The sequence below is a fragment of the Archocentrus centrarchus genome, chromosome 17 (genome assembly GCF_007364275.1).
Source record: "Archocentrus centrarchus isolate MPI-CPG fArcCen1 chromosome 17, fArcCen1, whole genome shotgun sequence".
In the NCBI taxonomy this organism is placed as follows: domain Eukaryota; kingdom Metazoa; phylum Chordata; class Actinopteri; order Cichliformes; family Cichlidae; genus Archocentrus; species Archocentrus centrarchus.
The window spans coordinates 27,601,656-27,822,609 of record NC_044362.1 but is presented as its reverse complement, the minus strand read 5'-3'; the positions used below and the strand labels follow the sequence as shown (position 1 = coordinate 27,822,609).

The following is a 220,954-nucleotide window of genomic DNA, read 5'->3' as shown; positions in this document are numbered from 1 at the left end:
TTCCTCTCTGACATTCCTTCATGCCCTGGTCCTCAGTCTATCTAACCTGCTGTCTAACTGACTCTGCTTCTACTGTTTCAGCTCTAGCTCTTTCTATCTTCTATATAGGCAACACTGTCTTTCCTGCCATAATGCATAAGACGGCAGTTTGCAGTCTACGTCAAATCGAATGTTCATTATTTGCAAAAGCAGAATGACAGTAAACAATGCCAACATTTGGAGAAATGTGCTGCCCACAAAAGCTCCAGATGGAGTATAGTAAGTTTAGAAAATTTTCTCCTCTTACCTTCATCCATGGAGAAAAGTGGATACTGAAATATTTGGCAGAATGAGTGTTTAGATTATTTTTTCCTGCTTGCATTGTTTTCACTTGTGCTCCAAGTTAAAATAGCAGTTAAGCAAAAAAACTGTGTTTAACTGACTGTGCCAGAATCTGGAAGAACACCCTTTGGGAGAGGATCATGAAATTTTGGTTTGGCAGGACGGCGTCTGCTGTTTCGCTTGGCTCAAGCTTCTTTTTTTTTTTTTAGCTGACCTTTGGCTCATGCTGTGTCTCTGTCCCTCTCTGTCACTCTTTTAAATGGTCACCCAGGGTACCAGTATCCCTGCAAAAAAAAAAAAAAAAATGTTCTGTGTCTTCTAGCTTTCACCTTGGCTTTTAGATAATGAATTCCGGGAGTTGTATTTAATATTGTCTGCGAAATATAATCTACTTGACATTATGAGCTGACCTGAGATTGAATAGTCATTCAGTGCTGTATACCACACTGACTTAAATTGTAGAAATACATACATGCAAAACTCTTGCTGCTAATTTTGACGGGATAATGCGTTCTTATTATTCTCACTGAATTAATTGCATTTCCGTGATCATCAGCAGACAGCCGTGGTGCCATTTGGGGCTTCACTGCGACTGTTGGAATACTTAATATGTGTGCCACAAGTAGTGTTGGAATGTTAAGTTAATGAAGGATTTAATCATTTTCCTTTGGGAATATTTTCTCCTATATTTGGTTTCTGTAAGCTACTGTTGTGTTTTGAAGTCCTACTAAAAATGTGGTTAGTGTTTTAAATTTTTCATGAGACTGAAATGCAAAACAGAATATGGCCTTTTTTTCATCAATAAAGAGAAAAATTAGATGCAATTAAGGGTTTATTGTATGGTTTTTGTGTAACTCCCCAATAACATTTATTATGGTATTTTGCAGTTAATTGAGACACAATTTTTAAAAACTCTAATCTCATGTGCATACAGTTTTTTTTTTTTTTTTTGCAATAAAAGGAATTTCCTTACAGCCCCATATACGGCAGATACAGCTCAGTGCTGATGCAATGGGTCCTTTGCCAGTTTTATAGAGAGGAGTTTGTATTGTTTCTGCTAAAACTGACGTCTATTTCCTCTCTTTTCCTCTCAGTGCATCAAATACCAGCCTTCTGTTAGATGCTGCTAGTTTCTTAGCCAGGAGACTGCAGTTTGTGTCCCATTTAGAATGCTGTGTTTTGCATTCTGCCCCCCCCCCCCCCCCCCCCCCCCCCCTTTTTTTTTTTTTCACTCACTGATTATCATCTCACTCCCATTCACTGGTTTAAGTACTTAAAACTGCTTGGCTGGGTTTAGGAAAATATTGAGGCATGTCTTAAAGTACCCCTTCCCAGCATCAACCCTGCACGCTGCACATTTAAGACTGGTCATTTTAATATGACACAGAGGCTCCTTCCCAAGTGTCCCTAGGTGATGAGCTGGGAGTGAAAGATCTGTGAGACAAAAACGTCAGGATTTGACAGCCTAGTAATGAGAATGAGCTGTTTAGTCACAGCAGTTCTCCAACTGACTTTAAATGCTGCAGCAAGTTATGCTGTCACACTACCTTTCAGACAGGCATTCGGATTGCTTGCTTTCTCATTTAATTTAAGAGACACAACAAAATTCAAAGGTATTTGCTCTGAGAAGCTGGAACCATGGAGTCTTTTGCCTTTGGGGTAAGTGGACTCAAGAAACGGGGTGCAAACATTAAACTCAGACGCCCATTCAAGCCAAAGAGGTTTAACTGTGCTGTGTTTAACTAACAGAAGCAAGTTACTTCCTTCTGAGACTGAAACAGTCATTATCCGCACATCCTAATTGGCCGCCTGTTAGCAAAACTGAAAAACCGTCTAGTGCACCAGTCATGACAAATACTTATAATAGAGACAGGATGTTTTGATTCTTCTGGAAGGTCAGAGCCGATGTGAAATGGCTATGAGTCATATTGGGTGCAAATCGTAGCAAGCCTGCATCATTATTTTTCTCCTGCTCTCATTCCATCAGAACTTTCCAAGTTGACCAAATAAATTCAAGCTTGCTTGTGATATTGAGGATGCTGTAGCACATTTTGCTGATGCACCACAACCTTGCAAACACATGCAGTACTTGTTAGAAGCTCAGCAACCGGCCTTAATTTTTGCTGTTCGTGGCCTCAAGATTAGCCCTGCTGCATTAAAGTCTTCTCTTTCTCTCTTTCTAACTCTGCAACTCTTTATGCCTCTCTAGGTGTGCCCGGCAAACCTCAGATCTCAGGCTTTGAGCATGCAGTGAAGGAGGGGGAAAAAGTCACCCTGACCTGCACCAGCACTGGCAGCAAACCCCCCGCCAAGTTGCGCTGGTACAAAGGAGACCAGCTGCTGGAAGGTGAGAGATACAGGCAGTGTGTGCATGCTTTGTGTTCGTCTTGATAATTGTGTGTTATGTGTGTGAAGGTATTGTGAGGTCACAAAAAAATGTGTGTTGCACATGTTGGATTTTGTACTCTGGCATGTAGTTCTGGTAAGGAGTGTATGGGTGTGGCTGTGTGTTTGTTTAGGAAAGTGTGTGTGTGTCATTATGCAGCTGGATGTATATTCTGAAAGAATGCAGGGATGTGTGTGTGGTTTTTTTTTTAACCTCTGTATGTTTATGTGTGGTTTCTGTGGCGTTAAGTGTTTATGGGCGACTGTGATGCTTGAGTGTACGGTGTGTATCGGTATTTGCAAGTGTGTCTGCACATACACATTCACGACATCGGTGCGCATATGCCTCACGCTTGAGCATTTGCAAGATCATGCTGTGTGTGTATTGTGTCCTTGCCATATTGCCTCCTGTCTCTCTGTGTGTCCTGAACCTGTGTGTGCATATGCGTGTGTGCATGTGCGAGAGCAAGCTGCTTGTGAGTCTGAGTCCAGAAACGTGCTGCGAGTGTGCCCTTCTTTCCCATCGTTCCCCCATGCTCCTTCATCCTCTAAATGTGTACCTACACATGTATCCAGGAGCTGTTTATGTGGTTGCTTTTATTATATTTTGTGAGTGTTGTTGCATAGCTTATTTACACAATTGCGTGTGTATGTTGGGCTGCAGCATATCTGCAACTGAGAGTGACACAACAGAGAGCGAGAGATAGCGTGGGTCGGATCTAGCTAGGGATAACGACAGAATCCAGCAATAAAAGGCAGGGCGGAGGAGAGGATGAAGGGATGAGGTCGAACAGAGAAATTGAGATAGGGAGAGCTTTGCATGAGGTCAGGCTGACTAGTCTTTTGTTACAGATAAACGTGAGAAATGAGTAGGGAAGAAAGAGGAAGAGGCAGTGCAAACACAGAGAGGGTGTCATGAGAGGACAAATTAACTGGCTTCTTCCAAACAGATAAACTGAAAATCAAGGAGACGATTGGCAGCTTCTGACTCACAGTGGTATTGGCAGGGCTTTCTTTTCTCCAAATTGCAACCATCTTTCCCATAAACCCCCCCTGCTTCTTGTTTCTAAATCAGTCAGAGGTTTTCTGTTTTGCTTTACCGAGCAGAACAAACATGTTTGAAGTGTTGTTTCTGTCGCCCTTTCGCTCCCTCCACCATCTGCCCTCACACACACACACACACAAAAAAAATAGAGCTTTAAGCTCTTATTGTACTGGAAGAACAGCGCTCTCTGTCTGTCGTCACAGCTCTCCAGCAGATGCCACAAATCCTACTTTATATACAGTATACTGCAGTGTTTACACTGGTGAATCGTCTTTGGGAGGCATTTTTACAGTAATTACATTAATGTAATAAGATAAAGATTTATTGATGTGAAAATGTACACTCTGGCTTTGTAATGCAAAAATGCCCATCATTTGCCCTGATGCTTTGGCACTGTGTCAGTGTTTGCTATAATTACGGATTGAAAGGACTCAAAAGAATGGACTAAAGCTACAAAGAGAAGGAGTAATGGGAGAGCTGCCCGCCTGAGGACAGATTATGTGGTCCTTTTGTTACAGCTGAACTAAAAGCAGGAGACAGAAAGGAAGGAGAAGAACGTGGAGATTGTCGCTTTTTAGAAACTGGATTTCTGTTTAAAGGCTCAGTTCACCCAGTATACAAATAGATCCATTTTTCTCTACACCTGTAATGCCACTTCAAAGCATTCTCAGCCCCAAATACTGCCGTTCACAGAGATACACACAAGATGTTCCTTGGTATTGGTGGCATTGTATTCAAAGAAATAACCCTCCTTTCTTTTGCAAAGTGGCAAAATCTCCATTTAAAGGTGGGAGTGGTGGCCACAAGTTTGTCTGCCAGGTCCTGCATTTTACTTTCATTTTTACTTGATCGTTAGCATTGAGAGCTTGAAAAAAGAAGGCAACTGGACTTCTTTAGGTTTGTGAAGATGTTTCTCTTCTCACTGAAGAGTCCAGCTGAAGAAGCCAGTTGGCTTCTTTTCTCAAGCTCTCAAGCCTATCATGACCTGGATGATTGAGAACCTAATTAGTTAGCATTAGTAAGAAAGCTTTGGTTATGTCATGGTCCTTGGCCTTTTGGCCCGGTGTTTTTGTGTTTTGTAATTAAAGTTCTGTTATTGTTTAATTGCTCTAGTTGTGTTTCTTAGGTTGCTTGTGCCTTAGTTTTATTACGGGTTATATTTTGATGTCTTACTTTAGTTATTGGCATCAGGTTCATGGTTATTGTTTAGTTATGTTTAGAGTCCCAGTCCTCCGGTGTTTCCCGTGTCCTCTTGTTCTGTCCGTGTTTCCCGTGTCTGTTTTGTTCCCTGTCTTGCATGTTGTGTTTGATTTCACTTCCCGGTGTCTCCCTGTGTGTTGTGTCAAGTCTGTGTCTCTGTTTCCTCGTTGTCACACTTCCTGTTTTATTTTGGTAATCCCTTGTTACCTGTTTATTCTGTTCCCTTGTGTCATTAGTCTTATTTGGTTCACCTGTCCTTCCCTGCTGTCTCCACTCTCCCTAATTACCTTGTGTGTATTTAAACCCTCAGTTTTCTTCTGTTCATTGTCGTGCTGTTATTAGTGTGCCTGCATGCTAGCTGTGTGGCCTGTGTTTTCCCTTGTGTTTGTCTGTTATGGACTTTGCTCCGGCCTTGACCTTTGGGTTTTTGTATATTCAAGTCACTCCAACTTTAAGCAGCACTTCTAGTTCATTTTGTTGCCTCTGCGTCCTGCGTTTGGGTCCAACTCTGCCTGCAACACAGCCCACACATAACAGGTTATGTTTAATAAAAGAATGTGGTTTGGGTTAAAATATGGCCCTTTCTCAGCATTAATCCTGCATCATCACCCAATGATGCTTTCCCATTGCTTTTGAATGTGACACCAAGGGTGTCCTCAAATTGGGAACAGGCTGGCCATGCAAATGGTTTTGGTCTTACTTGCCCAGGTTTTGAGATAGCCCAAATTTTGCAATAGCCCCAAACACTGTAAGTGAATGGTATTTTGTTTGTAGAGCTCACAATATGTATTATATAGAGTATAAGTTTAATTTAAAAATTCAACAGCAGCGTGTCTTTCCACAGTCATGGTGGAGATTTCTTATGCACTACCTCAGCAAACGAAATAGTCCTATCCCCAGGAGTTATATTTACATTGCACATAGCCACACTGCATGATTTACATACATAGTGTATTTAATGCCAGAGAGAGAGAGCAGGGAGCCCTTTACATAGCAAGATGGAAATTAAAGGTGTGGAAGTTAGGAGGCTTGATAGAAAGCCAGAGTTTGTATTCTGTGACAGACCTGCAATTAAAGTTTGCTTCCTTCACTGTCTTCACAATCGTTCCCAGTTCTTCACGGTGTCTTTTGTGTGTGTGTGTGTATCTGGGCATGTGTGTGTAAGCCTATCTTAAACGGCCACTCTAGCAGACTTGTAGTGCAAAAACACAATGTTAGGGGTCGTAAATAACAAGGTTTTTAACAAGTAGAGTCAAAAGTGATCAAAGACTTTCACAGTCTGTCCCCACTATGGGGAAATACTGCATCCTATAGTTCCCATAATGGCATGTGAAGCGGTTCTTCATTTGAAGGTGTTGTTAAGACTTTTTCTTCCCGGTAAAGACACATAGTTGAGGTCAAATAGTCAAATTTTCTTGGGAAGGTTCCCAACTGAGTGAAATGACCCAGAAGTGTCAGCTGGCTGAATTCTCTGAATGTTAAGGAAATGTGTTTCAGCGCTACCTCTATCCCCTTTAGCACTGGATACACACTGAGCCATCCTTTATTAAAGGTGAGCAGATAATGCTGTCCCAGAATTCAAAGTGACACACTATCAGGCCGTTGAGGAACAGAAACAATCAACATAACTGACAAGCTGGAGATCCTCATATAAATTACTGCTGTATTTTTTTTCTCCCTCGTGCCGTAATTTGCTTTTTTGCCAGCTTTTAGGATAGTCAATAATTAATTTTACTTCAGAGATGCCTGAAAGCCTTAAAAAGACAATATTCAATGTAGATAATGTCTGCAGTGGGAAAACAAAATAGGAGAGGACAGCGGGGTGAGCAGCATTTCCTAATTCAACCATTTAGTTTCACTGTTGTTGCTGATATTTTCACTGCATTGTCCATGTTTATAAACCAACATGGTAAAAACGCATGGGGTGAAGTATAATCATAGTTGTGTTTCAACAGGACGAATGCTTTTCAGTCACCAAGGTTCTCTGCAACCTTCATCACATTTCCCATTAAGGTCAAGGAGAAGTGATGAGGAAAAAGACAGAGGATGTAAATTGCTTCGACTATTCGACTGCAGCCTTTTTCTGTTGAACTTTGTCCTCGTGCGTGTAACTGTCCTCATTTCCCCCCACTGAAACAACCCAGGTGAACTCATTCACGTGGTTATGATTATAATATTAAACACCATGTACAAAATTGCGTGGTTTGTCCCCATGCCTTGCACAGATACTGCAAAAATGGATGAATCCGTAAAACATTAAATGTTGCCCGAGGTTTTGCTGAATCACTGGTCTGGTTTGTACAGAGACATAGTTTCTTTTTTGGAATTTGGATGAACCTAGCCTTTGAAATGGAGTGAGAACAGGGAGAAATATACACACCAAAAGAGATTTGAAGGAGATCAACTCCATATGAATGATGTTGTGTTTGAGGCCTCACTCAGCCGTCTTGACATTGCACAACGCCAATCAGTCATTGCTCGAATGACACACACTCTGTCACAAACACACACACACACACCCATTTGGTTCAACACACAAACATTAGTAATGGACAGATAATAATCATACACATACACAGTGCTCATCTCCGACTAGATAGCAGAAGAGCACCGCGGGTCAGTGTGCTATTATTACAGGTTCTCATTCATGCTGTTGCAGTCCATGTTTGTGTGTGAGTCCAAGTGTGTGGATGCTGGAAAGATGAGCCCATAGACTGCTGCTCACCAATGTCTGTGACAGCTTCACTGACAGTAAAAGGAAAGATGGAGAGAGATGAAGAGAGGAAAGGGAATGAGGGCAACATAGATGCAGAGTGTGTGTGTGTGTGTGTGTGTTTGAGAGAGAGAGAGAAAGACTCCTTGTATCAAGAAAGCGACAGCAAGGGGCTGCTGAGAAAACAGAGAACAGAGGGAGAGTGAATGAATGAACGGGAGTGCGCGCGTGTGTCTGTGCATAAAAATAGACAGAGTAACTGCGAATATACTGAGAGAGTGATGGAAGCTGCAATAAAACGATGTTGAGAGAGAGAAGGAAGAAGAGAGAGCTAAAGGGGAATTAAGAAAACTGCAGAAGAAGAAATGAGGCAGCTTTGTGTCTGAGTGGGAGCAGATTGGAGGGGCCAGGATGAAGCAAAGGGGGACCAGTTTTAAAGATGTGGGGACTGGGGAGCGCAACAGGAGAGAGGAGAGGGAAAGAAGGGAATGCTGACGAAATGGAGAGAGAAATCCAGAAAGAGGATTTAGCAGAGAGCGGAGGGGAGACAGAGAGCAAGAGAGAGTGCGGGAGAGGGAGTGGTAATTGAGAAGAATGAAAGGCTAAGAGCTTTGAAGACTGTATTAGTTGTACTGTGTGAAAGGGCTATGGATCATTTAGTGACATCGATGTATTGGATTGGGGATAATGGGGATTTATGGTGGCACTTAATGCCATACCGGTTGAATTCCAACCTAAATTGTCATAATGCAGAACGTGGGGCGGATGGTGAAGGGTACATGGGCGTGCGTCTGTGTGGAGCAACATAATGGACGAGAAAGGAAAGGAAGAGAAACAGAGTGGTGGGAAAAGTTTTCAGTTCCTCAAAGTGTAAAAATCACAGCACTTTGAGAAAAGTGGACTGTTACTTATGATTAATAATGGTCATTAATGAGCAGACTTTGCCTGGGTATGAAACTACTTTCAAGCCTCTGAAAACTATGCAGAAAAACTGCTGTAATTCACGCAGTGCTTTTGTTAAACCCCTTGAATCTTCTTTGCTTGATTTAATCCTTTATTTACCACAGGCCGGTGGGCCCGTTAACGTCAAAGGTGCCACCATTCATGGACTTCCGGCAACAATTACCGTAATAACCCTACTGTATATTGGCTGTGAAGCTCAATTTCTCAGTTTTCAGAATTTTGCCGATAGGACACACGGTCTCGTAATTACGGTAATTCAAGGCCCGTTTGGTCAGCGGTGATGCGCTCGGCGTTAACCAGCTGTTAACGTGTGCAGGGAAGGCATCAGTCATCATCAGCACCCTTTTAAGTGTAGCGATCCAGAGTAAAATAACTGTAATGTAATTTAAAATAGTAAGGAGTAGAAAATGGAAATACTGTATCTTAAAATTGAGTATAGTATTTGATTAAATTAACTTTGTCATCTGAACAACTGAAAATAGACACAAGTCCAATATATCCCATCAGCTCCACTCAGTAATTCAGTAACAAGACTAATTAACTTTCTTTCCAAATAAGATGACCTCATGTGTACGCTTAAATCAGACTTCGGTGCTTTCTCTGGACGTAATCCACTTAAAGATTAAATCCGATGACTGTTTTGATTATTTTAAAACCTTTCACTCATTCGTGGGAGGGCTGTTCCTGAGCATCTGTTTCCTCCTAGTCACAGTTAAGCATTTTCACACCTTGAAAAGTAAAGTAGAACTGGAGTCCTATGATCAGCTCCGCTGGAGTGGCCGGGGGTTAAGCACCAGTTGGTATAATAATGAATTTTAAAAAGAACTTGTTCACTCATTTCTTTTACTTCCTCACATTGATTTACCTGGTCTTTTCTTCTTCTTTTTTTTTCTTTTTTTCTTATGAATTAATCTGGTTGCTTTTTGTTCACAGGTTTCTCTAAAAAAATATGCCTCTGCTCGTGGTATATAGAATCCAAAGTGTCATAAGTAGGAAACATCATATTTTATTCCATCTTGATAATTTTCTCTAGATGGCATTATAATATTGTAAAATATTTTGTAGATTCAACAGTGAAAACTCTGGTAAATGAGGATCGTTTTTCCCTCAGTCAGTGTGTTGAAATGTTAAAATGTTAATTCTCTGTTTATTTTCAAGGGGGGGAAATAAATGACAGTTTGGTGGGAGAATATCACATTTTCCCAGTGCAGTAATTAAAGGACACCACACAGTTGAGTCTGTCTTTAGCACAAACAAAACAATTTAATCTCATTGGCGGCTTCATTTTTTCCATTACAAAAGCAGTGATTTTGACCCATTTGTTCCATAAGCTAATTGATTAATTGAATAATTCTTTCTGCTCTAATCTGGACCTTCTGGTCACAAGCACGCATCTTTAGCCATAAAGTCCCAAACACGCTGGGCACAGTAATTGCTGCATCCAGTTGTTTGATTTGCCTAACATGATTATTTTATGGTGGATTGTACGCTTGAGGGTTGATGCATCAGCAGCTCGAGCACCTCATCTGCATGGCATCACCACCTTGGGGGAAGTTAGTCTCAAGGATGTGCCAATTGCCCACCTCTTTTTAATCGAGGAATACGAGTTTTATAGAAATGTGTCGGTATCCCATGAAATTTTAAGCAGGTGCTGGAGTATCGTTGAGCTTAAATATTAATGAAGGAGAATGCTGCACATGCTTTTACTAATGCTGAATATTAAGATTTATTTTAATGATTTAGCAGTCATTAAAAGCGTAACTTTGATGATTTGAGATGTTTTTGTAATTATTTGGAGTTTTTGTGAACTGATCTAAACTTTTGAACTGTTGTTGATAATAATAAATCATGTGATAAATCTGTGATAACATTAATTCATAATATAGATTGGCCATAAATGCTGACTTAAAGACGTAAAGTGAAGCCTTATGTTGAGCTAGTGTGCGGAGACATGTGCAGTCCTCTTTTGTTAATGCTGTCACACTGTTTTACATAAAAACTGTAATTACATTCGGTAAAAACAAAAAAAACGAGCATAAACTCGAGGAATAGTCAGAGTTTCCTATATTTATAACCCAACAACCATCATATTTCACACCTTTATTTTTGCCCATTCACCACCAGCTCTCCATTGCATTTCCTGTAACATGATCTGTTGTACAATCTGCTTGTTATGTGTATAAACGACCCATTGTGCAATCTACACTGACTTACAACAATGAAATGTGGAAGGCATTACAGCTGCAAACATTTGCCTGTTTATTACATATCCAGCGCTTATGGAGCAGAATTTGCATTAATTTGCAGTTTTGTTTGTATCCTGATTATTCACCTTCCTTTTATTATTTATTTATTTTTGGTCACTATGAACTCCTGAGGGAAATAAGGATCTGGTTGTTTAGCTGCTCTGCAGAGGCTGGCTGTGTACTTCGTTGTTGGACATATATTGTATGATAGGTTCATCAGCTGTCTGCTGCTCTTGGAAATAAAATTATAGCTGGAGCAGTGAACCAAAACAATAAACCTGCAGACAGGAAAACCAAAACACTGAGCTGAAAGACACTCCATGTTGCTCGTGGGGATTACGGGGTGAGGCGATGTTTCTCAGTTGATGCATCACTAAATCACTAATTGGTAAACGAGGTCAGTGACAAGAAGGCCATCAATGCAAGAGATTTAAATGAAATGGAATTTGTATAAGTCCATATTTCTATCATTGGATTCTACTACAGAAGCTTTTCATGATTCACAGTTCAAAATATTCAATATTTATCTTACAGTACTGTGTAAAAGCACCCTTCATTTCTTTATATTTTGCTTCCAAGCAGACAGACTTTATGGCGGTCCTGAGCAATATTTATTAGGTTTTCTGAAGGTCTTTTCTTTGGACATTGGCTGATTTTTCACTCAGTCCAATCTTTGTACCTGACCGCTTTCAGAAGAATGCTTGTTTGGCACTTAATATTGACCTATGAATCATTCAAGCATCTAATTCATGGGATAAACCGGTGTTGTGCCTCCACACAACAGACAACTTAGCAGAGAAATCATTTTAAACTGTACCTTTAGGCACTTGGTTACTAGCAGCCTGTTGCAGAAACACATCATCTGTTCCCATTTCTTTAGTTGAAAAAAAAAAGCCAAAATAACACAGTTTGACAGGCATAAAATAGTATTTTTTGCACCAATAAAGTTAGCATGTCTCCACAGTGTGTCCTTAAAACATCTGAGTAAACTGGACAAGTTGAGTACAAAAAAAGAAAAGTGGCTAGAAAAAAAAAAACCTCTATCTGCAGTAGATGGACAGTATCTGAAAATCATAGGAAAAAATCCAACAAAAACCTGATAGAGGACCTGACAGATACATCTGCCTTTCAGCTGATCCATCTACTGTGGATCAGCTGGTCTCTGGGGGGCTTCTTGATGTCACCCAGAAGGGTGGCTGTCAAGGCGGCATTCTTAAGCAAAGGAAACAGGGTGAAAAGGCTGAGGTATGCAAAATTATAGAAGAACTAGAATCAGTGGCATCAGGTCTTATGGAGTGATGAATCCAAATTTGAAATTTTTTATTCAAATCATTCTCAGTATGTACGGAGGAGGTCAGGAGAGAGATACAACAGTGAGTGACTGCTGCCATCTGTAAAACACAGTGGAGGCTCTGTCATGGTTTGGGGCTGCATTTCAGGCAGTGGTGTTCAGGATCTTGCCAACATTGATGGAATTATGAATGCAGAAGAGTGCTTTCAGATTTTTAGCCACCATGCAATACTATTTGGAAAGCATCCAATTGGCTACAGCTTCATTTTTCAGCATAACAATGATGCCAAACACACTGCCAGTGCAGTAAAAGCATACCTGGATAGAAAAACACACACTGGAACACGATCAGTCATGGATTGGCCTCCCCAGCGCCTGGACCTCAGCATTATTGAAGTAGTGTGGGATCATCTTGACAGAGAACAGAACAAAAGGCGGCCAATATCCAAAGAAGAGCTTTGAATGTCCTTCAAGAAGCCTGGAGAACTATTCCTGAAGACTACTTACAGAAATTACAAGAAAGTTTACATAACAGAGTTCAGGCTGTGTTGAAGAATAAAGGTAGTCATACCAAATATTGACTTTCAAACTTGATAGAATTGTACAGATTCTGTCTTTGTCTTATATACTCTTATTTCCTTTTATGTTTGCATAAATTGTTGCACCTGTTTTCCATTTTCCTAACAAAATATGAAGAAATAAGGGGTAGAGCTGTGTGCCTGATAACCATATTAAGGACATCCCCTCTCATTGGCATCATTCAGAACCAAAGGTAGAAAAAAAACTGTCTGAAACTGAGCGTTTTGCACTCGCCATCATAACAGTAGGTACTACTAGGATAGCCCCGCTTTAAACAACCAAGGCAGTGAACCTCTGCTCCAGCTTTCATGGCCATAATGCCCAGGTACACTGTAGCAACAGATGATCCTCCCACGTTGACCCGTTTTTCCTCCAAGAAAAGCTTCAACTACCTCCCAGACTGTGGGAGAGGCTAGGATCCACCCCAGTCACAGAGTTATGTAGGACATTGTTAATATTAAAAGTACTCATTATAACTGCTTTCAGTACACATTATATTCATTATCTTGTTCAGGTTTTGAGATGTCTGAAGATTTCTGTGTCATCTTCCATTCAGTGCTGAGGAATAGAGTTTTGCGCTTCATACCCACAGAAGTCAGAAGTAAAATATTTTTTAGAAGTTAACAAAGACCTGTGTTTCCAGAAATAACATCCTAGTTATTCCACAATGAACCACTTTAATTGGAGAAAGCATAACAAGGACCTTGTTTCTGAGATTTTTTTTTTTTATTATTTTAAATTTGCTCTCTAATGCTGCGTGCACCAGATTCTATTAAACTCCACTTGATATGGATGGAGAAAGGAATCCTAAAGATGAATATAACAGAACAAGGGCACAAAGCAAAGTGATCTGGATGGATACACATGTGTGTTCCAGTTAACAAGAGTGTTCAGTTTGTCTCTGTATGCTGCTACAATCAATTTGAAATAAAGCATTCAAGACTTAAAGCTTAAATTCAAGAGGATGAGCAAAATGATTTCATCAACTATTGAAGAATTACAGCCTTTTGTATGCATTTCCCTATTTTCAGGTTCTCGGTAAGCTGACCCTTTAAAGGGGTCAGCGTGTTACAACGTGTTAGCTTATACACAATCCAGCATTAGCTTATGCTGCTTTCCAGTCTGATTTGCTTATTGCTCTGCTTGCAGCAGCTGACATGCAAATCTGCACTGATTATCTAATAATGAACTGAGGAAATGTGAATTATGGCCAAATGTGCATCACAGCTGTCTTGGGAAAAAGCATTTAAACTGACTGCATCTTGTTTTTTCCTTAATGAATGTGTTGAATCGGTACCATGACCCCTTGGGCCCCAAAAAATGCATTAAAACTCAATTGCGTGAATTCAAAAATACTGTACACAAGAGTCAGGGAGTAAACAAATAGGGCTTCTTCATTCCCAAGTCTGGTTTTGAAGATCCATGGTCTTTAATAAAGGCAATATACTGGCTGTATTTGTGTGTGCAGAGAGAGAGAGGATAGTGAGAGAGACAGACAGACTCCACAGAGTGGCATACGATTATTGAAATGCACCTGGAAAGTAAACTAATTTTCTCTGCGGGTCAGAGGACTGGTTATGGTAATAAAAAGAGAGATGTCATTAGATTCAGTGGTATTTGAAGAGTTCTCTGGGGTAGGAAGAAGAAGAAGAGAGGAAGGTGTCTATAATATCTGTGTTTTTGAGAGAAAGAGTGAGACAATGGGGAAAAAACAGGTGTGTGTTTTTCAATCCGCTTCCCTGCCACTATCTGTCTCCTCTGTGTATATGTTATTCATGAGCTTGACCTACATGTGCCCGTGCTTGTGTGTGCATGTGTGAGTGTGTGCGTCAGCCCGTGCAGGAGTAAGTGATAAGGTTCTGGTCCACTTTCCAAGATTCACCAACCACTTTCACGCTCTGACCACCCAGTTTGATATCTCTTCTTACAATAGAATGTGATTTCAGGGTGACAACAACTCAACTGTGTTTATGCTTTCATGCTATAACTGTGGTGCTGCTGATGTTGCTGCACAGGCACAGATACTGTGATCTGCCCAGTTCTTCTTCAGCACAGTTTCTGATGACAGCTTCCATAAATTTAAAGGAAAGAACATAACATTGTTTGAGGTGTTATATGTGAATCTGAGCATGTTGTTATTTAAAACTTTCTCTATTATATCTGACCTGTTTTGTCAGTTTATAAAGCAAAATATAGCTGCAGCAGATTGCAAGGAAAATGTTGCAGCTGCTCTTTATATGTCAGAACTATACTGTGTTTCAGTATAGTTGCCTGATTGTCCAGTGTTGGATCGAGTTATGTGCAATTCAAGCCGTCTCCTAAGCAACAGCGAGCAAGCGAGTCCAAAGAAAGCTGGACTTCGCAGCATTAGATCTTTAGCCTCTCTCGTCCCTTTGGTGTCCTTCAGCATGAAACATCACAGACTGGCCTGGTTAGTAAACATGAGCATGCTGTGTGCAGTTTACTGATGTTACTTTGCAGTGGCTGTGGGTGCTGAAGGGAGCTGATATTTTCAGTTGCCATTTGGAGCAGCCATCGTGCAAGGTTTACCTTTACAGAAACCAGATCTGAGGATGGGTGGAAAGCTTTGAGATTTGTGGACATTGTATTGAGGCAATTCAAACACACGTAGTTGACTGGAAAAGGCACAAATTTGGTGCTGCAGCTACCAGTTGCAAGATTATTTTTTTAAACAGTGGAAAGAAAATGTCTTAAATTACATCCTACTATTAACTGAACAACAATGAACAGCGTGTGCAGTGATTTGCCTTGATTAATGACTTGAAATATGGATCAATTATGAGTATTGTTGTGGTATTTTCTGTTGACTCACTGATGCCTACACTGGCTAAGGTAAGTTAATTACTTTGAGGACAAAGATTCTCTGTGCTGTGAAGTTTTATTGGATAGAGTGATTTATACATCGCCGAGTGAGTCAGCAGGAAAAAAATTATGATTTTTTAGGGAGAGCAAACAATGATATTTTCTCACATTGCTAAAAATATGGTTGGAAAATGGATTGTCAGATATACAGTGTATGCGGCACAAAATGATACATCGCAGAACAAAACACCCGAGGGCACAAGGTAACTGCAAAAGCATTTTTCATTTAATGGGAACAAATGGGGGTCATTGTAGTTCTGCACAGTTCTGCGACATGAAACCACCACATCCTAATTACAGTACAAAGAGTTGTGTGTATTGTTTTTAAGAATACTGTACTAGTCCCAGGTTGAGATGCAGACACTCTCCTTTGACTGTCTTCTTCTTGTCCCTCTTCACCTCAGGTGGTCCGGAGGTGGTGGAGCCTGTTGAAGACAACCCCACATACAATGTGAGCAGCGAGCTCACCCTGGAGGTGAGCGCCAGCGATGACAACACGCTCATCGCCTGCGCCGTCAACCACCCCTCTCTTGCTCCGGGGGACAAGAGGAGCGAGCATGCTCTGCGGGTGTTGTGTGAGTCAACTGGGAAATGGGGGGAGGGAGGGCAGTCACGGAGGCTACTGAGGGAAGACGAGAGGCAGAGTAGAGGACGGACAAATGTGAGAGAAAAATGCAAAGGAAAACCTCAGACTGCTCTGTTTCTTTATTTCTGTCCTGACCTTTTCTTTTATTGGGCAGTATAAGCACATTTTCCCCTTTTTTAGTTTGATCTTTGCTCCAATAATTTCATATTAGCCGCCTGTAATCATGACCACACAGGAATTTCACCTTCCTCTCCTGGTGCACTTAGCCAGAGTTGAGTCACAGTGAATAAGAAGAGAAGGTTATCATCTAAAATGAAACTATAATTGGAGCTATGGAGTCTGTGTCACTGCTGCCACCCTGTGGGAAATATGACAGTACTGCATCACCGATGGAAAGTGATGTTGTGTAAGGGGTTATGTCATTGTGGGAGGCAGAGAGATGGTGACGCCTACAGGATGCAGATGGGAGTAGATGGAGATGGGGATGAATGAGACTGTGCCGTGTGCATGTTTGTGTGGTTAGGAGTCCTGTGTTATATAATTATACTTTGTGTCTGTGTGTATCTGTGGGTGTGTCTGTCTTACAGATTCCCCGAACGTGCAGATACAGCCTGAAAGCGATCTGCCTAGAGAGGGGGAGAAGTTCTCTCTTCGGTGTTTGGGCAACGGGAACCCCGAGTAAGACAAACAGATGCCTCAGTGCATAAACACATACACTGTTCACTGATTTAAGCAGAGTCTAGACACAACCTGCACCCAGACACACATATGCAGTCACCCACTGATTTAATCTGCGCTTATAAAGGCACAATTATTAGTCAGTTTATTGACTTCAGAACAACAATATTTAAAAAGTGAATAAATTAAGAACAATATTCCTCAAAAGAAAAAAAAAATCCTTTATTCAGCATAACTGTGTCAGCACATAAGTAATGCAGTGGTCACATTTCCACATTTTCCAGCAGTTTAAGACAAAACCAAGGCTTTGCCCTCTGTTCAAACTGAATGATCCTCAATCAAAAAATCTTCAAACGTCTGCAGTGAGTGAACACTGTCGTCGACTGAATTGGCAGTAAAGCTCCTCCCACTCGTGACTGATGGCACTCTTATAAACTGAGCTGTGAGCTCCTCACTGAACGAAGATAAAATGATTGTGGAAGACACAAAAACAATCTCAACAACTCTTTCAGGACTGAAGAAGCCTCTTGGTTGAGAGGTGAAACGTCTTCCCAAACCTAAAAAGTCCAGGTGCTTTTTGTTTTTATTATTTAACTAATAATTTAGTCTTAAATAACAGTATGTTGAACTACTAACTTTCTATACAATGCTAATGAATGCTAGTTTTATGCTGAGCTGATCCTGCTAGGTTAGAGTAGACAGCAGGATCAGCACTAAATGTCGACACTGATGGATTCGCCTATTTTTGTTTGTTACTGGAAAGCTTTTGAAACTGATATGATCATTCACTGACAAACAAAAGCCCATTAGAACACATGTGGCAACCACTTAGCTTCCCACTTCCACTCTGGTATTAAAGTTACTGAAGTGTTATTTCTTTCTGGCCTCTGATTTCTATTTTGTAGGATCTATTAAGCAGGCTAAAATTTACTAAAATGAAGACCTAACAAGACTAAGATTTGATAATCATGTTTAAAAGAGATCAACTTTTACTCTTAGTTGGGGCTACACTACATTGCCAACTTGATGTCAACCCACCCTTTGCAGCTATAATAACTGCAACTCTTCTGGGAAGGCTTTCCACAAGGTTTGGGGGAATTTTTGACCATTCTTCCAGAAGCTCATTTGTGAGGTCAGACACTGATGTTGGACGAGAAGGCCTGACTCAGTTCCTCCCAAAGGTGTTCTATCGGGTTGTGGTCAGGACTCTGTGCAGGCCAGTCAAGTTTTTCTACACTAAACTGGCTCATCCATGTCTTTATGGATGTTGCTTTGTGCACCGGTGTGCAGTCATGTTGTTGGGAGCATGAAATTGTCCAAAATGTCTTGGTATGCTGAAGCATTAAGAATTCCTTTCACTGGAACTAAGGGGCTGAACCCAACTCCTGAAAAACAACCTCACACCATAATCTCCCTCCACCAAACTTTACACTCGGCACAGTGCAGTCAGGCAAGTACTGTTCTCCTGACAACCACCAAACCCAGACTTATCCATTGAATTGCCAGACGGAGAAGCGTGATTCATCACTCCAGAGAATGCATCTTCACTGCTCTAGAGTTCAGTGGTGGTGTACTTTATACCACTGTATCTGACACTTTTGGGTCATGGAAATGCATTTAATGACGCTCTCTACGCTCTGTTCTTGAGCTGATCTGAAGTCTGGAGGTCTGTAGTGGCAACACAGTATCACGGTACCACACTGGAATTCACTGAGCTCCTGAGAGCGACCCATTCTTTCACTAATGTTTGTAGAAGCAGTCTGCATGCCTAGGTGCTCGGTTTATACACCTGTGGCCATGGAAGTGATTGGAACACCTGAATTCAAGGATTGATGATTGATGTCAAAGACACTTTTCAAGTCACATTCCTTGCACCTCTTTGTGCTCGCAGGGCCCAAAGTAGCCGATGATCATTCAAGCTGAAATATTTTTGAAAATTTCAACATATACTACCATATTTTTCTTAATTCAGGGTTTATATAACTTTTTTAGAGTGCCTCTAGCCTTTTTGAAGCAGGTGCAATTGCTTGTCATGATTCCTGTCTAGTAAACCTGAGTTCATGACCACATTCAGATAAATGCTACCTTTTATACAGCACTGTAGCCTGTTTTACTGTAAGATATATTGATGGAAGCCATGCCCATAATGAACAGTTCAGGCTGGGTTTTGCCACCTTTACTGTAATCGAAACTCTCACCCCAGTTGTGTGGAGGACCTCAATTGAATTTAGAGGCACTTTAGATCAACGTACAATGAAGTAGACACACGTGTAAACACCTTCACATTTACTCACAGTAAAGGTGTCAGGTTACACAGCGCAGGTACAGAATCATAAAACAAACATAATTCTTAAAAAATGCATGTCCTTACACACACTCATACTGGCTAATTGTGCAGGTAACAGCAGTGACAGTAAGCACACACACGCACACACAGAAACACTTGTAAGCAATCACAAATTAGCATGTTCAGTTTCTGATGGCTTCTTGTGCAAATGGTCTCTTGTTCAAACAAGACTTGTGTGCAAGCACACGCAGCCTCAGTTAGCAAAAGCTAGAATCTGCTCAAACAAGCTCTGGTGTGTTCACTGATACAGCGTGCACACATTTTTCTGACACCGGCATGCACGCAGAAACAAACTGCAACCCGCGTCTTAAATCCTGCCCACACAAATACTCTTTCCCCTGGCCTTTCTGCATTATAGATGAATCTCCATCGATCCACTCTCCTTCTCTCTCTTCTGCCTCCTTCCATCCCTCCATCATCGCGTATCTCTCTGCTGTCTTGTCACTCATGGCTCGTTCGCTCCTCTCCGCCTTGTCATGCCGCCACCCCTTGCCCTCCTCCTCCTCCTCCTCCTCCTTACTTCGTCCTTTCCTATAACTCATCTATCTCTCCTCACACCTTTTCCCTCTAAACTCCCCGTCCCTCCCCTCCCCTCCTCACTTTGCCTCACGCTCTGGTCTGCTGTCATCCCTTCCCTACTCATTCTCTTTCCCTGTCAGCCCATCACAGGAGTGGCTAGGACGAAGACTAGCTGGTAAGTTTGATTGGCAGGTGGAATGCACAGGGGGCGGGGGAGGAGGAGGTGACTGTCATTGCATGTACGTGCTGTAACAGGCAGCATGGAAGTCGATAAATTATAGGCAGTAAGGAAGCAATGTGTGGAGAATGTGCCACAGTGCCACAGGGACCACCAATGCTAGAAATCCATTTGTTTGGGAAGCATTTCAACCATCCACCGAATCATGTTTGTTCTACGTAGGGAATAGTCTTGTTTTATTATAATAAATGGGTCTACAGTGTCTAGTTCAAAATGGCCTTGACAGTGCAAATGTTCTGGGTGCTCCTATTAGGATCACTCTTTGTAAAAAATTTACATGAAGTACATGAAGAGGCTTTAGATAAGAATGACTGCAGAGTGTCAGAGGATGTATGAAAAAAAAAAGACCACAGAAAAAGAAGAAAAGACAGAAAAAAGAGGCAAAGAAGGGAGAGGTAGAGAGAAGAGGGAAAAACAAACTGACAGGAGAGGAGAGGTAAGCGGAGAAAAGCGTAGGCAGAGGGGAGACAGAAAGATATGGTGACAAGCAGAGAATGACTAAGACAGAAAGGGGGAAGCGCAAAGTGTGTGTTTGTGTGTGTGTGTTATGTGCTCTACTACTTGTGGATGAGCTGGTGTCCAATCAAATCAGATACAGGTTGCCCCTGCAACTGTCAGTCAAAACCCAATCACTGCAACAACACCTTTCCTCCGACACACCTAGCCACTCGGCTCCCTGTCCTCCTTTTTAGCCGCCCGCCCCAATCAAACTCAATGAATGTCGCACTCCATTCCACGATACACACTTTTCTCTCTCTGTGGTCACATCCTGTCAGGTTCAAAAGAATAACAGCGTATCAAATTCTGTACTGTGTTTCCTTGACGCCCAGCGGCAAGAAATTTCTAATAGAATAGAAAAGAAAAGGATTTGTGCTCTACATTCTGTTATAGTTCCCATTTATTTGATCAGGAGCACGAGGTAGTGCTCACAATCACTTTACATTTCTATTCTTCAAGCCACATAACCGAGTTAAACTCTCCCAAGACTTTGCACTTAACACGTTTACAGTTCAAAAGCCTGGCATAACTTTGACCTAATGCTAGCAAGCTTCCTTGAGTCTGCAAGGCTGTGACTATATTTAGAAAAAACAGGTGACAGGTAACAAGATTACTAACCTGTAGCTTGTTAACAGACAAGGATGTCCATGCTGTATAGTTCAGTTCTCTTAAAAAGACCACATATTTGAAGCCAAAGCCTAATATATCTTACAGTGCTGTGAAAAGGTTTTGAGCCACTCCTCATTTCTTTGACCTCTGCAAACATAAATGGAAATTCAGTTATAAGGCAGAAACAGAGTTTGTACAGTTCTAAAAAGCTTGAAAAATCAATATTTGGTGTGACCACCTTCATTCTTCAACTCTCTTGAACTCTCTGAGGCAGCTTTCTTGTCATTTCTTTAAGTAGTCTTCAGGAATAGTTCTCCAGGCTCCTTGTAGGACATTCAAAGCTCTTCTTTGGATGTTGGCTGCCTTTTTGTTCCATTCTCTGTCAGGATGACCCCCACACTGCTTCAACAATGCTGAGGTTCTGGGAGGCCAATCCATGACTGATGATGTTCCGTTGTGTGTTTTTCTATCCAGGTATGTTTTTATTATGTTGGCAGTGTATTTGGGATCATTGCCATATTGAAAAACGAAGCAGTTGCCAATCAGATGTTGCCAATAATAAATAAATGAATAAACAATAAATAATGAATGATGATTCAAAGACCCATGAGTCATCAGTTTTATTTTACGATTGAGTGACATTTTGATGCCTGTGTATACAGATAAACCACACACTTTACTGCATCTTTTTTTTTTTTTTTTTTTAATCTACATTAGTTGCAAATGCTTTGGTTACAACTGAAATAGTTTATACAACATTAAACATAGCTGGAGCCTCTTCAGTAAATTTTATGTAATGAGCAAGAAATTGGTGGATGGACCAGCTGGCAGCCTGCAGCGTGCCCAGTTTGGCCCATTGGCTGTAAGTTAAATATCACTGTTGTATATCTGCAGCAAACAAGTTGACAAACAGAGGCTTATTTATACATGTGGCACACACAGAGCGACATTGTCATTCATTTATAAGTTGTGTCTGCATATCCAGTCTGCTGTTATTCTCTCTCCTCTGTTGCTTTGGTCTCGGCTGACTCCAAAGCCCGTGGTTCTTTAGCATCTAAATGCTCCAATTTCTTTGCAAGTGTCGACCGCTGACTTTGACTGTCTGGTGTGAATGGAAAAAATTAGGGGCATAATCATTTTGCCCATTGTTAATATGAAAAAAAAAAGGTAATTAGAGCAGCTTCGAGGCTGTCTATATTCTGCAGGAAACAGTGACCTTGGGACTGAGTGCCACAGAGTGGGCTCAGTCAGAAAGAGCAAAAGTAATGAGATTCCCGTGTATTCCCCGAGATTTAATCAAAATAAAAACAACATTAAAAAAAATTACAAGGCTTATCCATTAATAATCTGTAATTGTAAAAATACCATTATCTGTTGACATGATGCATTCGGTTGAAATAGCTTGAATTACAAAGATTTTATGAATTAGCTTAATTTAACAAATCTTATATTAATAATTTAGCAGAAATACCCAAAAGCTCATTCTTCTCAGTGATAATGATTACAACTGGGAGAGGGAGGCGTATGCAGCTCCAAAGTACCCATAATTGCAATAAAGAATGTCTTCAAGCGTATCATGACTTTTGTACAGTGTTTACTAATGCATGTGTGCTAATTGAAAACTTTCCACCTAAGCAGGGCTCATAGCCAGGAATAAAGCGCAGCGTTTTTAGACCTGCGTGTTGGGAATTATCAGATCGTTATCGTGATCTGACCGGTCCGCTTCCTCCACTTAAACTGCCTGCCGTATAACATATAAACGCATATTGAGCATTATATTTAATAACACTGCACGAGTTACAGCCTGTAAATGTGAAGTTAATTGTTCAGTTAATTGCACATTATCTAGCATTTGGAAGCGGTGTAAAACAACAGAAGATTACATTTTATTGCAGGTAACCAGACAATGCACTGAAAGGACATGTTGTTGTTGTTGTTGTTGTTGTTTTTTTTAATATTTTATGGTTGAATAATCATCTTTTATTTGCCTCGGGACACCTGACTGTGCACATGAGACTTTCTCTTCAGGATTTCTTTGCCCAAAATGAAACATACTCAAAAACTTTGACACTTGGTCTTTCCAAGTGTTTGCTCAGTGGGAAGTGTCGAGGGAGCAGATTGTTTTTCATTAGCTTTCAGCCAGTTGGAGAATTTTCCCCGGCAGCAACAACCAATAGAGTTATTCTTTTACAGCTCCGACTCATCCAACTAGATTTAAAATATCGGTGTGAAGTAGCTTAGTCTAAGAACTTCATTATTCCTGCCCTTAACAGTTAGTGTACAAGTGCCAACCTGGCCAAAGGCGTGAAGTTACGGATCGCACCTTTAGGTGTCGCTCTGAGTTTTTCCACATTTCCATGAGTGATTAATCAGTCCAGTACATTCAGGTCTGTCCCTGATTCAGACTCCCCGTCATTCTAATTACTGTACAGTGCTTAAGGACTGGCACATTTACATAATTGATTCTTTTATCAAAGCTCGTCCCGCTATCTCTGTCTCTCGTTCTCAATCTGTTATGCAGAATGGATTTTTTTTAGCGCAGCCTGATTTGAAATGCTGATCTTCATTCTGTTGTCTTCTTTTCCTTCCATCGCTTTTAAGTTCTTTTCTTCTTCAAGCTGTGCCATTCTTCTTTGCATCACTCGTTTTTTCCCCCCTTTCATCTACTTTACTGTCTCCTGCAACAACTTCCACATCTTTCCTTTTCCTCATCGTTCATTCCATCCTCCTTCGCTCCTGTCTCTATTTTCTTTCTGTAACTTCTTAACCATCTCTCCTCTCCTCTCCTCTCCTCTCCTCTCCTCTCCTCTCCTCTCCTCTCCTCTCCTCTCCTCTCCTCTCCTCTCCTCTCCTCTCCTCTCCTCTCCTCTCCTCCTTTTATCTTTTCTTTTTCTATCTTTATTCCTCCCAGTCTCGATGCTCCTTTGACCATTTCTTCTCTTTGCCTTTCTGTCTCAACCTTACCCTTGATTATTTCATCTTTTTTCTTTCTCCTGAAGCACTTGTCACAGCTCCCTTCTCTCATCACTACAGATGTCTTTTGATTTTTTTTTTTTTTTTTTTATAAATTTAAGTAACTTTTTTTTGAAGAATGTTCAAAACGTATATGTTTCAGCTGAGGACTCTCATTCTCTCTGTCTGCCAGGCCCACTAACTACGTATGGGACAAGAAAGATGGAGAGCTCCCCTTACTGGCCAAACCCGACGGTGCTGTCCTGAATTTCCTGACGCTCAACAAATCAGATAATGGCGTCTACGTGTGCCATGCTGACAACGGCATTGGAAACAGCCAGGGGGAGTACACACTCTTGGTGCAAGGTAAGGAGAAAAATCAAAAAGAGAGAAAAACGGATGTGTGGTGACAAAAAGAGGAAGGAGAGGGACTCATGTAGACACAGGGATGGGATGTCTTCTTCTTTCTTCATCACGTTTTTTTTTTATTTCTTCTTTCGTTTGTTGTGGCTTTGCTTGTACTTCCATCTTTTTTCTCTTCTGATTTTCTTTTGTTTCTTTCCTCCCGTCTTTGTTTATGTTTTTTTTTCTTTTTTCTCATCCAACCACGCCTCCACAACCACCACCGGCACCGCTTACCATTCAATCGCTTTTGCTCCTGTCTTGCGCTTCTCTTCCTTTGCTTTTATGTGACCCGTTCATTCAATTCGTGGTCGTTTTATTCGCGCTTTGCTTACCCGTTTGTTTTCCTACTGCGCTTCATTTTTTCTTCACATCCTCAAAGATCCCATGAATCCAGTCACCCCAGACGCCACCTTTCCCTCACTTGGTTCTTCATTTTTTCCTCCCTCTTCCTCTCTCCCATCTTCCTCTTCTCCTGACAGCTTCTTCGGCTCTGGCTCTGATTCCACTTACTCTTACTCCTTTTCGCCTTCTGACCTCATCATCTCTTCCTCCTCCTCCTCCTCCTCCTCCCCCCCCTCCCCTTCATCAGCTCATGTGTCAACCACCATGTCTGAATCCTCCACCACGACCCTCTCCAACGCCCTCTTCCCTGACCTGCCTTTCTCTCCTGACTACTCTTCCCCCCACCCCCCCTTATCAACTTCTTCAACTCCTCCCTCCACCCACTCTTCAAGCATTACTCCCGCCACTGCCGCTCCCTCCTACTCATCCCCTGCCTCCTCCCTTACGCCCCCAGTTTCAGTCCAGCAGAATGGAGTAAACACGTTCACAGGTAAAACCAGTTACACACTTACGCACACACACTTGTAAACAATGAGATGCAAGAAGCTTGATATAGCGAAAGAAAACCGAAAAATGTTTGAAGCTTTCACACGCGGTACCAAAATTGATCTTGTATTGTGTAGCAGTCAAAAACACTGGGAGTCTGTTTTACATGCACACACGCACGCAAACACACAAAAACAAAAAAAAGCCTGGCGAGACAAGAAATGAAGGATCACACAATAAAGGACAAAATGGCATTTGTCTGGCTGTGTCACAGCTGTTTCACGTTTTTTTTCTTGTCTTCCTCTTTCCTCCTGTTGATTATCCTGAACCCCAAATCTCTTCCTTAACAAACATTCCTCCACTTATCTAACCACCAACCGTCCCTCCATCCATCCATACATTCAACAATCCATCTACCCATCCACTTGAGAAGATGAAGCAGGCAACGTTGCAGGTATAACTTTTCCACCAGTCACCTGTGTTTTTTTTTTTGGTTTTTTTTGCTTTCTGTTGTTCCAAGTTTTTGTCCACCTGTCTGTCCGCCTGACTCTTTGTAGTTTTGTTTTTGTCTGTCTGTTATTCTGGGGAAAAAAACCAAAAAAAAACCCAGTTGTCTGGGGACACTTTGAACTTCTGAGTGGAGGGATGAATATTTTATACTCCTGCCCACGTAATGCTTTGTTGTTGCCCATACATGCACAGATTGGCTCCAGACACAAGCGCACCCCATTCCCACGTGCAGCACACACATTCACACCGCACACTCATATCTATCTCCCAAAGACACACAGACTAGCATGACCCCTTAAGTGGTACAAGTCATTTACACAGTGTTCCACTTCCTCTGTGTGTGTTTCTCTGTGTGTGTCTATGTGTGAGCACCAAGGAGGGAGGGGGGTGGGTCAGGCTTCGAGGTGTTCTTGGGTCTTGTCTGCTTTCCTTTGATGCTGACAGCAGGATTTATGGGCTCATTCTCAGTCTCGCCTCGTCAGCATGCCCCTCTCACCTCCACGCTGGCCAACCAGAGTGTGTGCCCGACTCTCTTTGTGTGTGTGTGTGTTATTCTGACGGGTGAACAGAATCCTCCCCTCTGCTTCCCCCTCTTCCTCTTTTCTCCCATTCTCTGTCTTCAGCTGGCCTCTGGTTCGCTGCTGTCAGGCCTTTCACTTCTCCAACTCGCTGAAATGTTATTTTTTCCCCTATAAAAAAGGCCCTTCACCACATCATTTGGTGACCCAGCTGGTTGTAAAATATTATTTCCTTCCATCTTCACTTTCAGTTTTGTTTCTGGTTGGCAGTGGCTATTGCTGTGCTTCAGTGTCTCTTTCCTTTAATCCAGTTGAGTGTAAAAAAAAAAAAAAAAAAAATAGCTTGTCCTGCTGATTGCCAGGTAAAAACCAGTCTCTCCAAAATCATTCCTGCTTATTCCTCTATTATCTTTTTAAAGTGTTGTTTTTTGTGTAAGATGTGCTTCATTTGAGTTGTTCCTGTCTGAGTGACTTTCAAGTAATGAACACCCAGTGTTTGATCAGTTCTAAGAAGTCAGGCGAAATGATTGATGTATCAGGTTATTTCCACTTAGATTGCTTTATACTCTGAGGAGTAGGTTGCTTAAGTGGCTGATGTGAGACAAAGTTAAAAATTTTAAATCTCTGTTGTTGGCTGAAAAACAAAATAACAAAAAAAACCCCAAAAACGAGCTCTTTAAAGAAGAGGAAAGGACGTCTTCTTTTGAAGTCAACTAAAACATGATGCAGAAGCTTGTGCACGTAAAAAAAAAAAAAAAACAACAAAAAACTTCATTCTGAAGAATTGTGTTAATGTGCAATCGCTACGCAAATGAAACAAGCACAAGATAACATATTTTTATGGCACTTCTTATATGTAATGTATTACGACAACTGATAAATGAAAATTAACAAAGTGAAGAACAGATGCGAGAAACACCCTTCAGCTATGAGTGTTGATTTTGCACAATTTGTCCACCACCAGGGGGTGCTCTGCGACTTCCGTGTTGGTGCCACAAACACAACCAGCTGATTCGAGCAGGAAGGTCACAAACAAGTAATCAACCAAAAAAACCAATAAAGGTTATTTTAAAACTGCCTCAAATACAAGACAGAAGTAAAAGCGTAAGTAGCAATAACTAAACAGGGAAACACAGACACAAGAATAAACTTGACACAGGAGGGGGGGAAAGGAAATAAGGAGGAGAATACTATAAACAGTACTAAACTGTAACTGAAGACTCAAAATATTAACAACAGAAAAACAATAACAGAAAAACAAATCCATAACAATAACACTGAGAGCAGAAGACTCCTAATAACATTAACCAATGATGTAACAAAAGCCCCAAATCCTACAACAAAAACTATGGACCACGACATTATGTTTTGTGTATCTGAAATAAAATCGGATTTTTAACTCACTGAATATCGGTATCAGTCTGGAAGATCCTCTATCGGTCCTGCTCTAGTATTAAGGTACATTAAAGTATACTGTCAAGTTTGTAATCGCTAATGTGACATGCTAACCGTATCAGTGCCGAATAAATTATCCGCTATATTTTCTGGTTGCACTGCAGTTTCTCCTTGTGTATTTTTTCCACACATATATTGATAATGCACCTTACAGACAGCCTTTAAAGCTAAGTGTTTTTATCCTGTACAGTGTCCTGTAAGTACAGGTAAGTGGTCGAGGAACTTTTTTTATGCTTTTTCTTATCATGCAATACATGACAGTTACATTAAACGCATAGTGAGTGATGAAAAACTCTTACTCATTACTCATTAACAGACTAAGAATGCCAGTGCTTTAAATTAACAACAAGAGTTTTAAAGTATGGTAGAGTATATGAAACATCTTTTCATCCTCCATGATTAAATGAATCTATTAGATAAATTTGTATTCATTCAAATCATCCTAAAAGCAGAATCTGGGGATTTGGGAGCCCCTGGAGCTTTGGGACTCTGGTGCAGGTCTGTGCATTCCCTGGTTGGTAACCCAGCCTTGGATTTCTGAAGACTGAACATTTTAATTCAAAGAGGAGCATAAAATCAATCAGTCATAGTGAAATGATGGAAATCACCACAGATAATGGCGGCCTGGATTTCAGCCAACATCAAGAGCCTGTGTGTGTTCTCACAAGGTTCCCATGTGATGATTGGTACTCGGTTTGTGGACTGCAAACAATTTTTAATGGAGGGTGACTCAGTGGCCTCCTTTCTTTCGCCTGGCTTTTTCGCATCCATGTCTTTGTCTTCTGAAAGTTTGCCTCTGTGGATTTTATATATTGACAAGTCTTCTCTGCTCCCCTGTTCTTGTCATTTCACTCTGTCTTCTCTCTGTCACTCTCCCCATTATTCTCTCTCTCTCTCTTTATTTCTACCACCTTTCATCATCCGTTTCCACCAATATTCATCCACCCCCTCGTCTCCCCCTCTGTTCTCAATCTCTGCCTCTCTGTCACGGTCTCCCCTTATTTCTTGCTGTTTCTGCCTCATTTTCTCTTGGTGTTTTTCACTTTCTTTATCATCCCTTCTCCTTTTTCCTTCCCCCCCTCCTCTCCTTTCTTCCACGCTGCCCGACCTTTTCTTAAGACCCCACAGCCATGTCGACGACTTCGGGGATGGACCACGCTGTGATCGGAGGGGTGGTGGCTGTCATCGTCTTTATCCTCCTGTGCCTCCTCATCGTCCTCGGCAGATACCTCATCAGACACAAAGGTCACTCCCTCCCACAAACACGGACACATGAACACATGGACGCACACTCATTCATGCATGCATGAGCATACGCAGGGGTACACTTGCATAAATATGAATACATGCGTACCCAGACGGAATTTCACACCTGCAAACATGCAAATGCATACAAATGAAGGGACACAAAGCAATGCAAACCTACAGAAAATGTGAATTATAAGCATAAAGCCTAAAATGAATGAATTTATGCTCTGATCTGAAGATGAATGACTCACAAGAGAATGTTTATTCATTTCTTTTTAAAGCATTTTGGTTCATATACCCCCCCAGTGACTGCGACGAATCAGTGCCTTTTTCAATTCGTTACATCACCAAATTTTATTTTGAATTTAAAATAATGAATTCCTTCCTTCACTTTTAGGACAGAACGAGTAAATAATAATTCAAATAAGTCAAAGTTTGCAGGTAAAAAAGACCTGTTTCAGCACCCAGGTGGGATCGTTGACTAACACTTCTCTGCCTGCACCACCACCGCTGCAGTCGACTGGATTCAATCCCTGACTGAGGTGCATCAAGCTGGCAGAATATTGAAAGAGACTGCCTGCTGTCTTTTGTTTACAGGTGCCAGATCCACTGGGAATTTTGTCCGTTTCCCTTCACTACCAATTCCCTCCGACTGGTTTAGACACATGTACACGGGTGCATGTAGTTCTCACTTGTGCTCATATCTGTTAATGATTATCTACATTAACAGTGTATTGGGCACAATGCTTGTTATCCTATTTATTAAAATTACAGTTACATTAGAAATAATTTGACAAATGGAAGTTTTAACTAAATATCAGACATCTTGCAGTTGTATTCACATCAGATGCATTATTCTGTGTATACATGCAGAAGATCGGGTCTGCTGTCTCTCTTGAGAGCTGGTCTGTGGCATCCAGTGTCAGTGTCCTCCATCTTTTCTTCCTGATTGTACGCTGACTTCTGTTCGATGACCTTTACATTCCAGTGTGGTATTCACAGACAGCTGATCTTGCCCGTGTCTTGTGGGCAAGATCCTGGACATTCAGTCCTTGCACCAGTGTAATACTGCCTACAGCTATAATAGGTTTTTAATTTCATATGTGACCACTGGTTAACAGAAAATTAAGTTTTGCACGGAGTTCATAAACTTAAGAAAAGCTTCTAAGGGAACTTTAATATTTATGAGTGTTTTGTCAAACTATTTCCAAAGTAAGAGTAGAAATGCACGAGTACAGGCAGTATTCAAATCAAGTGTGTAAGTGTACTAAGTTGTGAAGCTGCTATTGCATATTACTTGCAGGATATAATCACAGCCAACCATAGTACATACATTTGTCTAAAAAGTAAAGACCTTTTACATGACTTGGCTTCTTACTATATTATCTGTGATTTGATGATCTAATATACCTTAAAACAGGCACCAACATTATGTTATAAGAGTTTAATAAAAAATAAATTACTTAATTAATTTAAAAAACTTATAGAAAACACCTAAAATGATAACTTAGACGTCACATTAACACATCTGCAACAATTTCTTTTCTGCTCGTCTTTGTCTGGTCATTTCACAGTTACAGTATTATGCTCTCACTACCACGATAATCTTATTTCTCCTCCTCGTTTCTCTCTTTATCTCTCTCCTGCCACAGGAACGTATCTGACCCACGAGGCCAAGGGCTCAGATGACGCCCCGGATGCCGACACGGCCATCATCAACGCAGAGGGAGGTCACTCCGGAGCAGAGGACAAGAAGGAATACTTTATCTAGATAGAGAACAGAGCAGTGGAGGAAAGGAGCGGGAGGAGGCGGAGAAAAAGTTGGAGGACATGGATTAGAGGAGAGGGGAAGAGTGAAGGAAAGGAAACCTCGATTTGTTTTCACGATGCTTCAGTTCTTCACTCTGTTGGAGGGATGGTAGGATGGGAATGGAGGGAAAGAACTCTGGGCAGGATAAAGCGCTGAGTTGAGCTTCAACTGGTACTACCCTCTTTGCATTGATACAGGGAAGTGAGATTTTGCACTGACATACGGATGAACTAATGTCACACTCAAACACACACACACACACACGAACATGCGGCATACACGTGTCAGTTAAGGGGTAAATCTGTTGTCACACAGACGCGAATGCTCATAGATGCTCAGAATAACAAACAGGAGCCTCCTACTAACACGCATCTGAATTCCGACGCATTAACACATTTTCACACAAGCATCGCGTCCTATTTTGAACTGTCAGCGCCGCGAAAAATCAAAATTGTAAGTCACATTCCAACATGTCGAGCTGATATTCCACCTCTCAAACCCGTCTTCTCCATATTTAATCCAAACCAGGTCTGTCTTTTCACTTTTTTTTTTCTCCCTCGTTCTCTACATCTAACAAGGCAGAATCCCTCTATAAGCCTCCTTGCGACAGAGAAATCCATCTAAAGAAAATTATTACTGACAAACATAATCTCCCTCTCTCACAGTTTAATCTTTTTATGCCATCAAACCTCTTCCTACTTCCTCACAAACCCTGGTATGAGCCATCAGGTTTTCCACAATGCACCGCCACAAAACATGCAACACTCATGCAAAAACAGCATTCCCACCTTGTGCTACCAAGCCAAGGGGCTCCAGTATACATATATAAATATATATATATATATAGAATTATATAGCATTCTTTTTACTTGACAGAAAGCGTTTGGTGTGCTGTAAATACACTCTCTCTCTGTCCTGTTTCTACCTTCTGTCTCTCCTCCTTCTGTCCCTCTTTCTCCTTACAGCTCCCTCTCTCCTGTAACTCATACAGTCTGTTACTGCATTACAGTAACTTATATACTCAAAAAAAAAAAAAAAGCCTGCCTGTTTTTATTACATGCGTGGAAATGCAGAGTTCAAAATATCAATATCTGGGGAAAAAAATGGAAAAATAACAACAACGATGTTGCGATGAAGACTAACAGTAACTGCAAATATTTGTATATTCTGATTTTCTTTGATCTTTTATTCTTTTTCTGTTTTTTTTTGGGACTCGTGAGAGGTTTTCTCTCGTCAGTGTCTCGGTGTATTACTGTCAGTGTTAACAGTTTACAGTGTTTGTCAGTTTGTCAGCCCAGGAGTCCATAAATCTAATTTCCCATTTGTTTTTTGATTTTAATGTTCAGGTTTTCAACACTGCTGATTTATTTAATCTTTGTGTGTGTGTGTGTGTGTATACCACATTCAGTGTTGCTATTTTCTCCCTGCTTTGTTGGCCTTCTGCTCCCAAACGCTAATCAGCAGCAGAACTTTGGTCAAGAGCTTCGAGAGGTGACAAGTTAGTGATGGAGTTTAACTCGAGTACTGCTGCCTGGTGTTTGCACTTATGGACCGCTGTGGCTTTCCTTCCACTCGGCCCCGCTGAACCCACTGCTCACCTTCGCCGTTTTTCTCCCTGCAGCAGACTGCTTGTCTTGGCGAGGCCACCTGGCACTAAATTCATTGAGTAGTGACATCATGACTTCCTCTAAGAAGCTAGCGCATTTGCCGCTTTGGGAGGTGAAAATGCTCGCTTGCTTTTCACTACAGGGTCAAATAGGACTGCCTACATGCATTATGACAAACTTCCTGGCAAAAACCCTTCTGTTACAGCTTTTATTTTTTCCTTTTCCTGTATGTGTGTTATTGCAAGCAGGAATCATTAACCAGTTTAGCAAAAGGTTCCCATAAATGCACAGTGTTTTATTAAGGTTGGAAGTTCGCCTTGGCATGGGAAGCTCCACTTGGCCCGGTCATGGAAATTGATTGCAATCTAACTAAGAGGCTCTGGGCTCCAGACTGTACGCATGCCAAGTTTTGGTTTGGTGGGCAGGGGGCCAAGTCTGGGCGGCACTAACGCTGAAGAAAGTCATTTAGTAACTTAAATGTTCTCTTCTTCCCCCCCCTCTGCTCTGCCCGTCCATTCCTCGCATTCTTTAATCAATCATCCCGTCTGCGTCCTGATCCACCTTCACCCCGTGTCTCCTCTTCTCATCACTCCATCTCCAATTGATGTCCGAGTCTCCTTGCTTGCCTCTCATCCACGAGTCCATGTAGACGTACAGTAGAAGTAGCGTCTGTAGCTTTGCCGGCGTGTGCTGATGGCTCTTTGCAGCACTATTTGGGAATGTTTTGGAGAGGCAGCCACTTGCTGTTGTTTTCAGTCTACCTGTAGACAGTTATGTCTTTGATAGTTTTTGTACACCTTTAATGGGAATGTTCAGGGAATGTGGTTCACATTCCTTTCCCCACATTGTTGTTAACTGCTACCTAGCTGGCTTCTTTGTGAGAAAGTAGCCCAACTAGTATGTCTATAAGCTAGCTATTCTATAAAGGGTAAAGTGACTTGAAGCAGGGCCAGCTGTTTTTTCTTGATTTTTTTTCCCTTCTTCTTCTTCTTCTTCTTCTTAGAGCTCTCGGTTGGAATATTTAGTGACTATGTTGATGGTGTAGTAAACCAGGGTTAAACAGTGCTTGGATTGTGTTTGGGTGTGCACTGTTTATCTGATGTTTGCTCTACAACACTCTTCTGGTAACATTTCCCTGCTATCATGGCTGCAGATCAGAGGATTGGCTCTGTCTCACAGAGCTTGTTGTCCACTTTGAAGATGTTATCATTGATTTGTATTTAACCCCAGACTAGTTCTGCTCCGTGAATGGAGAAAGGAATATCTGACTCATACTCACCAAAGTGCAGTGTGTTTTAAAAACTAATGGACCTGTATTTGCCTGTAATTTATTGTCCTGTCCTTCGTCTTAGTTAGTGTGCTAGCATGTAGCTTGCATGAGAAATGGTTGGAAAGTGTAGATAGCGTTGGAGATGAGCAGCGATGGCAAGTTCGTCTCCTGAGACGAGAGCGGCGGTCGGCCCGGCTGACCTCCCTGCTTTTCTCTGATCTGCAGACATGTCCCGGTTAAATCTGTCTGCACCTCCTCAACACAGTAAAAAAAAAACAGTGAAGCAACTGACAAAGCAGGACTCATTCTGCCTCTTCCTACCACTGCTGTATCAAAACCGTGTAGGGGTATAGTGTTGAATTGAGATGTGCACTCATGTCTAATTACATTTCAATGCATCAGTGCAGTAATGATTGACTGTCACCAGATGCCAGCAAACAACGGCTTTTCTTCTCCCTCTTCAGTCGGTACGAGCTGTCCTGCCCTTCCACTCGACTCACCACCTCCTCATTAGGCAGCCGCACACTAGCTGCCGATCATCTCTTTTCTTCTTGTAGCCAATTAATTTTTAAATTATGTTTTGTAAAAGGTGTGCATATTCTCATTGTTTCGTTATAATTGATAATCATTTTTTTGTCCCTTTTATTGAAATTAGATGTTCCAAAACTTGAAGGTTAGACATTTAGTTTTTGCATATTTTATTGTTTCAACAACAATTTTTAATTAATTTCATGTATATAGTGTTGCCTTTTACTGGATACTCTTACGAGTGCACCCCTATACCCTACACACTTTGCACATACACTTTGGGTACAATACACATCCACACACATATTTGCATATACACAGCAGGCTTGATGTCTGTTACTATGGTGTATTTGTGTGTGTGTGTGTGTATGTGTGTTTGTGTATGAGTGTGAAGTGTGTATTTATTGACCCAGACAAACTCCAGATTCACTCTCATGTGTGTTACATTCACCAAAATGTTCTTATTTCAGTAACTAAAACAACGTCTTTGTTCTTATCGTTATTATTTTGAATGAAAAGTCTTCCTTTTGAATAAATATTCATATCACACGGGAGTAGTGCTGTCATGTATGTTAATTTGTACTATGGCTGATGATGTCATCAAGGTGAGGCCCGACCGCATGCTGTGGTGGGTTTTGCATCCGTTGGCTGTTACGTTCATGAAGTATTTGTTTTTTAGGGTTTTTTTTGTTTGTTTTTTTTTGTTAAAATACCAGTTTGGTTGTTGACTTCAATAAACATGCATTTGGGTTAATTTCATGTCTCTTATTGCTTCTTCTTTATGCTGGGAAACACCAGGTCTAATCCAAACACATCAGTGGTCACAGAGTAATCTACTGGCAGCAGAGATTTTGATGTGAAATTGAAGGTTAACACAGATTGTACTAATCACATTAAGTCTAAATACCATAAGAACAGACTTGTCAGTGTTATTAGTAATACCTGTGTTTACTATGTCAGACCAAAATGACTGCTGTAGAATTTTGTAGTATCATGTAGTTTACAAAAATCACTGAAAAATGCTACTTTTTCTTAAAACGATGAGTTTTCAAAATCAAAGGACTCCAACTAGCCTTTAAAATCCCTCACATTCTCACATGAGAGAAACATCTGTAGAGAATAGCGCTCCATCTGTCTCTAAACTCCATCAGTTGGACAGTTTTTGATTCTTATTCAGTTCGAATCCAGGGAGTGGCTCTGCTGAAAGACTCAGAAAAAAATGAAAAAGTTTTCTTTAAAAAAAACAAACAAACCAAGAACCTAATTTAGTATTATAGACGAGGTCTGTTGTGGCTTACTGATTATGACTTTAAATGGACTTTAGATTTGCAAACTTTCTTTTGCTGTGCCATTACTGCAACAAATTCAGATTGTTTTTTTTCTCTAGTGGATAAAAATCTGCTTTTTCATTTGTGTCTGTGTGCAAAACACTTTTCCCAGAAAATAAGGAATAGATGTGATAAAATAGCTCATAGATCCAAAAGCTATGAATGAAGTTATCAACAGGTCCAAAGAAGTCCCACTCCATTTTTTTTTTGTACCATGCAGTTAAAAGGAGTGTCCGACAGATGGCAGTGCAACAAAGTAGATCGATACCTCTTGTTTAAACAGAAATGCTTCTTGGTTATAAAACTAAGAGCCACTGACTGATTTTCTTACAAGAGTCTATTAACTTACATTCGACATTGGCAGCAAACTTCATCCTATTATGTCTGAAGTCGACTATTTTTTTCTCTCTTGAGAAAAAGTTTCTTTCTTCTGTGTGGTCTCCTTTCATTCTTCTTATCTTTTCCTTGCTTCCACTCATTTACTTTGCACTGCGGTTTGGGGAAAATTGTTAGCACATGGAGGAAATAATCAGCCTTATATTGTCCACATGTTACTAGTTAATCATACAGTAAGTAGTGACATTCAAACAGATAAATAATCTGTACTCTGTCCATTCATTTGAAGATAAATAACTAGTTTTTCACTGAAGTTGTTCTGCACATAAAAGCATGGTTGGTGAAAAAACAGAATGCTGTTATAATAAATTAATCAGTTTTCAGCCGCAGAAATGTGAGCTTGTTAAAATGAAACAAAAACACATTGATGTAGATGCCAACAAATGCGTACAGTGCGGAAGCTGACCTCGTTTGACTAATGAATTATGCAGTTTTTATTAACGTAATTTACATGTTGCTGTATTTGCAGACGGTGAGACTTGTTAGCTGTAGTTAAATAGGTGTTCTGGTGGCTTTTACGCTTTAAAAATAAATGCATACAAATGAACCAGAGTTCCCTCTATAAGAAGATATCCCCATTAACACGCACTGGATAACACGAGGTTTCTGTCATTGTAGATACTTTCGATATCCCAACAGTAATAGGAAAATATATAAGTATTAAATATTCATCATTTTTTAAAAATAGTTTAGCTCTCAAAAGCTGTTCAAAAACTCTGTGATTTGTTAAATAACCTGGTCAGTGGCATATGATGAGCAAAGAATTTGTTCAAATATTTCTAAGCTTTGTTTGGCACAGGAAGTCTGCGGTATCATCCAACGCGAGAAATACAGAAACCTGACATGAAATGATTAAAACGCTGCGAGCTTTGGCGTTAAATTCGTCAGTCTGCGCAATTATTATTATGTCTTTTATGTGAATCGAATTAATGTCCAAAATATCTGACTGACCCTTAACTGCGTAGCTACACTACTGTGCTTCTTTAAAGGTTATAAAATATTCACATCCATAATCTGCTGCTGAGATTTCAGCGTTTAAGGAGCACTCGTTCGTAAAGTTAAACACCTGACTCTTTTAAGTTTTTATGTTTTAAGCGCAGTTCTTCTTGCGGCCGCTGCAGCGCCCTCCTCCTCGGCCTAAAACCGATATTTGGAGCGGGAGGGGTGGAAGAGGTGGAGGTAGTGGTAGTGAAGGAGGGAGGGAGGGAGGGGGTGTGTGCTACTGATTGTATGAAAGGAGCACAGAGGGAGAGAGAGAGAGAAAGAGAAAAGAGGGAGAGAGGAATTCAGTCCTATTTAAATGGGAATCCAAAGCGCAGAGAGGAAAAGGGACGCAGAGTGAAAAACAACCAAAAAAGTGGAGACAGATTTAATTTACGCACGGGAAAAAAAAACTGAGAAATAGTTCGAGAAAGAAAGGGGGAATAGGAGAAAAGAGACATTGGATTTTTTTTTCTCTAAATTTGGCTTCTTGCACTCTCATGACTCAAAGAGGATTCCAGTTAAATTCACCCGGTCGGGAGGAATTGATGGTGTCTTGTTGGGGAGGCAGAGCCGAGGGGAGGAATCTGAATGCGCTCGGCTGAACCATGCCAGCTTTGTGGATCATAACTTTGGCAATCACTTTAAACCAAGGTGAGTGATGTTTAAAGACACTCTGTCTGACCTGACTAAGACACGCGCAACAGCGGAAAGTTTCTTATAAAAGCCCGATTCCTCCCTTTTATTGTTTCCACTGTTTGTGCGGGCGTCTGTGAGCTTTGTGGGTCTCTTTCTGTCTGTGCTGGCAGGGCTTGTATACTGTGGATTTATGTCTGGCAACGAGTCCGTGCGCGCGTGGTTCTGTGTACGCGTGCACGGGTAAAAATGTGTTATGTTGTTACAGATTTGTACTGCTCTGGACATCATCATCAACCCCTCAGCCCGCAGAAGCCGAAGGGAAAGAGTCGTGGGGTGTTCAGGGTCTTTGCTCCGCTGGGGGAAAATGGGATTTAGAGTACAGACATAAATGGCCCAGACTGGCTGCATTCATTTTTCTTCAATTACACTTTACGGGAGAGATGTAGAGCATCTGCACACGACATTGCTTTGACGTGACCTTTAAAACGCATGGCTAGATTTGGTTGACACATACAAAAACGCAGTGTGGGTCACACAAGCGCGCGCACTCTAGCACGTGCAAACACACATTGCGCATAACCTGCCAGCCGGGGGATGATTGATGAGGCGAGGATCCAATGCACAGTCTGGTCGCTGGGTTTTAACATAAGTCACACTGAATCAATTTCCAACACATACGCGCGCACACATGCAGCATGCATGCGCTTGGCACCATCATGCCTTCAGTCTCAGTATCGAGCGTGTGTGCAGCGAGAGTGTAAAGACCAGCGCAGACTACTGTCCCTCGAGAGAGAAAGTCGATGTGCATTTGTGTGTGTGTGTGTGTGTGTGTCTTAGAGTGAGAGAGCAGTGTACCCCCTCTTAGCATGCAGGTAGAGTCTTGCGTGCTCGTGTCCGTGCTCGTGGTTCTACTGCAAATGTTCAGGTGCCAAGAAAAATTCATATTTTACCTTAAAGACGGAGACATATTCACTGGACTGAAAGAGAGTCCCATTACTAATATTAATGTTCCTATTTATCGATCACCTTGATAGATTGCCCTTTCTCCCCACTCATACACTCATACACACACAGATGAGTGTGCGTTTGTGTTTGAGGGCAGTCACGGCTCCACAGACAGAGGTGATTAATTGATGTGGCCTGATGTGAACAGTTCAACCATGTGTGTGTGTGCGTGTGTGTGTACCTGCTTCAGCACCTGGGTCCCTGGCGCCGCTGGCCGAGGGTGTGATGAACCACAGACAATGATCTACCTAGACAGACAGTCAGAGGAGCTCCCAGGATGAAGCTGCGCTGACCACCTCATGGGATTATAATAGAGCAGGACATTCTTGCTTTATATAAGAAGGTTAAAGATGTTAGGAAAAATCTGTCAAAGTCTGAACATCTGAGATTGAAGATTAGAAAAGAGATCTGATTAATTGGTGCTATGGCGACAAGGAGTATTGGTAATAAGCTTGATGAAATAGAAGGAGAGACACGGCTGAAGTATATTAAAGTCTGATGATTCTAGCTATAAAATGAGAATAAAGAAAACCAAATAAAGCACAGCCAACAAAGGAAAGAACTAGTTAGAAAAGAGCAGAACAGAACAACAAAACAACAGAGAACAAATCAGCTCAGAGGAAAAGGTGACCAGAACCGAGCCATGTCAGACAGAACAGAACAACAAAAAACACAATGAAGTAAAAACAAGGGGGGAGGACAGAAAGTAGAGCAAATGGAGCAGAGCAAATGAGAACAGAACATAAAAAAAGAGCAGAACAAAAGAAATGGGAGAATGAGAGAAGGGAAGAACTGAACAAAGAAGAACAAAACAACAGAACCGGCAAAGCAGGCCAGAAAAAAGTGTAGATCAGGGGGGGTTCAAACGTACCGGCCTGCTGGCCAGAACTGGTCCGTGAAAGGTTCCAGTCCAGCCCAGTGGATGTCTTTGCAAGGTCCCCTTTTGGACTTTTTGTTGTATCTTGAATCAGGAAGCAGTGCGCTGCAGGTCATCTTCTTACTGACAAAGACATTACCCATGGCCTGCCATACCACACCAAAGTAAGCTGGTTAAAGCAGCGAGACATGCCTACAGGATTTGTTGGTTTACAACAGTAGCTGTTCTTTGTAATGACACCAGAATGACTGTACAAGGAAAATTTAGACATATTGTAGAAATTGCACTTATCTTTCTTAAGTCATCACCATGGACAGCTTGTTCATCATCCATCCTGTGAATTCATGATTTATTACATGTGAACTTTCAGAAAAGCCCACTTGCATTTCTTTACACTAAAAGAAAGAAAGAAAAAAAAAGATTGAAGAATTTTTAGGAGCTTTTACTGGTCTGGTCTGGCCCACTTGAGAGCAAACTGGGATGCTCGTGGCTGACGAGCCAAAGTGATTTTGGCAACGCTGGTGCAGAACCTGAACAGCAGAGAGCAGAGCAGAACAAAAACATAAAGAAAACGGAGCAGAGCGGCAGATCAGTGTCTCCAGCTGAGCTGGTGTAAGCCTGTAAATGTGATCAGAGTGAATCCTTCCCCGACATGCAGCATCTGCAGCTTAATGTGTGCTTAGCCTGTTTGGACTCTTCCAGGTGTCTGCTGCGTGGTCTCCACCGCTGACACCTCAGACTGTCTCCCTCTCTGAGCAGTCTGATTTACTGTTCAGTCCAGTGGTGTGTCTGGCTTCCTAACACAGACCAACTACATCTCTGTGTGGTTGACCGCGTGTCTGTGGGCCCTTGTAATTACCATTTGGCTCTGTATGTTTATATGTGTGTGTGTGTGTGTGTGTGTGTGTGTGTGTGTGTAGGTCTGATGTAGCGTGTTGCTGCTGTGAACTGCCGCTGTGCTGCCAGCGCCGGTCTGGCCACAGGCGAGGAAGCCTGATTCTCAGAGTCGATTCTTGAACAGACCTTTTTGCTTGAGTTGAACATTTTTGCAGCCTGATCATGCAAGCAAGGCAAGCAAAGCAATTCCTGCACTGCAAGCACCTGTCCCATCTCACGCCTCGCTCTTTCACACACACACACACACACACACACACACACACACACACACACACACACACACACACACACACACACACACACACACACACACACACACACACACACTTTCTTTTTCCCTCCTATATCTCCCCCCTCCTCTTCCTCCCACTCTTTTCTCCCGTCACAAGAATAGAGCAGAAGCGCAGATGTAAAGAGACAGGCCAAAAGACAGAGAGATGGAGGCAGAGAGAGACGACGAATGGAAGAGACAGCGGGGTTCAGTCCTAATCTGTTGACAAGAGGGGATGCTTGAGGATAAACAGAGGCAGAGCAGGAGTGCTCAGGAAGCAGAGAGAGAGAAAGAGAAAGAGCCCTACTGGCTTTAGTCTCTGCTTCCACAGCAGCCCAGCTGGACCATCAATGTTTGATGGTTTACATCAGCAAAGATTTACGCCCAAACTGGGCTCCAGGGGCACCCAAGGATCCTCAGAAAGGCTTCTCAGGATGTATTTAGAACTGTTCAGTCAAAAGCGACTGGACCTGCTTTAGATAGTTGAAAATGTTTTTCCTTCTAATCCAAAACACCGTCATTCAAATCATCTTCAAAAATCTAAACTTTAAAATGACCTGGATCGTGGCAAAGCCTTACAGTCTCTCAAACTGCTGATTTGACTCGCTGTGACTTAGTACAGTAATGGATTCTGTTATAGGCAGGTCATTAGTTTCAGGCTCTCCACTGTAACGCCCTCAAACAGTTGTGTAATTCTTTTCTGAATCATCAGACAACAAAAATACTCTCTGATGGGGGTTCATGGGTAATGTCATAATTTTTTTTTGTTGGCATTTACAGTATAAAAAGATTCTGAAAACTGCACTGCAACACAGTTACACCCTGTGTATTCTGGTTTTTAAAAGCTCAATTTCATATCACTACCACATGAATATTGATGGATTTATTCCTCCATTACTACCTAATAATAGCAATTGCAGATTTTTCAAGAAGACCCAACCTTCCCTTAACAAGTATATCATTTTTAAAATTGTTTAATACTGATGGACAACTGGGATTTTGTTGTAATGTCTTTAGTAGGCGTGTCTGAAAAGTTCTGGTGTGAGTGTAGAGGGTCGTATTGATCGCTCTCCTTTTAGGTGTGTAACCTGATAGCCAAATATCAAACTGATCCAAATGCTCAGCTGGACCTTCGATGCTTGTTCTTTCCCTGTTCTCTTTATTTTCAGTTTCCCTCAATTCTCGCTGTCACCGCAAAGGCAAAATGCCCAAATAGTAACAAAAAAGGAGCCGTCTCGCTAATCTCTGTTAACAGTGAGTCACCACTCTGTATTTTAATTGTATTATCAAAATTATTGCTAGTGACAGTGCCGTAGCCCCTGGATATTGTGGGGGATATGCCTCTACCAGATGATGTGCCACTGAAATTAAGTACTCAAGTACTTTATTGTACTCACTTTTTAAAGCAGTTAGTTGTGTATCAAGAAATGTTAAGCTGATTTTACCTGATTTTATTTTAGTGTCTTTGTTTGTTCAGTTTAACTATTCTTTACTCAAAACATGGCATGCCATATCCCAAACAAATGGAGTTGCAATTATTACATAATTTTAGTCAAGCTTTTCCTGATTATATGCCGGGGAGAGTCACTTTTATGTGACACAGTGATCTTTCAAACAAAGCCACACATTAAGGTCCCATATTGTCACTGCCAAACTAAGTAGTTCCCCTGTTTACGTCATTACAATTCATTCAGAACTATTGTTAATGCATTTGGGGTGCCGCTGCAAAAAAATAAATAACTCAAGGTCATCTGCAAAGAAGTTGAACCTGCTTAGTTTATGCTGTAACATTATCCAGCAGTCTCCAAGAGGGTCCCGGGTTTTCCAAGTCACATACATGCACGGCACGGTCGTGTTTTGGTTTGGTAGGGTTTAAAAGTCTCCTCCCCCTGATGATCATATTTAACAGCCTCAACATGTTCCTACCACTGTGGGTGTTTTGTTTGTTTGTTTTTGTAAACCCAGAACTGTGATACTTTTACACAAACAAAATTGCAGTTAATCAAATTCCAAAAACAAGGCGCACTTTGAATTTCAACCTTCAAGGGTCTGGGGTCTCAGAGCAGCTCCCCACTTTAAAGCACCCAATCCGATGGAATTACCTCCATCATAAATATCGGAACTTTTCAACAGATATTAAATACGTGCGCAAACAATATTTATTTGCACTGCCACTTCTATTTAGTGTACACAGCTACTGAATGTGTACTTCTCTTTAATGAATTTTATCATCTAAAGCATCACTGATGAGCATTTTGTGCATGAGCGGCATCGGGATGAATCAGCCTTGGCCATTAGTGCCATAGTGTACTGATCGTGCCATAAAAACAAGTATACAAGGCTGACTGACTCTGCTCTAATTGGGTGGTAAAAAAAAAAAAAAAAAAAAATCCACCTCACTGAAAAGTACCCTCTGTACTCTCAAATGAAAATAATTAAAAATAGCGTGACAAGCCTTGCTTAAAAGCAGAGGTTCGACATGACGGCAAGCAGAGCTCCGTGTGTATATGTCTCTGTGTGTGGGCTTCATCCCAAAGCCCTCCAGTACCTGACAGAGCTGATATCCTCATGGCTGGAGAAGAATAATCTGAGGTGACAAGGAGCAGCAATTAAAATAAATAAATAAAATAACCGCCACAGTTAGCTGTTGCTTAATTCACTGCGATGCCCTGATAATCCAGTAATCTAAAACGATGGTGGCAAATTCCCCCTTCCCTCCTCTGCACGGGCTGATGTGTTTGTTGGAGTGAAAGACCGCAGAGTATTCAGAGACTAAGAGAGAGCTTCGACTGGTATTAGGGCTGACACCCGTCAATCTGCCTATAGATATGTCAGCCTGGATGAGGAGGGGGGGTCGTAAACTAGGAGAGGAAGGAGGAGGAAGAGAAGAAGACATACATAGAACTAAAAGATAAAATAAGGGACAAGAGATGAGAAGAAGAAGAGAGAAGAAGAGAGGATGTCGGCAGTAGAGTAATTCAAACTGGAAGAAGAGTAGTGTGAGTTGGAGTGGTAAATCAGAGGGAAAAAAGAGGGTCGGGATGAGATGAGAGAACAAGAAAAGGGGATACGAGTTGGAGAGATCAGGGCAGACAAGGAGTGAAGGAAACAAATACGATTGGACAGAGGGCAGAGGAAAAAAAGACAGGTGTGCAGGAAGGAAAAAATGAAGAAGAGGAGAAGGAACTACAAGAAAATTTTACATGGGAGAAAGAGGGCAAAAAGGTGAAAGTGGCATAGAAAATGATATGAGACATTGGTGTGGCGCTAGAGAGGAAAATAGAGGAAGAAAGGATGATTGCAAGGCATAAATCTAGGAGAGAGAAGAGCAACAGAGTCGTGTCCATGATTAGAGGAGGCACGAAGACGTAGGAAGGAAACATTAACAGAAGGAGAGTGTAAGGAGAAGGAAGAAATGAGATTCAGAAGTGTAGCTGAGATGTTGAGCATGAGAGCTGAATTTGGCTAAGAGGAGGAAAAAGGAGTGAATGAAAACTGAGTAGGAGACTATAAAGGGGAAGTTGAGATAAAGGGTGAAAGAGGAAGGATGAAGGAGTGTTGGAGGAGGAGAAGAAAATAGGGGAATAGAACAGAAGAGAAGGGAAGGAGTGGGTAGATTAGTAGTATAGGTGGCGACAAATAGGAGATGAATAGTTAAAGGGGGCAGGGAGATGGAGGAAACGCTGGATAGAGGGGGAAAGAAGCATTAAGAGAGGAGTCTGGACATAAGAGGACAGGAGGATTAAAGATTAGGGAAGGAGATACATTTTGGTGGTAAAGACTAAGAGGAGGACGAAGGAAATTCTAAAAAGATGGCAGAAGGAGAAAAAAGCAGCGGGGCTGGAGAGGGCAATGCAATATATGGATTGGAGCAAAGGAGCAGGAAAATGGAGAAGTACATCAGGCATGAGAAGAAAAGTGGGTGAGACTGGAGAGAAATGTGCAATGAAGGAGAGAGAGAGGATGTAGAACCCAGAGAGGGACGCTAATAGAAGAAGAGGAAAAAAAAGAAAGAAGAAGGGAGATGCAGTAGTGTTGATGAAGGCAGGAATGAAATGCAGAGGAGGAGTGGGAGCTAACGGGAGTGAAGGAGGGGGGAGAGCAGGTTTGGGGAGCAGAGATTTATGTGTGGAGAGGGTTGCTGCTCGGGAGCAGAGGGAAACAGCCAGGCCTATTATAGATGGGGCTCTCCTGGGAGAGCAGGGCCTGGAGTTTTCCAGGCATTTCCAGCATATTTCACCGCTGTTCCAAGCAGCACGCTGCAATGCACAAAGCGCCGCCTTCGACCACAGTCCTCAGCCCTCCAAGGATAAATAAAGTGTGTCTCCTTTCGCTGCACGAGTATTCAATAAAAGTGATAAAAGGCTGGAAGTAACCCTTCTTAGCTTTTTTGGAAGGGAAAGTGAGAAACCAAACTGGCCACCCTCTCCAAGGAGAGGCTTTCAAAGAAATGCAGACATCAAGCATAAAAGCACCAAAAGCATAAAAGTGCTTCCTTTTATTTGAGGAAGAATGTCAACGAAAAAGGGCTGTGAGATCAAATAAGCTCAGTGTGGAGGTAGTTTATGTTTCTGCTCCTCTCTCTCTCTCTCTCTCTCTCTCTCTCTCTCCGTTTCTTTGTCTGCCTGTGTTTTCGCTCGCGCGCTCGCTGTCTGAGGGACTCGTGCGGAGGTGAGAGAGAACAATTGAATGGGCCTCCCACATAAAATCCATTCAGAGACATCTTGAGGAATAAGAATGAGAAATTGTCCGGCGCAATGAATTAAATCAATCTGATCCATTACAAGATCACTATCACAAGGTTTTCCCTTTTGTCTTTGCCCTGGATTATGCATGCTGCTGGATAAGTGAAAGTGTTTGTGTCTGTACCTTATGTAACACCATCCTGCAGTTTTCCTTGTAATCAATGGAACAATTACTCAATTAAGCAAGGTCGTAGCCAGAGGATTATTGACTTGTCACATTTACATTTTTGATAATTGACTGTGCTTGCTGGGCATTAAGCTTAATGCTTTGACTAAATGGTGGTCGAGGGTTCTCCAAAAAAAAAGGCAAATTGTGCAAAAACTGTGGAACAAAAAAAAAAAGAAAAGAAAAGAGCAGCAGAATCTTTTTTGTGCTGAATAGTATGCGAATGGCAAGGCTCCGTTTATGATCTGCGAAACATAACTATTTGGGTTTGGCTTTAAATAGTCTCAGGATTACTTTTCTATTTTATAAACGAAACGATTATAACTTTTCAAACTCATTTTAAAGAGCGAATTTGCATCCCTGTGACTAGTGAAATAAATAGGATGGCTCTTACGCCACGTGCTTGGATCAGCCTGAAATCACTGCTGCTGCCAAGCTGGCTGCTGAGTGGCAAGACTGGCTTTTAAAAGAGGACTTTGCCATATCATGCGCACCACATTGATTCCAAACCTCAACAGGAACAGGTGATGTAACATTTTCTGTCAGTCCTAAAGGAAGCCTTCATCTCAGCTCTCATCCCTGAGTTTTTAGTTTGCAGCGTTTTCATTGTCTTAGCTACTTGGTCACTGAATCATCTTCAGGAATCCAAAAAGATCTAGCTGGATGTTTCAGTATATATTTCAAAATATATTTGAGCTACAAAGAGCAGGTGGTGCAGTGGTGTACCCTGTTGAGGGTGTGCCCCACCTTTTGCCCGGTGGTGGCAGGAATGGGCTCTGTCTACCTGAATTGCATGAGTGGTTAAGAAGATGGATGGATGGATCTCAGAAGAGCCTACCCTTCGCTGCTAACATAGAAATGCTCCTCAATATAATAAAAGTTCTACACTACACGAGACTACAGTATATACTCTGCATACATGACACAAAATCTTTACATTTTAAGGGATTCCTTGACTAAGTTACTAAAGTCTATTAAGACTGCATATCTTACTCAAACTAGAGCATCTGCCAAAGGAAATGTTATTCATTTTTAACAGTTTCTCTTTCAAATATCCAGTGTGGTGAATATAATTCCAATTTTTCACACCCTAAAGACTGAGTATCCACTGGCACCATTTTTACTTAATTTAAAATTTAGCGCCTTCCAATCTTTCCCAAGGAGACTATTCCAAACTTATTTTCCTTATCAGAAACCGAACTTGTGTAACCAAATGATTTTATTGCGTGGGCACCACCACCAAGAGTCTTCTTTTCTTTTCTTTTTTTTCCTTGTTTGAAGTCTCAAAGTATCCCTTTTATTTCTTTCCTTTGGTGGATTTTAAACGGTGATAAAAGAAGCAGCCGCAATTTAAAGATGGAGATGGACAACATGATTACAGATGATGAAAGCCGGTATCCATCACCACCCACTCTGTGTGTGTTTCCATCCAGCCTATGTCTGTCTATCTGCGTGTTCCTCCTCTCTCCCCTCTTATGTTTTAATGTAAGTCGATAGCCATCAGAAACTGATAACACCCCGGCTCCACTTCACTTGGCGAGGCTAGATGAGGCAAGAGAGCGAGGAGAAGGCGAGAGCAGGGTTTGGCTGAGGTGTTGGTGTGGGTGGGGAGGGTGGACACTATCTCCCCTCGGTGAAGCCTGATACGCTCCAGAGCAGGGGAGATAAGCGAGCAGCTCTCAGCGGTGGCAGTGAAGAGGGACGGTGACGTCACAGCGCTTGTCTCTTGTTCCCCGTTGGCGGTGGAAGAAGTGATGGCGTCAGAGGTGGAGCTTATGTCAGTGTGAGATTGCTATTGTTCAGGAAAGGAAATTTGACTGAATTAATTATTTTGACTATATTTTGGGTGTGTCTTTATATTTTTGGAAGAGCACAGCTTTATAGTGTTTGTCATGACGCTTGCTTGTAACTGGGTGTTTGTACGGGAAACTTGCAGCACAATTGTGCAGGTCTTAGCAATTAATAACATAACCATTCAGCTGTTATGGTGGTAATTTTATTATTTATACCTATGCTTTCCTTCTGGTAAATGTCAAATTGTCTTCCGTGAAAAAGACCTTGTGCTGTTTCTCAAAATCGTGTACTCCATACTTGTGCTCTCTATTTTGTGAGCATAAATGCTACCAAGTACAGGTACATGCATGAAGTCTCTACAAGTACACAGATGGTGTACTCACAGGGTCATAAAGTCAGTTTGGAAACCTGTACACTTTTTGCCCTCCGTGTTTGCCACTTTGGCTACATAGTGAAAAGGGGGGGTGGGCACCGACAGCATTTTTCAGCCAGCAGAAGGCGGATACATCATCAGCCGTGTGATGGTGATTTTCAGGCATTACAGGTAAACCGTACATTACCTGCACTTGTGGAGTGTTTGTGCTTAAAATTGCCTTCACTTTGCAAGAATTTTGTAGTCAGAGGCACAACAACATGCATGTGTTCACAAAGGCAATAGCTAGTTGTGACCAAACATTACAAACGTAATTCCCAGTAGGTGCACAACATGCCATTTTTGATTTCAAACAATATTAGTCTGTCAAAATATGTAACACACACAACCTAGGCCAATTACATCAAAGTATCTGAACTGAGATGCACTATTAAACTACTTTATCATATAAGGACATAAATACGCATGTTAGGGACTTAAGTTTAGACCTAAGAGGTCTGTGCTTCTCTGCTTTGGGCTACTGCCCCTGCAACCTGGCTCTGGATAAGTGGAAGAAATTGGCTGATTGGATGGATGGATGGATGGATGGATGGATGGAAGTTCCTTTTTGGAGACAAAAATCAGGTTTTCTGAAGGTAAATCATTAACATGAAATGCTTCTGGGCAGTTATTTGATCAGTTATTTTGAAGCATTATGTTAAACTTTTTTTTTTTTTTTAATCTATGTTTAATTTCACTGGTTCACCTAAAAAAAAAAATGCTGTGCTTAGAATCACCGTCAAATCACAGAACACAAACACTCTAACAGGTTTGTTGAGCCTCCCACAAAATAAGGTTTTTTAAAAAGCTTTTTTTACTTGAACCACCATCTTTGCTTCTGCAGAATTAGAGTCTGATAGATTCAGTGCCCGGTCTCTCTCCTGTGATGTCTCTGGTCCAAAAGACAGAGACATGCTGAAAGAGAAGTTTCTGTTATGTGTGTTCAGTAAGAAAGGCACTTTCATATTAACTGTGTGCAACAGTAGGACCTTTGAAAGAAGTGACTGTGTGCATTGTGTGTGTGCATGTGTGTGCATAGGGTTGAGGTAGGAGGGTGGGGGGGGGGGGGGGGGGGGGGGGGGGGGGGGGTGAAGAAAGAAAGAGATTGCAGGTTGTCAGTTTATGTGTACGTTCTGGTGTAAAAAAGAAAATCAGCATCATAGAGAAGGAGTCCAATCAAAATAAAAGAGTCGGTCTGCTGTTTGCGATCGAGTCCAAGCGAGGAAATGAGAGAGGGAGCGAAGGGGAGGGAGGTGGGTGAAAGAGAGAGGAAGTGAGGGAGCAAAAGCGAGCGTGTTGGGGAGAGCGAGAGAAAATGATAATTTCTTAGCTCTTCTTTTAAATAAGTCTGTTTCTATAGCAACCATCCAACCCAGCCGCTTGAGAGAGAGAGGGAGAGAGAGAGAGAGGAGAGAGAGAGAGAGAGAGAGAGAGAGGTAGACAGAGAGAGGGGGGAAAGAGGGGGTGCACCAGAGAGATAGAGGGAAGGATAGAAAGAGAGAGAGTTACCATAGCAACGGAGGAGGAGGAGGAGGAGAGAAAAAGAACTTGTAGAGAAACTTAAAAAAAACATGTCGGGAGAAAAGGTAGAAGACGAATTACGCAAAGGAAGCGTGGATTACAGCAGATAGTGCTGGGCACATTAATTAAAAAGGCAATGAATTACTCATTGAAAAAGGGACTATATCACTTTACTTATGGAAATAGGAGTTGGTTTAATGTAGAGGGTTCAGGAGTTCCTGAACCTCTACATTTAAACCCTCTACGTTTAACTTGCAATTGGCCAAAACTCCTGTAGAAATTAATCTCATCCAGCCAGGGGGTTGGGTCAAAATACTGAATACTGTGTAGTGTACAAAAAAATGATTATAAAATATGAGCCATAGCTACCGTGACTTTACCCATTGAGTGTAATTCCTCTTCTGAAACTCCGACTGAGCCTTTTTTTTGCCATCTCAGGTTTTGAAACTGGGTTTGTAATGAGTGAGGGGAGGATCTACTGTGCTTTGTCATCCTTCTGGGCACTGATGGGAATCATAGATTGGAAAAATGAACATCATCGTGAATTCAGTGAGACTCTAAACTAGTGGTAAGATCATGAAGTCATCAGAAAAGTATTTACAGAAGTCACAGCAACCCAAGTGTGAAGTTTTCCTTAGACGTTTCTTTGGAAAAGGGACATCATAATAGGAATACTCCAATATGTTGTTTTATTTGGGAAACAAGTGGCTGGAGTTCTGCTTACATGACTCTCTATTACTGTATGTCGTGGAAAAATGGTGAGGCAAAGGGATTATTCTAGTTTAGAAAGAAAAGAAAGATTATTATAATTTTTTTGCAGCATTTCATCATATCAGCTTGGGTAAATATGCAGTTCTGAAGCATAATAATAACATAGCAATTTAAAGTAACTAAGCATCTCAGTTAATCTATCTTAGACAGGAGTGAAGCAACTTTCTCCATATCCCATATTTCATGTAAGAAGGTCCATTGGCCAGCTGGGATCTTTCTGTGTGGAATTTTGCATGTTCTCCCATGTACATGTATTCTTTTTTGGGTTCTCCAGCCAGTCCAAAGACATGCATGTTAGGTTTCCTGGGCATTCTAAATTGCCTGTAGTTGTGATTGCTAGCATGAATGGTTGTGAATCTCTGTGTTACCTTGTGTGTACCCCACCTCTCACCCTGTGAGCGATGAGCCTCAGACCCTCCACTGTAACCTGGAGATGGATAGGTTGTCAAGATGGATGGATGGATGGATGAAAGCCCTTTATAGTAAGCCCTTCTAGTCCACCATTCCTAAATTTACTCTCAACAGTATCAAGTCAAGGTAGCTGAGACATGTAAAAAGACTAATTTGGATGTTTGGTCTTACAGGCATGGAGACAAATTTATTACCAACCAGCTCCTCTAACTTAAACGTAAAAAAATATTTTGCTTTACTGGTCAAAACTATAAATGTGAGATAAAGAAATAGTGAGCACGGTAGTATGACTGTACTCTATAGAGTCTGCAGAGAGAGAGAGAGAGAGAGACAGCAATATGAGCTGCAGTGATAACAAGGGGTATATGGCTGCTGCCTGATTGTCCTTCTCAACTCTTGACCACACATGACCTCCATCATTGTGTGGCGAGCAGATGTGAGCAGAGAAAAACACCGAGGGGGAGACAGAGAGAGGGGGAGACAGAGGGAGGAGGAGGAGAGGATCGATGGGAGTCCCAGAGTTCAGGACAGCTCTGACCCCAAAGCGCTGAAGCTACATGGTGATCCAAAATAGGATCCGACGAAGGTTCACGTAGGGAGATGAGAGAGGGTCAGAATTCATTATCCTGCATGGAAACTTTAGTGTTGGCAATATTAGTGAGCATATTTATTATATGAAATATATAAGATTACATTAATTATTAAACAATTCACTGGATAATAAGTGAATTCAAAGAAGTCTATTTTAATGTTTTTCGTTGATGAGAACTATTTTCGTTAGCAATGCAGAAGCTTTAATGTAAAGTGAACTTATAGTTTGAGCATGGATAATGGATGTGATGAAGAATATGATGGTGGAATATTTCTTGAGCATAAAAGTCCTTAAAGGGAACCAAACTGGCATCAGGTGCATTAGGATGGTTGCTATTTGATGCTTGTGGCACCCACGAGACGTCATACAGACAGAAGACGTAACATCAGTGCTGGAAACTAGGACCTCTGTGTCTTTATATGACATCATGCGTTAATCCTTGCCGCAATATTTTAGCAGACCAAATGCAGGCAGAAGCAGAAGTAGAAAGTAACCACAACGCAAACGTTTTATTGCAGGTGAAGTCCAAAACACAAAAGTCCATAGACATGGCAACTGAATAAACTGTGGTTATCAATAAATACCAATCACCAGATAAAAAAACAAGAATTCTGTCCAAAAAAACTCAAAACTTGGTCAAAGGTCAAAGGTGACCATGACACCTCGATGATGCTGGTGTTACAGGTGCTAGGACTGATATAAGGAGCAACAGTAGGTGTGGTCTGCTGGTTCATCATTTCACGTCTGCTGGAGCCTTTACAAAGCTTCTCGCTGGATATGAAACTTTCATATACTTCAGCTTTCACTTCTACATGTTATGCATGAGTCATAGGTAGCATTCAAGATCCTCTAATGTACTTTTGTCTGAGCACTTTTTTTAATCTCCAGGTGTCAAACACTTCTGCTGTGCCAGAAGCTGCTGGTGTCACACAGAGATAGTGTATCAAGGACACATTTTGCCTAAGTGTGACAGAGAAGGCAAGAGGAGGAGAGGAGCCAAAAATGAGGTTTTGGATCACGGAGGATCGTGTTATGTTAGTGAGCTTTTCATTTTATCTTTGTTTTGTTTTCAGATGCTTTTTACTTTCATTTTCACTCTCCTCTTTCTCTTGCTTTCTTTTGCTGTCTCATCAATGTCCCTTCACACTGCATGTTAAAACAAAATGTCACTTAAAGGTGGCCAGTGTGTTTTTTAATGGATGCCAGAGGGTCCTGAAAGTGAGGAAGCATATGATGAGTAAAGTAAAGAACCACCTGCCTCCGTCGGGGCAGAATGAAGGTCTGTTATCCCAGTAATTTCCTTTTTTTTTTTTTTCACCCAATACAAAAGTTTCCAAAAGATATCAGAAATAAGAGATATTTGTACACCAGGATTTAAAGCTTTGCAGCCCAGTCAGTTCCATGAGTGTTCTGCTGAGCGTTCTTTTAATTTTGACATATGTCCTTTTTTTCTTCAAATGTGGAAAGTATGCCATGAGTTCACTGCATAATTGTCTCTGGAACAGATTTTCCTTGTCTTCACTATATTTTCAAGACCTCAACACCAGACCTGTCTTTTAAAAAGTGATACAAACTTTTTTTTTTTGCAAAGCATACTAGCAGCCTAAGAATTATCTTGTTTTAAATTATTAAAAAGGAGTCTACTTTTATCAAACTTTCTCCAACATGAAATCCTTTCTCTGTAAAGTTAGTGCGAGAGAGTGCGAGACTTTTCAGCCTCGGCTCAGTCAGAGCCTTTCACACCGAAGCTTTCTATGCTTCTGCCTTCATAAACGGATGCTTTCTTAACAGCACAGAAAATATCTTGTAGACGTGTCCTTTGAAAAAGCTCACATAAAGTCAACGCATTATACACCAGACCGAACAGGATGAAATTAATGGGGTTTGGAACAAAAGGTTTTGAGAAAGATTTCCTGACTATTCCCCACGCAATTACTTAATCCCTTGTAATTAGTCTCCTTGTTTGAAAGGGAATATACATTCTGTGTCTCCATCTTTGTCCCTGCTGAGTTGGAAGATAAAATTGCACAGAAACAGCACAAATGTTATTTTGCGGCGCTCACTGGCTGTAAACATCCACACACTTTTGGCTTTGAACAGTATCGCTTTGTCTTTATCAATTTACATTTGTTATACAAAACTGCGCGAGGATAATTATTTTTTTCAGGAAGAATGGCCATTATAATTAAACATAAACACAGTCCAGTTTTGTTGCATAAATTAACCTTTTTGGATTTAGCCTCAGTGCTCTCAGACATCGGACAGGAAAAAAAAAAAAAGGATCATTTTCTTCTTTTGCTTTTGTGGGCCATTGTTGTGTGGTGAATTTACCAGAGCAGATAATGAGGAGCACATAGTCATTTCAATTCTGGCTTTGCCCACACAGGACAGCTGTCTATTTTAAGCTATAGCTGCTGGCCAGTGAACCATTAGCCTGTTTTACACCGATAGCAAATAGCCATTAGGCGTAACTGCAAGTCAGTTAGCCAACAGCCATCTGCAGCACGCTGCAATTATGCCACCTTAAAATGCTGTTGGAAATATAGTAATTATGAGTTGAGAGTGCATTAATGACCCAACACAATAGTAAATATGCCTGCGAAAGGGGGAAATTTCAATGATACCTGCAGTAACAGTCTGTGCTGTGAAGAGCGTAGAGGCAGTGTGAATACTGATGGAGTTTGTCAGGATGTGTGCGCGCGCGTACGCGTGCGTGTGTGTTTTAAAACAGCTTTTGTGTCACTTTTAACAGTATCGTCCAAAAGCAAATATGCACACAAAGTTACTTTTAGATCGTGTGAGCTCAGCTGTCGCAGCTCCTGACAAGCTTTGAAAACAGAAGGCGCCAACAGAAGTAGCTTGTTTGCTGTTAGCTTCTGCTCTCTGCGGTGTTTCCCATGTTGGGCTCTGTTCTGTTCAGTGACAGTGGGCTCATTGAGACCCCGCTGCTGCTGCTGCTGCTACTACTAGCTCTCCGTGTAAATCCTCGGGCTGTGTTTGGTGAGTCTTTTCCTGGCAATGACAGTTGCTGTAGTCAGCAGCACATTCAGGTCAAGCAACTTGACTCATTTCGTCACATTCTGCCACAAGCCCTTTTGCCTTCACAACGCTCTGATTAAGTGCTACAATAGTTGCAAATCTGCTGGCGTGTTTGCTGAAGAGTAATTACTAGCGTCTGATAAGCGTTCTGGGGAAGTTTCCCAACTACATGATTTCCACCGAGGCTTTATCTCAATTGAATGTGATTGTCTTTGCAGAATTGGCTCAGCCATGATCCTGGAAACTGGCCTTGTCTCACAGACATGATAAGACAACAGACTGCCTTGTACGCTGTCCAACCAAGAATAATGCCGCAAGCTGTAATGATTTACACCATCCATCAGGGTTTCTTCACAACTACATGCATTCTTCATCACAGAGATAAAACCGCTTCTCACTGGCAAAGTCTGAGAATCACGAAGTGGCATCTTGGAGACACTAATTGGCCACATTCAGAGAAGCGCTCTCAGCCTTTGCACAAACATATCATACAACATAAAGACAGCGATGCAAATCAAGCTGAAGCTCTTCTCAGGGATGAGGGATGAAGGGAAGGATGCTGAAATATGGAGAACAAGGTTTCTCACTTTTTGAACAAATGCTAGGGCTTCCTCACAAACAGGCCCAAGACAGCACTACAGTGCTGAGCAAAGGAACACCCCCTCCCTTCCCCACCCCCCCTCCTCCCCAGAGGGGTGTGTGCTCACCCATCCTGTTCATGCTGTACACCCATGACTGCATTCCCAGACATGGAGAGAATTATTGTGAAGTTGTGAATGACACCATGATCATCAGCCAGATTACAAAACGATAAGAGTTCATATTGGGAAAAATTCAACAGTCTTTCATTGTGGCGCACAGTGAACAACCCACTGCTGAACATCAACAGCACTAAGGAGATAAGTGTTGATTTTAGAGACAAAGAGGCAAAAAGACACCCCTGTTTACTTCAACGGCGCTGAGGTAGAGCAGCACAGAACATACCTGTCATAGTCATCACACATCTGTATCCTAGGAAAGAAAGCTAGAAACATCTGTGCTTCTTAAGGAACCGTAAGAAGATGAAATTCCTAACATCACAAACTGGTATGGAATGTATCAGGTGATTTAAAACCCTCCCAGAACATCCCTGGCATCATCTACTGATCATCAGTGAGGTGAGAGCACAAAGGATACCCAAAGGATATGAATAGAAAATACCCACTACAGCCACAGCCTGTTTACCCTGCTGAACATCTGACAAGTGCAGTTACAAAAATCATAGTTCTCATTACACCTAAAAATTATCTATCTATACACACACAGTACCAGTCAAAACTTTGGACACACTCACCCATATGAATGGTGTCCAATGGTGAATGTGTCCAAACTTTTGACCTGTACTGTATTTGTTAGTAGCAAAAAGGGACTACAACCCAATTTTCACTATGCAGCCATAATGGGAATTAAATGAACCTTGAATCATGTGTCTTTTGTGATGTTTGTGCGTGTTTGTAAGTGGGCATGTGTCGGCTTCACCCCCCCCCCCCCCCCCCTTTCAGGATCCCTCCATTTGTGTTACCATGGGGACGGCATGCTTCCTATATCTCCCCCTCTGAACCCCCACTCGCCCTCCTCAGCACCACCACCGCTACTTTTTTCTCTCTCTCCTTTCCTGGTTTCAGTGTTACCATGGCGACACATGTCTGTCTCCTCTCTTCCCTGGTACCTGTTTCACGTGCTGCCCTGTCTCACTGGGTCAGTCTCTCTATCTGACGTTCCGTCTGTGATTCTCTGTTTGTCTGTGTGCCCTTGGCTTGCCTTTCTTGTTTGCTCCTTGTTTATTTGTTTAGTGTTTTATGTATCTGCATGACTGTCTGACTGGCTGTTTTCCTGTGTCTGTCCCTGCCTGTGTTTGCTTTCTGTCTCACTCTTTTTTCTCTCTTTCTCTCCGGCTCACTGGCTGCCTGTCTGGCCACCAGGCTTTTCCACCTCTAATCCCTCCTCTCCTCTTTCTGCTCTGCTGCTCTGCTCCAACATTCCCCCTAACATCAACCTCTCTCCCCTCTCCCTTTTCACCCCATCTCATTTGTTTGTTCCCACATCAAAACAGTATCCATTGAATGTCACTGGGAACACACAGTATAAAAAAAGAGAGAAAAAAATAAGGGAGGGATTTAGGTAATTTTCGCAGACGGCAGCTGTTGCTATGGCGACACAACTTTTGGATTTGCTGGGGAGAGATGAATAGAGGGATGGATGGAGGGACAGAAAATGTGTGATGAAAGACAAAGAGGAGGGGAAAAAAGAAAGAAAGAAAGAATCTTTGGCTATGTTAGTAAATGCTGGCTGTGGTTGGTCTTTTTAAGCAGGGTAAGTTTCAAACAGAAATAAGGACAAATTGCAAATAAAATATTACCTGAGAAGACTATTTCAAAACTCCTGAATGGGGGAAATACACACATGAATAGGCTGCAATTATATCACCGTGAAACCTCCCTAGTAAATTACTTACATTTACAAAATTATATTTTTAACTGCAAGTGTTTAGAAATAGTTTAATGTGCCAGGGTTTTTGCAGAGAACAAATCTGAAATACATGGATTTTTATTTTTGCCATTTCAACTGTGAAGCCCTGAATTTTTCCAGAGTCTAACCAATAGAGATGGATGAAAGAATGCATATGTCTGGCACAGCTGGCTAAGACATAATTAAGACAATAAAACAGTGTTTAGTCTGCCAGCTAGTTTAAAATCAGTTTCAACTGTGCAAATAATAATCCGATATGTTCACCATTAGCACACATGATGGTGAACCATTAGTTCACCATCATGTGTGCTGTGTCTTGCATCCCCTATCAAGGCAGCTCCCTCACCTGAGTAGTGTGAAAGAACTTGATGTGGACTGTTACCTGTGGTGTGCTACATGTGCGCAGTGCTGGGTGTAACGCGTTACTGTAACCATATTATAATTTTCAGACATACCGCTCTCTTTCCACACACTTGCAATACAGTTAGCTGATTTCAATTTATGTGCAGGAAGGAGGAAAATGGTGGAGCATCTCAGACTTTTGAGGAGTGGAGATATGGACACTACTCTTATTTTTAAAAGCACAGGAAAGCGATGGTAAAGTGCAACCTGCGTTCAGGATAGAAACAACCGCATCATGCTGCTAACACAGCTTAGGCTCTTTGCAAACATCTGCACAGACAGCATGCTAACACAAAGCTGGTGAAGAACCCAGAGTGATGTTAAAGCTGAGTGTATACCGACTCCAGCCCAGCAGCCAGACCCTGATCTTCAACAGGTAACGAAAGCTGTGACGAGCCTGGCTTGTAGCATTGTAGCCTCCATTTCTGCCAGCGCGTGCTTCAGCAGTAGAATCACAATGGTGATCACTTTGAAGTCTCTTCAGGGTGATTTCCAATTTCACTTCGTGTTATCAGCTCTGGGTTCAAACTTAAACACTTAAAGAAAGACCCCGACGCTCTGTGTGAGGAGGGAAAACCTACAAGGTGATTCCTCCAAAACTGCCTGAAGTTCATGTTTTGTTGACACTTTTTCTGAGGGGATTTAACCCTTTTTTTAAATTATTATGTCATCACCAACTAATATCCACAGCCAGAAAAAAAAATATCACCATGTTTTTAGGAATATTATGTTCTAATTAGTCTCTGAATTATGTATGAACACATTTCTTAGTAAAAAAAGCTTCAGAATACAGATAGGAAAAACACTGAAAGGTCTGCTGGATGTAAGTGTTGGCAAAGTGGAGATTTCTGGCTTAGAATATGATTTATTTATTTATAAATACACATTTCAATGAAGTAGCATATTTTTTATTAATTTTTTAAAAAGTCTGTTTAGTTTTAAACACAGAATCTATTTGGGCAACAAAACCAGCATCATTGCACTGTCAATCATTTTGTTCGTACCGTTTCTTCAAATCTTTGCTTGGTAATAATCTGTGTGGAAAACCACTTCATTAAGCTTTCAGTGGTATTCTCTGGCCTTTCGTTTTTCTGCCCTTTCTGCAGATTTACCAAAAAAACAAAAAAAAAGTTGAAAAACATCATCATAAACAAGTCGCTAAGATCTAGAGGCTAAATGGAACAGAGGTAACCCATCATCCCTTATAAAGTATCCTCTTCTTTGTTTCTGTGAATCATGTTGCAAATGCATTTGGCCCTTCCCTCAGAACGGTGAAAATCTCATTTTGGACGGACCCCTCCCCTCCCTTCTGCGTGCTAATGCATTTAGAAAAACCACTTTATTATAACACACATTTGAATATTCATAGTAGGAAAGCAGGGGGTGATGGAGGAGACTGGAGCCTTTGGGTATTGATGTAGAGCTGTGGAATTAGCTGCGAAACTGCTATTGATTCAAGCTGTGAGGACTGGAATATGAAACACAAGGGGGTAAGAAAAAGGGCAAAAGACCTTATCAATGAACTTGGAGAATGAAAGAGGGAGTATAAGAGAATGAGAGTGCGCAGCGGAGAGCAAAAAAAAAAAGAAAGAAAGAAGGAAAAACAGATTATCAGTCAGCAGAGAATTGAATTAAAGTGAGACAGAAGGAGAGAGTGGGTGAAGAAAGAAAAGGAGATTATGAAGCAACACAGAAGGAGAATGAAAGAGACAAAGTACAACAAAACTAAAGGAAAGAAAGAACAGGCACAAAGAAAGCTAGAGGGAAAGGAAGAGGGAAAAAAATGATGAGATTGGAGGAAAAATCAAATAAACAAACGAGCAAGGGAACAGGGTGAGGGGTCAGGGCTCGCTGCAAGTGGCGCTTTAGCCTGGGGAAGCCACGCTACAATAAACCCACCACCCCCGGACGCTGCAAATTGTTGATAGGAAGACTAAGTTGACAAATGTCAAAGTTTACATTTCATTACAGAAAGCGGGGGCTGGAGAGAATAAGGAGGGAGAGATGGGAAGAAGAGGAGGAGAGAAGGAGAAGAAGAACCAGGGGGAGGGAGAACAGGAGGAAATGCCATGCATTCCATTAAGTGGCCAAAGAAAACCACAGAAAGAGGGGAGGGGAGGAAATGGCAGAAATGAGAGAGAAATACAGGAAATGGTGGAGGAGGAGAAGGAGAAGAAGTACGGGGTGGTGTGTGTGTGGGGGGGGGGTGCAGGGATTAGACAGATAGAGATAGAAAGGGGGGTTTATAAGCAAAGGAATGAAGTGCTCGATTCATCACTGCCTCAACTGTGGTCCTGACCTTTGAAAATGGAGTTTAATGTTGGACAAGGCAGCACTTAACATTCTGGTGGCCTCCATGTTTGTTCTGAAGTTGTCAAGGCGGAGCCTCAGATTACACCGGGCATTTGCTGATCTTGAAATTGCCAGGCTTTACATCTTGCTTGCTAAGGGATGACAAGCTGACACAGCAGTGTTTCATACTCTTATCTGAAAATCATCCAAATGTTTCTAATTGTTAAGAAATCCCAAAACTAACAATAAATTGATCCTGTTGAGTGCAGCCAGAGTCTGATGTAGCTGATTCCTCTGTGCCTCTGACCTTTTGTTGTAGTCCTGAAACTATTGACAACACATTAACGTGAATGACATGTTCCTTTATTACCTTGATGGTTGCTGTAGTTTATTTTGAATCAATTCCACTAGAATTGAGTACCACTAGAGTACCAAATGTGTATTGATCCACAGTTGAAAATAGTCCCTGCAAATTTTACCATTCACTCCTGTTAGAATACATTCAAAACGGGTGAGCTGTTTAGGGGAATTATTTCCCCCCCCCCCCCCCCCCCCCCCCCCCCCATATATTTTTTGTGAATAATTTTAATAGATTTATTCGTCACAGAGTGCCATGCAGGATATGGTAGAATAGGAGAGTAGAGCAAAGTGGGGTTCTGATTTTTTTATTTCTTTTTTTATATACAGACTAATTCACACTTTGGAAGGTTTGTGATTGATATTTCTTGTGTGACTTTGCTACAAGATACAAGCTCAGGACTGTGTCTTTACTATATCTTGTAAAAGAAATCTAACTTTAAAGTGTGCAGTAAGCTTTCATTTCCTGTCTACACGTGCTCCTAACCCTGTGATGTCTGAGTTATGATCACAATAAACCCAACCTCAGCCCCAACCCTAACACTACCCCACTAACTGTTTTAGAGAAGAGCAACACTGGCCTCACAGGATTAGCCCTTCAATGTTAGTCCTTACCATTAATTTCTTTCATACTCAGTTCTGTTAAATTATAACGGTTTGGACTTATTTTACACAACAATTGATGTTTTTAGTCTATACAGGCTGAATATCGTGCTAAAAAGGATAAAAAAAAAAAAGAAAAAAAAACATCTTGAAAAATATAGGAAATCTAATGAGGAAAATCTCATTGCATGAAATCACTGAGACATCACTTCCAGAGGCAGAAATAACCAGAATTCTAAATGGAAGTGGCCAGAATTACTAAACTTTTCTATTTCATCCAATTCAGTGTAGAAGATAAACTGAGGGCAGAATATTTTCTATGGTCCCCGACCGACAAAAATTACAGTGTTTGAATAAAAAACAAACAAACAAACAAACTAAACCCCCCGACTTGATAAAATCAAGTACATAATATCAGAAATGTTTGGGTTGTTGATTCTCAAAAATCTGTTGCTCTCAGTTCACTGTTAATATGGTGCTAACATTGTTCAATTGAGGAGTCAAAGTATAGCTATATTAGCATTGACACTTACTACTTCAGATGATCAGCATGGTACTATGGAGTGATTACTCGTACCAAGTCTGCTACACCAGCTCAGTGTCAGTGCTGTCAGCAATGAAATAGATTAAAACATCCCTAATACAGACTATATAAAAAATGGATGTAGTTCAAGTTTAAGGCATCTTCACTTGGCTTCACCTTTTAGACCAGAGGCAATGGACATATAGTTCAGTTCAGTTCAAATCAGTTTTATTTATATGGTACAAAATCACAACAACAGTTGCCTCAAGGCGTTTTATATTGTAAGGCAACAACCCTACAATAATACAGAGAAAACCCAACAATCACACGACTACGAGCAAGCGCTTGGCAACAGTGGGAAGGAAAAAGTCCCTTTTTGTATGTGAGGAGGATTTTAAATTAAATTCTGAATTTAACAGGAAGCCAGTGAAGAGATGCTAATGTGGGAGAAATATAGTCTCTCTTTCTTGTCCCAGTTAGTACTCTTGCTGCAGTGTTTTAGATCAACTGAAGGTTGAGCTTCAAAGTAATAAATGCAAGAACTTGTTTTTTAGCATCACTCTGAGACAGGATGTTTCTAATTTTAGCAATGTTGTTGACAGGTATTGTGCAAATGAAGGAAGGTATTAGTTTAACATACATGCTGAAGAACATATCCTAATCAAAAATGACTCCACAGTTCCTCACAGTGTTACTGGAGGCCAAGATAATGCCATCTAAAGTAATGAATTTGAATTTAGAAGTAGGAAATTACAGGTCATCCAGGCCTTTATGTCTTAAGAAATACATGTAATTTAAGTAGTTGATTTGTATCATCTGGCTTCATGGATGAATAAAGCTGGGTATCACCTGCATAGCAATAAAAATGTATGCAGTGCAGAGTAAAAGTGCATGTGCAAAAAGTTGAAGTCACTTAAAATTCTGAGAGAAAACAATCTACATTTCTGCTTCTTTTTTTTCATTTCTGCTGTGGCTAAAGCAGAAATGTAGATTGTTTTCACTCAAAATTTTAAAATTGTGTTTTCTAATAATATTGCCTAAGGGAAGCATTGCCAAGGGAACCCTGTGGAAGTCCATGGCTACATGGCTAACTTTTATATGAGGATGACACCCCCCCCCCCCCCCCCAAAAAAAAAAAAAATTACATCTAATGTAAAGGGGGGGGGGGTCATTACTAGTCATTACAGTACTAGTTAAGGTTAAAGGAATAAACATTCAATGGACCTCTGACATTTGTCAGCCTGGCTACAGTGCTGAAAAGAAACCTGGGGTGGTTCCTGTTTTCCTTGGTCAGTGATAAATAGTAAGATGACTTGACTTTACGGAGGGTTTTTTTTAAAGATTAACAAATGATTTTCCTAGGTCAAATGAAGATCTTCTAAATAAAGTTTAGGAATAAAGTTTAGGCAGCTACTCTGCATTGTGTTGGCACATGGCACTGAAGAAAATAACAGTGGAGGAATCACTTCCTTAAACGTAGTTACAGCCCTTCCAGTGTAATAAAATTTATTGTCTAGTGCTGTGTAATCCATTAATATAAACGTTATCAAAAAATGGTCAGTTTCTATGCCATATATCAGGACAAGATCCAGAGTGTGATTGAATCAGTGAGTGGAATCTTTTACATTTTGAGAGAGGCCAACTGAGTCTAATAAAATGTTAAATGAGGCGTCAAGGCTGTTCACTATCTATGTGGATGTTAAAAATCACCCGCTATAATTATTTTATCTGAACTGAGCACTAATCAGATAAAAAGTTTGGGAAATCTGACAGAAACTCTGAGTAAGAATGGACGATAGATACTAACAAATAAAAAAGTTTTTTTAATTTTCCAGTTAAGGTGGACAGGGATAAGAGTAAGGCTTTCAAATTAATTAAAACTTTGTCTTGTTCTTTGGTTGATTAATAAGCTGGAATGGAAGATTGCTGCTACTCCTCCTCCTCAGCCTATGCTTTGAGGATTCTGACAGTATCAGTTGAGGGTGCTGATTCATTTCTGTAAGGCAGAATAAATCAATATCTTTATTAATTATTAAATCGTTTACTAACAGGAACTTAGAAGAGAGAGACCTAATGTTTAATAGAAAATGTTTAACTGTTTTATTATTTGGTCCAGTTTCAGGATGGTATAATGTTCTTTGTAAATTTTTATGCTTAAAACATTTTTTTGCGGATTTTTGGTTTGTTTATTGCTGATCTGGGAGCAGACACAGTCTATGGGAGTTGGGGTTTTGGCGGAATGACAAGAAGAGAAAATGCAGAGAGGCGTGTAAGACCGCAACTTTGCTTCCTGGTCCCAATTCTGGAAAGTCATTTCTAGAAACAAGAACTGCTCCTTCTAAAGTGGAATGGATACCATCTCTCCCAATAAGACCTGGTTTTTCCCAGAAAGTTTCCCAATTAGCTATGAAGCTCATGTTGTTGTTTGAACACCACTCAGGCAGCCAGCGGTTTAAGGAAAACATGTCACTACTGGTCGGATTTGGGAGGGGCCCAGAGAGAAGTACACAGTCCAACATTGTTTTTGCAAAATTACACACCAACTCAATATTTGTTTTAGTGACCTCCGACTGACACAATCGCTGACGTGAATTATAATCTTAGAACATATATGTTTATCCTTAGCCAGCAGTTTCAAATTTCCTTCAGTGTTGCCTGCTCTGGCCCCATCTATTCTATTCAGTATAAATCAGTCTAAACGGTCCCAAAACCAGCTGCGCCCATAAATGAAGTTTTTAGATTTAAGAGTTTGATTGTGAAATAAAATATCCTCTTGGAAACAATTGGTACATTCTTACAAAATGACTGATTGCACAAAGTGAAAACACATTTCAGACCTTTATTCAACAAAATGAATCAACACAGTGGGCCATTTACTGCATGAGACATTTAAAAAAAAAAATATTTCTCCCAAATCAGTGGTCCTCAGTTTGAGGTAGCTTTCTTGTCAGATGTGGAGGCTGTAGTTTGGTGTGGCGACTTCTTTTAGTTCTTTTCTTTTTCAGCGTTTCAGACCAAAAGTTCTCCACTTTCCCCATACACTTACCTTTGTCAGCTGGTGTTGCAACCTTGAATCAAAAGGCAGTTTTTCAGCAAACCCATTTCATTCTCTTGTAGCTGCATTGATATTATAACTGTTCCTGCTCAGGAAGACAGGAGAAAGTGGATGTTTTTTTCACTGCTCTAGCCCAGAAACAATTTCCTAGTAGGATTCAGGCCAAGATGAGTCAGTTTGAGGCTTGGGCAAGCCTTGAACAAATGCCATGGCTGCACAGTGAACTTGGTAGTAACAGATTTTTGCATTCATAGATATTTGGTCAATGCCGGAGTCTTTATTTATTATATAATGTCATGTTGTATTTTGTATATTGTCTAGTTTTAAAAGTTTCATGAGCTCTAATTGCCTTTTTTGCTGTCTTCTTATTTAATTTTGATGCACTCTTCTTACAGTTCCTGAATTCCCTTGTGGATCCATGTTTACTGATTTTATGTAGACCCATAATTAGCTCAAATTCTAGTGAAGCTCTCAAAGTTTCTAGACTACCAAATGTGCCAGCTTAAATTTTGAAGAAGCATGCATAAACTATGCACAAGACAGCAAAAATGTGTGCATCTGATGTAACAGTGCTGCCATAAAAATATCTTGAATAAACAACTTGACTTTGAATATTTCACTCAATATGAGCAACACAGAACATCAGACCAAACATATACATAATAAATCTACAGTGTGGAGAGAATACTTTCATAATTTGAAGAAAGTTATGGCTAATGTCAAGCATTAAAATGTGTAATGGTCTTAAATCCACCTCCGGGCTGAGTTAAAAAGGTTTAAAAAAAGTGCAGTTTGAAATATGCAGCTAACCCCGTTAGACATGAACAGTCTGTCAAAATTGTTACAGGCACTATATAATGAAATGATAGCAGAACTGAATGTTGTCTCTGCAGTGGATGATGACAGTTTATTTGTTGAAAACAGCAGAAAGTTGAGGTAAACTGCACTAGTGTTGGATAACATGACTTTAAGTCTTTTCTTATTATGAGGTTATTTCAAAATGCAACTCCTTTGCAAGCCATGTTGGTTGTATTGTCCAAAGTAGGTGTGTCCTAAATTTCACCTCTAAATGTAATGACTTTAACTCATTTCAAATCGAGTTTATATTGGTGGCATCTCTTTTAACTCTTTGAACAAACTCATTAATTTGCCTTGCAGTGGCAGCTTTAGCTAAATTAAAAGCTAGCTGTTGGTGCTCAGGAGCTGTTGCACTGGCATTATTATCCTTCTCAATGGGCCACCAGTGAAGAGGTGCTTCTTCAAATCTGAAGTAGACCTCTGACAGACACTTATCGCCCAGACACAATTTGCATTTCAGTCAGACAACTTACATTCGACTCATTTATTTCACCAGCAGAATATAATTAGAGTTTTGCATCTAGGCTCAGAACTCATCACTCCCTCTTAATATGTTACATAGAAAACTGGGGAGTGATATGTAAATAAACTCCTAGAGCCTGCAGGTGGATGCCGGGGTGGTGGAGGGGTTGGGGGCAGCGGCGGCACTGACGTGTCAGAGGGAGCAACTGGAAATTTTGCAGTTAAATAGACTGCCAAATTGGAAGTATGTGTTTGAAATATGGTGTCATGTTACATGTTTATGACGGTGCAGCTCAGGTTGCTTACCTGTACTAGCTTCTCTCCATTTCTCATGATGTTGTTCTTATCTTTCTCCCCAAATTTGCATTCAAAATAAATTCCTGAGTGGAAAGGAGTTTACGTCGACAGTAGTCTGTGCAGCTACCGGACGTGAGAGGGAGAGAAGTAGAAATAAATGTGTCAGGTTTTTCTGTCTTTTCTTGGGTAAAAAAAGGAAAAGGGAACTACAGTAATAAATTAAGTATGAGACACTGCTCATTCTCATGGAGGACTGTAACTCGTTACACCCAAACTGTAATAGCTTCATAATTAGGGACAATTTTATTAGTTTTCGTTTCCTCATGTGGACCCACATATTGCTGCAGAGCTCCTCTTCAAGCCCTTCTGTTTTTTCATCAGCTTGCTACAGTAAGTGCATATACTGAATATAGAATATAACTTATATGTGTGCATATATGACTGAAGTTCAATGCTGATAGTCCTGTGAATATGCTCTGCTCCTTCCAGCCTCCTTCACATCTTCCTTGACCTCCTTCATACTTTGTCTAATGAAAAACCTTCTGCTTTGTGTGTCCCTCTCTCCATTACGCACACAAACACACACACACACACGCGCATACTCATATAAACACACAGAACCCTGTACCCACACTGATGGAGATATATTTGCAGACACCAGCTCTTTGTGCACAAAAAAAAAAAGCACACACGGATAAGATGCTCAGAATTCCTACTGACAAAAAAACATATACTCTCATAAAGTGCACACACACACACACCAGTCCCACGACTCCACGTCTGGGAGCAAAGAGACGTCTTTAAAAAGCGAGTCCTCCGGTCCATCTCCACAGAGATTTCATTTCCCTTCTCCCTGCAGCAGTCGGTCACAAAAACAAGATTTTTCTCACTGATGATTTTAGAGGAAAAAAACCCCAAATGAAAAATTCATCAAATTGGAAGAGAAGTCCAGGATTTTTTCTTTTCTTTTCTTTTTTTTTTTAAAGAGGTAGTGGGATGTGTGTGTGTGTGCATGTGTGCATGCACGCATGTGTGTGTGTGTGTGTGTGTGTGTGTGCACATATTAGTGTGTGCAAGTAGAAATGGAACTGATGCACCTTTTCTGTGTCACTGCTAATGTCGCATGTTGCAAAAACCTCCAGAGGGCTGCAGTCCACACACACGTACATGCATTCAGAAACATCATACTAGACTAGACATACTCACACATTATACATGTAGTACACACTAATGCACCCACATACCCCACATTATATTGCACACAGACACACACACACACACACACACACATGCACCCTTTATGTCATTTTTCTGCTCAGCATCATGGGAGTTCCAGCTCTTCCACTCTGAACATTAAAGCAGGAAGCAGTACATTTATCTGGTGTTCGAATAAAGTGACGGAAATCAATTTGGCTTGTCATAACTCACACTCACATATATACCAACGCATATATAAAAAGTGAATGTGTGTGCGTGTCTCTGTGTGTGTGCTAATGCAGAGGAGCTGGGGTTGACCTCAGGCTACCAGCTAATTAAAACTGTTCCAGAGAAATAAGAGAGGAAGGGAGGGAGAAAAAAAGGGAGGAAGGGAGGAAAACACAGAGAAAGAGGAGTAGTTAGAAAAAGAGATTGAAAAGAGTGAGACATGGGGAAGGAGGAGGCGATGAGAGGAGAAAGACCAGAAGGCAGAGAGAGAAAGAAGGGTTTCTATTTTTATTTTTATTTATTTTTTTATATATATTTGGTGGAGTTTTTATTTGAGGAAGAAGAGAGGTTGTTGTGTGGTTTATGGAAAACCCTTTGAGACAAAACTTGTGATTTTGTGCTACATAAAGTCTGACACACTAATTTACCCTCCCAAATTAATCATTTGTGCTTATGAATTTATAGAACGTAACATTAAACAGTACCGTTAAAAGTATGACTTGCAGGTGTAAATGCCACAGGGTGTCTAATGCCGCCATTCTGTCAGAAACTGCTGGTGTCCCAGAGATGTGCACAAAGTCTGCTTTGACATCAGTACATTGACACACTGGCTGCAGTAATACTGGAGACGGAGAGATACCAGTTCTCTTTTTAAACAGTGCATTTGGAGGTTGGAAGGGTGGTGGCGGTGGAGTAAGTCACAAGTTTGTCAGCAAAAAGATGCAGTTTGTATCCCATTTGGGAGTTTTGTGTTTTGCACTTTATTTTCATACAGTGATTATTTTTGTTTCTGCTCACTTTTTACTTGTCCTTGCTGGTACATTAGCTGTTTAGTTTTAGCCAACAAAAATCATTTGGTTGGGGTTAGACACCAAACACTTCTTGGTTATTACTTTGGAAGCATGTTTTACTCCCCTGTAAAATAATTTTAAAAGTTATTGAATGTGTATGATCTACAGCAGGGATCCTCAACTCCAGGCCTCGAGAGCCGGTGTCCTGCAGGTTTTAGATGTGTCCCTGATCCAACACACCTGAATCAAATGGCTGAATTACCTCCTCAGTATGCAGTCAAGTTCTCCAGAGTCCTGCTAATGACTTCTATATTTGACTCAGGTGTGTTGAAGCACAGACACATCTAAAACCTGCAGGACACCAGACCTCGAGACCTGGATTTGAGGATCCCTGGTCTACAGTTTTGGGGTTGTTACGCAAAAAAAAAAAAAAAGTCATGAATTATGCATTACTTGTCACGTAATTACAGTTAACAATATAACCCTTAGGCTACAGTCCCACACACTGACACAGATCCCTATCCTAATGAGGACAGAATACAGTCTTTTAATGTTTAATATCAACACAACAACAACAACACAAGGCAAAGTTGAAAAGCAGCCCAAAGCGACTTAAGCGTGATCGCCACTGTACTTCTCCTGTAAAAACATGTACCAATAGAAACTGAGGCTACAAAGCTGAAAACGTGACTGCTCATCACTGCTTTTGTTACCTGTTGAAGTCCAGGCTGTGGCTGCCGGGCTGGGGTCGATAAACACTCAGCTTTAATATAATCCTGGGTTCTTCACTAGCTTTGCATTAACACGATATCTGTGCAGATGTTTGCAAAAAGCTGATGCTTTGTTAGCAGCCTAATGCAGCTGTTCCTATCCTGGACACAGTTTGCAATTTACCATTATGCTCTTGTCCTTTGTGCAATTAATAAAAAGGTAAAATCCATATTTAATACACTCCACCATTTTCCCTGCACATGAACTGAATTCAGCTGATTGTAGCACAAGTGCAGGAAGAAAAATGCGCAGTTGTTTTTCTTATTAATAACGTATCGTGCAGATAATTGAAGAACTTTTGTAACAAAAGTAACAACATAAGTGTAATTGTAATGCGATTACTGAATTTTTTTTGCAATAATCTGTTACTGAAAACTATAATGTGATTACAGTACTGCGTTACTTTGTATTGCATTGCACCCATTGCTGATGGTCTAAGGTGATTTGGTCACTTTTGGAGTTAACCTCCAGTAGCACAGTGCAGTAGGCTGTCATTTGGCCAAAACAAATGCATGAATGTGAAGAAATAATGAATAAAGGAGAGAAATAGTACAGAGCTGGAGAGAGAGAGAAGTGTGAACAGACGGAGACACCTGGGTGGGTGGAGTAGTGATGGGAAGTGAACAAGAAAAAAAGTAGTTTGCTACTTTTTAAAAGTGTAAAAAAAAGCAGTTTGTTTCATTCACTTTACATTTAGCTTGGTTCAAACAAACCTAATGCCAATAAAGCTTCATTGAACTGAATTTAATTTAGACACAAGAAATGGGGTGAGAGCGGGCGAGAGAAGAAACACGAGACATTCATGTTTAATTCACACAGCAAATATACAATCGATGTCTCTTTATATTATTCATGGTTCATTTTAATATTTCACTGTCAACAAGCCAATTAGCAGTTTAAAAAACCTGTGTGAGTGTGTGTGTGTGTGTGTGTGTGTGCGTTTGCCCTTTTTAATATGTGTTTCTATGGCTGTGCGTGCTTGTTTGTATGTTTTTCAAGTTTTGCGTACATGCGTGCGTGCATGTGGGTGTGTGAGTGTGTTTGCAGGCACATGTGTACCAGTTGTGGTGCGTTTGCCCTGCCAAACAGCCTGCTCTGTCTGGGCAAAGGGGAAAGTGTGTCTTGAGGAAGAGGAGGAGAGGAAGAAGGAGGGGGAGGAGAAAGGGGAGGAGGAGAGTGCATATGCGTGAGCGTGTGCGTGTCTGTTCAGGGGTTGGGGTTTGTAGAGGGAGGAGGAAAGAGTGAAAAGCCTAGATTGAAGTTTGATATGTTTGTTCTCTCCCCCCTTGTCCCACATACATGTCCCCGTGGAGCTCAGAGAACGGGAGGCTGGATGATGTACATGTGTGCGCGTGTGTTGATGTTTATGTGCGTGTCAAACACAGCAACACAAGCTCAAAGAGGGAAAAAAATGAGCCAAAGCAGATCAAGATAAACAGATAAACAGACGGATTGAAATAGACAGACTGACAGCGAGACGGGGAAAGATTAGAGAGAGGAGAGGGCACAGAGTTAGAGAGAAGAAGACAGTGGGAGATGAGTTTAGAAAAATCATACTCGCTCACACGTGCACGCGCATCCACATAACAGCAGCGCCGATTGATTGACAGAGACCGACAGACACGCCTACAGACTGAAAAAAGGGTGAGCGGAAAGAGAGTGACAGAGGGAAAGGGAAAGACAGAGAGAGACGCAGTGATCCACAGCCGGATACAAATCGAAACAGACAGCAGAGAGACCAACAAAAAGAAAGACAGACAGATGGACCAAGCGACAATCACTGGCTGCATTTGTCTGTTTGCGTCCTCAGTTGCTCCGTTAAACGTGTTGTGACCAACTGGTTTGGTTTAAGTAATGACCTGAAAGATTTGGATGGTAACTGTAGTGTCAGTTTTGCCTACAGTGTGCCCCAGCAGCGGTGATTCATGTGAAAACCCATTTCGCGAGAGCTGCTACATTTGCTGTTATAAAACTTTCAGTGCTGGGTAATGCCCTTTTGTCAGGGAAATCATCTGCAGCACAAGAAATGAACAATTTTCTGTTTATTTGTTTTAAATGTGTGGAAGGACTCATGCGGCAGCCATCCTGGTTTCATGAGCCACAATAGAAATGCTCTGAAAGGAAAAATGCAAAATTGCCCAATTTCTGTTGCAAAGTTCACGTCCTTCAAAGTCAGCATTTCTTGACTGATAATGTTCTGACAAGTCACAGAGGTCTGTCCAATGCACATGCGCCTCTGCCTTGCAAGACACAAAAGCATGAATTTTCAAATGGTTCATTGCATGAGGCTCAATTTGTTTTAATGTGGGGTTCGTGAGCAACAAATGCAACAATGAGTATTCATCCAGCTCCCAAACACCTATGAAATCAATCTGTACAGTCTTTGTGCTTATATATTTCCCCTATTCACAACTCACTGCAAACTATACACAAAAAAACAACTTGTATTAACAGAGCAGGCCCAATTACTTGTAGTAAAATTAAGCAGAATAACCAAAATATTCTCTGAACTAGATTTAAAAAATGGATAAGTGAAGTCAAGGAGGGAATTTCCTTCTATATATAAAAAAGTCAGTGGTTATTTTACAAGTTCACATCTCAAGAATGGGGCAGCACGGTGGCGCAGTGGTTAGCACTGCTGCCTCACAGTTAGAATAACATCTGGAAGGCCTGGGTTCGATTCCACCTTGGCCCAGGCCTCTCCCTCTCTCTGTGTGGAGTTTGCATGTTCTCCCCGTGCTTGCGTGGGTTTCCTCCGGGTACTCCGGTTTCCTCCCACATTCCAAAGACATGCACTTACTGGGGTTAGGTTAATTGGCTAATCTAAATTGCCCATAGGTGTGAATGAGAGCATGAATGTGCGTGTGAAAGGTCGTCTGTCCCTCTGTGTTGGCCCTGCAACAGGCTGGCGACCTGTTCGGGGTGTACCCCGCCTCTCGCCCTATGACAGCTGGGATAGGCTCCAGCCCCCCCCGCGACCCTGAACAGGATGAGCGGAAGCGAATGGATGGATGGATGGACATCTCAAGAATAAAGTGCATTATGCCATTTGGCAGGTGTACAAAGAATTATTCTCAGATGTATAGACTGAGTTGCTATCACTCCAGTCTGTAGGTTATAGTTGAATCTTTTGAGCCCCTAAAACTGGCATGCAATTAGCAATTGTATTTCTAAACATATTGCACACTGACTCAGCCACAACAGTTTTGCCAAAAGCAAGCAAAAAAAAAGAAAAAGAAAGAAAGAAAGGATCCACTCAAATCTCATTGATGGAAAACAGAAATTCATGGAAAGCTGTGCAGCAGTCTGAGCACTGCCATTCTGTCACTGTCCTTGCATTGAGAGGCTGCAGCTATGCTTGTCCCTCTCTAATCCTGCTGTGATAGAGCGAGCAAGAGAAAGACCAGTTAGAGCAGTGATAAAAACCTATTATCTTTATTCCGCCCTGGCAGCAAATTTCACAAAGATCACGTTTAAAAATGTATTTTCCCAAAGACAAACCTCATTTAGCCTTATTATCAAGGCCAATAGCTTCCCAGTCCCCTCAAGACAACTGCTCGACAGTCGGGAGTCCCCTGATAGAATTGGGATGCCTTGTCACTTTACCACATCACTGTTTGACTGACAGATGATCCTTGAGAAACGCAGCCCTGTGATGGTGCAGCACCAAGTTCTCAGAAGCCTAGATCTCACCAACTATGTAGAAAACATGTACATTTTGAGGTATATACTGACTAACATTAAATAAAGTCTAATGTTCTCATTGAATATATGTCTTTGCTTGACATAGTGTTGAAAAAATTTAAAAAAGAACATTTGGATGATTCTCAATATGCCTTAACATTGTTCCTAAATAAACCGTTAAGCAGGGAAAACAGAGATTCAGTCAACTATAACTCCACATTTCAGATCTAAAACATATAGTGACACTTTCCAAATTAGCACCCACAGACCTGAAAGGGCCTTTTCATATTTTACATTCTTTGCAATACCGAGATCAGATCTTCAAAGTCTGTAGCAGCTGAGGTATCTTGCACTTACATCAGAGGGAAAAAAAAGATGAATGTTGAATGCTGCTGGGCTGTGAAGTTCTGACAAAAAAGGGTCTCCAACGCAACAGCTATGGCAAGCTTTCACAATCTCGCTGTGCAGCTCTATTATATCTTTGCATTAAGAAGTGAAGGAGCTGCAAGTAAAATGTCAGACAGTCACTTTGGGAGAAGAATTTTTGAAATGCAAGGGATCAAAATAAAATTCTAATTACGTGTCTTTCTATCAGCCGCGCTAAAGAAAATAAATTGAATTTCCACACAGACTTTAAAGAAATGATTTCTTTTTGCCAGAATGGCATTGTGCTTTTGTGCCAGATAGAGTGAGCTATATTTCATGCTTTTATTTTCAACATGCAAACCAAGGAATGCATTTTGCATACTGCAAGCGCCTGTGGAGCATTATACATGGAAGAGACAGCATGCATGTTTCTGAGAGGTCACACTTTACGCAGAACATCTCACAGAGATTTTCTTAACCTGCAGAACTTTCCTTTTTACCTCCAGTGAGCATAAAAGTTGACATTTACATTCAGCTTTTCTAGTTCTTGGAAGGCAGCCCAGTTCTTGTTCCTTCTGCATTACTGCAGTAACACCACGAAAATTTACTTTCTAACAATTAGAATGAACCGCATGAACATCTTATCTGTCTGGCAGAGGTAGCGCCGACGTTTCCTTCAACCGTTTTTCATCATCATTATGATTAAAGTATTCTCTATCCTTGTTTGCGGCTGAGTTTTCTGCTGTCTTGTTCACAGGGCTTCAACGAGGTTATTTCTTTCCTCACCGTTTCACTTCACAGCAGAATCTCATCTCCTCTGCCTCAGTGGAGTTCACTTTACCAATTCTTATTGAAGGGGAAATCACACAGCCATTGCTGAGCGAGGTTGTTATTTGGATAATGACTAATCTGGCCCCGACTTAATTCCATTCCTCTGATCCGACGTCCAGGTTGGAGTCAGAGGATGTGGCTAATGATGTGGCTGCAGTGTTGTCTGGGAATACACACAGCCCATGTACAGTAAGCACTTATGTGAATGACTTCTCTTTAATGTCATGCACTGACACACTTATTTGGCATTAGGCCCATAAACATTTTTTCCCCTGAAAATTCCTCCTTTAAAGAAAGTCGGGAAAAAACCTATTATCTTGCAGTGTCACATTATTCCCCAGTGCTGCTGTGCTCACTTTAAGTAAACTGTTTTTTTATGGCAGCCCCAATCCTAAAGACAGTGTGAGCTTTAAACGTACTGACACAAATGACATATAATGTGGAAGTTGCTTTCATTAATGAAACCACAGAACCGCCCCCCCCCCCCCCCCCCCCCCAACTCTGTAAGTCTGCAGATCTTTTTACTCACTTTTAGCTTATAATTTAGATTTCTAGACACATTCTGCTTAATTCCAGGCTTTCTTGGCTTTGCTTCAAGTGGCAGAAGAGAAAAAACAAAGCCAAGAAAGAGATAAGATAAACAAACTGGATACTAATTGCTTATTACCAAAAATGCTGAAAGAAATCATTTAAGTAACTGAAACATTTTTCTGAGGAGCTAAAAGGGGAGTAAATATTGGAATTTCTTGAATTAGTTCTGTTTCTGCTGGATGCTATAAATTATTCCTGTTATTGATGATTTAATAGACAACACACACATTTTCATTTATTATTACTTTAATTAAATTTTTTGTGACCACTACAGAGGATATAAGTGCCTCTTTTCCACTAGTACCTACTCAGCTCGACTCGACTCAACTTGACTCTACCCAGTTTTGTTCATTTTCCATTACAACTGAGTACTGCTTCAGCAAGGCAGTCCAAAAGTCCCGTGATGTCATTTGTATGCAACACAAACACAAGCAGCTGCTCCGCCTACCTTCCTCTGGCTTCTGTTGTCAGCCACCAAGCACAAAAACGTCTACATTGGTTAGTGTGTAGCCATTTCCCTCATTGCTGATTCTTGTGAAGGAGTTGCTCTCATGAATCATCTAGTTATGTCACTGCCTGGCCAATCAGTGGCATTCTGTTGCAGCTGAGTAAGTACTAAAAAAGTACCTGGTACCAGGTACTACAACCTAATGGCACCTAAAAACTGAGTTGAGTCAAACGAAGCTGAGTAGTGGAAAAGCATCAACGTTCTCTGGAGGAAATGCAAATAACTGATTGCAAAGTTTACACTTGATCTTTGGCCTATAGTTCCAAAAATGCAATGAGACCAAAAACTTCAATGACGTGATTTTTTTCAATAAAAGGCATCTGAGAAGGTCCATGGACCAGCTTCAGGCCTGTCAGTCCCATTTTTGGTGGGTGTGGCTAAAGCTGTGAAAATGCACAGGAAGTGTTTTACCTTTCTGTGGCACAAATAATGAAACCAAACCTGGCCGTTTACTGATGGTACACATTTCTCCTTATGAAAGTAACACTGGATGATTGTCTCACTGCTTACTCCACTACCCTGAACCCTAAAATCAAGTCTTAACCCTCACATAACCTTTGAAAAAAAGTGAGGAATGACCAAAGTGTTCTCACTTTGTCCTAATTCACAAAGTCTCCGGCGGGTCCTCACAAAGGTAGAAGTTCAGGAGCACACACACACACACGCTCATATTCATCCATGCGCTTGGTCTAATTTGTATCGAATGCAGCATTCACAGCATTGACCTGCTCACTCAAACGCACTCACTCTCACACACGCATACACACAAATATAATCTCCTGCTCCTCTCACACACTGACTCACACACATACACACACACTGACTCACACACACACACACACACACACACACACAATTGCCCTCCTCTTCTCACATGCTTTTTTACTCCGTGCTCATTTGGTGATGTTAATGCTAGCAGACATGTACAGTGTGCTCTAACAGCAGAGGGAGGGGAGTGTGTGTGTGTGTTCGAGCGTGTGTGTATGTCAGCGTGTGTACATTTGTGTGTACTTACCTCTCTTAAAAACCAATTAACGGCGCACAGCAGCAGCCACCCCCCCCCCTCCTCCAAATGAAGAGGTGAATTAAACATCACCAAGACCAGATGGAAAGAAATCAGAGAGAGAAAGAGAGAGGGATGAATAATTGAAGACAGGGGATCATAAAAAAGTTGGAAATAAAACTGAAATAAGAGATGAAATGAAATGTAAGAAAGCAGAAGTCAATTAGAGAGACTCAGAGAGAGCTGCGGGGAGAGGCAGATAGGAAGACAGGGGAGGGATTGCTGCCAGTGTGCTTGTGTGTACCTCTGCATGTGTTTACGGGCATGTACAAGTGTTTTCTGTGTGTCTCCAGCCTGTTTTCTGGAAACGAGTCAAACTAACACAACCCAGTTGTTTGAAGTCCACAGCAGTATAATCAAGTCGGTTGCAGTACTTTGACAGAGATGAACTTCAGTAAAACTTTGCCACCATTGTGCATGCATGTGGGATTCTCCTTACGTGTGTAGGTGGTTTTATGCGCATGAGAATGAGCGAACAACCTGTGAACCAGGTGCCGATTTACCAAAAGAGATTTGTGAACACTGCTGACACACAGATCATCAATGATGCTGCAGTCACATTTCTCAAATGGTTATCTTTCAAAGAAACTACAGATGAATTTGAATTATTCTCTTTTATTAAACTGAAGAGAGCGGAAGAAGAGCTATTTGTTTCTTTTAAAATCTGTGATGAGAACAAACCAGCATCTACTTAGCAGCTTAGATTCCCCCTGTGGTATTCTCTACAGCTGTATGTTAGAAGTTAAATGAATTAAGAGTTAAGAAACTTTTGCCTGACAAACAATAACCTATGAAATAGTTTCAGTATACCTTTCATTTTGACTAGTGAGGGGAAATGTTTTATCTGAATATATTTGTACTACTATAAATACATTAATCTAGGCAAAATGTCTATATTATAAGTGTAAAAACATACATGAAATACACTCACCAGCCACAATGTTAGGTGCACCTTTCTGAGGTACAGATATTTGCATTAACTGCTTTTTAACACAAATATCTAAGCAGCCAATCACATGGTAGCAGCTCAGTGCATTTAGGCATGTAGACATGATCACGACGACCTGTGGAAGTTCAAACCAAACATCAGAATGGTGAAGAAAGGTGATTTAAGTGACTTTGAACATGACATAGATGTTTGCACCATATGGAAAAACCTGCTGATCTGCTGAGATTTTCCCCACACAGCCATCTCTGGGGTTTATAGAGAATGGTGTGAAAAGAGAAAATATCCACTGAGCTGCAGTTCTCTGCGTCAAAATATCTTGATGTCAGAGGTCAGAGGAGAATGGCCTGAGTGCTTCGTGCTGATAGGAAGCCAACAGCTACCAAGGTATGCAAAAGATCATCTCTGAACGCACAATACATTGGGCCTTGAAGTAGATGGCAGGGTGCCACTCCTGTCAGAAAGCTGCTAGCTTTCACACAGGCTCACTAAAATTGGACAATAGAAGAAAAAAACATTGCCTGCTCTGATGTCTGGTGAGACACTGGTTGCATCCTGCAGGATAATGCACCATGTCACGAAGCTTAACATCATAATGAGTTCACCGCTCAAATGGCCGCAACAGTCATCACATCTCAATCCAAAAGAGCACCTTTGGGATGCGGTGAAACGGGAGAACGGGAGGATGTGCAGCTGACAAATTTGCAACAACTGTGTGATGCTGTCACAACAACATGGACTAAAATCTTTGAGGAATGCTTCCAGCACCTTGTTGAATCTATGCCATGCCAATCTATGCCAGGTCAAGGTCACAAAACTCTCACAAGACACATTTTTTGACTATAACTCAAGAATTCATGAAGTAATTATGGCAATAAGTGTGTTACAGGAGAGCAGTAATGACAAATTGAATAATCAAAGCTGTCATAATTGTGTGTAAGGTGTGTCAGCTGATGAATTTAACTCATGACAACAATGACAATAAAGTTCAATCTAATCTAATCTAATCTAATCTAATCTAATCTAATCTAATCTAATCTAATCTAATCTAATGCACTGAAAAAATGCACAAAAATGTTCCACCATAAAAGCTGCCGGTTACTTTCAAGGGCATGGTGAAATCAGTATTTTCCTCTTGTCTGTACTATACTAGTTATAGTTAAAAAAAGGAAAATATCCATTTATTTTTGGAACAGCTAAAAGTGATACTGTTAACTAATACTAGGAGCAGTGTTTCATCAGTTCATATGAATATTGCATTTCCTCCTGTAGTCAGTGATCTTTGTTTATCTCAACTGAAGAAGATAACAGGCCTTCATTCTGTTTGAGTATAACTGGTCAGATTTGGTACTTTATGATCACTCTGTTACTCACTCTGTATTTTGCTGTTTATGCAAATTTTAAATCAGATTTAAAGGCCTCTACAGCAGGATTTCAGTAGATAGAAACACTTCATTTCTTTAAAAGGCTTTTATTGTGAAACATTTGCAGGAACTTGCTGTGGAAAACTGAAACTGAGTTTTACAGTTTTAGAAACAGGATTTGGACATTTACCAGAGAAAATGTATAATAAGGAAGAGCAAGAGAGAACAACCATTCTGCGATATGGATATATACATAAACCTGTCATGATGATTACTGTACATCAGAGTCACGGGCGCAGATGTGCATGCTTTTCATCAGTGTGCTTGGGTACTTAAACAGACTGCCAGTCTGTTGTGGGACTAACGCAGATCCAGACAACCATTCATGCTCGCATTCACACCTATGGCCAATTTAGAATCACAAATGAACCTACCAGACATGGCTTTGGGCTGTGTGAGCAAGCCAGAGTTCCTGGAGAGAACCCGTACAGGCGCAGACAAATCCACACATAAAGGCCCAGCTGCCCAGTGGATTTCTTAACAGCTTGTGCTAACCCCCATGCCACTGTGATGGGCAAAATTTCACATAACATTTAACTGTATGAGATTATGAAGCGATGATGATCCAAAGGGTCAAAGATCAGTTTCACTGTAACATTTTAATGTTCTGCAAAAACAGTTTTTGGCCATTTTTAAATACCATAAAGGAACAGAAGGGAGGCTTGTGATCATATCTGACATTTAATTGGATACCCAATTAGTGACACTCATTTTTAGCACCTGCCTATTCCTTCAAAGTGTTCACTACAAAGTGTTCACATTATATGAGTCTGTACAGACGTGGATGGAAACTGCAGCTTGACTGGTTGGCAGAGGCAAACTGCGAGCGGTATGATGCGATGTTTCTTTTTATTAATAAGTTTGGAAGCCTGAGGGGTTGTCTTGCATCTTTAGTATCGATGTTCCTGTGTTCTCATTTTTTTACCGATGTTTATGAGGGCCAGCACTTAGGCAGAAGTTGTAACCGTTCAAATTTCTTTAACAGCAAATAGAGTGAATGGAAATGTAACAAGAGCAAAAGATGCCTAGACGGTGCTTGGGGTTCAGGGGGTTAACAGTTTCATGAATTTTTATCTGCATCATTTACTGTTGTAGTTGTAAATATGCAGTTTTTATCCATCACTCATAGGGGGTTGTTTTGATTGTTGGGTTTTCTCTGTAATTATTGTAGGGTCTTTACCTTACAATATAATGCGCCTTGAGACGACTGTTTGTTCTGATTTGGCGCGATCCAATTAAATGCTAAATAAAATTGAATTGAATTATGAATCTTGCGTACATTACTTTTTTGTAGTGCTCTTGTGTGTATGAGAGTATGTGCTCCTACATCTACACATTGGTGATTGCCCCTATGAGTGTGTGTGTGTATGATTTCCAATAACTGCTGGGTTTGCTCAGCATCTCCTCTACGGTCGGTTTCACGCTGCTTCTCTGTTCTGCTGGAGGTGTTTGTGAGGAGAAATACAGCATTTGGCAGCGGTGGTGGTGGTGGTGGTGGCGGGGGGAGGGCACTGGGAAATCACAGAGCTACTATTTACAGCAAACACGGAGCAAAACCGAGACACACAGAAGCAAAGTTATGATCTCTGTGTCTGTCCCACTGTGTCTGTCTCACTTAGTCCTTTTCTGTCTCTCTCTGTCCGCTCTCGTGTACGTCTCTGTCAGTTAAATGCTGTGTGCTTCGGGGGCATAAATGTTACATAAATTATATTTCCAAAACATCAAATAAACAAGGGTGCAGTAAGCATATCAACCAACAGGAATGATGCAGTCGCCCCTCACGGCCAATCAGAAACAAACAGGTCGCTGTATTCATGACCTTTGTTTGTAAATGACTGGAGGGAGACATGGCTTTGTAATGTGACAGAAAAATCTTTTCTCCAGTTGCTTTGTGTGCCAAAGCTTCCTGTACACTGCAGGCTTAATGGACTACGAATGCGCAGTACTTCTGTAATGACCATAAATGTGATTAAACATCAACATAAAAAAATAGCCAAAAAATAAAATAACCAAATCAATTCAAATGAACCAATACATTTCAATTTTATTTGTGCACACATGGATTATGTCTGATTCCGGTTCTGTAGTTCATGTCTCCCATCTTTGCTGTCACTCAGTGATACTCTTTCATGCAAACACTTTCTTTTACCATTTTCTGTCATCTACCAGCAAACAATCAGATCAAAAACGCCCACAGTGTTACAAAGATGTAATACCCATGTAATGGTGGAAAATGATTCCTAGGCGAGTCTCCCAAAGGAGATTTGCACGGCATCCCTAACTGTGGCAGTTTAATGTGTCACTCATATATTTCAGAGAAAATTTTCAAGTAATAGTTGAGTTGTCGTCACTGAACTGTCGGTATTTGATTTGTTTTGATTACTGAAATGCTCAAAAATTAAGTATTGACTCTAGAGGTCAATAATAGAGCCATAATTTTGCCAATCACCAAAATATTCGGCAATCATGTTCATGCTGCAAAGGAATATAGCACAAATACAGCCCTTTGCTTGTTAAGGCCCAAAGGCATTTTGAGTGGCAAATAAAAATATAAGGTAAGGTAGAATTATTTTTAAAACTATGAAAGCAATAAAGATTTTATGCAAGAAAGCCTAATTAAAATTTTATTTTGAAACAAGGATCTCAATGATCATTGATCAATGATCACTGTCATGATAGCTTAACTATATTCCACACATCTTATGCAATGTTTCATTGTTGTAGAGGTTGTTTTCGTCTTCTCCTAGTGTTATCATTTTATCTATTAATCTCATAAGCTACAAATATCACAAAAATGCCTGAAGAGTTTATTACAAGTCATAATTTTCCTCCCAGCACTGAATATCCATCTACATGCTGTTTATTTTCTTTGGTTTTCTTTTTGTTTTTGTGTCTCCAAACACACAGACACACAAACACTTTCTTTTCCCTTTTCTCTCTCTCTGAGGCAAACACCTTTTTTTTTTTTGACTCTTCCATGCACACTTTGCCCTTTGCTGCCTTTTTCTGAAATGGCAAATATATGCACACGGCATACACAACACAACAATGACGGCTATATATGCAGGCATGCGTGTAAACACGAACAATACTCACACATGCACATATAGACACAGCGTGCTCTCTCCTGCCTGAGAGTGGTGTGTAGTAGTTGAAATGGGAGCGAGCCATAGCCCAGAGGCAGACCTGGGACATGAATACAAGGAAAGGGTCAGCCTGGCAGTTTTTTGGGGTGGGGGTTAGAAGGATGAATGCTTCAGGGTGTAGAGATGTGCAGTTTAGGGTTACAAACCTCACAAACTGCCTTTTTATTTCTACATTTGCTTGTAGGAAATTGTATTTGGCCTCTGATGGCCATGTTGGAGGTCTTTGCTGTTTAGAAACAGTGGCTGCAGTCCCCAGGGAGTACTGTGACCATATCTAATAAGATGACAAGCCATCCCACTTTAAAGTCAAGGCAGTTAAAATGTCAGCTGATTTCTTTGTGTTACAAGGACTTCCTTCCTATTCATATTAAGTTAAATTGCAACAAGAGCACTGCATGAGAGTTATGATTTGATACAAGTGAGCAGTGTTATTGTTTAGCTCACAGCAGAAGAGACGGCGCTGAAAACTTGATTGCTGCCTGAAATACCAGTTTTATACATTCCTGTCAGCTGCACTCAGCCAATTTTTTTCTGTTTTTTTTTTTTTCCTGATCCTTGAGCTAATCAAAAACCTGTGAACTGCGCTCAGAATATGAAGTTATGTGATAGATACACTTGTGCTTATCACAGCAAAGACAACTGAGCAAACGTTATAGAGCAACATGCACCTGCAGCACCGACACCAAGTCAGGATTCAGCAGCCTCTTATTTCGCCGTCAGCTGTCAAAACTGTAGAAAAATTGCAGTTTTATTACAGTTACTACTATTTCTTGATTGTTTCTTCTACCAAAAGTCTTTTTCCAAGACCTGCCTTCAACCTTCAGTGGCTGCGTAGATTATGGCTTTGTCTGTCCAGAGCAAACCTTTGGCCACACTCCTTCTTCGACTAAATCGATGGGTCAACAAAGTTTATGACTTTCACAAGGGAGAGTACTGTACACTTACTTTTTCAAGCTTATTTTAACCACTAAAATAATCATTCCCTATCCATCAAAAAGTGGTTATTTCAACCCACCCAGCACTCTTTTTTTTAAGCTTCTTTTCAACCTTTTGATTTCGGTAAGTAAGGTGCCAGATTTTTCGTGCACCTGCAACTATGGACAGTACTGACAGACATAGATGACAGTGTTTGAGCATCAAGCCATAAAGTATGGAGCTCCAGTAGAAAAAAAAAAGCCATGTGTAAATCTGCACTATTGGTTTATAAACTTTGTTGCCCCAACACTGCCCAAGTGTTCTGATTACCGTGGGGACCAGTGTTATCTTCAGCTTCCACAGCCTCTCTAGCTCTTCTCTCAGCCCTTGGTATTTCTGGAGCTTCTCGTCCTCCTTCTTTTTGATGTTGGCATCACTTGGTATTGCTACGTCCATCACTACGGCTTTCTTCCTCTGCTTGTCCACCACTACTATATCTGGCTGGTTAGCCATCACTAGTTTGTTCTTCTGTATCTGGAAGTCCCACAGGATCTTGGCTCTGTCATTCTCAACAACCCTGGGAGGTGTATCTCATTTTGACCTTAGGGCTCCCAGGTCATTCTCATTACAAAAAGGGCCTGTATCCAGAACGCTCCGGAACGCTCCAGAATGCTTCGTGGCAGATCTGACTTTATGGATCTGCCTCGTATCCGTAATGTTTCCAGAGAGAATACTGGAAGATCTGACCTGTCACAGATGTTTAAATGGATTTTTTCCGGATATTATCCGGATATGTAACGGATACCTCGGATAGTACCATATTTTAGGGCTTTTATTCCAGTGGATGTTCCTGTATATGATGCCAGCCACTTGGTTATGGTGTTCCATGTATGGCCTGCCTGCTAGCATCTTGCACCCTGCTGTTATGTGTTGGATTGTGTCAGGGGCATCTCTGCACAGCCTATATTTGGGGTCTTGCCTGGTTTGGTGGACCCCAGTTCTCTATCGATCTTGTGCTCAGAGCTTGTTCCTGTGTTACCACGATTAGTGTCTCTGTGCTGTCCTTCAGTCCAGCTTTGTCCACTGATAGGATTTTTCAATATCAGCCAATTGCCAGTGTTTTGTGTGAGATTCTAGTGCAGCTCTTCAATTCAAAGTTAGTTACTGAATCTTAATACTTAGTCATTAATGCAAAATGTAGAATTTTTATAATGCAGAAAGACATTTCAAGTAGAAATTGATAGGGCTAGTTAGACAGTGCTCGTATTGATGTTTAACAAAGCTCAGCCTGGAGGAAAAAAAGACCAAAGTGAATAAAAGATATTAAAGGTATTATGGATAATATGCTAGGACACTGTGGCTTTTATTGTGAAGCTGTGTCTATTGTACCAATGGGTCATTATGCAATGAGAGTAAGAAAGAGGAAGAGAAGATCTGCCCAAGATTATCCCCAAGGGTAATAATGCAGGGATGTAAAGATGAGAAGGAGAGTGAGGAGGAGGCTGAGACAGAAAGAGACAATTGCAGTAGAAAAAAAAAGACAAAACAGTAAAATGGAGAGAGGGCAAAGAAAAGTGAGAAATATATAAAAAAACCATGGAAAAAATGTTCATAGATACAAAGAGATAATGAGGGAGATACTGTAGTACTAGAGGGGTAGTGAAGTGAAGCGGGAGATGGAGGGAGGGAGGTGGAGAAACGACAAGCTGGGTCCAAAGAACAAAAGAGAGGGAGATTGTAGAAGCTATAAAAATTGTGCATTGCTACGTTGAAAAAATACACAAAGGGGGAGAGGAAATGAGGACAGAAAGAGTCAGACTGAATAAAAGAGGCGGGTTAGTCAAAGTTAAACAGGGCAAACTTGGAAAAACTGAAAAGAAAAAAAGAAAAAATGATACAAGGAAAATGAAGAGAGGGGCTAAAAAAGAGGAATACATAAAGAAACTGGAAATGTGAAGAAGCTGACCAGATGGGAGAAAAAATAGATGAGGATTTTGAAAATGGAGGAAATGATAGAGGAGGGAGAGACAGAGGTGAGTGTGTGTGTGTATGTGAATGTTTGAGGAGGCGCTGGGGTATCCCGTAGGGTTAATTACATCTCTGTTCTCTGTCTGTACAGCTCTCACTTCTCTGATCTCAATCCTTGCTTCAAGCTGACAAACTGCAGACACACTTATTCAATCACAAACATGCACACAAATATACCCCAGTCAAATGTAATGTTCTGCAATAAACAGCGAGAAACCTTGAGTACTTGAATTCAGTTGGATTCAACTTTGACACGTATTACCCTCCTTAGCACTGTTGCAGAGCAAACATGCTTCCTGTGACAGTAGCACTGGCCAGTGTTGTGGCCTCCTCCAGCACAACATTGTGCTGAAACCTCACAGCAAATGCTGCTCTGGAACACAGATATTAAATGTATCAGCCCAGCCACCAAACTCCCTCATCCCAATCTGACTGGAATCCACAGGATGCACCAAAACAAGCCAGATCCACAAATGCACGCTGCAATCCATAGGACCCAAAGGATCCACTGCCGACTTTCCACTACTAGACAGTCCCAGAGGTCCCAAGTTATTGCCCTGACTGATCAAAATTGTACTGGCAACATGAGGGGGACCACACAACATTACACAGGTGGTTTTAATGTTGTGGCTGATCAGTGTAAACCCGCACACTCATACATAAACATTCATGCACATTACAACACACAAAAAGAAATGTTTGCTGTCTCCTCCTTTCTGTCTTTCTGTCACTGTTTCTCTCTATTCCCCACACACACACACACACACACACACACACACACACACACACACACACACACACACACACACACACACAAATACAAGCAGAGTAAACACATCACAGCCTGTCCCGTGAGAACATGTGTTGTTCTGTACGGAGTTATACATGAAGAAGAAGGCTTTTGCTCATAATAGCTGTTAATTTTGCATAAATCATGCATAACATGACCCACATGTAAATCACTCAAGTTAGCAGGCACAACCCAGCAGCTCCTTCTTCCCGCACTCAGAAACAGAAGCAGCTTCCACTTCCATTGTTTTGTTTTTAGGTATTCTTTTTGACTTTCACTTTTTAAGATGAAAGGCCAAACGATGTGCATTATTATAGCCTGGGAACATTATCAGTTTTTGTTTTTCATAGAGCAGGTATGAAAAAATGTATTTCAACCAGAACCACTATAAACAAAAGAAGATTGTTGTTTAACTTTTCATTCATTTTTATTTGACGAAATGGCTCTTCATACGTGGGGAGACAGAGGAAGCAGCACCCCCACCCCCAGCATAGCATGGATTAAATTAGATTGGATTGGACACAAGTTGAAAATGAAGAGCTGGAGTTGAGGTGGGTCTCTGAATGGCTTGCAGCAGCTATTTGCACCAGAAAGCAGCTCAAACATGGCCTGCAAGAATTAACATTATGCTTGTCATTTTAGCCTCTACATCAGGGCTGTTTATCATATTAAAATAAATAAAAACAATTTCTAATGTTGTGCCATTGTGGTAGTAAAATGCAATAAAAATAAATATTTAAACAAAGTTCTCCATCTTCCTTTATGTACGCAATACTGAATGATTCATTACACACAATGAAATGGTGTGACTGCTTTCATGTTTAATCTTTTTTGCCCAACCTTTTGGCAGCCTTAGAAGATGTGTTGAACTTGTGTTGAACTGTGCGTGCTCTATGTGTGTGCAGCGAGTGATAACGAGACAGTGGTGAGAGTTGTACCATGCACTGAAAGTGCAGCATAACTTCTAAGTGTGTGTTGCATTTTGATTGATTGTGGATGAATCTGTGGGTGTCACTGAATCTTTCCCAACAGATTAATGAGAATTTTAGGGGCTGACGGGCAAACGCAGCCTGCATTTTAACTAACGACTGAACTAAAATAAAGATTTTCTTTTCATGGTATGAAGAAGAAGTTAATAAATGGTGTTAAAAATGAATTTAAACAAGTCATAAAATGCACAGGCTTATAGGAGATTTAAGTTAAAAAGTCTGAGGATGAGAAAATTAATAACCTGACCTCCCTAGCGGTTTCTATATCTCGAGGCGAAACATGAGCAGACACAAAACCGAACAGGTTGTCTAAACACTTGAACCAACTGGAAAAACTGTTCATTCTGGAAATATCTCAACAAAAACACACAACCAAGCAACAGCTACTTTGAGAATAGTGAAGTGTGTTAAGGCAGATTTTCCTTTAAACTTCAAAATAAATTACACAGCTTTCAGCTCACAGTCGCCACAGTTGTCGTCATGAATCAGTATTCAAAAGGAAAGTTGATGAAACATCAAAGCTCTTCTTGTGAAGTTTTAAAATTTCCTGCCTTCATTAAAGGAGCCTTCCACACAAATAACATGACAAGTCATGTAATCCTCCTGACAAATCAGTAAATCGCCCTGTTGTTTGCACCTTTGTGGCTGAATCCCACTGAGATGTGTCCCTCAGAGCCACAGCTCGCTTTATTAACCAGTTTTGCCTTAATTAGCTAATAGGATTGTTTTAACCATGATCCAAGAACAGAATAGCCCACGGGAAGACAAACGCAAACTCTGTGGAAGTGTGTGTCTATGTGTGGATGTGCACACATGTGAGAGTATATATCTGACTCAGTATGCAACTGCGTTTGTGTTAGTGCTAGAGAGTGTGTGTGTGTGTACAACTGCATAAATTGGTTGTTGCATGTGTGAAAAAGCTTCTATCTATGTAAGTTTCAGTGTGTTTGTGTATATGTGCTCGTGCACGTTCGTGTGCATGTGTCATCTAAGGCAGCACAGTCTCTCTCTCTGCCTTAATTAACGTGCCTTCTTGCAAGACTTTCTCCAGAATATGAAACAATTTTACCTGATGATGCAAACGGCTGAAAATAGTGCCGTGTTAGTGCCTCGCCTCCTCACCTGACACTCTCTCTTGAAGCGAGCGCATTAATGTATGCCTGCTCTACACTTGTAGTTTTATATCTGTGTATTTTAGTGGCACTGCGATAGCCAAAAGGCTTATTTTGCTGCAGGAAATGTGTGTGTGTGTAAGCAAAATCCTTTGTACTGTGTGTGATGAAAAAGAGCAGGCTGTATAACAGCTTGCAATGATGTTCTTGCTACACAAGTGTTCGCTTACACATCCATGCACGCACGCACGCACACACACACACACGCACACACACACACATTTGCTGTGTTTCGAGACTCACATAAGCCTCAGTAAAGACCAGGGAAAACCTTGAAAAGGAGGCAAGATGGAGACAAAACAGGGAGAGCAGACACAGAGGAATGACAAATATACAGAATTCAAGCTCAAGCTCTGACTCAAACCAAGTTCATCTTAAAATACACTCATAATAAAAACACATCATAAAAGAAACAATAAAAACACCCTATACTCCATTAAAGCACACACCTCCATATGGACAAACGCAAGTCGATAAGACCAGAGAGGGACTGTGTAGCTCGATACAGTGCAATAAAAATGGCAGCTCATGGCCAGGTCACAGTGAAAGGAACTTAAAATTGATCTCTCTCTCTCTCTCTCTCTCTCTCTCTCTCTATCTCTCTCTCTCTCTCTCTCTCTCTCTCTGTTGCAGTGTGGTGTGTTCGTTTCTCCCAAGAGCCTGCAGACCAGTCAGTGGTACTGGGAGAACGGGTGGTGCTGTCCTGCGTCGTCTTCAACTACAGTGGCATTGTCCAGTGGACCAAGGCCGGCCTGGCGCTTGGCATTGGAGAGGGTCTTCGAGGTAAAAGAAGGGAATGCAGCTTCACCCAGCTGAAGGGATCAAAGTGAAGTGAAGAAGGGGAATAAGTCAGCTACGGTTTTGGTTCAGTTTTGAGTGTAAGAACCCTGACAAAAGCTATTATAGTTGAAAAGTGTAGGGCTTTTTAACATTAAGGGAATGAACACTGTACCATGTGAGAGAGAGTTAAGAGCGTGTGAGTGACAATCTGGGCAAAAATGAGTCCTGTATATCATGCTGAATTAGAGAAAATCCCTCACACTGCTGACAAAAGCAGACACACATTCGCATTTAAATTTTAAGCCGACGTGTACAACCAGAATGACTTACTATGAGTGCAACAGTAGAATATGCTTCATTTTAGACATGACGAAACATTACATGCAGCCAAAAGTGAGACAGTCAAAGGGTCAAAGCCACAACAGACAGAGAAGAGGGTTTTTTTCTTTTTTCTGTATACGTGGAATAATCAGAGGAAGCTCAGTCATTAAAATGAAAGAATCTGGGACCAGGAGAAGAATAAGAAAAGCAGAAAATGTCATTCTCCCCTAACCTCACCTTCATTTTCTACAAATTATTCAAACAAGCTTTTGACCACTGTGACTTACTGAATGCTAGCATTGACATCTTATGAATGAGGTTGCTTGTAGATCTTTGTCCAAGATTCATTTCAGCAAAAAAAAAAAAAAAAAAAAATTACAGGAATGGAAATTAGCTTTAAGGCTTTATCCTTTGAAATATATAAAAGTCACTCAAATGGAATTAAGACTACACAGTAAATCAGGTATTCAGATTTAATATCAATGCAACACGTTCATCATGATTTCCTAATAGGAATGTTTCATGGGTAACTTCCACAACTTGTCAGTTTCATCAACTGCACATTACTGATTTATGTCAAATGAAAGGTTTGGGAAGAAAGAGCTTATACATAATATATAAATACATAAATAATAAATAAAATATAAATAAGATGATTAATGATTTTACAAATGTGTTATTTTGACAGTTTCTGATGAGAAATACAGAAGCAAACAAGTTGCATACAGAAGAACGAAAACTTGCATGCTGACTAACAATCCATGTAATCTCTTTTCCATCCACTCATTTTCTTTTATCCTATTATCCTATTCTTTATTGTTTAAGGCTGCAGTTACACAGGCCTAGAGACCAGTTGGCAACTGGTTAGCAATCACCGGCCACTTCCCCACTGGGGAAAAAAACCACTTGTCACTAGGAAAAAATGTGTTTTCCTCAACTTGTTGGTGAGTGGTTACAGGAGGTTTGTTGTTGACAGGTGAAATTTGTTGTAAAGATGTATGCAGTGCTGTTGTCACCCATAGTTTACATGGATGATGCCAAATTGTCTGCAAACACTCACCAACTACTCGCTAAGTGATAGCGAAACTGTGAAAACTGTAACACAAACTGGAAATGTTTGTCTTCAAATTAAAAGTTGCACCTTTTGAAATGTGTTGGCTTCAGCAGTAAAAGACAACTTTTACTCTAGAAGCAAACTTTGTCAAATTTCACGACAGCTCACTGGTTGGTTAATGAGTGTTTGCTGACAAGTCGGTGTCTTCCATGCAAACTATGGGTGAGCATGGCAATCTGATAGCGACCAAAGTAATCACAAGTAGGTTTTTGTTGCAGCACCCTCTTTGCAATCGGTTTCACACGGCGACAGACAGCAACCTCCAGCAACCACTTGCCATCCAATTGAAGAATACACACTGAGGTCACTGACTGGTCTTAAGGCATGTGTGACTGAGGCCCAAATTGTTTTTTATGTGTCAGGTGTTCAGTAAATATCTCTGACACTTGAGTATCTGGAGCTCAGGTGCAATGGTAAATGAACAGGTTTTTTTTGGGACTATTCCAATTATAGCAGCTTTAAGAGGTCAAATGTTAGGATTAGGCAGTCTGCATTCTAGCTAATCTCTACTAGTTAACCTGGGGAATGTACTACAGGGTACCAACAGGTCTAAAGGGCTGCAGTTAAGGTGACAATAGATCCAAAATTTAAATGCAGAAGGAGTGCAGGAGCCTATTGAGAAGGACTTTCAGCTGATCCATGGAAGTTCTGACAAACCATCAGACTGTTCAGCAAAGGAAAGCAAGTCTTAGCCCAGGCTATGCTTAGCAGTAATCCAGGCTGGGGATATTGTTTTGCTGTGGAAAGAGCACTTTCAGAAACTCTTGAATCCCGCTAACACTTCGTCTGTGGAAGAGGCAAAACTTCACAGGTAGTGAAAGAGCCCTTAAATTCTCCATAAGAGTCTGAAAGCTCTGGACTTTGTTAAACTGTCTAGACAAAGATGCATTTTCATGTCATGTGGAGGTTGGGGACAGTGCCTGTATAACAGAAGACCAGGATAAGAGAGACCACAAGTTGTGCTGTAATTTGCAACGTAATTGGTCAGCATCCCTAGGGAGGCTCATATATGTTGCTGAAATGGAGGTTCTGATTGGTTGTTGAGCTCTGGACTAAAGAGTAATGCTGCTTCACTCCTGTTCATGTCACATTAGATTCTTCATCCTAGAAAAGTTACTGAAGGTTGATGGAATTTTTTTTCTCCCAGTTTACATGTGTTTTAAAAATGTGTCAATTGAAGTATCAAGGGATCAGTATTCACAAACATTGTACCAGAGCTGAAGGAGGCTGAGCTGGAAGGTGAAGTTTTCTATTTACCAGTCAATCTACTCACCTAAGATCAAGTTTTGGTTAGTGACTGAAAGACTAATGCTGAGTTTCTTAGATGCAATATGAAAAGCTTAAAAATACTGAGGGGTCTCTGAGAGGACTTGCTGCTCCTTGACAAAGGGATCAAGTTGAGCTGGTTCTGGGATCTGATCTGGGTAACATTTTAGCAACTTCCACCAGATGCGTTCATAGTTGGTTTTCCATCTGGTATATGTGACCCTGTGATAGACCCAAGACAGTTGTTACAACTCACCTAGCCTGCGGCCACATCTGGAAAATGTTGCTAAAGAGAGAAATGTCAGAATTTACTTGCTAAGCCTACAGCCACCTTAATCCAACTCTGCAGAAGAAAATGGATGGATGGAAGAAAAACTAACTACAAAGCTTTCATTCATGCTCCCTTTAAAGCTATGTTAAATAATTGAGAAATGGTTAAGAAAGCTTTTATTTTTACATGAAAACATTGCATTTTTCCCCCTTTTAATGTGTAATTCCATACTCTTACAAAATGTAAGAGAAAAACTTTTGTGTTAGCACTTAAAAATATCACATTAGCACTCACAGACTTTCAGCACTAAACCACCCATTTCTCATAACATCCACAAAGAACGCTACATGCTGTATAGCACACAAAAAATAACACATACCCATCCACCCACACACACACACACACACACACACACACCGCCCACACGCACTCACACAAAAAAACCCACAATTACACACATAAGTGATAATCTGACATGTAATGCGAATCTTGTGTTCAACTCAATTTAATTCACAGGTTCAGTAAAGGTCTGCACATCTCTCTCCTCTCTCTCTTTCTTCCTCACGCTGCCTCTATTTCCTGCTCCTTCATCTTTGAAACTACAGCTTCACCATCACTCTATTGCTTTTTATTTCTTCACTCTTCCCTCTTCTTTCCTGCTCCCAACCCCAACCCCATCCCTTCCTCACCCCGCTCTCTTTTTGTTGTCGGTAATGCTCTCTTTGTCCTTGTAGCCTTTTGCAGCGTGGTCCTGCTGACAAACACATTTGATAAACATGTCGTCCTCTTTGTCTCCTTTTCTGCTTCTCAACCATCTATCATCACCTTCTGTCCATCTTTTATGCTTAGTTGTCAGCTGCCGTTCTTCCCTTCATGAAAAATCATTGCTCAGCCTTTTGCTTTTCTTATATCATGAACTTAAAGTTATGGCATGAAGTCTGTAAGTTGTAAACATCTGCACCAACAAAATTATTAATTTATTGGTGATCCATTAAGGTGCTGCAGATGTTTGATGTATGATGTATAAGTGCTTGTTATTATGTGCTCTGTGTGATTATATACAGCTGTGGGTGACAGTGTAGGCGTACAGATTGTGCAGTGCGGTTCTCACCTGCAGTTAGCTCACCCACACATATGCCATAGATCTGTGTTCATTCACAGACCAAAACAGCTTCTCCACATCACCTGAGTGTGCGTGTAAATGTCAGATAAATTAAATGTAAATGCATTTAATATCAGCGCAAAGCAGCCTACATGTGTGTATCATGTTTACAGGTATCACTGCAAATACCCAAAACACACACGCATCTTCTCACTACCAGCAGGCATAAGTGGTGGCAGTTTATTGTTCATCCTCAACCTCCTCCTCCTCCTCCTCTCCTCCTCCTTCTTCTCCTTCTCCCCAGGGTGCTTTCACCTCTGTGGTTGCTATGCTGCGAGGTGCTGGAGTGGATGATGTAATCTCCACTAATACTTTTGCCCCCCCCCCCCCCCCCCGTACCCTCCTTCTTCCTCCTTGCACCCCAACTGCCTGCCTGCCTTTGCCATCTGAATCCATGATGTCATGTTAGGATTGGGCACGGAGGATCAATGAGTGCCCCCTAGTGGGATGTCACGCTCAATTATGTCTTTGTCTGAGAGTGGAGGGTTCAAAGACAGAAAAAGAGGGTGCTGTAATTGGAACAGCGCTGCCCGTAATTCTGCAGGAATTGATGTGGCATTATTGAATATGTGGCCACGTTTGATCAGTGTTAGTGCGAAAACCGTTTAGCTGTTTATCGCTAACAGTGTTACTATGCTGCTGTTATGTGTGTGTCTTCATGCATTCATTACCCCCTCGTGTTGTTTGTGTAGAGGGCACATCATATCATCGTGATCTCCAGATGCTGCGGCTAATGAAAAAAGGTCTTCAATAAATCGTGTTATCTGTGTATTATGATAAAAAGCTTTGACACTTTCACATAAATATGTGTCGCTTTGCTCTCTGTTCTGTGTCTGTGATAGATGTAAAACAATCAGGGTTCAGCATTTATCCATTTCAAAGGAGCTTTTATATTTGCTTTATACTGTGAAGAAATCAAGTCAGAGTCCTCTGCCGCACAGTTACTTGAAGGACAGAAATAATAATAATCATAATAATCATAATAATAGTAAACATTGACACTGAATGAAAGAAGATGACACCGTAAATGTTTTGGTTTTGTCCTTATTTAAAAACATGACATGCCTCTCAGCTCACCAGAATTATTGAGTATTTATATTTTTGTAATGTCTTTTGTGGTATTTACTCACCCAGAGTTTTATTTTTTATAGTCATGACGTTTGGAAATATCCATCTCTGAGCTTTCAACTGCAACCCGCAGATAAAACAGAGGGAGATAAAAATTTGTCTACTGTGGAAAACATCATCTAAAAAATTCAAGAAAAACATCTTTTTTCAGGAAATAAGTGACACTGACGCTCCGGATAATCCACATAACAGGCCTGCATTTTTAGCTAGGAATTTTAACTCTATAATTCAATCCTCATTCAATCCCCATTCAAGCAAAATGTGAAAAAGGCCACCTTGTTTTCTTTTAAGTGAGTTGGAACTGGAAATCATCACTGAGTATTTCTAAAAAACATGCTCTCCTCTCTCTGTGAATCCGGCCCTGCTATGATGACTCATGACTGTAATAGAAGCATTGAATGTCTCTTCCTTCACTCCAACAATCATTTCAAAACAAGAAGTCCTGCTTTCAAGTTGGCTCACTATGTAAAACAAAGTATGTGACTTGGCATAACTTACACTGTAATCAAACAGCGTAAATAAATGACAGCGTGTATTATTTGCCGGCTACCCCTAACTGCAGCTTTGCTGGGTTTCTTCTGCAGCCTGGCCCAGGTACCGTATCCTGCGTTCTCTCGACATCGGCCAGTACAACCTGGAGATCTCCAATGCTGAGCTTTCTGATGACTCTCTGTATGAGTGTCAGGCCACAGAGGCCGCCTTGCGCTCCAGGAGGGCCAAGCTCAATGTACTCAGTAAGTAAACTTCAGCTACTGATACAGGGGTCATTCTTCTGATATTTTTTCAGATTTTCTTCTAACTGGCAAAGTTTAGGAGATGACAGTTTCATACAAAATAAATGTGATGTTTTAACTGTATGCTGAGTTCATTCTTGTTTCCTTTAGAAGAGCAGGTCTCCTGAGTTGAGAGAGTGAGCTTCGCACTGTGACTGCTTTTTAGTCTGGATTACCTGTGTGTGACTGGCCAGTTCAGATGCTTAGGTTCACCTGCTTCTATACTATTGACTGTAATGCATCCTTTCTCTAAATCTTTGGATTTCTGCTTTCAACTTTACCAATTAACTATTCTTCTTGACAGGTTTCTCTAAAGATCTCCTGTCAGAGCTCTATTTAAAGTCACCGTAAATCTCCCATGTCCTCAGAATCTGTCTTTAAAATTCCAGCTTGGAATACTGCATAAATTGCTCTTTCTACATTGCCTCTGTGCATGTGACTTTTATTACAGCCCCAAATGTGCTGTTTCAGTGTCTGTAGCTGTAAATGCAACTCAGCTGCCACTGCCCAAAATCTGCCCAGCTCACATTGCACTAATGCACAAAACATTACATGAAAACAACACCAGGAGACACCCAGGCCTCTTTTATTAAATGTCACTTGGCTTGGATTGGTTTTTGTAAAAAAAAAAAATTAACAATCACAAGAATTAAAAATAAGAAAGATTTTAGCACCAGTATATGAAACTAGTAGTTTAGACAATTAGTTTTTTGTCAAAGCATTGCTGGTTTTTGTTCACAGATTTGGGAGAGACAAAGGTTAGGAATATAAAAAGATAAATAACTAAGAAAAAAGGTGTTATTTGGCTCTTGAGAAATTCATTAATTTTATATTTCCAGTCGTGTGGAGCTGCCAATCTGATTTATTACCTAACTTTAACCATATACTTATATTAATGGAATAATTCACCCAATTTGAATATTTTTTCTTTGGCCGCAGACATGTTGGCTTTCCCTTGAACATAACTGAACGAGGTGGCAAACCACTCAGCAGTTTTAGGTCTACTTTTATTCTACCAAACTACATCCACCAACCATATCTCTCCACAGAAGGAAGCATGCATTTACCTGTGATGAGAGACTCATTCTAGTGACAGTGTGACAGGGTGTAAACATTAAAAACGACCTCCCTCGGCTGAGCTGTAATGTTAGCTAGCTGCACGCGCCTTTTGGTGGGCGGATGTAGTCAGAAGTAAGAAAATAGCTCCTGTATGAAAACACTCACAATAAAATTGTGAATTTTTTTTTTTGAGTAACTGGGTCATGCTTTCTGGAAAGAAACATTGCTACTGAGTTGTTGTTGTTGTTTTTTCTTTTTTTTTTTTCAGCACTTGGGTGAAGCCAGTATCTCTAAAACTGGGCAAATCAGATTAACAGACCTACCTGAGGAAAAATATGTAAATTAATATTAATTTGGGGGGTGAACTTTAAGTAATTAACTTAATCAAGATGTTAACTATATTAAACTGGAGACACTGAAACAGATACTGAACAGGAATTTGGAAAGTACCAACAGGAAAAGGGTCAAAGGTCAAGTGGAAATATATATATATATATATATATATATATATATATATATATATATATATATATACATGTATATACGGTTTTCATCTGATAACTGCAAAGTACAGCGTACAACGTTACATTTTTCTGTGTTGTTGACAAGTCTGACAGCATTTTGGGTCTTTATATGGTCAACTATAAGTATAGGTAAAGGTTTTTTTTTTTAAAAATTCATGACTGCACACTTACCTAAAAGTGTCATTTTAAAGAATTAATTTGCCTGTCTCCCCTTCAGTCCCCCCTGAGGACCCAGTGGTCGAGGGATCCCCCGAGCTCTTGCTGATGGCTGGTACTTCACACAACCTGACCTGTGTGACCCGCGGGGCTAAGCCTGCAGCGCACATCCAGTGGACCAAGGATGGCGTTCCTGTGGAGGGGGCCTACCACTCCACGGTGACTCATACACACCCCTGCACACATGCAGATAACAGCAGCACGTGCGGGGGGTGGGGGGAGCAGTAAAGCTGACATAAAGACCACAATGAGTTTCCTTCACAAAAAATGAGATCTGCAGACTTTCACATTTGCTAATGGCTATAAGAGTTTGTAACACAAACTGTAGTACAATACAGTCTCCTCTGTAATATAATCCACTCTGCCTGCTTAGTTGTTTGTTTTTATGCCTTTTTTTTTAATTTTTGCTGTAGGCATGTTATGAAGGGTAAATACAATATGCACACCTCAGGCCAGGCAGCTTCCCTGAAGTCCTGCAGTAGGGAAATAGCATGCAGTTCATTAGTATTACACACGGGAGTGTTTCTTGGTTTTTAGTCAACAAAATACTCGCCATATTTATTAAGAAATGTTTTAATGGATACAGATTCCAACCTACAAATCAATGGACAGAAAAATTCTGTGCCTTGAAATGTTGTTGCAGACTTTATTAACACAGTGTTTACTTCCAATAGCAGCAATGAAAGGGCACAAGCATAACTGGATTCTCTTTACTAAATCAAACAAAAAACAGGCTTTTTTTTTCTCATGCTGAGAAAGCCGTGACTACACTAAAGTTCTTACGTTCTGAAATGAAATGAAAGCAATGAAATGAACCAAACGAGGATGTGAAAAAAATTTCATAGTCCTAAACTTCTTTGTCAGTTGCAGGGGAGCTATCACAGTCAGAAGTTTGAAGAGGATATGATGTAACACTGGATTCAGTGTGGGAAAAAAAAAAAACCCTTAGATTTCTTTAAAAAAAAACAAAAAAAAAAAAAGATTATCTGAGAGGTCCCTCTTTGGACTGCTGTGTGTTGCTTCATTCATCCATACTGGGTCTGACAAAATGTCTGTTCTGTTACACGATTAACGGAATACGTTAATGCATGATGTATTGAGTTCAGTTTTGTACTGTCGCTTTAAGAGAGCTACGGAGCTTCCGGTCATGTGACCTAACTCAGGAAGTGAGAGCATGGCTACGGAAGAAACATGGAGTTGTCTCTGGAGCTTGAAAAAAGGCGACTGGACTTCTTTTTGTTTCTTGAAGACGTTTCACCTCTCATCCGAAAGGCTTCTTCAGTTCTCAACCAAATGGTGGAGAGACCCAGGTATTTAAACCCCTGTGGGCGTAGTCCCCTGGAGGTGGTTATGACCCTCTATTGATCATGTGCTTGAACACATGTGCCCAGGTGTGAAGGGGGCGTGGGTCATATTTAATCAGTGGTTTCAGTTGAAACCAACTTAGGACTCCGCTCCATTGTTTCCTGTGGCCTATTGAGGTCACTGGAACAAAGGTGTGAATGGGGGTTGAGACGTCTGGGAAGGGAGCTCAGGACAGCACTGTAAGCGGGGGAAAGTTGGTGACGTAATCCACCTCCTCTGTTCAATGATGGTTGTTCACAGTGGACATAGATGGCTTCTTTCACTCCTCTTTCAAACCATCTGTTTTCCCTGTCCAAAATGTGGACATTGGCATCCTCAAAAGAGTGCCCTTTTTCCTTCAGATGCAGATGTACTGCTGAATCTTGTCCTGTCGAAGTGGCTCTTCTATGTTGTGCCATTCGTTTGTGAAGAGGCTGTTTGGTTTCACCAATGTAGAGGTCCGAGCACTCTTCACTGCACTGAACAGCATACACTACATCGCTGATCTTGTGTTTGGCGGGTTTGTCCTTGGGATGAACCAGTTTTTGTCTTAGGGTGTGACTTGGTTTGAAGTATACTGAGATGTCATGCTTGGAGAAAATTCTTCTGAGTTTCTCTGACAAGCCTGACACATATGGGATGACAATGTTGTTCCTCTTGTCCTTCCCATTCTCTGTAGTTTGTGTTTGGCCTTCATTCCTGTGCATCTTAGCTGATTTGATGAAGGCCCAGTTGGGGTAACCGCATGTTTTGAGGGCTTTCTTAATGTGTGTGTGTTCCTTATGCTTCCCTTCTGCCTTAGAGGGAACACTTTCCGCACGGTGTTGTAGGGTCCTGATCACCCCAAGTTTGTGTTCCAGAGGGTGGTGGGAGTCAAAGAGGAGATACTGGTCTGTGTGTGTGGGCTTCCGGTAAACTTCAATGTTGAGGCTTCCATCTTCCTCGATAAGCACCGCACAGTCCAGGAATGGTAACTTGTTATCTCTGGTGTCCTCCCTGGTAAAACGTATGTATTTCTGTGCTCTCCAAATTCTATGGAGAGCACAGAACCACCTTTTAAGTGAAAGGATAAGACAGGTCCATTTCACCATAGATGCACTCCAGAACAAAATCCACCAGACTCAGCAGAAACTCTCATCACTCTTACCTCACACCATCGCAGAAGAAGTTTCTACATTTGTGGACAAAGCCCAGCTCGCACAACACATCAAAGGCAAGGAAAGACAACTACGTAAATTTCAAACTCTGCAAACCAAGGCATACCATTCATCTGTTAACAAACAGGACGACACGATAAGCAATGGAAACCAAGGAAAGTGGGTGAAGAACCTATCAGACAGGGTCCTCACCAAACCAGAAGAAAATGTGCTAGCCAAAGGACTCAACTTTGCCATAGCCCCACAACAGCTTCCTATAGTAGACCTCATCACAGCAACAGAAACCGCTATAAGAAATAACAAACTTTCTCATCCTGTAGCAGAACAGATCAGGATGAAAGTTTCAGCCACTCTCGCCAGTGCAAGACTTCCTCCATCCAACCTCACCATTCAGGAGAAGAAGGCCATCACAGCCCTAAGCAAGGATCAAAACATCACCATACTGCCAGCCGACAAGGGGAGGTGCACGGTTGTGCTGAATTCATCGGATTACCACAACAAAATTACTACACTCCTCAGTGACAACAATACTTATGAGGTCTTGAGACGTGATCCCACAAGCAACTACAAGAAAAAAAGTTGTTTGCTGCCTGCAACAACTTGAAAAGGAAAAGCCATTGACCGCCCCACTTACTACCGCCTGTACCCTGGAGAAGCCACTCCTTGCATTTATGGACTCCCAAAGATCCACAAAGAAGGAGTCCCACTTCGACCCATTATCAGCAGTATAAACTCGGTCACCTACAACATTTCCAAACACCTCGCCACCATCTTATCACCGCTTGTTGGCATCACACCCCACCACATTGAAAACTCTACAGATTTTACTAACAAGGTCCAGAATCTTGTACTGGATCCAGATGAAACCATGGTGTCCTTTGATGTGGTTTCACTTTTCACTTGCATACCTACAACTGAGGCAGTGGAGACCGTCAGAAGACGACTACAGGAAGACGATTCCTTACTGAACAGAACCAGCTTCACCCCAGATCAGATTTGTGCACTTTTAGATCTCTGCCTTACCACAACATATTTTAAATACAATGATGGATTCTACAGACAGAAGCATGGATGTGCCATGGGCTCCCCAGTGTCTCCCATTGTAGCCAACCTTTACATGGAGGAAGTGGAAAGTAAAGCTCTTGGTTCTTTCAAAGGGACGGCACCTAGCCACTGGTACAGATATGTAGATGACACCTGGGTCAAAATCAAAACCCGAGAAGTAGAAGCCTTCCCTCGTCACATTAACTCAGTGGATAAATACATACGTTTTACCAGGGAGGACACCAGAGATAACAAGTTACCATTCCTGGACTGTGCGGTGCTTATCGAGGAAGATGGAAGCCTCAACATTGAAGTTTACCGGAAGCCCACACACACAGACCAGTATCTCCTCTTTGACTCCCACCACCCTCTGGAACACAAACTTGGGGTGATCAGGACCCTACAACACCGTGCGGAAAGTGTTCCCTCTAAGGCAGAAGGGAAGCATAAGGAACACACACACATTAAGAAAGCCCTCAAAACATGCGGTTACCCCAACTGGGCCTTCATCAAATCAGCTAAGATGCACAGGAATGAAGGCCAAACACAAACTACAGAGAATGGGAAGGACAAGAGGAACAACATTGTCATCCCATATGTGTCAGGCTTGTCAGAGAAACTCAGAAGAATTTTCTCCAAGCATGACATCTCAGTATACTTCAAACCAAGTCACACCCTAAGACAAAACTGGTTCATCCCAAGGACAAACCCGCCAAACACAAGATCAGCGATGTAGTGTATGCTGTTCAGTGCAGTGAAGAGTGCTCGGACCTCTACATTGGTGAAACCAAACAGCCTCTTCACAAACGAATGGCACAACATAGAAGAGCCACTTCGACAGGACAAGATTCAGCAGTACATCTGCATCTGAAGGAAAAAGGGCACTCTTTTGAGGATGCCAATGTCCACATTTTGGACAGGGAAAACAGATGGTTTGAAAGAGGAGTGAAAGAAGCCATCTATGTCCACTGTGAACAACCATCATTGAACAGAGGAGGTGGATTACGTCACCAACTTTCCCCCGCTTACAGTGCTGTCCTGAGCTCCCTTCCCAGACGTCTCAACCCCCATTCACACCTTTGTTCCAGTGACCTCAATAGGCCACAGGAAACAATGGAGCGGAAGTCCTAAGTTGGTTTCAACTGAAACCACTGATTAAATATGACCCACGCCCCCTTCACACCTGGGCACATGTGTTCAAGCACATGATCAATAGAGGGTCATAACCACCTCCAGGGGACTACGCCCACAGGGGTTTAAATACCTGGGTCTCTCCACCATTTGGTTGAGAACTGAAGAAGCCTTTCGGATGAGAGGTGAAACGTCTTCAAGAAACAAAAAGAAGTCCAGTCGCCTTTTTTCAAGCTCCAGAGACTACTATGACCTGGATAACTGAGAATCTACACAGACAAACATGGAGTTGTGATACCACATGTAAGAGTATCGCGTAACATCTGCCTTTCATCTTAGGCGTGGTGATTGCATCTTGGGTATGTACGCTTTACACTAAGACAACTTTATTTTGAGATGTGTACTTTTTGGAACGAGTGTGTATTTTGTTGACGGTAACGGGAAATCGGATCGGAACGGCTTAGCGCCGGAGCACATTGTTCAGTGTGTCAACAAGCTATGATAACTGTTTTAAACTTGTTAGTTGATAAAGTTAACATATCTTCTAGACCGAAGAGGTTATAGATACAGTGATGTTAAGATATGCAGTTCATGTAATTGTGTATATTTCTGTTGTGCTTACGTACGTTAAGAGAAATTAGTATATAACTGATTTGTGTTTTCATGTGTTTTAGTTTCACACTTTTCTGAGTCTTCAATAAACCTGTGGACAAGCTGACAACGTCTTCAGAGTCTTGAAGTAGAAAAGAGTTTATCTGTCTGTCCAGAGATATATACAGCACATGTATTGAGGACAGAACAGTGAAACCAAGGCTTTCTAGCGGACAAGACAGCGCAGTGTTACTTACCTGGTCACATGTGGCATGTGAATAGTCATCACGGAAGCAGTAAAGTGGAGCTACAACGCTAACCTACGCCATGGCAGAAAAAGCGTCATCGTTAAAGACACGCTCTCAAGTGTCAGCTGCAACATCAGTATCCAGAGCATCTTCTACTGGCTCAGCGGCAGCCAAGGCCAGGGCAAGAGCAGAGGCCGCTAAGACACGCCTTACCTTTCTAGAAGAGGAAGTAAGCTTAAAACTGTAGAAAGCTAAGCTAGAAGCAAGCATAGAAATGCTGAGTCATAAAAAAGAAGCTGCTGCAGCCATTGCAGAGGCAGAAGCACTTGAAGCAGCTGTCGATGGAGCAAGTGAGAAACACAGCTGCAAACTGAATCTCGACTCCTCTCCCTTGGAAGCCACGGAACGCACAAGACAATATGTGGTCGATCAGGCTAAAGTCAAAGGTTCAGAACTTTCACAGGACGCTGAACAGCTAGGCGAGGACATTTCTCCTGTTAAGGCAGAGCCAAGCACAGGCTTCAGCGCCTCACACCTCAAGCCAAAAGCAAAACCGTTCGTGCCAGGGCGAAACGGTGCAGTTCACTCTACTTTACAGCAGCCCTACGCTTATGAAGATAAGTACAGCCCGGCATCACGTAAAGTCAAGTTTGATAGAGATTTTGTCTCCCCCATGCAGCGCCCGAGTTTGACATCGTACCCAGTATCTCCTGACGTCAACGACGGTGGCATAAACACGAACGACTTTGTGAGGTACTTAGCGCGTCGTGAGCTAGTGGCTACAGGCTTATTGCAGTTCAACGATAGGCCACAGACTTACAGAGCGTGGAAACGGTCCTTTCTCACCGTGACTGCAGGTCTGACCCTCTCGCCAAGTGAGGAAATGGATCTACTGCTCAGGTGGCTTGGTAAGGAGTCTGCAGAGCACGTGGAGCAGATCAGAGCAATTCTTTTTTTTTTTTTTTTTTTTTTTTTTTTTTTTTTTTTAGCCTGTCATGTCTGGTAGATCTTGCAAGCAGAACTGTGATCTGAATGCGTTGTTGTGCCAAACATATTTGCTATTTCAAGATGAGCTCTATAGGTTCTCAATAGGCTCTTCTTGTTGTTGTTTTAACCCTTTATTTTATTTATCTGAGTTATTTTTCCACATACTATGTAACAGCCAGAGCTGACAGGCTGAAGAAGAGGAAAATAAAGAGAAGAAAAAAGGGAGAGAGAAAGGGAGCAAAAAAAAAAAAGGGGAAAGAGCACAAGTCTATTAATCAGATAGTTCATCACTTTAACATATAAAAAAAAATACTATCAATACTTGCAAAAATAAATTTGTGTGTGAAAAACAAAACTAACAAAGCATGTTACGCACACCAACAATTTTGTTGAGTTGTGATTGAGTGGGCGTTTGTGTCTGTGTCATGTTTGTGTCTGTGTCATGGAACGTACTTACCAATGAGGGCAAAACGCTGCAGCTCCACCCATCAGAAGCCAGAGGCAGGTACGGAAAGCCCCCAGAACCCCAGGCCACCAGCAGCCCACCAAGGGCCAGGAAGACCCCCGGCCACTCAGTCCAAAGACAACCGCACACCTACCCCAGCAGACGGGAGAGGGTGGTCTCAGACGGAGCCCCCCCCAGTCGAGGAGCGAGGGCTCCAGGGAACCCAAGGCGATGAGAAGCCAGCCCCCCCCCAGCGCCAGCCCCCTGCACTGGCCGGCGGCAGGGCTCCCGGGCCCACGGCACCCAAGGACCCGCCCGACCCTCCACAGAGCCCCCCCCCCCGCCGAAGAAGCCAACGCAGCCCCGCACCGCACCCCCAAGGGGGGCAGGCCAGTACCCACGCCAGAACACCCAGCCCCACCCAGGAACCCCGAGGCACCCCCATCCCAGGGGGTAGGGGGGAGAGGCAACCAGCAAGGAGCGGCCAGGAGGCAAGGCACAAGGCCCAGACCCAGGTCCAGCCATACATACAAACACACCCAGACACCCGTGTACACATTTATACACAGATACTCATACATGCCCATACATACTTACCCACACACAGATATGCCATACATACACATTCACTCACCCACCCATACTCACGGAGACGGTGACAAATACACAAAGACACACATTCATCCATAGCTACCCACCCTCTGAAGGCGGGGCAAGTGGAAACCACCCCAGGGCCAACAGCGACCCCAGGACGCCACCAGCCCGGTCCCCAAGGAACCACCCGACCCCTACCCCGGGCGAGACGCAAGAAATCGGGGTGTAAGATGACCCATCCACCCCTCCTCCTCCCCAACTTGTAGGTCTATGTGTTAATGTTTGTGAGTGAATGAGGTGTATAGGGTTGCAGTTAAAATTGAGGGGACAGTTATGCCACAAGCGCCAACTGTTGGGCGTCAGCGCTTGCCCACACTGCCCCCCCAAAACCCTCCATGTCTAAAGTGCAAATAAAATTTGGAGACAGACAGTGACGAGGATCCGAGTGGGGCCACCTCAGCGGCCCATCTCATCAACCTCTGAGTAACATGCCTGCCCCAAAGGTCCTATGTGTATCAGGGTGTAAGTGTGTATGTGTTGTGAGTTATAATGACTAAAGTGCAATTAAAACGGAGAGGCAAGTGGTGGTGCAGCTCTCCACGTGGCCTCTCCATCCTACATCTGTGAGTGATGTGTATTCTGTGTGTGTGTGTGTGTGTGTTTGTGTATGGGGAGGGGGGGGGGGGGGGGGCATATGACCAGGAAAAATCCTGGAAGAAGAGAGCCAGCTGGCCGCTGGCTCAATAGGCACCCCGACCTCCCACACCCCAGCACAGGGCAGGGGGAGGTGAGCCCGGGGCCGCGGTGACAGCATCCCGGAGCACTGCAGCACCCGAGGTTGGCGCCCTCGCCCCCACCGCAGAGGGCGGCCCGCTCCTCCTAGATGCCCATTCACTCAACAATAGACACAAACAGGCGACAGGACATACTGGCCTGGGCATGGAAATGCAGTGCCCAGTCCCCCCCAACCACCCCACCGCGGCCCCATCCCCCACCCCACCCCAGAGCAATTCATATTAACCACCCAGCAGCAGGGCTTGCTATGACATGGGACAGACTCGATCAAATATATGGATCACCAGAAGCGATAGAGGACGCCCTGTTCAGGCGTATTGACTCCTTCCCTAAGATCACAAGCCGGGATTACTCAAAACTGACAAGGTTAAGTGATTTGCTGATGGAACTCGAGGGCAGCAAAAGCGGATGGAGACTTACCGGGTCTCGCCTTCCTCGACACAGCAAGAGGGGTCAACCCGATTGTTCAAAAACTCCCATTTCATCTGCAGGAAAAGTGGGCTTCAGTTGGTGCATGTTACAAGCAGCAAAATCGTGTTTCTTATCCACCCTTTGTGTGCTTTGTAGAGTTTATCGGTCAGGAAGCGAGGATAAGGAATGACCCAAGCTTTAAATTCACCTCTTACACAGACATTCTCCCAAAGACAGAGAAGTCAGTCTGGAGACAAAACAAATACAGTGAGGTCTCCGTCCACAAAACTGAGACGTCTTTCAAAACGGCGACAGAGACTGGTGAGCCTCCAACAAACTCAGAAAACATAGAGAAACAGTGTCCCTATCCACAGGAAGCCACACCCCTTAAGTAAATGTCGTGCATTCAGAGAAAAGACCATGGAGGAGCGTAAAACATTTCTGAGACAGAAGAATGTCTGCTTCAAATGCTGCGCTTCATCCACACACATCGCCAGAAACTGTAAAACTAAAATCCAGTGTGCAGAATGTAAGAGTGACAGGCATAACTCAGCACTTCACCCCGGACCTGCTCCATGGACTAGAGAGGAAGCCTCGCCTCAAGAGCACGGCGGGGAGGAGGACAACCTTTCGGAATCGCAAGTCACGAGCAAATGCACTAAGGTTTGTGGTGAAAATCTATCAGGTAGATCTTGCTCTAAGATCTGTCTTGTGAATGTGTACCCCGCCAGCCGGCGAGAAAAGGCAGTGAAGCTGTATGCAATATTGGATGAACAGAGCAACCGCTCGCTGGCCTCGCTCTCAGTTTTTTCGATCTGTTTAACAACCAAGGCCCAAGTGCTCCTTACGTGTTGAGGACATGTGCGGGAGAAAAAGGAGACTATGGGAAGACGGGGCCAGTGGCTTTGAAGTGGAATCACTAGATGGAACAGTGAGGATCCCACTACCAAGTCTCATTGAATGTAATGACATTCCTAACAACCGGGATGAAATACCAACCCCCAGCGCAGCTGTTCATCACCCACACCTGAAATCAGTAGCCCATCTCATCCCAGAGATTGACTCACAGGCTCAAATAATTCTCCTTTTGGGCAGAGACATTATCAGAGTCCATAAGGTCCGCAGCAGGTGAATGGCTCGCACAACCAACCCTATGCTCAGAAGTTGGATCTTGGGTGGGTTATTGTTGGTAATGTGTGTCTTGGAAGAGTTCACAGACCACCTACAGTCAGGGCGTTCTATACACACACCACAGAGTTGGAACGTCCTACCCTCTTTGATCCGTGTCCTAATGTATTCCACATTAAGGAGAAATACAGTGACATTCAGGTCCTCAAACATCCGCCAGCATCACCTGAAGAAGGCAGTCCTTGTGAAACAGGTCACCTGGGACGCACAGTGTTTGAGCGCAGCAGGGATGACAACCAAGTGGCTCCCTCAGTCCAGGACATTGCATTCATAAGGATAATGGATGAGGGATTAACAAGGGACCCAGACGGTAGTTGGATCGCTCCGTTGCCCTTTAAATCGCCACGCCAACGTCTCCCTGGCAACAGGCCCCAGGCACTGAAACGTCTTATGTCGCTTAAACGCAACCTCGACAGGAAACCCGAAATGAGGGATCACTTTCTCAGGTTCATGGAGCAGATGTTTGAAAATGGTCATGCGGAGTTAGCTCCTCCTCTCAGCAAGGATGAAGAACGTTGGTATCTGCCAATATTTGGCGTCTACCACCCAAGAAAACCAGACAAAATCCGGGTGGTGTTCGATTCAAGCGCCCCATACGATGGTGTGTCGCTCAACGACACCCTATTAACGGGACCTGACTTGAACAACACACTGCTTGGTGTCCTGATTCGTTTCAGAAGAGAAGCGATTGCGTTCACAGCAGACGTAGAACAGATGTTCTATTGTTTCCTGGTAAGGGAAGAAGACAGGAACTTCCTGCGGTTCCTTTGGTTCCAGGGCAACGATCTTAGCAAAGACGTTGTAGAATATCGCATGAGAGTACACGTGTTTGGGAACAGCCCATCACCCTCTGTGGCTATTCATTGCCTGCACCAGTCAGTCCAGCTCAGCGACTTCCATGTGGACCCAGATGTCAAGCACTTTGTGATGCGAGACTTTTATGTGGATGATGGCTTGACGTCGTTGCCCACAGTTGAGGAGGCTGTTAGCTTGTTGAGAAGGACACGAGACACTCTCTCAAAGTCAAACCTGAGACTCCACAAGATCGCAGCGAACAATAGAAAGGTCATGGAGGCTTTTCCGCAGAGCGATCATTCAAGCGACTTTAAAGATCTTAACCTGGATGCAGACGTGCTACCGACACAACACAGTCTGGGTATCAAGTGGGACCTCCAAACCGACTATTTCCTCTTCACTGTCTCAGAGGAGGTTAAGCCATACACTCGACGGGGTGTCTTGTCCACCATCAACAGCCTCTATGATCCTTTAGGATTCGCAGCGCCAGTCACAATACAAGGCAAAGCTATCCTCAGGGAGCTTACAGCGGAGAACGGGGATTGGGATGCTCCATTGCCTCAAGAGATGGAAGGAGTTTGGACATCATGGAGAGCCTCTTTGACAGAGCTATCTAAATTTTCAGTTCCGAGGCCCTACACCCCAACATCAACCTCCGGTGCTGTGAGAAGAGAGTTATGTGTGTTTTGTGATGCTTCAATTAAGGCCATCGCAGCAGTCGCGTACTTGAAGGTCACAGATTCAGCTGGGAACAACTTCGTGGGATTTGTAATGGGGAAAGCAAAACTAGCACCCCGACCAGAGCACACAATCCCTAGGTTAGAGCTGTGTGCAGCAGTACTTGCTGTGGAGCTAGTAGAACTCATCTCAACAGAACTGGACCTAAAGCTTGATGCAGTGACTTACTACTCAGACAGCAAGGTAGTCTTGGGATATATACATAACGAGACTAGACGTTTCTACGTCTACGTGAGCAACAGGGTACTTCGTATCCGGAGATCTTCCAGCCCAGACCAGTGGTGTTATGTGTCGACGGACAAAAACCCGGCAGACCATGCAACACGCTTTGTCCCAGCAAGCCGTTTGACGGACACAAACTGGTTAACCGGGCCACCATTCTTGACCTCAGGAAAAACAAACGAGTCTGGAAATGCTTTTGGTCTGGTTGATCCTACTTCAGACCCAGACATTCGACCTCTTGTGTCTACCCTGAGTACTGCAACTTCAGTCAACCAACTTGGGTCTCAAAGGTTTGCCAAGTTCTCCAGTTGGAAGGCAGTAACTCGAGCTATTACTCGTCTTGTACACATAGTCAGAGCCTTCAACACCGCAGGGAAGGCAAAGAGCTCTTGTAAGGGCTGGCATTACTGCAACTCAGAGTTTACAGCAGACGAGTCGGAACAAGCACTGACAATCATCATCCGAGCCACACAAGAGGAAGAGTATGAGCAAGAAATCAAATGCATCCAGAGGCAGGAGGAAATTAACAAAAGCAATCCTATTAGGAAACTGAGTCCTTATATCGACGACCATGGTCTTCTGAGAGTCGGAGGACGTCTCGACCATTCAAGCCTTGATCAAAATGAAAGGAATCCGTTGATCATACCTGGAAAACATCACGTTGCTACGCTGCTCATCAGACACTATCATAAACAGACTGAACACCAAGGGCGTTTGTTTACAGAAGGTGCTGTCCGCCAGCTGGCTATTGGATAGTTGGCGGGAGAAGGAAAGTGAGCAGCATCGTCTACTCTTGTGTCACCTGTAGACGACTAAGAGCTCCAACTTGCATTCAGAAAATGGCTAGTCTGCCATCAGATCGTCTTTCAACAGACCCACCTTTTACAAATGTAGGTTTGGATGTGTTTGGTCCATGGGTCGTTGCCTCGCGGCGTATTAGGGGAGGTCTCTCATGCAGCAAGCGATGGGCGGTGATCTTCACATGCATGAGTGTAAGGGCAGTTCACATAGAGGTCATCGAGACTCTGGACACCTCTAGTTTCATCAACGCCCTGAGACGCTTCCTCGCTGTGCGGGGACCTGTGAAACACATTCGGTCTGACCGCGGCACAAACTTCGTCCGTGCCTGTAAAGACTTGAAGATTCCTTCGAACATTGACGGGACGAAGGTGAAGACTTACCTGTCAAACCAAGGTTGTTCGTGGACCTTCAATCCACCACACGCATCCCATTTTGGTGGTACATGGGAAAGGATGATAGGTCTTGCTCGAAGGATTCTGGATTCCATGTTCTTTCAACTCAAAGACAAACTCACTCATGAAGTGTTGGTGACCTTCATGGCGGAGGTCACAGCTATTATAAATTCCAGACCTCTCATTCCTGTGGGAACAGATCCTGATGATCGGTTCATACTTACGCCAACTGCTCTTCTAACGCAGAAGGTTAGCGGTGTTCCAGTTCCTGCAGGGGAATTTGGAGAGTTGGACCTCTACAAACGTCAGTGGCGTCAAGTGCAACACTTGTCCAACACCTTTTGGGACAGGTGGCGGAAGCAGTTCCTACCAACTCTACAGCCTCGCAAGAAGTGGCATTCCACTCATCCGGATATCACACAAGGAAGTGTTGTTCTTCTCAAGAACGTGCAAGCACCGAGAAATGAGTGGCCCCTTGGACTGGTAACCAAGACTTTTCCGAGTAAGGACGGAAGAGTACGCCAGGTGGAAGTGAAAACCATGAAACCTGGTGGAAACGCGTTCTTTCTTAGACCTATTTCAGAGACAGTTCTTCTTTTTCCTCCTGATGTTTAGATGTTTGTATTAGTTAAGATGATAACTGTTTGGGTGACGTGTAACCACGTCAGGCGGGGAGTGTTCTGTTACACGATTAACGGAATACGTTAATGCATGATGTATTGAGTTCAGTTTTGTACTGTCGCTTTAAGAGAGCTACGGAGCTTCCGGTCATGTGACCTAACTCAGGAAGTGAGAGCATGGCTACGGAAGAAACATGGAGTTGTGATACCACATGTAAGAGTATCGCGTAACATCTGCCTTTCATCTTAGGCGTGGTGATTGCATCTTGGGTATGTACGCTTTACACTAAGACAACTTTATTTTGAGATGTGTATTTTTTGGAACGAGTGTGTATTTTGTTGACGGTAACGGGAAATCGGATCGGAACGGCTTAGCGCCGGAGCACATTGTTCAGTGTGTCAACAAGCTATGATAACTGTTTAAACTTGTTAGTTGATAAAGTTAACATATCTTCTAGACCGAAGAGGTTATAGATACAGTGATGTTAAGATATGCAGTTCATGTAATTGTGTATATTTCTGTTGTGCTTACGTACGTTAAGAGAAATTAGTATATAACTGATTTGTGTTTTCATGTGTTTTAGTTTCACACTTTTCTGAGTCTTCAATAAACCTGTGGACAAGCTGACAACGTCTTCAGAGTCTTGAAGTAGAAAAGAGTTTATCTGTCTGTCCAGAGATATATACAGCACATGTATTGAGGACAGAACAATGTCACTGACTCTATTTTTACATCTGTTTTAATACTGCAGTCGCTGCACTTAAGGAAGTTTGCATGGGCAGCCAATTAAAATTAGTGGTTAAGTAGATGTACTTGTGGTATTTCATAAATTTTGTATTAGAAAAAAAAAAAAAAATACCACTTGCACACCTACTCTACATGTGTGTTTAATTCCACTCCTACTTCAGCAGACTTTATATTGCTGGTGTCAACCATGCTTGCTACATGGAAGCAGAGCATACGCTTTCCAGGCATCCCTTGCGTTCCACGCTTTACTGTCATGACACAACTTGAAAGACACAAAGATCTAAGACATGTTTTATTAACCCGCTGCCAGAGTTGTTCTTATATACACACATATAGGCAGGAAATGTATTTGGTGACACCTTGCACAAAGTCACGGTGTTACATTTCTCATTTCTTCTATGTTCAGACCCCCCCGCGATCCTGTATATTCTCCTGTACGCGTGAAAGCAGGTCTGCAAAGCGCGCACACCCATAGACACTCGCTCGCATGTGCGCACTCATGCTTCGTATGCACAGATATGCAGCAGCAAACACTGACTCACGCACTCAAACACAGATGTTTTTACCTCTCATCACAGCCAGTTTTATGCCCCCCCACACATGCTTATGCATATTACATGCTGCTCTTATATTACCCTGTTACTGACCACGCATTTAAACTACACTGAAAGCTGTGCACAGTTTCTTGACAGATTTTGTGGCTGCATTTTGAAAAATGCCACCTCCTCATTCCAAGAAAGCTGGATTTTATGTTCACATTGGCCCCAAGAAGATTTATAGCTTCTCTTTTATGACTGCCACTAAGGACTGTTTTCATTATTGATTCATCTATCAATTCTTTTCTCCTATATCTTTCTTTTCCTTCTTAAATTCACATACTTTATGTATTTTTTTTTTATTTCTGTCCATGGATTGCTATTTATATTCAATCATTTCTTATACTCTTGGCTCTATTAGTAACATACCAGTGTCTCCCTCCATCCTCTACCTGTCTTTCTACATTTTTTCTCTCCTGATATTATTTCTCCTTTTTTTTGTCTTTCCTCTCATCTGTGCTTCTTTGCTTTGATCTTCCTCTGTGGGCTTTCTCTGTGGGCTCTCCTCCCTAAATCCTTCCTTTCCCGTGCTCTCCCCTGCTAATGCTTGTCTTGTCTTTTTCTTTGTCAAACAGGAAGTGCTGCCAGACAGGAAAAGGGTTACAACCAGGAGCTACCTGCCCATCACACCAGTCGACACTGACAGCGGCAGCAATTTCACCTGTGTGGCCAGCAATCCGGCCGTACCGATGGGCAAACGGACCACTCTAACCCTTAATGTCCACCGTATGTTACTCTTCCTGTCTGTAAGATTCTAAACACAAATAGAGCTCTGGTGACTGAAGACAAGCATATTTTATGTAGACATGCTGCAAAGAGTTTAATTAGCTACCGAAACACTCACCAAAATAACATATATGGAAGTAGACTTTCTCCTTAAAACACATAGATTATATAAGTACTTCTTAATCTTTGAATTCAGGTGTTTTCAGTTCCATATCCACAGGTGTACAAAACCCAAGCACCTAGCCACGCAGTCTACGTTTACAAACATTCATGAATTCATGAAATTTCTTCCCTCCTGGTTGTTCCACAATCAGCTGTAAGAGGTGTTATTGCAAAGTGGAAATACTTGGAAACTACAGCAAATCAGCCCCAAAGCTCTGCTGACTCAATAACTGCAGAGATCCAAACCTCCTCTGGAGTTAACATCAGCACAAAAAGCAGGTCGCCGGGAGCTTCGTAGCGTGGGTTTCCATGGCTGAGCAGTTCCAGTAGGTGTAATAAGTAGGTGATCCAGTACTTTTGTTGATATAGCGTATGAGTCAAACTCACAGACTGCATATTAAAGACAGCTGCACCACCGACGCAAAGTCCATTTTTTTAAGCCTCGACTTGAGCATTTTCTCCATCGGCATCTTAAAAGTCTCAAGCATAGGGCAGATCTGACTGTGATACAGGGTGACACTGCATGCTCACTGGGTAGCTGCTAAGCGAGGCCTAAGTCATACCGTGCTTTTATCGTTCTTCTGGACACCAATGGAGAATGTAATTTATAAACTTAGCACTGTTTTATATTTGCTAAGGACTGAAACTTTCAACTGAGAACAAAAAACTCATCAGAAAGTGTTTATTGAGGTCTCCGATGAAGGGAACCCGCAGGTTTCTTTACAACCAGAGTCGTCCCCTGCTGGATGTTCGAAAGAATGCAGGTTTAAGGCACTTCTGCTTTGGCATTAAGTTTCAGACTTAAAGGCTACATGCATCTTTTATAAATGCGGTTCATGTTCACACTGTTGTTCAGGTAACCTTTACAACACATACTGAATACCTGTCTTTCCCTGTGTAGACCCTCCCACCGTGACCTTGTCCATCGAGCCTCGCTCTGTCCTCGAAGGGGAGAGGGTTACCTTTACATGCCAGGCGACTGCCAACCCTCCTATCATGGCCTACAGGTCTGGATGTTTTTGTTAAAGATGTGTTTATGGGTTTATGTGCACTTCAGGCTATGAGAAGCTTTTTGATGCTTGTCCTGCAGTGCAACATTAGGAGCCACAAGAATGTTTAAAGCCAATACATTTTCTTTCATCTGTTTGAATCTGCTCGTACCCACTCTGCTGTTGCTCCTGAATAATAATTTCTGCTCAGAGAACAGACCTGATAGAAGCACTGAACATTTGTACAGCTAAACGCTGACTTTTATCTAAAGCGACAGCAATGAAACACTGAAATTGCAAAATGCTGGAGTTTAACACAATGGTTGTAATTTGAGGTTTGAGACTCCACCAGAGGGTCGCTGTGTGGGAACACTGCCAGGCACTCAGGCACTAGGCCTACTGAGTGAACATTAAATGTCATCTAATGGAAGATGTGGAATATGGTTATTTGATTTTGAGTCAGATATCTGGCAAGATACAGAAATGAACAGAAATTTCTTGCAATCATACCCTCAGGTTTTCATATTAAAGCACTGTAAATGTTAGCTTAATTGATAATTTAAAAAGAATCATGTCTTATGGTGGAAATCTAACATTTGGATAACCACACAAAAAAACCCATTTTGCTTTTGAAATATCCTGCTGGGAGGTCTACGTGACAGTGATTTACAATGCTTAGGAACATGTTTAACTGTGCTGTGTGTCTCGCTGTCAGGTGGGCTAAAGGTGGTGTGCTGCTGGAGGGAGCCAGAGAAAGCGTGTTTGTCACAACAGCAGATCACTCCTTCTTCACCGAGCCCGTGTCCTGTCAGGTGTTCAACGCCGTGGGAAGCACTAACGTCAGCATCCTTGTGGACGTGCACTGTGAGTAGAGAGCAAACACTCCTGAGCTGAGTGGGATTCTGAGGATATGAATGTGCTTTGTGCTCTCTGTTTGTCTAAAGAAAAATGCTGCATTTATACCGGTACTACACACCATTCATGTATTGCATAGAGTAAATTCATAACAGACTACAATAGTTATGCAACATGCATGTTGCGTGTTCTCTCAGTTTAGTTCGGTTCAACTGTGTTATGTCAAAAGCCTACAAATTTTAACAAGACACATAAATGCATTAAGTAAATAAATGTGAAAGATGACACATTATGTCCTTCACAGTAAAGGATGCACAGTACCAGTCAAAAGTTTGGACACACCTTCTCATTCAATGTCTTTATTTTTTAATTTTTTTCTGTATTGTAAGTTAATACTGAAGTCATCCAGACTGTGAAGGAACACATGAGGAATCGTGTAGTAAACTTAAAAGTTTTAAACAAACCAAAATATGTGTTAGATTCTTCACGGTAGGCACCTTTTTGCTTTGATTACAGCTTTGCACACTCTTGGCATTCTCTCTGTCAGCTTGGGGTCATTGTGTTTGGGGTCACTGTTCTGTTCAAAAACAAATGATGGTCCCACTAAGCGCTAATCAGATGGATGGCATGTCACTGTATAATACTGTGGAAGCCATGCTGGTTAAGTGAGCCTTGGATTTTGAATAAAACAGTGTCATCAGCAAAGCACCCCCACATCATCACACTTCCTCCTCCATACTTGACGGTGGGACCTACACATGTAGGAACCAGCTGCTCAACTTTTCTGCATCTTACAAAGACATGATGGTGTTTGGAACCAAAAAATCTCAAATTTGGACTCATCAGACCAAAGGACACTTTGGACTCTGTGAAGCATTTAGGTGGGCTCTTATCTGGGGTGTTGTTAACTTGCGGTTTCTGAGGCTGGTAACTGATGAACCGATCCTCTGCAGCAGAGGTAACTTTAGGTCTTCCTTTCCTGGAGCGGTCCTGATGAGAGCCAGTTTCATCATACCGTTTGATGGTCTTTGCAACTGCACTTCAGGATACTTTCAAAGTCCTAGAAATTTTTTGGATTGACTGACCTTCATTTCTTAAAGCAATGATGGACTGTTGTTTTTCTTTACTTAGTTGAGTAGTTCTTGCCATAATATGGATTAAAACATTATTCAAATGAGGCAATTCACTGTGTACCAACTCTACCTCTTCAAAACACAACTGACAGTTTCAAGGACAGTAAGAGGGCAAGAATTTCAATAAATTAACACAGCTGTTAACTGAAAGCCCTTCCAGGTGATTACCACACAAGGCTGACCGAGAAAATGCCAACATGTGCAAACGGTCGTCTAAGCAAGAGGCTTTGAAGAATCTAAAATATAAAACATATTCTGGTTTAACACTTTTTTGTTTACTAAATAATTCCATATGTATTAATCTACAATGCAGACAATTTTTAAACAATGAAAAATCACTGAATTAGAAGGTGTGTCCAAACTTTTGACTGGTACTGTATTATTAATACAATGAAAAGGGAGAAAGGAGAAAGAGAAAAATGCTGCATATATATATATATATATATTCTTCTGCTAGTTAAATAAACAGTTTTCCTTACAGAAAATGAATAAATTCTGCTTTAATAAAACATAATTTCCACTTTCCAGACAGTTCAATTAGTATCAATAGTTTTTAAACAAAAAGTGAAAATGGGTTCGTGGCAGGGTTGTGTGATAGTTAGCACTGTCACTTTGTAGCAAGAAGGTCTTGGGTTTGGATCCAGCCTGGGGCCTTTATCTGTGGGGTATGCATGTTCTCCCCGTGCCTACGTGGGTTCTCTCTGGGTACTCCAGCTTCCTCCCACAGTCCAAAAGTATGCATGGAGTTTAGTTATGTGTTTATTCTAAATTGGCCACATGTGTGAATGTGAGTGTGACAGTGTTGGCCCTGGGATAGGCTCCCTCCCCCCCCAAAAAACCCTTAAAAAGATAAGCAGAAGAAAATGGATGGATGGAAATGAAAATCAAAGTACTTTAAAAGAAAATATGATATTGAGAATAATGAACAACAAAAACTAGAGAATGCTGTTAAAGAATAAAAATATGCAGTATGGAATAGAACTGAAAAAATCATGAATAAAAGTCGCACAATAAAATGTAACCTGTGCAATAACATAATTAAAATTCTGAAATATAAAAAATATAGAATATAAAAAAAATATTTGAACAATTTCAAGACAGTAAGAGTGAATACTACTACTACTACTACAGTATTACACAACTACTACTGCCTCTACAACAACAACTACTAGTACTACTACTACTAATAATAATAATAATAGGCTCCTTCTACCCTCCCTGGAAGGCTGTGGCTGTTTGTTGTTTTGCTTTGAGGAACAGATGAAAGAGAAAAACTGGAGACTCTGCGGGGCATTCCCAGCTCATAAAACAATAGCATTTTTAGAAGGAGTCTGATGCAAGGCCTTGTAGACCTTATAGAGTAAAAAGAGAATTTTAAAATTAAAAATTTAAGACTATCAAAGCAGTGTAAATACTTTAAAACAGGCTTTAAAACATCCTTGTGGTCTTAGTCAGAACTCCTGCAGCAGATTTAGAACTGATTTACTGTATTCTTTGGTAGGCCAGAGAGGGGAGCGTGTTACAGTAGTTCAATTCAATTCAATTCAATTTTATTTATATAGTGCCAAATCACAACAAACAGTCACCTCAAGACGCTTTATATTGTAAGGTAAAGACGCTACAATTCCTGTTAGTTATAAAATTGTGCATCAATCTCTGTGCGTTGCTCAGGTGATGATCAAAAAATCTGTGCTTTAACATACATGTGATAAGTTTTTGTTACTTTTTTTCAGTTGGCCCAATACTGGTAGTGGAGCCCCGGCCGGTTACAGTGGACGTGGACTCAGACGTCACTCTGAACTGCAAGTGGTCTGGAAACCCTCCTCTCACCCTCACCTGGACTAAAAAGGGTTCCAGCATGGTAAAGGGAAACAGTTACCTTTGAATTTCAATGCAAAAATCACATGTACAGGATTAAAATGCTTATTTCTGTCAGATTTTACAGAATTATATAAAACATAAAGTGAGAGCAGCTTATATGGTGGTAATCCCATCTCTCTAATATATAACCAGACCTATATTAAGGACCTAGACTGTTTGCTCAGTTGTAAAGCCATCTTCGTATGTTAAATTTTTAATTCAAAGCTAACAAGTTAAAAAAAGGCTTGAGGGAAAAAAAAAAAAAACTAATGGTGCCCTCTGAGTAAATCAACATGGTATATGAATTAAAAATAGATCATCTTCCCTCCACCCCCTTTTTTTTAAACATCTCTCCCATCTGCTTATCTCTGTTCTTTGCCTCTTCATCAGCCTATTTTTTTTTTCCACCTGTGTATGTGTGTGTCTAGGTGCTGAGCAACAACAACCAACTGCATCTGAAGTCAGTGAGCCAGGCTGATGCAGGCCAGTATGTCTGCAAGGCCATCGTTCCCCGGATTGGAGTGGGAGAGACCGAGGTTACGCTCACTGTCAATGGTCTGTTAATATTCACTCACGCTGCTTTATCAAAAAAAAAAAAATGTTGATAGCAACAATCATAACACATGTAAACAGCTCTTCCTACACAGAGCAAAGCCCCAATTCTGTGTCAAACAACAAGGAATAATGAAACCACATGGACCTCCACAATGTGTTTATTTGATCTAGTATTACATGTAAGCATGCATCTGAATCTCTCTGACAGCTGAAGGCACTGAGTGAACCGAGTACTGTGCAGCATGGGCCTACAATTCCTGTCAACCTGACCTGATTTATTCTAGCTTGACCCAAACTAACTAATCAGCATTTTTTTTTTCAGTCATGAACAGTCCAAAAGCCAGTATTTCAAAATCTCAGAGAGCAGCCAGCAGGTACTTAATAAATCAAAACTGATTCACATAGAACGCAATGATAAAAAGGGAGTTCACAAATGGCCCTTAAATCTTCACTAAATGACCAAATTCCTGGTCAAACAAGAAAAGGGGAGAGAAAATTCATTGGCATGTCCTTGCAAATTAAAAGCTAAAAGCTTTTCATTTCAATAATGACTTAGTGATTATTCTGGCACTCATTCACTAATCAGACACTTAATGTGACCACAGCAAAAGTATTTGTATCGTCCACCTCGCTCTCGTGACTCACCGCAAAGCATGATGCATTGTTTTAATGGAGCTATTTATACTTCAGCAGTGCATGGTTACTGTATGAAATACCAGCTTTAGTTTTATAGTTCAGCGTTCAACTTCATCTGCTGATTCCATGTATCATACAGCGTAAATTTACTTTATAATAAAAAATATGATAATAAATATAATAAAATTTCCACTTCAAAATGAAATAAATTGCAAAAAAATAAAAAATATTCAAGTACAGTGAGTCCAGAATACGAACAAACTGGCAGAAAGAAGAAATAACACGAGGAATGTTACAGGAATTAAAAATGACCTCATATTAAACACTCATAAATGCCTGTTTAAAGAGAAAGTTGTATTAATCTCAGTGGGCAGCTCTCAGTGCCTCTTTTGCTAACGAGCAGAGCGCCTCTGTCCAAACTACAGACATACAGTAGCATATAAGGTGTTAATAGGTCCTTGATGTACTTCAGAGCAAGGCTATTTAATTCTCTAAAGAAATGAATAAAAATTTTAAATCAATATAGAATTTAACAGGCAGTCAGTGGGAATGTGCCAGCACTGGAGTAACGTGTTCATATTTCTTAGAACCAGTTCAAAACCTGGGCAGCAGAGTTTTGAATCAGTTATGAGAGCTCAGACTGATGATGCTGATAAAAACTATAAAACATTAAATGCGTGCATGACAGTTGAAAAGGAGATGGCTGGATGACATTTTCAACTTGTGCACCAATACAGAGGTTAGTGCCAGAAACAACTTTAAATACATCCCCTCACAGTTACTGTGTTTTCCTCTTTAATATATTTTCTCATGCAGTGTGATTGCAGGCTGTGCGAGTGTCATTACATGCATGTTACTTTTATAAGCCTTGTTTCATTACTGAAAAGTACTGCAGTGCGGCTGTGCTGTGTTAACAGTCTTTCATTCACTGTGATAGAGAGTGACAGTATTGCAGTGAGCAGATTTTCAGTGACTTTGCTCCGAGTGTGTTAGTGAAAAGCAGTAGATAACAGCAAAATCTTTCTGCAACTTGCTGAAAGTTGCCATCAAAATGATCCACCTGCAACAGACATTTTGCGAATTTCGTGCGTGACCAGGGCTCCAAATACACCCCAAAAAAAGAACCCCAAAATGCATCTTTCAGCTTTTTCTTGACAATTTTAAAGCTATGCATGAATGTAAGCGTAGTGTTACGCTTAGGTGATCAGCAAATTGGGTGCCAACCCTGTTGCCTATTATCAATACAGTATAGAGGTAGAAAAATTGTCTGTGGGACATTTATGTTCAGTGGCAATAATATTAGGAAATATAACTGTCCTTTCTGTGATAATGTAGTCATTTGTGCCAAAGAATACACTATGTATATGAACAAAGATATATTTTCCCATCTTCTTTTCTCTTAATTCTACAAATGAATATGTTAATGATTTGTTCCTCCCAATCTTTTTTGAATGAAACATTTTGTTTTGTCGTAGTAATCCTCTCCGTGCATGTATCTCTCTCTGCCTTGCGCTGTCTCACCCTTTCAGGCCCCCCTATCATCTCCAGTGATCCAGTTCAGTATGCCGTCAGAGGGGAGAGAGGAGAGATCAAGTGTTACATCGCCAGCACCCCCCCACCTGATAAGATTGTAAGTCCATCTTTGGAAGTTGTAATCTGCTGCAGGGGTGCTTGACCTTTTTCAGATTGCATCTGCCTCAGACGGAATCGCGATCGCGATGCCTTGTCCACCCCGAAAACAAAATGATTTTTACTTTCTCTCCCTTCAGCCTGTGTCACTGGCTGAAAGACCGACACAAGCGACCGTTCTCCAATGAGTGCGCGAGAACAATCTGTTCCCCCTCTATGTGGAAGGTGTGACTCATCAAAAACAGCTGCTATAGTGTTTGGCTGAAAAGAAAGAGGACACACACGCACACACAAAACATGCACATGATCCAGTGAGATATCGGCGTGCAGCAGATAAGGTTCGGCTTCGATTATCACCGCACGGTGAACACTTTAAATCTTTTTATTAAAGAGTAAAAGTAATCAAATAGTTGAAACCCCCAGATCCCTTTAATGCCCAAAATTTTATCATCTGATCCAGCTAAACTTTTTCACACAGCCAAATGTGTTTGCTATTTTTCCTACATATCAATGTACAACAGACAGGTATTAAATTGACTGTCAACTTCACACCATCACAAAATAGCTCCCATATATTTTCCTATTATTGACAAAGCTTTTCCTACAAGCCTTTAAATGTCACTGCTCAGGTTTTGTAGGACACTCAAATTACCCCTATTTCACCAATGAAGTGCACTGGTCCTGGTCAGTCAGTGGATCTACATATATGCAGTTTGGTCACAACTTTTAGCACATCTTTAGCTGTTACAAATAACTGAGACTGATGGGATCCAATGCAGTTATCCATTTTGTATTTAATGACACTGAAGACTCAAACACGTGGAAAAATTAATATTATAATAGAAAATAAACCAATAAAAGTTAAAGTTTCTTTAAATGAATCATCTCCTTCGACTCCTCCACTATCTCTCAGGGATGCAGTGATGCGCGTACCTCTATCTGGGAATCGATTGTAAACATGACACGTTTCACAGTGATGGAATAAATCACATTACAAAGATTTATTTGACTACCTTTACTTACACCTGGATCACTCAGAGTATTGCTTGTAATTACGGAAAATTAATTAACTAGTAAATAACTCGTAATTAATAAAAAAAAAAAAAGCAGAAGTAGGGCTAAGGAATTTTTTTTGGTGGGGGAGGGGGATAGTGGTTATCCAGTTCAAGACTCCCTATACTGTGTGGTATTCACTATATATGAATACAAAGCACTATATATATATATATATATAAGTCAATGATTTCAAGCTTGCATTTTGTAAAATTTAGTCCCTTTTACCGACATTTACTCACAACCTGCTCAAATAAGACTGGACTACCTACAGACTACAGAAGCTTCTGTCGTCAAGTTTCACGCGCCTTGCTTAATGATTCTGTATATTCATATGCAGATATTATATCGTGACCCCTCACATCTATCATCACTTGGAGGTGGATATTACCTGATTGAAAGGTTAGAGATGTTTGTCTGCTGAAAGATTTCAATCTTGTAACAGTGAATTAACTTTTTTTTCCCCCCTCAATCTGGTTTCATCCAGTTGCCCTTGACTAAGGCATTACACAACCCACACCTCCTCCAGTGCTGTGTGTGGGTTAAAGGTCTTTCATTTTATCAAAGACTGGCTCAATTTTCTTTTAAAATGCCATCAGTATGACTTGAAAAATGCAATAATCACATCAAATTCAAACCAACATATCAAGACAACCAAAATCCAGACCCTCCCCAATTCAGCAAGAATTAAACTGGCCCCCCACAACTCAGTTCAGTAATCCATGAGCACCATCAATTCTTTTAAAAGAAAGCTTTCACTAAGATTGCCTTTCCAGAAAACTGCCATTGAGTATCTGCCTGAACTTGCCATACCAGCAGCTGCGTGTGCTGTTTTTCTCCTAAAGTCACTGAGAGCAATGCCTGACCAAACTCTAATTTAATTTAAAGTTATATAAGTTAAAATATAAACGGTATGGTATTTCATATAAAATTTCAAAGAACACAACTGCCCGTACGCACTCATATCACAAAAAGAAGCAAAAAGAACGGAAATAAATCCACTTATGCCATTTGAGTTTGAAGGCTGGAATGAGTGAGAGAGAGCGTGTGGGGGTGAAGTAGATCCAAATGAGAAGGAGAGAGATGGAGGGAGAGTAAAATTTTGTACCTTTCAGCGTCAATTATCCAATTGTGCAGTGCCGACATGACAGAAATCAGAGCTTTTAGAAAGCTTCAGCCCCCTGCTGCATTGGCAGAGAGCTCAGAGCGTATAATGTGATATGACATTATAGTCTAGGCTTAATGCAGAGACACAGGGACTCATAAAATATGAAGTACGATGCTGTGTGTGTGAGAGTGTGAGTGTGGGCAATGTGTGTGTGTTTCCATAATGAAAGCAATGAGAGATTGAGAAAGAGGGATGGAAATACAGACAAAGGTGGTGCAACATAATTATTGTGAAGAAGAGCGATTGAGAAAAAAACGATAGATTTGGTAGCCGGGAAAAGAAGCGTTATGCAAGACAGTCCCTGACTGAGTCTTTAATGACATCTGCTTTTTTAGTTTTTCAAGCCAGGTTAAGAGGCACATTAGCCCAACATTTGGGTGTATGTATATTTGATATTGTCATGCTCCATTTTTAATACCGCCGAAATTCTACCTCAGCAGATTTTTAAGTAGAAAAACCTGCTGGAGTTTTTAATCGCTCATGTTCCCTTGCTGCGCTGTGTGTGCGCGTCTGTTCTGTTTATGCAGAATTATTTCCTCACCCAGCCGGAAAAGTTGGTGAACACATTTTAATTAGGGAATACCGCACCAGTCGCCAAGGTGTGAAAATATAATTTGTCTTTCTTAAAATGTATTTTCTGCCCAAACTCGCTTAACCCATCTTAAGACCTGCCCATCTGTTTGACGCTTGTGTGTGTGTGTGTGCGCGCGCGCGCGTGTGTGGGTTTATGTCCGCGTGTGAGGAAAAAGTGAAATCAGCATTATTGATCCCTGAGGTTAAACTCGATGATTGCAGCAGCAAATGGTGGAGTTTAGATAAAAATCAAACAAATTAAAGATACTGGAGATTAGATCTTCATCACATTAATACAGAACTTCTATCTGCTTGGAGGAGCTGTGCTGATTAGGCACAGATTTATAAATTTGCAGATATATCGAGCCTTTAATCTTAACTCAATCTAAGACTGAAGTACACTTGCTCTGCTTTTTAAGAGGCTTTTGAACAAACAGAAAAAAATGCAAAAGCCAGTGCTCACTGCGCTCACTGCAGATTGTTTTACTTGCATCTAAAAATGTATTTTAGCAGCCTTGGCCTCCTTTCTGGCAGATTGTCCAGGTTTAGAAGTCAGACCTTTGGTGTCGTTGATGCAGGTTTGGGCGTGGAAGGAGAACGTGTGGGAAAAGGAGAAAGGAACCCTAATGGAGAGGTACACTGTGGAGCAGAGTAAACCTCCGTCTCAAGGCGGGGCTGTTCTCTCCACCCTCACCATCAACAATGTCATGGAGTCTGACTTCCACTCCCCATACAACTGTACTGCCTGGAACTCCTTCGGACCTGGCACCATGATTATCACGCTGGAGGAGAAAGGTATGGAGATCAGTTGAACATCATCCTGAATACACACATACACCGGTTACAGAAGATAAACCAGCTACTTCTAAAGTAGCCTTTCTTGCTAATATCAATTCAAATATGCTTTTTTATTTTAATTTTGTTGCATGTAATGGCATAAGATGCACTGTTGTAGTTAGGCTGGGGTAAATAAAATAATGTGATAGTTTTTTTGAGCACTTGTCCTATTTTAAAGCATTGTTAGAGTACTTTTTTTTTCTTGGAGTAATTGATTAGTAATTAGAATGAACATATTTATTGTATACATCAAGTATGTATCTGGAAGTATGTACCTGGTTTTCATGAGCTGCTTGAATACATGGATACTCATTTTCATGCTATAGTGTTGCTTGGTTACAGCACTGTGGAAAGATACATATATAAGGCAAAAAGCATAAAGGAATACAAAGATTACATGTAGCAAACATGGATGCTAACATTGCACAGGCTTTTCCCATAAGAAGCCTTTTGCAAACACAAAATATGTCAGATCCTGTTTTAGAAAAGACCATCATTCACTAATTGCTGTTAAATTTATGAGTTGTACAGTTTCCATTGTGGTTTGCAGTTTTTATGTAACTTTATGCACAAAATTCCTAAATGTTTTAAAAATTGGCTTTGTAAACAGTCTATTAGGAAGGAATTAAATTAATTTATTAGGTATTAAATACCCTGAAAACAAACTTTCTGGTTGAGCTTCTCGTCACAGGATTTTGGATCTCTTCATTTCTAGGTGCTCCTCACTCATCTATATGTGGGGCCCAATTGAAAAGGAGGCGATATCACGTACCTTCATCTACCAATCAAAATGAAGAAATTTGATTCAAAGCGTGATCACAGTTGTGCTTTGTCATTTATCTTGTGATTAACTTAAACAGCTGAGTTTTTAGGTCCTGAGTTTATTTACAGGAAAAATAAAATCTGGAGGGGAACTTAATGTCCCTGAAGATGATGTTCTTCTCTTTGTTACAAGCTCAAATGCCCTTGAACAAGATTATTAAGCCGTTGCCTCAGCCGGAGAACAGATAGATAGTGTTGTTAGTCCATTCTGGATGGTTTCATATTTTATTACGGGAGCTTGGTATGCCACATTACATTGAGAAAATGGCTTCTCCATGCTCTGTCAAACTGTTATTGTTTCAACTGTCAGATTTTGCTGGCTTCAGAAAATCTCCCAAAACATCTTTGAAAGAGAGAGAAGCAGACAGAGCTTAGATTTTTTCCCTTCACATGTTCACTTAAAGCATTTCATTCCTTGTCTGACTAGTGTGCCTTATCAACAGAACCAGCCCTCAGAGATTCAACATTAAGCTAGAACACCAGAGGATTTGTGCTTAAACGACGCTGCATCCATTCAGGTTTCTCTGACAATGAGGCAGCAGCTGTCCCTCAACCCTGTACCCTTTTTCCGCATGTGTTTGTTTCAGATATTGTTCCAGTGGGAATTATCGCTGGTGGTACGGTGGGCTCCTCCATTCTGCTGCTTATGTTCCTACTGGCGCTCGCCTTCTTCCTGTACCGCCAACGCAAAGGCAGTGAGTGCACACAGTCGCTCTCTAATGTGTTTGTGTAGGGGCACACACACACACACACACACACACACACACACACACACACACACACACACACACACACACACACACACTGTATGTGTCTATCAGTCTTTATTCCATCCACTCTCCCTAACTGTCATTCTGCTTTTCTTAGAAAAAAGGGGACACATGCCAGCCATAAAGGAAGCGATATTAATGAATATTCATATAATATGGCAAACTGCCTTCAGACGCCTACTGTACATTTCCCTTTTAATTCTTCTGACTTATATTTATAAGCTGCTTCTACACTAGATAAAGTACATAAACAACGGAGCAGGAAACAAGAGCATTCAGAGGTGAATAATATTTAAATGATGAATTCCTGTATGTTACTTCTACAGCCTGCAGCAATCCAATTAGTATTTACGAACACAAACCACGCTCCTGTTAAACAGAGAGCTAAAAACATGCGGTGTCTTTTAGTTGTTTAATTTTGAGCTGCTCCATCTCAAATAAAGAATTGGGAAAGACAGTGAAGGTGACTGGCAGAGTCCCCAGAGGGATTTTCCTGTGGATAAAAGTATGTGTTTTTTCTGGTTCAGAGCTGATAACACCTCTACAGAAAAGACACCATTTGGAAATAGGAACTCAAACAAACATCTTTGTGGCTCCAGATAAACAGCCTTTCATTTGTTGTCTACGATGCAGCTCAACACTTCACAGATTTAAATCTTTACTTTTAAGCTTTCTGGATGTGGAAGTGAGTTGTTTGCGCTGACAAATATTGACTGCCTTGTGACGGAAGCATGTTCAGTTGAGCATTTTAGGTTGCACAAGACGACATAGAAATATACTGTTTTATTACCCTAACATTGGCATGTTTACAGTGATACCTAAGATGGTCTTATCCCAGATAATTAAAGCCCTTTAAACACAGTAAATATTTAATATCAGCAGATGCATATTTTTGCTCCTTAGCAGACATACTGTATGTGACAGATAACTTATGCATTTTTGTTTGCTGTTTTTCAGCAAGTTTTCTCAAGAACTACCAAGTTGAATTTCACAAAATTTGGTGGAGAGGTGGATAATGACCAAAAAAACCCCAAACAACTTAGGGAAACTTAGGGAAAATCTTTCTTTCTTTCTTTGTCATTGCTACATTGTGTATGATTTCAGCATGAAAAAGTCCAGTGATATCCTTGCTTGCACAGTTAGGTCCAAAGGTTATTTTTGTCACTTTGTCTCTGTACACCATCATTATGGATTTTAAATCAAACAATCAAGATTTATGCAGACCTTCAGCTTTTAATTCCAGGGGTTTAACAAAAATATTGCATTAACTGTTTAGGTATTGCAGCCATTTTTATACATATTTACTGAGTCCTAATTTAACAGTGCAATAGATGCTGGGAGGAATGAGAGCTTATAGCAGTTTGTTTTGCAGCTGCTTTCTCTATAACATCTCCCTGAGGGTAATAACTCATATTCTGGAAAAATGATATGGGATGGTTCATTAACAAGTTCATGAGCCTGATGAACAACTATTTTCTTGTATTTCGATCGGAGAGACTGGTGCTCTTTGTTTCCTAGTAGGCGTATCACTGTTAAAGTCTACAATCAAGAGACGCCCTAATGAGAGGTTTACAAGAAGGTGCAAACTCCTGGTTACACTGAAGAACAGGAGCCTGGATAGTTCTGAAAAAAAAATCTTTGGATAGATTAACCAGAGTGTTGGAAACAGAAATATATGGAGAAATGGAGAAACAGCACATAATCAGAAGCATCCCACATCATCTATTGGAGGTAATGCTATAGCATGGACATGTATGGCTGCCAGTGGAAGCGGGCCGCTAGTGTTTATTGATTATGTGACTGCTGATAGAAGTAGCAGGATGAATTTTGAAGTGTACAGGACTACACTCTGTGCTCAGATTCAGCCAAATGCTGCAAAACTGATCAGACCGTGCTTCAGAGTGCAAATGGAAAATGAGCCAAAGCACACTGCAAAATCAACCCCAGAGTTTCTCAAGGTAAAGAAATGGGACAGTCTTCAGTGGCCAAGTCAGCCACCTGATTTCAAACTAAAAAAACACTAAACACTAAAAAAAATGGATGCAGAATGATCCACAAACAGAGCAGCATCTGAAGACTGGAGTGGCTGTTTTAAAGGCCTAGCAGCGCATCTCAAGGGAGGAAACACAGTTTTTGGTGATATCCATGGGTTGTACATGTCAGGAAGTCATTGACTACAAAAAAAAGAAAAAAAAAAACAAGTCTCATTGTCCAAAACGTGTTATATTTCCCTGAATCCAGACCTAATACAAAACAGCCTGGTGCAAACTTATCAAACCTAACCAAAATAATAGTGTAATATTTAATGAGAATCAAAATATATAAACAAACAAACACCCCAAACAAAAACTCTATCTACTCAAGTCATTTATTTTTTTACTGTTCATTCCAAAGCAAGAGCAGCTGAGCCAAAGTGCAAAGTTCAGTCAGAGCAGCTTAACAACCCAAGCATACCAAGATACACAGACTATGTAAGAATATGCAAAGATGATGACCGCATAAACATGACAGAAAATGAACAAAAAGAAAATACATTAAAAGCATTCTAAAAGGTGTATTAATGCATAAACACTATTCAAATCTCAGTGAAAACACCTACCTTTGGAAATGTAATAGTACCGATAAATGAATGAATGAATAAGAATGAGCCAACATCAGACAGACCTAAAAGTAAAGGACAAGAGGTGGTTAAAACTAACAAGTTAGCATATAAAAGACAATAAAACAAATAATAAATCATCCATGGCTGGACAGGCAGAGAGATCTGCAGAAAAATATTAATCTTTTTCAAAAAGTTTAATCAAAACAATTCCTGATAAGGAAATTATTACCCAAGTAGTGTGGACATCTTCTTTCACTGTTATGTCCTCATGAGTTCAAGTCTTTATATTTTTCTTTGTTTGAAGGCTGTCAGTGTGCCAAGAAAAATAATGGAGCAGAGAAGCTGAACAAATAAACAAAATACAGTGTTGCAGTTTTTCTTTGTTGCTACTTTTCTAACTAGACTGAAAAAGAAGTCAATCATTTATCTCAGCATTAACCCACAATATAACCAGTGGTTGTGTTTTCTTCCAGGTCGTAGGGGTGTCACCCTTGGTAAACCAGACATCAAGGTAGAGACAGTGAACAAAGAGACGCACAGCCTGGAGGAGGAGGCGGCCAACGTCTCCACAGCAACCCGGATGGTCAAGGCCATGTACTCCGTGAGTAGACTCCCATCTGAGTCACCGGGGGCCGTGGAGAGGAGGCGCATGGGTCAATGGCCTTAAACGTACAGATACACTGACACTAAAGGCGACTTGGCAGGAGAGGCACACACAAACATTCTCAAGTACACACACTCACACTGTGGGAACAAAGACACATGCACAAGGCCTCAAATACACACTGAAGTACACAAACCCATAAAAAGACATCAGAATACATGCACACACACACTTGACGCTAAATCGATAAAGCACAGTGAAGTATGTATGCACACACATGTATGAGGAGAAACAAACAAGGCCAAGAAAACACATTCATTCACAGATACAACAAAAGACAAGCTCGAAAAAACGTGTTTTTTCCCCTCACTGCACACATATTTGCGCACATGAAAAACACAAAAATAATGGACACCAACACATATACAGATATACACACTCACTTTAACATTGTGTTCCTTTTAGAGAAGAATTCAACCCCGGAAGTCCTGGAGAATCTAATCGACGCGGCTCCTTTGACGCGGTTTTAAACCTCGGGCAAACACCTTTTTCTCCAACAACTAAACGTTTCTCGTCTTCCGCTCTCTTGGGATTCAAAACCTGAAACTCTGTTTTCCTCTCCCCTCCTCTCTTCCTCCTCCTTTCCTTTCTCACCCTCCCTCTTTCCGTGTGTGTGTTTCGTTGTTTGATGGTTTAGTTTCTGCCCTCTGTTTCCCTCTCTCCCTCCACTCAGCCATTCAAAGACGACATGGACCTGAAGCAGGACGTCAGAAGCGGAGAGCGACACCCGGGAGGAGTACGAGCTCAAGGTGAGATGAGTCAGAAGATATTTTGGCATGCTAACACTGGATGGAAAAAAAATCAACACTTATCTACAGCATCTTTGGACATTTGGCATGGCGCATGAGATTTGTGATCATGTACGTCAGTGCCTGCTGCACTTTTTCTTCAGGTCCAGCATTTACATCACAGTTAAAAGCTACTTTTTTTGTAATGACACCTTTTTTCAGCATGAGTGACTCTGTCCTCACCTGTCCTGGTATAGGGACCTCCCACTATCTGTATCTGGATTCAGTTATAGAGTCAGGATTCTGCATTTTCAGGCAACATGACGCTGCTGTGGCTGCAACACTGCATAGTTTTCACTTGTCTAGACTAAATATAAGTAAATAGAATAAACAGAACCAAAGATGTTTAGCATAAACATGCTGTGAGGATTTCTTTATTCACGATAATCAGGTGGTCAAATTTAATGTTAAAATTTTGATTAAGAGTTGATAATTTTAAACATAGCTGTTCACAGATTACTGTACACAATTGAGCAAGCAATGAGGATTTCAGCAATGAGAGAATTTGCTGTACAGCGTAAGCAGTCTTTACACTGTCCTGTATATTAGTCTTTTTTTGGCATAGTCAACTGGTTGTGGACACGGCAGATGGTGGTTGCTTAGAGGAATTTATATTGATTTCACTGGTAGACGAAAAGCGGTGCAAATTCAGAGAAGAAGAGTCAAAAAGTCAAAAACATTGCTTTGAATTTAGCCCACACTGCCAAAGGCAAAGAGCCTGTGGAGATGTGGAAAGCTCTTTGTAAACAGTCCTAGCCTTGATGCGCTTAAATTGTCCCTTCAACTTTGTCAGAAAATAAAAAATATAACAGGTCACTGGGTCTAATCCCATTTGTAATTATTAAAGTTCTGACAATACTGAAAGTAGCTGTAAATGAAGACCATCTTTCTCAGTAAAATTTTGCATTTAATAATGAAACTCCATGTAAACATGTAACTAGTCCTTTCAAAACACACACACTGTGTGCTGCATCACTTGCATATCATTACATTTTTGTACACAGCATGAATTAACGGCACATCACCATCATCACAATGATAATTAGGATAATAAATAAATTTGTATTTTTACTTTATTATACACTTTACATTATACGTTCTTTTGATTTGTTTTTTTTTTTGTTTTTTTTGGCAGCAGTATATTAACACCATAATAAGGTAAAAATATTCACCACTTGCTTAGAATACTAGCTCTTTAGTAGTCAAGCAGTTTCAGCTGCTTTGGTGTAATGAAAATTAGAGGTAACAATGAGACAACCCCCCCCAATACAGGAATGCTTTTACAGGTGGAGGCCACTGACCCTTTTCCCTCCTCATCTTTTCTGACAGTTTTTTCCACTAGTTTTGATTCTGGCTGGGGTCAGTGTCACTACTGGTAGCATGAGGCTATACCTGGACCCTACAGAGGTTACACAGGTAGTTTCAGCTCCTCCAGGATGGCACATTCAATACTAGGGTTTAATATTTTTCCGAAAATGACATGAATCAGAATCAGAATCAGAATCAGAAGGTTTTTATTGCCATATGGGTGAACAGGTTCACAGCATTAGGAAATTGCTGCGGTACTTCGTGCTTACAGAAAAAAAACAAATAAGTATAAAAAACTATAAGACAATATACAAGTATACAAATTGCAAATATACAGAGATATTAGTGCTATAACTATAACACAATATTACAAAATTACAAAATATACGTGCCAGAGACTAATTAAAAGATAAAAGAATGCAAACTATATTCCACTAATATGTACATCAGTGCAATCAGACAGGTGCATCAAATCCCGGGAAAAAGTTTATTTATTTATTTATTTATTTATTTTAATTAGGCCTTCTGTAGCCTGTGTCGGCCTTAACCTATTGTGATATTGTAGATGTAGCTTTCCAGCTATGTCCTGTTATGCCCAGTAGGGGGCAACGTCGGCTTGATTACGCAATAAAACCTACATCTCGACATTCGAGTGCTCGAGCTATGCGTGTTGTATCGTTCCTCAACACTCCCTTAACAAATATAATTAGAATATTCCTCCATTGTACATGGAAATATACCAAGATATTTTACAACTGCTGGTGCAAAACAATACGGTTCATCTCCACAGCATTGATAAAGGCTCAGCCACGCTGTCGTGGCGACATCTGTTTGGCTATATCTCCACCAGTGGAACGGCTGTAATAGTCATTGAAAAGTTAACTACCGTACTACACTATAATATGACATAACACAGGGCCTTGAGTAATGCACTACGACTTGGTCATTGCCATTCTGGCAACAGCAAATTTATAACACCGTGTCTGAGGGTTAAAGTAGGTTCGCTGTGAATCGTCTATTGAAAAACTGGCCAATCCTTATAGCCTAAAAAATATACATTTTACTCAACTCCATTTAAAAGCGAAATATGTTAAAGCAATCTATTTCATGATAATTTCTTCACACATTAGGCCCGTATCCTAATTCACGATTGTTAGTAAGCGGCTGCAAACGAGGAAAGAAACACTCGAAGTTAAAACAGATATTTCTTTATTGTTCAGGCAGGCATATTTTTATAGGCTATATAATGCAGCTATAACAATATATAATATAAAATTATATAATACAAAATACCTTAGGGTAAACACATTACCTACGATTTCAACAAATTAAAGAGGAAAAAAGTACAACTGTGTAATACCTCTATTAAAACGCTTGAGATGAAGGCTGAAGCTAAACGGAGGCTGAACGTGCCTGAAATGAAGAGTAATGCTTTTTGCATTAAATGAACCCTTCTCTCAATATTTCCTTAAATTTAACATTCTGAAGCTTTCTTTTCTTCTGAAAGTCAAATCGAAGCGCGCGACTTTTTCCCGGTTTCCCGTCTAACGGTTTCCGGAAACGGAAATGGTTCTGATCGCATTTCCCGGGAATCCCGGATCCCGGGATTAAACCTAATCAATACGTGCCATTGCCAGAAGTTTGGTGTGTCTCCCAGCACAGTCTCATGTCTTAAGGAGGCAGGCAGTTACTTTAGGAGAGCTGGACAGTCGTTAATCTATCAGCAGGACCAGTATCTGTTCTTCATTCAGGGGGGAACAGGATGAGCACTGCTGGCACAAATAAAATTATACAAATACAAAATGACCTCCAGCAGGCCACTGTGTGAATGTCTCTGACCAAACAATCAGACCCAGACTTCCTGAGAGCAGGTTCACCCTGAACACATATGAGCACATGTGTTGAAAGGGTCTGCACTTGGACCCACTGTCAAACCCTATGGTCCTGGTCCTCCCGGTGCACAATAATGTGGCGACAGTATGCAAGCCATTCCTGGAAGAGAAAGAACTGATACCATTGACTGGCCCCCACGCTCACTACTGACCTAAATCCAATAGAACCCCTCTGGGACATGTTGTTGTTTCAGTCCTATCTGACACCGGCCAGGTTGCAGACTGTCCGGCACCTCAGTGATGCCTTGGTCCAGATCTGGGTGGAGATTCCCCAGGACACACATCATCCGTCATCTCGTTAGGAGCATATCCCGATGTTGTCAGCATGGATACAAAAGCATGTGGGGGCCTCACAAACTACTGAGTGCCATTTTAAGTTGCTGCAATGAAATTTAGGCAAAATGGACTAGCCTAGGCTGCAAAGCAGCCACTGATTTTTTTACATTTGATGTTTGGGGTGTCTTTGAATTCAGCCTCTGTATGTTGATATTTTTCAATTCCATCAAACGATGTAGCATCCTTTCATTCCTAACACATTACCCAGTCCAGCATGATTTTTTTCTCCCATTGAGATCTGATGTGGTAAAGTTTCAAGTGTTCTTTATTTTTGGAGCAGTATTATATATATATATATATATATATATATATATATATATATATATATATATGGTATGTCGGAGTGAGTGGTTATTGTTACATTTGACACTACAATAGAAATATTAGGATTTACTGAAAGATGAACATTCTCTTTTCTGATCACAGGATCCAACCAACGGCTACTACAATGTCCGTGCCACCACCCACGATGAGGCGCGCCCCCAGTCCCGTGTTGTCCACTACCAGGGAGAGTTTCGCTCTCCAAACCCAACCAGCGGACCAGCAGGAGCCACTTCCAGTGGACCCCCAGCTTCTGCCAGCGGCGCCGTTCCCCCTAGCGCAGTGCCAGGTTCAAGAGCAGGCTGCTACGACCCCCGTCCACCTTCCAGGATGTCCCATGCTACCTATGCCCAATTTAACACCTTCTCCAGGGCAGCACAAAGCCAGCAAGCCCCTGCTAATCCAGCTCTTCAGTCACCTGGAGATTACCCTGGAGACTGCGGTCTGCTGGACAGCACCACCCAACTGGCTTATGACAACTACGGATACCCTTCCCAGTATCCCAGCTACCGCATGGGCTTTGCTCCACCCATAGAGGAAGGGCCAGCCTATGAGATGTACCCAACAGGACAAGGGACAGGACCAGGTCCAGGTCCAGGTCCAGGTCCAGGTCCAGGTCCAGGTCCAGGCCCAGGGCCAGGGCCAGGGCCAGGGCCAGGGCCAGGGCCAGGGCCAGGGCCAGGGCCAGGACAGCAAAGTCCCGAAACTGGACTGGGAAAGTATGGAAGCTCCACTCGCTTCTCATACTCATCTCCACCCTCTGACTATTCCCACAGACACACAACGGATGCAGACTCATGTGTGAGAAAGTGATACACATGCTTTTGGACTTGCTTTTTGCAGCAGCAGTATGTATTACACATAAACACAAAAAAAAAAAATCTTTGAAATTTCAAAGATCTTTGAGATTCCCACTTGTCTGTACATTAACATCTAAGAATCTGTTTTCCGTTTTCATCCCAGCCACTGCATGGTATTCGGCTAATTTTGTGAGTTCATTAAACACCCAGCAGTTAGCAGCATTGCATATGATACGGTTCACAGCAATACATACAACACATGCACAGTGATATTCATAAACATTTAAGAAGATCTTCTGTCTGCAATGTTTATGCTCCAATAAAAATAACAGCGAGAGCCACAATCAAGAGAAAACAGACAAAAAAAAAGACAAGAAGAGCACTTTGAAGACACGACGAAGAAGAGGAGCTTAGGATCCTTTCTCTTCCAGCAATTCTCATCTTGCTCTTGGACTGTTTCCCTCCATCACACGGTCCTGCCGCCCCATCTCTGTAAATAAGCGCACATGGAGATTAGGGTCATTTTAAAGTTGTTTCCTTGTACAAAAATATAGATTGTGATGCAGTACTGTGACCTACAGCAAACCCCTCTGCTAGTCACACTTTTCACATTTAGTGACTCTAACATATTGCAGAACACACACATGCAAACACAGACATGCACACAGATCTTTACAAACCTATTTGTTTCTATGTATTGCATCAATGGGGCAGCTTGGACTACGACTATATGTGGCACTTTTTGACTCCCCTTCCTCACTAACACTCGCCCAATGGCCATTTCTTACAAGATCTACCTTGATTTAATTGGGACAAAGCTTCTTAAGGTGAGTGACCAGAGTGCCAATGCTTATGTGCCAACACATACAAACTATTAAGATGTGTCTTCTTTTGTAAAGCGTGGACAATGACAATGCTCTGGTTGACGAGATTTTGTACATGCCACATCTAAGATGACCGGAGCAGTAGCAAGTGTCTCTATGCTCCTTCCCATCCCCCATCGTTCATTTTTATTATCATGATACATTTCACTCAAGGTCAATGCTACAAACAGGTTTTTTGTGAAAGCGCTTTTTCATTAAATGAATTTCTGCAATTTGTACAAAAAGATACCTCCCCTATCCTCAAGTGTCGATAACGTATGTGTTTCTATCACTTGCACAGTAGAATAGATTTTTTTTCCATATTTATACGGAACGGAATTGAAAAAAAAAAATGGCATTCAGAAACATTTTATAATATTTTTATAAGGAGTTGCGGACCAAAGGTTCAGCGTTTTGGGTGACACTTTTTAATGTGTATGTGGCATCGTAGTGGAGATGTTCCTTTAAAAAGAGATGGATGGTGTTTTTAAAGTGGATGTTGTAGATTTAAATTAGAAAAACATGAAGAGCTTCACTTCAGAATGATGAATATCCGGCAAAGGCTAATCTGTTTGATGGATATCTTTGTTTGGAGTGAAGCTCTTTCTTTGACTTCCAGTCTTCTGACTGGACTGCCTTTTTCAAACAGTGACGACATTCAATTGATGGATGGAGAAGAAACAGCCGCTCGGTTTGAGCTGCGCTGCAAACATTGTGAGCAACGAGAAGGTTCAAACATATCAAAGTGAAAGGACAGAGGGTTCTATCTAGCTCATATGGTACTTTGTACATTTAAAGTATGTTTAAGTATGCTGGTTTCCTTACTGCAACAGATATTTGGTGGTATGTTATGTCCAAGATTTTTCCATTATGCTGTGTTTTGGTGCGTGTGATTGGCCTTTAACCCCCCCGGGTTATGATTAGCATTTAAAACGTTGCTCCTATAAGGTGTCATTGAATAGCAGTTGGGAAATTTGCCATGAATATCCCCCTGAAACTGTTAAAGTTTGCACACTCAGCTTTGTTACTGAGATTTTGCTGGACTGATTCATAAGTTCAAAATTTCCAGACATTTGTTGATTAGATGCGACGTTGGCAGCATCATCAGTCTTCACTATATACTGACCTTTAGGTTATAAGGGTCCACAGCTAATCTGGATTTTTCTACTTTTATTGTTCACAGAACAATATGACAGTGCACATTTTAGCATCTCCTGGGAATTTTACCTTTTCCTGAGAACACATACTGCACTGTGTGTGCTTTACTGGACAGACACAGCTAAGGGAGGCTGAAAGCAATAAAGGTTCACCCACTTGTGTCTTTATTCTACAGTTAAAACTGAGAACAGATAATAGTGGTGTTTTAAAAATAAGACCCCAGGCTGCAAAGGGAAGCCAGAAATCTCAGCACCTCCAGAGGTAATCATTGAGTGTATCAGCCACCCTATCAGCCCCTCTCGGTATATTATGGTAATTGTGTGCTAAGGGGCTGTAAAAAATGTATTTATTGCCTCTGTTTTGAATAAACACGGAAATGAAACCACAGACACACCGTTTCTGATTAGAACATCAGCTTGAACCTTGTAGCTCCAAGGTCACTATATAAACCTTTTCGGAGAAAAGAATGGCAGATGGAGCAGCCTTTTAAATTTATATGGTTATCACAGCCTTGGTATTGCATACTATTACCTCTTTACAACCTTTTTTTTTTTTTACAGAGTTGTAGCTGTGCAGTATTTTGCATCTGACTTGCAATGTCATTACGACCTTGTGTAGAAGGAGTACTTTTGACACAGAGGAGGTACTGAGGCCAACAAATACATGGCCGGGCCATCCAGGTACTTAGTTTTTACCTCTTTACTGTTTACGGTTTGTTGACAGTGGGAACATATGAATATGTAAAAGACACCACAGATGCCAAAAATGCAGAACATGTGTTTAGATTTGGTTCAGCAATGAAAAAAATGTGTGATTTGGAAGGGAATGTGGAGGTGTTTACTCCACTAGGTTGTTATTTTATGTCCTTTTCCCCTTTTCTCCATATGTACCTCTCACTGCGACGTGTGCTGATACTCTTTGCTCTACTCTCTCCCCTGTGTCATATTAATAACCACCTACAAGCTTCCAAATTTAGAGGATGAACCTGTCTTTTCATGGAAAAAAAAAATCATCACATCATTGCAAACCTATCATAGCTTTCTTCCAAGATTACAGCGTATGGGGTCGGTATATCTATCTAGCTTGCATAAATGTTTGTATGTCGAGTGTCTTTTTAGAGAATATATAGCTTCATGAGCTCATGACATTCATCCATTGTTAAATTATTTCATAATCATGTTTCTTTTCAAGGAAATCTGTATTTTAAATATTTTTTTTTGTATTACTTTCTAGTGATTCATCATTACCACTATATTTGACAGTGTGCGTATTAACTTTTAAAGACAGTATTTTATTTTATGTTGTATGCATCAGATAGATGGGTTCTAATTAATCAACCCAGTGGAAAGTGAGAAGGGTTTTGTGCATCTCTGGCCAAAAACGACTGCCCAGCCAGGCCACAAATAGCCAAAATTCTGTCTCAACTAGGCCAACACAGGCTAGATTCAGGCCAGACCCACAGCTAACTGCTCTGTTCCATGCTGTGCTGTGCTGTGACATCCCCGGCCAAGAGTGACTGAAGTGGCTCGGTGTCCATTTTTACCTTTTGGAGTTTCCAGTGAGTGCCAAAAGACTGTGCAAAAAAAAAAAAAAAAATGAACTGAGCAGAAAAACAAATGCAGCAGCCATTTGTGTTTATTGTGTTTATGTAAGCTCACATGTGGCAGTGTGTGTGCGCGCGAGGGAGTGTGAGTGTGTGCGCGCGTTTTGGCTACTTGCTACCCAAGCGTGTTCCCATGTCATTAGAAATATGTGGGGACCACTGGGCTTTAAAAATTAGGGTTTGACTGATATTTTCAGCAAATATCACAGATCAAACAGTCATGCTGTCACTTGCTGGTATGATGGAGATCACTCCTGACCACAGCTAGGCTACTCAAAAATGTTAAATTTAACAGTTAATATTCTTTTTAAATATTATTGCAGCCCCATTACTAAATCATGTTAGTGTAGGGTCATTACCTTCCAATATAAAGTGCCTGGAGGCAACTGTTTGTTGTGGTTTGGTGCTATATAAATAAATTGAACTGAATTGAATAGGTGTATGCTCTGCTATCCAGTTTCTAACAAACATGATTGATATGAGATCAAAATAGTACTGTATCCCAAGGTAATGTTTTAGTTTCTTTTTATTAACCTATAATAGTGCAGAAATTTTAATCACTGATGGCAGATTTAACTTTTTCTAATTTAAATCAAATGATTCAAATGAAAAACTATGAGAAATACACTTTCTATATTAAATAAAAATGACACAAAGGGACACAGTGGAGTATATTACAAAGAAAGTAACCCTGCCTCCCAAATGCATATTGGTTATTAATAAACTCAGTGTCACAGTACAATGTTACTGTCCATTAAAACCTTCTCCAAACAGTTAATCACAGCTCAGCATTCATGACTAGTCAGGCTGAGGTTGGAGAAGTACTCCGTATCCAAGTTTTGAGGATGGTCTTTTATATACAAAAAAAAAAGTGCAAGGTTTATTTACAAGTTAACTAATTAGAGCCACAAAGAGCCTTTCTACTTCCTATTAACCACACTGTACTCAGATCAGATGCAAGTCAACTAGAAGCTGTTCAAAAACTAGCCCTCAATGAATGGCACAGACATTATTTAAGAGATGGATGTAGCTTCCAGGTCTGACAAGTGAAATGAAAGCAGAGGAAGTCCTTAAACCTGCATTCTTTCTTCACCAGCAGGGGGTAACTCTGATATTTGGGGTGGGGACCAAAGTGTGACATCACAGCTGCTAAGATGTTTTATATTCAATCTATGATGAATAGCAGCAAATGGAGTCAATCAGTAAAAATAACGGTAGACAAAAAAGCCCAGTTTATTCTAGTGTTCACAGATATAATATCAATCATATGGCAGGACTGATCTACATTTGCTCATAAAACTTTATCATTCTGCTAATGCATGCTGATTGGCCCGTGAAGGATTTACAGCAGGACATCCTGACATTACAACAGCCTTTAGAAGTGCTGTTAAAACAGAAAGATGTGTGTGTTGCTTTAGGTTACTGACATTAAATAAAAAAAAGTGTGAAGCTGGATGCTTGATGCTATATTAACACTTAGGGTAACGTTAGATGCTTTGACCCGATCCAAACTCTTGGACCTTCGTTTGAATCGAAGGACCAAGATTTCTGAGCGCTCTTGAGCGAACACTATTATCATTTTACCTTCCATAATGTGCCCTGTTAGAATAGGGAGGGTTAATGGGGCTTAGCAAATTGGTCAGTTCAGTTTAATTATCAGGCTCATTGCCCTTCTATTGGTGATAAAATCTTAAGGATTCTAACTTTAAACCGCTTTAAAATGCTGCACTCCATAACATGCATACATTTATCTTCTTGATACTTAAAATGTAACAGGTAAACAATGTACATGTGGCATTTTGGGGAAAAAATGAAGTGCCCTTTGTTGCCTTTCAAACAATATATCAGTCAAACCCTAGTAAAAAGCAGAACAGCTGGTGAAACAGACTGAAGGAGACACTGGGTAGCCTTAGGGCACAAGGAAGAAGCTGAACCGGTCCACTTGTCCCTCATCCAGCTGCTGAGCCTGTCTGCTCTCTGAAACAGCTGCATGAGTGAACAAGATTAACCGATGTTCCGCTCGATATCTTAAAGCATATGATGACAATGATCGGTACACTGACGAGGGCTTGCACGTAAAAATGTGTGAAGTGGAGGTGTACACCGTGACGAGAGAGGGAACAGCCTGTGTGCTTAAGTAAGCATGTACTCTCCATAATACAATTATTCTTTTTTTTAATATCCCTATATATTGTTCACATGTGCATTATGTTCTTGTTGGGTTTCTTGTTTATCCTTATGTCAAGAAAAAAATTGTAAACAAAACATACAAGATATTATTGAAATGTTCTTTTATTTTCATGTTTTTTGTTTATTTCAGTTTTTTTTTCAAATTCTATGTAATTATTTTTTCACAGTATTAAAAAAAATAAAAGAAGACACGGTTTCATAAGAACATTGGTGAAAGCTCCTTTTATTTATGCTGCAAAAACCCAATTTTCAGAGAGCTTATTTTACAAAATTATATTTTATTCATTTTATAAATGAGACTCTGGGATGTGGCTGAAAATACTTTAAATATAGTTTGTGCGCCTCATGTGCTGTTGTTTATTTAGGTCATACTTACACCGATATCTATCTGAGTATACAGCACTCAAACAGTTGTTATGACAGTTTCTCATGTCAAGCAGACTGGAGTCAAAGTAAGTAAGTGTGTCTATGTATAGCACCGAAGCGAGAGTGATGGTGTTTACCTAAGTGCGAGTGAGACAGCGGAGCTCAGAGCGCAAAGCCAAAACAAACATCTGCTGACTCTCAGTCACTCCTCTCATTTAAAACTCATTTCAGGGTGTCTCCTGAAATGAGTCTTCCCGTCCTGTTCCCTCGCTTCATTTTGTCACTCTGTGTTTCTCCCTTCTCCCTTATTCTCATTAACTCCTCTCTCCCTCTTGTAGTTTAGATCTCCCTCCATTCATTCCAGTGTCTGTTCGTCGCTCCTTTTACTTCAGCTCCTCACGTATAATATTCTTCTAATTTTCTCTCAACATCTTTCTTTTCACCTGGCATTAGTCCTCCTCTGCTCTCCTTTTGCTCTCTCCTCAAACCATCTTGTCCCTTTCTCATCTCTCTAGCATCATTTGAGCTCCTAGTCTTTCACCTGTCGTCTTTCATTTTTTCCCTCCTACCCCTACGCCATCACTCCCCCTCTTTTCGGATTTTGCTGTAGCTTCAGTTCTCCTTTTATATCTGCTGTTTTATCCTCTGTATCCTTATCTGCCATCTCTCTTAATTACTTCTTAATTTTCTTCTAATTTCAAGTCTCTCAAGTCTTGTCCTTTATCAGTTTTTCAACTCTTACATCCAGTCTTATACTTATCAGCCCTTCTTTCACCCCCATTCTCACCCAGTGATGTCTCATTTTTGTCTTCACTCCTCCATCTCCACTAATGACAAGAAGAATGAGTGAAGTGGTGACAGAGGGGGAAAAAAAAGCAAAGTAAAGAAAGAAATTACAGATCTGTCAGGGTAAAGGCAGACAAGGACAGAACACAGACAGAGCATTAAAGCTTGCCTTTGCTTAGTGTGTACTATGATTATTGTCTCCTCTCTTCTCCCATTCTCATTGTGGAATAATGTCTGGAATAACCTTCAGCGCTGCACTCCCGGCTCCAGTGTGGACCCCCCCTTCACTCCCCTCACCAGCACTTCCATTTTATCCCCTTGTTCCCATTTGAAGCGGCCGTTGTATGGATTATGGCCCCTCTCATGCTTGGCACCGTACTCACTGCTTGAGATATATTATCATATTAGTGGGGAATGATGTAATGCATTTCAAGACATTTGTCCTTCGCACACCCTCTGTCCCTCCGCAGATGATGTCACGGGCTTTGTGTCTGGAGGCAGAGAAGTTGTCAAGTGCACTCTGGGTTTTTGCTTGATGTTGTCGCCATCCTGTGGCAGTAGAGGCGTTTATACAGTGGTGAGTGTAGAGGAAGGTATGGGGAGTAAATTAGGATGTGGGCAATTATTTATTACTGAACTGGAGGATAATGTGACTCATAATGGATGTCCTTGGTGTGACTGTACTAATGTGGTCTGTTGGGCCAGGGACAGAAGGGAAGAGACAGACACTTTGGATGTGAGCTGATTATAAATTAGGATTTGACCGACTGGTTTGGGAGCCTCCTGCCAATGACTTGCTGATAGCACACACGTTAGACAAGTAATCAAAATTTTAGAATTGTTATATAAAAATAAAAACATTTGGTTTACAGTTTGAACTAAAAAGAAAACAAGTAACCCCACCCCCCCAAGTCACTTGAGACATCCATGCATTATCTGTATTTACTCAGAAAGGTAAAGGGTTGAATTTTAATTAAAGCTAAATTAAAGCTGAATTCTGAAAAGCTAACTGAAACCAGATATGATGATGTATAGATATGGCAGAGATACCACAGGCACTGCATGCTCACACTCTGAAAGTCTTGTTTCCACAGTGTGCTGCATTTTTAGAACTGGACTTTAAAGAACCAATAAGATGAGGGTCAGAATGACAAAAATATCAAGGCTTCAAAACTGAGTCCACAAACCAGTCAGTGACTATCTTCATCTCCAGTTAGAGTCTGTGTACACACTTAGTCAGTTAGAGTCTGTAAGTATGTATTGTTGAACTTCTTTTCTGATAGTTTGATCAAAAATTTAGCATATGCAATATGTTATGATAAAGAGTAAAAGCAGGCTTGATCTGATGGCTTTGTTATATTTTTCTGAATTTTGCTTCAGATTAAGAAATTCTCTGCAGTTACACAGACTGGCCTCCAGACAAGCTTTCAAGATCAAGGACTCACCTCATTGCTCTTAGCTTGCAAGCTGGTACAGTGGTGTATTTTTTTAATATTGCCAAATAAATGCAAATAAATGTTTAATTAATTTACCACAAAAAAAGATTCTACACAGTAAGCCCGGAGCACTGGACAGCCCTGGAGTTGTATGGGGCTTCAGGCTGCTGCCTGTTTTGCCTCTTTGTTAATTCAGCCTTGATGTAATCCCAATACTGCATCTGCACTGTGTTATGTCAGAACTGTTCTGCACTGGCTTTTACTCATTAAGCAGTAAATCCTGAGTTTTGTCACCTCGCTCTGAATTATTAACGAGTGGATGAAGGTGCACGATGCATGCAAAGAGCACTTGGTGAAGCTCGGGCAATTTTATTTCACTCCAATGACCTTGTTAAAACTTTTATGTACTCTGTTGTGCTACCATCTACACAATGCAGAGGTGGATCATATTTATGTAATTTCTTTTCTGATTTTCTCCTTAAGGGGTCATTCACAATTATCAACAGTTGTACAAAGTGTACAAAGTGTACTCTTTTTCAGACCTCCCTCCCCAAAAGTGTACAAAGAAAATGATCGTTTTTCATGACATTTAATTTCACCTGGTTCTTTGGTATTTTAATATAATAGAAGGTATTAAAACATCCTGGTGTTAAAAATGCTGGAAATCTTGGTATCAAATATACTCTTTCCTATCTATTAAAACATTGTGTTGTTGCACAAATTAACATATGTGTATATTAGAATTTATAGGGTGCAATAAACTATTTGAATTTTTATTTGAATGTGAACTGCACTGCATGTATGCAAAATGTACACGCCACCACACTGTATACAGTGGCAGTGGCAATTTGTCATCTGAATAGCCAAAAAGTGATTTCCGGTATTTGCCAAAAAAGAAATTATTGCTGGTATTTATATTGGTGTAAATGACTTGTTGACCTATAATCTGTCAAGCATATCTTGTTCCCCTTCGGTGCTAAAGGACGCTAAAGAGATGCAGTACGATCACTCCATGAACACAAAACATGGAGACAGTGGAGGATTTCAGGTTTCCAGCTTATCTCCTAACCTATCCAAATGTTGCTGACTCCACCAGAAAAAGGTCACTAAATTTGTTGCTAGTATCTTTTTGGGGGGAAAAAAAAGTTGCTGGGGTGTCTGAAAAGTCATTAAATCTAGCAACAAAGTCACTAAGTTGGCAACACTGGTGACCCAGAAATCACTTTTTGGCAGACGATCACTTTTTCGCACAAGACCAGCTATTCAGATGACAAATTGCTCCAGTGCCACCGTGTACAGTGTGGTGGCATGTACATTTTACGTACATGCAGTACACATTCAAATTAAAATTCAAATAGTTTATTGCACCCTATAAATTCTAACATACATGTATAGGTATATCTGTTTATTTGTGCAAGAATGCAATAGATAGGAAAGAGTATATTTGATACCAAGATTTCCAGCATTTTTCAACACCAGGACATCTTACCCTTTAACGTCGGGTGATCACCACTGAAGTGCCGGTTACCTGACATTGCTAGCCACAAACAGCTAGTTAAGACGTAGCATATTGCTGTCGAGTCAGCTGAGCAAAGAAACTTTTGATCAGCTGTTTTTTTTACCGTAACTCCGTGACTGTTTGTCCTATCGGAAAAATTCAAATGGCTCCCGAAAGCTCAGAAATTGCACTTCACAGCCCTGTGACAGTACCATAATACTGTGATACTTCACAGTATTATGGTATTTTTTGCCGGAACTCCATGAATGGCGGCACTTTTGAAGTACATTGTGTCACAGCCAACACCATCACTGTAATAGGGTTAATACTTCCTATTACATTAAAATACCAAAGAACCAGGTGAAATTAAATTTCATAAAAAAAGATCAACATTTTCTTTGTACACCTTTTTGGGAGGGGGGGGGGTCTGAAAAAGAGTACGCTTTGTACACAGTAGAAAATGTTGATAATTGTGAATGACCCCTTAGTTTTATAGTTAAAGGGTAAGCATACATCCAGAAAGAATCTTAAATCCCTGCATTTACCTGATGCACCAAACTCCCTGAAGGATTTTATCAGTTATATTATTCCCCAACTTATTAATAATAATACTTAAAAATCTTTTGACTAATCCTTCTGTCTGTCACTGAAAATATGTTATGCTGCTTGAGATCCTGTGTGGAAAAATAATTAAAACGTGAAATAAAGTATCAAATAATAAAAAATATTCAGCAAATCTCACATGAATATATTAAGTAAAAATGAAGATTTCTAGATACATATAAATCTGTTGTTTTAAAGAAGCTGATAGATGCTGTACCTAACATAATTACATAATTTATCAGGATTCAGATTATGATACAAGCTGCAGCGCCTCCTTATTTGAATATGGATTATTTGAGCCTTGGTCTAACTACCCCTGGCTCATTAGTGAAAACTGTTGGCAGTCTCTTCTTCCTCTGTGAAAATGATGCTAAAGCCTTTTCTTTCACAGAGCATTTAAAGATGCAGAGATGCATCTGACCAGGCTATAAATTCACCACTATTTCAGAGAACTGCCTGGTTTTGATATCTGCTTTGTCGTATTCAGTTTTGTGAAGCACTTTATGTGAGCTACTCTTTTAAAATCATAGGAATACACAACAGACAATTTTACATGCAAACCTTTAATCTTTAACACTGTTGTTTTTTTGTTTTTTTTTTAAATGAAAAGCATCCTGCTGGCGTCCCTACCTGCGATGAAGCATCAAGAGATTTGTTCTTAGGGGTTTGAGGTCTGTGGATTGAGGATTGGGAAAGATTATGACTGGCTGGTAAGTGATCAAAATGCAGATGATGCATCACAACAAAACCTGTCACTGTTTGTCTGACAGATCTGGCTTCTTTTCACTCAGTTCTCATTGCTAATCAGAGCAAAAGCATTCACAGTGGAGTTCTCAAAGGAAAGCCCTTATGTGCTGTAAACACTGTCAGATGTTAATATCCAAAAGTACATAAAATTAGAAGCCAGAGCTAACATTAACCCTTTACAAGGCAAGCAACTATTTTTGTTGTTTCCCACACACCGTGTATATGACGCCCATGCGCCTAAATGAGGTTAAAAAGCACGTGGTCATCTTGAAGAATGTGGTCATAAAGAAATTCCTGAATGTTGTTTAAAGTTATAGGTGTATGCTGTAATGTTTTAAAACCTTGATTTTCTACACTTACAGGGGCACAAAATGATACCAAACAAGGCAAGGTAAGCAGTTTTAAGGTGAACTATAAAGGTAAAATCAAAAGTAGTCAAAAATGAACAATTATACCCAGAGGGTTAGTAAGAACAAACTCAATAAGATTGTAAATGTGTCCTTTAAGATTGCAAGTCAGCAGTAACACTGCATAAGTTTGAGTTTTGATGATGTTCTTGCTGTTGTTACACAGCAGTTTTGTGTTGTTTTGTTTTTTTGTTAACATATGTAACTATGATTCTTCTTATTTATCTGACAATTGCCACAAGTTACAAAAAAAAAACCTCTAATTTCAGGAAAAGAATAAATGCTACTGATATAAATAATATTTGATCTAAGAGCCAGGACATGATACATATGTAGTTTTTTAATCTTTTAAAACAGGCAGCACCGTGGAATGGTGGTTAGCGCTGCGTCTACAGCTAGAAGGGCAGCTAGAAGGTCTGGGTTTGAACCACCTTGGCTAAGCCTTTCTGTGTGGAGTTTGCATGTTCTTCCTGTGTCTTCATGGGTTTCCTCCCACGTCTAAAGACTTGCCATTGCTGGGGTTAGGTTAATGTGTTCTAAATTCCCATAGGTGGAATGTCTGTCTCAGTGTTAGCACCGTGACGGCTGGCGACCCTCTAGACAGCTGGGATGGGCTCCAATTATCCAATTACCAAAACTTAGAGAAAGAAATTTAAACTTCAATTTTTAAGACAAGAACATATGGAAATCCAAAGATTTGGATGGTCACATGCTGAAGTGCAGACTGTAGTGAGGCCGAAGCAAACTTGCTTGGTGTCTGGTGCAGTTTATTTTTGTTCTTAGCTCCCAATCAGTGCAAAGATGCAGCTTCCTTTTCTGTATCACACGTGGTTTTCAATTTGTGTTACACACTGACTCACAGGGGAAGTTGACATCAATGCAAATGCAGCTATTCAAATAGAACTATTTAGGTGAAGCAATCTTAACCCTATAAAGACAAGTTAATCTTCAAAAATATATGTAGTATGCAGTTTTTCAAACTTCTATGAAATAACTGGAATAACTCCAGAATTTCAAATTTCTTTGAGTTGTTTTTGTTTATTTGTGGTCATTTCATTCATTTAACAAACAATGTCTCAAAATACCTTGCTGTAGTTTAATTAATTATTGTTCATGCATTAATTTAATTCATGATATTTTTTACATAGATTAATGCTATTTAATGCACAGAACCAAGCAGTAAAACAGGGGTTGGAAAACTGGGTGTGAGTGTCTTGTGCTGTTCCCAATAAGACTGCTGTGGTCTATGCAGATGGGGACAAATAAAGAAGGAAAAAGTGACCGTTCCTGTTATTATTTCATTTCTGCATTTTGGAGTCATAGAAGCAAGAGATCCAAAAATGTTTTTTTTGTGATACTGGCACTGCTGTTCTGCTTTGACGTACAAGGTAGGAAATAAAACTAATGAAATAATATAAATATTGTGTATAGCACGGACACATGCTTCTTAAGTTGATCATTTAATAGAGGATCAGGGGTAAAACTGACACTGTACATGCTTAACCCACATGAATGTGCACATTTTTCAGAGTGGTATGGAAGCAGAGGTGTGTTTATATTTTTTTTTAAGTCTAAAAGTAGATTTGTCAAGTTACTTGATGTTAACTCAAATCTGATTTCTTAACTTAGCTTCCAGAGCTAACATAAAAGTTCTCTCATGTATGTGATCTGTAAATATTTACTGTGTTAAAGGGACCAATCCTGTGTTTGGAGAGTTGAATGAATTTGAGGGAAGTGGATTGGATCTGGATTTCAAGAACAATGAACAGTTGAAATCACGGATATATAATGGTAGGTATGTTAACAACTGAAACACTGTTGGACTTCTGCTGTGTTACTAAAATTTTGCATGCCTCATGTCCACCCCCAGGTTCATTGTCTCCAGTTAACCTGACAGTGGACTCTGTGTCCAACAGCTCAGACTCCTGCAAACTCAGTGTGACCTGCAGCACAAAGTACTTTGACATCAACAGCACTTTTACATGTGACACCAAAACCTGCTATAAGGAGGAAGGAGAGCAACGAGAGACCGCGGAGTGGTCTAGTGTTTCTCTTCATGTCTACCTGTCAGATGGATTTATCATATGCAACCATAGCAACCAGGTCAACTGGACCAATGATATGACAGAGATCAGACATTTCTGCCCTCAGGATGCTGGTAGGTCTGACAGATGAACAGTTTCCTGATAAAATTAACCAGCTTGGAAATGCACTATTAGCCTAAAACAGTTCAGAATAAGAATATATCGTATGTTGAGCTGCATGTGTGAGAAAAAACAAACCGTAAGCAGTATTACTTGTTTAGTACATCCATTCCCAATGTGCTGTAAAGTCAAAGTCTGTTCTTTGCTTTGTGTTGCAGGTTCCAACAGTCCCTCTGATGGTTTCTCCATCTGTAGGATAAAGACAGTTGTGTTCTCAGTTGGTCTGATCATCATGGTGTCTGCTGTCATCGGTGTCCACGTCATAGAGAAACTTAAAAACTAAACAGATACTTCTCTGTCAGCCAGTTTAAATATAGATCAGAATCATATTCAAATTTTCAAATGTAAAAGCCCCCCATGGAGTATTTTTATTAAGTAGTTTGTTTATTTTAATATGAATGGTTCCCTGTTTTCTTTGTGTTAAACAAAACAAATGCATGCATAAAAATGTAGCAATATACTCAAGCTAGCAACATGGATGTAAACAATACATTATTAAGAATTGTTGAAAATAAGGTTTGGAAAAAAGAATGCACACTTTTATAGAACTTTAAGGATATTCACAAAAAACTTTGGTCAGTAACTGAATGTAAACAATAACCACAATAACTTTATATGAACTCAACAGCGCATGTAAGGCACAAATGTTCACCACATGCTGTATTTGAAATACTGAATAAAATACTTTTTGCTCATAGAAGGAATGTTTTTAAGGATTTCCTCTCGAGGTAAAACTGTTTCGAGGCTGAGCAGGTTTTAAGCTCTGAAATGTGTTTCTTCAATATCACCAGCAGATGGCAGTAGGTGACTTTGGAGGCTGGTTGAATTGTCAAGAAGAACTTAGAAACAATAATTATGTTTTTGTGTTATTTTATTTATTTTTGGATATTTGCAAAAAGACATTTCCTTATTTTTGATTTGATAAAAGCTACTCTGAAGCTTCTCTTGTCTTGATTGGAAAGCTGAAAAGAAAAAGGAAAAAACAAACAAATTAAAAACCCAAACATGCATCTGTGAATGCCGGTGGTGAGGGTAGTTTGCTCTTTATAGAGCCCCCCGTTGAAATTCTCTGAAAATCAAAATATCGACTTTAGAGAGTTATTGGAGGACATAATATGACTTTATTACATTGTTTGGCTTACTTGAAGAGATAGAGTGGGTTACATCAGGTACAGCAACTGGTTTGTTGCTTGAAGACACTGGGAGATGTTGGCAGGTGGACAGGCAGATGAGGATGACAGGAAAGTGATGCAGGGATTATTTTCCAGCAGGAGGGACCAGCTCAACTTGCATTGCAAGGTTGCCCTTCAGCCACACAGGAAACTACAGGAGACAGAAGAACACAAATTGAAGCACTGGGGAAACAGTAGAATGCAAAAAGATATTTAGGAACCTTATTACCACACAGAGAAGATTGATAATCTGGGGAAGGAATGGCAGCTCGAGCTGGTCCATTTATACTGCTCAACCCGAGGGTGGAGACGGGACCCTCCCAACCCAATCTGGGACTCAGAGCTGACAGAGAAAAGGAACAAACCAATGCAGGACTCTAACAGCATCATGTCTTTGAAATATGTATCTGTGACAGTGAACATGGCTAAATGCAAATTATTTCTACACTACACAAGTTTTCTCAGGCTGAAATAAGTCTGAATTTTGTGCCACCACTTTTAGTTTGTTAGTTATCTAGTCTGCATTATTTCTAATGTCTGAGACTCCCTTTGTTCATTTCTAAAAGTGCTGTCAGCTCTGAGGTGGACTGTGACATCAAGTTTGCCATGGGTTAGCTTCATCTAACATCCAGAGAAATCTAAAATAAATTAAAAAATAAAAATCAATCAATCTAACAAAATGCAAGAGGTTGGAAACAGCTTATAGAAAGAAAGTGGTTCTCACTGCGAGTAGTGTGAGCTAGAAGTAGCATTTAGGCAAAGAAACTCACAGACTTAAAATGCATCTTGCTTATCTTTACATGCACATATATACTGAAAATGTCTTGTTGGCAAAGGTTTTACTTACTATAAGCCTTAATTCACAGATTAAAATGAGTGTAAACAGGGGTAATGAAGCAGAAGTAGATTCATGTGTTCACTTTTGTAATGAATGTGGGGTTTTACAGGGTTTTAATGCTGTTGGCATAAAACATTTTACTGCTGAACTTTGGAACTGCAAAGATTTTAGTTTGCAGTGGGTGAAACTCGTCACCAACCATCCACCAGCGTCATCATCAGTCACTTGGCAACAGATTGTAAACTAAGTGGAGCATTTTTACAGACTAAGCTAACATGAGTGACACTTCATAGCATACACATGCCTGCTGTTGTGGGCATGTGTATGTTGTAAAATGATGTTATGATGAGCTTTATTATTTGGATAAAAAGGGCCCGGTCATTTGCCCCGCCCCTGGCCCAGCTCTGATTTGTTCTGCTAGTGTGGCTTTAAACATATATGCAATATGTACTATTAAATAATAATGAATGCTAAGTATAAATGTAGACTTATCAGTTTAGGATGTGTACTGATAGAGTTGTTAGTGATCGTTGCTACAGTCACTGCTGTGTCATCTGCAAACTTCACAAAATGACAGCCTGTATGTTTTGCTGAGCAGTCATATGTGAGGAGGGTGAACAGAAGAGGGCTCAGCATACAGCCCTGGGGGGGGGGGGGGCTGTGCTGAGCATGATGGGAGAGGAGGAGACTGCAGCCTGTTCACATTTGTTGATAAAGTCTCTTCATGCAGCCTGTAATATTACTCATTCCTGCCTTGATAACTGTTGTCTTTAATATTTTGAATGTTGGTGAAGCTTCTTATTTATTGTGCCAGTAAACACATCTGTCTCACATACAAACTAGTTTTACATCAGAAATGAGAGAAAACACAAAGCTTGTTCCTGCAGGCTGTATCAGTCAGGCAGCTGCTGACAAATATTCACGAGTTTGAGTATTTCTGCTACCAGGGTGTGCTGCTGTGAAACTGTGTCAGCTCAGAGAGACATTATGACATCCAAATTTACCCCAGTAACCTTTAACATTCAAAGTACTCTGATAATGTAAGAGGTGTTTAAACACAGACCAATGAGAAACGGCCTAGCACTCTTATGATGTTTTCATGCACTTAATTTCAGCACTTCTCTGTGACAAAAGGTTTCAGTTCTTATAAACAGATCAAAGCAGAGAAACGGAGCATCAGAACAAAACTCTGGTCAAATGTTCACTTTTGCACGGACAGTCTGTGTAGAGGAAAAGCACAGCTGTGAGAAGGGGCTGACCCCGTTTCTCTGCCATTGGTATAAATATGGTTTAAACCTTTCCACGCTGTTGCATTTTATAGAAAGCTCCGAAAAAAATCTGTCGAAAAATAAGAACATACAGCAATGATAACATCCACCAAACTGAACAACAGACGCAGAACCGACAAAGATGGAAAGTGCAAACATTTTCTTTTATAATAGTGTTAATGTACACAAACTAAAGGTACTGTATGTGTTACTTTAATACAGATTAGTTATGAAAGGCTAAGAGCCATTGGCTGATTAATGTATTAATCAGAGGTGCATCGTTGACAACCTGAAAAAGTTTTGTCAAATTAGCTGAGCTAGAAACAGCCACTTCCTCCCGCTCTGCAGTAACTCAGCTTCATGATCTATAAGGTTTCCTGCTTTTGAGAAAAAAGGAAACAAACTCAAGCAAAGTTTTTAATATGGAGCTTTAGAAGCTGATGTGCCTGCAGCACAAACAACATTTCAAAACAGTAAAATTTCATGTTGGTAACCTTGACCTTTTTGGTTATATTGCCAACAGACAGACAAAAGCAAAGGGTATTTATATAAAGGTCACTGTAAAAGGTAGGTTTCTTTTTTCAGTATCCATCTGAAAAGTTAATAAGGTATATACCCGTTTTAGATCTCTTTATGTCTGTTGCGCCTCAGATCCAGCTTCTCCAGTTAACCTGACAGATTCTGTGTCCACGAACTCAGAATCCAGTAACCTCACTGTGACCTGCAGCACAGTGGATTCTCACATCAGCAGCATGTTCAGATTAGATGCACAAAACAGCTCACAGGTAGAGGGCAGTGAGGGACTTTAGAGGTGGGCTATGTAATAATGTTTTGAACTGAGAACAAACATATTTTGTCACTTTTTATTGTTTGGGCAGTAACACATTTGTGTGGGAATGAGGTCATAATTATTGTAGGGTCTTTACCTTATAATATAATGTACCTTGTGTCATGTGCTGGCTGTGTGCCCAGCGTTTTATGTTTAGTTCGTTTAGGTTCTGTTTACATTGAGTTTCTCTGTTATGTTCCCAGTTTGTTTTTGGCTGCCCTCAGGGATGTGTCCTCAGCCCTCTGCTGTACACGCTGCTTACTTATGACTGCTCACACACATTGCCGAGCACCCACATTATTAAGTTTGCAGATGACACAGCAGTGGTCTGACTCATCTCAAATAATGAGGCAGAGTACAGATTGGAGGTGGAACACTTGGAGACCTGGTGCAAGCACAGCAACCTTTGCATCAACGTGGCCAAGACCACGGAGCTGATGGTGGATTTCAGGAGGAACATCACCTGCCGTCCCACCCCACTGTGCATCGGAGGAGCAGCAGTCGAGGTTGTCTCCAGCTTTAAATACCTGGGGACTCACATCACTAACGCCCTCACCTGGAACACTAACTCTGGCTGTCTTATCAAGAAAGCCCACCAAAGACTCTACTTCCTGAGGGAAGTTGAAGAAGACTGGCCTGGGGACCAAAAATCCTCACTTCCTTCTACAGGTGTGTGGGTGAGAGCATCATAACAACATGCATCACTGTGTGGTGTGGGAACTGCTCTGCTTCTGACAGGAAGGCTCTGCAGAGGGTGGTCAAGTCTGCCCAGAAGATCACCAGCAGCACCTTCACAACTGTAGAGGACATCTACGTCAGCAGGTGCAGGAGCAGGGCCTCCAGCATAATCAGGGACCCCTCCCACCCTGTCCACGAGTGTTGTCCAAACTCCCCTCAGGTCGTAGATTACGCAGCATCAGAGCGAGGCCAACCAGACTGTGAAACAGCTTCTACCTGAAGCTGTCAGACTAACAAACTGACAACAACTCTCATGCAACAGAACTCTGCTTCTTTAAGGCCACTGATAATATTCTGTGAAATAAACCACTGACTGTGTATACATGACAATATGAATGTGCAATATTAGTATGAACTGCTCAGTACCAGATCACTTTTCTCTGTAGTTAGTTATCTATATATATATATATATATATATATATATATATATATAGATATATATATATATATATATATATATATATATATATATATATATATATATATAGTATATATATATATATATATATATATATATATTCTATTTCTCAATTATTCTATTTATTTGTAAATAGAGTCTTTCTCCTGAATTGAAACTGGAAGCTGGTTCCACAGAAGAGGGATCTGAAAGCTGAAGGCTCTGCCTCCCATTCTACTCTTAAGTATCCTAGGAACCACAAGTAAGAGCCAGCAGTCTGAGAGCGAAGGGCTCTGGGGTGATATGGTCCTATGAGGTATTTAAGTTAAGATGGGTCCTGATTTTTCAAGGCCTTGTTAGTAAGAAGGGTTTTAAATTCAATTCAATTCCAAGATTGCTCACAGTGTTACTGGAGGCCAAACTAATACCATCCAGATTATGTATCTGGTTAGACACCATGTTTCTAAGGTTTGATGGTCTGAGTAAAAAATCTTCAGTTTTATCTGAATATAATCACGTTCATATCTTTGTCATTTCTGTAGTTCAGATGGAAGGTAGAAAGCTGAATAGTAATAACAGTTAATTTGCATTCCGAATGCCAAATGCATCATATTTTTGGCTCTTCAGATAAAATCTTCAGACCTGTTCTGTTTTTAATCTGTTTTAAACTGTGGCAGATATCAAAGAAAACTTGCAAAGGCTTAAACCTGTGAACAGGAGTCTACCCCTTCAACCATTCCACTGAAAAATGTTGTTTGGAGCCCAGATTACTGTATTTTATTTTTATTTTTACTGATGTTCTTTCAAGGACAAAAAAAAAAAAGATTTGGGAGTTGTTTTTTTAACTTTGGTGATATAATTCTTATGATTGCTTGTTGAAAATGAAATCAAGGTCTCAAATGCCTTAGTTGTAGCTTTAATTAATATAATGTTCATGCATTAATGTTAAATTCATTTGCATTCTTTTACATAGATTAATGTTATTTCATGCACAGAACCAAACAGAAAAACAGGGTTTAGAAACTGGGTGTGAGTGTCTTGTGCTAACTGTTGCCCAATAAGACTGCTGCTGGTCTATGCAGATGGGAAAAAGAGAAGAAAAAGTGACCGTTCCTGTTATTATTTCACAGTTCTGCATTTTGGAGTCATAGAAGCAAGAGATTCAACAATGTCTTTCTTTGTGATACTGGTACTGCTGTTCTGCTTTGATGTACAAGGTAGGAAATAAAACTAATTAAATATTATCATTAATATCTTGTATAGCACAGATATATGCTTAAGTTGATCATTTAATACCGGATCAGGGACAGAACTGACAGTGTGTATTTTTAAAGTACATGAGTGTGCAATTTTTACCAAATGTGTGTGATTTTTGCTTTGTTTTAAAGGGTCCTATCCTGTGTTTGGAGATATAAATTATTTTGATGAATATCTGAATTTCACGGACGAATGGGAAGAGTGGGACGAGTGGAATTCATGGTTATATAATGGTAGGTATGTTAACAACTGAAACACTGTTGGACTTCTGCTGTGTCACTAAAATTTTGCATGCCTCATTTCTACCCCCAGATCCATTGTCTCCAATTAACCTGACAGTGGACTCTGTGTCCAACAGCTCAGACTCCTGCAACTCAGTGTGACCTGCAGCACAAAGTACTTTGACATCAACAGCACTTTTACATGTGACACCAAAACCTGCTATCAGGAGGGAGGAGAGCAACGAGAGACCGCGGAGTGGGTCTAGTGTTTCTCTTCATGTTTACCTGTCAGATGATCTATCATATGCAAACCATAGCAACCTGGTCAGCTGGACCAATGATATGACAGAGATCAGACATTTCTGCCCTCAGGATGCTGGTAGGTCTGACAGATAAACAGTTTCCTGATAAAATTAACCAGCTTGGAAATGCACTATTAGCCTAAAACATCTATATGTGAAAGTATACAAGTTCTGAATAAGAATATATCGTATATTGAGCTGCATGTGTGAGAAACTAGAAAGCATGCAGGTTTCACTTCAAGAACCACTAAAACACTGATTTTTAAAATGATCAGTGAAAGGGAAACCACTTACTACTGAGATTACTACTTCTTGGATTAAATGGTATCTATATACAGTAAGCAGTATTACTTGTTTAGTACATCCATTCCCAATGTGCTGTAAAGTCAAGTCTGTTCTTTGCTTTGTGTTGCAGGTTCCAAGTGTCCCTCTGATGGTTTCTCCATCTGTAGGATAAAGACAGTCGTTTTCTCAGTTGGTCTGATCATCATGGTGTCTGCTGTCATCAGTGTCCACGTCATAGAGAAACTTAAAAACTAAACAAATATTTCTCTGTCAGCCAGTTTAAATATAGATCTATATTTAAACTGGGCCTGTTCCAGGAAGCAGAAGGGTCATTTTAATCAGCTTGGCCCACTCTGCCATCATCACAGACAGAATCAAAGTTTGTTATAAAATGTATTTTCTAATGTTTGCTGTCATCATTTATCCAACATGAATTTTCAACTGACAGGTCTGTCAGTTTACTGACAGACCTGTGTGTCAGTCACTGAGACAGCAGCAGACCCCAGGGGGAGCTGACCTCATGTAAGTTTCTTATTATGCTGCAGTTTATGACAGTTCAGTTTATGATCATTTAATTGTTTGAATAATTATTCAGTAAAAATTTAATCTATTGATAGAATAACAACCTCATTTTTTTTCATTTTGCTAATGGATTATTTAATTTATTTGCTAATTATTTCTGCCATTACTGGATAAAAATGAGTAATGAGATTTAGAGAAAAATTGCTTTAATGTTTCTGGTTTAAGCATTTCTAATCTGATCTAAGATCAGCTTCACTGATAGATGATGATTCTCTGACAGAGATGTTTCATTGAGTTACTGTTAAAGGTCAGAGGTCAGTCATAGAATGCCTTTATTCTAATTATACAGAATGTACAATGAGATTGGAGTTTAGCTGAAACAGGCAGGGCAGCTTTCTACGTCTGTAATGAGTGGCCTTATCCGGTCTGAACCCGTGATCCTGATCTGTTTGGATCCTGCTGGGCAGGTGGACTCGAACGTGGTTTGCGGATCCGTTATAGAGCCTATGATCACCAATTTAGGTTATTATCAGTGAAAATATATCAAAATTCATAATCAGTTTCAGACATCATAACTTTCAAAATGTTGACATCATTTAAGTCACTTGAAAACTGGACTGAATGTATTTAAAGTCTTAAAATCATCTTAGCCTCATTTTCACTCAAACATTCACATCATCTCCGAGATCCAGACATTTTTCAATCAGTGACCTTTTACAACACAACAACTGATCGATCACTGATCATTGATCAGTGTGTTCTGCGTCTAAAGCTTCATCCAGATCAATGTGATGTAACAGTGATGCTACAGTAACTACAGTAAATGTTTTAGAGGAACTGACTGACAGTCTGACAGCTGCAGCTGTACTCGTAAATTCATGACATCATCGCCGTCTCTGTCCTTACAGCCTGTTGGCGATTGACCGACAAAAAGTGCTCATATTACATACAAAAAACATTAACTAACATTATCTAACTGGGATTTCAGCGCTTGTAAAAACAGAAATGTCTGCAGATGAATTCGCTCCTCTGACGCTTTGACAGCGGCTTTATGAATGAGGAAATGAATCGGAGCGTCAGACAGGTGGTTCAGGTGCAGCAGGAGGGGAGGAGTCAGAGCGACACTCAGAGTTTGTTGGATAAAAAACCTGACAGCGAGCAGGTTAGGTTCAGAGAGTCTGTTACCACCCCAGTAACTGACTCATAGTTGCAGTTAGCTCTCATCCTGGAACAGTTTCTGCTATTTTAGGGTTAACAAACCCAGAGTTTTTAGGCTGAAACCTGCTTTCTGGAACAGGACCCAGAATCACATTAAAAGTCAAACATAAAAGTCCCTGTGGAGTATTTTTATTAAGTACTTTGTTCAATTTATTATGAATGGTTCCCTGTTTTCTTTGTGTTATACAAAACAAAAGCATGCATAAAAATGTAGCAATATACTCAAACCAGTAACATGGATGTAAACAATGCATTATTAAAAATTATTGAAAATAAGGTTTGCAAAAGAGAATGCACACTTTTATAGAACTTCAAGGATATTCACAAATCATTTTGGTCAGTAACTGAATGTAAACAATAACCACAGTAACTTATATAAACTCCACAGGGCATGTAAGGCACAAATGTTAATTAATCTTGATAAGATATTAATTAGGTTCACCACATGCTGTGCTTAATTTTTGAATAAAATACTTTTTGCTGATGGAAAAAAAATATTGTGAGGATTTCATCTTGGAATAAAAATGTTTGGGAGGCTGAGCAGGTTTTAAGCTCTGAAATATGTTTCTTCCATATCACCAGCAGATGGCAGTAGGTGACTTTGGAGGCTGATTGAATTGCCAAGAACTTAGAAACAATAATTATATTTTGTGCTATTTTAGTGCTGGATAATCACAAAAAAAAAATTCCTTATTTTTGATTGGATAGAAGCTATTCTGAAGCTTCCCTGCCTTGATTATAAAGCTGAAAAGAAAGATGAAAAAAGTGAAAATTAAATTAAAAAACAAAACATGCATTTGTGAATGCCAGAGGTGAGGATAGTTTGAAATACTTTGAAATTAAAAATTTCAGCCTTAGTGTGTTATTGGAGGAAATAACATGACTTAATTACTACATTTGGCTTACTTGAAGAGATGGAGGCGGGTTGTGCCAGTTGCTTGAAGCCACTGGGAGACGTTGGCTGGTGGAGAGGCAGATGAGGATGAGAGGTAATTGATCCAGGGAGAGCCAGAAGAATGAAAACTTAAGCACTGAGGAAACAGTAGAATGTACAAAAAATGGGGTGGTTGTGGCTCAGGAGGTAGAGCAGGTTACCTACTACTAAAGGTTGCCGGTTTGATTCCTGGCTGCTCCAGGCTGCATGCCAAAGTGTCCTTGGGCAAGATACTGAACCCAAGTTGCACTCCGAGGCAAGCACTGGAGTATGAATGTGTCAGAGTCGAAAAGTGCTATATAAGAATTAGTCCATTTACAAAAGCTATTTAGGAGACTTATTACCATAAAGAGAAGGTCAACAGTCTGGGAAGGAATGGCACCTCGAGCTGGTCCATATAATATACTGCTGAGGCAGATGGGATGTGGGTGCAGTGGCTGAAAGGCAGGAAATCAAAGTCTCAACCCAAGGGTGGAGGACAGGACCTGCCCGACCCAATCTGGAACTCAGAGCCCACAGACAAAAGGAACAAACCAATGCAGGACTCTAACAGTATCATGTCTTTAAAATATGTGACAGTGAACACATCTGTCTAAGTACAAATTATTTCTACATTATAGATGAAAAAGTTATTTCAGCTTGAAGTCTGACACTTGTTCTGTTCATTTCTAAAACTTTTGTCAGCTCTGAGGTGGACAAGTTTGCTATGGGTTACTGTAGCTTCATTTAACATTCAAAACACTGTCACCACAGGAACAGTGCATAAACCAGTCAGATTAAAACCCACAGCTCACAGATGCACAGGTATGTCTGAACATGCATGCATGCACAAAGCCAAGATATGCCCAGCGAGCATGTCCCGTCCACTGACCTTTGTAAGTATTGTGGTATCTGATCTTTGTGTTAAACTGCGTTTATGTATAGGTTTTCTCCTTTAGGATTATGGCCTTGAGTTCAGGGCTGCTTTGATCAGTAAATGGTATGAGAGAGTGTAACCTCTTGTTGCTTTCTCTCTCTAAGAGAGAATGACCTCACATACATGCAGGAAACAAGATATACCTGGTTTTTCAGAAAATACTATATATGGTGTCTGTATTGCAATGTTAAAATTCTATGTATACATATGTGTTCTCTTTCTTAAAGTCTTTACTGGAATGTATGTATTGTCTCTTTCCTTAAGGGCTCAGGCAAAGGAGATGTGATTTAAACTTCCCCCACAGAAAGAATGCATAGAATGTCCAGATGTCCAGCTATAGGTTAGGAGGCTGGAGCTGTTTTCATAACCATATATGGAAAGGCAGGATGTGGGGGTTTGCCAACATTATGGTATATAAACTTTGTCTCTTCTTTGTTTGGAGGAGCTAGGAAGATTGGGCCTCCTGTCCCCCGATGGCTCTACAAAGCATCGGTTTTGACATTGTCTTTTTTGTAAATAAACTTTATGTTATACATTAAGACTGTCGGCGAAGGATTTCTTCAACTACACCATTATGAAACAACATTTTTGGTCACACAAACAACTACAGTATTCAAGAGCCCTGACATGTTAAGTGTCCCAATTCTGCAATGTGGCGGGCAGGATAAGGACCCAAACACAGAACTCAGGAGGGAAACCACAAACTCAGAAATAGACAGCTTCACTGCTTGATCAACTACATGAAAACTAAGTAGGAAAATGTAACTGGAGCTAATAAGTCAACATCTAGGAATACATGGGGAAAGCTCGTGACCGGGAAACACACCAGGTGAGATGACGTGACAAAGAACAGGAGGACACAGTCAATATACACACGAGGTAATCGGGGCGATAGGACACACCAGGGAGCACAACGAACAAGACAAGGGGAGTAAAACTGAATACAATACAAAGGACTGCCAAATCAAAACAGGATGTAGCAAGGAAAGAGAAATACTGACTTTGCACATTTAGTACGTACAACACCTACACTAGAGGAACAAGAACATAATATAGGTAACTAGACACAAGAGGAAGGAACACCAGGACTTAAACTACAGCACATTCCACTTTAATAAGTTAGCTTCCTAATATATATAAAAGAATCCTGGTTCTCAGACAAAATGCAACAAGCAAAAGCTTCAAAATTGAACCTTCCTAGCCAAACAAATGAAACTATTGACCGACATCTTGATGAAAATTTTAGAGATTATATTGCAAACTTTTGTGTCCAGCAGCTCAGACTCCTGTAACCTCACTGTGACCTGCAGCACAGGAGATTCCCACATCAGCAGCACTTTAAATGTGACACCCAGACCTGGTATCAGCAGGACGAGAGAAATCCAAGGAGGTGATTCTTTTATGCCTACCTATAAGACTGAAAAACAAAAGGTTTAGTGACAGTTTATAGGTTGAAATTACACATATAGAATACTATTAATTTTTTATGAATAAAACTTTGGTGTGTGTGCCAGTAAATTTTGTTCACAACCTTGAGAGACAAACTAAATAATTATCTTTTAACTTGTGGGACATTGGATGACAAAAATAAGTGTTTAATTGAAAGTCTAACCCTTTAGTTGTTTGTTTTGCTGATGCTATTTTACAACAGCTGACATAATAAAAATTCTCAAGAATAAAATTAAATAAATTACCTTAAAACCTGCTACTGCACGTGGCCAGCCTTCAGAACTTTATTATACATTGCCTGTGTTTTTGAAATAGAGAGTTCAGTCAGTTACACAGTGAACAAACTGCTACTTAAATTTAAATTGAGAAATCAGTGATTCATTTCTTCTGCTCGTGCTGTGCTAAGTTTAGATCTGCGGTTTTCATTTTGTGATGACGTCGTCTGTTTTTCTGTGTTGCAGAGTCTGAGAGTCTCTCCATCTTCACCATCTGTGCGGTGAAGACGGTCGTGGTCTCTGTCAGCTTGATCATCCTGGTGTTTGCTGTTACCAGCATCCACTTTATGCAGAAGCTTAAGAAGCAAAAATAACTTACTAACCAGCAATAAAGTTATTTATCTATTTTTTGACCACTTGCAGCATGTTTGGTTGTTTGTGTGTTGGTTTGTTTTTTTAGAGGATTTCCTTTTGAGATAACACCAGTTATTTATGGGTCCCGTTTCAGAAAGCAGGTTAAACAAACTCTAAATCCTGAACCACGTGTGTTTCTTGAACACAACCAGAAGAGGGCAGATGTTTACTTTGAGGTCGGTCATCCACCCTGTTAGAAACACGTGTTTATTTCTGTCCTATTTTTCTGTTGGATGATAAAATAAAAATTATTTTCGCTTCAGACACAAGACAGATGTTTGTGGCTACAGTACCTAAAATATGGATTCATTTAAAATAAAATGTATCTGTCACTGAATTGTCTATTTCCACATTAGACTTGAAGAGACTACCAACCTTAAGTTTCTTTTGAAATGGAAAATTAAAAATACAGCTTTATCATTTATTTGAAAAATAATCTTCAGGATTTGTTGAAACAGATTTTTTTCATTGCCATTGCGTGTCCCTTCTTTCACATTTCTAAGAGAAAGAGTTGAATTAAAGACTTTCCTCTTTCTTTTCTAGTAATTTTTTGTAGTAGGCAGTTCACTTTGTACATAAGTTAGATTTTTTAAATTTTTAAATACTGATGACTTTTTTGCTAGAGGTTAACATGAACTTCAATTACATTATTTTGCCAAAAGTATTCACTCACCCACCCAACTCATTGAATTCAGGTGTTCCAATCACTTCTATGGCCACAAGTGTATAAAACCAAGCACCTGGGCATCCAGACTGCAGCTACAAACATTAGTGAAAGAATTGGGCCTCTCAGTGAAATGATGCCACTTGTGCAACAAGTCCAGTCGTGAAATTTCCTCGCTACTAAATATTCCACAGTCAACTGTTAATGGTTTTATAACATAGTGGAAATGATTGGAAATGACAGCATGAAGTGCAGCGATCTAGCCAGAAAAAATTCACAGCCCATGGTTCCCCCTGAGCATTGCTCGTGCTAATTGCCTCTGTTGCTTAATGAATGAGTTTGTTGTGGAAGAAGTTCACTGGCCTGCACAGAGTCCTGACCTCAACCTGACAGAACACCTTGAGATGAATTAGTGGAGTCTGTGAGCCAGACCTTCTTGTCTAACAACAGTGTCAGTAATCGGGCCATCTGTTTTGATTATTACTCATCAATTCTAACAAACTTTTTCAGTCACTGCTGAAGCAAGTGATGTGGGTGTGTTTATGAGTTTGAATGCACTTAATTGTTGTAGACTCTGAAAGACTTTACATGGTAAAGGTAAGACTTAACAATTCTTTGTGGTTCACACTTAAGAGAACACATGTGTGTCTGTGTAACCGGCGGCTTCTTCTTTCTTTCTCTGCATTGTGTTGAATAATGATGAGCCGGACCACCAACATATTTTGGAGGGAATCTCTGTTTGCTGACAAAGTTGTAATAAAAGAACATATTCCAGTTAGCGATTGATCACTCTAAGCCCCGCTCCCACCAAATGCAACAGGGAAAGGAGCAGGGTGAAGCACGAAACTGCTCTTTATAAAAGAGTTGTCCTAGAAAACCAAACGTAGGGGCACAGAAACAATAACAAATGAAAGGTTCCTCACACCAACCAGAGTTATCCAAACACGTCAGGTAAACTACATGAACAAATACTTTTTGTTGAATTCTACATAAATAAACACAAAAATAACAAATAGAGACAGGACAAAACTGTAAATACTATTAACAAAGAATTGGTACTGTTACACCTGTTCATATGAGACAAATATGTGGAGCATAGGCTCAGCCACAATCGGGCCATGTGTAGCATGGCCACAAAAACCAAACCACAATCATGCTACATGTGGCATGCCATCATATAAGCAGTGCCATCATTGCAAGACACATTCAGTTGACACACCACTTATCATGCCAGCAGTGGGCCAGCACTTTTTTCGACTGCAGTTCAAGAGCTGCAGTAGTTCAAAATTAAAGGGTTTAATCTGACAGTGGATTCTGTGTCCAGCATGCAAATTTTATATTATGTCTGATTCTATCTCCTTCTATTGATATGAAATATAATTTCAATTACACTAGACATGCACTTACTGGGGTTAGGTTAACTGGCTACTCTAAATTGCCAATAGGTGTGAATGAGAGCGTGAATGTGAGTGTGAAAGGTTGTTTGTGTCTCTGTGTTGGCTCTGCGACAGGCTGGCAACCTGTTCAGGATGTACCCTGCCTCTCACCCTATAACAGCTGGAAAAGGCTGCAGCCTCCCCGCGACCCTGAACAGGATGAGCGGAAGCGAATGAATGGATGGATACCAAAAACGTGTTAAAGGCCTTGGTAGATAATGTAGATAATTAATTGCAGTGTATTCATATATTTCTTCCAATTGATTTTGCAGCTTTTCCTCAAGGAAAATCTCCTGTGATTTTAATTTTTTTTATTTTTTGTGAATTATTTGCATACAGCTTTGCTCATTCATACACTGCAAGCGCTTTAGTGGTTTAACACTGAGGCAAAATATTAAATACTTTATCCATCCCACGAATTTTTATTAATTTTTTGAGGAAATCTTTTTGTAAGATTAACACATTTGAATTTACAGGGAAATAACCACTTCTGTTTTGACAGCTGCTATTTGAGTGTTCGTGAGTTTCAAGTCTTTCCGGTGCTGCTGTGGTCTGTGCAGAGTTAAAGTATATCACCATAATCTACTACTATGATACTTCATCTCACATTCAAATAAACCTGACAAGGCAAGAAGTGTTTAAGAAGAAGAAACCAGTGAGAAAGAATATCAATATCCTTCCAAGTGGAGTGAAAAACTCAGATATGTTCAAGAATTCAGGTGAATCAAAACTAAACAAATATAATACAGTATACTATTCAACATGTTGCATTTTTTGTAGTGTCATAAAAAACAAAACCTTCCTACATGAAGACTGAAATACTAATCCTCTGTGTGTGCACTTACATTCAAAACTGTTTTAACTGTGTCACTTCTCAGCAACAAATTTCAGCTGCTGACTCAGCACTGAAAGGAAATTAAAGCAGATAAATTTGTGTGCTGGCTTCTGCACGGAAAGTCTGAGGAGGAAACACGACTGTGACGAGAGGCTGACCCTGTGGTTCCACCATTTTTGTAAATGACTTCCTGGTGTTGCGTTTTGGAGAAAGCTCAAGACGGTACAATGTTTTCCTTGGTGGTTCTGGCACTGCTGTCCTGCACTGAGACACAAGGTAGGAAAAAGTTTTGGTTTTTTTTGTAAAAAAGCAACGTGATGGAAAAACAAAACAATAAACACACACTGCTGCAACCAGCTGCTACTGTCAAAAAGACAACCATACCTTAGTATGAAAATTATTAGAATTAGCTAAAAATTAACAGCAAAATAGTTAATTTCACATCAATTTAGAACTGAAATAAAAAACGTGTTCACATGTTTCTGGGTTTTTGGTTTTTTTTTTTGCCTTTTTATCTCATCCTACCATGAAGATTACATGTACACAAAACAATTGTGACATCAGGTGTTTGTTATTTTGTTCTTTTAGGGCTCCAACATGGGTTTGTGCTGCATGGAGAAGACTTACTCCTGGATGTACAGAAACCTGTTGTACTTGACAAAAAGACAGATTTTTTCTGGAAATTTAATACCAGTAATTATGTTGGTAAAATCGGTTATAGCACAGAGGCAATATTATTTGATGGCTATGAAGGAAGGGCTGAGCTGTTTAAACAAAATTACTCTTTGTTATTAAAGAATGTTCAACACAGTGACAGTGGAGATTACATTGGAATAGTGGTTGGGGTACAAGAGCAAAGAGTAGCTGAATACAAGGTCACAGTCCAAGGTAGGTTTCTCTTTTCTTTTGAACTTTTAAATGTTAACACATCACAGACCTGCTCTAAACCTGCTCCTGTTGTTGCTCAGATCCAGTTTCTCCAGTTAGCCTGACAGTGGACTCTGTGTCCAGCAGCTCAGACTCCTGTAACCTCACTGTGACCTGCAGCACAACAGACGCTCACATCAGCAGCACCTTTACATGTGACACCAGAAGCTGCTCACAGGTGGAACAAAAGAATTTGAAAGCTGCTGCCCATTACCAAGTGAGCTGGGAGCAGAGTAAGAAGGAGATCAAACCTTACTGTGAGACAAGTAAGATTAAAAGACAAAATGTTGTTTTTATATTCCTGAAATAATTGAGCAGCAGATTAGACCCTTTGGTAGGACAGTGGGGTGTATGTTTGATACTCAGTGTACATCAGATTTCCATTACATGCTAGAAACCATTGTTAAATAAAAGATCTGCCCCTCTAGTTAGATTATTATTGAATTCAAAACAAAAATTTGACATTGCACAAAAATTGTTGGCCTTCAGAGTAAAATGAAGGCAGATAATTAATTATCTGTTTTAAAATTTCCTATTGCACAAGTGCAGTCTTTGAAACATTCCTATATTGCCTGCATTTTGAAAAACAGAGTTCGGCCACAAAGTAGACAAAGTGCAGTAGACTTTCTCTTAGTGAAATTAGTGGTTCATAACTTTGGCTCTGGTGTTCTTCAGTGCCACAGTTTGGATCTGCTGTCTCCATGCTGTGATGAAGTCGCCTGTTTTTCTGTGTTGCAGCTTCAGATGGTGTTTCCTTCTGCGTGGTGAAGACAGTCGTCTTCTCTGTCGGTCTGATCATCATGGTGTTTGCTGTCATCAGTGTGCACGTCATGGAGAAGATTAAGAAGAAAGAATAAAGTTTCCTGCTAACCAACTGTACATAAAGCTCGTTCTTATGTAGAAAAATATGAAGTTAAAGAAGCTGTTTGTTTTTTTTTCTCACTTGCAGCACCTTTGGTTAAAAATAGGTCCTTGTTGTTGTTTTTTGTTCTATTATATGACGGAAATTCTGCATTTGAAATGTAACAATGCAGCCAAATCCAGCGACATGCAGCAGGTTCAAAGGAAGCAAGATTTTTTTTTTTTTTTAATTTTTACTTATGAAAAACGTCTTTGAAATGTTTTACATGGACTGAAATCCCTGCAGAGCTTCAGGGATGTTTATTTTGGTGCGTAACTGAATGTAAACGGAAACTTTGTAACTTCACAATAAAACTCCACACAACGAAACATAAATGCTATTTTTCTCATGATTATCTATTAGTTAAACCCAATATTAACTGCGGTCATTTTGTAAATATAAGATTTGTTTGTCATTAACATTTTTATGAAGGATTTGTTCCTCAGAACCACAACAAAAACAGTATTTATGGGTTTTATTTCAGAAAGGTTCACCAAGCTCCACCAAATTACGTGCGTTTCTTAAACTTGACCAGAAGAGGGCGGTGTGTTAACGTGGAGCTGTGCTGCCCACCTGTCTGCCCTTAATACCAATGGATTGAAATCAGCATGTTAAACGTGTAAAGTCTTGTGAAAAAAGGAAAAATATGTCAGTTTTTTTGTATTGCAAACACTTAAGCACAAATGAAAACATATTTTGAAAATGTATTGTTTGTATTTGTTAAACATAAAAATTTTTCAGGTGAAGCCTTAAACTTCAATCAGGGAGTTTCTCACATCTTATAAAAGCATGATGTGTTCTTCAGTAATTTACAGGTGAACATCGTGAGTGTGACAGAAACAGTCATTTGTGATGAGGAGTCTCCTCAAATGAAAACTTAGCAGAGACAGCAGGAAGTAAATATGTTAGATCATGCAAAACTCTGTTACAAATCCAGAGCCCTGACATGTTGAGTTGCAGTAATATTAGCAATAAACTACCCACATAATAAAACTGGTCTGGCCTGTATCTGTCCCACGTTCCACAAAGAATTACGGCCCTTTGATGGCCCACATCTGGTTTGTCAGAGGTGACCCACACATGGGCCAGTGTGAGGCCAGCTGCAGGTGCACTGGTGGCCCTGTGCTGGCCCAGTACAGTTTCAGTACTGGCACAAGATGCCTAATGTATACCTTCATCAAGCCATGTAATAACCACATGTGTCATATTTGGCCCAGATGAAAAAAATGCCTTGACAACGGTGAATAGACTCTGATGACCATCATAGCAGAACAGAATCCCAGCAGTGATAGGATTGAGGACAGGAGCCTCAGAGTGTAGATGCTGGTGGTGGTGAAGATGAAAATGGAGGCTCTGAGAGACCACAGTGAGGCAGGGATGGGAAGGAGGCGGGTTTCATGAACGAGAGTCAGAAAGACAACATGGGAAAGTGATGTAAAGAGTAGACTAGCAACCACATACCCAGGAAAGAAAGCAGATGAATGATTATGTGTGTTTTTTAATGTAATTAAGCTAAGCATGGGAAGCAAAACATGATGGAAATGCAAATTCAACATTCCTACACTTTTCAAGGTTTTCACATTCACATTTTTCTTTTGATTGGTTGGGCAAGTAAAACATTTGTTCATAAAGTTAGTTTTGACAAAGCAATCTAAGATGTGTTTAAATATAGACCTACATGTATGAGAAAGAATTTGGTTAATATTTCCAGTTCAGATAGCCTAACTCTCTTATTTGTCATGTTAAAGTCTTCAAGTACATCATAATTTCAGTGTGAGTGTGCCTGAAGAAGTTTTGTCAAATTAGTTGATGTAGAGTAAAAATTCTCATTTCACTTTAATAACTTAGCTTCCTAATATACATAAAAAGAATCCTGTTCTGAGACAAAATACAACGAGCAAAAGCTCGGCTTTCAGAACTGAGCCTTCGTAGCCAAAGAAATGAAAATATTGACCGATATCCTGATGAAAATTTAAGAGATTATAATACCAGTAAATTATAAACTTTTCACCATATTGTAGTCTTTTCAGAAATGCATTCATCTGGCAAATGCTTTTGTCTATATAAGTTTTGCCTCATATGCACAGTCATGGAAATATTTATGTGGTTACTGAAGTGTATTGTGGTACATTTCAAAGGAAACGTGTCAATATTGTCGGTGAGAGGGAAGAAGCTCTCTCATTTTCCAGAGTAAACCTTACTCTCCTGAAAAAAGTCGACCCTCATCGAACATCATAGTGTTTGCTGTTAGCAGTGTCCACCTCATGGAGGAATACAAGAAGCAACAATAAACAAATAGTTTGTTACTAATTGTAGTTCAGTTTCTAAAGAAAAAGCAAAACTTAAAGATAGCATCAGCTTTGTTTGTTTGTCTGAACCACTTCCAGCACATTTGGTTTCTGTACCTGAAAGCAGTCTGAACTGAGTAACCACTTTTGTGTTGCCTGCTGACAAATGCTGGTAAGACTTGAGTTTCCGCTGCTGGGCTGCGCTGCTGCCGAACTGTGGTCAGATCGGAGCTACACTATGACACATAAAGTTTACACACGGAAAATTCAGGTAACATTCAGAGTAATCAGAAATTGTGAGAACTATTTTAACACAGACATGTGAGAATGAATGTGGCTAACACTGGAAGTGTAGTGAGCTAATAACATGAGTTCAAGTGTTTGAATCCTAAAGTAACAAAATATATCAAACACACCATAAAACCTAATTAGCTGCATTTTGTTTTTCAGACTTCTTAAAAGAGATCTAACTCCTCTTAAGCAAAAGTTGAAAGTCCAAGCTATTATCTTTTCCAAGAAGCCAGCAAGCTTTGTGGAAGCATACAGCACTCTTATTTGCTGCCTTTTCATGCACATTCAAAACTGCTTACTTGATGGTTTCCTTCCTTATTGACAGATTTCAAGCAGTGAAATATTCCTTTGAAAGGAAATTGAATTAGAAAAGTTTGTGTTCTTGCTCTGTGAGTCTGTGTCGAGGAAGAACAACTGCGAAAAGGGGCTGTCCGTGTGGCTCTGTCACTCTTAACCACTTCCAAGGTGTTGCACTTGTTGAGAAGGCTCAAGACTGCAATGCTTTTCTCTGTGATACTGGCACTGCTGTCCTGCACCAAGGCAAGAGGTAGGAGAAGAAAGATATCCAGATTTTAATGTACATGTTCTTTTATTAGAGCAAAATTCAGGAAGAAGTTAGTTTATCAGCAGGTATCTATAAGGTGTCCCAGGTCTCAGTGACGATCAAACAAGTGATATTTTCTATACTGAGTCCATAAATTTCCACTGATGTCTGTGTGAGTTATGAGAGACCTAATGAAAATACTGCCAATCTCTTTGGATTAAAAATTGCATTTGTAATGAATTAAACTTATTATCATAATGTCTTTTTAAAACATTCATCTTTCATGGATTATGCTGACAGATGTTTTTGTCTTTTAATTGGTTATATTTCCACCAAATTATTATTGATTCCTTTGTGTAAAACTCTACTTTTGCTGCAAAATTAGAAAAGAACAGAACAGAATAGAACAGAATAGAATAGAAAGCTTTTATTGGCATTATACAGGATGTACAGTGAGATTGGAGGGCCACTCCTGTTCAGTGCCATACAACAGAAAGTCAAACTTTCTAAAATAAAAATATAATAATCTGATATAATCTAAAAGATTCGTGGCAGTGGCGCAGTGGGTAGGCGCTTGCCTTGCAGGTTTGAGCCCCTGTCCCTGCGCTGCATTGTGTCCTTGGGCAAGACACTTAAACCACATTGCCTAACAGTAGCGCCGGTCTCTGGCTGCATGACCGCAGATGTTCGTCTCTGGAACGATCAATTCGTTGTGTGCCTTGTGCGCACAATGACAATGAGTTGAATCTAATCTAATCTAATATACAGAAAATAAAACAGTATGTAGAAAAAATATACAGAAAATAAAATGTATAAAAAATACAGAAAATAAGAGAATGTATACAAATACATACGCTGTAAAAAATAAAATAAGTGTATACATATAATAATGAAGATGGTGAGTATTATATTTGGTGAATGAATATTTCACTAGTGAATGAATATCAGATATTACACAATGTAGGAGTGATAGATATTGTTCAGTATGAATGATATAATATTGCACAGAGATGTGGGTGTTGCACAGTTACAGTGTGTGTGTGTGTGTGAGTTCAGGGTGGTGATAGTGAAGAAACTGTTCTTGAGTCTGTTTGTTCTGGCTTTAATGCTCCTGTAGCGGCTGCCAGAGGGCAGCAGGGTAAACATTTTGAATTAACTAATCATTTTCTTTCATCAGTAAACTAAAAATACTATTATTATTAATTTTATATTAATTTTATTTTGCTGTTGTTGTGTTTTTAGGACCTGAGCATGTGTTTGTGGAGCATGGAAATGACTTACTTCTGGCTGTAAAGAGATTTGTTGGATTCATCAAAAGGGGAGATTTTTCCTGGAGATTTAATATAATTAATATTGTAGCTAAAAGCAATTATCATAATTCAGTAGTGTTTGGCACTTATAAAGGCAGAGCTGAGATTTTTGGACAAAATTATTCTTTGCTACTGAAGAGTGTGAAAAAGAGTGACAGTGGAAATTATATTGCAATCATAACTGGGGCACAAAACCAAAGGGTAGCTGAATACAAGGTCACAGTCCAAGGTAGGTCTCTCTTTTCATTATCACTGTTAAATGTTAATACAGCATAGGCCTGGATTAAATCTCTTCAAGCCTGTTGTTGCTCCTCAGATCCAGTGTCTCCAGTTAACCTGACAGTGGATTCTGTGTCCAGCAGCTCAGACTCCTGTAACCTCACTGTGACCTGCAGCACAGGAGATTCCCACATCAGCAGCACTTTTAAATGTGATGCCCCAAACTGTTCTCACACAGGAAAAGGAAGTATGAAAGCCACCGATTTCTCCACTCTCAGTGTCTATTTGCAGCAAGACTTTATCATCTGTAATCACAGCAACCAAGTGAGCTGGAAATACAGCAACGAAAAGGTCAACTCTCACTGCAAGACACATTCAGGTAAGGTTAGAAGACATGATTTCATCAAGTCAGTGATTTCTACAGTCTGCGAAGGAAAATACACATTTATTTTTTTTTTTTTTCTGAAGAACTTGCATACTTTTTGCTCATATACTGCATTAGTGTTTTAACTCTGTCTCCACCTACGGATAAATCACTGAATTTGTCAGTTAATCTCCCAGTAATCAGAAAAAAAATCTGCTGCTGTGATTTTAAAAATAATAAATATAAACCTTCATATGACTGATCAACAAAACCCACATCAGCAGTACTTTTCAGGGTTCTAGGCAAAAATATTTCAGCCTGGTGAGTGTGTGTGTTGAGAAGTGAGAATTACCGAGCTAATGCGAAATGTCAAAAAAGTAACTTAAAGTGCCAAATTGTCTTATATTTTTGACATCAAATTGTGGACCGGGCTTATGTCTGTCTGTAAGACTGATAAACAAAAGGTTTGGTGACAATTTATGGGTTGAAATTTAACGTAGAGAATATGAGCAATTCTTTACTAAATAAAACTTTAGTGTATCCCCGTAAATATGTTCACAAACTTGAGAGAAAAATACAAACTAAGTAATTATCTTTTAACTTGTGGGACATTGGATGATAAAAACAAATGTTTAATTGAAAGTCTAACCCTTTAGTTGTTTGTTTTGCTGATGCTATTTCATAACAGCTAACATAATAAAAAGTCTCAAGAATAAAATTAAATAAATTAACTTAAAACCTGCTATTGCACGTGGCCATCCTTTAAAACTTTTTATACTTTGCCCGTGTTTTGAAATAGAGTTCAGTCAGTTACACAGTGAACAAACTGCTACTTAAATTTAAATCGAGAAATCAGTGATTCATTTTTATCTGCTGTGCTGTGCTGGAGTGTCACAGTTTAGATCTGCGGTCTCCATTTTGTGACAAAGTTTTTCTGTGCTGCAGAGTCTGAGAGTCTCTCCGGTGGCATCACCATCTGTGCGGTGAAGACGGTCGTGGTCTCTGTCAGCTTGATCATCATGGTGTTTGCTGTTATCAGCGTCCACTTTATGCAGAAGCTTAAGAAGCAAAAATAAATTACTAACCAGCTATAAAGTTATTTATTTTTTAAACCATGTTTGGTTGTAAAATTTTATTTGGGTTTTGTTGAAATGTACTCAAGCCAGCAACATGGATGCAAAGATTTCAAGATTAAACTATTCATTTTAACACTAAATACAAAAATACATGGTCATTTCACAAGAAAATCTCAAAGGGTATGTATAATTCAAATATTCTTTTGTTTTGTTTTGTATTCTTGATTATCAATTAAACCCAATAATACTGTAACTGTGCTCACTTTGGAAATATAATGTTTCTTGATCATGTTGAAACAGTTTTTTTTGTTTGTTTGTGTGTTTCTTTGTTGTTGTTTTTGTTTGTTTGTTTTTTCAGATTTGCTTTTGAGATAACACCAGTTATTTTATGGGTCCCGTTTCAGAAAGCAGGTTAAACAAACTCTAAACCCTGAACCACGTGTGTTTCTTGAACACCACCAGAAGAGGGCAGATGTTTACTTTGAAGGTGGGTCATCCACCCTGTTAGAAACACGTGTTTATTTCTGTCCTATTTTTCTGTTGGATGATAAAATAAAAATTGTTTTCTCCTCGGACATAAGACAGATGTTTGTGGCTACAGTACCTAAACCTAAAAATATGCATTCATTTAAAATAAAATACATCTGTCACTGAATTTTCTCTTTCCTCATTAGACTTGAACCTTGAATATGGAAATAAAAAATAAAGTTTTATAATTTCTTTGAAAAAGAAGTCGCAGGATTTTTTTGAAACAGAATTTTTGCATGTCCTTTCTTTCACATCACTAAGAAAAAGATTTGAAGATTATCCAGAGTTTTTTCAAGTAATTTTTTGTAGTATATGGTTTGTAGCTTGTAGTTTCTGATAATGTGAACTGGTTTTGTTCCCAACAAAAGCAAAGAGTTAAAGGTTAAAAATGTGCTTAGAAGACATAAATATAAGTCAAGATATAAATGTGGATTAAAAAGACTATGGCATTACAGTGCAGTTCACTTTGTAAATAAGTTACATTTATAAAATTTTTAAATACTGATGATGTGTTTGCTAGTGGGTAAAGTGACGTTCAAGTGCAATATCACGGGGTATCATAATAGGACGCCACCAGTGCAACAAGCCTCGTCATGAAATTTCCTCACTACTAAATGTAACACCTTAGTCGTTACAGGATTTGGACCAGATGACAGGTTCGGCTATGGAGAGTAGAGTTAGTGTCACCACAATTAAGGACCACAGACCAAGAGAATAAATTTAAATTAGCCGGCAAAATTTATTTACACACAACAAAAACCATAAAAGACTTTGACAACAGAAAACACAACAGCATACACCTTCCTGGTGTATAATCCCTCTTTTTGTTATCTTAACCAAAAGAAATAACTTCAATTTAGGGTTATTTGTTCAGTTCCCTTTGGTTTGTCTGTTTGAGTTAACTCAGTAGTCACTAAACCTAGTTTAGTTCTCTAGCTTCAAAATCTATTTATCTATTTTATTATTTTTTTTTTTAAAGTTAATACAAACATTAGGCTCTGTATTCAGATTCGGCAGACTCAATGTTATGTTAGGTTTAACCAACAAAATAGTTTGCAATCTCAGGTGCCGTTTACACGAGACCGTTTTCATTTTGAAACGGTGTCGTTTTGATGCGTTTCGGCCTTGCGTTTACACGACAACGGTGTCGTTTTGATGCGTTTCGCCCTTCTGTTTACACGACAACAGAGTGAAAACGATGTGTTTCAGAAACGGGGTCCAGAGTGGAGCGTTTCAGAAACGCACCGGCTTGCGTTTTCGTGTAAACACTTGAAACCGGGGTGATTTGAAAACGCTCGACTCGCACATGCGCACTATGGTTGCGACGGCCAGTTTTTCGCGCACGCGCAAACTGATAAACAGTACTCGCGGATTCACGAGTGCTTCTTATGCTCTTCCTGTGTTTTTACCGTTTTGTAATTCAGCGTTGTGTGCAGCAGCGATCCAACCTCATCATCGGTCCACACAAAACCTCTCACATTGGCCGTTTTTTAAGTAATGAACAATTTGCCGCACTACCTACTGTGTCACTCCACGCATGCGCGTCTTGCGTAAACAAACTGCAAAGAGAAAACCAACGCCAACTTGTGGCCTGGCATGGGAACTACATCGTTTTCATCGTTTCACATGTCCTCGTGTAAACGCGGATCGTTTCTGAAACGCCATCGTGTAAACGAAAGGCTGAAACGCATCAAAACGACACCGTTTCCAGTGAAAATGGCTTCGTGTAAACGGCACCTCAATATCACAGCAGTACCACACAGGGTCATTCAATATTAAAATAAAAATATTGAACCAAAAGACACAACTCAAAATAATCCAGCAAAAGGCTGAACAAGGTGTGATGCACATGAGAGTCTCTTTTCTTTTGTCCTGCTGTTGATCCCTCTATTGTCTGTGTTCTGCGCTAGTCTTGAATCCACTGCTGTTAGCAGTCAAGGATAAATCCTACCAGTTCGGATGAAAATGGTCAACACTCAGCAGACAGCATGTTGCTCCACATGCACAGATCAGCAAATTCAGTGGCGGTTTCTGATATGGGCGACATGGGCAGCCGCCCAGGGCGGCATTTCATCTAGGGCGGCATGACCGCCCCCCTCCCCCCAACGCATTGCGATCGCCGCAGCAACGCCTACCGCACTGCTCCACTTGTGGGATAATGGGCGCCCTCTGCTTGCTGTGTATTGCATGTAGCTTTCTGCCATGGTCAGACAGGTTGTAACAGAAGAAAAAGGGCAGGCAGGGGATTCTCTCTCTGTCTCGCTGTCACTGCTTCACTCGATCGTCACACACACAGCGCTGCCCCGCCCCCTTCTCCTCTCAGCCTGGGGTGCGAGTCGAGTGAAGCAGTGATGGCGTGAGAGTGAGACTGTCAGCCGGGTTCATTCATTCATGCCTGTACAGTTTGGGCCTGGTTACAGCCAACAGTAACCGCTGAATTATAAATAAAGGCGACTTTTGCTGGCAGTCTCTCGCCAAACCTTTCATCCTCACGGACACTGCCATATCAAGATTAACGCGAAGTGTATGTCCTAATATTGAAAAGTTTTGCGAGATCTCGCAAAAGTAACTCAGGATCTCGCAAAACTTTTGCGAGATATGCAAAACTGACTCTTTTTTTTTTTTTTTCCTCCCATGTTCCACAGAATGAATCTGTGCGTCTAATAAAATTAGATGCACACAACTGATAGAACACAAAGCCAATTTCATTTATAATACTGTAAATATGGTCATTAAATCACAGTATTTGTGTGAACCCGAATCCTGATAAAAAAAATAACACAAATACGAATCTAGACAGTTTGGACAAATGTTGGTGGATGGCGCAGTGTTGCCAGATTGGGCAGCTTGTGAACACATTGGGGTGGAATATTATATAGATATTTCTATATAATTATAAAATTATATAGATATATAATTTTACAATAAAAACTTCCTAAAAACCTACCAAATATGGTGAAAAGCAGCCAAAATTTTAACAAGTTACCCAAAGCTTGTATATTTAAATATATATCACACCTGGTGCTATTAACATGAGTTTCAGTGGAGGTTTTGTTGTGTTGGGCTGGCAACTGTCAGTCAGATCTGACAACCCTGGGGATGGGCGGTGGTGGTGGCGAATTGTGGCAGATGGAAAGGAAAAGGTCAAAGCCATCAGGTGCACAGTTTAGGAAAAAGAGAAAAGAAGAAGAGGAGAAACAAGCAAAGATAAAGGTAAGCAGAAGCTGTGTAATATTTCAGTTTCTTCCATGTTTTTTCAAATAAAAATTTAAAAGAAGGCCCTGTGACAGGCTGGCGACCTGTTCAGGGTGTACCCTGCCTCTCGCCCTATGACAGCTGGGATAGGCTCCAGCCCCCCCGCGACCCTGACCAGGATAAGCGGAAGCGAATGGATGGATGGATGGAAATTTAAAAGAAATTCTGAGTGTGCCTGTGATGGTGGGGGGACCTTCTGTTAAAGCCTGTCTGTCAGACCATGGCAGAAAGCTACATACACCACACAGCAGTCGCTCATTACCCCCCCAAGTGTAGTAGTGCGGCGATCGCTATTGTGTGTGTGTGTGTGTGTGTGGGGGGGGGGGGGGGGGGGGGGATGCTCGCCCAGGGCGCCAAACAGGCTAGGACCGCCACTGAGCAAATTCACAGTTCATCAGGTCCGGTGGCTCGCCATCTCGTTTCACCGCTTATGAAGTCCCACTTCAGTACTAGCTCAACTTTTCTCCACTCCAACTTAAATGGCCTAATGTAAGCAACATAAAATATCAATAAATAAACAAAATAAAGCGTTGGCTGCTTAAGACATTAGCCAAGAGTCAGCGTTTTGCTTAATAGATGCTGATTAAGCCGCACACCCGCCAAAATGGCGGAGCGGAGATAAGTCAAAACACAACACTTGCACTTCAATTTCACACATGGGCATCATAATATCAAGTTTTAAAACACAAACAACATAAATCTGACATCTTAGCTTATACTGTTTTCCAAATAATACATTCAACGTAATAAAATTCTCAAAAGAAATAAAATACATTTTCACGAACTCACCAAGTCCCATTCAGCAATGTACACACGTCTGAAGGGCAGGATAAAGTGGAAAAACAAAACAATTTCTCAAAAAATTAAAGATATTCTTTTAGATAAGTTTCCTTTGTTTAATAACGGCAGCTCGACGTCTGTGTGTCTGCAGCGATCTTGGTCAGAACCGAAAAGAATCCGGTTGGCTACTACCAGTCACATGGGCCACGCTGGGACACTTTCAGAATAAAAGCTTGCCTATTTAAAATTTCAACCATACATATTGTAGCGATTCTCTTAGTTAGAGAGCGTGTTGATGTTGTGGGATTTCGGACTGTTCGGGAGGTTCGTGAAGGCAGCATGGAGAGAGAGAAAAGACCGAGAGCTTGCCTGTGTGTGTGTGTTGCTGTTCCGTTGTTGTAGTTGTGGTTGGCGTGGCTGTGGCCTACAGCAGCCGTTTTTCTGCTAATAAAGACGACCTTTGTTGTGAACATCGCCGACTGTGGAAGTGTGTTTACAACGTTACATTGGTGTCAGAAGTCAAACTGCTAACCGTCGGCTAGCCCTGCTTCGGCTACCTCAGTTGACAGCCTGCGCTAACTATGGCAGCGCAGCGAGATGTGGCCGGGGCCCGCCCGAAGATCAAGAGAGAGGCTATGGACAGTGACTTTGGGGGCACGCTGGGTCCTGAGGGAGCGGACAGTGCCGGAGAGCGTTTGGCCCGCCTCAGACGGACTGCCAGAGGCCTGGCGGCCGCCGCTGGCTTTAGCCCATCGACTGCAGGAATATACGCGGGCGCGGAGACGCCCGCCCCGAACAGCGCGGGGCCCGTGCTTGGCGATAGTGGCGCCCGGCCCTGCCAGGCAAATGTGAAAACCCCCAAGTACTCCGGTAAGGCTGACTGGGAGGCCTTCCATGCTCAATTTGAACTGTTAGCGCATGCTGCGGCCTGGTCCACAGACACTAAAGCACTCCAGCTAGCCTTGTGCCTCACTGACGACGCTTTGGCATGCCTGCTGCTGCTTAGCCCAGCGGAGAGGGGTGACTACAGGGCTCTGGTTGGTGCTCTGCAGCGGCGGTTTGGGCAGTGTGGCCAGCCTGCTGTCCTGCGGTCCGAACTGACGAGTAGACGGAGACAACCGGGTGAGCCGCTTCGCGCTTTGGCTAATGACATTGAGATGCTAGCGAAGAAAGCATATGCCCACATGCCCATCGCCGTGCAGAACGAGCTGGCCAGAGACCAGTTCATCCGCGCCATTATCCCTGGTGAGCTGCGCATCCAGACTCAACTTTCCCACCCCCGCAATCTGCACGAGGCCCTGGAGATGGCCTTGGAGAGGGAGGCCGTGGTGGCTTCTGCGGGGTGCGACCATAGCGAGTATGACCCGGTGGTGAGGGCTGCGGTGCCGGAGGCCCCGGGCCAGGGGGTGCCAGCGTGGGCGGCCGAATTGACCGAACTGGTTCGAGGCGTGTCTCTACAATCTTCACGCCGCGGTGCTCGTCCTCGCCGAGACCCTCCTGTTTGCTGGACGTGCGGACAGCTGGGCCACATCAGCGTGCGATGCCCAGACCGTGCCGGTGTTCAGGGAAACGCCTCAGGGCCTGCGTAGGCGGGACGGCGCAGGCCCCTTCTTCTGTGTCCCAATCCGCCGGGGCGCCGGTGGACAGAGCCCAACGGTACAGCTGGGGGTGCGGGGCTCAGCTCCCCCCAGAAGCAGACGACAGCACAGAGTCCGCGAGGGTGGTGGGCTGGACGCGTGCAGGGGATTTTTGTCACATCCCCATCACCCTGGCAGGGGCTCTGTGCACAGCTCTGGTCGACACTGGCTCCACTGCGACCTTGATGAGACCTGACGTGGTGCCGGTAGGAACCCAGTTGGAACCAACTACAGTAAAACTGCGTACAGTGACTGGTGAGTTAGCCCCGATGTTGGGAAAAGGACTGGTCCCTATTCAGGTGGGGGGCCTGGGAGTGAACTTGGAGGTGTGGGTGGCAGCGGTGCAGGACGTTTGCATATTAGGCCTGGACTTTCTGCGGGCCTCACAGAGTGTCTTAGACCTGGGGAATAACACGCTGACCTTTCCAGGGGGCCCCATGGTTGACCTGGTGCGCCCCGCACAGGCCCCGAACCTACAACCGCCAAAGTCGAGAGCAGCGGGGGTGCACCATGAGGCACACCTTCCGCCCCCGATCTACCCCCCTGCACCCCTGTCCCCTGACCCTGATTTAGCCACCGTGGTGGGTTCTCCTGCCTCAGACCAGCACACTGTAATGGGGGAGGGGGATAGACTGGCAGTAGTGAGGGACATATGGACACGTAGCTGCCAAGATTTAGATCATCCACAGCGGGAGGAGCTGTGGCAGGTGCTGCTGGAGTTCAAGGACATTTTTGCTCTGTCAGAAGACGAGGTAGGCTTAACTCACCTCCTGCAGCACGACATTGACACGGGAGATGCACGGCCTGTGAAGTCACGCCCTCGCCGCCTCCCCCTGGCGCATCAGGCTGCGGCTGATAGTGCGATCGGGGAGATGCTCAGGGCTGGCGTCATTGAACCCTCCGACAGCCCCTGGGCCTCGGGGGTTGTGATGGTTAAAAAGAAGAAGAGCCCCAAAATGAGATTCTGTGTCGATTTAGGCCGTTGAACAGTGTGACTAAGAAAGACTCATACCCGCTGCCCCGCATCGATGAGTGCCTGGATTTGGTTTCCGGCTCTTCCTGGTTCTCCTCGCTGGACCTGCGTAGCGGGTATTGGCAAGTGCCCCTCAGCCCCGCAGCCAGACCAAAGACTGCTTTCAGCACAGGCAGGGGGCTGTGGCAATTCCGTGTTCTCTGCTTCGGCCTGTGCAATGCGCCGGCCACGTTTGAAAGGTTGATGGAAAAGGTGCTGGCCGATATTCCCCGACAGGAATGTTTGGTCTACTTGGACGACATCCTGGTCCACGGAAGTTCCTTCGAGGCAGCTCTGGCATCCCTGCGGCAGATTCTACAGCGGATAGCGGCAGCGGGCCTGAAACTCCACCCTGATAAGTGCTGCTTTATGAGGAAAGAGCTGGAGTTCCTGGGACACAAAATCGGGGGTGAGGGTATCAGTACGCTGGAGGAGAAAGTGCAGGCGGTGAAGGACTGGCCAACCCCCACAAACTTGAAGGACTTAAAGAGCTTCCTTGGTCTGGCGTCCTACTACAGGCGGTTTGTAAGGGGGTTCTCCTGTATTGCTGCGCCCCTGTTCCGCCTGCAGAAAAAGGATAGTGACTTTGACTGGTCAGCAGGATGTGAACAGGCTTTTGAGCGGCTGAAAAACGCCCTAACAGAATCTCCCACCCTCGCCACCCCGGACCCCAGTCTGCCGTTTATTCTAGACACAGATGCCAGCGATGTCGGAATGGGGGCAGTGTTGAGCCAGGTGGGGCCAGCGGGGGAGAGAGTGGTGGCGTACTTCAGCAGAACCTTTAATAAGGCTGAACGACGCTACTGTGTGACGCGAAGGGAGCTCCTGGCCATAGTACGGGCAATAAGTCACTTCAGGTACTACCTTTGTGGCCTGCCCTTCACTGTCCGGTCAGACCATTCAGCCTTGCAGTGGCTAATGGCGTTTAAGGAGCCAGAGGGGCAGATTGCACGCTGGCTGGAGGAATTAGCGCCATACGTCTTCGAAGTGAAGTACCGAGCGGGGGCTCACCACGCCAACGCAGATGCCATGTCCCGCCGCCCCTGTGCTCCAGCTGGTTGCCGGTACTGCGAAAAGCGGGAAGCCCGGGAGGAGGAGCTCCGGGCTGGGGGAGAGCATGATTCCGGGTGTAGCGGAGGTGAGCTGGCCTGCAGAGTGGCACAGGTGATTGACCCGCTCGAGTGGAGAGCGCAACAGGAGCAGGATGTTGACCTCCGGCCAGTGCTACAATGGGTGGAGTCTGGTCAAAGACCGCAGTGGAGCGGAGTGGCTGGATACTCACCTGCAACTAAAGGACTGTTTGTGAAATTTTCAGCTCTCCGAGTAAAGGACGGAGTGCTGCAGAGAGCCTGGAAGGAGCCAGCTACGGGGGAGGAGAGGTGGCAGGTGGTGGTCCCCAGGGCCCTGAGGGAGGCAGTTTTGAAGGCCTCCCACGGAACCGCCGGGGTGGGGCATTTTGGAGTTTCCAAAACCCTTCGGCGGCTCCGGCAGAGTTTCTACTGGGGGCAGCTCAGGAGGGATGTTGAGGACTTTTGCCGCCGGTGTGACCTCTGTGCAGCGCACAAGGGTCCCTCAGACCAGTCCCGGGCCCAGCTACAGCAGTTAGCAGTGGGAGCCCCGATGGAGAGAGTAGCAGTGGACGTGATGGGGCCTTTTCCACGCACAGACAGAGGAAATCGTTATGTCTTAGTTGCCATGGACTACTTCACAAAATGGCCGGAGGCATATGCCATACCCGACCAGGAGGCGGAGACGGTGGTCGACAGGCTGGTGGAGGGCATGTTTGCCAGGTTCGGGATGGCAGAAACCATTCACAGTGACCAGGGAAGGAACTTTGAGTCGGCTGTTTTCTCTGTCATGTGTGAGCGCTTAGGGATGCGAAAGACCCGGACGACACCGTTACACCCGCAGAGTGATGGGCTCGTCGAGCGCTTCAACAGGACCCTGGCGAAACAGCTGGCCATCCTCAATGCAGAGCACCAGCGTGATTGGGACATGCATCTCCCCCTTGTTTTGTTGGCGTATAGGTCCGCTGTGCAGGATTCCACCTTGTGTACGCCTGCCCTGCTCATGCTGGGGCGAGAGCTACGGACGCCAGCGGAGATGGCACTGGGGAGGCCTCCGGACGCTCCGGTAGTCGTACCGGGTCCGGAATACGCCAGGAGACTGCAGGACCGGCTGGAGTCGGCCCATGCTTTTGCCCGTGATCAGCTGGAGAAAGCGGGAATGAGACAGAAAAGGAATTATGACTTGAGGGTAAAAGGGAAAGACTTCAGGGCCGGTGACCTTGTGTGGGTGTACAGCCCGAGGAGGAAGAAAGGCCGGTGCCCTAAGCTGGACTGCCACTGGGTGGGGCCTTGTGTAGTGGTAGAGAAGCTGGGGGAAGTGGTGTACAGGGTTCAGCTGCCGACTAGGGGGAGACGAGTGGCCCTTCATAGAGACAGGCTGGCTCCATATAAGGGTGATGTGCGCCCGGTCCAGTCGACCCCCCTGAGAAATGAAACAGCCACAGCCCCAGACTCACTGACTGTGCCCCCTTCTACTGCCCCACAGCTTCCTCCACTTTTGCACCCCATCCCAGATCAAAAGCAGGGTGCTGCAGGACAGCAGACACAGCCCCAAGTGTCGTCTACAAGGGGGCTGCAGAGGCAGAGAAGACCCCCAGGTCACCTCAGAGACTTTGTACGGGATCCCTCGGGGCGAGGGATTTAGTGAGGGGGGGCAATGTAGCGATTCTCTTAGTTAGAGAGCGTGTTGATGTTGTGGGATTTCGGACTGTTCGGGAGGTTCGTGAAGGCAGCATGGAGAGAGAGAAAAGACCGAGAGCTTGCCTGTGTGTGTGTGTTGCTGTTCCGTTGTTGTAGTTGTGGTTGGCGTGGCTGTGGCCTACAGCAGCCGTTTTTCTGCTAATAAAGACGACCTTTGTTGTGAACATCGCCGACTGTGGAAGTGTGTTTACAACGTTACAATATTTTTAACCAACCAATAATCATCCATGGATTGAATGTTTGTTTTTAATATTTTTAAACCAGTTTTTTCCAGATGAAATAATAAACAAAAATAAATTTTAATCAGGTTTTTACCTCATGCACACTGTCACCTGGGTTACATAAATATTCCACAGTCAACTGTTAGTGGTATTATAACAAAATGGAAGTGATTGGAAATGACAGCAACTAAGCCAAGAAGTGCAGCGATCTAGCCAGAACAAATTCACAGCCCGGGCGTGTCAGAGGAACAGATGACCAGGCAATATGACTAGCAATGCTCCCCCTGAGCATTGCTAGTGCTAATTGCCTCTGTTGCTTAATGTGCTTAATGCTTAAGTTTGGTGGAAGAACTTAACTGGCCTGCACAGAGTCCTGACCTCAACCTGACAGAACACCTTTGAGATGAATTAGTGGAGACTGTGAGCCAGACCTTCTTGTCTAGTGTTTGAGACACTAGATAGAAAAACATGGTAAAGGTAAGACTTAACAATTCTTTGTGGTTCACACTTAAGAGAACATGTGTGTGTCTGTGTAACCAGCGGCTTCTTCTTTCTTTCTCTGCATTGTGTTGAATAATGATGAGCCGGACCGCCAACATATTTTGGAGTAGATCTCTGTTTGCTGACAAAGTTGTAATAAAAGAACATATTGTAACGTTGTAAACACACTTCCACAGTCGGCGATGTTCACAACAAAGGTCGTCTTTATTAGCAGAAAAACGGCTGCTGTAGGCCACAGCCACGCCAACCACAACTACAACAACGGAACAGCAACACACACACACAGGCAAGCTCTCGGTCTTTTCTCTCTCTCCATGCTGCCTTCACGAACCTCCCGAACAGTCCGAAATCCCACAACATCAACACGCTCTCTAACTAAGAGAATCGCTACATTGCCCCCCCTCACTAAATCCCTCGCCCCGAGGGATCCCGTACAAAGTCTCTGAGGTGACCTGGGGGTCTTCTCTGCCTCTGCAGCCCCCTTGTAGACGACACTTGGGGCTGTGTCTGCTGTCCTGCAGCACCCTGCTTTTGATCTGGGATGGGGTGCAAAAGTGGAGGAAGCTGTGGGGCAGTAGAAGGGGGCACAGTCAGTGAGTCTGGGGCTGTGGCTGTTTCATTTCTCAGGGGGGTCGACTGGACCGGGCGCACATCACCCTTATATGGAGCCAGCCTGTCTCTATGAAGGGCCACTCGTCTCCCCCTAGTCGGCAGCTGAACCCTGTACACCACTTCCCCCAGCTTCTCTACCACTACACAAGGCCCCACCCAGTGGCAGTCCAGCTTAGGGCACCGGCCGTTCTTCCTCCTCGGGCTGTACACCCACACAAGGTCACCGGCCCTGAAGTCTTTCCCTTTTACCCTCAAGTCATAATTCCTTTTCTGTCTCATTCCCGCTTTCTCCAGCTGATCACGGGCAAAAGCATGGGCCGACTCCAGCCGGTCCTGCAGTCTCCTGGCGTATTCCGGACCCGGTACGACTACCGGAGCGTCCGGAGGCCTCCCCAGTGCCATCTCCGCTGGCGTCCGTAGCTCTCGCCCCAGCATGAGCAGGGCAGGCGTACACAAGGTGGAATCCTGCACAGCGGACCTATACGCCAACAAAACAAGGGGGAGATGCATGTCCCAATCACGCTGGTGCTCTGCATTGAGGATGGCCAGCTGTTTCGCCAGGGTCCTGGTGAAGCGCTCGCCGAGCCCATCACTCTGCGGGTGTAACGGTGTCGTCCGGGTCTTTCGCATCCCTAAGCGCTCACACATGACAGAGAAAACAGCCGACTCAAAGTTCCTTCCCTGGTCACTGTGAATGGTTTCTGCCATCCCGAACCTGGCAAACATGCCCTCCACCAGCCTGTCGACCACCGTCTCCGCCTCCTGGTCGGGTATGGCATATGCCTCCGGCCATTTTGTGAAGTAGTCCATGGCAACTAAGACATAACGATTTCCTCTGTCTGTGCGTGGAAAAGGCCCCATCACGTCCACTGCTACTCTCTCCATCGGGGCTCCCACTGCTAACTGCTGTAGCTGGGCCCGGGACTGGTCTGAGGGACCCTTGTGCGCTGCACAGAGGTCACACCGGCGGCAAAAGTCCTCAACATCCCTCCTGAGCTGCCCCCAGTAGAAACTCTGCCGGAGCCGCCGAAGGGTTTTGGATACTCCAAAATGCCCCACCCCGGCGGTTCCGTGGGAGGCCTTCAAAACTGCCTCCCTCAGGGCCCTGGGGACCACCACCTGCCACCTCTCCTCCCCCGTAGCTGGCTCCTTCCAGGCTCTCTGCAGCACTCCGTCCTTTACTCGGAGAGCTGAAAATTTCACAAACAGTCCTTTAGTTGCAGGTGAGTATCCAGCCACTCCGCTCCACTGCGGTCTTTGACCAGACTCCACCCATTGTAGCACTGGCCGGAGGTCAACATCCTGCTCCTGTTGCGCTCTCCACTCGCGCGGGTCAATCACCTGTGCCACTCTGCAGGCCAGCTCACCTCCGCTACACCCGGAATCATGCTCTCCCCCAGCCCGGCGCTCCTCCTCCCGGGCTTCCCGCTTTTCGCAGTACCGGCAACCAGCTGGAGCACAGGGGCGGCGGGACATGGCATCTGCGTTGGCGTGGTGAGCCCCCGCTCGGTACTTCACTTCGAAGACGTATGGCGCTAATTCCTCCAGCCAGCGTGCAATCTGCCCCTCTGGCTCCTTAAACGCCATTAGCCACTGCAAGGCTGAATGGTCTGACCGGACAGTGAAGGGCAGGCCACAAAGGTAGTACCTGAAGTGACTTATTGCCCGTACTATGGCCAGGAGCTCCCTTCGCGTCACACAGTAGCGTCGTTCAGCCTTATTAAAGGTTCTGCTGAAGTACGCCACCACTCTCTCCCCCGCTGGCCCCACCTGGCTCAACACTGCCCCCATTCCGACATCGCTGGCATCTGTGTCTAGAATAAACGGCAGACTGGGGTCCGGGGTGGCGTGGGTGGGAGATTCTGTTAGGGCGTTTTTCAGCCGCTCAAAAGCCTGTTCACATCCTGCTGACCAGTCAAAGTCACTATCCTTTTTCTGCAGGCGGAACAGGGGCGCAGCAATACAGGAGAACCCCCTTACAAACCGCCTGTAGTAGGACGCCAGACCAAGGAAGCTCTTTAAGTCCTTCAAGTTTGTGGGGGTTGGCCAGTCCTTCACCGCCTGCACTTTCTCCTCCAGCGTACTGATACCCTCACCCCCGATTTTGTGTCCCAGGAACTCCAGCTCTTTCCTCATAAAGCAGCACTTATCAGGGTGGAGTTTCAGGCCCGCTGCCGCTATCCGCTGTAGAATCTGCCGCAGGGATGCCAGAGCTGCCTCGAAGGAACTTCCGTGGACCAGGATGTCGTCCAAGTAGACCAAACATTCCTGTCGGGGAATATCGGCCAGCACCTTTTCCATCAACCTTTCAAACGTGGCCGGCGCATTGCACAGGCCGAAGCAGAGAACACGGAATTGCCACAGCCCCCTGCCTGTGCTGAAAGCAGTCTTTGGTCTGGCTGCGGGGCTGAGGGGCACTTGCCAATACCTGCTACGCAGGTCCAGCGAGGAGAACCAGGAAGAGCCGGAAACCAAATCCAGGCACTCATCGATGCGGGGCAGCGGGTATGAGTCTTTCTTAGTCACACTGTTCAACGGCCTAAAATCGACACAGAATCTCATTTTGGGGCTCTTCTTCTTTTTAACCATCACAACCCCCGAGGCCCAGGGGCTGTCGGAGGGTTCAATGACGCCAGCCCTGAGCATCTCCCCGATCGCACTATCAGCCGCAGCCTGATGCGCCAGGGGGAGGCGGCGAGGGCGTGACTTCACAGGCCGTGCATCTCCCGTGTCAATGTCGTGCTGCAGGAGGTGAGTTAAGCCTACCTCGTCTTCTGACAGAGCAAAAATGTCCTTGAACTCCAGCAGCACCTGCCACAGCTCCTCCCGCTGTGGATGATCTAAATCTTGGCAGCTACGTGTCCATATGTCCCTCACTACTGCCAGTCTATCCCCCTCCCCCATTACAGTGTGCTGGTCTGAGGCAGGAGAACCCACCACGGTGGCTAAATCAGGGTCAGGGGACAGGGGTGCAGGGGGGTAGATCGGGGGCGGAAGGTGTGCCTCATGGTGCACCCCCGCTGCTCTCGACTTTGGCGGTTGTAGGTTCGGGGCCTGTGCGGGGCGCACCAGGTCAACCATGGGGCCCCCTGGAAAGGTCAGCGTGTTATTCCCCAGGTCTAAGACACTCTGTGAGGCCCGCAGAAAGTCCAGGCCTAATATGCAAACGTCCTGCACCGCTGCCACCCACACCTCCAAGTTCACTCCCAGGCCCCCCACCTGAATAGGGACCAGTCCTTTTCCCAACATCGGGGCTAACTCACCAGTCACTGTACGCAGTTTTACTGTAGTTGGTTCCAACTGGGTTCCTACCGGCACCACGTCAGGTCTCATCAAGGTCGCAGTGGAGCCAGTGTCGACCAGAGCTGTGCACAGAGCCCCTGCCAGGGTGATGGGGATGTGACAAAAATCCCCTGCACGCGTCCAGCCCACCACCCTCGCGGACTCTGTGCTGTCGTCTGCTTCTGGGGGGAGCTGAGCCCCGCACCCCCAGCTGTACCGTTGGGCTCTGTCCACCGGCGCCCCGGCGGATTGGGACACAGAAGAAGGGGCCTGCGCCGTCCCGCCTACGCAGGCCCTGAGGCGTTTCCCTGAACACCGGCACGGTCTGGGCATCGCACGCTGATGTGGCCCAGCTGTCCGCACGTCCAGCAAACAGGAGGGTCTCGGCGAGGACGAGCACCGCGGCGTGAAGATTGTAGAGACACGCCTCGAACCAGTTCGGTCAATTCGGCCGCCCACGCTGGCACCCCCTGGCCCGGGGCCTCCGGCACCGCAGCCCTCACCACCGGGTCATACTCGCTATGGTCGCACCCCGCAGAAGCCACCACGGCCTCCCTCTCCAAGGCCATCTCCAGGGCCTCGTGCAGATTGCGGGGGTGGGAAAGTTGAGTCTGGATGCGCAGCTCACCAGGGATAATGGCGCGGATGAACTGGTCTCTGGCCAGCTCGTTCTGCACGTCGATGGGCATGTGGGCATATGCTATCTTCGCTAGCATCTCAATGTCATTAGCCAAAGCGCGAAGCGGCTCACCCGGTTGTCTCCGTCTACTCGTCAGTTCGGACCGCAGGACAGCAGGCTGGCCACACTGCCCAAACCGCCGCTGCAGAGCACCAACCAGAGCCCTGTAGTCACCCCTCTCCGCTGGGCTAAGCAGCAGCAGGCATGCCAAAGCGTCGTCAGTGAGGCACAAGGCTAGCTGGAGTGCTTTAGTGTCTGTGGACCAGGCCGCAGCATGCGCTAACAGTTCAAATTGAGCATGGAAGGCCTCCCAGTCAGCCTTACCGGAGTACTTGGGGGTTTTCACATTTGCCTGGCAGGGCCGGGCGCCACTATCGCCAAGCACGGGCCCCGCGCTGTTCGGGGCGGGCGTCTCCGCGCCCGCGTATATTCCTGCAGTCGATGGGCTAAAGCCAGCGGCGGCCGCCAGGCCTCTGGCAGTCCGTCTGAGGCGGGCCAAACGCTCTCCGGCACTGTCCGCTCCCTCAGGCCCCAGCGTGCCCCCAAAGTCACTGTCCATAGCCTCTCTCTTGCTCTTCGGGCGGGCCCCGGCCACATCTCGCTGCGCTGCCATAGTTAGCGCAGGCTGTCAACTGAGGTAGCCGAAGCAGGGCTAGCCGACGGTTAGCAGTTTGACTTCTGACACCAATGTAACGTTGTAAACACACTTCCACAGTCGGCGATGTTCACAACAAAGGTCGTCTTTATTAGCAGAAAAACGGCTGCTGTAGGCCACAGCCACGCCAACCACAACTACAACAACGGAACAGCAACACACACACACAGGCAAGCTCTCGGTCTTTTCTCTCTCTCCATGCTGCCTTCACGAACCTCCCGAACAGTCCGAAATCCCACAACATCAACACGCTCTCTAACTAAGAGAATCGCTACAATATTCCAGTTAGCGATTGATCACTCTAAGCCCCGCTCCCACCAAATGCAACAGGGAAAGGAGCAGGGTGAAGCACGAAACTGCTCTTTATAAAAGAGTTGTCCTAGAAAACCAAACGTAGGGGCACAGAAACAATAACAAATGAAAGGTTCCTCACACCAACCAGAGTTATCCAAACACGTCAGGTAAACTACATGAACAAATACTTTTTGTTGAATTCTACATAAATAAACACAAAAATAACAAATAGAGACAGGACAAAACTGTAAATACTATTAACAAAGAATTGGTACTGTTACACCTGTTCATATGAGACAAATATGTGGAGCATAGGCTCAGCCACAATCGGGCCATGTGTAGCATGGCCACAAAAACCAAACCACAATCATGCTACATGTGGCATGCCATTATATAAGCAGTGCCATCATTGCAAGACACATTCAGTTGACACACCACTTATCATGCCAGCAGTGGGCCAGCACTTTTTTCGACTGCAGTTCAAGAGCTGCAGTAGTTCAAAATTAAAGGGTTTAATCTGACAGTGGATTCTGTGTCCAGCATGCAAATTTTATATTATGTCTGATTCTATCTCCTTCTATTGATATGAAATATAATTTCAATTACACTAGACATGCACTTACTGGGGTTAGGTTAACTGGCTACTCTAAATTGCCAATAGGTGTGAATGAGAGCGTGAATGTGAGTGTGAAAGGTTGTTTGTGTCTCTGTGTTGGCTCTGCGACAGGCTGGCAACCTGTTCAGGGTGTACCCTGCCTCTCACCCTATAACAGCTGGAAAAGGCTCCAGCCTCCCCGCAACCCTGAACAGGATGAGCAGAAGCGAATGAATGGATGGATACCAAAAACGTGTTAAAGCCCTTGGTAGATAAAGTAGATAATTAATTACAGTGTATTCATATATTTCTTCCAATTGATTTTGCAGCTTTTCCTCAAGGAAAATCTCCTGTGATTTTAATTTTTTTTATTTTTTGTGAATTATTTTTTTTAAGATTAAGATTAAGATTAAGATTAAGATTAAGATAGTGTTTATTTGTCACATGCACAGTTATACACAGTACAATGCACAGTGAAATGTATTTTGTACCTGCAACCATATATACACACACATATAAATAAGAAGAATAAAAATAAAAAAAAGTAATTCACACTATACACTATACTCTATATACTATACACTATACACACTTTTATAAATTATAATATTTACATTGTGCAATAATGGTCCAGTTAGGGCTCAGAGTTGAGCAGACGGATGGCTTGTGGGTAAAAACTCTTCTTCAACCTTTCAGTCTTAGCCCTCAGGCAGCGGTAACGCCGGCCTGATGGGAGCAGGGAGAAGAGAGAGTGTCCGGGGTGGCTGGGCTGTTTTAGGATCTTCATGGCCCTCAGCCTGCACTGCTTGGTGTAAATGTCCTGCAGGTTGGGGAGGGTGGTTCTGATGGTCCGTTCAGCTGAACGAACCACCCTTTTTAGGGCCATGAAGTCCTGCTTGGTGCAGTTTCCCATCCAGGTGGTGATGCTCCCACGCATGATGCTCTCGATGGTGCAGGTGTAAAAGTTCCTGAGCACCTTGAGTGGGAGCTTGAAGTCTCTCAGCCGCCTGAGGAGGTAGAGACGCTGTCTGGCCTTCTTCACAGTGATGTTTATGTGATGAGTCCAGGACAGGTCCTGTGAGATGGTCACTCCCAGGTATTTGAAAGTGTCCACTCTTTCCACCTCAGCACCACTGATGACAAGTGGATGGTAGTCCCTCTGCTGCTTCCTGCTGAAGTCCACGATCAGTTCCTTTGTTTTGCTGACGTTGAGCAGGAGGTGGTTCTCCTGGCACCAGTTCTCCAGGCGGGAGACCTCTCTCCTGTAGGCTGTCTCCTCATTGTGAGAGATTAGTCCCACAACAGCAGTGTCTTCAGCAAACTTGATGATGACGTTTGCATACAGCTTTGCACATTCATATTTGCATACAGCTTTGCACATTCATATTTGCATACAGCTTTGCACATTCATACACTGCAAGCGCTTTAGTGGTTTAACACTGAGGCAAAATATTAAATACTTTATCCATCCCACGTATTTTTATTAATTTTTTGAGGAAATCTTTTTGTAAGATTAACACATTTGAATTTACAGGGAAATAACCACTTCTGTTTTGACAGCTGCTATTTTGAGTGTTCGTGAGTTTCAAGTCTTTCCGGTGCTGCTGTGGTCTGTGCAGAGTTAAAGTATATCACCATAATCTACTACTATGATACTTCATCTCACATTCAAATAAACCTGACAAGGCAAGAAGTGTTTAAGAAGAAGAAACCAGTGAGAAAGAATATCAATATCCTTCCAAGTGGAGTGAAAAACTCAGATATGTTCAAGAATTCAGGTGAATCAAAACTAAACAAATATAATACAGTATAATATTCAACATGTTGCATTTTTTGTAGTGTCATAAAAAACAAAACCTTCCTACATGAAGACTGAAATACTAATCCTCTGTGTGTGCACTTACATTCAAAACTGTTTTAACTGTGTCACTTCTCAGCAACAAATTTCAGCTGCTGACTCAGCACTGAAAGGAAATTAAAGCAGATAAATTTGTGTGCTGGCTTCTGCACGGAAAGTCTGAGGAGGAAACACGACTGTGACGAGAGGCTGACCCTGTGGTTCCACCATTTTTGTAAATGACTTCCTGGTGTTGCGTTTTGGAGAAAGCTCAAGACGGTACAATGTTTTCCTTGGTGGTTCTGGCACTGCTGTCCTGCACTGAGACACAAGGTAGGAAAAAATAATCTGCCCAATCATAAAGCAATGAATCATGTTTTGCTGCTGATGTGTTTTTTTATTTCATAGTGGTTATTTTTTTATTCATAGATAAGATAAGATAAGATAAGATAAGATAAGATAAGATAAGATAGTGTTTATTTGTCACATGCACAGTTATACACAGTACAATGCACAGTGAAATGTATTTTGTACCTGCAACCATATATACACACACATATAAATAAGAAGAATAAAAATAAAAAAAGTAATTCACACTATACACTATACTCTATATACTATACACTATACACACTTTTTAAATTATAATATTTACATTGTGCAATAATGGTCCAGTTAGGGCTCAGAGTTGAGCAGACGGATGGCTTGTGGGTAAAAACTCTTCTTCAACCTTTCAGTCTTAATCCTCAGGCAGCGGTAACGCCGGCCTGATGGGAGCAGGGAGAAGAGAGAGTGTCCGGGGTGGCTGGGCTGTTTTAGGATCTTCATGGCCCTCAGCCTGCACTGCTTGGTGTAAATGTCCTGCAGGTTGGGGAGGGTGGTTCTGATGGTCCGTTCAGCTGAACGAACCACCCTTTTAGGGCCATGAAGTCCTGCTTGGTGCAGTTTCCCATCCAGGTGGTGATGCTCCCACGCATGATGCTCTCGATGGTGCAGGTGTAAAAGTTCCTGAGCACCTTGAGGGGGAGCTTGAAGTCTCTCAGCCGCCTGAGGAGGTAGAGACGCTGTCTGGCCTTCTTCACAGTGATGTTTATGTGATGAGTCCAGGACAGGTCCTGTGAGATGGTCACTCCCAGGTATTTGAAAGTGTCCACTCTTTCCACCTCAGCACCACTGATGACAAGTGGATGGTAGTCCCTCTGCTGCTTCCTGCTGAAGTCCACAATCAGTTCCTTTGTTTTGCTGACGTTGAGCAGGAGGTGGTTCTCCTGGCACCAGTTCTCCAGGCGGGAGACCTCTCTCCTGTAGGCTGTCTCCTCATTGTGAGAGATTAGTCCCACAACAGCAGTGTCGTCAGCAAACTTGATGATGACGTTGGACTCTGACGTGGCCTCGCAGTCATGGGTGTACAGTGAGTACAGCAGAGGGCTGAGCACACAGCCTTGGGGGGATCCAGTGTTGAGGGTGAGGGAGGATGAGGTGAGGTGACCCACTCGTACCACCTGTGGTCTGCTGGTCAGGAAGCTGTGAACCCACCTGCACAGGGATGGGCCCAGGCCCAGGTCCAGCAGCTTAGAGACCAGCCTGGAGGGAACTATGGTGTTGAATGCTGAGCTGTAATCTACAAACAGCACTCTCACATAGTTCCCCTTACCAGTGTCTATGTGTGAAAGGGTCTTGTGGAGGAGGAAGGATATGGCGTCATCTGTGGATCTGTCTGGCCGGTATGCAAACTGTAGTGGGTCGAGGGTGGTGGGCAGTGAGGAGGTGATGAATGTCTTGATGAGTCTTTCAAAACACTTCATCACCACAGAGGTGAGCGCTATGGGCCTGAAGTCATTGGGGCTGCTGGGGTGTGGTTTCTTTGGGACAGGGACTATGATGGACTTTTTAAAGCAGGTGGGAATCACACACAGTTTCAGTGAGAGGTTGAATATCAGTGTAAACACAGGTGCCAGCTGGTCAGCGCAGGTCTTAAGGACACGTCCGCTAATACCGTCTGGTCCAGCCGCTTTCCTGGTGTTTACACGTCTAAACGCCCTCCTCACGTCGCGCTCCGTCACAGTGAGTGTCTCCGCCCCTCCGGCCGGGAGCGCAGCGGGCTGTCGGCTTCCCGACTCAAAGCGCGCAAAGAAGATGTTGAGTTCATCAGCCAGAGAAGCGTCGGCACTCACCGGGTGTGTGTGTGGTGCTTTGTAGTCCGTGATGGTGCGTAGTCCCTGCCACAGTCCCCTGGAGTCAGACTGTTGTAGTTGCTGTTCCAGTCTGCGGCCGTAGCGATGTTTAGCCTCTTTCACCGCTCTGCGGACGTTGTATGATGCAACCTTGTAGTCCTCCATGTTCCCAGAGGCGAGGCCGGAGTTGTAGGCAACGGTGCGGGACCTCAGGGCGTCGCGGACAGATTTATCCACCCACGGCTTCTGGTTGGGAAAAGTCCTGATGGTCCTCCTAAGTGAAGTGTCTTCAACAACTTTCCCAATAAATCCCACAACAGTTTCCGTAAACTCCTCGATGTCTCCGCCCGCGCTGCTGCGAAACATGTCCCAGTCGGTTGAATCCAACGCACCCTGCAGTGCGGCCTCTGTTTGATCAGACCACCGTGTCACTTCTCTCACAGCAGGGGGTTCCTGCCTGAGCCGTTGTTTGTATTTCGGCATGAGAAGCACAGAGGTGTGGTCAGACTTCCCAAAAGGCGGAAGAGGCTTTGCTTTGTAGCCATCTTTGAATGGAGAATAGCAGTGGTCTAGGGTCCTCTCTCCTCTGGTGGGGCAGTCGATGTGTTGAATCAATTCCGGTATCAGCTTTTTCAAGTTTGCACTGTTAAAGTCCCCGGCTACGATGAGAGCCGCATCACGCTGGTTAGCCTGATAGGTGGAAATAGCCTCATGTAGCTCGGATAGTGCAGTGTTTGTGTCCGCCTGAGGTGGAATATAGACGGCGCTGAAGATGACCGAAGTGAACTCGCGGAGCAGGTAGTGGGGACGGCATTTCAGGGTTAGGAGCTCCAGGTTAGGTGAACATGATTGTTTCAGAAGGACAACATTCCTACTGTCAGTGGCGGTTTCTGATATGGGCGACATGGGCAGCCGCCCAGGGCGGCATTTCATCTAGGGCGGCATGACCGCCCCCTCCCCCCAACGCATTGCGATCGCCGCAGCAGCGCCTACCGCACTGCTCCACTTGTGGGGTAATGGGCGCCCTCTGCTTGCTGTGTATTGCATGTAGCTTTCTGCCATGGTCAGACAGGTTGTAACAGAAGGAAAGGGGCAGGCGGGGGATTCTCTCTCTGTCTCGCTGTCACTGCTTCACTCGACCGTCACACACACACAGCGCTGCCCCGCCACCTTCTCCTCTCAGCCTGGGGTGCGAGTCAGTGAAGCAGTGATGGCGTGAGAGTGAGACAGTCAGCCGGGTTCATTCATTCATGCCTTTACAGTTTGGGCCTGGTTACAGCCAACATTAACCGCTGAATTATAAATAAAGGCGACTTTTGCTGGCAATCTCTCGCCAAACCTTTGATCCTCACTGACACTGCCATATCAAGATTAACACGAAGTGTATGTCCTAATATTGAAAAGTTTTGCGAGATCTCGCAAAAGTAACTCGGGATCTCGCAAAACTTTTGCGAGATATGCATATGCAGATATTTTTTTTGTCCTCCCATGTTTTTTTTTTCCCCCATGTTCCACAGAATGAATCTGTGCATCTAATAAAATTAGATGCACACAAATGATAGAGCACAAAGTCCATTTCATTTATAATACTGTAAATATGGTCATTAATTCACAGTATTTGTGTGAACCCGAATCCTGATAAAAAAAATAACACAAATATGAATCTAGACAAATGTTCGGACACACAGCAGTCGCTCATTACCCCCCAAGTGTAGTAGTGCCGCGATCGCTATTGTGGGGGGGGCGCCGGCGGGGATGCTCGCCCAGGGCGCCAAACAGGCTAGGACCGCCACTGCCTACTGTCACACCAGTTGTTATTAATCATTAGGCACACACCTCCTCCTCTTGATTTTCCAGACTCACTCGTTCTGTCCGTGCGATGAACACTGAAGAACTCCGACGGCTGTACGGCGTGGTCCGGTATGAGGGGAGTCAGCCATGTCTCCGTGAGACAGATGATGTTGCAGTCCCTTATGTCCCTCTGAAACTGTATCCTGGCCCTGAGTTCGTCCAGCTTGTTATCCAGTGACTGGACATTAGCCAACAGGATGCTCGGCAGTGGCATTTGGTGCGCTCTGCGCCTCAGCCTCTCTCTTACGCCGGCTCTTTTCCCTCGGGGCCTTGTCCGTGACCTGGGTCCTTTGTTTGAGCTGGCCCACTGGAAACGCTGGATCTCCCGAGGCCAAGTCGGGTCGGGAGAAAAAGGTGTCAGAATACAGCCAGAGTGCTGTATTCTGATATTAAAAAGAGTCTGTCTGTCATACGTGATATGACACAGAGCAGGCGGAGTTATAAAGTCCAAAATTAGAGCTAAACCTAATATATACAAACAAAGCGTAGGAGCAGGTACGACGGCTGCTGACCTCACCAGCGCCATCTTGGATCGCCATAGTGAATAAGTCATCAATAATAATGCCTCATTCTATCAGAATAGTGCAGAAGAAGAGATTAGTTATCAATTTTGGGTCTGATTCAGCTCATTTGCCCTCTCACCTCCCTCATATTGTTCTGCTAGAGTTTGGACTCCAGCTTCCTCTTATCTGCCTCAGCTTCTCTTTCAGCTCATGTTGTACTTTCCTCACCTCCTTCGGGTCCCTAACCTTGAAGGCCTCTTTCTTCTTGTTGAGTAGAGTCTTCATATCCCTGGTTATCCATGGTTTATTGTTGAGTTGGCAGTGTCTAGTGTTGGCTGGAAGGGTGGTGTGCTCATAGAATCTGATGTGTTCTGTGATGCAGTCTATCATGATGGTGATGTCCTCCCCATGTGGCATATAGGGCACATCCCAGGCTGTAGACTCAAAGCAGTCCTGCAGAGCCAGTTCAGCCTCCTATAGGCTGCAGGCTGCCTCTTCACCACATACATAGGAGTCAGCAGGGCCAGATTATGGTCTGACATGCCCACAATGTGAAGGGCAGTATATGCATCTGTTGTATTTGCATACAAAAGGTGGGGCAGTCTATGTCCTGTATAAGATGGGTAAACCAGAGTCCAGGTTGCTGTAGTTGAGATCCCCAGTTATTATAAAAACACAGAGGGATACTTTATCTGGACTCTGGACAGACTAGATCAGGCAGTTACCCAAAGAAATACCCTTAAAACAGAGAAAATAAAGCAAGCGAGCTGATAAAAAAAAAGTAACAAAACAATAAACACTCACTGCTGCAACCAGCTGCTACTGTTGAAAAGACCCTAGCCTAGAATAAAATTTAATAGAATTACCTAAAAATTAACAGCAAAATAGTTAATTTCACATCAATTTACAACTGAAATGAATACAAGTTGATTCTTGCTTCTTTGTTTTGTTTTGTTTTGTTTTTTCTTTTGGCTTTTAGCTCATCCTGCCATGAAGATTACATGTACGCGAAATTATTCTGACATCAGGTGTTTGTTATTTTGTTCTTTTAGGGCTCCAACATGTGTTTGTGCTGCATGGAAAAGACTTACACCTGGATGTAGAGAAACCTGTTGAACTTGATGAAACAACAGATTTATTCTGGAGATTTAATAACAAAAACAATATTGTTAAAATCACTCCTGAAAGAAAGACAGTTCTCATTAACATCTATAAAGGAAGGGTTGAGTTTGGACAAAATTACTCTCTGTTATTAAAGAATGTACAACACAGTGACAGTGGAGATTATACTGCAGTCACAGTTGGGGGACAAGAGCAAAGGGTAGCTGAGTACAAGGTCACAGTCCAAGGTAGGTTTCTCTTTTCGTGTTCATTTTAAAATGCTGACACGACACAGACCTGTTTTAAATCCATTCACACCTGTTGTTATTCCCCAGATCCAGTGTCTCCAGTTAATCTGACAGTGACCAACAGCTCAGACTCCTGTAACATCACTGTGACCTGCAGCACAGTGGACTTAAAGATCAGCAGAACTTTTAGATGTGATGCCCAAAACTGCTCTCAGGTGGAAGAAAAGAGTCTGAACACCACAAAAACCTTTTCCTCTCTGATTGTTTACCTGCAGCAAGACACCATCGTTTGTAACCATAGCAACCAAGTGAGCTGGAAACACAGCAAGGTGACCAAACTGCAGTGTGAGCCAAAGCCAGGTAAGATTAAAAGCCATAATAATATAGAATGAAAAACTGAAATAATAATAAAAATGGCAGCACGGTGGCGTAGTGGTTAGCACTGCTGCCTCACAGTTAGAATACCATCTGGAAGGCCTGGGTTCGATTCCACCTTGGCCCAGGCCTCTCCCTCTCTCTGTGTGGAGTTTGCATGTTCTCCCCGTGCTTGCGTGGGTTTCCTCCGGGTACTCTGGTTTCCTCCCACATTCCAAAGACATGCACTTACTGGGGTTAGGTTAATTGGCTACTCTAAATTGCCCATAGGTGTGAATGAGAGCATGAATGTGAGTGTGAAAGGTCGTCTGTCCCTCTGTGTTGGCCCTGCAACAGGCTGGCGACCTGTTCAGGGTGTACCCTGCCTCTTGCCCTATGACAGCTGGGATAGGCTCCAGCCCCCCGCGACCCTTAACAGGATGTGCGGAAGCGAATGGATGGATGGATGTTTTAAAATTTCCTATTAAGTGCAGTCTTTGAAACATTCCTATATTGCCTGCATTTTGAAAAACAGAGTTTGGCCACAAAGTAGACAAAGTGCAGTAGACTTTCTCTTAGTGAAATTAGTGGTTCATAACTTTGGCTCTGGTGTTCTTCAGTGTCACAGTTTGGATCTGCTGTCTCCATGCTGTGATGAAGTCGCCTGTTTTTCTGTGTTGCAGCTTCAGATGGTGTTTCCCTCTGCGTGGTGAGGACAGTCGTCTTCTGTGTCGGTCTGATCATCATGGTGTTTGCTGTCATCAGTGTGCACGTCATGGAGAAGATTAAGAAGAAAGAATAAAGTTCCCTGCTAACCAACTGTACATAAAGCTCGTTCTTATCTAGAAAAATATGAAGTTAAAGAAATTGTTTGTTTTTTTCTCACTTGCAGCACCTTTGGTTAAAAATAGGTCCTTGTTGTTTGTTCTATTATAAAACAGAAATTCTGCATTTGAAATGTAACGATGCACCCAAATCCAGCAACATGCAGTAGGTTCAAAGAAAGCAAGATTTTTATTTTGTTTTAATTTTTACTTCTGAAACCGTCTTTGAAAATGTTTTACATGGACTGAAATCCATGCAGAGCTTCAGAGATGTTTTTTTTGGTGCGTAACTGAATGTAAACGGAAACTTTGTATCTTCACAATAAAACTCCACACAACGAAACATAAATGCTATTTTTCTCATGATTATCTATTAGTTAAACCCAATATTAACTGTGGTCATTTTGTAAATATAAGATTTGTTTGCCATTAACATTTTTATGAAGGATTTGTTCCTCAGAACCACAACAAAAACAGTATTTATGGGTTTTATTTCAGAAAGGTTTACCAAGCTCCACCAAATTATGTGTGTTTCTTAAACTTGACCAGAAGAGGGCGGTGTGTTAATGTGGAGCTGTGCTGCCCACCTGTCTGCCCTTATTACCAATGGATTGAAATCAGCATGTTAAACGTGTAAAGTCTTGTGAAAATAGGAAAAATACGTCATTTTTTTGTATTGCAAACACTTAAGCACAAATGAAAGCATATTGTGAAAATTTGTTTGTATCTGTTAAACATAAAAATTTGTCAGGTGAAGCCTTAAACTTCAATCAGTTAGTTTCTCACATCTTATAAAAGCATGATGTGTTCTTCAGTAATTTACAGGTGAACATCATTTGTGATGAGGAGTCTCCTCAAATGAAAACTTAGCAGAGACAGCAGCGTGCCCACTGAAGAGGTGGAGGAGGAAGTAAATTTGTTAGATCATGCAAAACTCAATTACAAATCCAGAGCCCTGACATGTTGAGTTGCAGTAATATTAGCAATAAACTACCCACATAATAAAACTGGTCTGGCCTGTATCTGTCCCACGTTCCACAAAGATTTACGGCCCTTTGGTGGCCCACATCTGGTTTGTCAGAGGTGACCCACACATGGGCCAGTGTGAGGCCAGTTGCAGGCACATTGTTGGCCCTGTGCCGGCCCAGTACAGTTTCAGTACTGGCACAAGATGCCTAATGTATACCTTCATCAAGCCATGTAATAACTACATGTGTCATATTTGGCCCGGATAAAAAAATGCCTTGACAACGGTGATTAGACTCTGATGACCATCATAGCAGAACAGAATCCCAGCAGTGATAGGATTGAGGACAGGAGCCTCAGAGTGTAGATGCTGGTGGTGGTGAAGATGAAAATGGAGGCTCTGAGAGACCAGAGCGAGGCAGGGATGGGAAGGAGGCGGGTTGCATGAGTCATAAAGACAACGTGAGAGAAGAGCTCAGAGAAGGAAAATGAGTGGAAAACAGCAATGATGTCCTCACTGAGTTTGACAGCGTGGGAAAGTGGAAGTGATGTAAAGAGCAGACTAGCAGCCAAATATCCAGAAAAACAAGCAGATGAGTTATTACAGATCTTCCTTATTGAACTTATGCATAAGCTTCATTAACATAAAAGCACGAACACTGTACACTGGACTGTTGTGGCTCCATAATGTACAGTAGTGGGTTATACATTTGCCTAACAAGCAAAAACTCCCTGGTTCAATCCTGTGAGAAGAGAGAAATCCTTTTGGGGTTGCATCAGTGAGGGTGTCCAGCTTTAATCTGCTAATCAAACATGCTCAGCTGCCTGCTGCAGTGACCCCGTTGTGTGTAGCCATCAGCAAAAAGAAGGTTCTCAGTATAGTGCATACGTTTACTGTGAATGTAAGCACTATACTATGATGTTGCTGCTATCCAGTGCAGAGTGCAGAGATTGTGAAGGCTCAGCTTATGTTTGAGCTCAGAGCAAACTCACTGAAAACTCAGCAATTAGGAGCTGAGCTCACAGCTCGAGGTTTCTGTTTACTGGTGTCATTTCTGCTTCTCTGGGCAAAAACGCACAAACTAAACCATGTGTGAAATGTGATGTCAGCATTTCACATAATTTATCATGCAGCATCTCACATTTAGTTTCTGAACTACAGTAATAACCTTACAGTAATAAACGTTTGTCAGTGTCCTTTGGTTGTCACGAGTTATCACAGGGATGTAATCACCATATTATGATACACTGCCTGTACTGTTTCATACAGCATCATATACATCTAACATGCAGGCCAGATATGATTTGCATTTCTTTTAACTTCATATCTTTAAGAGGAAGTTAAGTCAAGCAGAGACTTCCTGGCTGCACAAAGGTGGGTTAAGAGACACCCACACATCTGTCTGCCCGGCCTTTAACTTTGTGCTTATGGCAAATTTTAAAAAGTTGTTGCAAGAGTGCAGTACAAACACTTGGTGCTCCTCCAACAGTTAATAGTGTGTATGATTTGACTTGGCATTATTACCACAATTTCACAAACATATATCTGTGCCCACAGACTTTTGCTGATCACAGTACTGTGTACAAATAGTACTGCGGATCCACCATATGACTGTATAACCTTTGTAATGAAATGGGTTACAAATGGGAGCCCAGGGCTGATGCACTTCTTGTTTACTCTGCTCTTTTGTGTGCTGGCTGTTGTTTCATTTATATCTGAAATCTTTTGAAATTTGGCAAAAATAGATTTGTAGAATGCTCTACAAAATATTGAATAGAATAGAATAGAATGCCTTTATTGTCATTATACAGGATGTACAATGAGATTGGAGGGCCACTCCTGTTCAGTGCCATGTAACAGAAAATCAAACTCTGTAAAATGAAAATAAAAATATTATAAAAATATTATAATCTAGTATAATCAATATGATCAAGAGATATACAGAAAATAAACAATGTGTAAAATATACAAAAAATAGAATGTATAAAAATATATACATACATTGGTGCATCTGTACATTGTAAGAAAGTAAATATGTGTATACATATAATAATGAAGATGATGAATATTGCACTTGGTGAATGAATATTGCACTAGTGAATGAATACTGGATATTACACAATATAGGAATGTTAGATATTGTTCAGTATGAATAATATAATATTGCACAGAGATGTGGGTGTTGCACAGTTACAGTAGGTGAGTGTGTGAGTTCAGGGTGGTGATTGCTCTGGCGAAGAAACTGTTCCTGAGTCTGTTTGTTCTGGCTTTGATGCACCTGTAGCGCCTGCCAGAGGGCAGCAGGTCAAACAGGTCAAAGCCAGGGTGTGAGCTGTCCTTGACGATGTTCAATTCAATTCAATTCAATTCAATTTTATTTATATAGCGCCAAATCACAACAAACTGTCGCCTCAAGGCGCTTTGTATTGTGAGTAAAGACCCTACAATAATACAGAGAAAACCCAACAGTCAAAACGACCCCCTATGAGCAAGCACTTGGCGACAGTGGAAAGGAAAACTCCCTTTTAACAGGAAGAAACCTCCAGCAGAACCTGGACAGTATTCAGTGTGCAAAGATCTATATATATATGATCTATATATATATGTGTATATATATACAATTTTTTAATTTTACATTTTTTAATTTTTTATGAATTTTTGAAATATTAAAAATAAACAGTGCATTCATGTTTAATTTCAGTGACAAATTTATTGGCTAAATTGTTTGAAATTTGTTACAAGTACTCATTGGGCAACTGTATATAAAATGCTGCAGATAAAAATCTGATTCTTGATCTTTTATCTTTTTCTTACAAATTTTCAAAAATTTGTAAACAATCAACTCAATGATGACTGAAATACAGCCAAATTAGTTTCCAATCCAATATATCACATATTGTACAAATAAAACATTTGGCAGTGGTGCTCTGCAGGCCAGCAGGGCTCTTTTTGTTCACTTCTTTATTACATCTTTTTTCCTGCTCAATCAACAATCAACTAGTGAATCACCCCTCACCCAGTCCATCCTTTTAAAACGAGACAGCAAGAGAGCCACAGCAGAGAGACTGCAAGCAACACACATTAGAGTAAGAGCCCAGCAGGAGTAGAGCAGAGACGACTCAGCAGAGCAATGAAAAAGCAGCAAAGAAACCCAGGACTGGGGAGTCATTGCAAGGAGGCCATGGAGTTGTTTCCTTGGGGTGAATACGTGGTGTTGAAAAGGAGCACCGTCCAGTGGTAGCAGGTGAGTTGGGCAGAGCCACAAGAGAGACAACTGTAGATGAGATAGACTGAGTATACAGTAGCTACTCTTGCTGAGACTGTAAAACATAATATAAGCTTTTGATAAAGCTTATGTTTAGGGCTGGATCAGGTGACCCTGAACCTTCCCTTAGTTATGCTGCTGGCCTAGGCTGCTATATATATATATATATATATATATATATATATATATATATATATATATATATATATATATATATATATATATATATATATATATATATATATATATGTATATATATGTATATATATACATGTATATATATGTATATATATGTGTATATATATATATATATATATATATATATATATATATATATATATATATATATATATATATATATATATATATATATACACATATATATACATATATATACATGTATATATATACATATATATACATGTATATATATACATGTATATATATGTATATATATGTATATATATATATATATATATATATATATATATATATATATATATATATATATATATATATATATATATATATATATATATATATATATATATATATATATATATATATATATATATATATATATATATATATATATCACACTGCTTGAACTGCTGTACCACACACAGTTACACTTTATGCATGCACTGCTCATCTTATATAATCTGTATATTGCCTTAATATTGTTCCACTGTCTATAGAAAGTCCTATTTATTTATTTATTTATTTATTTATTTATTTTTGCTTGTGTGTGTAGCGACACCCAGCCAATAAAGTTCAACTTCTAAGTCTGATTCTTTGAAAACAGCTGAACGTAATCATAAAATAATTTGAATTGTGTATGAAGCTGTTACAGTCTGAGGGATCTGCAGACCGAGTGTTTGTGCAGAGGACCCAGAAGCAGACACACAAAAGCCGGCTGAGGGGAACTCAAAGCAAGTCATTTTATGACCGATGTAAAAAGTACAAAAAGAAACGTGAAGCTCAAAAGGGGAACGGAGACTATGACTAAAACTTAGAAAACCCACTAGGAAACACTGGTGAGGTGAACACGAGAATAAACACACAGAGCCTGAGACGTTATACACATGAGGGTGATCATGGGCGGTGGAGACAATGACATACAGCTGAACTGAATCAGCGACAATGAAACAGGAAGCAAAACTAAAAGCGAAGCACAAAAAAAACACCACTCTCAAAATAAAGCAGGGACTGCAAAAGTAAATGGGACTTACACACACACACTCAACATAGGAGACTTGACACAGGAGTGAGGAACACTGAGGCAGGAACTAAATTCTACAGCAACTGGGAACAAGGAACAAAACACATGAGACAAGACAAACAGGGAGTCTTTAAATAAATGCTAGAAAACTCCAAAACTCTGAATCACCTGGTCAAATGAGTCAGTAATAAGAGAGAAGCTGAGGGACCTGAGATCTCTCATAATTTGTCCTTTTAAAACCTCTTAGAAAGCAAAATGATGCCCTTTTCTGTGTGCGTGTGCATGTGTGTGTTGGTCTTTTTGAAATGCACTGATACAACAACTAAGTAGTACAAACAAAAGAATACAATGAAAAACTTGCAAAATTATTTTTTGTCTCATATTTCAAGTACAGCTGTAACAGCTGATCCAATAAAACTCACTGTATTTTTGATTGATATTTTAGATGCTGATAACAAAGGTCTAATAAAACCCTAAAAAAAAAGTTTTATTTTTATGGTCTCTTTTCTTTAATAAATATGTATTTTATTGCTCATATTTCTATGGTTTCTTGATAAAGATGACATACTCAGTGTACCGACTGCCAGTAACATGAACTCATGAGGGTAAATTTGGGAGAAGCTCCACTGAACATGTGACACTTCCTGAGACTCACTGACTTTTTGTTGTGCTAACGCCTTGCTTGTCTGTAATAAACACAGTTTAGTAAGAAAGTTTTGTTTGCTGCAGTCGGATTTTCCACAGCAAAAATCAAGAACCAACCAAAGGCTTCCTACTGAGACTGGATTTTGATTAGGTGTTAGCGTCAACTCGTTGTCATTGTGCGCACAAGGCACACAACGAAATGATCGTTCCAGATCACTCATCCAGAGATGAGCATCTGCGGTCATGCAGCCAGAGACCGGCTCTGCCATTAGGCAATGTGGTTTAAGTGTCTTGCCCAAGGACACAACACAGTGCAGGGACAGGGGCTCGAACCAGCAACCCTCTGGCTGCAAGGCGAACACTTATCCACTGCACCACTGCCACTAAAGTTTAATATATTTCTCCAACAAAATGTTGATCTATAAAAGGAAAACTTGAAATGTATTCATTTTTAACATTCATTATTAAATACTCTCAAAGCATGGCAATGTTTTAACCTTTTATGTATCTTTAAAATTTTTATTTTTATATGAAATTTTGTTACGTCTCATTTCTCAAGTCTATTCCATAATTATTGATAAAAATCAGATATGCTACATTAGTAAGGACTGCAAAAGGAAAAAAAAATAAGCATAACTTTATAGCCATAAAATATCATACTTCACAGTAAGCCACCACCATCCATAACCCCAAATTATCATAACAAAAAAAGATAATTCTGGAAAGCTTAAGAAAATTCATTTGTGCTTTATACAAGTTAAGTTGGTCCAACATGCCACCTGTGCCAGCATTTTAGAAAACCTGAGCTGAGACAGAGTTTAAGTGTTCAAAGTTCACGTGTGCTTATTCCTGTAAACAGATTCTGTCGACTGGTCTCCAGCTCTGGGTGTCGGCTGTGGGGCAGGAGATCTGGGCTGAGCAGCTCTGTTAACCTGAGCATATATCGTCTCTGGTTGAGAATTCTTTTTGGTCTTAGTGAGTTCTGGTCCGCGGTGAAACTCCACCAAGGCATAAGTGGATGTTGGAGAAGGACACACATCTGCAGACACATTCTGATTTTGAGTCTGACCTGGAGGCACGTCCTAGAAATAGATCAAAAGCATTTTGTTAGGGCAGTATAATTGTCGACATTATTTCTCTTGAGTAAGTTATAAACAATAACTGAGGAAGCCTGAACACAAGAGATCATCAGAAACAGTGATGCCCAAGTGTAGTAGGAAGATGCATGAAGCAGGAGCTGTATCAGCAGATTGGGTGGAGCAGTTAGTGTAGAAAGAAGATGGAGGTTGATTTGAAACGTGTAGTTGGACACACAGTTTCAAATAAAACTGATTTTGTTTGGGAGAATCAGTTCTCAGTTGGTTAAGAACGGTTAGATGTTTTATTCCTCAGCGTTTCGGGTAAATTGATAATTTTTTAAGAAAGAAAAAGTGTTGTCTTACCTGAGGAGCCTCACATGTCGTATTTTCCTTATTCCCTCTTTTTCCTGTAAGTCAATCACAGAAGACTTGAAATAATTCCATGTTGGGAATAACAATGACTCCAGATCAGTTCATGTTAGCTACAGAGAACTTTAAAAGTCCTCTATCCTGACATTATACAGTAAACTGATCAGTCTGCCACAGCTGTGAAATATAACTAAATAAAATCATCCATCTTTTCTGTCAAAGTGATTTTCAGTTTAGACATGTAGTTTAGACAATTTGGATCCATACATTTTAAAGCTAGCAGCTGATTTTATTGCTAATCTTTACCTACTTGAACACTTTTTGAAGAAGTGAGGATAACTTAAGGCAGATATTTTGAATGAAAATAAAATTTTTAAAAACCCTTCACAAGCAGATCTATACTACTGCAGATCTATACTACTGCAGATCTATACTACTGCAGATCTGTACTAATGTAGCAAAGCTGGACTTGACTTATTCTCATGGCATTGCCTAATCATATTAGGGATGTTTATGTGTATCAACTGTAGGCTTAACTGCAATACTAGATTAAAATATGAGCAATTCTTATTCTTATACTGTTATTGATGAAAAAACACAGTGGAACTTACGTTTTTTGACAATGCACAGGACGATGACAATGACACCAACTACAGCCAAAGCTGCAATTATGAAAACTCCACTGGAAACTGTAAGGAAACCAAAATATTATATCAGAAACATTCTGACCAGGTTCAGACCTGCAATTTTAACTTTGCAATTATTTCTATAAAGGCAGAATCATCATCATTCTAGAAGCAGAAACACTTTGTGTTAAATCTCAAAATGTTTTCAACCAGCAGTCATCCAAATGTTATTACTGTAGATGTAGAGCTTTTCAGACCCTTCACTTTTCAAAAGCAGCAAATCCTTTTTAGAGCAGCACGTTAGTTAATGACGTATCTATTTTTTTGTGAGAATTTACTCAATCAAGTGTGTATCACAAATATTTGCACGCACATGTTGTTCTTGCTTCTGCAGAGTACAGCAATAAGAAGTGCGTGCATGATCAGAACAGCATCTGAAAACTTTTACCAGTTCTCTCAAAAGCTGATGGGCATTTTCCTTGTGAAAAAAAGAAAAATAGTTATATCCCATTATAGTGCCTTCCAGTCCTTTGAGAGTCTGATATTTTCCTTAGCATAACATCTGTCGTCTCATTAGGAGCATACCCTCGATGTTGTCAGTCATACATACAAGCACGTGGGAGGCCATACAAGCTACTGAACACCATTTTGAGTTATTGGAATTCAATTTTGGCAAAACAGAATACCTTGCCACATTATTGCTTCACTTTGATTTTTCAGGTGTCTGTAAATTCTGCCCTCTGTAGGCTGATCATTTTCATTTCCATCAAACCATGTGGAATCCTTTAATTCCATATCAGTATAGATATCCAGCATGATTTTTATCGCACTAAGATCTGATGTGTTTTCAAAGTGTTGCTTTAATTTTTGGGTAGTGTATTTCAACAGAAATATATTAATATAAAGAGATAAAGTCTTTAAAAATCAAGAATTAGTTCTTAGTTTTAGTTCTTCGTTGACTTTTCTGCTGCATAAAATCTTTAACTTGTTACAGAAGGATTAAAATGAATCATTCGTGTCATTGTGGCCTTCAGTCTTACCTGTGTTTGTCTCACAGTGAGGTCTGTGCTCCTTACTCTGTTCCCAGCTGACTTTGTTGCTGTGATTACAGATGATGAAGTCTTCATGTAGGTAGACAGTTATAGATGAATGATCATTTTTGGTGTTCAACTCTTTTCTTCTGCCTGAGTGCAATTGTTGGCATTGCATCTAAAAATGTTGCTGATGTAAGGATCCACTGTGCTGCAGGTCACAGTGATGTTACAGGAGTCTGAGCTGTTGGTCACTGTCAGAATAACTGGAGACACTGGATCTGAGGAATAACAACAGGTGTGAATGGATTTAAAACAGGTCTGTGTCGTGTCAGTATTTTAAAATGAACACAAAAAGAGAAACCTACCTTGGACTTTGACCTTGTATTCAGCTACCGTTTGGTCTTGTTCCCCAACCACGACTGCAGTATAATCTCCACTGTCGTTGTGTTTTACATTCTTTAATAGCAAAGTGTAATTTTGTCGAAACAGCTCAGCCCTTCCTTCATATTTGTCAAACACAACAGGATCATTATTACTACATTTAGCTACATTGTTAGAGGAATTAAATTTCCAGAATAAATCTGTTTTTTTGTCAAGTACAACAGGTTTCTTTACATCCAGGTGTAAGTCCTTTCCATACAGCACAAACACATGTTGGAGCCCTAAAAGAACAGAAAACAACAACAAATCTGATGTCAGAATCATCTCATTAATATGCAACTCATAAACTGAATACAATATGTGTTTTCTCAGTATTTTTCTTTGTTTTTCTTATTGCTTGGTTAATATTGTTAGAGGTCAAAGGTCATTATTTTAGAGCCAGAGACGAAATCACAAAAGCTTTTCCAAAAATTTAAAAACTAACAAACCTAAAAACTAACAGACCCTATGATGTCTCCCAGCTGACAAGGCAGATCAACATTTATAAGTGTAAATATGTTTAAATTGTAAAGAAACCTGCTTATATCAATCAGAGCTCTCAAAATTAATGTAGAATTGTGTGAAAATGCCAAAATTATAAGAGTGTAGTTTCCCCCAGTCCCCTCCTGAGTCTGACCAATGATCACATGTCACACGTCACCCTTCAAACATTGTCTGTTTAGGTGGTTTCCAACAAACAACATGGGCTTCATAGATAAACTCTGTGGGGAAACCCAGTCCTATTAGGAGAAATGGCTTCCAACTTTATTTTGCCAACTTTATTAAACTAACCAAACTGTGTCTTTCCAGAAGCAACTTGCTTCCCTCCATTACAGGAGAAGGGAAGCTGACCGTGTATACTCTAGGACCACCTCAAACACATAAACCAAAAATCAGCAATGAAGGAATTAACCATGAAAAATGAATTGAAGACAAAGTTGTAATAAATCTAAAAGTCTTACTCTTAGACTTTCAGATCCTAACAGGAAAAAAATGTTGCTGATGGTTTTTTATCTGAATTCTTTTTATTTGAGTTAGTGCTCAGTTTAGATAAAATAACTTTATCATTCATGTGGAAACGACAGCCTCAATACTGCATTTAATTTGTTAGACGCACTCGTGCTTATCCCAACATATGGCTTAGGAGGTGCACATTAAACAGTATTTATTGAAAACACTCTTTTGTCTGAACTTTGTAAATTTATCACAGTTGTGAAAATGGAACTACAGAGCACTGTGGACTTTTTTTTTTCATTACACTGGAAGTCTTTCTAAAAGTGCTGTAACTAAATTTAAAGAAATGATTCAACTGTTATTTCCTTTAATCAGACAAAAGCCCTGCAGCAGTCTGAGCAGCTGATCTTTTTTTGGCATTTATCATTTGCCTGTTTTTGTCCACACTCTGCATTTTGTCCATTTTTTTCTACAACAGTAGCTTATAATGGGTGAAATGAAGCTTAATGAGACTATAAGATTCCTAAAATTTCAGAATGCATCCGTTCTGCCTCTTATGATAAAAAAGATGTTTCATCTGTGTTTATCCAATTTACTCGTCTTCCAGACTTTTGATCCCCAACTTTGATCTTTTCTCCTTCTGTCCACATGTCAAAGTGACACTGGGCAGGGACATCAAATTGTTCTTTATGGGGGGAAATGTTAGCCACTTTGCTCCAAATTTGTTCCCAAATTTATTTAATGGAATAACATAAGACAGTGAAACTAGAGATAAACTCACATTGCTTTTAAGCAGAAACTAATGTCAAACTTAAAAATGTTTGTCCATCCAGCCATCCATCCATCCATTTGCTTTCGTTTATCCTTTTCAGGGTTACGGAGGGGCTGGAGCCTATTCCAGCTGACATAGGGCAAAAGGCAGGGTACACTCTGTACAGGTCGCCAGCCTGTCGCAGGGCTAACACAGAGACAGACAATCATTCACACAATTGTGTGTGTGTGTGTGTGTGTGTGTGTGTGTGTGTGTGTGTGTTGTGTGTGTGTGTGTGTGTGTGAAAACCGATTGTGTAGGTGTTTATTATTTTGTTCTGCTATCTTTATTTCTATTTGTAGTATTGTATTTTTTAAAATTTTGGTCTCCTAAATTGCAGACTATCCACTGATTGTATGGATTTACGTAGAGTGTATATACATCTTTTTAAACAGTGGCTGCAATGGAAATTTTGCTGAACGTTCAGTGACAATAAAGCAATTTTTATCTTAATCTTAATCTTGTGTGCGTCAACAGTAAATCCTGTTTAAAGTGTATGCTTGCACATTCTGATATGTTAGTTAAGTTTTTACTATTAACTGCAGAAGTTCTAAATTCTTCTAAAACACAAACTCTGTGCTGAATGTTCACCTGATGACTTGCAAAGCATAAATGTGTTTCTTCTCAGTAGAAAGATTTCAGCATTAACATTAAAGCAGTGAGTGGCAGTTCACAGCATTTAAAGCTGACAAGTGAACAAGCTGGAGGGTTTTTGTCGCAGCAGTCAGGGTTTCATATGTGCTGCTTGGTCCACTTGCAGTCTCACAGCTTTAACCACAGACTAAACCATCTCTGAAATGAGATATTAGCATTGTATATTATTATGTAGCATTTCACATTTAGCTTTGATCAGTAACCATTCTATTTTTGTTGATTTCACTTTGTTTTAAGAAGTCATTTAGCATGTGTTATCACCCATTTTATGAGATACTGTTATATAATATTGCTTCATACAGCATCATATGCATGTCTTACACAGGCTGGATATGATTTGTCTTCTGTTGAAACTTAACGAGGAGAGGAAGTTCTTTCAAGCAGAGACATCCTGTCTGTGCAGAGGGATAGGAGCCACCCACATTTGCTGCTGTGCTTGTGGCAGTTAAAGAGTGCAGTGCAAAACATTTGGTACTGCTGTAGCAGAATTAATATTGAATGTGATTCCAATCACCACAATTTCACAAACGCTTATTTGTGGAAATTTATTGATTCAGGGTAACCTTCTTTCAGAGGTATCATATAAATTCCACTAGCAGTGCTAAAACTTTGTCAGAGCTGCCTGAGGGAGGTTTTTGAACACTACTGTGTACAAGTACTATGTATTAATATCTGTCTGTCCGCTATATGAATACATGACCACTGGAAATTACGGAAACATTAATGAGAAGAGTTACAATTCTTGGTCTGGTGCCTTTCTCTCCTTCCGGGGGTCCCTACTGGTACCAGTTCTCTGGTACTTGTACTGGTACCAGGAATGCAATTCATGCCATAATTACCACAATTGATATCCATGTAGATGTCAAATTGTAGAAGTCATGGCACAGACCGCCAGAATTTTTTTCTCTTAAATATTTGGTGTTGAATGCACATTACCAAAAACATGAAAATGCGTAAGTATATATAATTCTTATGATATAAAAATATAATAATATATTATATGTATCCATCCATCCATCTATCCTCTTCCACTTATCCTGTTCAGGGTCACGGGGGTGGGGGGGCTATCCCAGCTGACATAGGGTGAGAGGCAGGGTATATGATGTGAAAATTAAAATATATATTTGTTTGAATTTAATACATCAGTCACTAAACCAGCCTCTTTCTCCCTGGTGCTGCCAAGGCTAGTAATCTCTTCCAAACTGAGCTGGGTATGGCGGCTACAGCAGGTCCAAATGAATGGAACAAGCAGTTCATTAATCAATTAAAGAGGAAAAGGATAAAAAGGAGAGAGAGACAAACCTGAACTGGTACTCTTATAGAAATAAAAAATCAGAATGAAACATTGCCCTTAACAATTAACTTGTTGAGCAGGTTTTTAACAAGATGACAACCAAAGTAATCTGAGGATGACTCTAGCAGCTGCTCACAGGTGCAGTTTGTTCATGAGGCATCTGACACAAAGTTGTGGTTGGAAACATAGACAGGGGGAGAAGTGATACTCACAGAGGAAAAGAGGGCCAGAAAGACAGAAAAAGAGAGATTTACGGGAAGTAACCAGGATAGACATCCGTGTGTGTGCGTGTGTGTGTGTGTGTTGTGTGTCATATAGATATGCCGTATGCTTTGTTGAGTTAATGAAGAGGAGAAAAAAAAACCTGTTGCTGTGACCCATCAAACATCTGTGTAAACTGATGATCCAAAGAGTCCCATGATGTATTACTGATCACATTACCGCACCCAGTTGCATTGCTGTATATTCTGTATTGCTTGGTAATAATTTGTGTATTACCATATTGACCAAGCAGACACTTCAAGAAGCAGAGCAACAATGTAACATGTGGCCAGGTCAACATTTGCATTTATATTTAGCTGATGAAGTGCTGAACATGAAACCACAGCACATTCATCATCTTCATACAATAAGGCGGTAAATGCACTAACCAGCTCCATGTTACTGTTATTCACACATCAACGAGGAGACATTTACTTTGAAATTAATTCAGATTTCTTCATTGTAAATGTGTTAAAAATGGACCTACTGCAACACACTGTCAGTACCAATATTTTCTTTCCTTGTGATTTATTTCACAGGGTATTTACTTGACTTTTTTCCTCTCTGGCACTTATCTAGGCTGTTTATTACTGTATGTATTTTACAAGACATTTTAGTGTTATGGTACAATAACCACATTTAAACAACTACAAGAGATAAATCACTTTTGTATATTAGTGTAAAATATAATAATATAATAATAAATAATAAGAGTATAAAATACATGTTTACCTTGTATTTCAAATGAATACAGCAATAAAACTCCCCAAAATAAAATGCGATCCATCTCTGTGCATGCCTTGACAATCAGGAAATGCAAGCTTCCTCATTCAAGATTCCACAGAACGCAGCAAAACACTCAAACCATGAGTAACCACAGTGAGAAGTTTACATAAATGAGCTAACTACAACTGACCACGCATGAAACTTTAGATGACTTTGAAATGTCACCTGTCTGCTTCTCATTCTTCGAGTCTCACACGTTCCCCCAGTGTCACAATTGCTTTTGATTTTTTCTGTAGGCTTTTCTTTCTATCATTCCTCTCTCTTGTGCTCTCTCTCCTTCTGTAGTAGAATAAACTGAACGTAACCAGTGAACACAGTGGAGCAACTGAGTTCAGTATCCTACCCAAAGATACAGCAGACTGGAGGAGCCAGGGATCAAACCACCAACCTTATTAGTACCTCTTGAACTACAGCGTCTTGGTATAGGGGCCAAGGCACCCCCCCCCCCCCCCCCCCCCCCCCCACACACCACACCCAAATAGATATAAAAATATAGGCATGTAGACAGGATCAAGACAACCTTGTGAAATTCAAACTGAGCATCAGAATGAGAAGAAAGGTGATTTAAGTGAAAATGGCACGGCTGTTGATGCTGTTGGACAGGCTGAAACTGCTGATCTACTGGGATTTTCCCACACAACCATCTGTAGGGTTTACAGAGAATTGCTCAAAGAAGAGAAACTATCCAGTGAGCTGCAGTTTTTTGGATAAAAATCCTTTGTTGATGTCAGAGGTCCAAAAATTTCCAGACTCCTCAAGCTGATAGGAAGGCAGTACAGGCCGATTGACATTCTTTACAAACAAGGTATACACAAGAGCATCTCTGAATTCACAACACGTCACACCTTGAAGCAGATGTGCTTACAGCATCAGAAGACCACACTGGGTATCACCGCTGTCAGCTAAGAACAGGAAACTGAGGCTACATTTTGCATGAGCTCACCAAAACTGGACAATAGAAAACTGAAAAACCTTCCTTGGTCTGATGATTCTAATAACTGATTCTGTAATTCTGAAGGACAAAGTGGGGTCCAACCCAGAACCCAGCATAACTAAGGGGTGGTTCAGGGTCACCTGATCCAGCCCTAACTATAAGCTCGATCAAAAAGGAAATTTTAAGCCTAATCTTAATAATAGAGAGGGTGTCTGTCTCCCGAATCCAAACTGGGAGCTGGTTCCACAAGAAGAGGCGCCTGAAAGCTGAAGGCTCTGCCTCCCATTCTACTCTTAAGTATCCTAGGAACCACAAGAAAGCCAGCAGTCTGAGAGCAAAGTGCTCTATTTAAGTGAAATGGTACTTTGAGGTCTTTAAGAAAGATGGGGCCTGATTATTCAAGACCTTGTATGTGAGGAGAAGGATTTTAAATTCTATTCTGGATTTAACAGGGAGCCAATGAAGAGAAGCCAATGTGGGAGAAATATGCTCTCAGTCAGGGGAGGCCACTTGACTGTTCTATAAGACCATTTTATAAAACTGTTTTCTGAATTATTTCAACACTTTAATGGTGAAAATTGCAGAATTTATGCACTGCCTGTTCAAACACATGTAAGAAATGGTTTTGCTGTGTCACATACAATAAATGAAACAGGCGGTTGGCGCATGCCCATTGCTGTCTCTCTTTATATCGCCAATACACATGCTTCATTACACATGTGCTACACATGCTGATCTTCCACATATATAGAATGAATGTATGAGACATGTTTATTCCTGGTAATTGGTCATGAATGCATGGTGAAAATACACGGAAAGTACCGTTCTGCACCGATAGGGGCAGTGCCACAGCACTGTGCAACAGAGTAATGGAGATATTCGTGGAGAAGGATAGGCGCATGGACTTCATCTTCAAAGAAAGGTATACATGTTTGTTTTTGTTTATTTAAAAAGAGACTCCGCCCCCCCAAAAAAGAAAAAATATTTGACCTTACATTAAATATTTAGTTTTTCTTGCCATCGTTTTTGGACAGTATGGAGTTGATTAAAGCATAAATAATCATTTGCATAATTAAAATTGAAATATAAGCTTCTATTTTGGGTTCATATATGTGAACATCCAACTCCAGACGAGTCAGTGCCTCACCCGTCACAAACCTCACCGCACGTCACTGCTTTGGAGTTCCTATCGGTACTCTAGCTTTGAAGAACATATCCTGGTCAAAAATGACTCCAAGATTTCTCAGTGTTACTGGAGGCCAAGGTAATGCCATCCAAAGTATCTGGTTCGACACCATGTTTCTAAGATTTGTGGGGCCGAGCACGAAACTTCAGTTTTATCTGAATTTAGAAGCAGGAAATTAGAGGTCATCCAGGTGTTATGAGAATGGTGTGGCCCCTTTAAGAGAGAGAGAAGGAACAGCAGTGTGACGTGCGTGGGGGCGAGTGCATGTGGGAGGGGGAGAGATGCAGCGCGAGTGTGAGGGCAGATGCTAGTTGAGCACTATAGAAAGAAGACACAGTTTGTACAGCAGGTCGTGATTATAAAATAAAGCTGTTGCTCCAGCGGACAGTGGTGTCCCGTCTGTTGTTTCCACCACGGTGGAGAATAAGGGAGTTAACCCCGAGGTATTCGGCCCTGGAGAAGAGTAAATCTCCCCTGTGCTCTCTGACCCCGGTCTGAGAGCTGCTGCAGGAAAGGTTAACACTGGCGACCACGAAGGGACCGGGATTCCTCTGACGTTCCAAGGAAAGAGCAGCGGTGAGCAGAGAAACTGTGAAATAAACTGGGACAGTTAAACCAGGCTAAACCTTATAGTTTACCACATTGGACTGAGCAGCTAGGCTAATACCAAAATGGCGGCTCGCAACCCATGGCCTACTGTCGCAGACCTGCGCACACATGCAACTAGCCACACGAACCCATCCGGGGTGCTAACAGCAGCTAACGTGAACTTAAAAGAGGCATCAACTGGCTATATGGGCAAAAGAAGCAGGAAATATGCACATCCTAACCCTTTTCTCTGTGAAGAGGAGCCGTTTGGAATACGGCAGACAGTGGCTGAAACACCACATGACCCCCCACAGCCCAAGTGGTCAAGCACAAACCCCTTTCTCAAAGATGTTGAAAACACCTGTGCCCTTCCGGACAGTGGGGATAGCGTACTGAGCCACCCATATTCTCAGGTACAGAGTCAACAGTACGCAACATCATCACCTACTATTACTGTTGCAACCCCCCACTCCAACCCATTTTCTCCGGTACACCAAAACAGCTTTGTCCAGAGCACCCCCATTTCTCAAGCATCCTCCTGTCCCGCCCGCACCGGACCTTGGACACCCGTTGCAACCCACCTGAGGAGACTCTACAGTTAATGCACTCGCCCAGCAAATGTGTTCAGCCCAACTACGAATACAGCAGCCCCCCAGTTTGTACCATCAGCCCTCTTCTGAGAGCGAGGATGATTATGATTATAGAGAGAGAGTTCCCACCTTAAGGCCTGGTCAGTATGATGGCACTACTCCATGGAAAGAGTTCCTGCACCGGTTTGAGAGCTGTGCAAAGGCAAATTATTGGTCAGAGAAGACCATGATAGTCCAACTAAAGTTTTGCCTGGTGGGAGCTGCAGGAGCTATCATCCACAGGAACCCTCGGTCATCACAGTGGAATTACCGCCGCCTGGTGGAAGAGTTGGAAACTGCATATGGCCCTTCTTCAGAATATGCAGCTGCAGTGGCTATCGAACTGAGACAACGTGTCCGCCAAGTGGGTGAAGCCCTACACGTGTTGAGAGATGACATATATGGTAAAGTGGCAATGGCTTACAGTGACAGAACAGAGACTGAGCAAGACGCTATAGGCGTTGAAGTTTTCACTAATGCTGTGGGTGACGCAGAGATTGTGCAGAAACTGTTGGAACAGCGGCCTCACACACTAGCCCAAGCTTATAACATTGCCCGCCGTCACGAAACCACCAAGCAGGCGGCATCGTACGTAACCACCCTCATGCACACTGGGACACGTAACCTGGCTGAACGAAGGTCACGGGCAGCTGTTATCCGGAAAGGGATCGAGGCAGAAGGCCCAGAGCCCACCACCACACGTAAACCGTGGGGGGGTAAAGGACAGAATGAGGGGGTGCGTTGTCATAACTGCTCCGGTCTGGGTCACCTGAAGAGGAACTGCCCCTCACCAAGGAAGAACACCAACCTCAGGCTCCATCATCCTCTCCCAGAAGCTCGGGGCCCAATGCACTTCACCTCAAACCCAAATGCCAAGAAATGAGCATTCACATGCTGGTGCATGAGCTGGAGGTATGTGCAGTTTTGGACACTGCAGCAGGGAAGAGTGTCCTGCCTGCGAACCTCTACAACGCCATTCATCCGGAGGTCCGCCCTCACCTTCAAATATCTGAGACAGAGACTGTGATTGGGGTTGGGCCTGGTGATGTACCTGTCCTTGGTGAGGCATATATACCTGTACAGATTAACAACCGGCAGGTGAGCGTGCATTTCCTGGTGGCTGACATAACTAGCAGGCCTAATGAGGCAATCCTCGGTCATCCATTTCTGGTCCAAGCCCAGGCGCACCTTGACTTTGGAAACCACCGTATAGTACTCTTTGGAGAGGAAGTGCCACATTTTCAGCCACCGAACAAATCTAGGGCATTTGTAGTGAGAGTGGCCCGGACTGTGGTGCTGGAGGCCGGAGAGGAGTATATGGTCCGAGGCAACACCCATACTGGAGAAACAGTGAGGGGGGAGATGATGTTGAGCCCCACCAAAGGTTTTGTGGAGAAACACAAAGTGCTGGTTGCCCGTGGAGTGGTGCAGGCTCAGTCCTCTAAAGTTGTGCCCATCCGCATCTTTAACCCTGGTAACTCTGCCATAACAATTAAGAAGGGGGCCATTGCTGGGATCCTTCAGCCGGCCCAAGTTCTGCCTCAAGCAACCGCAGTCCAGCCTGAGCTGACTGCGGGCAGCATCCCCGTTGTTCCCCAGCATCTACAGGAACTCTACACCCAGAGTTCTGCTGAGCTTAATGCAGGGGAGCAGCTCCAGCTAGCACAGCTGCTGTCAACTTATGGCGGCGTGTTCTCCACAGGCCCCAGCGACCTTGGCCGCACCAACTTGGTGCAGCATGATATTATGACACGACCTGGTATCCCAGTCAAGCAGCCACCACGCAGGATGGCGGGGGTTAAACAACAGAGTGCCGACCAACAGATTCAACAGGGCTTGGAGGCAGGCCTAGCCCGCAGCAGCCACAGTAGCTGGGCGTCACCCATAGTGATGGTACGTAAAAAGGATGGAACATTTCGCCTCTGCATAGACTATAGGGCCCTGAATGACTGCACTATCAAAGATGCGTACCCACTGCCCCGCATCCAAGACACATTGGACACCCTCTCCACTGCCAGGTGGTTCAGCCACTAGACCTTGCATCTGGCTACTGGCAAGTTGAACTAACCCCAAGAGCTCGTAAAGCAGCAGCCTTCTGCACCCGAAATGGACTGTTCGAATGGAATGTCATGCCCTTTGGACTGTGTAATGCTCCAGCGACATTCCAGCGACTCATGGACCGTGTCCTGGCCGGCATGCAATGGGAAACCTGCCTGGTTTATCTGGACGACATCATTGTGCTGGGCAGAGACGTGCCAGAGATGCTGGAGCGGCTGGGCCAAGTTTTCACCAGGCTCCACCAAGCTAACCTGAAACTAAAGCCTGCAAAGTGTTGCCTCTTCCGCCACCAAGTTGCCTACCTGGGTCACATTGTATCAGAGGATGGTGTCGCCACTGACCCCAGTAAAATCCAGAAAGTGAAGGAGTGGCCAACACCCACATCAGTTCAGGAGGTCCGCCGTTTCATCGGTCTCGCATCCTATTATCGGCGGTTTGTGAAAGGCTTTGCCACCATAGCTGAGCCCCTCCATGCCCTGACCAAGAAGTATGCACGGTTTCAATGGACTGAACAATGCCAGGCAGCATTTGACAAACTCAAGTGCCTGCTTACCACTGCGCCAGTCTTGGGCTACCCACTTGACCAGGGCGACCTGGTACTGGACACCGATGCAAGTGATGTGGGCATTGGCGCTGTTCTCTCCCAAATCCAGCAGGGGAGGGAACGTGTCCTAGCATATGGCAGCCGCAAGTTGTCTAGGACTGAACAGAACTACTGTACCACCAGGCGGGAGCTGTTAGCAGTGGTTGAGTTCACGTCACACTTCCGGCAGTACCTCCTGGGGCGGTCTTTTGTTGTTCGTACAGACCACAGCAGTCTTCGGTGGCTAACCAAGATGAAGGAACCTGAGGGACAGCTTGCCCGGTGGCTTGAGAAACTTAGTGAATACAACCTGGAGATCATCCACCGCCCAGGTCGGCTGCACAGCAATGCAGACAGCCTCTCCAGGAGGCCTTGCCCCCAGTCATGTCCATGCAAGCTGCCCAGTCCCTCCCCTTATCCAGTGAGTGTCAGACATCAGGCGGTGCAGTGCGAGTTGGACTCTGATGTCAGCCAAGTGCCACAGTGCTCAGTGGGGGTAGGCAGACACCCCGGGTTGGCAGCAGTGGGTCCAGTGGGGGTGGAGGAAGCTTCACTTGCCAATACAGACACTTTGAGTTACACGGAGAGAATTTACCTGACTAAGACTGATGAGGCTGACACTAAACTGTTTTGTGGTTGGTCTTTACAGGAGCTGCAGCAGGCCCAAAAAGCTGACCCAGACATTGCTCCCATCAGAACCTGGTTGGAGGCCAGTAAAGAACGTCCTCCATGGGCAGCAGTTTCACAATACAGCTCTGCCACAAAAACGTACTGGAGCCAATGGAAACGGCTCTACTTCCAAAATAGAATACTGGTTAGGCGGTATTACTGCCTTGATGACACCCACTTCTACCCCCAGATTGTGCTGCCTCGTGTCTTCCGGCCCGATGTCATGAAGCAGATGCATGAGGGACCGGTTGGTGGACACTTTGGCGTGGAGCGCACGGTCACTCGGCTGCAGACCCGATACTTCTGGTACCGGATGAGGGAAGACGTCTCCCTCTGGTGTGCCACCTGTACCAGCTGTGCATCCAAGGCCAGGCCCCACAAAACACCACAAGCACCGATGGGCACTGTTCGTGTTGGAGCCCCAATGGAGCGTGTCGCCTTGGACATTATGGGCCCATTGAATGAGACAGAGCGCCGTAACAGGTATGTGCTCGTCATACAGGACTATTTCACTAAATGGGTAGAAGCCTTTCCCCTGCCTAATGACAAGGCAGTAACTGTTGCTGAAGTGCTGGCTTCAAAGTGGGTGTGTCGTTATGGAACTCCACAGTCGCTGCACAGTGACCAAGGCCGGAACTTCGAGTCTGAAGTGTTCCAGGAAATGTGTGCACTGTTTGGTATAGAGAAAACACATACCACACCTTTCCGACCTCAGTCTGATGGCCAAGTTGAACGGTTCAATGCTACCCTACAAAAGATCTTGGCCACCACAGCGGAGCGTTGCCACTGGGACTGGGACCTCATGATCCCTTATGCAGTGATGGCCTACAGGGCGACAAAGCATAGTGCAACTGGGTTCACTCCCAACTTCATGATGTTTGGAAGGGAAGTGAGTGAGCCGGTGGACCTCGTGGCAGGCCTCCCATTGGACCCTGAAGAGACCCTTTCAGCCCCTGAGTATGTAACAACTCCGAGAGCGCCTAGAGCTGGCACATCAAATTGCCAGAGAAGCACTTGGGGAGTCTGTGAAACGGGCAAAGAGAGAATACGACAAGAACTGTTGCCGCACACAGTACCAGGTGGGTGATGCGGTTTGGTATCTCATCAAAGGTACGCGCAAAGTTAAGAGCAAGGTTAGAAAGTTCCTTCCATCCTATGAAGGCCCGTACTTTATCCTGGGGCAGTTAGATGATCTGGTGTATCGTATTCAGAAATGCCCCAGGACCAAAGTTAAAGTGGTTCATCATGACCAGCTGAAACCTTATCGTTCTCGTGATCCCCTGGATAATGCCTGGGTCAGACAGCATGCTGGAAGCTGGACACCAGTGGAGGTGTCACCCCCCACTTTGGACGAGGATCCTATGGACACCGGTCTGGGTTTGTCGCAACTGTTCCTTGTGGCAGACACCAAGGGGACCCCAAGCACCATCCCTTCAGGTCCAGCAGTGGAAATCCCAGCAGCTGCAGCTGCAAACTCTTCCACCTCCCCTTGTCTGGACTTTCCTGCCTCTGAGGACCCTTGTGATAGTGGGGGTAGTGCTTCAGCACTATTTCAGCAGGACCAGCGCCCCAAAGGCCAAGGCGCAAGCGGAGACCACCGACCAGGTTGGGTGAGTGGGTGACTCAGTGAGTCTTGGGATCACGGACAGTTTGGGACTTAAAAAGGGACAATGAAAGAAAGTTGGGGTTATTGTTGAATTGAAGTGAAGACAACTGTTCTAGTATGTCTGTGCTGTTTGAGACAAGAGGTTTTATTATGTTCAATTTAAAAAAAAAAAGCTGGGTGTAGCAGCTTATTGTTGTATACTGTCCTTGTGTTATTTCTCGGTTAGGTGAAATGGGGTTGTTGTGTCATCCCATATGTTCCATGGCACGGATGCCTCTCCAGCTGATATCTGCACTGCCTTGATAAGCACTTCATCACACAATGAACTTTTTTTTTCTCTACGTTACGGTCCCTTTCTCTACTGCTCCCCCTGAGCAAAGTGACCTTAATGTACATGTTATGTTGCAGGCACTGTGTTTTTTTTTTTTTGCAGGAATGAATGTGCTGTTATTGTGCTGGATTGGACTTCTGGGATAATGCCCATCCAGAGTGGGGGTAGTGTTATGAGAATGGTGTGGCCCCTTTAAGAGAGAGAGAAGGAACAGCAGTGTGACGTGCGTGGGGGCGAGTGCATGTGGGGGGGGAGAGATGCAGCGCGAGTGTGAGGGCAGATGCTAGTTGAGCACTATAGAAAGAAGACACAGTTTGTACAGCAGGTCGTGATTATAAAATAAAGCTGTTGCTCCAGCGGACAGTGGTGTCCCGTCTGTTGTTTCCACGGTGGAGAATAAGGGAGTTAACCCCGAGGTATTCGGCCCTGGAGAAGAGTAAATCTCCCCTGTGCTCTCTGACCCCGGTCTGAGAGCTGCTGCAGGAAAGGTTAACACAGGCCTTAATTTCTTTAATACATTCCTGCAGTTTAACTAATTGTTGTGTGTCATCTGGTTTCATGGATAGATAAAGCTGAGTATCATCTGCATAACAATGAAAATGTATGCAATGCTTTCTAATAATACTGTCTAAGGGAAGCATATATAATGTAAATAGAACTGGTTCTAGCACAGAACCCTGTGGAACTCCATAATTAACCTTAGTTTGTAAAGAAGACTCCCCATTTACATGAACAAATTGGAGAGTATTAGATAAATATGATTCAAACCACTGCAGTGCAGTAACTTTTAACACCTCTGTGCTATAATCACTGTAATAAAATGTTATGGTCAGCAGTATCAAAAGCTGCACTGAGGTCTAACAGGACAAGCACAGAGATGTGAGAGGCCATGAGAAGCTTATTTGCAACCTTAACTAATGCTGTTTCAGTACACTGATGAATTCTGAAACCTGACTGAAACTCTTCAAACATTACATTCCTCTTGAGACAATCAGTTAACTGTTTTACAACTACTCAAGAGATAGTTGAGATAAAACTTAAAAGTTGGTGGTATGTAGTCTCTCTCTCTGGTACTTTACAGGTATATATACAGTATATAGTTTGTGGATGGTGTCTGCTATACAATTTCACAATTTCACTTTTCACATGTTATCTACCTATTGTATTTTCCTTGCCCACATCATAGTGCTTATGACAAAGCTATAAACATTCTCTAGAAATTTAACTTAGAAGCTGCAGGTATGTTACAGTATATTCCTCAAGAAGGAAAACAAATAAAAGAGAAACTTTATATGAGACATGATAACAATTTCAATATAAAAGAAAATTAAAGGTAGTAAAAACAACAATACAAAAAACAGTCATTAAAAGTAATTATTCCAATCATTTAGAAGCAGGAGGAATATCTTGTGACACTTAAAGTAGGTACAGTTAAGCTACTGCGACCACATTTTTAAAAAATTATTAATCAGTAACAAAATATAAAAATATATTTCTCTGCCAGGTTATGAAAGATGGGAACAGTATTCATCACAAACGTTCCTTTGAACTCATCCACCGTGCACCAAGGCATTCCTGAGAAAGTTTGATTCCAATATTTGTCTGGTTTGATGTCCTAGAATAAATCAAAATGTTTTTGTTAGAAAAATGTTATCTTGCATATTAATCAAGCAGTTGGAAATCAAAAAGTGATGTCTAAGAGTGGCAAGGATATATGGACTGGGTTTTTATCCATTTAAACAGTTTTTGAGAAGGAACATAACGTGA

The 220,954-nt window shown here is 41.8% G+C and overlaps 6 protein-coding genes, 2 long non-coding RNA genes and 1 pseudogene across 8 annotated transcripts; 7 read left to right on the top strand and 2 right to left on the bottom strand.

Annotated features, from left to right (window-relative positions):
* The first annotated feature begins 1,959 nt into the window (after window positions 1-1,959).
* cadm3 (cell adhesion molecule 3) lies at window positions 1,960-34,986 on the top strand. Its single transcript, XM_030751600.1, has 9 exons — window positions 1,960-2,002; window positions 2,531-2,668; window positions 16,031-16,201; window positions 16,800-16,890; window positions 24,247-24,419; window positions 24,838-25,290; window positions 25,720-25,740; window positions 28,889-29,014; window positions 30,670-34,986. The coding sequence occupies exons 1-9, from the start codon at window positions 1,960-1,962 to the stop codon at window positions 30,786-30,788; spliced, it is 1,335 nt and encodes a 444-aa protein (XP_030607460.1). The 3' UTR covers window positions 30,789-34,986.
* A 2,280-nt stretch (window positions 34,987-37,266) lies between these two features.
* On the top strand, window positions 37,267-136,431 carry kirrel1b (kirre like nephrin family adhesion molecule 1b). Its single transcript, XM_030752390.1, is given in 17 exon segments — window positions 37,267-37,591; window positions 87,508-87,657; window positions 93,501-93,650; window positions 95,490-95,647; window positions 110,911-111,061; window positions 112,125-112,230; window positions 112,928-113,076; window positions 115,934-116,061; window positions 116,489-116,615; window positions 118,781-118,881; window positions 122,253-122,469; window positions 123,921-124,028; window positions 127,179-127,306; window positions 128,043-128,089; window positions 128,091-128,118; window positions 132,120-132,793; window positions 132,795-136,431. Coding segments are annotated over 17 exon segments (2,493 nt in total). The 5' UTR covers window positions 37,267-37,545; the 3' UTR covers window positions 132,820-136,431.
* On the bottom strand, window positions 122,787-128,051 carry LOC115796129 (uncharacterized). The gene is made up of 3 exons (XR_004021287.1): window positions 127,753-128,051; window positions 126,703-126,767; window positions 122,787-122,855 (listed from the first exon to the last, which is right to left on the bottom strand). It is a non-coding gene; the product is annotated as an uncharacterized LOC115796129 (long non-coding RNA).
* A 9,292-nt stretch (window positions 136,432-145,723) lies between the features above and the next one.
* On the top strand, window positions 145,724-147,224 carry LOC115795612 (uncharacterized). Its single transcript, XM_030751598.1, has 4 exons — window positions 145,724-145,859; window positions 146,164-146,262; window positions 146,342-146,629; window positions 146,834-147,224. The coding sequence occupies exons 1-4, from the start codon at window positions 145,724-145,726 to the stop codon at window positions 146,956-146,958; spliced, it is 648 nt and encodes a 215-aa protein (XP_030607458.1). The 3' UTR covers window positions 146,959-147,224.
* Window positions 147,225-153,051: 5,827 nt separating this feature from the next.
* LOC115795339 (uncharacterized) lies at window positions 153,052-153,623 on the top strand. The gene is made up of 3 exons (XR_004021254.1): window positions 153,052-153,134; window positions 153,306-153,407; window positions 153,487-153,623. It is a non-coding gene; the product is annotated as an uncharacterized LOC115795339 (long non-coding RNA).
* Window positions 153,624-162,720: 9,097 nt separating this feature from the next.
* LOC115796170 (SLAM family member 6) lies at window positions 162,721-165,379 on the top strand. Its single transcript, XM_030752449.1, has 4 exons — window positions 162,721-162,861; window positions 163,174-163,473; window positions 163,554-163,778; window positions 164,251-165,379. Exons 1-4 carry the CDS (start codon window positions 162,768-162,770, stop codon window positions 164,367-164,369), a joined length of 738 nt encoding a protein of 245 aa, XP_030608309.1. The 5' UTR covers window positions 162,721-162,767; the 3' UTR covers window positions 164,370-165,379.
* Window positions 165,380-167,490: 2,111 nt separating this feature from the next.
* Window positions 167,491-170,505, top strand: LOC115795611 (uncharacterized). Its single transcript, XM_030751597.1, has 4 exons — window positions 167,491-167,539; window positions 168,779-169,075; window positions 169,163-169,444; window positions 170,375-170,505. Exons 1-4 carry the CDS (start codon window positions 167,491-167,493, stop codon window positions 170,503-170,505), a joined length of 759 nt encoding a protein of 252 aa, XP_030607457.1.
* Window positions 170,506-189,426: 18,921 nt separating this feature from the next.
* LOC115796171 (uncharacterized) lies at window positions 189,427-196,356 on the top strand. Its single transcript, XM_030752450.1, has 4 exons — window positions 189,427-189,494; window positions 194,742-195,038; window positions 195,126-195,398; window positions 196,076-196,356. The coding sequence occupies exons 1-4, from the start codon at window positions 189,446-189,448 to the stop codon at window positions 196,192-196,194; spliced, it is 738 nt and encodes a 245-aa protein (XP_030608310.1). The 5' UTR covers window positions 189,427-189,445; the 3' UTR covers window positions 196,195-196,356.
* A 6,606-nt stretch (window positions 196,357-202,962) lies between these two features.
* LOC115796400 (uncharacterized) lies at window positions 202,963-210,653 on the bottom strand (annotated as a pseudogene).
* Between the last annotated feature and the right edge of the window lie 10,301 nt (window positions 210,654-220,954).

Excerpts from the sequence above, each read along its gene's own strand:
- LOC115796171 (XM_030752450.1), top strand. The coding sequence starts at position 189,446 with ATGTTTTCCTTGGTGGTTCTGGCACTGCTGTCCTGCACTGAGACACAA. Across the intron at positions 195,039-195,125 it reads GTACAAGGTCACAGTCCAAG|ATCCAGTGTCTCCAGTTAAT; the intron begins GTAGGTTTCTCT and ends GTTATTCCCCAG. Across the intron at positions 195,399-196,075 it reads GCAGTGTGAGCCAAAGCCAG|CTTCAGATGGTGTTTCCCTC; the intron begins GTAAGATTAAAA and ends TCTGTGTTGCAG.
- LOC115796170 (XM_030752449.1), top strand. The coding sequence starts at position 162,768 with ATGACTTCCTGGTGTTGCGTTTTGGAGAAAGCTCAAGACGGTACAATG. Across the intron at positions 162,862-163,173 it reads GTCCTGCACTGAGACACAAG|GGCTCCAACATGGGTTTGTG; the intron begins GTAGGAAAAAGT and ends TTGTTCTTTTAG. Across the intron at positions 163,779-164,250 it reads CAAACCTTACTGTGAGACAA|CTTCAGATGGTGTTTCCTTC; the intron begins GTAAGATTAAAA and ends TCTGTGTTGCAG.
- LOC115795611 (XM_030751597.1), top strand. The coding sequence starts at position 167,491 with ATGCTTTTCTCTGTGATACTGGCACTGCTGTCCTGCACCAAGGCAAGA. Across the intron at positions 169,076-169,162 it reads ATACAAGGTCACAGTCCAAG|ATCCAGTGTCTCCAGTTAAC; the intron begins GTAGGTCTCTCT and ends GTTGCTCCTCAG. Across the intron at positions 169,445-170,374 it reads TCACTGCAAGACACATTCAG|AGTCTGAGAGTCTCTCCGGT; the intron begins GTAAGGTTAGAA and ends TCTGTGCTGCAG.
- LOC115795612 (XM_030751598.1), top strand. The coding sequence starts at position 145,724 with ATGGGGACAAATAAAGAAGGAAAAAGTGACCGTTCCTGTTATTATTTC. Across the intron at positions 146,263-146,341 it reads GAAATCACGGATATATAATG|GTTCATTGTCTCCAGTTAAC; the intron begins GTAGGTATGTTA and ends GTCCACCCCCAG. Across the intron at positions 146,630-146,833 it reads TTTCTGCCCTCAGGATGCTG|GTTCCAACAGTCCCTCTGAT; the intron begins GTAGGTCTGACA and ends TTTGTGTTGCAG.
- cadm3 (XM_030751600.1), top strand. The coding sequence starts at position 1,960 with ATGGAGTCTTTTGCCTTTGGGGTAAGTGGACTCAAGAAACGGG. Across the intron at positions 16,891-24,246 it reads TTGGGCAACGGGAACCCCGA|GCCCACTAACTACGTATGGG; the intron begins GTAAGACAAACA and ends TCTGTCTGCCAG. Across the intron at positions 24,420-24,837 it reads GTACACACTCTTGGTGCAAG|ATCCCATGAATCCAGTCACC; the intron begins GTAAGGAGAAAA and ends ACATCCTCAAAG.